The sequence below is a fragment of the Mauremys reevesii genome, linkage group 7 (assembly GCF_016161935.1).
Source record: "Mauremys reevesii isolate NIE-2019 linkage group 7, ASM1616193v1, whole genome shotgun sequence".
Classification (NCBI taxonomy): Eukaryota; Metazoa; Chordata; order Testudines; family Geoemydidae; genus Mauremys; species Mauremys reevesii.
The window spans coordinates 52,755,156-52,980,798 of NC_052629.1; the positions used below are offsets into that span (position 1 = coordinate 52,755,156).

The 225,643-nt window shown below is 40.7% G+C and overlaps 3 protein-coding genes and 1 non-coding gene across 9 annotated transcripts in view; 2 read left to right on the forward strand and 2 right to left on the reverse strand.

Moving 5' to 3' along the window:
• Window positions 1-22,060, forward strand: part of NCOA4 (nuclear receptor coactivator 4) — a 22,736-nt gene extending 676 nt beyond the window's left edge. The window contains exons 1-10 of one of the 2 annotated variants that reach the window (XM_039482311.1): window positions 8,695-8,902; window positions 14,718-14,872; window positions 16,397-16,537; window positions 16,729-16,817; window positions 17,474-17,582; window positions 18,436-18,507; window positions 19,279-19,425; window positions 19,617-20,630; window positions 20,966-21,055; window positions 21,505-22,060. In XM_039482311.1, the coding sequence (XP_039338245.1) occupies window positions 14,732-14,872; window positions 16,397-16,537; window positions 16,729-16,817; window positions 17,474-17,582; window positions 18,436-18,507; window positions 19,279-19,425; window positions 19,617-20,630; window positions 20,966-21,055; window positions 21,505-21,510 (1,809 nt within the window). In that variant the 5' untranslated portion in view covers window positions 8,695-8,902; window positions 14,718-14,731 and the 3' untranslated portion in view covers window positions 21,511-22,060. Of the gene's footprint in view, window positions 1-8,694; window positions 8,903-14,717; window positions 14,873-16,396; window positions 16,538-16,728; window positions 16,818-17,473; window positions 17,583-18,435; window positions 18,508-19,278; window positions 19,426-19,616; window positions 20,631-20,965; window positions 21,056-21,504 lie in introns of those variants that run through there. The other variant, XM_039482312.1, reaches the window with a different exon arrangement.
• Window positions 22,061-28,787: 6,727 nt separating this feature from the next.
• Window positions 28,788-62,720, reverse strand: LOC120368936 (mitochondrial import inner membrane translocase subunit Tim23). The gene is made up of 7 exons (XM_039481691.1): window positions 62,588-62,720; window positions 61,265-61,323; window positions 53,795-53,888; window positions 53,456-53,540; window positions 45,794-45,852; window positions 42,807-42,917; window positions 28,788-29,381 (listed from the first exon to the last, which is right to left on the reverse strand). Exons 1-7 carry the CDS (start codon window positions 62,694-62,696, stop codon window positions 29,266-29,268), a joined length of 633 nt encoding a protein of 210 aa, XP_039337625.1. The 5' UTR covers window positions 62,697-62,720; the 3' UTR covers window positions 28,788-29,265.
• Window positions 49,725-49,924, reverse strand: LOC120369583. Its single transcript, XR_005583256.1, has one exon. It is a non-coding gene; the product is annotated as a small nucleolar RNA SNORA74 (small nucleolar RNA).
• A 70-nt stretch (window positions 62,721-62,790) lies between the features above and the next one.
• On the forward strand, window positions 62,791-185,017 carry PARG (poly(ADP-ribose) glycohydrolase). Of its 5 annotated transcripts, none has more exons than XM_039481688.1 (18): window positions 62,791-62,922; window positions 65,754-65,820; window positions 69,024-70,037; window positions 75,363-75,549; window positions 79,743-79,865; window positions 81,766-81,849; window positions 88,426-88,500; window positions 118,832-118,924; window positions 126,255-126,412; window positions 145,796-145,875; window positions 149,729-149,789; window positions 153,524-153,599; window positions 159,556-159,703; window positions 170,098-170,176; window positions 171,033-171,141; window positions 176,074-176,179; window positions 182,694-182,822; window positions 184,662-185,017. In XM_039481688.1, exons 2-18 carry the CDS (start codon window positions 65,783-65,785, stop codon window positions 184,820-184,822), a joined length of 2,721 nt encoding a protein of 906 aa, XP_039337622.1. In that variant the 5' UTR covers window positions 62,791-62,922; window positions 65,754-65,782; the 3' UTR covers window positions 184,823-185,017. The 5 variants fall into 5 exon arrangements, with proteins under 5 accessions (XP_039337622.1, XP_039337621.1, XP_039337620.1 ...); XM_039481687.1 differs by lacking the exon at window positions 62,791-62,922 and adding an exon at window positions 62,931-63,411 and having other exon boundaries at window positions 75,366-75,549; XM_039481686.1 differs by lacking the exon at window positions 62,791-62,922 and adding an exon at window positions 62,932-63,411.
• The last annotated feature ends 40,626 nt before the right edge of the window (window positions 185,018-225,643 follow it).

Here is a 225,643-nt window from a genome sequence, read left to right on the forward strand (position 1 = left end):
TTGAAAACACAAAGGTATCACAGCAGACTATTACTGAAAAATTGGTTACTTTCTTATTAAAAGCAGCAGAGAGACCTGTGGCACCATATAGACTAACAGCATGCGCTTTCATGGGTGAATACCCACTTGGTCGGATGCACTTTCTTATTACTTTCTTATTGTTACCATCTAGTTATAAAATCAACAAAATATAAATATTGTACTTGAATTTCAATGTATGTAGAGCAGTATAAACAAGTCTGTATGAAGTTTTAGTTTGTACCGACTTTGCTGGTGCTTTTTACGTAGCCTATTGTAAAACTAGGCAAATACCTAGCTGAGTTGATGTACCTCTGGTTGAGAACCACTGATCTGCATAATAGGAGTTTGTCAGTTTTGTACCCACATCATTGCAAATATAAGTAAGTCCAATGATTGCAAATATGACTTTTTTTTTAAAGGTAGCTTTTGCCAAACAAGCTAAACAAAACAATTCTCTATTTGATGCACTAATAAACAATAATAAACAAAGTGATGGGTGCACAGCCTTGTTGGTTTAATAATTTATCTTACCGTTTATTATGGGTGGCACTGAACCTCAGTAAATTAAGCAATTTTGAAACTGTGATTTTCTTTGTGTTCAAATAGTGGAATATTTCCTGCATCCTGACCTACACAATCATATATTCTGTATCACATATTCTTGGTAAATATATTTGAGCATGATCAAAAATATTTTTTGGCTTGCTTTTGTTAATTAGATGTAGGGCAAAATTTTCAAAAGCACCTAAGGCTCTGTTTACACCACAGCATAGCTGTGTCAGTAGGTATGCCATCACAACCCTGTTCTGTAGTGTGGAGACATGCTATGCTGACCAAAGGGGTTTTCTGTTGGTGTAGGCTCCTCAAGAGATGGTGACTGGGTCCATGGACATCTGTTAACATAGCAGTCTATGTCTGGGGGTTAGGAAAGCATAGCTATGTGTTCAGGTGTGTGGTTTTTTCACACACCCGACAGCTATTTTGAACTTTTAAGTGTAGGCCAAGCTTGAGTCACTGGGACTTGAGCATTTTGGAAATTACCAGTAGTGATTCTAAATTTGCTTTTTAATACAGTGCCGTAGGTGGACATAGTGTTCTGCAAAGAATTTAACTCCAGGCTAGGTAAGACATAGTATGGAAGATGTGGTTTTTGAAGGGGGAGAGGGAGGTTACAGTGAAAACAAATGTGAGGGTTTCCAGGGTCTGAGGGGTAGCATCGGAGAAGGCAGAGAGGTGCTTATGGAAATATAGTACCAAGAGAAGCATAATTGGCACAGCAGGGCTGGAGTAGGGAGTGGTACAAAAGAAGATGAATATGGAAGCAGTCTTAAGAGGAAGAACATTTGGATTTTCCTTGTAAGGTCACTTACAATGGTAATATGTTAAATTCCAATAATTTTTAACTATATCTTGAATGTCTCTCCCCATTGCCAGGTTAAGGATTATGCTTAACTTCCACCTAAATAGTTAGTTTTTATTTCAAGTCCTAGTGTGTCCATCCTTGTCACATTTCCTGCATTGTGACAACCCACCATGCATCATGTTGTGAAACTCCCCAAAGTTACTTCTTTTGACGTACTGCATGTTTTTTTCCTCTGATAGTCTTTTTTATATATTCTAAAAGTATAAAATATAGGCATTGTTAATATATGGCATGGTTTTTTTCAAGGGAATGTGCCTCACATTCCATACTTCATTGGGATTATAGAATAGCCGTGAAGTAATGGAATGACTTGTGGATATCATTTTGGAACAGAGACTGCTATAATAGGGATGGACATAGGGGGACTCTACGAAGAGCTTTCATTTAATGGGCACTCAGAAGCAGTGCAAAGGCTTGGGGGAGTTGGGGTAACGGAGGAGCTGAGGGAGAGGGAAGTAATTGTTGGGAAGGAACCTGAGAATGAACTTGGAGGGTTGTTAGGTGTGGGTAGAAGTATGGAACAGGTTCTTTTTAGTTTGTTGGGGGAAGGGATTGTTAGGGAGCCTCTTCCATGCAGACCCTGGCTGATCCCTAACCTCTCATTCAGTGAGCCACCCTCTTTCCCCAACCCCATGTGTTCCTGCACCCCCACTCAGCCATCCTTTTCTGCCCATCTCCATGTGTCCCTGCACCCCCACTCTCATTCAGTCCCTACCCCCCACTCCCATTCAGCCCCTGCCCCAGTCTGTCCCCCCACTAGCCCTTCTGAACCCCAGTCTGTGACACCCCAGCAGTTCCATGTTCCCCACGCTGTCTGTCCCCCCCATATCCTGTGCCTCCTGACCTGGCCCTACAGGCAGGTGCTGTGAGGAATGCAGCCTCTGCTCTTCCCTATCCGCAACCGGGAGCAGCTGTTCTCTGTTCTGGTGACTGGGCAACAAAATGGTAGATGAAATTCAGTGTTGATAAATGCAAAGTAATGCACATTGGAAAACATAATCCCAACTATATGTATAAAATAGTGGGGTCTAAATTAGCTGTTACCACTCAAGAAAAGGAGAGATTGGAGTTATTGTGGATAGTTGTCTGAAAACATCCACTCAGTATGCAGAGGCAGTCAAAAAAAATGTTGGGGATCATTAAGAAAGGGATAGCTAATAAGACAAGATATCATATTGCCTCTATATAAATCCATGGTAGGCCCACATCTTGAATACTGTGTGCAGATGTGGTTTCCCCATCTCAAAAATGATACATTGGAAATGGAAAAGATTCAGAAAAGGGCAACAGAAATAATTAGGGGTATGGAACAGCTTCCATATGGGGAGAGATGAATAAGACTGGGACTTTTCAGCTTGGAAAAGAGACAACTAAGGGGGGATATGATAGAGGTATATAAAATCATCACTAGTGTGGAGAAAGTAAATAAGGAAATGTCATTTATTCCTTCTCCTAACACAAGAACTAGGGGTTACCAAATGAAATTAACAGGCAGCAGATTTAAAACAAATAAAAGCTAGTATTTCTTCATATAATGCACAGTCAACCCATGGAACTCTTTGCCAGAGGATATTGTGAAGGCCAAGACTATAACAGGGTTCAAAAAAGAACAAGATAAATTCATAGAGGATAGGTCCCTCAATGACTGTTAGCCAGGATGGGTAGGGATGGTGTCCCTAGCCTTTGTTTGCCAGAAGCTGGGAATGGACGACAGAGGATGGATCACTTGATGAGTACCTGTTCTGTTCGTTTCCCTCTGAAGCACCTGGCATTGGCCACTGTCGGAAGATGGACCTTTGGTCTAACCCGTATGACAGTTCTTATGTGGCCAAAAGGTGTAACTGCAACACTTCTTGGCAGAATGAATTTTCTGCTGAGAAAAAAATTAATTCTGAGTGGCACATGAATTCTGCATGTGTGAAGTGATGCAGAATTCTCCCAGGAGTAAGACATGCCTACAATAATGCTGCATGCTAATAATAAGTATAAACAACAGTTACCCCTCGGGGTGGGGGGAGGGGTTTGCTGAAAAAGGTTTACTTTTAATGTAAATGCCATAAAACCACAATCAGGCTTTAAGAAGGGTACTGAACTTTTGTGTCCCAACTACATTACAGACTTCCAACACTTAAAAGAACCATTTCAAACATCTAGAACACATTTAAAACACTTTCCACACTAGTGTTTGTAATGTTTTTCAAGTGTGTTACTCAAGTATTACTGCATTAACTCTGAGCAAATCTTATAACTGGTTCAGTCTGAACTATTCCAGTGTTACTGTGGATGGAAGTGCAGCAACACAAGTTCACTTGATACAATTCCAAAATGGCATGGGTAGATAAAGAGCACGTCTAATCTCCAGTTTTGCAAAGTGCATTATGTGAAGCATTTTTTGTTGTTCATTAAGGTAGTAATTCCAGATTCCTCTCTTGTTTTGCACCTACTGCAGCTTCTGTAACTATGTATGGCTTCTGTTTTATAAGGTACAGCATACAACAAAGACCTGTGTTTTGGAGAAGGGGAATGCTGACACCAAATTTTATTAAATGCATGCTATTTTAGATTGAAAAATGCTTATAATAGGGATTACACTTTACATTTTGCTACAGCACTTCTCCGTCTGTTAAGAGGATTTGTGGGGCCTGCATTCTGGGATAGGTACTTTAGGAGAACCATGATTCATTGGTACTATAATGGGAAATGTCTCAGTCTTTTAATATAGACAACCGTTAGCAACCTAAACAGTTTACAACAGTAGCTCATTTGGATCATTATGGTGACCAGTTAGCGACAATCATAGTCAACAAGAAGTCATTTTACTAATATAGATAGACTCTGTCAAGAATAATTTTTTTGTCTCCAAAAGTTCTCTTAACTTGGTAATTAATGTTTACAAATTACCAGTTTTATGGGTGTTTCTGACCCAATCTGCATTTGAAATGTATGACAACAATCTATATAAGCAGTAATTCAGATGATGCTGTTGCCGATGAAAAGCTTGTACATTATTCTGTTGTCTCCCTCTCCCCCCCCCCCCCGGCATGTGATCTTTTTCATTAAACCAAAAGTATTCTTTAGTCCCTGAGCATTTGGACCAAAAAATAGAAATGCAAGAGCTGAGGAATATAGAAAATAATCTTTTAGGGAGGTGGGGGAAAGGTCTCAGTTTGAGCACTGAAAATTCTGACATACAGTAACTCTTCACTTAGCATTGTAGTTATGTTCCTGAAAAAATGCTACTTTATGCAAAACGATGTTAAGCAAATCCAATTTCCCCATAAGAATTAATGTAAATGGGGGGAGAGGAGGGTTAGGTTCCAGGGAAATTTTTTTGCCAGACAAAAGACATTATATACAGTATAAGTTTTAAACAATTTTAAACAAACAGTTTAATATTGTACACAGCAACGAATGATAGTGAATCTTGGTTGAGGTGGTGGAGTAAGAGAGTGAAATATTTCCCAGGGAATGCCTTGCTGCTAAATGATGAACTAGTGCTTGGCTGAGCTCTCCTGCTGCTAGAGTAAACTCCCTCCCAGCTGGAGCGCACCACTCCCTCCTCCTGACAGAACATGCATGGCTGCACAGGTGCTGACTTTCCAAAGTGCTGGGGAGGTTGTGCATGAGTGTGAGAGAGAGAGTTGCATTGCCCCTTTAAGCATGCTGACCCTACTTTAAGTACGTTGCCCTTTTAAGCAGCTCATCCTGTTCAGACAGGAAGCAACAGCTAGCTCCCTCCTTTCTGTTACTGAGCGGTGTCCCCCTCCTCCATTTTGTGGAGTGGGGGTTCGGGGGGGGGGAGCAGGTGGACACCCTGATATCAGCATCCCTCTCCCCTCCTCCCCCAACAAGCAGGAAGCTCCTGGGAGCAGCTCCAAGACAGAGGGCAGAGCAGGAGCAGCATGGCAGTGTGGGGAGGGCCACCTGAACTCCTGCTGGGCAGCTGCTGAGCCACATACTTTACAGGGAATTTAGGGGAGCTGATGGGGGAGGAGGACTGCTGGCCTCCCCTGGTTCTAATCCCCACAAGGAGGGGCTGCTCTTACAGAGAATCCTGCAAGCAGTGGACAAAGCAGGCAGCTGGCAAAAAAAAATAGAAATGCAAGAGCTGAGGAATATAGAAAATAATCTTTTAGGGAGGTGGGGGAAAGGTCTCAGTTTGAGCACTGAAAATTCTGACATACAGTAACTCTTCACTTAGCATGTTATAAGGGAGCCTTGTGTAACTTTAACCAAGCTTGTTCCCTAATAGATCAGCAAGGTAACAAGGTTAACCGCAACAGTTGTGAGGAGTTACTGTATCACCTTGAGGCCCTGCATTATGGTCTTCATTTTGTAGCTGACAAGTTTTAACTCTATTGGTTAGTCATGCAGAGGAGTTCTTAGTAAAACCCTCTTTTTCTGAAGCCTTTAACAGAGTGTTCTGGTGCTAGGAAACAAAATAATTACTTAGTGTTAACATCAATTTACAAAAATAGTAATAGATGCTATATCTGCCCCCAATCCTGCCTTGCCAATTTTTGTGGCACATTTTCCTATTACTTTTTTTCCTCTGCCCACTTGCTGTGTGAAAGACCCAGGGAATCAATGAAAACTGACAGTAGTGAAAAGCCTACAGGTGACTATTGTTGTTTACAGCTTTTTATGCCTTGTATCCCAACAAGTAAAAGAGGCTACCAACCACATGCTCACTGAGTATATTTTATGTATCTTTTTAGTATGTAACACACATTGTCACATCCAATGAAGGGATGTGTAACAAAATAGTGGGATGTATTACAGCACTTTCTGGTTTTGTGGTTTAAACTGACAAGTGGATACTAAAATGCATTTGCTAGGAAAGAATCTTATTAAACCTAGAATGAGCTAATGACCACCTGTACTGCTCAGTAGAGCCTAATATAAGCATTTCAGATACTTTCCTAGCTAATGTGGACTGCTTTTTAAATAGTCCAAGGTAGTTTTTGAATACTCCCTATGACAACATGAAATTTTAATCTTTTGATACAAGAATTAATTCCTGTCAAAACATGCAATAGAAATGTGATAACATTGCCATTTTCTGTGATACTGGACCTTAATAGGAAGTTGATTTTCTAAATTTATTTGGTCCTTCTTGGGGATAATAATTTATAATACTTCCCCATTTCACAGTGGTGGTGTGAGGATAAGTACGTTAAACTTTGAGATTTATTGATGAAAAGCACTATACAAGAGCTAGATATTATTATTGTGTTTAAGTAGGAGCCATTACAGTGGAGTAGTGTGTTGGTTAAGTGGGTATTACCTGGAGGCAGCCAGTACCAGTACATTGCTAACTGCACTTACTGCTCAAAGAATTATTTTTTTTAATCCCAAAAGGTCTCTTGTCCTGGAGGAGTATTTGCAGAACATCAGATGTCTTTAATACAACAAGAAGAGAGTAATTTATATGAGATTTGTTCCCTGTTTGGAAAAATCTTAATTTAGCACATCTCAAATCCATCTGAGAACTAATGATAGAAAAATTTGTTACATTTTGAATTATTCACTTGGAAGGGTGAAGTAGATATTTACCCATACATTTAAAATTCTGACTCAAAAGATTCCTCTGTCTCCTGGATGTATTTTTTTTTAGTCCTATATTTATATTCTGAAAGCAATAGATTATTTGTTTTGTAAATAATTGTCAGTATTTACTAAGATTATCCAAAGGAATCATTACTGTAAAGAACAATGAGAGAGAGAGAGAGAGTATTTCCATAGCTTAGGTATGTAGGCTTCTGGCTAATGCTAGTTAGCTGTGTGTGTATATTATGTGTTTTATAAAATTGTTCCAGGAACTGCACCCAAGAAAGCACTTCAGTATAACTCTTTTTTTACAAAATGGGTTGGAATTATAGGGAGGGTCTTTTATGTACCAATTAACCAGATTTGCCATACACTCTAGGCACTTGAATTCTTTTTATCAGTTTAAGGGGGGAGGGATAGCTCAGTGGTTTGAGCACTGGCCTGCTAAACCCAGGGTTGTGAGTTCAATCCTTGAGGGGGCCACTTAGGGATCTGGGGCAAAAATATTGGTCCTGCTAGTGAAGGCAGGGGGCTGGACTCGACTCGACTCAATGACCTTTCAAGGTCCCTTCCAGTTCTAGGAGATTGGTATAAAAAAAACCCTATTCTAAATAATTATCAAAGATGGGTGTTAATCATACACTAAAACATAGAATTTTCTAATTATGCATTTTACACTCACTCCCTGAAATGAGCAAGGATAATATCAAAACATCTTAAAAAATTAATCCCATTCAGATGACAGTCAGTTACTTCAGTGGTTTGAAAAGAATCATTGTAAACTAGGCACATATTAAAATAATTGGACCAAGTCTTGTGCATACTATGTCTCAGTATGGTGTGTGCATTATTAACTAGTGCACAGTATCCTAAAAGCAAAGTTGTCCTAGGAGGAACTTACTTCATGGGTTTGTTATTTCAGAGTAATTGGTTGCCTTTGGAACAGTACATGAATGGTATGAGAATAATAGCTGTCATAAGGTCCCAGATCTCAAGCCAATTATTTTTGTCCTTGCTGAGTAGAATAGTAAGATTTTGATGTGGACAGATTGTCTCTTATGTAAAGTGTGGAAGATTTGGTTACAGATCTTTCTGAGAAAATGGATCCATGTTTGTTAGCCAAACCACATACACAGATTGCATGCTTGGCCCTAAGCAACTGTGTGCAGGTTTGGCAAACAAAATTCCATCTTTTAATTTCCAAAAGGGGATTGTTTGGAGACCACTATGTGCCATACTTGCAGTTTTCTAAGACCCCCAGTGTTGCCTTTCCGCTTTGCATTGTCCTGTTGGACAGAGGTTAGAAGACTAAAGTCTGTAAGTGTAAGGTGTGTCACCAAGGTTGGGAGCAGGCATCATGTGTTCAGCAGCAGAGCTGTGTTCTTTCTGTGCAGCAACCATGCAAAGTAAAGAGCCTAACAGATTCCACTTCTCTAGAAGCTTATTTTAATAAACCTTTTATTAAATCTTAAAAAACACAAAACCCTCCCCGAGTCCCCAGCTCTCTCAGTATTACCAATCCGGCTTTTTCTCCCAGCTTTATGCTGTAGCCTCCCTCGGGTTTCTGTGCATGAGCGTTCCGGCCGGTCAGAGCTCTGTGTAGCCACGGTTGTTTCCAGGCGTTTCTCTGACTAGTGCACCCATAAACCCCGCCTCTCTGTGGAGACGTGCAAGACTGAGTATCGGCTGTGGCTGCCCTGGCCACGTGGGGCTCGAGGGCTGGGCTTAGGAAGTAAGCTGCGCTGTCAGATTCCAAAACCTACTCAGTGCTCACAGCTGATAAATTTGCGGGGGCCACACAAGGCTGCGACAACCTGGGCTTGTCGCACGGGAAGACAAGGCGAACAGTAAACAGGAGGACAAGCAGGCTTGGCTTTCAGACTGCAGGGGTGTGACATAAACTCAACGGTATGGGTGTATGTTTTAAAGATTTGCATAAAATATTTACCACAGGGACTTGTGATCGCATGAATTTCTGTTAGTATGTTGTGTTTGTTATATTCAGAATAGAATGATAATGAGAAGATTAAACAGTTTGGGACCAGTCACTTAGACACAAGCAAAGTCTTCGGTTTCCAGACTTTTTTTTTATCAGAAAATGTAATTGCATTCTTTTGTATGAAGAATTCATGTGTTCCTGCCTCTGCACTAGAAACTGTTCTGTGCATTCCTGAACAGATATTTGGAACAAGATTGCAATTTTGTTTAAAAGAGGTTTTGTGTGACTCCTAGAAAGCTGTATGAATCAGTGGATGCTGAAAGAGAAAACACTAAAAGCTTGTTAATAACCAGAGTCACTGCTGAACTGTTTCCATCACTGGATAGAAATGCAGGAAGAAGAAAGTGCAGTTTTAACTAATGTCTGCTTTCGTTGTACAAATTGTAAGATGTACAGACTGTTTTCCCTGATCATTTTCGGTTTCACATCAACAGTCTTCTATACATATATTTAAAGACATTGCAATTAGTATTTTTAATCTAGAAAGTTTTGAAACATAAAATGTGTAAAACAACTCAATGGCTTTGTACCTATGATATACAATTGAGACCGTGACAAATATATTCCATATACTATTACTAAAGTGGCCTGAGTTTGCTGTAGCTTAAGCTAGGGAGTTTTTGGCTAGGAACATTTATGAAGGGTGACATTGGATCCTTAACAGCTACTTGGAGCAGAAAGAGCTTAAGCTACAGTGAACTAAGGCCACTTTACTTTTGAATGAGAGCATGGGGGGAGGGAGTGATATGTGCTTTAATTTATGTGCATTACCGTCACAACTTTGGTAACTTTGATTTAACTTTCCTAAGTGTCCCATGGAGACAAGCCCTCAAATACCAGCATAATTAATTGAGCGCTTCATTCTTTAGAATTAACTGCATTTATTGTATGAGAATGTTAAAAACTGAGGCTCTTACTGCTTCAAGGAGGTGTGAAAGATCCAGTGGCACTCATTGTGAATGTCCTTGACCAGAAATTCCCTATAACTCTACATTTTTGGTAAACTATTTGGGTCTTCACAGTTTGTAATATACCCATAATATTGTTTTGATGGGTTGTAGCTTGGTAGAGTAGAAATAAATTGAGTGACATTGAATTGAAAGTGACATGAATTGAATTGAAAGCTGTAGCATAGGCAGGCCTCCTGTATTTTACCACCATGGTAAAATTGACACTGAATGCCAACCATGAAACTGACAAGTCTATTGTCAATTTTACTCTTCTAAAATGTGTAAGTTGCAAAATGTTGTAACTTGTAATGGTTTTGCATTCAGTAGATGTGCAAAACCAGTGTAATTTTCACTCTCTTCAAGCTCACTATTATTTATACAAACTATAACACTGCAAAATTAACTTCAAAAAAATCACTCTATCTTCTGAAAAATTGTGACTGCTATTGTCACAATTGGTAAGTAAGATTACTGTAACTGGTTAGTAGGTGCAATTAACAGCATGTAATATATAACCAGTGTCATTGTTTTGTTGGTCAGTTATGCTTCCATCTTATGCAGTAGCACAGAGATTCTCAAACTGGGGGTTGGGACCCCTCAGAGGAGCGTGAGGTTACCACATGGGGGGTCGCGAGCTGTCACCCTCCACCCCAAACCCTGCTTTGCCTCCAGCATTTATAATGGTGTTAAATATATAAAAGTGTTTTTAATGCATAAGGGGGTCGCAATCAGAGGCTTGCTGTGTGAAAGGGGTCACCAGTACAAAAGTCTGAGAACCCCTGTAGTAGCATCATTGCTCTTATGTAGTGCCTGGGGAGTGGGCTCACATGCACAATCTTTTCCAGGCTCTGCGAGAGGGAGTTTACCCTAGCAGCAGGAAGGATCATTCAAGAAAGGAAAGGGAAGAGAATCAACCATATTAGTTTGTTCTTGGCTCACCCAAAAGGTGCTGCTTAATATTAGCAGGGGAGCAGAAAACTGTTCAAAAAGAAACTTAGAAAGAGAAGTCAGGACATATTTAGAGGAGGCTGCATCAGAATTTTTTTTTAATTAGTTATAAAAAAATAAAATTTAGCAGTGTCCTCTGAACTTTAAAATTAAAAGGCTTCTCTTGGACTGAAAATCACTGTAGCAAGAAGAAGGATTACAGAAGTTTTACAAATTGAACATGTAAATGATTGCTTTAATATTAGAATTAAACATAATATTCAAGCAAAAATAGAGACAAGGTAGGTTGGCCGTCTGCATCCTGAGTAATTTGGTTGAGACTTACGTAAATTTAAAAAAAAGAATTAAAGTACTCTTCTAGTTCTAGCTTGAATATGATTATATGTTTCTCAAGAGGAGGAGATACTGGATGCAATTACTTCACAACTCATGGTGTGATCTTTGATATTACATACAAAATGTTGCTTCTACCCTTTTCCATGGGGAGAAAACCAAACACACCATACAACACCACCCTGTAGAATGTATACATTTGTGTTTGGGTTTTGTTTTGTTTATTCGGCCTTTCATTCACGGTGGTTATCTGCATTTTCATGTGATATTATTACTAAATAATAATATCACATTATTTATTTTCACAGATTTAAAATATATTTACAGTGAAACTTGCATTCTGCAGCACTGACTGAAATCCCCAGAGGAACTGAAATTCTTGGGTAATAAGTGCCCACTCCCACCAGGCAAAAATACTGTGATACAATTTCTGTAAATGTGGTACAGATCTTCATGCATTGCAGAATTCTAATAATGTTAACCTTCTGCCTTGCTTACAAAATGTTTGTGTAGAACTTTCTGCAGAAAGATAGTATCTCGTTCACTTGAGGATATTTTGAAACTGACCAGCCTGTACACATGCAGTTTGTGGATGACTTCTAGAAGTTTTGAGTAAAATTCACTAAGGAGTCTGAGGGCTAGTCTACACTGGCAACGCTAAAGTGCTGCCACAGCAGTGCTTTAACATGGCTTGTGTGGTTGTGGCACACTAAAAAACTCTAAAAAACCCACCTCCACAAGGAGCGTAGCTACCAGCACTGGGAGCGCGACTCCCTGCACTGGTGCACTGTCTACACTAGCGCTTTACAGTGCTGAAGCTTGCTGCGCTCGCGGGGGGCGGGGTTTCACGCCCTTGAGTGAGAAAGTTGCAGCGCTGTAAATTGCCAGTGTAAACAAGTTCTGAGCTTGTGTAACATTACTCATTCAGACCTCTTGATAGTGGGACTTCCTTATACGTGTATCGTCTTATCAAAGAGAGTCTGATGGTGTAACTTACATGTATTAGGAAGTCGAATAAAATGTATTGCTAGATTATTTTATAGTTTCATTCTATTGTAAGAAAATTTGCATTGGTGTAAAGGTCTTGGGTTTTCTTATTTACATCTATGTAAGACCCTTTGTGTTTTGGGGGATAGGAAGAGGAAACTAGTTTTATTTAAAAAAAAGTGTATTGGAAGAATTGTAGTTCAGTCTTTCAACCAAACAGAATTCTCACTGTGGTAACTGTTGTGAGTGGGGGGAGGGGAATCATACCTTTCAGAGTAGTTCTGTGCCTCATTTAGGGTTTGTCCTGACTAGCAAAAAGGTAGGATGTAGTTGGGCTTAGCTAACATTTCCTACCTAAACTCAGCCTAGACTGGACCACTTTTTGTGATCAAGAGAAGCCCAGAGATACTGCACTCTTCTGATAGTCTTTTGAAATGAATCTCATGTTTTATAGCACAGCTCTGAAGAATCTGTTAGCGCTTGTTCTAAATTAGGCCTCTCAGAGTACAGCATTGTCTACAAATTCCCTAATGCTGCAAACATAGGTTCAGCTCCACCAGTGACAGACAGTTTCCTCCTCCTATCCCCAGAAAAGCAAATGGTCCTTACATAAAGACATAAAGTGTGTCACCCAGAACTGGACACAATATTCCAGCTGAAGCCTCATCGGTGCCAAGTAGAGTGCACAGTTACCTTCTGTGTCTTGCATACAACACTCCTGTTAGTACACTCCAGAGTTACATTAGCCTTTTTTGCAACAGCATCATGTTGGCTTATATTTAAGGCTATGATTTGGTCACGGAAGTCACAGAATTTGTGATTTCCATAGACCTCCGTGACTATAGCCTGCAGCCACTGGGAGCTGCAGGGTACCCCCACCTCCCGTGGTGGCCGAGAGTCCCCAGTCAGCTCCCCAGCTACCGAGAATCCCCCATCAGCTCCACAGCCACCGCGGGCAGCAAGGGAGATCCCCGGCAGCTCCCTAGTTCCCATGGATGCAGGGGACCCGTGCAGCTCTCTAGCTGTTGTAAGCGGCAGGGGATCCCAGCCGCCACAAGTGGGAGTCCCTTCCAGGGCAGGGTGCTGGACGCTCCTCCCTCGCCCTTCTTGTCATGGACATTTTTAGTAAAAGTCAGGGACAGGTCACGGTTTCCATGAATTTTTGTTAATTGCCCATGACCTGTCCCTACCTTTTACTAAAAATGTCCATGACAAAATTGTAACCTTGCTCATATTTAACTTGTGATCCTCTATAACCCCCAGATCTTTTTCTTTTCTGCCTAGCCAGTCATTCCCCATTTTGTATCTGCATTTAATATTTCCTTCCTAAGTATAGCATTTATTGAATTTTGTCTGGTTCATTTCAGACTAATTCTCCAATTTGTCAAGGTCCTTCCAGATTCCGGTCTTCTGAAGTGCTTGTGAACCCTCTCACTTCGGTGTCATCTGTACATTTTAAAAGCATACTCTCCACTCCATTATCTAAATTAATGAAAGTATTGAATATTATCGGACTGAGGATAGACCCCTGCGGGTCCCCAATAGATAAGTCCTCCCAGTTTTAATTATTCCTTGAGGATGGTCTTTCAGTTAGTTATGTACCCATCTTATAGTAATTTTATCTAGACCACATTTCTCTAGCTATCTTATTAGAATATCATATGTGACTGTGTCAGAAGCTTAACTACAGTCAAGCTTTATCAAGTGTACAGCTTTGCCCCTACCTGCTAGCCCAGTAACCCTGTCAAAAGAAGGAAATTAGGTTGGTTTGACATGACTTGTTCTTGACAAATCCATGCTGGCTATTCCTTATAACGCTGTTATCCTCTAGTTGTTTACAAATTGATTATTTAATAATTTGTTTGAGTTCTTTCCAGGTACCAAAGTTAGGCTGATGGGTTTGTAAGCCCCCAGTCCTCTTTGTTCCCCTTTTTAAAGATAGGTAATATATTTTCCCTTCTCCAGACCTCTCTCATCCTCTGTCTTCCTTAGCTAGAAAAAGTTTAAAAGCAATGGAAAACAGAAATCTAATGAGGAAATTTTCAGCGTGTTGATATTTAGCAGCACAGTATATCTTCTTTTTATATTGGTAGTGTGGATAAATTACTATGCTGAAAAATTACCCAGAAGAATCACAAGACCTTGATGTGACCTCCTCATTAATATTTTTCCAGACAACTTGTTTTCTGTAGCACATCAGATATTGCAAATTGCTGTGTACCAAAAGTAAACAGAGAAGACAACCAAGGCAAAGATGGTTATATTCAGACATTCTGTCCACAAAGTTACTGGACATTACTTTCTTACACCTGTTTTGTTTTGTTTTGTTTTTGGTCTCTTGACCTTTAGAAAAGTTACATTTCAAATGTGTTTTCAGTAACAGATTAATATTACTGAGGCTGCAGATGACTATTCAGATTATGCCCTCCTCATTCTTATCCTTTCAGGGACTTCTGGAAGTATTTAAGTTTCACTGTTGTTAAAACAAAATTTCCTTGTGGTTTAGGAACACTGTCAAGAATGATCCCACCGCAGGATAGGAGTGGAAGCTCCTGCAGTAAGGAGTCCCTTGTAAAGTGCCTTCAAGCTAAGAAAGACTTGGAGACAGCTATTGCTGGAGTTGTCAAGGCTGAACAACAAATTGAAGTCAACTGGAGAGAGGTATTTAAAATATACTTTTAAAAAGTCTAACATTTTGCCAGTCTTTGACCTCAGTTTTGATTGGTAGTTCTGCAAGATACTTGGTCTTCTGAAACAATAAGCAGTCTGTCCTAGAAGCACCATTATTAAGGCTACGATTTAGTCATTGGTATTTTTAGTAAAAGTCATGGACAGATCACAGGCATGAAAAATTCATGGCCCGTGACCTGTTTATGCTATAAATACCCCTGACTAAATCTGGGGAGTGGGAGAGAGCCTTGGGAAGTGGGCCAGCAGCACCCATTCCAGCCGCACAGGGCCCTGCTTGGGTGGTCCTAGGGGCCAGCTGCCCAGCGCTTACTGCGGGGCTGCCCAAGCAGCTGGCTGCAGAGCTGCTCCAGCAGCGGCTGGTGTAGCTGGTCCTGGAGCCACCTGAGTGGCTGGCCCTGGAGCCAGCTGCTTGGGCAGCCCAGGGGTCAGCCACACTGGCTGCTGCAGAAGTGACGGAGGTCATGCAGGTTGCAGAAAGTCATGGAATCCATGACAGACACAAAGCCCTAACCATTATCTCACTGTTACTCAACTATTATCCTTACAAAACATAAGCATCTGAGTATTACTAACCTCACCAGGCAAAATAAAAAGTGCAGTTTCTCAACATCCAATCTCACTAGCATATGTTTTGTGTTAGTCTCTGGGTTTTATTAATAGTTTCTTATTTGTAATGGGATTTTTTAGTGATTCACTATTTATGCGGCTGGAAATAACTTCTTTAAACTGAAAGATATAAAGGTGATACAAATAATATGTAGTAGTACAGCTGTTTTAATAAACTGATAATCCTTTGCGTTTGGGTACTCCTTCAATGGGAATGGTCTTTGAACTTTGAAGTGGGGTAACTGGTAAGTATGTTGAGTATAAGCCCACATCTTTGATGAATAAATGTGCAATGACATCAAATACAAACCATTTTGTAATCTTAGATTAAATGTATTTTATGGAGTGAGAAGAAGGTGGTTGGAAGCCAATGTCTGTGTCACAATACATTTCCCCCCCCTTCTCCCCTATCCCCACTGCCTCTGCCTGCCTGTTAGACATAGTGATGCCCAGATTCTGACGAGGGACTCTGGGTGTTACTGTAGTATGCATAAATGACAAATATTACTATTTAATATTATTTGTCTGTGGAATTGGGTAGCCACATTTGACTTTTGTGAAAGTTTGTTAATAATAATTGAAACTGCATTTGTCCTAAAGAATACTCAGACTTGTGTACAATAGCTTTCTTAACCCAGCAAGTTATGTGTGAATTATATGTTGTGATGTGTGAAGGTTGGTGATGTGAACAAAGAAATTTCAGTTATGGTTTGAGGTGATTACGATTAATACAAAAATATTAGTATTTAATTTCAGTGGGTGGGTTTCCTCTCCCCTCCCCCCAAAAAACAAACAAAAAAAACCACACAACACATTGGGCATGCTCTGGTTTGAACTACTCAGCAAACATTCCAGAAATACTAAATGCAGCTGGTATTTATCTTGCAGGTCAAAGCTCAGATTCACAGCTGCATAAGTCGTCATATGGAATGTCTGCGCAGTCGTGAAGTTTGGCTGCTTGAACAGGTAGATCTCATTCAGCAGCTCAAAGAGGAGACCTTGCAACAGCAAACATACCAACTCTACTGGGTAAGATTTGTGTGTTTAACTCAATTTAGCTATATTGGCCCTTTCAAATACACTGGTCTTGCTAGTGTGTATTCATGGTAGAGTACAAATCTTGAACAGGTATATTCTGTGTCAAGTATAAGAGTATGAATTTGAACATGTGATGCCTTTACTGGAGCTAAGGCAATAATAATGTTTTATTTTTCATATAGTTGCTGGGACAGTTCAATTGTCTTATCCATCAACTGGAACACCCCCATACTAATGACCTAGTCAATCAGATTTCTGTGTGCCTGGAGAGGTAAAAATATTACATAATGTGAATAAATTAAGAGTGCTATTCATTTTGACTTTACATTGAATTTAAACTGTTTTCTGGTCATAATGTCTGTAGACCATCTCTTCTACATAGTTAGCTTTTATGACGTATGTATAATACTTTACTATAAGCTATTTTTGGTAATTGCTAAAAAAAAATTAATGGTGAGATTTTCAGAGCAGTCTAGGATGGAAGACAAGTATGGCTAAATACCCAGGACTGCTTTGAAAATCTCAGTGTAAGATTTTTAAATTGATCCTTTAAAGAGAAGTTAGGATACCATAAACGGTAATGCAAGCACAACTATTTGTGCAGGTTACTGCAGAGGTTAAGGTTTGATGTCATTTGATTTGGGAGGCAGAGTAAGCGGGGAGAGGAGTTTGCTCTTTTGCTGGATATTTCACTTTTTTCTGTTTTTACTACATAGAGCCTTGGATGGACACATCTCTTTATTTTTGTGTAAAAAGCTAAATAAATAATTCAAATTAGTTTAGATTTTTGGCTGTTTGCAGCAGAGCCAATTAAAAGCCTTTTATACAAATATTGGCTCAGTTTTATAAGCTTAAAGCTAGTGAAGGATTTAACTGAACTTATGGGTGAACTTTAATTTTTATTGAAGATCTCCTGAATTCTTTTAGACTAGGCAGTCTGACCCTCAAACCAGAAGAGTCTTCCAACCTGAACTTTGAGGCTGATACATCTTTCCTTCGCCAGGCCATCATGTCGTTTGGCTCAATTAAAACAATGGTGAGTACCACGGCTTTTCTAGTAGGATCACTGTTGAAAATACTTGATTCAGATATTTTTAAGGGGAGAGGGTGTCTGCAGTTCCCTCATCATTTATTCAACTGGTTTCATTTTAAATCTCTAGTTGAAATAAAATATTTGTGTATGTTTTATTACAGCTTTAGGCACATCATCTAATCATCCATTGCATATAGCAACGTTTTTTCAACATCAGAAAGTGTAGAACTTGATCAGATAGATTATGATCACATGGGAGGGATGTGATATTTATATACAGTAATAAAAAAACCCCAAGCTATTGATGATTTGCCAAGAAGTCAATTTCAAAAGTATCTCCTCAGCTACATTTGGAGTCAGTCTATATGTACAGCAGCCTCGCTAAAGTATACCTGCATTTTATTAACATACAGATATGTTTTTGGCAGAGGTTGATTGGAAGGTTAGGGTGACTGGTGGAGGATGGCGGGTATGTGTTCTTGCTTTTTGTTGTAGCAGTTAGAATTTAATGTGGGGACTTCCTTTAGCGGATGCCAGTTGTAGGCAATATTGATGAAAAAGTACATGCCCCAGCCTCTGGGAGCATTTACCTTTATAAAAGGAGAAATAATTATGCTTAATTGCTCTACAATGAAATTTGCCATAACATCTTTATTTTGAAGGCTTCCCCCTCCTCCCCCCAGCCCTTCAGTAATCTTGAAGTTACAGGGATATAAAAGGAGTTCACCAGTTGTAACTGTGCTTTTAATGCTGCTTCATTATAATATTAATGTTTAAACATTTGTTTTTTTAATTTAATGGAGTTGAGTTTTAAAAATGAGGAAAGTGATTATTGGTCATGCTTTTTTTTAAATAGCAAACTCCTGAGACAGAAAATGCCTCCCCTTGGATGTCAGTGCAGAACTGCACGCTGGCCCAACATGAACAGGTAAAATGAATATTTGTCTTCTGAAAATAGGATTTGACTAAAGATAGTATAAGCATAATCTTGCTATCTCTCAGCTTTCCTAACTGGTAATTTTTATGGCACTTGTTAAGGTATTGCAGTTTGAGTATCCAGTAACAACGTGGCAATTGAGTATGCCTGCTGGGAGGATGTTCTAGTTTCCTTTTGCCATCTTCCCTTACATCAGCTCCTTAAATATGAACTTGGGTTAATTTGTCCATGGGGGTGGAATGGGGTGGCTCCAGCTTGGCTCTTCTAGTCCAAATGCTAGAGGATAAATGGAGTTGAGTCCTAAGTGTGCCAGACAGGGATTTGGAACCATTCCAGTTGTATTGCAACAGTTCAGCTGGGAGGCACCATGCTGGGTCCAGCACAGAGATGCAGCTATGTTCAAGGTATTTTTCATGTAGCTTGAGAGACTGTACAGTCAAAAGTGCTGCAGTGATCACAGGATCCAGAATTACTGTGGGTCATACAGATTAATTGTACACACACAACTGTTTTCAATCTAGTTTCTAGATAATTAGAAACAATTGGAAAAGCAAACCACACAGCAGTAAGCTGGTTTTCTGCCACATAGATGACTGTGAGGCTTTTGTGATGATGGTTTGAGAAGGGACTTCTGTGGTTCTTCTTTTGGTACATAAATATTGGTATACATTGGACACACTGTACATTCTAAGATTCTCTGTAGATTGCCTCCACAATGAAATAGTTATTTTTATAACATGGAGACCATACATTCTTTTTTAGAAGAAACTATTGTCTGGGACTTTGGGTTCCCCACTCAGTGATTGGCTACTTGGAAGCAAGTCTGCTAGCATTTGCCAGGCTCCATATGCTCCCAGCATCAACCCTGAGGACTGGCTTATGAAAAAGCACATGCCAGAGACCAGCCAGGTATGCTCTTCACATACTAAATAAAATGTATTAAAGAGGAATGTTGTATCATGCTGCAGTTGAAATTGGAAGGGTGGGGAGCACATCCATTATACTTTTCTTGCATCTCTGCCTTACCCTTGTTACATCTTGCTTGATTCTCAAAATATTCTGAGCTGTCACTGTACAAACAGTAATTGTTTTATTTTTAGGATTTAAATTCTTCCAAAGTCTGTTATTTGGAGGAAGCCTGGGGAAATCTGAAAGATTTGGAAAACTGGCTCCTGCAGAATCAGCAAAGAGAAGAAACTTCTGAAAAAACAGATTCCCATAAGCACAAGAGCTCTTATTCCACCAGTGGCTCCTTCATTTCCACTGAAAAGATGGATCAATTGGAGTTCCTTGAGCAAGAAGAGATGGACATTTCTGACTGGCTGCTTACTCCTTCAGGCCCAGAAAATGGAAGTAGTGCCTCAGAAGAGAAATGGAAATGTGTGTTTAAACCTTTTAGGGAGGAATATAACATAAATGATTGGCTTCCCAAAGCTGACTCCTGCACTAACTGTCATGGCAGTCAGGCCAAGAGTGTAGAGATAGAAAACCTTGGAAATCTTAAGTGCCTGAATGAGCATCATGATGTGAAGAAATCACCCACGGTATCTACCAACGTCTGGCTTGTACAGCACCCCAAGACTCCATTTAAAGTGGAAGATGTGTGCAAAGCTAATGAGCCATGCACTAACTTTTCAGAGTGTGTGTGTGATGACAGCTGTGAAAAGGAAGTTCTGTGTAAGTGGCTCCTGAAGAAAGAGGGGAAGGATAAAAATGGCATGCCAGTAAGCCAGATACCAGTGGTGAACCCTGAGTCTGAGAAGCCTAAATCTGCTGTCAACATTTGGCTTCATCCCTCCAGGCAGCTCCCAGAGGAGTCAGCTACTACCACAGTGAAATTGGATAGCTCAGTGAAGGTTGTAGAGCCTCTAAAAGCATTGCTTGAGAGTCCATTGACAACCTGGCTAGCCAAATCAGTGCACAAAGCAGCAAGCACAGAAGAAAAGGCAAACGGGGAGAAAGCAGAAGTTAGCTTCAAGAGTCCCTTTCTAGACCTCCTGGCCCCATTCCACCTTCCTCTGAATGTCAACAGTTGGACGTTGTCTTCAAAGAATATAGAAAATGTCAACCAGCCTCCATTGGAAGATAAATGGCTGCTACGCAAGAAGGCACAAGTGAGCATAATCTTTAATGTTTGTTCCTAGATAATGTGTTAAGATAGTATAATTACCAGTGTTACTTCTTGCCCTGGGTTTACAGCAAACTCAAGTCTTTTTGAAAAAACTTGTCTTCTCAGTGCTCAACCACTATTTTAAGAGTGCTGAAATAAAACACATCTCAGTATTAAAATCCAACAAACTTTGTAAAGCGAATATAGCTAAGATTCATCTCATAAGAAATATTAAATGTAACTTTCTTTGATCTGACCCCTTTAAAAGATTGCAGACATGCAGGAAAACTAACTTAGATGCATTTTGGACATAATTATTAAAGACATTCCCTTTTTCAGGACTATGGCCTACCTACAGTTTGTGATCTTTTTGCCTGTATGAAACTGAACGGAGATAGAGAAAAGTGGCTGTACCAGACTCCTTTACAGGTAAGATTAATCAATTACACAAATGCATTGCTAATAAACACAGTTGTGCATTCCATAATCCTTGAAGATATCTACATTTAAACATTAAAAGCAACATATGATTTCCTTTCTATATCTGTCTTTAGCAGCTTAACCTATTCCCTCTTCTCCATTCTCACCCCTCCTGGTCCTCCATTGTTCTTTCTCTCATCCTCTTCTGCCAGGGAAGGTTGAGGGAATCATTCCCACTGTTAAGTAAATTGATATTAAATATTGAATCTTTGTATGGTTTATGGTGAATTCCAGAACAGAAACCTACCAGTACCAAGAAACTCAGCCCCAGAAACAGTATCTTTATGTGAAGCATTTTCAACATCCCTTTTATACATGCTTCTCTCACACAGTGTTACTTTCTCTTTTACCAGAGAACAAAATAAAATAACTCTGCATTCTGAATTGTTTTGTTCTAGAAGTGAAGAACCTGAAGCATTAGAACCACGTCACCTTCCTGCTGATTGCCACACATACATATACTATGTCATTGCAGTCTGCTGAATAATTGCTTGTGTCTAACTAGTCTGCTTTAGCTAAAAGACAAACTATACTTATAGGTAACTGAGTTATGGTGCAGAAAATGCCTTTGTGTTATAAATGACTCCTGAGTGCAGGCCTGCTGAATATAAGCACACTGACATAATAGGCATTTGTAAGAGCATATCTTTCATGGGCCCATGTGAAGCTTCTTTTATGGGTTATCACTTGAAGCATGTTGAAGCTCAGAGCAATTGTAAAATGAAATGTCTTTGCTGTGAAATCTGCATCTCTGGTGCTTGGAATGTACTATATAGTGTTGCAGTTTCCTTGCCCAAAAGGTTGCCTTTCATATTCTGGAACTTTATCTTGAGAAGGATTCATCTTTTTCAGATAGCTTATTCCTTAGTTGGAAGCAATTGTTTGTTAACCTTTGAAGGATGGCAGTTGTTGCTTGCATCCTGTGTACAACTCAGCCCAACGCTGTTAAATGTATTCCAGTTTTTGAAAGAAATGTACTGTTTTTGGCCCCTGACACATGATGAGAACTCTTAGATGTGTTTTTAAAGGAAGATCTTCCTGTCAAATTTTTCCTTTGAATGCGATCTTCAGCTAGTGAGAACTGAGACAGATTTGGCCCAGATCTTTTTAAATTGCTTTTGAACTGACAGTCTTTTCAGTGCTGTTAGTCTTTGTGAATCAATACACTCTGAAGCTAGTAGGTGCCCAGCATTTAATGAGGTAACAATTACAATTTTAGTAAAGCAATTTGGTGTACAAAAAATGTAATAGTGACTCAAAAATGTCTATTTTTAGACTAATTGGCAGTTAACTTATATTGTATAAACTGTTGGTAGTCATGTTTCCTTAGCTAATTCATAGACACATACAATTATAAACGGAAACCTCTCAGAATGCTTAACAAAAATGGAAGTTTGGAGGGTCGAGAGCCTCCTAATATGATGTAATCCTGTTCAGTGTTTTCCAGCTGGTGACCTGCATGGATCCCACCAAGTTTTCAATCTGTTTTAGATAGTTAAGGTAACTATCACCTTAGTATCAGAGTTGGGAAGTGGGGTCAGATTAATTTCGATCACTGGAGTAGTGGACATAGCATGAATATACCTCCTTTAATATACAACATTTTATTAAACCCTTATGAAACTGCATAAGTTGTCTGAAACCATTGGTGTACAAGGTGCAAATGGGCAGTAGGTTTTCTAGCTTGCATGAAGAATTAGCAAAGTGATTTAATATCTGCACAGTTAATTTCCCCTATTCATTTTCATTAACTTTTTTCTGATGATTTTTAGATAACGTTTTCTTAAAGTTTGTCTGGCGTAAAAATGGCCTCAGCTTTTCAGTGCAGAAAGAAAATCTTGTTTGAAGGACTGAAACTTAATACCACTTGCCTGGTGCTACACAGTATGAAAGTATTTGTGTGTACCACTATGTTCAGATAGCCTGTGAACTGATTTTTAAAAAAAATCTTGGCCCTTTGCACACTGAAAATAGACTCTATAAGGGCTTTAGATTAGCAGACCACTTAAGACCTTTTATTTTAATAGTTTGCGCTGTCTACTGAAATCAGAAAGTGTTTTTGAACTTCAGTTTTTACCGGACCATATTGCCTGTTGCTGATTGGAAAGACTACACTATGACTAACTCCAATGATAGCCTATTTTGATTAGCAGTTGAATTTAATGATGTCTGATGTGCAGCTCACCTTTTATAATCCTTTTAACCTTAGTTAATGAGTGCTAACTTCATATTCAATTCATTATGCCCTTAAAACTTTCTGGGTGTGTATTCATTTGCTTTTCACAGAACCCCAATTTAGTTAATACTAATATTTATGTAAAGTGTTGATTAGTCTTTTCCATTAAAAAACATTGCAGCCAAAAGTGGGTGTGGTGGTTTTTATTTCTTTGTGGAAAGCTGTATTTGGGAATTTTGTAAACTTTGTTCAGCTTTCTGTAATTTAGAATTATTTCACTGTTCCCTATGGCCTCCACCCTCATCATTTGAGGCTGTAAACACACACATTTGACTGATTTGCATATTGTCCTTTGATATCGGATTATCCAGTAAGCTACATGAGTGCTCTTTAATACAGAAGCTACTAAGAAGAGGCATGGCAACAAATGCCTCCTCAAGAGTACTACTGGAAGGTCCTTTCTGGTGCTGTAAGGGGGGATCTGTTCTAGGGCCCTTGCAGAGGGGAAGATGGAGTGAAGGATGGCCATAAGCAGAGCACCTGGCCACCTCAAGATCTTTTATTTCATGCAGGCATTATAACTTGTTGGCTGGTCCTGGGTGCCTCTTGAACAGCATGCTTGGCGTGGGGGAGAGGGCAACACCTCACTACCAGACCTCTTCCCCTGTCTGACAGTGAAACCAGAGAAAGCAATTCATGGCCTGGCTATTTCTCATCACTTCCCAAATTCTGGCACTTGGGCAGGGCAAAGCTTAAGGCTAGTTTTAGGTAGAAGCTTCTTTAATGCCTGGTCATCCTTTTTTTCATCCTTTACAAATGCATTTCAGAGGGTGCTCACCTCTCTGCTACTTTATCAGTTGTTTATAAAGATGGCTTTCTACTGGCCACCCACTCTAACCAGCACGCGGCAAGTAAGCTGTCTTTCATATAAGATGCAGCTCAGGATCATGAAACTCAGAACACTCCTACGGAGAAGGAGGTTACTGAGGCTTTGTCTACATGGAATTTAGTCATTGGAGTAAATGCAGTGGTGAAAAGCCCTAGCGTAGACAGGGTAAATGCTATAAGCTGCAACTTTCACTGGTATAGTCAGCCCTGCTTGTCTGATATTGGCAAATCCGCTGTATAGACAAGACCTTAGAAATCTGTTAGTTTAAAAGACATAGCTGAGGGCTACCTCTTGTGTTTATAGGTTAAATTGACTAGAGAAGCTGTGAAGCACAGTCCAATCTTCTGCTATGACCTGGCCTTTGAAAAGGGGTATCATTCTGCATCTCCTCACACTTTAGTGCAGGGAGAAGCTGGGCTGACAGTTACAAGTGCCCAGAGGCTAGGAGTTTTAGCACCTTCACTGCTTTCATGTATATACCCCTATGGTTCAGAAAAGCACTCTGCCTCCACCAGGAACTATGGGGCTGGAAATTCTAAATGTAATCTGCTGAAAGGTACTTTTGACAAGTTTGGCTGGAAGAGAGAAGTCATGTGAAAGGGAACACCAAAAGAAGTTTGTCTTGGCTGTTCCTTATAATGTATGAAGACCACCCTGCAAACCTGAAAAAGCTTTTCTTTACCCCTGAAATGTCAAGATCTTGCCAGGCTGCTTACAGTAAGTGTTCTTAAACTGATCAGAGTATGGAGAGCTGGCTGCTCATAGGATGGCAGCTCTGCATATTCCCAATTACAATGGAGAGTAAAAGTAGACAGCATGATTAGCTTCTTTCAAAAGGACAAAACAGCTTTGACAAAGAGAAGATAAACAAGGACTGCCATGACCACCTTCTACAGAGCAGGTCTCATCTGCTTTTATACCCCTGAGCCTGCCATCTGATTCTAGGCCTTTCCCCTTTCACTCTAACCAAGCTTTTGTTTTCCTCCACCTGCCTTTCCACTTACCAGCTATCTCCCACCTTTCTTTAATCTTTAAACTCATGTGAGCAGTTTAAAACCATTGCCTTGAATTATTCAGCTTGAGCTGCTATAAAACCACTTGCTCTCCACTACTCTCCTTGTCAAGTCTCAGGGCCTGTATTTTATACTAAGCCTTCACCTTTCCAGTATGTTTGATTAATTTAAATTAAATTAAACTCCCAAGCCTACTTTGCTTTAGTGGGGACACCACTTTAAGGTAGTTTGAGACTTTTTGCAGGCTAGATTTACTAGAGGAATAGATCAGTGGTTTGAGCATAGGCCTGCTCACCCCAGTGTTGTGAGTTCAATCCTTAAGGGGACCATTTAGGGATGTGGGGCAGAAATCTGTCAGGGATGGTACTTGGTCTTGCTGTGAATGCAGGAGACTGGACTCTGACCTTTCAAGGTCCCTTCAAGTTCTATGAGATAGGTAGTCTCCATATTATTTACAGTCAATCTACCCTTTAATTATGGCCTTAAGGCATTAGTGAATTTGAACATCATGTAGGCTAGTAACTGATTTTGTATCTAATGAATTACAGGTTACCTGCAAAGGAGACAAGAGGCCTTGTCTTAATTTGGGGGGGGAGGGGGGAAGGAGGATTCCAATTAACTGGCTAGAGCATAGGGTATCACAAATCAAGCAGATGAAATCTAATTGAGGGGAACTATTTTCACTTGTTTTCAAAACTCCCTGCCGCCCCCAGCTATTGAACTTGCATGCCCCTCTGCTGCTGGAGGAGTCCAGCTGTTTGTTAAAGCCTCACAACCTCTTTTGTTTTAGTTAAGATCTGTGAGCTCTGAGACTACATTTCAGTCCTGAAAAAATCTCCAGCAAAACAAGAAACTTTACATTCCTGGTATTTCTCAAGCAAAACACTCCCAAAATTTCAGATTTCCTTTTATACACCATCACAAAGGAGCAATTAGGGAGAAGCAGCAGCAGCTACTCTTCCTTTTCACTCTACTCTGTACTTATCAAGAAGGAACAACACAAAATCTAGTTTTAAGTAGCTCCAGTAGCAGAGCTCTGTGGCTCTCAGCTAGAGCCAGTTATACACTGGTATTAAACACCTGCTTGGTAGTGTGCTCTGACTGATAATTTAGGTTAATTGGTGTCAATTATAAGGCTTATTAGCTATCTAGATAAAAGCTAGTCCTAAAGACCTTTGCTATGGGGTGAAGTGAGGCTCCCTTTTCAAGGGAAAAAATCTCCTGTGAAAAGCCATATCCTTTCATCTCCTCTTGTAAAAAGAAGATAAGGTAAAGTCAAGCTAGGAGAGGCTGCTTCCTGCTTTTACGGATCTCATTGCATTGAGGTAAGAATTGGGATGCAGAACTGTTTCAACTGGGAGGGTTTTTTTAAGCTACCTCTTTCACAGGGGTTGCATAAGTGAGGGGGGAGGAAGCTTTTGAGATTCTCGTTTTGTTTTCAAACAGTACAAAGGGCTGCTTACTAATTCACAAACTCTACTTTATAAAAAAAAAATGGGTAAGCTACTACAATCTCCAAGTCACCCTTTACTGTACCTTTTCCATCCTGGTTTACTGCCATAGCATAGGGGGTTTACTTTAATCCTGAGGAAATTGACTAGGTCTCAGATGGATGTGAATCAGGGAATGGCTACAGTAAAGTTATCAGTAAAAGTAGGTAGGAGAATCACCAGAGGAAGAACTAAAAGACTGCTACCTACAGTGAATCACTTTCCACTTGCAGCAACTACTTTTTCATTCAGAGCCAACTCGCTGTGTAAGGGCTACGAGGTCTGCACCGACGTCCTGATTGTTGGGGCCCTGGGTGCCTGGGACCCTTGCAATGAACACGTGCTTCAGACCTGTGGGGTGGGCCGTCACTACGCGAGGCTCATGAGATGCCTAATGGTCTCTGACACTATTTGCTGGTCTAGAGACATCTACAGGGAGCACATCACTGGCCACCGCCAATACCAGGAGTGAGTGGGTGTGGCTTCATGCACCTGCAGGGGTGAGGAAACTTGTGAACCCCCCCTGCTGGACTCTATTCCCTGAGCCCTAAACCCACTGAACCAAACTCCACCATGTGAGGGTCGTCCCATCCCCATTATCCAGCCTGCTTATTCATGCCCATGAGTGATGTACCCCCACTGCCTCTTGACTAATCTTGATCCCACCCACCGTACACCCCACATTGGGGACATGACAGACTATATGCTGTCCAATACCAAAATGCTAATATCCCCCTACAACTTGTATGTTACCCCCCCATGACACAATAACTGACACTTCAAACACTTTATTGTTTATTTTCAAATATTCTCTAATAAACTTCTTGGCACTATGTAAGAGCACTACTGGGGTAAACAGGCTTCCTGTAGACAAACTATCTCAACAGCCAGAGGATGGGGTTAAGAGAAAGCAGAGAGTTTATTTTCGAGAGAAGGAAGTGTGTTGGAATAGAATCCTAGTCTTATATTGGGATTTGTAAATGCCTTGGATTAATATGCACTTCTGTAGCTTGGCTTACTATGGCATATACTCAACTGTAAGCACCTGATAAGTGTAGGCTGCAGCTGTTCCTGTAACAATTTTGTAACCAGTAAATGTTAATGTATACACTTAAGGAATCCACTATTCTAGTGGATACAGACTAACACGGCTGCTACTCTGAAAACTATTCTAGTTGTAAGTTCTGCACATATGAAGGATGATTCCCCTTTCCACACCAATGTTACCTCACTGATTTACTTTAGTGTAATGGAGAAGAATCGGGCCTATGCTTCTCAGCATCGGTGTAGCGAAGACTGTTCAGAGAAACTATCTTTTACTGAGAATGAAGGCTCAGATTTGTTCAAAAAGCATAAACATTATCCTGCTTGACTCCCTAGAGACATTTTTACTAGGTTGAAATGGATGGTTTAACAGAAACTGCTTTCTAAACAATGTTCTGTTTGCTTGGTTTCAATTTACTGACCAAACCAGTTTCCTCATCGTTATCTTAATTCTGGAGCACTCATCTGTTTTAATAGTGAGAAAATACTCTGCAACACCACAGATCTGTCCATTCCAGCCACAGCCTGCATGAAGAAATGAGTCTCTATAATAGAAATAAATACTACCCCCAGTCAATTACCCCTTCTTTAAAACTATCACCATACCATTTATCTAGCAGCAGGAGCCAGTTCGTTCATGGCTTTTCTATTCTATTGACTCCTATGCATTGTCCTTCTGTGACCTAATCACATTGCCCCAATCAAACAAAACCAGGGGTTGGTGTCACTATGTTGCACGGCAGACACTTGACAAAATTACTGTACTTAGTGATGGACAGTGGGGGGGGGGGTTATGGCATTGTCATTCAGCATTTCTTGAAAAATTACCATGGTCCTCAATTTTTACCACAGATGTTCCTGAACAAAACTATTTTATAATCAAACAAAACCCACTGGAATCTGGGTGTTTCTTGGCCTTATTAGGGTAACAGAGGACAACTTAGAAAAAGCACATAAGTACCATGCTTCTATTTACTGTTTGATATACCTATTAACAGTTTTCACTGTGCTTTTACCATTAACACAAGCCTTGCCTTGTGCTAACTGCTAATGACAAACTCCAGCTGAATTTACAGTGGCTTACAAAACCATTTTTATTTGTTAGAACTGCAGCAGTTAGCACTATGGACTCAAACTTTATTGGCTAGAAAGTAGCACAATCATAGTACACATAACCAAATGAACCTGGTGGCATAGCACTGTCTATGTGAGTCAAGTTAGGGGACCAGATCTTGCAGCTTATGTCCAGGGCTAGTAGAAAGTGAGATGCTGGGGAGACAATCTGTGCCTTTTGAGGAGAAGTTAATGGCCACATTGTAATCATTTGCAGACCCACCAGGTACCACTGCCTCCAGTAGTCTGCTGGCTAGAAGAGATGCACCAGTCCTGGTAAATGGTGTCAATGAACTTCCTCACAGTACAATAGCTTCCATTCAGTTTCACACTAATTGTAGATAAAATATGAAGAGACATCACCGGACAGATTTTGCAATCAATTTGATTGGTGAACTACATAAATGTCCTATAATCAGTCCTCATGACCCTGCTCAGAGGGATTGTCGTTGTACTGAGCCCTTCATATGCTCCCAGTTGTTATAGAGAGCATAGAGGCCAGTGAGCATCAAGCCTGCAAGGCCTCCTCGTGCTATTCCACGCACTCCACCTGGAAAAGAAGAATAGCATTAAATAATTCCTAGGGAAAGTAGTTAGAGCAATTGGCCAGGCATCATTTAATCTAAGAGGATCTCAAATACAATACGCTTTGCGTGACTGCATCTTTTTTCCCTTTGAAGTCTAAGCTTATTCATAAAAGCAAAGCTCTCCCAAAAAGAGTGCTTGTAGTTTTACTAGACTGGATGATAGAATCAGAAAGACCCATTATAACTTTAATTCTAAAATCAGCAAAGGTCTCATCTGCATATCAACATCCAGTCATAAATATATAGAAGATATGACCTATGGAGAGTTGTTTGCTTCAAGAGTTCTTTACCATCCATTTAAAATAAGTAATGCTAATAACAGTTGTATAGGCAGTTCTAACAGAATTAATCTCATGTTTATTCTAGCTCACCTGAAATCCTAATCCTGTCTGTCAAATAAGGTAACTAAGGGGGAAGAGGTGAGGGGACAAGCATTAAAGAGCGGAAACAGATGTGAACCTCTGTAACAGAACTTCTTTATATCTAGCCCTAGTCCTTTAATTAGAAATTGAGAGTTAAACAGGACTGCATCTAGGTTTTTAAAGTTTAGCTAATTTTGTTAATTTGGAATAAACTGGGGAAATAGGATCAGTCATCAAGCATTTGAGGGGATCATTGAATTGACTGACTTCACTCTCACTAGTATCAGGCAGTTGAGGTCAAAGAAAAAGCAATGAAAAAACAATTTATCTAGCTACCACATAGTCACACACAAATATAATAAAACCATTTTAAATTGCTCTCCTATGCCAAGTTTATTCTAAAAAAAATCTACTACTAATGGTAAAATGTGGGTTTAGCTACTCAATGGTCATAATATAATCAGATTAAGTTTTCAGTCATTTGACCTTTAGTATTTCAGTTCTATGCCCTATTCAACATCCTGCTGTTAATCACTGTCAAATGGGCAAAAGCTGAATTCTAACAGTAAAATGGAGACTTCTGCAGTTTCCAATATCCTTAACACTTCCTGGGACAGTTCTAGGAACACCCTGTACATGCAGTGGTATTAGGGACCATGACCTTAACCTGTCAGGAAAACTAAATATTGGAACCTTCCATGTTTACCAGGACCAAGCCAAGTGAGAGTTGAAGTCTGACATTTAGAAATAGATCACTTTCAGTTTTAGAGTTAGATATGAACTGCCTGCTAGATGGGAATTAGCAGAAGTACCAGGGGAATTTCACAGATTCTTCAGTCTTAAACAGAAAAAGGAACGTGTATCATGGTAATCTGTACCAATTAATCAGTTCCTCCTAGAACAACAAGGAGTCCACTGGCACCTTAAAGACTAACATGCACAAATAAAACTAAGCTGTTGTGGGTAAAAAAAATCCACTTCTTCAGACGGATGGAGTTTTCACTTATGAAAGCTTATGCCCAAATAAATGTTAGTCTGTACCACAAAAACAACGAGGAGTCCGGTAGCGCCTTAAAGGCTAACAGGGCTACCCCTTTGATACTTAGTTCCTCCCAGGTCATTAGTTGTCTCCCCCTAAACTGCTCGAGGTTTTGTAGGTTACTTTTAGTGAGACAAATTGTTAATTTCATCTAGATTGAGGCATTATTTGAGCTTTAAGATTAAGCAGAATCCCTCTGAAGCTGCTATGTCTTAAATCTATTTGCATTAGCCTAGGCATGTAATAAAATAAGGAAACAGCAGCAGGGATAACCAGTGACCCAAGCTTACTTCCAGTCCTACCTTCTAGAACTTTGCAGACAGACTAGCTGTGCTCACCTAGCTACAAGTTCTCTTGTTTGTAAGTGGGTCAAGAACTCAATTCTACCTAGGCTCCTAAATACATACTGAGCCCCCAGCAGCTCCCAATGAAGTCTTTGGGAGGTGCTGAATGCCCAGCAGCATTAAGAGTTATCCTTATTTACCTAAAATAGGATTTAGGAGTGACTCCTATTTTTGAAAATTTGTCCTGGGTACATAGCACAAGAGGAGGTAAAGAGCTGACAGGACATTTGTGCAAAGATAATCATCTCAGGGAAAAGACAACAATATTTCCCCCTCCCCCCAATCCTAGGGAAAAGCCCAAATGAAACCTTGGCTTGTAGGAAAGGATTTGCCATGGAGAATAAACAAGGGAAGGATTTAACCAGTTAGGTGTAAAGGCAGATGAAAGGACATTGCAAGGTTTCACCTATTCACATAACAAATACTACAGAAGCTAAACCAGAGTGTAACTCCTCCTCCTAAAAAATCCCATTCTCTCCATTGAGGGAGGTTGCAAGAGGGTCTGAGCTGATTTCTGACAGTAGGAAGCTATTTAAAGACAGACATTTTATCTGGTTGTTGCCATGAGTCACCTGCCATGTCTAGCTATTTTTTGTGCAGGTTTGGACTCTTCAATTCTCATGGCAACGTACTGCTTAGAGCATCTGAGGCAGAGCCAAAGTTTTCCTATGGGCAGGTCAGACAGCTGAGTAAAGAAACCCCACACAAGCTTTTACAATCCTCCAACCACCACATGCTTCAGTGCAGAGTGGGTATTTGTACGCAGCTTGGTGACTCTAAATCTTTCAGCAAGGTACAAGAGGATGTTTCAGATAAACAGCTTGTTTCATGTAATGGAAAGTGATGCATATAGTTTGTACAATGAGCCTTCCTGCAAACTCGAAAGCACATAGGAACTGGGCATACTTAAGCTCCCAGCTATTACTATTGAGTTCTGCAATTTCACTCTTACTTGTTTGGTGCAATGTGCCTCTGCTATCCAAAGCATTCACACACACAAGAGTGCAATGCTAAAGGAGTATTCTCCCACTCCGCCAAGTGGGTAGACTTGTATTTGAGTAAGACATTCAACCCTTCCTGCTCTGCTCTAGCCAGCAAACTGCAGTTTCGCTAAACAAAACTAAGTTACTGGGCAGGAAATGCTAAGTGTTCTGACTTGATGACCTTACTTGGGCATCACACCACCCCCATCCCCAGGGTGCAAACTAAGTGATAGGCTGAATTCCCACTCCTCCCCTACAATCACTTTCTGCTAGTCTTGATAGCAAGTTGTTTTGGCACACCCCACCAGACATACATAGTTATGCCATTATCTCACTCTGACATGTGCAAGGTGAGGCTGAAAGAGTCAAAAAAGGGGCTTAATTTGCTAGAATCCGATATTAAACCATATTTTTAAGGGATAGCCAAGTAACACAAGTTATTTAAGGAAACTGCCAAAGTTTCTAAGGATACGTTTCCCATACCTTAAGTTAGATGAGCTGTTGTCTGATGTATACTTCTAGCTTGATACAGCTTATCAAAGAATCCTGTCTGCTTACATGCATATTCATTCTGTCCCAGTTCGTCTTACATTTTATTGTACAGCATACTTGCAGCACTCAGAGCACAACTATCATACCAATTCACTGCCTCTTCACAAAAAGTGGAGCTGACAGAGCAGGGGGAATCATGTGCTCAAGCTGAAAGAGCTGGCCAGGCACATTTTTAGCTTACAGTTTTCACTGACTAATAGATATAGGGGTTTCAGGCAACATTAATTCCTCACCATTTCCTGAAAGTTTTAAAAAAAGGAAAACTATGGGTCAGGAGAAATGAAGAGAAGAAAATGCCAACATTGATAACTGCTGCCTATTACCTTAAAAAGTAGACATTAAAAACACTAAGCCAGAAATCTAGACATACAAAATGTCAAGTAGAACAAGGCAGAAAGTTAAATCTAAATATTTCATGGCTTCCAGCATCTGCCTCCCAAGAACTTAGAATGAGAAATTATCTTTTTTTCTTTTGCAGCCTGTAGAAGAAATAGCTCCAAAGTTTTAAAGGGCCTGATTTTCAGAGGTGATAAGCACCTTCAACTCCCACAGAATTAAAATGAAGCAGTAGTTAATTAGCATCTCTGAATCTGGCCCACTGCTTTTCATTTAAAAGAAAAAACACCCACATTTGTGTAGTTAAATGTAAGTCTATGCTAGGAAATTTTTCTAAAAGTTCACTGCTGCCCCTGGGAGTTTCCAGGGTAGCAAAGGACCGTTGGTATAGAAATTACTGAGGGAAAGCAGAGCTGAAGAAATGAACTGTTCTAGAGAAACAGCTCTGATTTCAGACTGCTGTAGCCAGATGCTAAGGCATGGTCTATACTTAAAACACAGGCTATGTACACATGATAGACCTTACAGCGGCACAGCCATAGCACTGCAGCTGTGCTGCTATAAAATCTCCCATGTAGCTGCTCTGTGTGGATTTGGAATAGTGCTGTCCGCACCAGTCCTTTTGTTGGTGAAACGCATTGGTCAGGGAGGGTTTTTTCCCCCACTCCTCCGACCAACAAGTTTTTCTGACAAAAGTGCTAGTGTAGATACAGCCTTAGGTTGACCTACTTAGATCTTTCAGGGCTGTGAACAATTTCACACCCCCATGCAATGCAGTGCAGCTAGGTTGACCTCCCTCCTCACTGTAGCTGGATTACCTACATCAATGGGAAAACCCCTTATGTCAGTCTAGGAAGCATCTACACTACAACAGCACAGCTACAACACTTGAAACTTGGAAACTTTCCTTGTTTGGTGGCTGTGGTGGAAGGGGGACTGACTTCATTTTCTAAAGAAACTAAATTTTCATTTAAAAAAACCCCAAAACCACTTTACAGCCCCTGCATGGTTGTTAGCATCATCTTCTATATATTAACCAATGTAGTGTTCTCTTCCTGAGTCTGTTAGCTCCTGTGTTTCCACGGGTGATATTCAGAACCCTGCAAGCAGCAGTGAAACTGAGAAGGTGTTCTATTTTACACTGCTGTTGCTACTTGAGAGAACTAAGATCAGGCATAAGTCAGAGGCAACTGTTTAACCCCCTGAACGGGTTGTATTTGATCCTCCTCCCTTGTGAAAAATACCTTTCCCGTCTTGTACCAGATGTGTAACATCTGTTGGTTCAGAGCATGATTAAAAGTGAATCTGTCCACAACCTAATTCAGTTGAGTTTATTCATTTAGAACACATGTCAAGGTGGCATCTAAGATGCTGACACTATAAAGAAGGCAGACCACACTGGTTGTTCATTATGTTTCTAAAGTATCTGAATGGATTTCAATTTACAGCTAGGAAGCAAAATCTGCTACAATTAATTTTATATAGGTTCTGAAGACGAGCAAGATATCACAGAGCCTGTATCTGCAGCAGGTTGCAAAATACCTCAAGGGTTTCTCCCTGAAGAAACATAATGGATTAAACAAGAGAACCTCTACTTCCTAGTAGATACAGTGTGTGTGTGGTTTGTTTGTTTTTTTTTAATTTAAGACTTGGATCAAGGAAACTGTAACAAATCATGCCCCAGTTTGTAGGGCTCGCTGTCTCATGATGTGTCTATTTACAGCTAGACTAGTTCTCCTGAACTTCTGCCCATTACAACTACAGCAAATTACTCTCTAGATCTAGCCTGGTCAGACTTTGTATTGGTAGCAATAAAGTGATTAGCCCTGTTTAATGAATTTAAGATTTGTTGACTTTCAGGGTTGTGTCCTATATTTCTAAAATGATGACTGGTTCATTTTAGCTATTAACATGTATAGTCACCTCCGTTCAGATGGACCTCCTGATTGCAACAAATTAATATATATTTATTGCAATAGATTTAGGATCCAGAGACTCTACTGAGGATCACAGCCCCATTGTACTAGGTGCTGTATGCATACATGGAAACAGCCCTTTTCCAAATGTAAGTGGTCTCCTTGCTGCCTCCCCAAAAGAAAAAGCTAAATACACTGAGGGTATGGCTACACTTACGGTTTGCAGCGCTGGTCATCCAGCTGTGCAGGGCCAGCGCTGGTGTGTGGCCACATTTGCAGCGCTGTTGGGAGTGATGCATTATGGGCAGCTATCCCAGCGTTCAAGTGGCTGCAACGTGCTTTTCAAAAGAGGGGGGTGGAGTGGGGTCTAGTGTGACAGGGAGCGGGGGGAGAGAGAGAGGGGATTTTTGGAGCCAACACTGTGTGTTTAGCTTCCTGCCTTGAAAAATCAGAACATGTTTCCGACCCCTTAGTCTTAACTCTTAATTGCAAACAGCCTGCAGCCAACACAACTCCCCGCTGTTTCATTCACTGCCTGCCTGCCTCTCATTTGATTGTTTACAGCCAGGTACAGATGATCACAGCAAACAGGAGCTCTGTTTGTTTTTTAGATAAGCAGCAGCGGCAACGGAGCTCGTTCATAACAAAACAAAGAGTAATTTATAAAAGCATTCTGGGATACACCTTATACGCTGGAGGCCAATCACAGTGCTGGTGTGTGGCCACACTTGATGACCAGCGCTGCAGCACCAGCGCTGGAATCCTTATTCCCCATGCTGAGTGAGGTGTACGGCCAGCGCTGCAGCCAGGGAGTTGCAGCACTGGAAGTGCCCTGCAGGTGTGGCCACTTACTAATTGCAGCGCTGGTGGAGGTTTTCCAGCGCTGCAACTCACCAGTGTAGCCATACCCTAAGCCATAAGGAGGGGAAAGAAAAGTCATTTACAAACTCGGCTCATGTTTTATGTTAAAGGTTACGTTTCCTGATGACTCAATTCACTGTGCAAAGAGCTTTGCTTTTATAGCTAAACAGGTAAATTTAAAACTGCCAAACTTGTTTTAAGCTTGACTGAAGTTTTCAGTGACCTTGTTTTTGAATCAAAAGAAAGGTTGCTGAATGAATGAGCCCACACAGAGTTAGGCTCAATATAAGCTTGAGTCTGAACATGTATGTGAGACGTTGCAGTCTATATGATTTTATAAAGATATGCTAATGAGTGAATATAATGTAACTGGAATAAGCTTCATGCAAAAGGTCTCTTGTAAGGCATCATTACAAAGCTTATAATCTACTGAGTGTGTTCATCTTATTTCTATACATGTATCACTCTTGTCAAACTAGAAATATGAAATATAACTCTGAGGGCCTATTGTAATTATGCAAAGTGTGGGCAATTTAATGGTGGTTTGGAATCTTGATGGCTCTGATCAACCAGGACAATTGACTGTGGATGCCTCTGTTTGCAGGCAAGCCTTCCTGTGAGTCAGGCTGGGAGGAATGAAGGCTTGGGGTCTTACAGTGACATGTGATCATGTCACCTGAACTGGAATCCATCTTTAACCTGGTGCTTTTCCAGTGAGGAGGGTGGAAACCCAGAGGGACAAAGGATTCCCACCTTATGCAAAAGATACAGAACAGAGGGGGCATCATGAGAAATCCCCTAGTTACCACCTGAGCTGGAACAAGGGCTGTACCAGGGGAAAGGACTGTGCCCAGACTAGGAAGGCATCCAGTCTGTGAAAGAAACGTATTGAAACATCTTTGAGGGTGAGATCTTATCTGTACTCCGTTGTTTTACTGTATTAGACATAGACCTGCGTGTTTATTTTATTTTGCTTAGTAATTCACTTTGTTTTGTCTGTTACTACTTGAAACCACTTAAATCCTACTTTCTGTATTTAATAAAATCTTTTAACTTATTAATTAACTCAGTATGCCGAGGGACTGCTTCTTGAAGACTAACGCTCGGTGCCGAGAGCGGAGGAGCAAGAGCTGCCTCCCTCAGGAGCTGCTTGAGACGAAAGTCCAGCTCCCCTTTTGTTCTCGGCTTAAAGGCCTTACAAATGCGGCACTTATCTGTTAGGTGAGATTCCTCAAGGCACTTAGGAGAGGATCTCTTGTCGGCATCGGCTTGTGGCCGGCCGAGCATTGTGAAAACCTATAAACCGGGCATAGTACCGGGTGCGGGGAAGGGGATAAACCCTGAACCCCTGTGAACTATACACACTAACTATACTACAAACGAATAAAGTTAACTACAACTATATAAATCTGAACTATATACAAGAATTAACGAGAGAACTACGAGTAGCTAGGGAAGTGGAGGTCAGCTAAGCCGCGCTCCACTGTTCCAACGACCGACACGGACGGTAAGAAGGAACTGAGGGTCGGTCGGGTCGGCAGGGGTATATATCCAGCGCTATAGCGGCGCCACTCCAGGGGGCGCCCAGCTGACCCACCAAGTGTTGCTAGGGTAAAAATCTTCCGACGAACGTGCATGCTGCGCGCACTCACCTGACTGGAATGGATATGAGCAACACATCTCTAAGAACAACAGTTACAACGGTGAGTAACCGTCTTATACCTGCGGAGGCAAACAGCTGTGCATCTCTATCAGTGTTATAGAGGGCGAACAATTTGAGTTTAACCTGTATAAGCTTTATACAAGGTAAAACGGATTTATTTGGGTTTAGACCCCATTGGGATCTGAGTGTTAAAGACAAGAACACTTCTGTTAGCTACTTTCAGGTAAACCTGCAGCTATTAGGGGATGTGCAACCACAGAACAAAAACACTAACCCAGGAACCTATCTTTGCAACAAAGCCTGATGCCAACTCTGTCCACATATCTAGTTAAGTGACATAATCATAGGACCTAATCGCATCAGCCACGTAATGGGCTCGTTCACCTGCACATCTACCAATGTGATATGTGCCGGCAATGCCCCTCTGCCATGTACATTAGCCAAACCAGACAGTCTCTACGCAAAAGAATAAATGGACACAAATCTGACATCAGGAATCACAACAGTCAAAAACCAGTAGGAGAACACTTCCATCTCTCTGGCCACTCAGTAACAGACCTAAAGGTGGCAATTTTGCAACAGAAAAGCTTCAAAAACAGACCAATGAGAAACTGATGAACTTGAATTAATATGCAAATTAGACACCGTCAAGTTAGGCTTGAATAGAAACTGGGAATGGCTGAGCCATCACACACATTGAATCTATTTCTCCACGTTAAGTATTTTCACACCTCTTGTCAAACTGTCTGTAATGGGCTATCTTGATTATCATTATAAAAGTTTTTTCTCTTAATTAATTAGCCTCTTCAAGTTGGTAGGACATCTCCCACCTTTTAATGTTCTCTGTATGTGTGTGTATATATATCTTCTTACTATATGTTCCATTCTATGCATCCGATGAAGTGGGCTGTAGCCCACAAAAGCTTATGCTCAAATAATTTTGGTAGTCTCTAAGGTGCCACAAGTACTGTTCTTTTTGTAGACCTGGGTCTGGGTTTGTAGCAGGCTAGCGAGTCTGGCTCAAATCAGGCAGGGCACTGAAGTCCTAAGCTGATGGGGCAGGAAAGCAGGGGCAGAAGTAGTCTTGGCATATCAGTTGGCAGCTCCCAAGGGGGGGGTTACTGTGATCTAACCCGTCACAGTATGCATCACAACATCCACTGCAGTAATTCTCACCACAACAGATCAGTTCTTATTTCTGCCTATTTATAAATGGCAACACCCAATAGATAGATTTTTTTAAACAGTGGGGCAGAAAGAGACCCACCACCTTATTGCATTTACGGACTTTTCTGCTTTGGAATGTTTATACGGAAGTGAGACTTTGAATCTGAACTCATTTAAACCACTTCTCTGCAAACTATGATGACACTGTGAAACCCAAGGAGCGGGGAGGGAAAACAGGAAGAAAGTAGTGTTGACCTGCCTTTTTCTGAGATTATAAATCAGTTTACAAGACCACTTTTGGCAGGCAACAAGTGTGTGTGTGGGGGGGGGCATGTCAATCTGACTGAGCAACATATGCTCCTTGATGAGCTAGAGCATTTTTCCAACAATTCTCCTGCTCCTTATAATACCAGTAAAAGGAACAGGAGAGGATTTCCTTTGTCTATCACTAACCGTCTACTTGGAACATTCAGTGTAAAGTGTGATCTCAAAATGTGTCCCAACAAGCTGCAAGAGTAGTGTAGCAGGTAATACTGCACTTAACTAGCTCCAGTTGTAAAAAGTCTCTAATCACAGCACTTAAGCTTCATGCAACAGCATAAACAGAAAAGCTTAGATAATTTTTTCCAGAGTGGAACCATGCACTCTTTGGCCAAAGTTCAATTCATTTTGTTGCTTAGTCATTTCTAAACATTTGCTAATCTAGACTGTGTGGAATAGCTAAATTCTGCAAAGGATTTTGTTGCAACATAGTTCCCTATTCTAATCTTGTGACATCTTTGTACATTTTTTTTATGGTGCATTTAAAACATTCATAAGGGCAAAATGTGAGATCAAGGGTTAGTTTGGGGAATCAGTTTTCTAAGTAGCAGCATAATGCACTAGATGCCAGCAATGGCCTTCCCGAGAGCTATTTCTGACCAGTTTTCCCCTCATCAAAAGCTAAGTCAATGCAGTTTTAAAAACCCAGTCAATAAGCAAGCTTCATAATGCAGACACAGAAATGTTCAATCCCGCAAGGCTACTACTGATACTGAGTCACAGTGCTATATCCATGCACTGCTGAGGGGGGGCAGAGAGAAGGGGGGGAGAGTCAGAGCTGTGTAGAGCCTAGAAAGTGAAGATGGAATTCATTCCCTTCAACAAGTGTGAATATCGCCTGTGATGTTCTCACTTAAGGAATCAAAACTTATAAACCTTGGAAAGTTTCAATCACACCTATAGTGTAGCAGTAACTACTGTACTTAACTAGCTCCAGTGGAGTTTAATATGCCTATTGTTCTTAGGGGTTTCTGCAAGTGGCATTTCATATGTAACAAAGTATAGAAAAATTGCCTGAAGTGATATATTGGTACATACAGTGCTGTGAACAGAGGCAAACCATTATCTATACTGCCATTAGTTCAGTAACTTTGGACATTAGAAGTTAAAGGAACACAACTTTTTTTCTTCCTATTTGTCTTTTAGTAAGATATACTGTATATACTTGTTCAGAAGCCAAATATTTTTGGTAAAAAAGACACATCAAAGAATGGGGGTTGGCTTATAAACAGGTCTACACCAAAATTTGATTATTTTAAAAACTCTATGGAATCACTGAATTGAATATCTGATACACTGTCATTTTGTTCACCTGGAGCATATGCAGGCATGGAGCCCCCCAGCTCCCTGTGGTGCACCAATTCCTGCAGCTCCCATTGGCTGGGAACGGCAAACTGCAGACACTGGGAGCTGAGAGGCTCTGCACCTGCAGACATTCCAGGTAAACAAGATGTCCAGGTCCGCTAGCAGCTTACCCTAACAGGCCAGGAGCCAAAGTTTGCCAACCCCTGAAATATAGGCTTGTCATATATAGGCTTGTCAAGGGTCATACAGTTTTGGGTATTTTTCTATTTTTGGGGGGTCAGCTTATAAACGGGCTAATGAATGAGTATATACTGTGTGTGTGTGTGTGTGTATATATATATCTTTATATATATATATATATATATATATATATATATATATATATATATATACACACACACACAATTTTTTTTAAAGAAAATCAGTACACTGAAGATCTACTGCAGGAACAATCTTGTCTTGGCAAGGGAAAGGCTAGCTGCCTTTACAAGTTATCTATGCCTGTGCCACCCCAAGATTGGATTAAAGCAATGCACTCTCCATGAGACGAGAGGGGCTATGGATAAAGGTATATTAAAATCATGAATCACGTGGAGAAAATGAATAAGGAAGTGTTGTTTACCCTTTCACACAACATATGAATCAGGGATCACCTGATGAAATGGATAGGTAGAGCAGGTTTAAAACAAACCAAAGGAAGTACTACTTCACACAGTGCACAGTCAACCTGTGAAAGTTGTTGCCCAGGGATGTTGTGAAGGACAAAAATATAACTGCATTCAAAAAAGAATTAGATAAATTCATGGAGGATAGGTCCATCAGTGGCTATCAGTCAGGATAGCCAGAGGTACAGCCCCATGCTCTGGGTATCTCTAAATGTCTGACTGCCAAATGCTGGGACTGGATGACAAGATGGATCACTTGATAATTGTGCTGTTCATTCCCTTTGAAGCATCTGGCATTGGTCACTGTCAGAAGACAGGATACTGGGCTAGATAAACCATTGGTCCCTCTCACTATGGTCATTTTCATGGTTTTACACTTGAAAACCAATGGGAAACTTCTGCTAGTGTAAAGTATGCCAGCCTGCTTGCTTAGTGGTGCTTCCTGCAGGAAGCATCCCATCATCTTCCAATGCTCACTGCCAAGTGTGCAATTCACAGTGGTGTTTGACTCAAAGTCCTAATGGCTTAGGAAACAAGTTGCACAAGAAACAGTATAAGGTCTCTACAAAGGGTGATGTAATTATATTCCCAAAATTTACCTCCTACAATATACTAATTGTTTACTAATGTGGTTTTATAACCCTCCTAATTACAATACCAAATTCTCTGTTGCCTTAAGGAAAAAGGCTACTTAAAATTCTTAGGTTTTCATTTTTGTAAAATTTCATTTTTCTTTTAAATGGTTTGGTTACTATTATAAACAATATGTACTTAGGGTTGTACTGTAATGGTAATGTCAACACAGATGTAACAAGCCTTGTGGATGGGGGGAGGGGGGTTGGGGGGAGATGCAAGTGGTAGATGTGGTATATCTTGATTTTTTTTTTTTTTAGTAAGTCCTTTGATACTGTCTTGTGTGATCTTCTCATAAACAAACTAGGGAAATATAGTCTAGATGGAGCTACTATAAGGTGGGTGCATAACAGGTTGGAAAACTGTTCCCAGAGAGTAATCATCAGTGGTTCACTGTCAAGCTGGACGGACATATCGAAGAGGGGTGGGGGTACCATTGATACTTATGCTGGAGCATGATACAACTGATTTAAGGAGTCCATCTTTTTTTATGAAGATGGAATCCAAAACAAGGCCTACGATAGTTGTACTGTATGTCTATCTAATAGAATTTTATAGGTCAGACCCTCCAAACACTTTGTTCCCTTAAACAATCCTTACCTCTCAGGTGGCTGAGGATACAGTCTTTGGCTTAATTTTGCCTTAACAGGCATCAGAGATTTTAGGGTTATTGCTATAACAATACATGTAATTAAGTGGTTGTGAATCTACTATATCACAGAATGTATTCTTCCACCATCAACATTCCCATACTTTTTAAATCCTAAATCATGCTCTAATTCTTAAGTGTAAGTCTACTCTGAAAAGTGATTTTAAAAACAGCACTGTGGAGATTCATATCTGTTTAAATGATTTCCAGGTTAAATTTACCCAGTTTACATAGGCAATTTCCCAGTCCTACAAACACCATATGGCTTCTTTCATTCTCACACATCAGCACTGATAGATTCTGCAAGCCAAACTATGCCTTGAGTGCCACCTGTGTAACCACATTGTCTTTAGAGGCTTTTAACAAATCTAATATATATGAAGGAATAAAGCGGCTCACATTCTTTGCTGTGTTGGTTGACACTAAAGTCCTGTGTGTGCTCAGAGTTGTAGCTGTGGAAACAACTTTGCTGAGTAAAAATATGCCCTTTTTATATAATCACCCTTCAGAGCAGAACTGCACTTTAAAAACCTAAGTTTACATTCATGCTTTACATATCTTTGGCAAAAATATTCATATCTTCTCAGTCTACCTGTGCATTTGTATAACATTCCTGTCATGGTCCCAGCAGCTACTGTGTTCAGGTCATCTTCTGCACCTCGTGTTTTCTCTATGATGACTCCAAATGCGCTGTAAAGCAATGCTGGAAGAGGAATTAAAGTTATTGGTAAAATATCAAAATATTTGCACCAAATTACCTTGCCATCCATGTTCTAGAAGAGATAATATTAACCAGGCCTTGGATTCTGGTCTCAATGCAGCTTTCAAAGCAATCTTGAGCCCACATTCATATTTTTCCATTTCTGGTGGAGTCTTTGCAACTTCCCTTTACTCCTGCTATTAATGCCTTAAGGCTACATCTTTGGCCTTTTCAGTCTTTAACATTACATCATTTCTATTCTATAAGGAGGATATCTATGTCTATCCTCATTTCAACTGCACTATAAGCTCTGTTTGTATATAATTTGTCCCTAAAGCTGAAGTGTTGCACCACCTTACACATTTAGTTAACAGGAAAGCATCAGTCTGAGGGACTGTCTCCATGCCAAAAGGGAATCTGTGAACCCATAGTAAGGGTGCATGAGCCCAAGCCAGCAAACAAACTCATCACTGGTATAATGTAACAGTATCTAGAATCTTCATATAGGGTGAAGACTAGTAAAGAACTTCATATCACTCAGAACAGTATAGATACAATACTGTTAGTTATTCTTGCTGCTCTAAAAGCCAGATTACGATACCTTTACTCACATGATTGTACTTTACTCCTCCAAAACCCGCTGCTCTTAAAATGCTACTGAATATGAGCAAGGATATTGATCTGGCCTTAAATGTGCAGTATTAGAGGAAAAAAATCTTGTTCAACAGAAGCCTTCAAAATTGATCACTCCATAAATGGACACCTATAATACTACCGAACTATCTCAGTTTAGCAGAGACTCTTGAAAATTAACATAAACAGCAAGGTGGTAGAGGAGAGAGTTGTTCCTTATTTCTCTCACACACACACACACACACACACACACACACACACACGAAGCGTGGAGCTTCCACAGCACCTAGCACAGGAGAAGCCAGAACCAACTCTCATGCCATGCCTGGTACGCCTAAGGACTATAATATGCTAACTAGGAAGGTCATGTTCTATATGAAATCTGCACACTAGAATGCATGCCAGTATAACTAAGACAAACACTGAAAGAAGATTACTCAAGAAAACAAACACAGCTGTGAAGAATCTGTTAATATATCACTCATCACACTGGAACCTTGAACTGCAACATGCAGCACCTTTTTCAGATGTGTTTTTATCTATATTTTCCAGTTTTATAATCCGGTAATAGGTAAACCTAAAAGAGAACTGCCATAATGGAAAAGATCCAAGGTTCATTTAGTCCAGTATCCTGTCTGACAGTGGCCAGTACCAGATACTGCAGGGTTCTTGTGACTTCCTCTGAAGTAGCAGATGTGGGATAATCTGCTCCCCACATTGTGTCATCCAGATTTCTAATGGTTACAGATAGGCTTAAATCCTGACGCACAAGGTTAGATATCTCTTCCAAAAATTGGTGTAAATTCTAACTCTGGATATCTGTAAAATTATCCAATCCCTTTTAGAATCTTAAATTCTTGGCATAAAATTCCATAGTTTAATTACACATTCTGTGAAAAGTAGTCCCTTTGATCAGTTTATTTGAATACCCCTTTGTTCTTGTGCAAAACAGGGAGAACAGCAGTTCCTGATCTACCTTTTCTAGGCCACTCACTTTATCAACTTTTATCATGTCCCAACTTTAGTCTTATTTCTAAGGTAAACAACCCCAATCTTTTCAATCTCTCTTCAGGCCCTTGATCGTTCTTGTTCTCCTCTGGAGTCCCTTTAGTTCTGCAATGTCCTTTTTAGGGTATGTCTACACTGCAGCTGGGAGTAAGCCCCCCAGCTGGGAGGCTAAGACAGCCTTGTGATAGCTGACTAAAAATAGCAATGTGGCCATTACTGCTCAGGCTTTCAAGTTTAGGGAGTTGTGTGGGCTTGAGAGCCTGAACTGCAGCCTGAGCCCTGTAGCTTGAGTCTATCTACCCAGGGTTGGAAGGATCACTCCAAGCTGCAGTGCAGACATATCCTAAGAGACTGGATGGCCAATACCGTACACAGTATTCCAGATGAGGGTGCACCATTGATTTATATAAAAGCATTATTTTATTATTCACCATCCCATTCCTTATGCATCCTAACACATTGTTATTTATTTATTTTTTTTAACTGCAGCTGTGCTGAAGCGGAGGTCTTCACTGAGCTTCCTACAACACCACCTAGATCCCTTTCTTAGGCTGAGACAGTTTTGCACCACACAGGGTTCTAAATTAACTAATTGATATATGTCCATCCAAAGTGCATTACTACTTTGCATTTAGCAACACTGAATTTCATTTGCTATCTACAATGTTAGAGACAGATATAAAGAAATCATTTTAGGATGTCTACTGTCCCTAATTACTCCTGTTGAGCCAGCAGGCCCACTGATTTTTGTCCAGTCTTCTTTCTTTTGATATATTAAAACAACCCCCTTTAGTTGGTTATTTTTACATCGTTAGCTATTTGGTCTTCAAAATCCATTTTGGACTTTCAAATTTCTCTCACTTAATGTTTGCTGTATTTTTCAGAGACAGAAAAAATGGTGACTAATGACTAAGCAATTGTCATAATACACATGAAAGGCTGAGAGAATAAGCTGAAGTTAATTCTACAAATGTCTCTCTGATCAGAGGACTACAGAATTTGGGTGCCCAACTTCAAACACCTGAAAGGGGCCTAGTTTTCAGGCAGTGCCAAGCACCACTCTCTGAAGAACTGGGCCTTTTAGATGTCTTAAAGTTGAGACCCAAAATCACCAGCTGTGACTGAAAAATTTAGCCACAGGCTACATCAACTCATTTAGTGTGCCAAGAAACCAAAATGTGTTTTAATTTGCTTCAAACCCTTTGTACATTGTTTAGTTTGAGATAAGTTTGACTTACCCAAGGATCCCAGAGTGTTGGCCCATAGAGCTCCTTGCCTTGTCACCATATTTAAAATTCTGAAGATTAAAAAAAAAAGTTTAATAAAACTTAAATACCTTATTTATTAATCAGATGCCCATGGGCCCCAATCGAGATGAGGATTGCATGGTACTAAGCACAATGGAATACACATTTAATTCTATATATTTAGTATGGTAATAACTATAGTATGAGAACCCAATATAAAGCCATTCTATCATCAGAGATCATGTATTTTTAATTTTTTTTTCTCTCTAGAGAGATATGTATATGACTTCCTACAAGCCCGCCTCAAGTTTAAATGATACATCCCTGATGCCAGTCCTCATGTCAGGAGACCATTTAAAACAGGTTCTTAGGTTTGACTCCTGCTGCTGTTGTTCAGTTCAAAACATTGTTTCTTTACTTAAAAATGCTGCTTTCCACTTTTGTGAAATGCAAAATGACCATCTACTAGAGCAGTGGTTTTCAAACTTTTTTTCTGTGGACCCAGTTGAATTGTTGATGCTCGTGACCCAACGGAGCTGGGGATAAGGAGTTTGGGTTGTGGGAGGGGACTCTGGGCTGGGAGCTGGGGTTTGGGAGGGGGTTCAGGGCTCTGGGCTGGGGATGAGGGGTTTGGGGTGCAGAAAGAATTACGGGTTTGGGGGGAGCCTCAGAGGGTTGGGGTGCAAGGGTGAGGGCTGCAGGGTGGGGCCAGGAATGAGGGGTTCAGGGTGTGGGAGGGGGCTCTGGGCTGGGAGTTGGGGTTCAGGGCTCTGGGCTGGGGATGAGGCATTTGGGGTGCAGAAAGGGATTACAGGTTTGGGGGGCCTGAGGGCTGGGGCAGGGTGTTGGGGTGCAGGAGAGGGACAGGGCTCTGGGCTGGTGGTGCAGGCTCTAGGGTGGGGCTGGGGATAAGGGGCTTGGGGCACAGGTAGGGGTTCCAGGTTGGGGGGGGGGGGCTCAGGGCTGGGGCACAGCCCTCCGGTGGCTCCCAGTCAGCAGTGCAGCCAGGGTGCAGAGGCAGGCTTCCTGCCTGTCCTGGCACCATGGAACGTGCTGCCCTCCGGAAACAGCCAGCAGCAGGTCCAACTCCCAGGTAGAGGCGTGCAAGCGGCTCCGCATGACTCTCACCTGCAGGCACTGCCTCCCCTGAGCTCCCATTTTCTGGTTTCTGGCCAACGGGAGTGCGGAGACGGTGCTTGGGGTGGGGGCAGCACAGGGAGCCCCATAGCCCCCCTGCTTAGAAGCCAGACTGGCTGCTTCTGGGGCACAGCGCAGTGTCGGAAAAGGTAGGCACTAGCCTGCCTTAGCTGGGCAGCATCGCTCACGGTACTTTTAACGGTTGGTGGTGCTGACCAGAGCAAGGTGACCTTGTGCCTTACGTGCCGCGACCCAGTATTGGGTCGCAACCCATGGTTTGAAAAATACTGTACTAGAGTGCTTCCAAATGAACCATAATAATCCTCTTCTAGTCACATAAGGTATATTAGGCTTTGTCTATACTAGCACTTTTGTTGGTAAAAATTTTATCAGTCAGGGATGTGGAAAAAAACAACCCACCTGCCTGAGTGAAATGAGCTTCAGTGCTATGTCACAGGAGAAGCTCTTGGTATAGTTACTGCCGCTCATTAAGAATGTTTTAATTAGCATAGAGCGGCTACTCGGGAAACCTTATAGTGATGCAGCTGTAAGGACTGTAGTGTTGACAGTCTTAGACTCCCCTAATGACTTAAGAAGTGGGGATGAGAGGAGGAAATTAGACAAGGAAGCCAATAAACTTTCCTCTTGCATTCAAGGTAGAAATGACACAGCTACAAATGAAAAATTAGCCACTCAACACTGAGTACAGTAACTCCTCGCTTAATGTTGTAGTTATGTTCCTGAAAAATGTGACTTTAAGCGAAATGATGTTAAGCGAATCCAATTTCCCCATAAGAATTAATGTAAATGAGGGGGTTAGGTTCCAGGGAATTTTTTTTTTATTATATATATATATATATACACATACATACACACACACACCTCTGCCTCTGACTAATAAGGATCCGGTAAACATTGAGCCCCAGAAAACACTATCATATCCAGCTGAAGTTACAGGAAGGATTTATGGTAGGTAGGAAATGTAATTCCCCAAGTCAGACTCTGGACAAGACACTGGAGTTAACACCGTATTCTTGCGAAAACGGCCATGATATCTTTATAATCATCAAGTTGTCGGAACCTTTGGTTAGGTTTTACATCAGTGCTGAATGATGGCAGCCTAGGCAGCATAGTGCCCTCAACTCCCTCTGGTATTTATTCATTACTGACTCAAAGACCACTACCTACTGAATCACCAGTACCAACTACTGCAGTATACTGGGTATCTCTGATCCAATTACTGACTTAAAGTGCTCACTTCTAGTTTATGAGACAATAAACCTAGTCAGGCTGACAATAACCGGATGAGAGACCTTCCAGGAAACCAGAGTGTTCCAAGAGCTGAAGCTGGTGGACCCAGCAGACAGCACTCTTCCTGCTGAGGTCAACACTGAACCAGTGCCCAGACTTTAGGCAGTATGGTGAAGACTGAAAGAAGGGTGGCTGGTTTGAACAAAAACTATTTTACCAAATAGAGGTATTTGAAATGACTCAACACTTACGTTATAGTAACAATGGATAGTGCCAGGAAATATTTGGTTAAAAGAAAATTGCAGTATATTTAGAAGATTAAAGGAAATTAATTTTACATACCGTATTTTCCAGCGTATAAGACGACCCCCTAATTTTCCAGTTAAAACATAGGTTTTGGCCTATACTCGCCGTATAAGACTACCCCCCCTTCCGAGGCTGAAGGACCCACCACCAAAGACCCAGGAGGGAACCGCCCAGTGAGTACACCCCCCACCCACGTCCTGCCCCCCCTCAGAAACCACAACCCATAACCCCCCCTGTCCTGCTCCTTGTCCCCTGACCACTCCTTCCCAAGACCCCCAACCCTAACCCCCCCCCAGGACCCCACCCCCTGCCAAACTTGCCCCGCTCCCTGTCCCCTGACTGCCCCGACTCCATCCACCACCATCCCAACAGACCCCAGGAACTCCCACGCGGTGCCTACCCAACCCCCCCTTCCCCATCCCCTGTCTGCCCCCAGAACCTCTGCCCGATCCAACCCCTCCTCCCCCGCCCCAGTCCCAGCCCTGGCCTCTTACCCCTGCCGGGGGCCAGGGTCGGAGCCGCAGCCGCAGGGCCCGGCTCCCCGGGCCTGGCCGACACTGGCGCCGCAGCCGCGGGGCCCGGCTCCCCGGGCCGACACCGGAGCCGGCGCCGGCCCCCTGGGCCGACACCGCCGCTGCGGGGCCCGGCCCCCCGGGCCCAGCCCGAGCCGCAGCTGTGGGGCCCGGCCCCCCGGGCCCAGCCCGAGCCGCAGCTGTGGGGCCCGAGCTGGGCCAGGTCCGAGCCTCACAGGCGGGACCAGCCTGAGCCCGGGGTGCTTGGCTGGCACCAGGCTGGGGCGCTCGGCTAGGGCCAGGAGAAGCCATCCCGCCCCCTCCCCCACACGCCCGGCTTACCTGCCTGCTCCTTTTTTCAGGCTTCCCGCGAACATTTGATTAGTGGGAAGCCGGGGAAGGGGAGGAGAAGGAGGGCGGAGCGTTCACGGGAGCGGTGTCATCTATTAAGCCTGCTTGGATTGGCTGAGTCAGAGAGGCGGGCTATTACAACCTTTGCCAATCCAAGCAGGCTTTGTATGCATTAATAGAATACACCAGTGAGATCCCTCCCAGGATTGGCTCAGCCGAAGCTGTTTATACCCGGCGTATAAGACGACCCCTGATTTTTGGGGGTTGTTTTTTAGTTTAAAAAGTCGTCTTATACACCGGAAAATACGGTATTCATTTGCCCCTGGAATCATGTACACTACAGAAGCTTAAGAAATTTCATATTTCATGCATGGTTCCAGACTAGCATTAAAAAGTGAAGGCAAATGCTTAGTGCACACTCAGGGAAGCACAACATGTTCCACACTGGTGGCAGCTGCCTTCAGAAGTGTGATGACAGACAGATGAAATGGCCAGTATTTTATCTCCCAGCAGCGTAACACTGTCAGGGGCATGGTACTGCCCTGGACAGCTTACTGCCACTGGAATTCAGTGTCAAACTATGAAAACATGTTTTACATGTATTTGTTTCTGAATTATCAAGCTTGTTTCCCCATTACTTTCCTTTGTAACACTACACTCACTTTTCACTGAAAGACACAGGACAACACTGAATGCTGCTAGATTTAAATGAGTTGAAAGGGTATGGAGAAGCTCATGCTGAAACTATCAGGTGTAGTACAAGAGATGCTCAAGTAATATCCATCTATCTGAAACATCAACACCCTCCATTTTCCCAACTTATCCATTTTACATCAAGTTTGAGAATTTAAAGAGTCAGGAAATTAAACAAGAATAGCAATGTTAATTGGGACACACTGCATACACGTTTTGAATAGCTGCAATGTTAAATTAAGTCTCTAGCTGTAGTACTGACTTTTAAAAATATTTACATAAATGTAAATTTAAAGTTAAGAATGTAGATTGCTTTTTCTTTTTTTTTTTTAAAGCAATCAGTTAGGTGAGCTTATCTAACTAAATATTTCTGTACAGCACTGGTGTGCCCTGACCATGTTTGGAGCCTTCACTGGTCATCTTTCTTTCATAAATAAGGTATGGTTTGATTTAAGTCTGTTATAACCAGATAACAGTATAAAGAGAGAGATTAATAAACTACAGGCAAAGAACAGATTTTATGAAAAAGCCTTCGTAGTTCATTCAAACAGTGATTGGCAGCAATTAAATTTGATTTTATTAGCATGCTTAAATTAAGCAAAGACCTTTCAGTGTAAAGTCATCAGAGGCATCAGGGTCAGTCCTGCTCCTAATTACCCTAGTGTCAAAACTTCCATCAACTTCAGCGGGAGAGGACTGTGTTGCCTGAGAAACAGACAGCAAAGAATCCTGTGGCACCTTATAGACTAACAGACGTTTTTGCAGCATGAGCTTTCGTGGGTGAATACCCACTTCATCGGATTCACCCATGAAAGCTCATGCTGCAAAACGTCTGTTAGTCTATAAGGTGCCACAGGATTCTTTGCTGCTTTTACAGATCCAGACTAACACGGCTACCCCTCTGATACGAGAAACAGACAGAAACTCCTGGCATACATTAAGTAACAGAAGATATTTCTGACATCTTTCAAAAGTTCGTTCACATTCTTTGTGATGGTGATTATTAAGGTTATGATTACCATGGAGGTCATGGATTCCATGACTTTCCAGGACGGAAGAAATCACTGAGGGAGTGGTCAGCCCATCCGAGCTGTGGCGTGGCTGGAGCAGCTACCAGAAGTCAGCCCCTGGCAGTGCTCCAACTGTTAGTTCCTCCCTCCCCTCGGGGATTTTTAGTAAAAGTAAGGGACAGGCTTCCGTGAATTTTTTTTTTTTTTATTGCCTGTGACCTGTCCCCTAAGCCTGTCCCTGACTTTTACTAAAAAGTACCTGTGACAGAATCTTAATCTTAGTGATTACTTAACAGAAAATGTAGTTTGAAGGGGATGTAACAAAATGAAACCAAGTTTCAGCTTATAAAAGAGAAATGTGAGGAGTGTCTACCCTTGCCGCTGAATATGAAAGGGTGGAACTGAGCACACTATTTCATTGGACTTGCATAAAAGGACAAACTTAGGTAGAGTCTGTGTGTCTGTTGCCCTCTGCTGGCTCAACTTGGTAGAAGTTTTTCATATGACATTTCTTAATTAAGAAAAGTAAATGGTTAATTTTCTTGCCTCAGTTTGCTCACTTTGCCTCTCTCCCCCCCAAATCTATAAAGTAAGGATCTGTTAATAAAAATCAACCATTTACATAAATTTAGAGACTTTTCTAAAACATTATGAAAATAACTTTAGATTTATACAATAGGATATTTGGTTTACACATTTTCATTTTATACACTGAAGGAAAAGAATATACAACCAATGCTCAAACATGAGCAGTCAAGACAAAAGGCATTGTATACATTTTAAACAAGCAATTTAATACAGGTTCTGTCCTATAGTTGGGAGGTGCCCATGCCTTACCCTATACAAGCATAGCCTGCTGGCACTGGAGAGGAGGCAGGCAAGGAGGCTGAAGGAGCTATAGGTGAGGAGGTAGCTTCCCCTACTCTGCAAGCACTGGGGCGGGGGGCTCAACCCTCAACCCACCATTCCCCGCCCTTCCCTCAAGCCCCCATCCTTGACTTGCCTCTTCTCCCCACCCTGACCTCCTCCCCGCTTACTTCCCATGTCCTTGCTTCTCCCTCCCTCCCTTTTAAAGGCTGCAAGCCAGCTGATTGCCCCAGCAGGAGGCGAGGGAGGGGGAGACTGCAGCTGAGTCCTGCTCCTCCCCCCTGCCTGGGGCAATCAGCTGGCTTGCCCTGTTTGGGAGACAGGGGATGGAGGGGGAGCCTGCGCGCCAAGTCCTCACGTGGGCAAGAGGTGGGGGAGGAGGGGCAGGCAGCCAAACAAGGTAAGAATGGAGCATTGCACAACTTGAAATAAACAGGTTCCCTAACTGATCAGCAAATTAACGAAACAACATTAACCGGGACGACTTAAAGTGAGGCGTTACTGTAGTTATGCCAATCCAGTTACAGGAATCTCCCTAACAATATCATTCTGGGGCGGAAAGCAGTATATGAAGCCTTTCTGTCATACAATCAGCTCAGCCTGTTTCTGGAGTTTAATCTAGAGGTTTGGAAAGAATATAGCATGTGCAACACTGTAAGGTGAGATGAGTGCTAGGGATCTCAGGAGTAACAGCACCCCAGCACAAATTCTGTGTCCTGGCCTTTCCCAAGGGAACTTCCTCCTGCCCCCACAGAAAAAGAAAATCTAGGTGGACTCAGCTTTTTGCTTTCTGTGCTGGCATGGAGCCTGATTCTATTCTGAGGCTGGTCTACACTTATATTGGGACAGCTATGTCTGTCAGGAGGGTGGAATAAAACGTATCCCTGACCAACATAATTATGCCAATAAAAATCCCTGCATCTATGCTGACTGAAGAGCACATCTGTCTACACAGACATCACTTGGAGTGGTGGTGTTCCTACACTGGAAGAAAAACTGCTCCTTTTGGCATAGGCTGTCTCTACACTTGGGCGCTATGCCAGCACAGCTATGCCAACATAGTCTCTGTAGTGTAGACATAGCTTAAGCCTCTCCATGCCTAATCCTGCAAAGGCTAGGAGTACTGAAGAAAGAGTACTCTGTTCCAGATAAGAGGAAAAACAAAAAAATGCCTCTAGGCAACTTGTAATCCCTTTGGGAGTACTTCAACTTGTAGAAATAGGTGGGTTTTCAATAAGCATCCAGGGAATGATTGTTTCACTTATTCTCTTTCCATACCCATTTGAGAAGGGTCAAACACCACCACCAAAGCTCATTTAAAAAGTAAAATCAGCATTTAACAAATTAACCAAGACATTTCACAACTCTATTAACCTAATACTATATTTACTCTTTGTACAACTTGTCCCGCAGAAGAAGCAAATGTACTTTAATTTTGTTATTGTAATATACTCAAAGTTAGCTTTGAGCCATTCTAATAATGATGGGGTGAAAGTATACATTTGTGGGTACAGTTATATACTTACTGTACATTTCTAGGTTTGGACCAGGCCATGCTGTGTGTCTCCTTCAATCCCAGCCGCAGACCATTCAGTGCACCAAATGCAGCCCCTAGTGAATCATAACACTAGCCATTACTTTATCAACAATACAGTAAATGGACAAACACATTCATTCCCAATCTTGTAAGTCTACAGACAAGAGTCAGGTAGCCATTGCATATGTAAATATATATACAGTCTGTAGGGAGAGAAAAAAAAAACACTATAGGACATCTCTTCAGTTTTACTATGTCTCATGTACTTGGGATTTAATACAGTAACATCAATCTTGCATTAAGATATACAGTAAATAGTCCCATATACCTGTCATACAACACCCTCCAATGGTAAAAAAGGCCAGCTCAAACCTTCCCCGAGTTTTGTTCGCTCCTGTAGGTAAGATAAATTCATCTGTATCCTGAAACAGAAGAAAAGGTAAGTGTTTATACATTTGTACTTTCCAAGTAGGCATAGTTTCAGACACATCTCAAATTCTCTGTTGGCTTAACCATGGTTAAAAAACAAAACAAACACTTCCACATAAATGCTGCTGAACATTACAGAGGAAAAAAGATCAGTAATACTCTTGCTTCTCACTAATTATGTTACAGAAAAGTATTCAGAAGGAATAAATTAGTTGCATATTTAAAATATTCCTTTTTTAGAATTTGTAAGTGGATGAGATTCTCTTCCTAGACTAGTATTTCCAGCTAACTCAATATGAAGTGAAAAAGCCAAGAAACTCAGTATGTATTCATTAATCATTTGTATGATGTTTATTACTTATGCCTCTGAAAGCACTTATGCATTCTCCGATTAAATGCATACCAACATAATACAGCATTCAAGTTCTACTACTTTTATAGTTACTATAAAGAATCCCTTAGAGCAGTATAAGAGACCTATTTTGAGGATGTTTAGGGGCAAGGAATACAAAGCTATTGGTGGTTAAGCATTAAAAATGTGCGAAGTTAATGTCTTGGGAGAGTGATGCACAAAGAAATCCACAAGTCTTTCCACAGAGGTGTTTCTGATTATCTTTCCAGATGAATCTGCTGTACATCAATGGCAACCAATGGTAATGCCAAAATGTGGGTGGAGGTAGGTCAATTACAGCGTTTATTTGGCTTTATCATGCAGACCTGCCAAGGTGAGATGGAAGAAGAAATCAACATGACAGCTGCTTCTCTGGAGCACGCACATCAATAATAAAAATTCAGAAGTAAGATTTTTTTTATAATTTGTTATGCAGTTTACAAGTCTAGCACAATATCTACCCTATATCCAATTAAAAGCTGAAAAAGGAAAATTCTAGTTTCACAGTTCTGTATTTTTTGAGAGTCAATATTGCATCTTCCTTGGTAACTTATATTTTCTGTGGTAAGATTTTCTTTAAGGTAGATAGTAAGTTTCCTTCTTCATTTAGTGTAGATGTAGCATCTAACAGCTTCCACTTTTGTTCTCAACACATCAGATGTGGGAGAGCAAAGCAATCAACGTCTGCATATTTTTTCTAGCAAACTCCTCCTTTGCCAAAGATAGATCATAAGGTGATCCTGGTTTGGAATTCACAATATTCCCTAAAGTATGGCTGTAGCATTTGATATTAAAATGTACTGTTTGTACAAAATCTACGGAAATTTTCTTTTGTCTTTTTCCAACATTATGACTTGTCCGAAAGAAAATGTCTTGCTTGGTTCAAAGATATCTGTACTCCAGAAGTTTAGTAATTTTACAGTTAGTTCAATCAATGGGTAGACTTGGCAAAAAAACCAAACCAGACTTTAGGCCTGGTTCATGCATAAAGTTGCACCAGTTCAACTAAAGATGTGACATTAAACTAATTTAGTTAAACTGGAGCAATTTTGTGATTGGACACTCTTACACTAATTTAAACTTGGTTTATATCCATTTAGCTTGCATCTGAAATGCATAGGTGCAAACTAAACAGATAAACCAGACAAACTGCTGTAAGCGTCCACACATAATTGCACTGGGTAACTTAATCAGTTTAATGTCACACCTCCAGTTCAACTTTTCTGTATAGATTAGTCTCTGCTATATCTGCTCAGAAAGCAACATTTAAAAAAAAAAAAAAAAAAAAACTTAACTTTCTCCTTCCCCTGTCTATTCTGTCAGAATCCAAAAAATTCTTAACTTCACTGTTCCCTAAAATCACTGGGGACATTGGATGAAATTCTAGAAAATTCTGGCAGTCATGTTATTGAGCACACTATGAATTACAAAATGAAAGATAGATACACTCATACACCATGACATCTAAATAGTATATCTGTGTGTGTTTAAGAGGCCAGAAAATTCATTTTTCCCTACTAATTTTGTCTGTAGGCTCTCATTTCTTAAGCAATTAGGCATGTTAGCTATTATTAACTTGCCATACTGATATGTAGAATATTTAACCAATTATCTTGAAACATGGTTTCAATAAACCTACCTGTAAGCTCAGAGGCTAGGCCCAGCCTACTGATTTTTAATATAATTCAGATGAAGAGGACATTAGTGGGCAGGCAGCAAGCTGCATCAGTTTGTGGCTGAATTAAGAATGGTCTAAAGAGGTAAGCAATATCCTGGCACTCATCTTTATAGTTTATAAACAAAGCATATTGTCTAGGTTTTCTGCAATATCAGATAATACTGCATTCACTTAATTTTTGTGGTATTTTAGAAAAGGTAGTCTCCATAATCCTTCAGTGTTAGTTCTGCGTTATAAGAACTGAAGAACAAAATGATACAAAAAGAGCAGAGAAGATGCAGCGTGCTAGTTTGTTAGAAAATATCCCTTGTGTACTATTGCTGTAGGAATGTTGTCCTGTAATCTCTTCCTGCAACAGCTCATAGTTAATCACATTTCAGCAAATAAAATATCTACAATGAAAGTGGAAAATTGACAAACTTTCAATCCATAGCAAAGTTAAGCTTTATTCAGAGCTTTTTAATTATTTTTTTTTAAACTGGTGCTGACCCAGTATCTATACTGACATGAAGTCAAAGGCATCCAAATTGCAGATGCCAAATAACCAATGCGCTCTCTGGGCTTTGAATTGTGATTTTTTTTCTCCCTCCATCTCCCCTTTTTGGCCATGTGAGGTGGTGGTGTTTGTTTAGTGCAGTCATTTAGGTGCTACTTTTGAGATTTCCAAGTGCTCGTTGTGCTCTCAGCATAGATATTTTAGCAAAACTATTTTATTTTGCTAGGTTTCAGAGTAGCAGCCGTGTTAGCCTGTATCCGCAAAAAGAACAGGAGTACTTGTGGCACCTTAAAGACTAACAAATTTATTTTAGCATGAGCTTTCGTGAGCTACAGCTCACTTCTTCGGATGCACAGAATGGAACACACAGACAGGAGATATTTATACATACAGAGAACATGAAAGGGTGGAAGTATGCATAACAACAGGCAGAGTCTAATCAATTGAGATGAGCTATTTTGCTGCGGTTTAGATGTTTTAACTTTGCTATCTGAATATCTAAATGAAGTATGGTCTTTTACTTCAGAGTTAGGGTAGGCTAGCTTCTACTTGTGACAAAGTGGGTTTCTTTTGTAATATTTTTATTAATCCTATGTGTATCTCAGTTTCCCCTATACTGTGCTAGCTACCCAGTGGTGGAAAGAGGACTGTTTGCTCTCAGGGCAAGCTAAGAGATGGGTATGAATATGCCTACCTGTCTGAGTTTGAATGGATCATTTAAAAAAAAAAAAAATTGGTCAGGCAGACCCTTTATCAATAGAGAATCTGGGAAGACAATGGCAAAGCCACTCACCAGGATGTTAACACCTAGCACTGAATGACCCAGAAGGAAATGGGTCTTCCCACCCCTCAACAGGAAAGCTGAGCAAAATCCCCCATCTTGAGAACAAAGGACCGAGAAGGTGTGAAGTGAGAGGATAAGATCTAGCTGCTGGAAGGAGTCTGGGCTCTCACCTGGGAACAAATCAAGGTCAGACAGAGAGAGGAAACAGAGGGCTAGTCTACATTGGCAATGCTAAAGCGCTGCTGCTCTAAAAAACACACCTCCACGAGGGGCGTAGTTCCCAGCATTGGTGCACTGTCTACACTGATGTTTTACAGCGCTGAAGCTTGCTGTATTCAGGGAGGTGTTTTTTCACACCCTTGAGCAAGAAAGTTGCAGTGCTGTAAATTGCCAGTGTAGACAAGCCCAGAGTCTGAACATGGGGTTCACTACAGGGTTGGCTAGGGCTCTGGGCCCAGATTGGACCTGGACTATGTTTTACCCTTCATTTCTCTATGCTAACCTAAGGACTTCGGGAGAGGAGAGATAGCTCAGTGGTTTGAGTATTGGCCTACTAAACCAAGGGTTGAGAGTTCAATCCTTGAGGGGGGCTACTTGGGGATCTGGGGCAAAAATCAGTACTTGGTCCTGCTAGTGAAGGCAGGGGGTCTGGACTCGACGACCTTTCGGGGTCCCTTCCAGTTCTATGAGATAGGTATATCTCCATATATATGCTGTGTTCCAGTTGACTAATAAACCCTACTGCTTTGACAATGCCATGTGAGGGTCACTGCAGATGCTTGGTGAGGTGTGTTAATCCCTGAATATGTAAGTCAAGAGTCTATTGCAGTTGGATTCACTGAACAGAGCTCACAGCATGAAACATGAGTGCTGGAGCCCCAGATGTTCAGTCTTAGGAGGCAGTGAGGCCCAGTGGCTTACTCTGGGGGAAGAATGAGCGTCCTTGGCGGGGTCTGGTATGCTGAAGGGATTCTTCCAACAGATTATTCCAAAGCTGGGGGCATAGCACAGATCCAGTGGATTCATGATGCTATTCTCTCAATAAATATTGTTTGTTAGATCAAAGCAACAGTTGTTGAGAACAAAGGAAGTCAGTGTAGAATCCTTACTTTTCAAGGGAAAGGGGAGAGAAGAAAACATTTCTTCCTTCTTTGCTGAATCTTTGCATCAACACTTTGAACTGAGTTTTCTGAGTGAGTTTCTGCAACACAATATGGACTGATAACTACTCCTGAGGGCATTCTGTGCCAAAAAATTAAAATTATGCACCAAAACAATAAATATGCACAAAACATTATTTTAAAATTCTGCAAATTTTATTTGTCAAATAAATGTGGAGGCTCCTGCATAGCACTGGGGAGCACAGGCCACTGGCTGCATAGAGGTGGGAGATCACTGTACAGCTTCCCACCCGGGACACAGACTCAGCTGTGAGGCTGCGCCCAACCCTGACACAGCGCAAGGACCGGGCCTGCCCCAGAAACACCCCAGGGCCCTGCCCCTCTGTGCCAGGTCCACCAGGTGTGAGTAGGCAGGATCCAAGTGTGGAGGGACTTAGTGTAGGGGGGGGAGGGGAAATCCACATGTGAGTTGAGAGGGTTCTGTGTGGGGCAATCTGGATGTTGGTGGCTCAGTGGGGGGATCCGGGTGCACAGGGGCATACGGGGAGGGGAGGAAAGGGGAGTTCTGGGTGCAATAGTAAAAGGGACTATGCAGGGGGGTCCAGGTGAAGGTGGTTGGGGCTCAGCAGGGGGAGGGGGGTCTGGAGGGTTCAGTGGGGGGGCCCAGACGCTGGGGGAGTGGGACTCAGTTGGGTGGGGATCCAGGTGCAGGTGGCTTGTAGAGGTGGTGCAGGGAGACTGGGGCTCTGCAGGGAGGTTCTGGGTGCAGTGAGGCTTGGCGGGAGAATCTAGGTAGGAGAGGGTCTGGATGCATGGGGACTAGGCGGATGGGGGAGCAGGTCCCCATAAGGTGATCCCTCCCCCTGCAGCTGAGGAGCGATGGCTGCAGGGAAGGGGGAGTTTTCAGAGCTTCCTGCAGCCTGGGGAGAAATCTGGAGGTGGGTCTGACCCAGCCCTGGATGCCGTACAGGGGAATAGGAATTCCCCTCCTCCCCAGCCCAGTCAGGACTAGCAGTTGAGCCCAGGGCAGGGCAGGAGCCACCAGCCGGGTCTTCCCCAGTCCCAACTCCTGCCCCACAGTGATTAACCTCTCTGCCAACTGCCCTGGGCACCCAAAACATACTGCTGGGGAGAGTTGCATGACTGCTCTTGTGGCTTCCCTGTCAGTCATTTTTCTGCAGGGAAGCAAGGAAATCTGTAGGGGACATGAATTCTGCACATCCACAGTGGCACAGAATTCCCCCAGGAGCAGATAATCAAGGCAAATCTGCCACCAGTCATGGGCCTGGCAGTAGGTATAAAGACTTCTAGGATTTTCCAAATTCAAGATGACTGACTACCCCAGATATGCCAATACAACAGACGAAGGGGATATTGTAGAGCAAGTTAAAGAGGAAGTAAGAAGTCAAGTACTATTTCTATTGGTTTATACACTACAGGTTTTTACTTTAAAAAAAAATCTTTGAATAGAATACAAGTGTTGTTTTCTCTTACTTAAATTAAGTAAGATTCACCACTGAGGTTACAGAATATTTATCATGTGTCTCCTGAAGGCTTTGCAATTCCCAAACTCACTGAATGGAAGCTCTTTTGAAGAGAGTTGTTACTTTTGCTATCTTAAGAGTGAGCACGTGTTAAACTCATGCAAAATAAAAGACTAGAATTCCCTAGATCAGAAGAGTAACACATACTGCTGTACTTGTTTAGCCAAACAGATATCCTTAAGTAGCAGTTCCCTCCCGACCCAGCAAAGCTCCTAGCTATTTTAGATGTGACAAAATCTTTATTAAGATCATACTACAAGTTATTTACACTAAACATCTGTTCAAAATTGAGGACATAAAGCAGAAGCTATCTTATTAGGAATATTTTTTGCCATATTTAATATAACTGGATGAAACTGGGAAGCAAATTAGGTTTTCTGTAATTGTTTAGTTTGTTTTTATCTTCTGATGGTCTACAGAATTTGCATATTACCTAAATCTCGGGCAGATTAAATATAATAGCGAAGCTGGGAATGGGCAACAGGGGATGGATCACTTGACGATTATTACTTGTTCTGTTCATTCCCTCTGAAGCACCTGGCATTGGCCACTGTCCAAAGACAGGATACCGGGCTTAATGGACCTTTGGTCTGACCCAGCATGGCCATTCTTATGTTAACTTTTTGCAAGATTAATTTTGCAGGCAATTTTTAGCTTAAAAATAATCCTGCTTTCTTAAAGCGATATTTAATTTAGTAATATTTTTTGTTTTAGTTGAGAAGTATGTTGTACTCAGTTGTGCATTTTGAGGCGACATCTAGTTTACACTGCCCTTGTACACTAAAATATTTGGATATTCCCAAAACATTTTTCTTAAACACTATGGTTTCATAAGTCAGCTGTGAGTTATTTTATAAGAGATACTTTTAAACTAAACTAATTCTGATGTAGGTGATCTCTCCTCTTGGGTGTAGGATCCAACAAAGGGCAATGATTAAGTGTAGTAGTGAGGGGTGAAAACATCATCAGTTTCACAACTGATACATCCTCTTGTGGGGTACTAGATCTTGACCTGGAAGGAAGCATGACTTAAGATTCTAGAAGTTCCATTTCTAATTTGGACTAATTCACACTCTGTCCCTAAACTGGATTTCTCCTCTCAGGCACTATGACATCAAGAAGTTGTACTAAGTACTGTGCTGAAACTCAGTTCTCAGATTTCAAATGATCAATAGTATAAAATTTGTATGGAAACATATTAAGTTTTAAGTTTTCTGCTTAGTTCAATTTGTTGCTGATATAGAAGAGAAACATCAGACTTCTTTACTTTAGGAAAAGCAGCTCTACACAAGGGACACAGTGACTCATTCAAGATAACTGACTTAATAGGATCAAAATAGAAACATGCTTCTTACCTGTATTAAATATCTGGGATCCACATTTAAATAAGGAGACAAAGGGCTCATTCCAGTTACTGAATGAGGAAGAAAAAGAACTGTTATTAAAATCAGTATGAGCAATATCTCCAAGACCGAGGCAGAAACGGTGACAGGAAGATGGTTGACGAAAGAGGGTAGTTATTATTTTGATCCGGTCATTTAAAATCCATGTTTCAGTTAATTAAAACTGTCAAAACTATTATTTGATATCGCTAGTATATACACATTTCTACAGTAATAATATACGGCATGACATGGAGGAGACAAACACCATGATCAAGGAAGTGATTGTTGGGAAACCTGGCTTCTATTCTCTACTCCACCATTGACATACAGTGTGACCTTAGAAAGTCACTTAACTTCTGCCTCCATTTCCCCATCTATGAAATGGGATGATGATACTTACCTACCTTTGTAAACATCTTTGTAAATCAATTTATCTACAGACTAGTACAAATTGTATAGATTATTCTTAAGTGCAAAAGTTACAAATTTATTTTATTATTTAAATCCACAGCCAGGCTGAGATGAGCAGGATGAGAATTTGTCCAAAGTCAACCTGTGGACTCCCTAAAACAAGTACTTAAATGTTTACTATAGATCCACTTGCTTAAGTCATACTTAACTGTCAAATTCATTCAACTATAAAGTTTTGTATAGGTCACCTCAAACTGAAGTTTTTCTTAAACTAAGTAGTAAGGCCCGCTTATCACACCCAGCAAGGATGTGATCATTTTCATGTTTCTGTGCCAAAAGCAACTTGTATGAATAAATACTGGCCCCCGCTCAGGCACAACGCTAGTAATAGCGGCCGGAAACCCGGAGAGCCAGTCAAAGCGGCCAGGGCCTCAGCTCACACCTCGCTTAGTGCTTTCGCTGAAGACGGATGTATCATCGCGTGCCGGCTCTGGACACCCCCCCTTCCTCCCTACACAGGCACTGGCTCCTCGGCGATTGCACAAGGCTCGGATCCGCAGAGGGCAGCTCACCCGGCCCGGTACCCGTGCGGGCCTCGTGACTGGTGCCAGCGGCTGCTCAGGGCTCGAGTCAGTCTCAGGTACCGGTGCACGGGGGCGGGGCAGGGCGCCCCCCCCGCGGGAGGGAGGGTGGGTTACTGCGGATGTTCCCGCGGTTACTGCGCCGCCAGCTTCCCCATTTCCCCCTCACTACAGCCCGCCCGTGTGCCCGGTTCTGCCCCCTGGCCTCGACTCCCGCGCGCCCCCGGGGCTAGGGGAGCTCCCGGCCGGGCGTGGCGGGAAGGGCAGGACGCCGGGCCGGGCCCGGCCGGCCGATACTCACACGGCACCCCGGCCAGGTCCGCGTGGGAATAGCCCGGGCCGCCGGCTCCTCCAGCGCCGAACAGGCCGCCAAGGCCTGAGCCCTTCGAGTTGCCACCGCCGCCCTCCATGCAGCCGCCTTTGGACAGGGCCTGGCCCTGACCGAGCCAACGAACAACCTCCCCGGCGCCCCCTCCCTCGCCCGCTGTTACTGCTGCCGTAAAGCGAGTCCTCAGCGCCGCAGCTTTCACGTCTCCTGTTCCGCTTTACGACGGGCCGGGGCATGTTGCTTTACGGTCCAAGGAGGCGGGGCGACGGAGGCGCTGTTGCTATGGGGAGAGGGGGAGACATTTTGAGGTGTGTGGCTGCGGCCCCTGCTCCCCCATTGGCCTGAGTCCAGCCCCGCGTGCGGGTCCCTGTTCCTTGTCCGCTCACTGCTCCCCGGAAGGTCTGGGGTGCCGGAGAGCCGGGCGGGCTGCTCCCGCCCCCCCACGCGCCTTCGGCAGCGGGGGGATGTGGAGGGGAAGGGCCCCTGACTTCTCTCCTCTGGGGGCTGCCTCTCCCCCGCGGTGAGCCCAGCGCCGCAGCGCGTTTGGGGGTGCGCGGAGCGGGGGGGTCTCCTAAGCATGAGTGCAGGGGCTGAGTGTGAACCCCCCAGCAAGAGAGTCAGGTTGGGCCCCCCCGCATCCCCCAGCCGCGGCTCGGAGGAAGAGCAGCCCCCTTCCTTGGACAGAAAAGGGACACTGCAGCCTTCGCCGCCTCCTCCCCCTCCCCCTCCCCCTCGGGAACGAGGGCCCAGAAGCAGCGGTAGTAGCCAAAGCTTGGCAGCCACGGTGGGGAACAAAGGTTTGTGCCACCCGCCTGCTTGTCACCTTCTTGTGTGTATCTTTCTGTGGCTGTTTTTCGTCTCCTGTTTGACTTGGTGTGGGGGGAGAAGCCTTTCCCTGAATGTGTGTGTAACTGATTCCCCGGCCCCCAATGTCCATCAGAGAAGCCAAGGTTGTACTAAGTGCACAGAGACAAGTATGTTGTTCAGTCTTCTGATTGTTTTGTTTGCTTTCATGTACTTTAAATAAACAGGGCAAATGGTGTCTTCACTAATACTCCCTACTTGTCACCATCTTGCCTATAGAAACAGTTAATTTCTCCCTTTTTTTCGTGGAGTTAGACTTGTTAAGATTTGATACTTTTTATAATCTTTCATAAAATAGTTTTGCTAGATGTATATTGAGAGCATCAGTTAACCTAGTTAGACAACTGACCACTTTTCAAATATTTAAAGTGCTATCTGCGTGATGAATTTAATGGAGAGAAATGCTTATGTTAAATTATAAGGAATTCACATGTTTAAATAGCCAAAAGTTTCTCATGTTCATCCAGATGTGGTCATCCAAATCATGTTCATCCATGGGGATTACAGGAAGTAATGACTGTCAGATTTAAACGTTGGAGGCCATTGCAGTGATGAGATTTGGTTGTTGTAGAGGTGAATGAAAAGAAAGACAGGGATATGGACAGAGTGGAAATGAAGTCAGAGGAGGGAAAGTACTGCACCCCAACAAATTACCAACTCTGTGACTTGCAGCTTGCTGAGTTTCTTGGCTGCTCTGCAGGTTTTTATTCCACCAGAACTTCAGATAGTTAGCAGGCTCCAACTAAATGCTTTATGCAGTGGATTGTATCAAGGTGAAGATTTAAGTCTTGCTGGGTTGTACCATCATACCTGGGGCTTTTTAGCAGCAATCCAGTTATAACAAATATATAGATTGTCAATAACCTTCATATGTTTTGAATTTAAAATTCTACTTCAGATTTAGAAATCAGATTTTTGTTGGAAGATTTTGGTTAATAAGAATGATTCTCTTCTACCTTTCCTTATGTGCTATTTTACCTGCATAATACTAAAATATAAAATAACAATAAAAATTGTAGCATTCAGTTACATACACTTGAAAGTACAAATTTTAAATTCTGTCCCTCCTAAAACTGGACATACATTTCAAGAAATTTTCTGGTATGAAAGGATGGGTGGGTTGCACGTTCACAAAGGAAAAAAGAAATAGATTAATCCAAATGAGCAAGTTGCATGCATTCTCTATTTTGAACTTTGGAACTACTGAGTGCATAAACTAAAGTTGTTCCAGCTCATTTTTAATACTTTCAGTATTACAAGGTCCAAGTTTCATTGTATAATGTGCACAAATTGGCTTTATCAGTCAAGTATAATATGATAGTAAAATTGTATGAAGAGCAAGGGAAGTTAAACTTAGTGGGAGTGTTGAGGATCTTGTTCCACCCCTTCTTGACTTCTCCCTCTGCCCCACACATTCTGAAAGTTCAGTGGCTAGAATGTGTCTGTCAGTGTTCACTGCTTGTGGGGTATGTGTGCATGACATAGACTGTGTCAGCATAACCCCATATAGTAGACGCAGCCTGCACTGACAGAAGAGGTTTTCCTGTTGGGGTAGGCCTCCCTCAAAATGTTAGCTGAGTTGTCAGAAACTCTCTTCTCTCAATGTAGCTGTGTCTGCTTTGGGGATTATGTCGGCATAGCTATATAATTTTCTACACCATAGCTATGTGGTTTTTTACACCCCTGATTGACAGAGCTATGCCAATATAATTTTCAAGAGTAGTTTTATTTGGAGCAGTGGTGGCAGAAGAGAAGCAAGATTGACTATCTTCATTTTGCTATGTAAAGATCCAGAGTGTGTCTTTTTCCCATATACTAAAGGCGTATGTTGGCACTAATAGCTAAAGATACAGAAGCATCTAATTTTCATGTCTGAGAAGTGAATACATCAAGAGCAGCAGTATGAGTAAGGTAATTTTCCAACCCATTCCATTGAGTTTAGCCAATTACTTTGTATTCATTGTGAATACTAAGTAGCCAATGCACTTACCCTGCTTTGCAGATAATCCTGGGATAGGGAGGAAGGGGAGGAAAGAAACCTGTGACTGTACCCTAAAAGCAAGCCTGGAGTTTATAGGGAATACAAGAGCTAATTACAGACGTGAAATCTATATCTGATGTAATATTACATCATTAGTCTGGATGATACCCGAAGCAGTTACGGTAATGAAAACTTAATTTAGATGTTTTACTTGTAGCTAATACAAAATGTAAACTTCATAGTTTTGGGTAATATTGCAATTTGTGTCATAATATACATATTATGATTTTTCAGTTTACAAACAAAGGACAATTACCACTTGGATGGAGAATAAAGGACCCAAGACAACAGAGTTAAAGAGGTAAAAGCTATAATATAAATTGCTTGAAAGATTTTTTTAATTAATGGAACAATTCTTTTAACTGTCTCTAAAGAGGATTTGGGTCAGAAGATTTATTATAACTTACTAATGTAATAATTTTATTCCAGGATAGAAGTAGGACTATTGTAGATACGGCTCTGCTTTCATTTTGGCATAACATAGAGCAGGGGTTGGCAACCTTTCAGAAGTGGGGTGCCAAGTCTTCATTTATTCACAGTAATTTAAGGTTTCACATGCCGGTAATACATTTTAACGTTTTTAGATGGTCTCTCTCTATAAGTCTATATTATATAACTAAAGTATTGTTGTATGTAAAGTAAATAATAGTGCAGTGAGGTGAGTGGGGCCGGCAGCTGGTATCCCAGGCTGGCAGCAGGCTGAATGGGGCCAGAGGCTGGGACTCCTTCTTTCTGCCGGCTCCTGCCAGCCAGAGTACTGGCTGCCTGCCCCGCTCAGCCTGCTGCCAGTCTGGGGTTCTGTTCATCCAGGCCAGCAGCAGGCTGAGCTGGGTCAGCGCCTGGGACCCCAGCTGGCAGCAGAGCGTCACTAAAAATCGGCTCGCATGCCACCAGTTGCCGATCCCTGACATAGAGCATTAATAAATCAAAGCTCTTGGTGTAATCCTGTTTTCAGCAAATACGTTTTTTGCTGTTCCTACAGCTTTTAGGATCATATTCAGTTCTGCTATAAGGTGGTGCATCTCCATTGACTGTGATCAAGTTGTAGCTGCTCACATCTGGGTTTAGTTTGGAGCATACTCTCCTTGCCGAGTATGAATGCCCAGTCTTGCTTTCATAAACTTATTCATAGGCTGGTGTGACAGCATCACTATTACAAATAAAGGCAAACTTGATGTACAGTCTTTATCATTCTGCTGGTACAAGCTATTAAGTATACTACCTAAAACATAACTAAACCCACAAAGGTTTAATTTATGTGGTGTCTGGTATGAAGTAATATCAGGCAATCTTTTCAGCAGAAAATAACTCTTCCATTCCCATAATTATCATGTCAACGGGTTTATTTTCCACAATAACAAAAAAAGCACTGGAAAAGAAAATTGACAGCCATGATGATAAAATAAACAGCAAAAGCAAGGAAATTCTGTTAAAGTGACTGATAAAGTGGTGCCCTTTGTACCTGGGTATTTCAGGGCCTCAGATTGCTGTGTGATATCATGCATCATACGTGGTGAAATACTTGACACAAAAAGATGAATTGAGGATGGAATGAGAGTCTGTAGAGCCACAGCTAGAAAGGGAATTTGGAATAATGTGAGGCCTTTAAAGGGACATGGTTAACTTGAAACCTAGTGAGCTTAAAAAATAATGAAAAAGTAGTGAATGGTCCATATACCTGTCCCACAGTCCTTCTGCCAATTTTTATGACTTCTGCTCCTATTTTAAAGACTTGCACAAAGAGGGAATGTTGAGTTTCTGCAAGCTGTTCTACCCAGGTAGAGTTCTGTTCCCACATGGAACAGCTTGCAGGATGGGGTCCTGACTTTCTCTGCAGTGGAAAATGACACATTTCCTATATATAAATGCTGTCAAATATACAAAATTAAAAAAAAAAAAAAAGCCCCCCCCACTAGTCTCTTTCAGCTATAGTCAGCATAGGTGTTACTTGTAGCAATACTATGTTAAAAATTCTGCTAGAAGGTTTTATTTTAAGTTGACAGTGTTATTTCAATATTTTGTTATTTTAAGTAGCCGTTTCTTGAGAAGTAGACAGTAATATAATCAGAAATATCAATGAGTAGAGAAACTGATGTAGGTATACAGAGTAATGGATGTGGATGTGAATATTGTAAGATGAAAGCCACCAAACTCTTTTTAGTTGTAACTAGTGTTCTTGTAGTTTCTGTGCTTTCAGTGTCAGGTCTTGAGCAGTGGCCCATTTATCCTGTTTATTTGGCTTGCTTAGTTCATAGTACACAACAGGTAATCCATTTATTCATCCATAGTATCTTCTAAGAACAGCAGAATATTATCATTTATTCAGGGGGCTGCTGACTTTCAGTAGTTTATCAAAATGTGTTTAGTCAAAGAGTTTATAAACTGTAACAATCAGTAATTTCCCTTTTTTAATCTTTTAGATGATGAAAGATTAGGGAAAAACCTAACAAAGTACAGTCTAACATTTGATCTATGTTACTTATAGACAATTCTGTAATAGAACCTTCTATTTGAAGATCTAAAGTGCTTTATAAATATTTGTTTAGTTTTACGTCTCTTTGCTGTAGATATGTGTTTTTATACAGATTTACAGATGAGCACATGTAGGCACAGAAAGGTGAAGTGACTTGCCCACTGCTGCTTGGGTGCATGCTGGGAATATAAACTAAGTCTTTTGACTCACAGGCCTGATATTTAATCAGCACATCATGTCTCTGTTCACTCTTAGTGTAATATTTAGTCTAGAACTGACTTAGCTGTAAAATAATAACACATTTAATAAATATCACTTTTTATTAAACTGCAGACTGTTTAGGACTGCCATATCCAAGAATTATTATGCATAAATGTATAAACTGGATGTATGTGGAGTAGGAGCAGAGGTATCTTTGACATTAGTGAGGAAACAACTAAATTATTATGTTCAGTTCTGGTGTCCATACTTTTAAACATGTGTAGAAAAATTGCTGAATGTTCAGAGAAAAGCTACAAAAATGATTTGAGGTCTGGGAAACATGGCTTAAACTGAGCTAGTTAAATCATATTGTATTTAGATTATCAAAAACAAGGTTAAGAGGTGAGTTGATCATGGCCTTGAATGACCTATACTGACAGAAAAGAGACCTCATTTAGGAGGGTCTTTAAGATAGCAGAAAAGGCATAACAAGATTCAGTGGCTGGAAAGTGAAGATAGAAAAATTTAATTGGAAGTAAGATGTGACATTTTGACTATGAGGATGATCAACCTCTGGAACAGATGACTAAGAGAAGTAACTAATTCATCATCTCACTTGGAACCTTTAAAGGGAGACATGTTATCTTTTTAAAAGATATACACTAGTTTAGCTGTAAGTTATTGGACTTTACTGCTGGTATCACTGGGGTAAAATTCTGTGGTTTGTCTTACATGGTTGTAGTAGTCCCTCTGGTCTTTAAATCTACAAATAAGAATTTCATTTAGCAAGAAACAGTTAAACCCAGCTTTTCAAATCTTTTCTTCCACAGTTTGCAGAGCAAAACTAATAGCACAGGAGCAGATCCCAAGATGACTTCTGTTAAAAAGGATAACTTGTGTGAGCATGATGTTAAAAAGCTAGAGAATATTTGTCCACAAAGCTATCCGACAAAATCTGTGGAAATGAGTACGAAACTTGTAAATCTGCCTCAGACTGGCAACCTGTGTAAATGGGAGGCAGAGGGGCCATGCAGAGATCAGCCATCAGAAATGGAGCCTGTTAAAGGGACCCGGTCTGGAGATCAGTTTAAAAATGCCAATATTGATCACATGCACAAAACTGGCAAGCAGGTTCACAGAGGTAGTGAAGAAAATAGTGACAATTGGACTCAAAGGAAATTATCATCAGGCAGGTCTGTGAAGATGGCAAATACAAAACATCCATCAAAAGACAGTGAAACAGAAGGAAAAGTGACTTCATGTAATCCACAGCAGCTAAAGAGCTGCAATCCTGTCCATGTAGTCTGTGTGACTAGTGAGCAAGATGAGGTGGATGTAGTTCCCGAAAGCCCACTTTCAGATGTTTGCAGTGATACCTGTGTATCTGATATCGGAGGTCCAGGAAAACCGAACAAATATCAAAGTAGTTCAGGAGATTCGCATGCTTTTGAGAAAGAAAGTGAACCGGAGTCACCAATGGATGTAGATAATTCCAAGAATAGCTGCCAGGGCTCAGAAGCTGATGAAGAAACAAGTCCATTTCTTGATGAGCAAGAGGATGTTGACACATCAAAAGCTGCTAGCAAATCTTCCAGGTTTCAGCGGGGGAATGCTGACCCAGAGTTGAGAAGGTCACCGTTTTCTTCCAAATGTTGTGAAGGTGCTCGATATAACCTCCATTTTGAGGGGACGGATGACTCTGTCAAAGAGGATGAATTGCATACAAAGTCATATGGGATCTCTCCCGCTCTTTCATCAGAATGCAAAGGTGCAAAACACTGTGGGAAGAAGGACTCGAAAATCACTGCCCATTTCATGAGGATACCCAGAACAGAGGAGAAAAGGTAACCTTTGTTTGTCCTCTTCCTTCTTTCCCTTTTAAATATATTTCTCTTCAGTAATAGCACAGTAGATGTTTTATTATCCTCTAAGCAGGTTTGCAAAATTGTACATAAAAGTGAAGAAACCATTGATTTAAAAACAGCAGATGAGTTCAGAAATGTTTATATAACCTTCTTTCAAGGTTACAAAATAACAGCATGTCTTGAGCCATTTCTAGAACACAGAAGAAATATTAAGGTCAGGAATTAATACTGACCTTCTAAAGCCAGAGTAATGCAAAGTGCTTCTCTGTATATCTTGTCAAGAAATTGTTTAGAATAATTAGATTTTAATACATGGAAACACATGCTGGCACAGGACATCTTTGCCAAAGAATAGCTTTACTATTAATTGTTTAGTAAATTGTAATAGCAGGGTTCTTCTAAAATAAAAAGGTGGTACATATTTTCTTTTGATATCTCTTGACAAACGAGTACTGTGAATTGTGGAATGACTTCTGAATGTTACATATATGAGCTTGAATACAAGTGAATTTTTTCTTTCTAAAGCATTAGTATGATCATAGGACCAAATTAAATTCCTAGTGTAATTCCATTGAAGTCAATAGCTTTATAGCAAGAATGAATCTGGCCTACTGATCTATAACAATCCAATACAATTTAGTAGCTCTTATGTGCTTTTAAAGAGATCCAGTGGACCAATCCTTAAATACACTGATAATCTATTTTTGAGGTGTTTGGGTAAAGAATGTAAGCCACTGATCAAGAAGATTTCCTTCAAACTTCAATTGGTCCTTTGTCAATGATCAATATTAAAAAATATTAGATTTTTGTATGTGCATTCATCTAATGCAAAGAAGGCAGAAGCTACAAAATTCAATCAGAATACATGGGGGAAGGGTGTTTTGTTTGTTTTTCAGTGCTTACATTACTCAGCTAAAAAAAAAAACAACCTGACTTAGTTTTGCTCAAACTTACCAAAATATCCAGCTTTGGGTTGAGACCAATATGGAAAATTTCAGTCCAGGAAACATTGAGAAAGATATTCATAATTGGGAAATATAGTAGTGATGGTGCTTGCTGTTTATTTTTGTTTGTATTACTATAAAGCATAGAAGTCCTAGTCATGGATCAAGACCTCATTGTGCTAGGTGCTATAAAAATACACCAAAACACAAGCTTCCCCAAAGAGGTACACACGCTTTATAATAGATTTGTCTAGGTTATATTTCTCTAGTTTGTTTTTGAGGAGGTCATGTGAGACAGTATCAAAAGCCTTTTTAAAGTCAAGATGTATGACATCTAGTGCTTCTCCCCACCCCCATCCTCAAGGCTGCTTATCCTGTCAGAAGACTATTAGGTTGGTTTGCTGTGAATTGTTCTTGGTGAATCCATGTTGACTGTTACTTATTACCTTATTTTGTTCTAGGTGCTTACAAATTGATTGTTTGCTCCATTATCTTTCTGGACAACCAAGTTAAGTTGACTGGTCTATAATTCCTTGGGTTGTCCTTATTCCCCTTTGTATAGATACTGTATTTGCCCTTTTCCAGTTCTCTGATATCTCTCCTCTCTTCCACAAATTCTCAAAGATAACTAATGGCTGAGGGATCTCTTCAGCCAATTCCTAAGTATTCTAGGATGTATTACATCAGGCCCAGCCGACTTGAAGACATCTAGATTTTCTAAGCCCTGGGCTACACTGCAAACTTGTGTTGATATAACTGTGTTGCTCAGGGGTGCGGAAAATCCACTAAGTGCTACAACAGCGCAGCTGCACTGGTGCAGCGCTGTAAGTGTAGACAAGCCTAAGTAATTCTTAACTTATTTCTCCCCCCACCCCCTGTTTTAGCCTCCTATCCTTCCCCATTTACAATGATGTTCTCTGCTAGTCATCCAGTCACTGCTAAGGATGAAAGAACTACATTTTTTAAAAAAGTATTTGCGTTTCAGAGCCAAACTTACGAAAATTGAAATTCAGAGTGTTGGCTCTGTCTTTATTTCTCATGGTAGTGGGGTCTGAGTTGAAGTAGTAGTGGGGATCTGTGCCTCCTTATTGAAATCAGTGTGAGTTGAGGGTGTTTATTGTTCAGACTCTGGTCCCTGATAAGGCATATAGGTTACAAATTCTTCACTTTATGTGGGGACATATTCTCTCTTTTTTTTTTTTTTTTTTTAAGAAAAGTACTTGCAAAATGCAGCACTCCGGTGTTATGCTGTGGCTAAAAATATAGGAGAGCTGAAATCTTGAACAATGTTGTCTAAAATGACCTTTAATCAATTATTTTTTTCTATTAAAAAAAGAAACTGAATATGAGAGTCATGGGTATTCTGGCCATAAATCAGTGTCTTCAGAAATAGCTGCCTACTTAAAATTCTGTTGTTTGTAAAGTAACAGTTGGAGAAGTAGTAGGTTGTGAAGGCGAATGGATCTCATGCAGACGCACAGAGGCCGGGGAAGTGGCTATTTGTATAGCTTTTTTTCAAACCTTTAGGGTTATTGAACTGTTAGTAAATTATATAGAGAGACTTGTTGGAGTTTGCTGTTCAACAATTCTGGCTAAGTGGAATTGTGGCATATCCTTCTTAATGAATCTGGTCTCTACTTCAATCAATGAATTGTACTTTCATATGTTCCCAAAGTAAATGTTATTTCCACAGCTCTATAATTTTTTTAAAAGCTGTATTAGTAGCATGCCCATTTATTGGCCAGGTCTGTAGTAACTGGGTTTTTAGCTATCCTCAAGATGTGCAAATGAATACTGAGAACTTACAGTACAGAGCTGATGGTGTATTGCCATAATTATTTCGTCATATGGATCTAATTTTTTATTACCTGTAGAATTTAAAAAAATAAGAAGGAAATGGAAAACAAAGTAAACAATTGGTCTGTGAATTTGCATTCTGCAGGGTTGTGTCATAAATGTGCTATTAATTCCAATGTGTACCTTGCACTGACAACAGACATGAAAGGCAGGATGTGACTGAAAATGCTGAATTTCTAAAGTGTCTGTTTCTCCTTGACAAGTGCAGGTAACTCCCATTGGCATTAATGGAGTTGAGGGAAGAACAGATCCCTTTAACCAAAAGATTTTGTACACGGTGTTGAAATTAGATCAGAGAGGACAGTGAATGAATTTGGGCCAGATTCTGATTTCAGTTTCACCAGTGTAAATTCTGAGCAACAAAGTGGATAAACTACAAATTTGTGTTCAGAGAAGTGGTTTTTTTGCTTGACTATGACATATTCTATTATAGCTAGATATTAAGCTACATCTTTGCCAGTGGCACTGCATCTGTTCTCAATAGCAAAGAGCAGCAATTGGTAAAAATCACTTGTGCAAATAGAAGTGTAAGTTTTTAATGAAGTAGCTCTTAATTTTTTAAGCCGCAGTAACCTTGCTTCACAAGAGTATTGTATGCTATGCCTATTCTGTGGAAACAGAATACTTGACATCTTCTGACTTTTTTACTGAGTAATAATATAATTCAAGACTTTGCTTCCTGGCTTGGCTCTTTAGTATGTATCTAACAACTATGTGAACACTTTTATTATAGTGTCACTACTTCATGGTACACATTGTACTTAAGGTTGAGTCCCGGTTTCTATTTTACTCTACCTCTCAGTGTAGACAAGGCCCTTACTTTTCAAGACTTTCTCAAACTTCTGAAATTTTCTGTACTTAGTCTTTGATTCAAGTTACTAGATAATAGAAATCCATTCTTAAGGTGGCATTTGCTTATTTGTAGCAATTTCCTTGGCTAAAATCTGATAAACAGAATTTCTTGGAAGGCTAATCTAACAGAAGAAATTAGTAATATAGTTTGTCAAAATTGTTATGCTGATCTTTTGACTTCTGAAGAAAGTTCAAACTGGGATCCCCCCCCGCCCCCCCCGGCTGATAATGAATGAGTACACCAGATTTTAATGAGAACGTGGAATAAATGGCCACCCATCCATTACAACGGTTGATTTTATATGAAATAGGTTAGCACAGAAACCTCTGGATAGTCTGGTAGAGATGCTCACCTTACCGTAACAAATAAGTCTTGCACAAGGGGAATTTCCTCACAAGTTAATGTATATATTATATATAATTTATTATAGTTATAATGTTAGTAAATCTAGATTCAAACAAAGCTTCAGGATAATCTCTCTTGTATCTGTTGGACACTGAGCAGACTTCTGGGCACTGAGTTAATAAATAATGAAGTGTTCAACAAAATCAGTCTTGTTTCTGGAAATTCTTTGGTTAGTTTAGCCCCTGCCAGCTTCAAGAAATCGAGTTAAATTATTGTTCTAAATTACCTGTGTACGTCTGAAGTAATGCCAGTGTAACAGAGAACAACATTTCAGCTTGTTTCTATAATCTTCCCTTGTGCGTTAGGCCCAATTCACAATTGTCCTACAGCTTGTCTAGTCACTTATGCACATGCAAAGTGGGTGTAAATCATTACCTGTAAATGACTACATATGGAGAAAGGCAAAGCTGGATTTTGAAATGTGTAAGAGCATTTGCTGCTCCCATTAATTTTAATGTCAGCTGTGAATGCTCAAACACTTCTGAATAGCCATCTCTTCTTCTGATTGAACACTCAGTCTGTGCCTCCACTGTGATACTTTTTTTTTTGGGTATTCAGATAGGATGTTGCTTGTATGTTATACTGAGATCTATAATCACTCTGAAGTTCTACAAGTGGTGATTTGTACCAGGTCTTTACAATGTCTGCTTAAGCCATATTACACAGGTGGAATACACTCGAACTGTTTTGCTGCTGTTTGAGGACAAATATAAAGGCTGTTCAAACTACTGACTTAGAAGTCAATATGTTCCATACCCCCAGTAGTGTCTGGGGAGCTGGTGGTACGGGTAAATGTCATCTTGAGAAAGCTGTTGTCCGCTACAGTGTCCTGATGGGTTCATATGGTAAAAGTACTTTTCATCATGTATAAATAGAATATTGCATTGAACATGTACAGTTAATGATTAAACTGATACTTAGAGACTCCTGTTAATGGGGACCATAATGGGACCAAAGCCTCTGTTCCATTCCATAAAGTTTACAATATTTGGAGTAGTTTTGAGGATGGCTTTTCTGCTGTTGAATATGCAACAAAACACTATGGAAAACTGCATGTTGCTGAAAACAAGGTGTTTCTGGATTCAGCTTTTGCTGTGTTTTGGGTGCAGTTAAAAGGATTTTAGAAAAGAAACTACTTAAGTGACACAAATTTAGTTTGAAATCTAATGTTAATACATACATTTAGCTGTAGAGTTTTCCACTGTAAATAAGATGTGCTTCAATGTATTTCTTTTATTTTAACAGCAGGAAAGAACCTTGTGAATTCAAACACCAAAGGCCAGGAAGGAAGATTCCTAAATATATCCCACCTTCGCTTCCAACTAATAAGAAATGGTTTGGGACACCTATTGAAGAGATGAGGAGAATGCCTATGTGTGGGGCTCATCTTCCTCATTTGAGACCATCAACCAATCACACAGTGACCATCAGAGTATGATAATTCAAAATAATATTTGAAAACACAACCTTCTTATTAAATTGATGGCATAAGATATCTTGCCATTTATCAGTTTTGCAGCTTTACCTGATTGTGGAAACTTTTGACTTCTCATGGGAAGCTAGCTAGAGTATCTAATATGCTTAAAGATGACTTGCCTTCTGTGATACAGCGGTCTTACAATTTGGTTGAGTAGGACTACAGAAATATGATTAAGATTTTGACTCTGGCCCTTATGGGACAAACTTTTTTCTTTTAGATAGGTTTGTGCCTCACCATTTGACTTCAAGTTCTGTGAGCTGCAGCATGTATATCTGTAGCTAGAATTGGTCGATGTTTTCTGTTTTCAAAATTTCTCCATTTTGGATTCAAGGTATAAAAGATAAAAGTGAATGAGTGAAGAGGAGTCCAAAGGAATTTTAGCCTTGCATCCCATACTAACCTGGCACATACATACATACATACATACATACATATGTGTGTGTCTGTGTCTCTCTCTCTCGCTCGCTCTCTTTGAAATAATGTACAGTAAAATAATTGTTAAAGTAAAATATATGATAAACTGGCAGCATGTTACACAAGCACAGCTAAAGAAAATCGCATTCATTCTCAATAAACTGACATTTATTTGACTTACGTGTTGCTTAAAAGGCATGTGGTCTATAAGGTGTTCAACTGTTAATGCAATGTTATAACTAGAATGTACTATCATAAAAGTCAGGAATTTTAAATATGGTTCCCACTGTATCCACAACTAGTTATCACCATGTGCAATAATAGTGTGTGTTATTCATGCACATAAATATGGCTACATTTGGAACCATAATTGTATGACTTTTGTGTATGTAAATTTCCAGCCATAGAATAGCTTTCAGTGTTTTTTATTTTTAGAGGAAAAAATCCCTAGCAGGTGATCAGACATTGGAATGATTGCATATATTACATTTATTTCACAGTGCACTAAAAGTTAAAATGATGACACTTTATTTTATATTTATTTTTATATTTTAGAATGTTAGGCTAGAACAGGGGTTGGCAACCTTTCAGAAGTGGTGTGCCGAGTCTTCATTTGTTCACTCTAATTTAAGGTTTCACGTGCCAGTAATACATTTTAACATTCTTAGAAGGTCTCTTTCTATAAGTCTGTAATATATAACTAAACTATTCTTGTATGTAAAGTAAAGTAGGTTTTTAAAATGTTTAAGAAGCTTCATTTAAAATTAAATAAAATGCAGAGCACTCCGGACCAGTGGCCAGGACCCAGGCAGTGTGAGCGCCACTGAAAATCAGCTCGCATGCTGCCTTCGGCACCCATGCCATAGGTTGCCTACCCCTGTGCAAAGATGGCATGCGAGCCAATTTTTTAATGGCACACTGCTACCTGCTGGAGTTCCGACAGGCAGCAGCCTGCCATTAAAAGTCCGGTCCGGCCCCCTCTTCTCCGCGCCTCTCCCCACCCCCCAGGGGCAGGGGGCAGAAGCTTGGTCCTGCCGGCTCCCCTGCCTCTTCCCGCAGTGTGCTGGGTTCCTTCCCCTCCTCCTCCTCTCCATCCCTCCCGGCCTGCTGATCAGCTGATGGCCCTTGCAAGGGAGGGGGTCAGGAAGGAGCAAAGTCAGCCTGCTTGGAGGCAGAGAAGAAGCGGGGGCAGGGCCTTGGGGAAGGACGGGTGGAATAGGGGCATATCCCTGCCAGCCCCCTGCCCTGACCCCCCCACACACACACCCAGCCCTCTGCCCTGAGCCCTGCACACACCCCAGGCCCCTGCCCTGAGCCCTGTACCCCCCTCCCTCCTACCCGCCCAGCCCTCTGCTTGACTCCTTCCCCAAACGACCCCAGCCCTGACTCTGGCACCCTCACACATACCCGGGCCCCCATGCCTGGACACCTGCACCCCCCCTCACATGCCCCCAGCCCTCTGCCCTGACTCATGCACCCCCCACATCCCCACCCTGAGCACCAAACGGGAGCTCCTGCATCCCCACTCGCCCCACATTCCCACCTGCACCCCTCACACCAAATGGGAGCTGCCCAGGTAAGTGCTCCACACCCAAACCTCCTGCCCCAACCTCGAGCCCCCTCCCTCATTCTAGATCCTGGCCAGACCCTACACCCTGACCCCCAGCCCTGTGCTCAGTGCACTCCCACCCTCAGCTCAGTGCAGAGAGAGAGGAAGAGAGAGGGCCAGAACCAGGGAGAAGGTAGGTACCCACTGTATGTGGGCAGGGCCGGGACCCCAGACCGGCAGCGGGCTGAGCGGGTCCGGCAGCTGGGATCCCGGCTAGCAGGAGCTGGCAGATGGAACCCCTGAGCGGCAGCGGGCTGAGCAGCTCAGCCTGCTGCCGGCCCCGCACAGCCTGCTGCCGGCCTAGGTGAACAGAACCCCAGACCAGCAGTGGGTTGAGCGGGCTGGCAGCGTAAGATCAACATTTTAATTTAATTTTAAATGAAGGTTCTTAAACATTTTGATATCCTTGTTTATTTTACAATACAATAGTTTTAGTTATAGAGAGAGACCTTCTTAAAAACATTAAAATGTATTACCGGCATGCAAAACCTTAAATTAAAGTGAATAAATGAAGACTCGGTACACCGCTTCTGAAAGGTTGCCGACCCTTGATATAGTCTGACCTCCTGAATATCACAGGCCATAGAAGCTCACCCAGTAATATCAGCATTGAGAATTACAAATTTGCTATGTCTGCAGTTTTTAAAATATAGCTATGTTTGAGTTATTTGAAAGCAGAACAGTATATAATACATTTTGTAAAAGCATAAAAAAATAATTTTGAGTTTTTAATGGCTCAAAAAAGGCCAAACTAAATTGTGCAATTTTTTTTTTTAAAATCCACTTTTGGGCTCTGTATAAAAATGAATGGCTTTTCACCTGTAAAAGGTGTATACTTCCCCTGTGTGCCCCTTTTGACTGGGTATGTACAGCAGATACACCCTGCCTTAATGTTTCCAACTGTATCCATCAGTAAATCCACTGTAAAGAATCCAGACAAGGGTAAGCTGAAACAACATACATATATCCCCTTTAATAAGGTCTTGGGGAGGGAGCATTTGTAACAGAAGTTCATAGGCCCTTACTGGATGACCCTGTTACAGAATTTCCAAACTAAAAGTCCACAAAGAGATCCTCTGGCTGGGTTAGGCTAGCCCTCTGGAGAGTGAGGGAGAGACTACTATCCTTTGCAGCCTGGATGGCTTCTAGACCCATTCCTCCTGCTCAGTTTCCTGTTCCTGTTTAGATTAACAAGCCATAAGGTGGGCAGGGGCCTCCTTTATTACACCCAGGCTGTCTTGGTTGTAGACTCAAGCCTGTCTCTTAAAAGGGGAAGTATGCTCCTACAGCCCAAAAAGAAATGATTCAGAAAATGTTATATAAATACCTGAAAATGATCATCTTGTAATGAAAGTGGCTTCTCCACCAAAATGATTGTTTTGTTACTCTAATATCCTAGTGTCTTAGACTGAAAACAAGTATAACCCACACCAGCACAGTGTGGCTTTTTGTCCCCTTCTGGTGGCTAGACTGCATAGAGACGTTTAAGTCATCTACTGCTGACTTAATTGACCAGATGCTTTAGCTCAAGCAGTAGCTGCACTCTATTTTAGATCCAGAGGTCCTGGGTTCAATCCTCACAGACAGCCCAGGCAGGAGCAGTGTTACACAAACGTGTGTATCTGAGGCTATGTCTATACTCCTGCTGGCTTGATGCACCGGGGGTCGATTTAATAGGTCTGGTGAAGGACCCGCTAAATTGACGGCAGAGCACTCTCCGATTGACCCTGGTAGTCCACTTTGAACAAGAAGAGTAAAGTAAGTCGATGGAAGAGTGTCTCCCATTGACCCAGCACGGAGTAGATACCACAGTAAGTCAACCTAAGCTACGTCGACTCCAGCTATGTTATTCCCTAGCTGGAGTTGTGTAACTTAGGTTGGCTGGCTATGTGTACACTACCGAGGTAAGAGTTATGTCTAAGACTATATAATATGGGCCAATGCCTGCTCTGAGATGTTTGGGTATAGTTGCTGTTAAACTTGATGGAACGTGTGGAAAAGGATTTGTGGCCAAAATTTGGCTGTGCATTCACTTTTTATGAGGATTTCTGTTTCTTATTGTTTATGTAGGTTTCACAAGCACTTTGCATAGCATGAATTTTCTTTCTATTCTCTGTTGCAGGTAGATCTATTGAGGGAAGGAGAGGTGCCAAAACCTTTTCCAACTCATTATAAAGATTTGTGGGATAATAAACACGTTAAAATGCCCTGTTCAGAACAAAACTTATACCCCGTAGAGGATGAGGTAAGACAAAAAAATTTCCTTACAAATATGAATGAAAGTTTGGGCAATAAAACTGAGACAGATACAACAAGGAGTTGTGACCCTGCCTTCTGCTATAGTTTTAGATGTTCAGTTTGCCATACTGAATCAGAACACTGATCTATCTGGTCTGGTAGCTAAACTTCAGACAGAAGAACAGAACTCTTCTGCCAGCCAATAATTCATTTAGCCGTCTGTGTGATGAATACTGTACATGGTAGGGAAAAAGAGGGGCAGGGTGGGCATGGAAAAAAGGAGAGACATTTTTTTCCCCTCGATCCTATTGGTGATGATCATTACACCTTTCAGAATGATTGATTGGTTCAGTTATAGAGTGTCACTCAGTGTGCATGTATTCACAGTCTTCAAAGGTTTCAAGTGTATCTTTTCCTTCTTTATTATATTATTGGCTAAACCATAAATGGCCTAGTCTTGCTAGGTTTAAGATTTTTTTGATACGAGTATCATGTTACCACTTGGGAGACTTGTGATTGAGATCCCTTAATTATAGGTAAACAAATTTTTGGAGATTTACCTGTGTGGAGACCAAATTGTATTGCCTCTTGACAGCTGGTGCACACCTCTATAGCCTAAAGGCTTTTTGACTTTCTCAGCTGTGGTATTTTTGCTGCAGCTGAAAAATTAATAACTGATAAATTGGTGCTTCATAGGAAAAGGATTAATGAAAACCCTATGGCGCCACTTAGACAAGAGCATTAGCATGACTCTGAAGAGGTAAACTATCTTGTCCAGCCCTCTCATACCAGTCTCATGAAAATTGCCTGTTTCCACAGAGTAAGCACTGGAGTTTTTCCCAATATCTTTTTCTCTCTTTAGGCATATGGCCTTAATTTCAGTATGTGGAAGAATGAGCCAGACTTTCTGTACCTTAATCCCCCTATCTGTAGTAAAAGAAAATGACTGCTTTTGAAGACTGAATTGTTGAATTTAATATTCTGAGTTTCAAAAGAGATTTTTTGGGGGCTTTTATAACTCTAGCCATATTATGTCATAATCAAATATCCACTTTATCCTTACTGCTGAAACCTTTGTTCAAATCTTGGTCGTCTCTCTCTCTCCTTGCTAATTATAACTCTCCCATTTCTCCCCTCTGATTCCATATGGTCCAGATCTTTGCTAGAAATTTTGTCTCCTACTGCTTTGATAATACCACTTTTCCTTGCCTAGTATAATGAGCATAGAATACCTCTGTTTTTGTGAATTGTATTGGCTTCCCCTCTGATTCTGGGTGTGATTGACGGTGGTGTTTGTAATCTGTAAAGCCTTACATGGTTTGGGACTTGGCTCATTTAGGGACTTTCTCTTTGTCACTTTACCATTTTGGTGGTTGAGAGCATATGAGGCACTTTTGCCTACTTTTCATGGATGTGCAACCTTTGGGTCTAGAGGCAGACCGTTTCTGGTGGAGGGTCTTCAGCTATTAAGCTCACTTCCTCCAACAGTGGTCTCCTTGAATAATATTTTGGTCAACCATTTCCTGCATTAAGGACCGTTAATGCATTATTTATGGCTGATGGGGTAGCATAGGAAAGAGTGTGGTTAGTATGAAGGAGAGCACTTTATATATCATTTAACAAATGTCCTAATTTAAAAAAAAAACTCTTTAAAGCAAAATGCAGTGTGATTTGAGACATTAATTAGCAAATTACACAAGTGTACCAAGCATAAGTTCTTTCTAAAATTAGGCAAATAGAGAACCTCTTTTCCTTTTCTTCCCTCTACAATTGTACTCTGGTATACAGTCAATGACGCTGAATATTTTACTGCTACATGCTTTTTGGCTTGGGGGGGTCAAATACAATTTTATTAGCTGACGTATTTTCAGATTTCTTTGTTCATATTTTTATTTTATATTTTAAAGAATGGTGATAGGACTGCTGGAAGCCGATGGGAGCTAATCCAGACTGCACTACTTAACAAGTTCATCAGTTCACACGATTTGAAGGTAAGGCCGGCAGTCTAAAATAAAGTCAATTTAAAAATGAATTAAAAGTAGTTTCCGGTCCTATATTTGTCTAGGAGTGCCGTTGTCAATTCAGGTTTTCTTTCTTTTTTTTCTCTGCTGAGGGACAGACCCACATAAACAACTGAAGAAAGCAACCATACAGGGGGAAATGTGAAACTCATTCTGCAAAATGTGCAGTCAAATGCACAAAGTAAAGATCCTGGAAAAATAGATATTTTGTCTCTAATCACTTTGTTCCCTTCGGTGTGTTTGATAACATTAGTGTAAAGAAACATAGCAGGCAGGAATGTGGTGATTATTATTATTATTATTATTATTTTTTTTTTAATAATGGTGTCCCTTTATGTAGTGTAGTAGTAGAGTTGTTTTCCTCACTACCCGGTTAAACATGATAAATGCCTAACAGCATTATCCTTAAGTCACTTTTTGTTGTTTCCTTTTTCCTTTTTAAAGGAACTTTTGATTTAGCAATTTAAAAAGAAACAATCCTACCTGCCCATGGGTTTGAAATTTGAATACAGAATCTTAACCTACCATCTAATTGAAAGAAAGCTGGAAAAAATAGTATTTAGGTCAGATTTAGCTTGCCTTTCTTCGTTTTTCTGGTTTGTTTTGTATGAGGTAGGTCCACAACACAGATCAGGCAGTTTCCCTTTTTAATGAGGTTATTTGTTATTTATTTTAAATCCTAATAAAGACGCTAGTTCAAGTCTCTGGATGCCATAATACAATAAAATCCCAGCAGTGTTAAATAATAATTTCAACATGTCATCAGCTACCTACAAAAATCCCTTTCTTCCCCTTCATTGTTGTAGGAAGCACATCTTCAGCCCTCTCCAAAACCCCAGTCAAGAGAGGACACATGCATAGTACCAAGATGGTCCCCAAATTTGGGCTATTTTGGACCAAGCAGAGAGTAGATTCCACTTTGAGTCCTCAGTGAGGAGCATGGCATTTTTAACACTCTGACTTGCTTTTCACTCAATAGTAGCAGGCCTTGTGTAAGAGTTTGCAGATGCAAATGGAGATACTGAAAATGGTAATAGCTCACCTTAACTGATCACTCTCGTTAGTGTGTATGGTAACACCCATTGTTTCATGGTGTGTGTGTGTGTGTGTGTATATATATATAATGTATACATATACACACACACACATATCTTCCTACTGTATTTTCCACTGCATGCATCCGATGAAGTGGGCTGTAGCCCATGAAAGCTTGTGCTCAAATAAATTTGTTAGTCTCTAAGGTGCCACAAGTACTCCTGTTCTTTTTGCAGATACAGACTAACACAGCTGCTACTCTGAGACTTAAGTGGGTATTCTAAATTCTCATAAATATTTTCTCTAGTGCCTTTTCCTCAGCAAGCTTCACTGTAACTTCCCCAAACATTCTTCCTTGCACATTTGCTTCTCAAGCCCTTGATTGGAGATTTTTTCAGTAGCAGTACCCATTCAGCCTTCATGTGCGCCATATGCCTCCTTGTGCCGGACACTGAAGCTATAGATGGATTCGTGGAAAAACCGCCCTTCTTTCCGTTTTTACCTCCTTGGCCTCAGATGGAGCTCTAGCATGCACTCCTTCAATGTGCCTTGGTTATTTCAAATTCTATTTATAGCTTAAGTTTTGTGAGTGTAGGTCATTGTTAGTAGTAGTTATAGTTACTTAGTGTTAGTAGTGACGGCGTGGGTTTTTTTCCCCCCCTCTTTTCTTTTCCTTGGGGAGCCTTGTCTTTCTGGCAGGACATGCCTGGCTCTCCAGGCTTCAAATGTTGCCTTTCCTTCCAAGAGCAATACCTGTGAGCAATAGCCACTCTAAGTGTATCCGTTATTTGGGGGAGTGCAATTTCTGCCTATTCCTCAAGTTGAGGATAAGGAAGAACAAGAAGATTAAGCTCAGACTGTTAATGGTTGAGTGCTCACTTCAGTGTCTGAGTCAGGTCAGGAGATTTTCCCTTCTTCCCCCTCCCTCCCCTGTACATCTTTCTCCAGACAGATCCAGGGCCCCTTCCACCTTGGCACAGGCTCCCCTTAAGAAGTGGGTGGTGTTGGAGGCTTCTGAAAGGGCTTCTAAAAAAAGGAGTGTGGACTCTCATCTGAAAAAGCCTGCTCCAGAAAAGTCCCCTTTGAAGAGTTACAGTCTCCAAAGCCTTGATCTCTTGGCTCGGTACCATTGAATTGAAGGACTCCTCATCTGGTACCGGTGGAGTCAGAAAGCCCTGGCGCTCAAGGGAGAGACATGACTCTGACAGGGCTTTGGTACCTTCTACCATGGAGAAGGAGGGCATGCATAAACGCCATGGTCCGGTACTGTCAGGTCCAGGCCCATGTTGGCACCTACTCATTTGGCACCCTTGGTACTGAGCAAGAAATGGTGCCAGACTCCATCAGTGTCTACACTGGTATGCCTGCCATTGATGATACTGTCAGCTTTAGCTACCATGTCCATAGCTACCACATTGGTACGCGTTCCCTAATTGGTACCGCAAGAGTTCAGATATGTGAGGGACTTGCCCATAATTAGGGCCCTACCAAATTCATAGCCATGAAAAATGCATCATGGACTGGGAAATCTGGTCTCTCACCATGGTATCTGGTCTTTTGTGTGCTTTTACCCTATACTATACAGATTTCATGGGGGAGACCGGGGTTTCTCAAATTGGGGGTCCTGACCCAAAAGGAAGTTGCAGGGGGGGTGGGGTGGTTTGCAAGGTTATTTTAGGGGGGTCATGGTATTGCCACCCTTACTTCTGCACTGGGTGGCCAGAGTGGTGGCTGTTGGCCAGGTACCCAGCTCTGAAGGCAGCGCCCAGCTCTGAAGGGAACACCCTGCCAGCAGCAGCACAGAAGTAAGTGTGGCAATACCATACCCTGCCACCCTTGCTTCTGCTCTGCCGCCTTCAAAGCTGGGCGGCAGGAAAGTGGCGGCTGCTGACTGAGGGCCCAGCTCTGCAGACAGCAGCACAGAAGTAAGGGTGGCAATACCATGTGATGCCATCCATACTTCCCCGCTTCTGCAGGCAGTGACTCCTTTTTGGATCAGGATCCCTATAATTACAACACCGTGAAATTTCAGATTTAAATAAGCTGAAATTGTGAAATTTATGATATTTAAAATCTTATGACCATGAAATTGACCAAAGTGGACCGTGAATTTGGTAGGGCCTTATCCATAACATACGAGCTGGAATCCCAGTTCCTCGTGGATACTGAGTGTCTTTCAGTACTGAGACCTCAGTCTCCAGACTGCTGTTGTCCCTTGGTACCGCAGGATTCTCTATCCTTTTCTATGCTCCTCCATCGGACAATGTTGAGGAGGATGACGGGGACATCTAGTTGGTCTCTTCTATTTGAGTCCAGAGTTCCCCAACATAGCCTGTCAGGAACCTATTCTTTGACAGCCATAGAGGAGAGTGCAGCCGTCGTCAAGGGTGGTGGAACTAACCCTGTATCCCACCCCCACTCCTGTATGGGCCCCCTCGATGGGCATACTAGGATCCCTGGTCTGCTTACTGACAGCAATTCTCCAGACCATGACTGCTGTCTCAAAGGGATAGTAGGGTTGTTCAGTCCTGTCCTCTTCCTCAACCAGCCACCTCCCCAACCCAGGAAGAGAGACTTTTTAGGAACAGGAGCTGAGGGCAGATACAGAAATCACTCTCAAACACCAATTTCATCCTCTTCTCCAGGCGAAGCAGTTTTGCCTCCACCGTCTTCCATGGCCAGTGATTTTTGGCCATTTGAAGACCTCATAAAGAAGGTAGCTGACACTCTTCAAATTCCACTTGAAGAGGTCAGGGATTCACAACATGTCATAAACTGTTAGATATTCTACTGTCAACATCACCCTCCAGGTGGCATTACCTATCAGTGAGGCATTCCTGGATCCCACTAAAACTGTATGGCAAACACCTGCTCCTGTTCCACCCATGTGTAAAAGGGCAGACAAAAAAATATTATATTCCCCCTAAGGACTCTGATTTCTTTTTCTCCCACCCTCCACCAAACTCCCTAGTAGTGGATGCAGTAAACAAGTGGGGCAGGCAGCACTTCTCCATGTCTATTACACATGACAAGGACCATAAGAGACTTGATCTTTTTGGACAGAAGTCCTATTCATCAGCAATCCTGCAGTTCAGAATCATGAACTATCAGGCAGACTGTTTCAGAAACTATAATAAATTGATTGCTTTTATTTAACACATGGCATAGGAACATAGGGAGCAATTCCAGTCTATTTCAAAGGGGCAATTATTGGCCAGAACTGCTCTTCGAACATCCTTAGTTGCTGTGGACACTGCTGCCAGGTTCATCTTCATGGTGGTAGTTATGCACAGGGCATGATGGCTCCAGCTCTTGGGATTTCCAAGAGAAGTACTGAAAACTGTTGAGGCTTTCCCTTTCAATGATTGTAGGCTTTTCTTGGGGACCACAGACGAGTCCTTGCATACACTGAAGGACTCTGGAGCCATATTCCCTGGGCATATATACACACCTAGTAATAAGAGATAGTTTAGTAGGTTACAAACTGCCTGGAGATCACATCCTGATCAGTTTTCTGGATTCCATAGGTCCACCAAATCCCACAGGAAAAGACCTAAGTTTCAGAGAAAAAGGACGGCCCACCTGCGCTCCATGACCACTCAACCATCTCCTAAGCAGCAGTTTTGACAGGCTGGTTGAGGGTTGGGATCCTCCTGCATCTCTGGTTTTACAGCTGCAACTCTTTGCTCTCCACCCTTTCTTTGGGGACTGCCTTTCTGATTTCCAGCATGCCTGGAGGCGAATTACCACAGACAAGTGGGTTATAGAGGTCACAACATCACACTATATCATCCACTGTACGTGTCACCCTCCTGTCAATTCCCTTTTCCAATTCCTCTTTAGGAGCTTTTATTAAGATGGAAGGTGAACCCCTCTGTTTAGGAGCAATAGAGCCAGTCCTTGCCCCTCAGAGGGGCAAGAGGTTTTACTCTTAAGTATTTCCTCATACGAAAGAAGGATGGAGGGCAGAGACTGATCTTTGATCTAAGACTTCTAAACAAGTTTGTAAAGCCTCAGAAGTTCAGGATGGTGATTCTGGCAGCTATAATTACTTCACTGGCGAAAGGGGGATTGGTTTTCAGCCCTCGACCTACAAGATGCTTATTTTCATATAATGATACACCTTTCGCACAAGAAATATTTATGAATCACTAGAGACCAGGATTATTTCCAAAGTACGTCCGTTCAGTATCTTCTCTGCCCCAAGGCGGTTCTCCAAGGTGGTAGTGGTAGTGGCTGTTGACCTCTGATAGGAGGCAATCCTGATCTTCCAAGGGCTATTCCTATGAAGCAGTGCTGTCTTCCAGCCTCCTGGCCCTTGCTCTGTTCCAAGAGTTGGGCCTTTAGCTAAAAGTAAGGAAATCCCTGTTAATCCCCACAAGGAAGATTGTTTTTGTTTATAGGGGGTTCTGTGGATTTGTCAACAGCCAGGGCCTACCCTCCATTAGACAAGTTCATAACCTTGTCAGATTTGGTATGGACAGTTCAGGGGAGTCCTTGATCCTCTGTAAGGAACTGTCTTCAGCTCCTGCAATACATAACGGCTTGCACTTTTGTGACCAATCATGTAAGGCTATACCTCCAGTCAGAAACACCTTTGGACAGACAGGTGACTGTTCCTCTATAAGTGAGGAACTCCCTGGGTTGGTGGAAAGATCAATTCAACGTCTGCATGGGCATTCTCTTCTGTTGCCCAATTAGATCACTGACTTTAACAACAAATGCATTGCTGTTGGGATGGGGAACTCATCTCAATGCTCTCATGCCTCAGGGCAAATGGACAGCTCAGAAAACCAATCTCCACATCAATCTGTTGAAGCTAAGGGCTGTCAGGAATTCCTGCTTCTGTTTCTATTTCACAAAAGTTCAGGCTGCTGGGAAGGCTTTAAACCTTTTTTTTAAAAAACAACTTAAAAATAAAGCCTCTATGCTGTGTGATGACTAAAGAAAATGCTCAATTTTTGTGTGTTTCATGAATGACATAGCAACTATTACATTATTTTTTGTCAATTTCTAGCATGTGATTTGAGGCTGACCAATTTCTTGAAGCTGTGTAAAATTGATATTTTAAAACATTGTTCTTTGTTTAAAAAAAAGTGAGTTAAGTTAGACAAAAAGAAGTCTTAAAGTCAAATACACACACACACACACATGCACACACACAATTATAAATTAAGAACTAAGCCAGTTTTCCTTGGAATTATTTTTGGTAAGATTTATGTTTAGGCCTCGTCCTTGTTTCTCTGTTTTTAATTGTTCTGCTTAACCTTGCTATGCTTCTGATTCTCCAGTCCCCTATACAGGCAAAAGCTCCTGTCAACTACAAGGGGAGTTTTTTGCTTATATAAAGCCTGCAGGTGAGGCTCCACGATAGCAAGTTTGTTGTGTATTAAGATACTATTCTGCCAGTAGATGGTGCTGTTTCTTCAAAAAGATAACATTCAGTGAATTGTCATATGCCAACCAAGGATCTGTATTTATTATTCCAGTATGTGTGTTTTTCTTCTATAGGAGGCTATATTGAGATATAATGTTGCTTATGCCAAGAAGTGGGACTTTACTGCTCTTACTGACTTCTGTGATAAGGTAAAGAAAGTTTTACATTTTCGGTTTTGAAGTAAAGATAATTCAGTGAATTCTGGCTATATTTACTATATATCTTGTGTGTAACTTGGTTTCATTTTCCCTTCTATCAAGAATCACAAGCTGCCCATATCTATAACTGGCCCTAATGTAATATTTTGGTTGGCAATGGTAGCTACAGTGGTTAGTGCATATTAGGCTTTTGCTTCATTCTAGATTTTGCATGACTAGCTCAGACGTTTTAGAGCATTCCTGAACCTTTTACTTCCAGAAAAAAAAACCTGTGATCATCCTGCTACGCTGCCAGATTTGTTAGTAAAGTCTATTGTGTTTTTCTAAAGAAACATTATATTAAAAAGAAACTCGTTATTTTTACGTTTCTCCCCAGTGTCATTCCCTGACACACAGACTGGTTGTAAGTCTAGCAGTATATTTTTCTTTTAAGGTATGGGAGGTCTTGATTTCAAACTTTAGACAAACCCTTGTGAAGCTGGGGCAATTGCTCTATCTTAAAATTTCCCCTCTGGCAAGAGGATGGGGGGAAAGAGCTACATGTGACAGATGCTAGTAACATTGCTTAATGCACTTCTGCAAAGTGCTCAGATGCCATGTTGATGAAGGCAGTACAAGAACTTAAATATACTACAAAGAAAGGGTTTGTATCTTGAGTTTGAGAGCTCCAGAAAAGACAGATTCTGAGTTGGAAGGAGAGGAAGAAATGTATTTGGAAAATACACAAGACTACCTTTGTTTTGGTGATAAAAATAATGGATGGGTCTCCAGCCAGGGGCTTCTCCAGTAGGTAATTCAGGTATGGTTGAAATTTAATTTGATTTGTATTGAATATTATAATAAAAAATAAAAATTCTTCTTTATAAAACTTTTAATATAGAATCATAGAATATCAGGGTTGGAAGGGACCTCAGGAGGTCATCTAGTCCAACCTCCTGCTCAAAGCATGACTAATCCTCAGATTTTTGCCCCAGATCCCCAAATGGCCCCCTCAAGGATTGAACTCACAAGCCTGGGTTTAGCAGGACAATGCTCAAACCAATGAGCTATCCCTCTCCCCCAGGTTGGATTTGTTGGGAACTTTTTGGTAGTCGTTACAAAGATATGCCAGAAAATTTGAAATGTGCCTGCTTTACTATAAAATATAGAAGAAAATGTATTTTCTTTTGTTGATCGATTTTTTGCACGTGCACAAGCAAAAATTTCAGAGGAGAAACAGTAAGTATCCAAAAGTAGCTGTGCATTTAAACAATTGGTGTTTAGTAGTTTTCTTTATAATTCATGTTTCCTTTTTTGTAAATTCATGCAGTACGTATGTGTAAAATTGTTTGGTCAACTTGATCTGTGTGGTAAAGCAGACTGTTCTTTGTAATACCTCTCTTTATACTCATAGGGACAGCTGGATTGGAGTGGGATTTGGTTCTGGGACAACATGGCCGTGGCAGTGCTGCAGGAGGGCAGCTATAAAAACTGCTTATTGTTTCATAGGGAGCCCTCCTTGTCTCGTTTGTCTGGAATAGGTGCTGAATCAGTCTGTCTTCAGGCCTCTCTGGAGCTGCCTGCTCCTAGTCCTAGTTCATCAGCTTTTGGGGCTGCATTGGCTAGCTTTCACGCCACTAGCTTAGCAGTGACTGTGGGTATTTTTTTGCACCCTTGTTCCTGGTGGGCTTTCCACCACTCAGGGCTTGCAACCTTGGCAGTACCACCAGAAATTAATCTGGGCTGTTGAAGATGCTCTCTATAATATTGCCAAATCATATAAGTTGTTATATTTATTGAATTATAAAATAGGGGTGGGAAAAACCCTGACATAGGGCAACTCCGCTGGCCTCAGTTTCCCTCCTTTGGAATCACCTGCAACTCCATACAAGCTTTCTTTACTCACTAATATCCTAATTGGGGCCAGTTTATTACCAAATCTAGTGCAAGTTAGTGCATAACAAAAGGCTTAAAACATCATCTATTACTTGCCCATGGTGTATATCGGGGGTAGGCAACATATGGCACGGGTGCCGAAGGTGACACACAAGCTGATTTTCAGTGGCACTAACTCTGCCTGGGTCCTGGCCACCGGTCTGGGGGGGCTCTGCATTTTAATTTAATTTTAAATGAAGCTTCTTAAACATTTTAAAAACCTTATTTACTTTTACATACAACAATAGTTCAGTTATAGAAAGAGATCTTCTAAAAACGTTAAAATGTATTACTGGCACGCGAAACCTTAAATCAGAGTGAATAAATGAAGACTTGGCACAACACTTCTGAAAGGTTGCCGACCCCTGGTGTATATAGTTCTTTAAAAATTCCATGACTTCTAGTCCATTGATTTGGCACATACCACACTTGAGTTTGTTCTACCACACCTGGGTCTTTCATTAGTTTTCTACTGACGTGCTGCCAGGACAGCTATCCCAGCCCTTCCAGCAGGAATGTAACCCTGTTCTTCCGAGTGAAGAACACCACCGCCCCCTCTACAAAGCCTCTCTGCTGGAAGTTGATCGTCATCCGGGAAGCATCCATGACTTCCCCTGTTCCATTAACCTCTCATTTCAGACGGGCCATCGGATAAGCTCCTCTGCTGCTTATTTCCCATCATCCCTCTTTGGCCCTCAACTCCAGCTTGGGAGTCAGCCGGCAACTCCCTCTGCTATGTTTCTTGTCTTCATCCCTCTCCAGCCCTTTGGACCTGGCTGTCTGGCTTGGGGAGGTCAGCTGGCAAACCCTTCTGCTGTTTTCTGGCCATGGTTCTCCTGTTTTAAAGTCAGCAGGCAACTCCCTCTCCTGCTCTCAGCCATTAGCCCTAGCTCTTCATCCTAAGTGGTCAGTCATCAAACCCCCTTATGTCTCTCCTGTCAGCCTTCCCCCAGAAACCTATAGCTTCCTTCAGGGAATTCCTACAGTCTCCTGGTCTCTGGCAGCTCTCAGCTGCCCTTTTTCTCACTGACTCCTTCACTGTCCTTGTCTCTACCCAAATATATGGCCCACGTGCCTTCCTTTAAGCCCAGCTGGGGTCAACTGACCAGTCACAGATGACCTGGCCTTTTCCAGTATCACCCTGTTTCAATCCCCAGTGTTTTTTATCAAAAGTACTATTGAAGAATACACTTGAATGTTTGAAACTGTTACTGCACAGCTACAGTTGTTTCTGATCTTGTCATAATGCATGCAAGTGATGCTGTGGGAGTTAAAAAAAACTGTGGATGATCAGACTGAGAGATCATCGGCCAGAGACAGTAAGCTGCTACTGGAGGAGATAGGAACAATAGGGAAATAAGCTACAGAGGGCTTTAATCCCTCCAAAGATCAGAAGGCAGTTTGTCACACAGTAACAGTGATTTATTTGTGAGCTTCCCAGAGACATTGAGGAAAGCTGTACCAAAGTTTGAGCTGCAGACCAGACTTGAATAGTGTGTGTTGGTATATTAAACAAAGAAAAATAAAAATCACATTATACAAGAAGGGAATAAATCTATACCCTGGTTTAGAAATTAAATGTCTAGAGCTAGGGAACAGGGAAATTTCCCCCTCCAAACTTTATAACTTCCCCATTCCTTTAATAACTAAATCATTTCATAGAAATGCATGTATTCATGTATGTTAAAATGTTGAATTCCCCCAAAAACGTAGGTGAGTGAGGTAAAATAGTTTACTGGACCAATTTCTTGTGGTTAAAGATTCAAGCTTTTGAGCTTACAAGTTGAAGAATAGCTCTGAGTAAGCTCAAAAGTGTATCTCTTTCACTATGAGAGGTTGGTCCAGTAAATTAGATTACCTCATCCACTTCATCTCTCTAATATCCGGGGACCAAAACAGCTACAACAACACTGCAAACAAAAAACCTATATATTTTAGATAGAGAAATTATTTTAAATCAGTTTTGGAATAAGGAACGTGAAAACTTTGAAAGGTTCCATAAATTATCAAAACCTCTTCTTTTGCTTACTTTGCAGTACCAGAGCACATGAGCTATTGAATGAAAAGCTGAGCTTCTGTGGGCACTCAGTGGAGATGATTGCAGATTGACCTAAACATGCTAGCTAGAGTGAAGTGCAGAGTTTGAACCTATGGACTTTGGGAGCTAGCACTTAGTTTTACTGATGACTGATGCTTTCTCCTATTTACTGAGTCCATTTGAGAGGATGGGATGAAAATAAAACTAGCTGTAGTAATAAAAGTCCAGAGGGTGGCAAGTCACTTGACTAAGAAGAAGAAATAATTTGCTGAACAGTGGTCACAGAAAAGTATAAAATTGTGATTTTGTAATTAGAGCTGGAGACTGAGACAAGAACCTTTGTTTTCATTCACAGCCACTGCTTACTTTCTGTGTGTGTTTAACCAAGTCATGTACAGTCTGATTTGCAGAAGAGCTGAGCCTCCACAATTCTAACTGCATTCCACTATTGTCTTCTGGATTGGCCTATCTGCTGTAATGGCACATTGGGGCCCGTTTGTATCTGGGTGTAACCTGTAGACCATATCTGTATATAACAAATATTTAACAATATTATTCCAAAGAATGTTGGCATTGCAATCTCCCGATGCATCTTGTGTGTGCTCGGTGCACCTCATCCACTAGTTTGTTTCATGCTATCATATATAATCTCCTTGTCTTGTGCATCTGCTTGTGATTTTCTTAATTGAGTTATATAGTCAAAATACAGGGTCATTCTTTAAATTTTTAAATATAAAATCCAAATTAATTTTCGTTGTAGCAACAATACTTAAGACAGTTATTAAACCTTTGGATGAGTGTTTTGAAATATTAAATCCCTTTTGGCTTTTTAAACTGGTTTAGAAACAGATTCCTGTATGTGACCCAGTGTCTCTTATCATTCTCGTGTGGGAAAGTTTCAAAGTTCTAGTTTGCCAAAAGTATTGCTAATGCCAAAGGCTGAGTGATATAAGGAGGGCAAGGTCTAAAGGGACTTCCCCTATTGGCTGTCAGAATGATAGGTGGTCCATTGACATTTTATAATTCTGTCAGCTTAACCTGTATACAGCTACTTAATTTTTGGAGATCATTTGTTGCAGTTAAGTAACAGTAAAAGAGGGGGATGATAGTTACTTTGTAGAAAAGTGCATGGGAGCACAATATGTAGACTGAAATGCGTTTAAGTGATCAGATCTATGTGGCTTGGTGGTGCTCTCATAAAAAATACCCAAGTATTTTTTAACTGACTATTCTTGGTCTCTTGCATGATTAAAGGGCTAAATTACGCAGTCTAGTTGTGGGCCTTGGACAGGAGCAAGAGCTTACGACTTGGTGGCCCTAAGCAGATGGATACGATTCTGCGAGATATGTGTGTGCCTTTATTGAGAATATATAAAATACATTTATAAGAATGTTAAGGTTGCAAAGTCAAGCACTTGAAAGTTAAGAAATGGCAGAACTTAAGTTCCTTATGCAACTTTAAATTGACCCCATAGTGTGTATTCGTTTTCATAGACTGGGCCAACATCATATTGAAAGTCTGACAGAAGTAGCAGAGTCCCAACTCAGCTGTGTCCCAGTCCACTGCCTTAAACACAAGAGAACATCTTTTTTTCTCTACTTGAAACTTTCTGCCTCATTCATTGTCCATTCTGTGCACTGAATGACTCAGGGGCCCTGTAAAACAAATTATAATTTGAGTTTATAATACATATATACATGCATACAATGGAGGTAGTTTAAGTTTGCAGAGGCAACCTTAATTCTGGGATTTAGGCCATTGACAACTGATGTCTTGAAAGGCATTTATTAGCCTGTTTATTAGCCTGGCATTGCTAAACATATTTTGCTGGTTAGTAAGGTTTAACAGAGAGAGAGAATTTTTTTTTTCAATCTTTCAAACTATGGAATATGGTGGGTTTTATTTTATTTTTTCTATTGAATCAATCTTTGACAGAGGTAGTGTCTGTTCTGCCATATTCACTTAGTCTTTTAATCTCTTTTCTTTTTTGAATTTCTGGTATTCTTTTGCTCACATCTGTTTGGATGGAAGGATTTTTCTTAAAAGGTATTAAGGAATATTACTAAGTATTAATTTTTCTAAACCAAAAAAGTTGAGATTATATAGTTTCTGGATGTAGGAATACATGTTTACATGGACTAGATATTGCAGTTAACCCTCATACTTCCTCAGTTATACTTGCGGGATTTGACTTAGAGTATAATTTGAATCCTTCAAGATAGGGAGTGTCTTATACTTTAAACATTTGTTACACAGTTGTAAAACCAATAACAAAAAATATAAGTATCTACATTATTTAAGAATCCTGGCAACCAGCACTAAGAGGAACTTGCTTAAATGCAGAAAAACAAGGACATTTGTAGGAAGTAAGCCTCCTATAATTAGAACTAGTGGCATGAAGTTAGATAACTCCCCAAGTTACCTCCTTAGAGACATAAATAAGTCTTGAGGATGTAAAATAGCTATTTTATTCTACATAAGCAGCAGTTTTATTTGTGGTTTATTGTGGCTTGTATGTCAACTGAGCTGTTTTGTATCCCGGTCTGTGGTGTAGGATCAGTATACTAGGCTTATTATCTGATCCTGATAGCTAGTTTAATATTATAAATATAGATGCCCTTTAGGGAGGGGTGGATTAATTTAAAAAATAAAAATACTGCCCTCCAGCCTTCCAAGCTCTGCAGTTTCATGTGTTGTTAAGAAGTGAAAAGGGATTAGGGAGGAAGTATTTATCCAGATAAAACAATGATGACTGTGGGTTGTAATAGATTTAATCATATTTCTATCAGAATAAAGTAAAGGTGAACATATAAACTGCAATTTATCATTCTGTCTAGGATTAGAAAATTGAAAATGGTGCTGAGCTGAAGTGGCAATATTTAGTGTTTTTTGCATTTTAAGTGCTAATGTTGGTCTTCCTCTCTGCCAGCTGCTGAAAACAGCAGAAACTAATATGCTTTGTTTTATGGCTCTCCTGTGTAGCGTTCCACTAAATTAAATCCAAAACACTTGCCTAATAACTTATATTCTCAATGAATCAATATGCTTAATGTGGCAATTTTTCACAGGAATACGTGACAATACATTACAGAATGAAGGTCGCCTGTGCTAATGCATTCAGGGTGCTTTTGGAAGCTTGTGTTTTAAGACAGACCTTTTGATTTTACCACTTATTGCATGCCTAGTACATTTGAAAGTGAAATTTACAATGTTGAAATAATGCTCTATATCAGACAGATTCTAAAAAACAGTTAACCTGAATTAACATTGTCTGATTCCAAATAGAGGGTTTTCTTCCTCACAGCGTTCCTGGATTTACCTTATTTGGATTTCTAAGAAAAAATGTAATGTGTTTTGGATTTATCTTTAAAACCTTTAAAACAAATCTTGAGCATAACACACTTTTCCTAATCTATGTATTGGATTCTTTTTGGGAGGCTGCAGTTCTAAAATAAATTTTTGTGGTTTGAGGTGAGGGAAAGTAGAACCCATGTTAAAGTATAAATTTGGTCTGAGGAGAAAGTGGTATGGTAGGAATTACATTTCCTCTATGTCCTGACTGATCCACAAGGGATGTTCCTGTCTAATGGAATTGTTTGCAGTATCATACAGCTAAAAGGAGCAGTAGAGTGAGGGGCAAAGAAAAAAGACAAGGTAGAAAGCAAGTCATAAATAGTGAATTGTTGAAGGTGAAATTAGAATGATTTTTTACTCATGTTTTTTGTAAGAAGTCAAAAATGCTTTTGAGAGGCACAGCACTAATTGCACATGTAAGCATGAAAGACTGAAATACTAACCTCAGAAGTTATGTAGATTTGTTTCTTGTTAATTATTTTGGACTGAAGCATAAAACATCTGTTATGTTATGGCTGGAATTATATGACCATCTGGAAAAGTGTGTAGGTAAGATGTTTTTCCAACCCATCAAGAATAAAGGTGCCTTCATTTTTGTACTTTATTTTCAGATTATTTTATAAAAGCCCTGGCTAATTTTAAAAGACACACAAAGATGCTTGTGTGGTATGAATCCCTGAATATTTCTATCTTATTTATTTCTCTTAATGGAAGATGACTTGCAGAGTAAGAGTTAACACTTAATTACAATTTGTAGCCATATGTAAAGCTCTGAGAAACACTGATTTGATAGCAGAAACAAAAATAAATTTGCATATGTATATACTTTTGCATATATCTCTTGACAGTGAGTAGGACTAGCAAGGGGAACAATATACTGTTGAATTCACCTATGTGCACTGGAAGGAGATACTTAGTGCTGCCTTTCATGTGTCACTGGGGGATCCAATGTTTATTTTCCCCAGGTAAATCCATTGGGACATCTGTTTCCTTAATATCTGTTTCCGTTTTGCTTGGATGTTCTAGCTCAGGTGAATTATTTTTTTTTCTTTTAATAAACTGGATGTCAAATTTGATTATTTTTTTTAAAGCAATCATTTAGCAGCACCTAGGCGCTATTGTTTATAAGATAATGAATGTGTGATCAAGCTGCTTATAAACCTCATAGTTGACTTTAGATAATTAAAGTGTGGTAACATATCTTTCAAGCATAAAAAGGTCACTATATAATGAATCCATGCAATATTTTGACATACCTATTCACTGTTTCAGTATTTTTGCTTAGATAAATATCCTTATTGTGTCTCTTGTGATGACTACTTGAACATTTCATGCCTAAGGTCCTGTTTGATGCTTCTCTTCCTGTACTATAGTATCACAGTTGAAATCAGTGATAGCGGTACAGCTTCCTTATTGTAAATGGGAGAGGGATTCTATCTGGGAACTCTAGCAGTCTTCCACTCTGTGGAGCCATCCCAAATATATTAAGCTTCTGGGCATGCTGCAAAGTCTGCCTTTTTTCCCTCATCAAGTGTTTGAGTGGGCAAAGGATTGGATTTATTTTATTATCCCAATTTCTGTTAAGGTGGGATGCTCAGTCCATTATTATTATTTTATTGGTGTTCTGTATACTTATGCAATAGGCTCCTGTGAGGACACTTATAAATTTAAATAAACTTAGCTGAGATTTGGATTTCATGATCAGAGGAAATTTGACCTATTAATTGTTTTAAGTTATTTCACTTTCCCAAAAAGACAGGTGTAAGTAATGTTTGCCCAGCACTTCTGTAAATTTTAAGTGCATAATATAAGAGCTAATTATTGTCATTAAAAATTGTTTAATTTTCTCTTAAGGTTCTTTATTTGATTAATAGTTTTAAGTACAAAAAGTGGTGTTTTTTGTTTTCTTTGAAAGACTATTTTCTAAACTATCAGGATGAAATGTATGTCATCAAAGCCTAAAACAAGTAATGCAGATCAGTCAATCAGCACACATTGACATAAAGCCTATACAACATTCTGAGCCCCTAATCCCGGAGAAGGTTCTGCTAGTGTGGGAAGAATCCCAGTGCCTTTAATGGACTGACTGGGACTATAGAATAGCAGGACTGGGGCTACAGAATACTATTTTATGCCTATGTGTGACAATTAACTGATATACAGTACAGACATGCTAATAAAAAGACTGAATTTTTACATGTATGCTTGGAGCGCTGTTTATATTGTTTGCGAGTAAAGCTGTGGAAGAAAGTTATCAAACTTATAATCATGCTTAAGATTTTTTTTTTGGTATCTCTTGAAATGTGCCTTTCCAGGTGTGTGTTCTGCAAGTTTTATGGTCTCTTAGACTTATTACAGCCTCAGGGATGACTGCAAACCAGATATTTTGAATGTAGTCAATATTGCAGATATATTACATACTTTTACAAGATTCCACCTGATTGTTTTTTTTTGTGCTTTGGCATCTCAGATTTAAAATTTAATGGAAATTCTCACTCTTTCTGGACTCCTTCCCAGCATGACTCATAGGGTTTTTTAATCAGTACAGCCTGCATTATTTTACAGCTCAGTCTAATTTAATTAAACAGGACTGTTTAAACCACAAGGGAGCTAATCAGAGCCATTAGATAAGATGAGCTAGACCTAACGAAGCATGACATTTACATTTTGTGTGTGTTTTATTAAAACAGTTGAGGCATTTTATTTGAGACTGCTATATATTACTTGTACTCGTCTAAAAAATCTGAACTGTGATACGAGCTGAAGAAGTGACAACTTGATATTTAAGTGCTCTTGGTACCTTTTCATTCCTTGGATCTTCACTCCTTGAGTGTCATGCTTTTTAAGGCAGGCGGCGCCCATGGAGCTGCATGATGGTGTATGTGTCTTCTTTGGACACACACTATGTTCATAGGTTAAGTACAGATACAGGTTGCGCTTTCAGTGCATCTGTGTAATTCATATTTGTTTTGAAGGGAGTTACTGTTTACAAAGGAGGAGATTTAGTGCTTTCCCCCTTCCCTCTTTTGCACAAAGCCTACTGGCTGTGTGGGAGGACTAAGCAGTGTTGGATTATTTTATTTTTTGGGCAGGGGACAACCTAGAAACTATCTCTGTGGCTGTTCTGCTCCACCCTGGAGGCTGGAATAGCAATTGTTGCCTTTCCGTGTTCCTGTGTTAGAAATCCAGGGTCTTACAGCCACCGACTCCTTAAAAGTGCAGTGTAGTGACCTTTTTCTGTGGCTTACCTCTGATTGTTCAATGCCATGTTAGTCTGTTTGGAGCCAGCACAGAGTCAAGTCTGTGTTATTGTACACGCCTCCCAAATGCCACTTTCTTTTGCCTATGTACCAAAATACTTTTGCTGTGTGGAGGGCCGTACATGTATGTACTGTCTGCCCAGTGGTGTGTTTCATTTGAACTGTTCAAATACAGAACTTTAGAAGTACAAGTTTTAACATGTTGGACAGTACTCCACTAGCCCAGACCAGCCCTTACTTGTGAACTCTGTCACTAAACCCATAGCATTCAACTGGAAAATATATCAGCTAGAAGAAACAAACACCCTTTTTCCATAATATTAATTAAACACATCCATATGCACATCAAACCATTTGTGTTAGCCATTTCTCCTAGAATTATTCCCCTGCATCCTGGCAGGATCAATTTAATTATCCCTTAACTACCCTGATGGATGGGTAGTGTACAGTCTAGTTTTGATTATCCCCAGTGATAGTAATTCCACAGCCTTTCTTGGCAGCTTATTCACTGTCTGGTTTTGATATACTGCCATGCTTTAATACACACTGAGCATGTTTCATTAGGTTTATATAGTACAAACTATTTTGCTTTGTCATATTGATCACACTATTTACGAACTTGATCCTTATAGTTTAAATGTTTTAACCTCCTACAGCATCTTTGAACTACATCTAAGACAAAACAAAGATGAATATTTTGTAGTTTCTAGCCACCAGAAAGTAAAAAGTCATTAATTGACTGACTTTTATATGCAGTTAATTCAGTTTTGTTATGTACAGCTCTTAAATTGTGGTTTCAGGGGCATTACTGTAAGGCCTGTAAGCCTGACTTCAGTACTGGGCAAGTTGGTTGAAACTATAATAAAGAACAATATTGTCAGACATATAGATGAACATAATTTGTTGAGGAAGAGTCAACATGGTTTTAGTAAAGGGAAATCATGCCTCACCAATCTACTAGAATTATTTGAGGGGGTCAACAAGCATGTGGACCAAGGGGATCCAGTGGATATAGTGTACTTAGATTTTCAGAAAGCCCTTGACGAGGTCCTTCACGAAAGGCTCTTACGCAAAGTAAGCTGCCACTGGATAAGAGGGAAGGTGCTCTCATGGATTGGTAACTGGTTAAAAGATAGGAAACGAAGGGTAGGTATAAATGGCCAGTTTTCAGAATGGAGAGAGGTAAATAGTGGTGTCTCCTAGGGGTCTGTCCTGGGACCAGTCCTATTCAACATATTCTTAAATGATCTGGGAAAAGGGGTAAACAGTGAGGTGGCAAAATTTGCAGATGATACAAAATTCCTAAAGATAGTCAAGACCTAGGCAGACTATGAAGAGCCACAAAAGGATCTCTCAAAACTGGGTGACTAGGCAACAAAATGGCACATGAAATTTAATGTTGATAAATGCAAAGTAATGCTTATTGGAAAGCATAATCTCAACTATACATACAAAATGATGGGGTCTAAATTATCTGTTACCACTCAAGAAAGAGATCTTGGAGTCATTATGGATAGTTCTCTGAAAACATCCACTCAATGTGTAGCGGCAGTCAAAAAAAGTGAACAGAATGCTGGGAATCATTAAGAAAGGGATAGATAATCGGACAGAACATATCATGTTGCCTCTCTATAAATCCATGGTAGGCCCACATCTTGAATACTATGTGCAGATGTGGTCACCCCATCTCAAAAAAGATATATTGGAATTGGAAAAGGTTCAGAAAAGGGCAACAAAAATTATTAGGGGCATGGAATGGCTTCCATATGAGGAGAGATTAATAAGACTGGGACTTTTCAGCTTGGAAAAGAGACAGCTGGGGAAGATATGATTGAGATCTATAAAATCATGACACGTGTAGAGAAAGTAGATGAGAGAAGTAGTAAACAACACTTCCTTAACACAAGAACTGGGGGTCACCAAATGAAATTAGTAGGCAGCAGGTTTAAAACACATAAAAGGAAGTATTTCTTCACACAACGCACAGTCAACCTGTGGAACTCCTTGACAGAGGATGTTGTGAAGGCCAACCATAACAGGGGTTCAAAAAAGAACTAGATAAATTCATAGAGGATAGGTCCATCAATGTCTATTAGCCAGGATGGGCAGGAATGGAGTCCCTAGCCTCTGTTTGCCAGAAGCTGGGAATGAGCGACGGGATGAATCACTTGATGATTACCTGTTCTGTTCATTCCCTCTGGGACACTGGCCACTGTTGGAAGACAGGATACTGGGCTAGATGGACCTTTGGTCTGACCCAGTAGGCCCATTTTTATGTTCTTAACTTGTGTATTTTTTGCCATATCACTAGCTAAGAAAAACTGGTTTAAAGCCAAATAAATTGCATATTTCGCATATTGAGTGTCTGCAGGTGTTCAGAATGAGACTGTTTTTTTGTTTTTAGAGCTGGCTAGAGGATGGTTATTCCATTTTGTGGCAACTTTCAAGGCTTTGACATTTGATTTATGTTCCACATCAAAAGAAAACCTTTTGAATGTCGTCCCCCTCTCTCCCCCACCCCCCTGGAGTTGCATTGAATTTTCCAAATTTGGCTTGAAACATGAGCTTTTGGATTTGGAAGTGAGTGGGGAAGAGGGGACTGGTGATTAGGGAACTGGCCTGGGATGTGGGAGACTCAGATTCAAGTTACTTATTTGCCTGATTCAGAGGAGAGTTTTTTATTCCAAATCACTCTGGGATCTCCCAGGTCTCAAGCCAGTCCCCTACCCACCAGGCTATAGCTGTCAGTCTCCCTCTCTCAGCTATCCTGACAAAAACTTTGTTGAAACTGATAAGTCTCTGTGATTGTTGTAGCCGTGTCGGTACCAGGATATTAGAGAGACAAGGTGAGTGAGGTAATATGACCTGAAGAAGAGTCTGTGTAAGCTCGAACGCTTGTCTCTCTCACCAACAAAAGTTGGTCCAATAAAATATATTCCTTCATCCACCTAGTGTCTCAAGTCTCCTTGAAACATTTTGGTTTTGACAAAATATTCCAAGTAACTTGAGTGTTTTTTTCCAACACAAGAGGGAGCTCATACACTGTTTTAGGAATAGTCTCTTTCAGGATGCAATTTAATAATGTGAATGCAAAACTCACATTCCAGAAATAAGGAACATTATCTTAAAACATTTTGTAAGAAACTAAGTTAAAATGAAAAGTTATGTTTTTTTAAACGTTTAAGTAGTATTGCACAGAATTCCTGCTAAGGCAAGATGGCTCACTTGTCCCTTATGAATGCTACCTGGGATTGATATCTGGTAGGTGGACAATTGTGTTGACGTGTATGGAATTGATACACAGTTTTCTCTTGTTTTATAACAGTGGCTGATAACTTCGTGTGTGATTTGTTTGCATGTCATTGCTAACATTGTCATCTAGATCATGAAATTCTTGGTGCTTGAAAATCATGCTGGGCTCTAATCAGATGGCAAGGAATAGAAATGGAAAAGTTCCAAAGTGATAGGAAAGAGTAGGCAATGCAAGTAAGGGTGAAGAGTAGGCGGTGGAAAGGGGGGATGTTGCTGGGGTTGGGGCTGTCGCAGCTCCAAGGTGAGATGATGATAACCTAATTGTGGTGGGGCTTGACTATATGACAACAGATCAGTGGGTTTTATTTTATAAACAGTGCTCTGTTTATTTTTTGTAACTTTTTTCCCTTTCCTTTGGTGTATATTTACCATCCCATTTCAAATTGTCATTCTTTGAGTGGGCAAGGGATTGCATGAGCCAAATCCCAAGATCTGTGAAAGGCTCCACCTCCAATTGCTTCTGCTTTGTCTCAGGAAGTTAATTCCAAGGACAAAGAGGGTTATATCTTCTAAAGACATCCTTTGTTACTTCCTACAATTTTTTAACTTTTTGAGCTTAAGCATAGTGCTGATGCTGCTTTGTGAATTGCTCTTTTGTTGCCTGTGGCTGCGCTGTTCTTTGAAGAGTTGGAGAAACTTTTGAATTTTAAATAGACATGGCACCGTTGTACAAATTGTTAGAGTGACCAGTGCAAAAACAAAATCCAGCTTGCAAATTTAGTTTTGGTTATATAGAATGTAGCAGAGATTTAAACGAGGAGGGCCAAATTGGCGCTCCATTGATTTAACAAATTAGAGGCTTTCTCCAGCTTCAGAACCCAGTCTTCAGTAAAATCATTGGAACTCTGCCAGAGTAACCAGCAGAAGAGTTGGCACAGAGTTTGTTGTAAGTTCTCGTTACACTGATTGTGCAGGGGAGTTGTCAAGCTCAAAGGCTTCTGGTCTCTGTATAAAACTGAGCAACCATAGCAGCAGTATTTAAACTAACAGTAAAGCCGCCGGTGAAGCAACTCAGGGCTGGAGTCGGAATCGGCATCAGCTTCCTTCCTTGAGAAGGAAGTCTACAGGTTTTAATTTTGATTTTTAGTGGTAGAAAATAAATGTCACCACTGCTAAAATTTGCTGCAGACTAAATCAACTGCTAAGTAATTTAAGTAATGTACTTGCCTATTATACTTAAATGAAAGGAAGGAATCAAAACCAAAAGACTCAGTGATCATATCTTGCTTTATCACCTACTGCAGAGTGGGGCGGGGTGTGAAACACCAGTTGTCTGCTGTGGTCTTGTCATTCTATACATGCAGGCAATGAGTATATGTACTTCAGGACCCTCCAAATGTCTTGTTCAGGGGTTGGCAACCTTTCAGAAGTGGTGTGCTGAGTCTTCATTTATTCACTCTAATTTAAGGTTTCGCATGCCACTAATACATTTTAATGTTTTTAGAAGGTCTTTTTCTATAAGTCTATAATATATAACTAAACTATTGTTGTATGTAAAGTAAATAAGGTTTTTAAAATGTTTAACAAGCTTAATTTAAAATTAAATTAAAATGCAGAGGCCCCCGGACCGGTGGTCAGGATCCAGGCAGTGTGAGTGCCACTGAAAATCAGCTTGTGTGCTGCCTTTGGCACGTGTGCCATAGGTTGCCTGCCCCTGGTCTAGTTGCACTGAGTAAGCACACTTAATGGATTGATGTTTGTGTTACATCATTCAGTAAAAAAAAGGGCTAAATGTTCATATTTAAACATGCCATTAAAGGACAAATTGTAACCTTTGTAGGTTATTCCTACATAGGGGCTTGTAAATAGAAAGTCTGGACTCATGAAGTTCCTGTCTGATTTTCTGAGGAGAAAAGAGATGAGAAGTGGGAACTGGCCAGCAGACAGACTGAGGTGAGGAGCAGAAGTGGTGGTGATACTATTCTAAGCTCATCCACAAAAATGAAACTTTTCCTGTGTGAGTAATCTAAATGAGTGTAGCTCAGACTCCTTGAGCATGGTTCCCCTTCGTGGGGCTTGTACATGTTTTGGTGGGCTCCTTCTTGATGTTGCAGAAGGGAAGTGGTGGGTTCACCCCAATGCCCCTTTTAGAACCAAAATGATGTCACTCAAGAAATGGAGAAGACCTGTGATCTACCCTCTCCTTTCTTATGAGGAATGAAATAATTTAAATGTCAACATGGTTTACTATCACTGGGCATCTGAGCTGAGATGAGTGGGCAGCTCACACCTCTCTTGTTCCAGGCTCTCTACAGCTCACATCTGTGCATCAGCTATACTCAGTTCAATTTTTTAAAGCTTTCTTAGCAACTATAAAAGCTAGAAACCTTTATTTAAAAAAAAAAAAAAAGAAGCTGAGATTTTGCTGCTACTCATGTTTTTCAGAGAGATGCAATATGGTGTATGGGCACATACCAGCTGTTTCCAAGCCCTGGATTTGGTTATGCAGATTAGGAAGGGAAGATTTCTGTGCCTGATGCCAAGAGTCTCAGGAAATTTGTTCAAGACCAGGTGCCCTCCATTCTTGTTCTCAGTTTCCATTTAAACACAGTTCCTTTAGGAGGGACTCCCAACCCTCCTCTTTCATAGGATTTCCCTTTTTTGTGAGGGGGAAGTTGCATAAATAAATGTTGACTCATTCATCACTCACTTGGGTATTTCTTATGAGGCTGGGGACAGTGACATTGCCCAAGATATGGGCTAACCTTCTGGCCCATCCCTTCCCAGCTGCAGAGCTCAATCTTTGGAGTCAAGGGAAAGGAGAATCATGCCATAAAACCAATATTCCCTCTTTCCTGACCCTGTGCAGCTCGGATGTATTTTTTTTTTTTGGCTTTAAGATGCTAAAATATGCTGTTCTTGACTGATCCTAAAAATAAATTAATAAGGTCTGCACCATTATATAATTTCTGGTAGAATCTATAGAAAACTGTGTGTCAGCTATCAGACTAAAACAATATGGCATAATTTGTCAAAGGTTAATAGAAATAGGTAAATCTTTAAATAGCTATAGCAGCAGAAGCAAATAACCTGTCCTGTTGGTCGTTCAGATTGAAGAAAGAATTAGTTCTTTTTTTCTTTTAATCCTCACCTGCTCATCTTTTAGTTCTGGCAACTGGATCCTTATGAAAAGTATGGATCTGTCATGGTGTAATGTTCCTTATTTTCTTTCTCTACATACAGATCTGTGTCTTTGAATTTTCACTAGAACATCATTGCATACATCCTGTTTTCAAGAATTAAAATTAATTGCTTTATTGTAAATACTGGACATGTGTTTTTTCTTAATATTTGTTTCTTCTTTATTATTAGCAGTTTTAATTATAGCATATGTTGTATCATACTAGCAAACATTTTGCATTTACACAGATCTCAATATCTAAATTTTGGCTTTGCAATACTTATGCAGATATGTGCACAAAGTACTTGCTTACAACAAGCTTGTAGAAAGATTTCTTTTAGTTTTCTGTGTAGACTCCATGTAAGTTCAAGTTCATTGTGGTGGAACCCACTGCAAAGAGCCTCTGATTCCATTATTCAGTATTTTGCACTCCAGAATTATTTACAAATGTAAAATGTGGCATAATTTTATCATTGAGGTAGATCTTTGCAAAGTCACACTTTTTGGGAAACCTGTTCCTGAGTTGGCTAATTTAGTGACGAAACACACACACAATCCAAGATAATGCATTAGTAAATTTACTTGGTTCATTTATTTGATACAGGATAGTTTCATTTGATTTATGCTGCTACATAATGTACTAGTACATGTGACAGTATATTTTGTAGAAGTGCTGATGTTTAAGTAGTAATATTTTAAACAACTAGTAGCCATCACTCCATCAACTCTTTTAGAAGTAAGGAGCAAATCTTGTGTGCGAATAATGATGGTATGCAGACTAGCAAAGGTCAAATTAGCCTGGCTCTTCTGTTAGAGGAATGGTCTGGTCATAAATATCGGTGAGCTGCTTCCTCCTTTATATGGATGAAATTAATACAGTCCTGTCCAGATAATAACAATACTTCTATAAAAACAACAAGGAGTCTGATGGCACCTTAAAGACTAACAAATTTATTTGGGCATAAATCTGTTAGTCTTTAAGGTGCCACTGGACTCCTTTTTTTGTGGATACAGACTAACACGGCAACCCCCTGATACTGAATACTTCTATAGTCTTCCACTGGAAGATTACAAAGAGCCTCACAAACCTTAAATAATTAATCCCCCCCCCCATCTCATTTATCCTTATACAAGTGTTAAATTCCTCACTTTACAGATGATGAAATGGAGACTCAAGTTAAACAACAAACCTAAAGGTCACATGGTCATTCAGTACCAGAGTCTAGTTAGAACCTAGAACTTCTGACAGCATTCCTATTCTCTAGACTATACTCTAGTTTTGAAAGATGTACGTCTTAAGAACACAACTAATATTCAGTACATTTCTCTTGCAAGAATGATTTAAGTGTCTGTTTACTAGCGCATGTGTGTATAATATATAGTTCATGCTGTTACTTTTCTGTATAACTACAGGCCTTCACATAGGGAAGACTGGAACAGTCCTGATATGTTTTTTGTTTGAACCAACTGCTTAAATAAATGAGTGCTGTAATCAATGAAACCAGACTAAAGGAAAATCTGAAGTACAGGCTTGTACTGATGACTGGGTTTTTGATAAGTTATCTTCGTAATTGGCTGGACAGTGCTAGCAGAAGTAAGCACTGTTGAGTGAGGTCAGCACTACAAATGTAGGCTTCTAAAGCAAGAAACATGTCCTAAGGTCTGAAATAACCTATCCATTGCTCCAGTCTGGATTTCATTTTAGTCCAGATGTTTTGAAAAAATTTCATTACATCAGATTAAAAAAGGGTAATCTAAACTGAAATGGTTTTGTGAATGTGCGATGGAGGGTTTTCTGTTCAGAGTAGCAGAAATGATTTTTTTCCCCATACTGAAAAAATATAAACATCTCTAATATATGAAGAACTGAAAAAAGTTACCTCAAATATTGAAGTGCATTTATCTGAAATGTACAGATTTAAAATGTAGAGGCTAAACATTTTAGACAATAGCAGCAAGGATTGAATTACAGACATATAGGTGATTTTTCCATATCTATCTGATTATTTTAAAATGGTATATGCAGGCACCATGGTAATGAGCATGGCATAGAAATAGATTTGCCTTAGGTTGGGTGTGGAGGAAATTAGGCTATTCATTTGTATCAGATGTGGAGTTTTATAATTATGTTGTGTGTGCATAAAGTTTGTACATATGCATTGAGCCATATGGACAGGTGTATTTTAGATTTTTAAAATGCAGTGAAACTATGCAAGAGCCTGCTTCTATTAGATATCTGATTAATTTGAAGGTACCTTATATATGCAACTTTCATTTGAAAGACACCTCTGCTCATCAGTCAGATTTTTGTCAGCCCTTTTGAGTGGTTGCTTTAGGCAGATTTTACTGTAATCATTAGGTTGTATGAAAACTGTGCCATTATCCCCAGCAATTCCTTGTCACAAATGAGTGAGCTACATGCTCTTTCATCAGAACATTCCTCTTCTTGCTTTATTTCATAGTGTCTCCAGATAATAGGTGTCAGGAGTAGTTGTGCCACTGAAAAACTTTCAAAGGTAAAATCTTTCAAAACTTTGAAGTGCAGTGCTACCCTGAAAAGTGGCTGTGGGAAAAATGGCCGTGCCGTTTACAGATATTTCAGTCTGTCTTCAAAGTCCTATATGCTTAGCCTTGTAACTGAAGATTTTTCATTGCTTTTTTTACTCCTGCTGTTTTTATCTTAGAAAGTGAGTTGGATTCTATTCCTTATAGTATCCTCATCAACAGAATTGCTGTCTACTTACTGAAGGCAGTGAGTTTGCACCAGGTGTTAGAGGTTCTGATTAGGCAAATAGCATCTTTATTACTGGAGGTATTGTTCAAGAAGGGCTCTCTGTCATGTTAGGTGTGCAGTGCTGGCAGCTGGGAACACTGATTCAAAAATGGACCATGTCAATAGTGAAAGAAATTTGTTAATATAGATTGCCTTTTTCGTGGCATCCACAAATCAAGTCTGTGGTGTCAAGCCTGTTCTTGGTACATTTCTGAAAAACTACACCATTACAATGCTTTCTAACACCCTTTCAAAACATTTTATTTTATTGGGTTCCACCCACCCCCATGAGAGAAGAATAGAGAATAACGACAAAAGAGCAAAGAAGTTAAAGAAAGGGAGGAGGGGAAGCAAAAAAGTGATACATTGGTTTCTATTTTGTAGAGATTAATCAAAGATTCTAAAAAGTTAGAGCAAATCTTTTCAAATGTCTCTGAGGTGTGAGGTAGTTGTTTGGTTTCAAGCACTGCTCTGGAGAACCAAGCTTTCTGTGAGATGGAGATTTTCCAAGATGAAGGGATACATCGCTAAACTCGGTGCTGGGAAGTAATTTTTAAGGAGGTATCTATTATCATATTAATCTTCCTACTTGCTTCTAGCCAAAAGTTTCAGCTGCAAAACTTTTGAGCCAGGCTGCAGGAAACCCATTTTTCCAGCCGGAGTCTGTTTTGGCAAGGCCTGTCCACATTAACCTATATGGGGACCAGTATCAATGAAATATAATTCTCTGCTGGATAGAGTTTTTAATGTTTTGCATGGCACTTCCCCATTGGCTAGTGTTCAAGGATATACACAAATCTTTGTTCTTGGCATGGTGCAGGCAATTAAATTAGGGAGGGTCTTTAGGGTCTGTAAGTTATAGAATCATAGAACTGGAAGGGACCTCAAGAGGTCATCTAGTCCAGTCCCCTGCACTCAAGGCAGGGCAAAGTATTAAATACATAATGGACTCCAGTTGGTTGGGTGAACTTACTAAGCTCTCACCACATCAACAACAATTCTGAAGTCTCTGGTCCTTCCAAGCGCATCAGGGTCAAATGTCCTTCAAGAGATGCTTAAGTTGCAGGTAATGTCATGCAGCTGGACTAAATAGATTGCAGTGTTGGAGTTCTTGGAATAGGAGAAACTGATCTCTGCGATCAATTGAGACACCCAAATTATCCTTTTATCCATCCACTCTACCCATTAATGGTTTCTTGTCAGTTTTCAACACTGGTTGACCCAAGTACAGCATGAACGTGTGAGAAGAAATAGAATTTAATATTTCTAGCGAAACTGGCCCACGCTTGTCTGGTAGCCAATATTATTGCTGAGATTCTACAGTCAAAAGGGTAATAGGTTGAACCTACTATTCCTGCCAGTGGGAGAGGATGTATCACAGCTTTTTTTTTTTTTGGCAGTTTCAGCAGTACATGTATCAAATATTTGAGTAGAAATGGAATCATAGAACATTAGGGTTGGAAGGGACCTCAGGAGATCATCTAGTCCAACCCCCTGCTCAAAGCAGGACCAATCCCCAAATGGCTCCCTCAAGGATTGAGCTCACAACCCTGGGTTTAGCAGGCCAATGCTCAAACCACTGAGCTATCCCTGCCCCCCAAGCTGACTTCTAGAGATGATCTGCTCAGGTGAGGGTTGGAGCACATTCGATGGTCAGTGTTGGGAAGCTTGCATTGTTGCTGCTGCTCATGCGGCAACTCATTTCGGATAATGACTTTGGACTCCATGATTTCAATCCAGTATCTTTCAAATGTAGTACATAATTACTTGGCCTTCACTCATAGAGGTCTGCTGGTGCTCATAAAATTGAGTTCTACTCTCGTAATTTCATGATGACAGAAAAGCTTCTTGAGTAAATTTAGTATCCACTCATGGGCCATATATTAAAGAAATAAGTCATTAAACATTTTAAGGATAATGGAACCAAAATCAGTGGGGTGGGGGGAATATAGACTGAATATCAAAGTGCCTGATGATGAAATCTGTTAGGCTTTTGACTAGTCTCAAAGTAAGTGTTGGAAGCCCCATCATTTGGACAAAGGAAAGTACTGATATGAACAATCCTTCATAGCTAGGGAGATGGCCGGTCATTTCACAGAATTGACCTTCAGATGTCAATGACTTTCAGTCATTACTGATGTAGACCAGTTACTGAGATGTAAAAAGTATAGGATATCATTCCCCACACCCAGGCTGATGATGATAATCCTGTCCATACCCATGAGGGAAATGGTATCTTTCCAGTACTGTGGCAAAATAAACTGTTTTTTAAAGGACGTTAAAATGAGTCCTAAAAATAAATTTAATGCTCTTTTTATAATTATTTCTCATTAACCATTTAGACTTTATTTAAAAATTTTAAAATACTGTAAAAAATGAAGCTGCAGTTGTCAAGGTTGATACACCTGAGAGAGCATTTCAGGGTTCAGTTGGCAGGAGACATGTATGAGCCTTCAAAAAAAATTAAACAAAAAGGAATTAACTTCTCTTGTAACCTGTCTTCCTTTTTCTTTTCAAAGTGTCAGTTTGTGGTTTTGATAAATGTCAGAAACATTTTTTTCTGAAATAAAATTCTCTGCATAATCCTGTGTTGTGATTTTTCTCATCCCTCCAAAGATTACTTTGTCCTTCCTATGGTTTCTCATCAGAAAAGTATCTGAGTAATGGGATGAATTTGACAGCTGAGTGTGTTTCCTACTTAATTAGTTTCATGTGATAACTTAAAAAGGGAGAGGAGGGAGTTCATTTGTTTGGCTGTTTTTTTGTTTTGTTTTCCTATAGTGTTGGAAGTTCATTAGGCTTTTATTTTTATTCTTACTTTAAGTGTTGTTGAACACTTACTGTATTTTTGCTGCCAGGCTGTAGGCTTTCTTGTCATGCTTTCTACACTGTTTTGGGTACAGACAATGATTAATAGTTTGTTTTACATGATATCAAGAATATATATATGTATATGTATTAGAGAACTGCACCCTCATATCTGTGTATCGGTCTCTGAGACAAACCATTGATAAAATGTGTAAGTGTGTGCTGGCACAATCATCATCTCCCGATCAAGAAGCCAGGATTATATGATACTGACAGCAGTTTGCGTTAAATCACTGTTTATAAAGTGTCTTAAGGATCTCTTCTCAGTCAGACCAGGAACAGATTAGATTAATACGTAGTTTATAAAAACATACTGAGAAGAGTGTGTCTGATTTTTAGTTCTTACAAATAAACTTATAGGCACAAGTACTTTTAGGAATCCCCAGTGTTTTGAATCACTTCTGTTTTAGCATTTATCATCTACCTCTTGGGGAATCCTGAATGGTTATCGATGAGGGTATTCTTCTTTCTGGTAAAATATTTATATATGATAGAAAATTGTTGTTTTGTTTATATTGTGGTAGCATGTAGGAGTGTCAATCATGGACTGGACCCAAGTGTGTTAGGTGCTGTACAAACACACAACAAAAAGATGGTCCATGCCCCAAAGGGGTTACAGTCTAAGTAAGGCCCAACTTGAACTGCAGGATGATTGTCAAAAAATTGCAGCCGAATTGTGGACAAACCGTGGAAAATTGCAGAAGAGTCCATTATTACTTTTCCTTGATTTTTGCACTGTTGGCTGCCTGGGGCTCCCATTGTCTGCCTCTTGGGTCTGAGAGCAGGGGCTCTCACTGTCAAAATTGCGGTGGAAGTCTAATATTGCGAATCTGCCATTTCTGCTATATTGAAAGTTAAGTAGGGCCTGAAGTACACCTCTACCTTGATATAACACTGTCCTCGGGAGCCAAAAAATCTTACCATGTTATAGATGAAACTGTGCTATATCGAACTTGCTTTGATCCACCAGAGTGCACAGGCCCACCCCCCGGAACACTGTTTTACCGTGTTATATCTGAGGTCTTGTTATATTGAGGTAGAGGTGTATAAGACAAAAGACAACAGATAGGGGAAGCACAAGAAAATAAGGAGACAGTATTGGTTAATATGATAGGCAGTTCTCATAGGACTCCAGTTTCCTAACCATTCTCAAGTTTTTTTTGTAGGCTTCACTGCAAAGGATAGTTTTAAAGATGTATTTTAAGGAGGACAATGAGGTAGCTTTACAGATGTATACAAGGAACTCTTCCAAAGTACAGGAAAGGTACTCTTTTGGAAGCTTAATGAATACATGTTGAAGGTTGGCATCATTGGCTGAAGGGAGGCGAAAGTCAGCATCTCAGTAATGTATGAGACATGATAGGTAACTTTGGGAATAGTGCTTGAAAATGAAGACAAGCAGCTTATATTCTAGCTGATGGAGAAAGGGGAACTCGTGAAGGGATGCAAAGTGGAGTGACATGGTCGAAGCGATGAGCTAAGAAAATGATCTTTGCAGCAGCATTTTGAATGGATTGTGACAAATTAAAATCTGTAAATTAAATGCTTATTGCCCCTTCCACAATGGGAAAGATATGTATTACTTTTAATTATTATTGCTCTGCTTTATTTTCTTTTCCATGCCCTTATCCCTTCAATACACAAAAAGGGACTGAATTTTATTAATGTGACCTAATATTCAAGTGACCTCTCTGCACTTTCTCTTCTTATGGGGGTAAAATTCATATTAAACTTCTTTAACCCAGTATTTCAGTCTGCTTTTACTTTGTAAATACACGAATAAAGTCTGCTTCATTCATATTTTTTGTTCATTCTTGGAACTACATTATTGATTCAAAATCTGTCTGATGCTGGCTTCAGAATGTCTGCGTGGCTACTGAGTTATTTACATATTTTATTTATTTAAAGAGACTTAAAATCCAGAAATTAATATTGTATTGATTTTATTAGGCACTAGGAATATTGAGAGTATTTTGTTTAGGGGGAAATATTATAGTCTGCTAAATTTAAACATAAAACTCCTTAAGCTGAATGTAGTAGACATAATATTAAAATGTCACATAAAATCAACAATACTTTTTTCAGCGGTAGGGTGGTTACCACCTCCATCTATATTGCATTTACTGTTACAATAGTTAGCTAAACTGCTTAGCTGGAAAGGCAGGTCATGACAGTAACTAGTATTGTGGAAACTGATTCCAAATACGAAAAAATATGTTTTAAAACAGGAAAAATGTTTTCTTGCAAACAATACCACTGCAGTTTGAGGAGCAGAAAAGAGTAAAATGGCCAAAATACATTACAGTTGGGAAACACAGATTTCATCAGGTCTGAAGGAAGCATTCATTTTGTTACTGAAGTGTTGTTCAGTCAGTCAGCATCCTGTCACAGCAAGTTAATATGGGAAAGAGAAAACAACTAAGTAGAAAATGTTAAGCTATTGCTGTCTCTGCATGTTGTTTTTGCCTTTTTGTCTTAATTATTCTACCTTCTTATGTGATGGATAGAGTTGTCTAAGTGCGTGTTTCGTTTGTTTGGTTTGATGGGCTGTCAGATTTAGATTTAAACTTCCTACCATCACTACCACCACATGCTACCTCTGCCTCTTCTCATTTGGGCTGTCAGGCACATTTGTTGTTATATCTGGAGGAGCAGTTTATATTGACAAGCAGTCATTACTTATGGCAGTGTTTAGTCAAGCTTCTTTTGCTGCAGTATAAATGTTCATTTTGCTAAATTGCAAGTCAAGTATGCTTGGCCAGGAGCTCTTACCTCTGCTACAACTCATTGAACCATTTGCATCACTAAGTCATAGTTATTTAGTCAACCACTCAGGTACAAACCTTGATGAAATTACCAAATTATATTTGGCAAATAGCAGCCGATGTTTTGTAAATAATAATCCCTAGAGCTTTCCTGAGAAATAAAACCCTCCTAAAAAAATCTTAAACTTTAAATATTCCTTCAAAATTTTTGGTGATAGGTTAAAATATACTGTAGATTTCTTTCAGTTCTTTATATAACTTAGTTTCAAATTCAGTTGCCCAAAAGATGCTGCAAAGGGTATGTACATATTAAAAAAGTAAGGATCTAACTGGTCAACTATAGATTTTTATTGCTAATGTTCTTTATTTCCCTCTATCAAGAAAAATGTTGGCAACAATTTTTATGCTTCTGTACCTTAAGTTAGAAAAAGAGAAATAATATAAATGTATCCACAAATGAGCATGGCTTAATGTTCCAAAATTTGGGCATCTGCACTCATGAAGAATAGATTTTCATCATTTGAATCTGATCACAATATTATTATAATTAACGTATTGTATCACTTTTTCTCATTGCCACTGTCAGAGTGAGTGGATCTGTAAGGAGGTTAGAGTACATCTACACCTGAGCCTGCCCTACCCCATGTCCCCAGGTGGAAGAAACGAATAAAGTCATGTGACAATCAGATGACTAGGAGCTGGGTGCACTGGGAGATATAAAGGCAGCATCTCAGTGAGAGGAGAAGAGATCCAAGTGGAGAGGAATCTTGGGAGTCTGTGCTCTATAAAGAATTAGGAGGGCAGTCAGGAAGGCTGGTAGTATAGAAGAAACCCTGGGAAAGAGAAGCAAGACAGGTAGTGGTTGTGGGGGACAATCAGTCCAATTATTTAGTGTTCCCCAGGCCAGGAAACCATAGAGGGTGGGTGTCAGTTCCACTTGTACTGCCACTCTATTTGCACTCTCACCCTTCAATGTCCCCTTTATATAAGTGGGAAGACCGGACTGAATAGAGCCCAGGATGTCTTGTTGCTGACCCTGGGAAGGAAGGGCTGGAATTGAGGTGATGAGAAGACAGACCCTCGGGAAGGAATGGCTGTGCCTAGGGACCAGGGTGGAAGACTTTTGGGTGTGTTTGGACTTTGAGAGCCCAGAAGGGGTTCTTGTGACTTGGTCAGAGGGTTAAGTCACCTCAGCAGTGGAATTGTGCTGATGGCCAAGAGAATTATTGGTAAAACTAGGAGAGAAACTGAGTCATGGTAGTTGCAGTGCACTCTATTTGCACTCTCACCCTTCAAGGGGGTTTGCTGTTGGTCTGCATCCTGCAACAGTCCCATTAGCATGTTTTATTTCCTCTTGAAAACTTGATGGTTTAGTTAAGAAGTGTTATTGAGAAGATCTAGTGTGGGCTGGGGAAAAAGGGGAAATACCCCCTTCATCACCACCCCCCCTTTTTTCTAGGTAAAAAGCACGGTGCATCCATAATGAAAACTATTTAGGGAACTCTGCCTTGTAAAAAGGAGAGGGCTGAAAGCATTGATGACCCCTAGAGAAAAAAGTGGGAGATCCTTGGTATGCTTGTGGATTTAGCACCCAGCCTTATAGTCCTTACTCCGCTAAATGAGTTCCGTTAAAATAATCAGTGGACTTATTCACCTGTGTAGGTGCTGCAGGATTAGGCCTTTAGGTCCTGATACTGGTAACACTTATTCCATGCTTAACTTCATGCACTTGAGTAGTCCCAGTGAAAGTACTCCTGTGCATAAATGTCGGTTCTTCACCCCATGATTTGTACAGGGAGGATTCCTAATCAAACTTATAGGTAGGTAAGAGAGACTGAGGAAGATACTCTTGTGGGGGCATAAGGAAGGAAAAGAAAGGGAGAAAGGAAAGCAGAATTTCAGAGTTTAAAATGTGCACTTATATTCATTTTAATTATGCATTTGCCATCAGACTTGTGAAGTTGCTGACCTTGGTTCTGGTTTCAGAAAGGAAATGTGTCAAACTATCATTACATTTTTTGCAAAGGAGCATAAACAAAAGGTTGAAGTGTTGACAGCTATGACAAAGTTCAGTACCATAGTGTGTCACCAGATAAGTGATACTGTATAGTTTGTGGCAGTCAGCAAAGCATGGCGGCCACTATTCATGTGTCAGTTTTAAAAGACAGGAAGTGTTACCCAAAGGAGGGAGAATAACAGAATTTGACAGCTTGGTAGACACTTAAGGTTAAATGTCTTCTTTTGAATAGATTTAATTTATATATGTATTCATTTTATTTTATGGGTTGATGTCTGAAATTCCAGGCTTGCAACACTTTTTTGTTTATCTCATTACTTGGGGGTGTTTGTGCTGTGGGAGAACAAGCATATATCTTTAAAACTTACTGCTAAAATTGAAGGGTACTATATTTTAGATGTTATCTTTGATATCCAGGTGTTTTACTGTACAAAAATGCAAATGTACATGCAGCCAACAGCCAGCCACTGCAGTGAAATAAGTGCCTTATTCAATTTTTATTACTAAGTGTCCCATTTCTGAAAATATACTGTATTGTTAATAGATTATGATGTATAGCTTGGACTCAGTTGCTCCACTGCAGCCAGATTTCCTTCAGATTTCTCCGACTTGCTACTTTCTTTGCAAAACAAGAGCTTTAATTCAGGGTGTTAAATGGAAATTTAAAACTCTACATAATAGTCTCTCTCTCTCTCTCTCTCTTTTCTTTCTTTCTTTCCCCATGACCATCTTATTATAAGATTCCAGGATTTTCATTCTGTTTGTGTCTCACTCTGAAGCCTAGAATGTCTGAGTCAGTGCAAAGCAAAGGAAAAAGCTTCAAGGATGGTTGAGCGTTCTTTTTGTCTAGTATATTATCAGGCTCAATCATTACTGGAATTCATGGACTTTTATGTCCAATTTTTAAGTTTTTGAGCCGTTTTTGGCTTTTTTACACTTTACAAATTTACACCTGAATGACAGCACGGACTTTCACCTAGTTATAAATAATAAACTAGAACCACACTATGTATGTATTAAGGTTATATTATCCTCCTTTCTTTCACATATTCAGTTTGTTCTGTAAGTTCCTTTAATTTCCCAAGCACTTATATTCATTCCTTTGTATCTCCTGTACATGAAGGAGTGAGGGAGACTCTAAAATAACAGTTGCTGTAGAAATAAAACTTCTGCTTTCAGTTTTCTCCAAATTAAGGGGAAAACAAGCCACAAAGGTGAAGAACTGAAGCAGTATATGGTGGACCAGTGGAAGCTAAAGGATCTCCTTTGTAAGAAATCTATTGGCAAAGTTTCAAAGAGACTGATTGTGTAGTGAAATCATATAATGGACACTTGAAGCAGGAAAAGCACTGAATATATGACTAAAAAGAAATATTTTCTTTGTAACTTTTGATTGTTTAATCTCTGAACTCTTATGCATGTCTAAAGTAAATAACACTCATCAGTGTTTTTCATATTAAGTCCACTATCTATTATACATATTTTTGGTGTGTACAATATATAAAATATTTAGAAAGCAATTCTCATGTTATAAATTGACTGCTTGGCTTCAAAACTATACAATACTAGATCTCCAGTTTTTGGGGATCATTGTCGGTGAAGGTAATGCTCTTAATTGCCCATTGGAGGGACCCAACCATCTTGCTCTTCAGATTCCTTCAGCGCCTTGTGTTAAACTAGAATAAAATGTACATGGATGGAGTGGCTGATCAAAAAAGGCAGAGAATAACTATCAGATATATTCAGACCTGCCTCTTCCCCTCAAAGATTGTAGGCCACATCCTCAGCTGCTGTAAATTAGTGTAGCTCTATTAACTTCAGTTGAGCTTTACCAGTTTATACCAACTGGGGAATTGTTTATCTTGAGTGAAAAGTTCCTGGGATTTCCCTCTTCCCCTCCTCCCCCTTTTAAGCTTCCACACAGTCTAGCCAATGTTAGTTTTTCTCTGCTGAAGCTTTTGCCTCCTGGAACATATACCTTCCAACATTTCAAGTGGCTAAAGCGGGATGCAGCACCATTCAGGTTTGGTCCATCCACGTAGGGATGGAAGGACAGACTGGCAAGATTTGATTGATGTTGCAACCTAGCATATGGGGTTGCAACACCAATCACATTTAGTGGAGAAGCAGAGATGGAGAAGCAGACAGGCCAAATGTGAGTAGTGCTGTGAGACCCTGTGTGCCAGGTCACACTACCACCACTGGGTTTGGGGCCCCTCTCAAAGGGGGGTCCAGGGCAAACTTCATCCCCTGGGCAGCCCTGAATGGAGGAAATGTTCACTTCAACCAGGACAGAGGGTTTTGGGATCAAAGCAGGACCGTCCAGCTAAACCCAGGACAGTGGAGAGGTCTTGGAACATCCTTCCTGTTTCTCTCTCTCTCTCTCTCAGCAATTCTTCATTTCATTTTAAATTACAGCTAGAAACATCTCTTCTCCTTTGCCTATACATCTTAGGTCTCTCTATCCTTTGGCTCTTATTTCTTAGTAACTTTATTATTTAACTCCATAAAGTGTTTTTGGATAACCATTTTCTTGTCTTTTATTACATTAGAGAGCAATTAGTGGCTAATTGGATTCTATGTTCACCTTGTCATTGACTTCTTAATTTGTCTTGGACAGTCATTTAACCTCTCCTTTCATCATACATATAAGTGGGTGGATAATGGTTACCTACTCTGTACCTTACAGATTATTGAGAAAGATAATTAGTTTGTAAAGTTAATTGAAAACTTTGGATGACACATGCTGTTGGAATGCAGAGATTATTAAACAAAATAGTTTTTAAGATTAACTTGCCTAATGTTAGCTATTTTCCAATGTGAAAAGTGGACCTGTGTAGTCTTTATCTTGTTAATATCAATTATATTTTTGGTGCCAAAGAAATCTTTCTTTTTGTAGGTGCTCGAAGATGCAGAGTCTCAGCATTTGTTCCAGTCCATCTTGCCTGATATGGTGAAGCTAGCACTGTGTCTCCCTAGTATCTGCACTCAGGTAAGTAAGCGCAGATAGGTACACCCACAGGGCAGATTAATTTCATATAAATTATAACTAATGACTGGGGTCAAAATGCCATAGCCATGTTATGTTTCTATTGAAAGCTGTGGTGGTTCTGTCACATTTAGATGAGGCCTAGGGAGCAGGAAGGACAACACACATCCATAATGGTACAAAAGAATATTAAAAACCCACTGTCCCATTTCTGAACCTTAATTTAAGCCATCAATCAAAATTCTGTATATACTGGAATGTCTTGTTCTTCTTTCTAATGACATGGCCATGAAATTTTTAAACTTTGAATTAATTCCCCCTGTTCAAAATATATTTAGTGGATTTATACCCTTTTGGCTTTGAAACCACTTTGAAAGCTATTTTAATCATATGTGAATAATGCTTCTGATAAGGCTTTCCTCTTTTACTTATAAAAATACATGATTATATTTACACCTCCACAGTATCTGTGAATATACTGTTCTCAATAATGATCATGAATGTTTTACTTTATTGTAATATGGCCAAATCCTGCAGGCACTTCTTAGTTGGTATAATGCTTACTGCAGGGAATAGTCACCTCAAACTCAATAGGACTGTTCATGTGAGTAAAGATTATTTAGATGAGTAAGCATTTGCAGGATAGAGCCTCTTATTTGTAAGCATGACTGTCTCAACTTTTTAAACAGGTTTTTCAAAAGTAAGGGGGTTGTATTGGAATAGAAAAGCATTGTCCTGCTTAGTTATGCTAAAGAGGATGTTTACAGAGGACACAATTTTAGAAAATTGAAATATTTTCTGATCTTTTTACCAGTCATTTGGCTGGAAGAACTTTTCTGACAACTACAAAGCTTTTAAAAGTGAGTACAGCATGAAAAGGACACCAAGATGATTAAATTATGCATATTTTAAAGGAGTTTTACTTCCTTGAAATGTTTCTATTTGAGAGATGAGTTATTGACCGTTGTACACTATCTGTAGGTCACTCTTTGAGTTTAGATGTAGCTGAACTTAAGATGCAGTAGTGAAATCTATTTTATACAGCGAAATGACTTAATCTACAACAGCAGTATAGTTTACCTAAATAAACTGAATTCTGTGAAACAGGATTTTTCAACCTTTTTTCCTCCACTTTTTCTTCTGTGATATCATAATCCAGTCTTACAAAGCCCTAATATAGATTGATAGATGAATATATGGAGAAAGAAAAACCTGTGGCCAAAAGAGAGATCTAAATTCAGTGATTATAAATTTAATAACTTCACATTTTATAAAAATATATCAAAACATTCTTAATGAAGATTTCATTTACTACATGTCTCTTAGGGTTGTATGTCCAATAATTCTACTTATTGCACCTGTTCACACAGGAAATTTATTTTCACAGGTAGTGCTAAAATATAATGAGTCAGCTCCACTGAAGCTGTTCTTGTTTCATTTGTGGAGAACCAGAAGCAGAGATGGCAATTGTTTAATTGGGAGGGAGGAGCTAGAAGAAGGGATGAACAAATGTATTTTCATTTGATTATTTTTTAAATGATTATTACAATAGCTATTAGCCCATTACTTAAATAATTTTAATATATTTTGTAATATTGTATCAGATATAAAAGTGGTTCTTAAAATAAAATCACTTGAGTGTTATGGGGAAAAAAATCAAGGAAAATTTTCAGACTTCTTTTAATGCACAGTTAAATTTTTCATGCTGTCAACTATGATTAAAGGATAGCAGGGTCTGCTAGTTTGATTTCAGTTTCTAAAATCTAAAAAGCATTAATTTCATCCTGGTTTTCAGATATATAATTGCTTTTGCTCGTATGAAAATGTGGCTTTGCAAAATCTGCGTCTCCTGAAGTCAAGTTACCAAACCAAAATGGTAGATGAGGGCCAATTTAGTTTCCTAATATTATAGTAGACATGCCAATAGATTAGTAAAAATACAAAATGGTCAATTTACTGGAGATGAGTGGGAATCTGTACCCCTTTTTGGAGGTCTCCTTAGAAACTAAGAATGATAGCTAAGGACTTAATGCAGAGATTATTGATCTGCTAATACATTAGTGAAAATGCTGCATACATCTGAGGGTTTGCTTTCTCTTGTGTTGTCTAAAGTGATACATCTCTGATACTTTTTATTCTAACACATTCTATTCTGCCAATACACAGTTTCTCCTCTTCAACAAAACTTTTCCAGACATTTTTATAGCTCTGTAGCAGTATTTCCTAGTTAATTCTGAATAATTACTCTAAATCAGAAATGTCAAAAACATAGCCCTGGCCTGGATTCAGAGAGAGGTAGAGGGGTGTGTGTGTGTGTGTGTGTGTGAGAGAGAGAGAGGGCATTTTCACATCCTGCAGAATCTGAACTTCTACTGGGGAAGAGGAAAGTTGGCTTCTCATTGTTAGAAAGCAGACATTGAAAACATGGATCGCTTTGCACAGAACTTGAAACAATAGCTTGGAGAAGTGTAAACTCTGTCACCCCCATTCATCTAATTGATTGGTTAACTCTCATATCTAGTGATGATGCTTTAAATGTGATCATTACTTAATTTCTGATCATTTTCATGGACTGAATTGGGAAGAGGTTGGGAGCGAAGCTCATGGGAGATGAGAACTGGAAATTAACACAAGGAGGGAAAGTGCATTGAAGAAAAGAGGAAAGACATGAGGAGGGAGAAAAATAGAGAAGGAAGAAACACAAAGCAAAAATGGGTGTGGTTCTAATGTACAGCATATTTTTTTTCACTGGTGTAGAATTTAATGATAAAATAATGAACAGTAATAACTAAAAGCTTAGTTTTTATATAAATGCTATAGTCCACCTTTGAGCTTTGTGTAAACTTCTGATTGCACTGTGCAGACTGGATGCTCATTTTGCAGTAGGTTTACTTATCAAGAGGAGACAACCTCCCTCAACCCTTCCCCCACCAAACAAATGAAAACACCCAATTCCCACTTACTGCAGCTCCATATTGCCAAAGAATTTAGGGAGAGGGAAGCCAATATAAATCTCTCTGTCCTTCAGTCTCTGCAGTGGCTCCAATATGCTTAACCTGGTTCTCTCCTTTTACCCACTCAAGCCTTCTGGAATTCCTACAGCCCTCCCAGTAAAATGGCTGTCCCGCGTAGCTGCCAGCTGGGGTGAAAACCAGCTTCCTGCACTTACCACCCCCCACACTTCCAACTATCTCCCTCTCACTGTAGGTGTGTTGCTTGCAGGGAGTGGGGAAAGAAGATACCCTTTCAGAGATGCTTCCATTAAGTATGTGTTTGTATTGCAGCCACAAGGTGTGGTGGCAGTTCAGGTAGACATACCCATGCTAACTTTAATCTAGTTAGTTTGGGTCCTGGAGTAGTGAAGCCACAACAGTGTGCACTTCAGTACAGGCTAACCCTGTGAGTAATTACCCAAGGTTCTTGGGCTCATACAGCTCATGCTGAAGCATGTGCTGTCATGTCTTCATTGCTCCAGGACTCAAGCTAGCTATATTAAAGCTAGCTTGGCAGGGCCGGCTCCAGACCCCAGCGCGCCAAGCATGCGCTTGGGGTGGCATTTTGCCGGCAGGGCGGCAGGCGGCTCTGGCAGACCTTCCGCAGTCATGCCTGCGGGAGGTCCACCGGAGCTGCGGGACCAGCGGAACCTCCGCAGGCATGTCTGCAAGAGGTCCACCGGAGCCGCGGGACCGGCGATCGCCAGAGCGCGCCCCGCGGCGCGCCGCCCTACTTGGGGCGGCAGGATTCCTAGAGCCACCCCTGTAGCTTGGGTATGTGTCTACTGAAATTGCAGTCGCACCCTGTGACTGCAGTATAGACATACCCTAAATCTGTAGCTGCTGTCTGGGTGAGGGTAGCATTTCTATAAAGGGGCAGAAACCTGCTCCCCGCTCCGGGTCTTGTAGAGCACTCATAGATGCAGCGCATGATGATTATAAAACCAAATACTGAATATTCTTTGTAGTGTATGATCCCTGTTAATTTGTTGGCAGAACTCCCAAATGGAGCTGCCAGCAAGGAGAGTCTGCTTTGGGCTATAGCCCCTTTTAAGTCTCTTCTTTAGCTGACATCCATGAGGCGCTCTCCTGTTCACTATAGAACATTTTGTGGAGGGGAGAATTTATAGAATATGCTTAGTGCATCTGTTAACATTACTCCCATGAGTTTAAAAGCCATATTTGGTCTTCAGATAAGAAGGATGGACCATCTTCAGTGGCCACAGATGTTTCACAGCCATTACTAATGAGCAAATGCCTTGTCAGAATAGTGAGCAGACTCAAAGACCCAGTGAACAGTAGAAAATTAGGTTGATTTAACTACCTAGGCTGGGGTGTGAAAAATCCACACTCCTGAGTGGCGTTGTTAAGATGACCTACAGCAACAGAAGAATTCTTCTGGCAACCTCATTACTGCGTCTCAGGGAGGTAGATTACCTACACTGATAGAAGAACCCTTCCTGTCGGAGTAGGTAATGTCTACACTGATGTGTTACAGTGTGCAGCTTTGCCACTGTAGTGTTTTATGTGTGGACAACCCCAAAGGCTAGTTTTGCCTGATATGAGCTTATAGATAGGGAGGGGGAAAATATTCTTTATAAGACACTGTTCTTTATTAGTCTTTACTTAAGACTTTCTGGTTTTTCATGGATAACTTTGAAAGTTGGTGGCTCATATTTTCAGTATTTCTTTTCATTTTCTGGCCCCTAAACTTTTTTATTTTGGCCTTCATTAGGGGTATTTTAATAATAAAAAAAAGTTGTTCCACTCTGGCTAATTATGATTCCCTTAAAGTATTAAATCTTTAATTATGGTGTCCTGGTCTTCATAACATTCATTATGTAGACTTGTAAATTCTTTGGAGAGAGGCATCTTCAACCTGAGGACGTTGCATGGAATTGTGAGATTAAGGTGGATTGAATATGGTGGTAACAAATGGTGTCGATAAAGGTTTACTCACACAAGTTACAAATGTGGACAGTTTGTAAGTAGGCTCTGTACAACCTTCTTGATTCATTTTTGCCAGTGCATGTCATTCCTGATCTCATCCCAGGCCTATTCACAGCTCTGCTAATGCACTTTAGTCTTGTCCTGTAAATGTATTGCTAAGTTTGGTCCTTTTTTATATAATGGAGTGCTTTTTGTGCTGTGGACAGATGCCCATGTAGAATGAGATTCTCCAAATTGGTTTCCACCTGTGATCAAATAAGATTTGAACAGTGATTCCTCACAGGAGCGAAAATGGTGAATTAAGTTCCACCCAAATCCTCCACTCCATCCAACATCTTCCTCCTCAGGCATATCATAAAGAGACAGAAGTTCTAATTTATACACTGCGCATATTTTATAGGGTGGGGAGAAAGAAAGAAAGCTTTCAAATTGATAAGCCAGTAATAAAATAAATATATAATAATAATGGTGCTTGTTGTGTTTGTTCTTTAATTCAAATTATATTCGAGTCTTCTAGTTATCCAAAACTAGAAATTGGATGAGGGAGTCAAAATAAATGGTTGAGTAATTAAATATTTTATAGTTAATGTGACATTTGTCCCCTCATTTTACAGCTGTAAATGGGTAATTGCTGTAATCATGCATTTTCTTTAAATTGTGCAACAGCATTGTGACAATATGCTGAGGTTCCCAGAATTGAGAGTTAGTGTTAACCCTCTCAGCCTCAGCAGGTGAGAGTTTAGCTATTGTTAAGAAGTGTGACAACTCCCTGACACACCAGCTTGTCAGCCTTCCCAACAAACTTCCCCAGAGACATCTCCCTGCAATATCCAGTCTCCTTAGTGAGCAAACAGAAGTTAAATTTGTTGCTCCTTTAAGGAGACAATATACTGCAGCCGGTTAGCTTAAGCGGGTTTAACACTCCCTTCCCTTTAAACAGTGCACTGAATTGTTTTATAGTAAAGGTAGAGCAAATTTATTTAACAAAAAGGGCAGAGGATTGAATGATGCCAAGTATAAGGAATAAAGATGAAAGGTTACAAACAAACAAACAAAAGTAAAAATACACTAAGACTAAAACCTGATTCAACAAACTACTCTCTCTTGTTCAAAGAAGTGTTTCTCAAGGCTTTTTTTTCCAGCATGGCTGACCAGACTCTCTGGCCAGGACCCTTCATAGATCTCAAAGTGATCAGTTCCTTTGTCCCTTCAAGTGAAGGATGCCAAAAATGGCCTTTTCTCTCTGCTTATATCTTTACAAAGTTCATTGACTGTGCTTCAAGAGAGAGGCAGGCTTCCTGGGGTGCAATCTTTATCCCCCATTGAGATTGTTAAATGGTTCTCTTTCTCCCCTTGCTCTCCTGATGGCTTTGGCCTTGGCTACACTGGCACTTTACAGCGCTGCAACTTTCTCGCTCAGGGGTGTGAAAAAACATCCCCCTGAGCGCAGCAAGTTACAGCGCTGTAAAGCGCCAGTGTAAACAGTGCCCCAGCGCTGGGAGTGCAGCTCCCAGCACTGTAAGCTAATCCCCAGGGGGAGGTGCAGTACGTGCAGCGCTGGGAGAGCTCTCCCCCAGCGCTGGCACCGCGACCACACGCTCACTTCAAAGCGCTGCCGCGGGAGCACTTTGGAGTTTCGAGTGTAGCCAAGCTCTTTGTTTATCTTGCATGTCAATGTGCTTTTCTTTGTCTTTGGTCACATCTTGCCTACTTTTCAGCGGGGAGACATTCAAGCAATCAGAATCGTATTCCTTTGGGACAGTTGTAGCTTAAGCATTGTTTGCCAAATACATTTTAAGAACATAATTCTGGAACATATTTATTACCCTTTGTATACACCTCTTACATACACCATGCAATGATTTTTGGGACAAGTATGTTACCAGTTTGTATAGATATCTTACATAACACCTTTTGGATACAAATCATGACACCAATGTGTGGGGTACAGAGAGTATGTCAGGCCTGACGAGTTGCTGAGACAGAGTAATAAACTACCCACAAGAATAATTTTAGAATCCAGCTGCTGGAATAACTAAAATATAATATATCTTACTTGATTTTAAGATTGCCCGGTTATTACTACATTCCGTCTGTTTCCACCTCTGGAGCCTGTTTTTTCTCTGATAAGTTGTGCTTTGTTGGCCTTATTGTTACTGATTAGAAATCTGCTATTTGTCAAACAAGCTTGTTCCCAATCATCTTAGTTGAACAACCCTTGACTTTAATGGTGCTGCTGATTTAAGGACCAACCAATGGCCCTAAATTACTCTTGCTCTAATTTAGCAAATGTAATTTTGTGCTCCTGGTTTTTTTTTGTGGTTTTTTTTTTTGAATTGCTAAACTAATTATTTCTCTCTCTTTTTTTTTTGTTCATTCCCTTCTGATAGCCAATACCTTTACTGAAACAAAAGATGAATCACTCCATCACAATGTCACAGGAGCAGATCGCTAGTTTTCTAGCCAATGCTTTTTTCTGCACTTTTCCACGACGCAATGCAAAGATGAAGTCTGAGTATTCTAGTTATCCAGACATTAACTTCAACAGGTATGGCATTTTTGAATAAATGGAGCAGATGACCCTTCAAGGAAAATATTGTAGTCACTTAAGGGAGAATCCTGTTTTTCTTTCACATCATTAAAAGGCAATTAACACCAATTCAGTAGTTGGTTTCTTGCTTCTAAAATTATAAGGAAAAAACAGGAAACAATTTAATCACATTATCCATGGGAAATATGAGGGTCTTGTGGATGAAAAGTTAATGCTTGAGAACAAGGCTGACCTACCCCAATCTATTCACAAACTCGCACTGGTTTAATTAAATGAGTGCAACCCCCTGTGTGGACACTTATTTCCATTTATGAAAATTTATAAGCTTAATGAAAAGTGCTATATAAGAGCTAGGTATAATTATTGTTATTAAAGAGTGCCTTACTACTTTTTAGCTTCAACCTGTTCCTAATAGACTTAAGTGAAACTGAAATAAATCTGGCTTAAACTGAGTGTGTCCACACAGCCTTTTATGCACTGGTTTAGCTACATCAGTTAAAATTGCACCTTAAGCTAAAATGAGTGGAATTCTGAGTGTAGACAAGCCTTTATTCTCCCCTTCATGGGCTCAAACTTGCACTGAAATAATTAAATTGATTTTAATTCACACCTTTTGTTAAATATTATATTGGTCTATGCCATGTTGTCTGCCTCTAATGCCTGCCTGTCCCTCATTTTTCTCTTTAAACTCTCTGCCCATCAACCAATATAAATTCCTACATTGTTTCATCACCACTTTTTAAATCAAAGTATCTCAGACCTTCTGCTCAGGACATGCACTAAAACAAACAAATCCCTTTATTTACATAGGACAGAACGTTGCCTTTACTCGCATGCATGCAAGGCTACTGATGCTATGCTGGGGAAAGGAAGAGAACATACAGTGTCCCTGAAAAGTGGAACTGTCTTTGTTCTCAGGGCTTATCCAAGTCCCTGTTGATTTTTACAAGAAACATGTTTTGTCATGGTTTTTGTAAACACTTGCAAATGTTGACCACTGGAGCTGGTGCAATTAACATCAGACTGGCTGAACAGATATCCCGCCACCATCCCCACTAGTTCTCTTACATAGTGGAACCATGGGTATGCAATCCTTCATAAGTCCTTGGGCTACTCCTCCATTGCATTAGAGTCCAATCCACATGGAGTTACTGTCTCACTCTTACGCCAGGCAGTGCTGTGAGTGACATGACTACAGAAAGATCAGCTGTACTGCAGCCATTTGCTTGCAGTTGTAGTCATATCCTAGGCCACCATAAACTCTTCTTCCTATCTCCCTTGCACCGGTAAAGAATAGACTGGGGAAGGGCACCTGGTGTGGAGGGAAGACAAGCAGCTGACAGTGCATAAGGGGAGAGTGGATAAATATTGCAGAGACAGAGAAAGATTAATAAGGTAAGAGCTGGAGAGGAAAGGATGCAAAAAGCAGATTGAAGGATGGAGGCATTCAACAATGAGCAGTGGGAGAAACTGACCAAGAGGAGTAACACTGTTTCCTACCTCACCTTTAACTGTAATGTGGCCCCATTTGTATTTTGAAAAGGGGGAGAGGTGAGGAAGAAAAGGGTAGAATCCCACCCTCAATGCCAATGTCATCTTCTCTCCACATTTCCTGGTTTTTGAAGGTAGGAAGGAAAGGGCAATAAAATAAATGTCCGTAGCCATTAGTGGTATTGCATGCTTGTAATTAGGACAGAATTTGTCCCATTACATTCTCTAAGATTTGAAAATACAAACAAGCATTCATGAGCTGGCAGCATATGCACAAAATGTACTGGGCAGTGTCCAAAATCATAATTGGTGATTGTTATAACAATGCACTCACTCCACTACTGAGGAATATCAGGGGCCTTTTTCCTAATGTGGTGTGATAAAGGTCCTCCTCTACCTTGGTGGGTCCTGCACTTGTTGGCGGATTTTGCTAGCCTCAGAGATCTTCCTGTGTTGGATCAGGAGTTGGAAGGTTTTCGGGGGAACCCCGGGCCCGCCCTCTACCCCAGATTCCAGCCCATGGACTGCAGCTGTGTAGAGTGCCTTCTGGAACAGCTACAGGACAGCTACAATTCCCTGGGCTACTTCCCCATGGCCTCCTCCCAACACCTTCTTTGTCCTCACCACAGGGCCTTCCTCCTGATGTCTGTTAATGCTTGTACTCCTCAGTCCTCCAGCAGCGTGTCCTCTCACTCCCAGCTCCTTATGCACACACCACTAACTGGAGTGAGAGCCTTTTTATACCAGGTGTCCTGATTAGCCTGCCTGCCTTAATTAGTTCTAGAAAGTTCCTGAGTGTTCTGGAATAGTCCCTGTTATATTACCCAGGGAAAAGGGACCTGCTTAACTTGGAGCTAATGTATCTACCTTCGACCCCTCTCTTGTCGCCATCTGGCCTGACCCTGTCACAGTGGTTAGAGAAGGATATATTAGAAGTTGTTCTGCTGCAGCAACCCTGCTTTCGCACAGCAATATGCTATGGCATCGAGACTTAAACTGTGTGGAAACCACTACATTTTATTTTCTATATAACTGAATGAATTACTTCCATTGCCCGTAGAAATTCATCTACTATACTTCTTTAATGAAGCAGAATAATTGTGTGCATATTAGCAAATTTTTGTGATTTTTTTCTTTAACAAATGCCTTATTCCATAATTAAACTGGCTTTCCGTCTTCTCAACATTTGCATAATACACATTTTTCTTCCTACCAAATATTTAAATAACAAAATTTGCAACTTAAGGTAAAAAATATACGTACATAAGAAATTTCTTAATCAAATGTCTTCTATTATTAATTTGTTTTATTCTACAAAGAAATGGCTAGGTATGCACATGCTCAGTCTTTTTGGAAAGGACTATAGAATCATGAGCCAAATATAGGTATTTTTCAACCCTGTTAATTTTAGGGCCTGATGCTATGATTTGCTATTCAATCTTGTATCTCACTGGAGTCTATGGGAGTTGATGGTGCTCTGCACCTCACTGTATCCATCCCTCATCGTTAACAATGATGGCCTTTTGTTTCAAAGTAAAAATGATCTCATAGTTGTGTGGATTTCGCTTTTATGTCAAATTGCAGAATGAACCATGCCCCTTTCACCTCTATTCATTTTAAACACATTTTAAAATTGGTACTTCATAGATGGTTAAACTGAGAAAGGTCTTAAGTCTAATTTAAAACACTTTAAATCTGCTGTCAGAAAATGTCCCCCTTTTCCACTCTAGGGCTTGGCCATTTCAGGTAATAAAATGAAATGGTACATTTGGTATGTACATATTAAATAAAAATTGTCACTGTTTGCCTACTGTGATTTGACAAGACTATCAATCTGTTTTATCAAACAAGCCATACTTGGTACAAGAGATTGAGAACATACCATTTATATTATTTCCTGTAAACCATCTCTAATGTGCCACTGCTTGTGCTGATGAAGGCAAGTTTCCCGAGTGCTTTTGTGCATGCTGACAACTTCGTGGCCATCTGGAAGGGAGACCGCTTATACGTCAGCGTAACTAACATAAGCCATTTTACACTTTGCCCTTTCCAATCCAACTCTTGCTATTGTCACTTAAAATAAATATATGTGTGTTAGTACATCTTTGACTTTGTGGTGCTTAATTTTATAGTACATTGTAACATTTTCATATACATTTAGATTGTACTTCCTCCTACAAACTGAGAGGCCATTAAGTAGTAATATAATAAAGTAAAACACTTGCCAATGTGATTAAATACATCCCTTTTAAACCTGGCAAGGATGTGCCTTTGTGGGTTTTTAAAGTCGTTAATAGTATAATATATAAATTAGAAGTATATCTGATAAAATGGAATTGTCTCTAAGACTCTTTTAGGATTACGATGCTAAAATGTTGCCTTAGAATTGTAATTAGGACAATGTCTATGCCGCTTCCTTTTAAAACGTTTAAAAATATTGTAAGCAGTATTTTAGAAGGGAAAGAGAGATGAAGTTGACATGGAAAAATGCATTTTAACTTGTCTGAATTAAAGAGAGACAATTGGGGAATTTAGGTGTTATGGTTGAAATGCCAATCCTATCTCCATCACAAAATAAATAGTTATTAAGTTTGTTACTGTGTGACACCCTTGTTGATAGACGCTGCAGAGAGGTCAAGCGCTAGCTGTGCTTAGAGACTAAACAGCATTTTTCAGTCCTAGAGGTGATCCTTCTAGAACATAGTTGAGGCACATAGTTGGGGTAGCTGAAGAAACTTACACTGCTCCTGCTTATGGGGTATCTGTTCTGCGAATAGATAGATAAGCCCTGGACAAAACTCAGATTCTCTATCTAGCACAGGGTAAGCAAACTTTTTGGCCTGAGAGCCACATCTGGGTGGGGAAATTGCACGCAGGGCTGAGGCAAGAGGTTGGGGTGTGGGAGGGAGGGAGTGTGGTGTGTATGTGAGGTGCCAGAAGAGGCTCAGGGCAAGGGATTGGGGTGCAAGGAGAGATGCGGAGTGCAGGAGGGGGATAAGGGGGGGTTGGGGCTCAGGGCAGGGGGCTGGGGTGCAGGAGGAGGTGCAGGAGGGGGTTGGGGTGCAGGAGGAGATGCAGGAGGGGGTTCCGGTCTGGGGGTTGGGGCTCAGTGAAGGGGTTGAGGTGCGGGGTGCAGGAGGGGTTCGGGGTGTGGGCTCCAGCCTGGTGCCGCTTACCTGGAGTGGCTCCGGGGTGGCAGCGGCACCGCACTGATAAGGCAGGCTCCCTGCCTGCTGGGGCCCTGCGCCGCTGCTCCTGGAAGCGGCTGGCACTATGTCCCTGGGGCAGAGGGCATCATGCAGAGCCCTATGTCCCCCCAACCACCATGACTATCCCCCAGGGGCCACAGGGACGTGGTGCTGGCCACTTCTGGGAGCGGCACCATGGGAGTGGCAATCCTGTGGGCTGGATCCAAAGCCCTGAGAGGCCGGATCTGGCCCATGGGCTGTTGTTTGCTCACCCCTGATCTAGCATCTTTTGGGGAACAAAATATTCCTCCTCGTTCACTCCCTTGTAAAATAAAGAAATAAAACATGTATGGCTGAACCTTTTGTTCTTCAATTTCACTACTTTTGTGTGAGGATTGTAGATGAGAATGGTCTCTGTCACAAGGGTTTGTAGTGATTGTGATACTGTTGAGTTTGCCTGTTTTTCCTATTGAGTTATCAGACTTGCCTCTTAAATTCCTACACTTTGGGAAGCCCCTTAATTTTAATTAATAACTGCCCAAATATAATGGAGTTTGAAGCAGGTTATGAAGGTAAAATATGCTTTCTTCTCAAATTAGTTTTCCAGATAACTGTGAGAGGGATTGAGTGGCTTGTCAAGAGCTCAAACACTTTACTTATGTGGCTCTGATCTGCTAGCAGCTGTTGACTCTTAGCTATGGTATGCTGCTACAGTAGCTCCTTTCCCATTTTCCTGTAATAAGAGACTAAGCACATTAAAAGCGCATGGCCCCCAGTCATAAATAGGCTTAGCTCAGATCATAGGCTTGTTTCATATTTTAAAGCAGTACATACACAGAATAAGCCTAGAGATTTTTTGACACACAAGTAAGAGGGTAAAGTGAAGTTATATAAAAAATGCATCTAAATTATGGTGCATTTCTTCAATAGTGACAATACAAAATACTGACACCGCCAATATGTATCCTAAATTTAACTCCAGCCATGTCAGGCAGGATCTTTAAGCTAATTATTTTAGTGAATGGAAATAGGAAAAAATTTACACTAGTTAAGATATATGCATCTTTTATGGATTTTTTTAATATAGGAAAGGAAATGGACAAACTGTACAGACACTTATACAGGGGAACTGAAATCTGATTTAGCAATAATGCAATTGTCTCTTACCATAAACAACATCAATTTCATAGCATTGAGTATTCTCTGTGGAGTAAATTATCCAGTGTATTTGAAGTGATCTGGTTAGGGAATAGGAATATATATTGTTTCTATAAAAAGTGGCTCCAGTTACCTCCTAACCATCAACATTTCATTGCAAAGAACTGAATATTGCTTTTAAATATTTTTTTTTGCCCCTTTAGGATGGTGGTTGTGTAGTCTATTAATCTTCACTATGGATGAAAATGTTTATTATTAAATGTGTAATTTTCTGTACAACTTACAAATATACATGTGAATTTGGGTTATAAAATGTCTAAATTTCAAAATGAAAAGTCTTATATTCTTTATAATAAAATCTAAGACTATATTGATCAGTTCTTTATTATATTATTTATAATGATCAGTAGAGCAAACTAATATTTGGGTAACGGGAATTTGGTTTAATGCTTAAAGCATAAAAGCTGAGTTCTGGGTTCTGTTCCTGGTTTTCCTATTACCTAGAGTATGTCAACACAGCAGCTAGACACCTGCAGCTGGCCCATACTTGGTGACTTGGGCTTGTGAGACTTGGGCTGCGGGGCTGTTTCACTGCTTTGTAGACTTCCAGGCATGGGTTGGAGCCTGGGCTCTAGGGTCCTGCATTGTGGGAGGGTCCCAGAGCTCGGACTCCAGCCCAAGCCTAGAAGTCTATAAAGCACTGAAGCACCTCTGCAACCCAAGCCCCGTCAGCCCGAGTCTGCTGGCCTGGGCGAGCCGCAGGTTTTTCTTTTCTGTGTAGACATACCTTTTAGTCCAGAATTTTCAAGTATCTACTTATTTTGAAAGCCTCCATTTTCAGGTGCCTAACTTATGACCTAGAGCCTGACTTTCAGTTACTGAGCTCCCACAGTTCCCTCTGACTTCAGCAAGAGCAAGATTTGCTCTTTAGTGTAAATTTGAGGGTCTTAAGACTAAAAAAAAAAAAAAAAAAGATCCCCAGTAACTTTAAAAAAAGAAGTTGCTATTATTTTCTTTGATCCAGTTTACTTACCCAACATGGGAGAAACCCGGAAATAAGAAATGCCTCTTCGTTGGGGGTATAGTAAGGGAGGGCAGTGTTTGCAATTGGACTGACCAATAAAAATTACATTGCTCTATGTATATATGTTCATACAAACCTTAGTGGAAAAAAATCTTTGTTTTAAAGGTAAATTTCTAATTATGCATCAGATTGTTCAGTGCTCTGGTTTTGTCTGTTTTGTTGACAGTATTTTACACCTGACACAGTTAATAGTCTGCAGTAAGTAAGAGAAGAAATTGCCTGTGAGGTTAAATTGTTGAAGTATAGTATGTTTCTTCTCTTTGAGGCTAAGGGGAATCCCAAACCTCTAAGCTACTTTCTGTGTAAAGAGAGGAATAGAAGACAGGTTTTAATGTAGAAAGGTGGGATTTACTTCATTAACTTGAAAAAAAATACAGCAGCACCAAATCTATTTATTTCACAGTGCCTTGTGTGTTTGACTTGTATAAGTCTGCTCTGAGGTTTTTCCTCACTAGAAAACATAATAGCTCATTAGATAATTGCATTTCCTCTTGCATTACCACAAGAGTGATAATTTGCAGTCTGCTTGATACCCATCATTACAGGTGATAATTCTGAGAAAACCTGTCTTGTTAGAGATCACTTAGTTGGGTACAGTTTTGACACTGTAAAAGAACATTCTCCTCATTAATCCATTTGATGAGACCTGTTTTTCCACAAAAACCTTGTATTGGTGATTTACTAAAACCTGTATCAGCTTGTACATTAATACTACTGAAAATTTTACTCTTTAAGAAACTTAGGAGCCTGATTTTTTCAATGAGAGTTAGGTTCACAAGTCACTTGGATGCTTTTTAAAAATATTTTATTCAGCAACATTATTTTGTAGTTACCATTTTTAAGTGTTTACTGTGACTCTAGAACTTACACATATGCTAGCAAATGTGGCTGTGTTTTATCTTTTTTATCGGAAATTAGAATTTCCAATTCTAAATTTCTTTACATTTCTAAAGATCTCTGTAGACTGCCATCCTATGCTCTGTAGTTGACACTTAACTTCAGAGCTGTCCACCATACTGTTGTCCACAAAAGCATTAGTAGAATGTTGTGGAGACCGATGATGGGAATATAAATAACAGTAGCAAACACTTTTATTGAAGCTGTCTGTTCTTCATGATGGCTTTGACCAATAACTGATTCCAGCACAATTTCATTTTACAGAACTTGATCAATATCTGTGATGGAACACAAAATATGTTAAAATGTAAATAGAAAATATTTGTTTAGACAATAAGGGTTTATTTTTTTAAGGGTGACTAGAATGAGAATACTCTACTAATCAACTGCTTTTATTATTAGCCTGAAACTTTTCAAATGTAGTTGCTGCACTTATATAAAGAAACATTGCAATCTGCAAATACTCTGTAGAGAGATTCTCCTGACTTTCCCAAACATTTGATACAAAAACCTTACAACTGTATGTGGTCTTGGACTGTGGTTCTCAAGCTGGGGTCCAAGGCCCCCTAGGGGGCTGCGAGCAGGTTTCATGGGGGCCACCCAGCAGGGCCCAGGGCAGAAAGCTAAAGCCCTGCCGCATGGGTTTGAAGCCCAGACCCTGAGCCCTGCCACCCGAGGCTGAAGTCTGAGCAATGTAGCTTTGCGGTGGCTCCTGTGGCATCAGGCCCCAGGCGATGCCCTGCTTGCTACCCCCTAACGCCGGCCCTGACTTTTATGTGAAGAAAACCTGTGATTGTGACACAGGTGGGCCGTGGAGTTTTTATGGCATGTTGCGGGGGGCCTCAGGAAGAAAAAGTTTAAGAACCCCTGGTCTTGGAGATGAATGGGATTAAAGTTGCTTGGAGTACATTTGAATGAAAAGGTCAGATAATACTACTGATGTGACAGAATACTTATTGAAAGGTTTCAGGCAAATGTTTATAGCAATGCAAATTGAAGTCTAATAAATTTTTAATGAGTGAAAGAAAAGATGGTTTTGAAAAGAGAAAACACTTCTGTTTTTCTTAAGCAATTCTATGGTGCGGGGAAGAACCTGAAGTCAAGTTGCATGGTTCAAAGAAATAGGCAATGATGGTTGAAAGCAAGTGCTTCTATAATCACTAGTTAGCCTAGTCTATAAATTTAGTGTTTTCTCATTTGACCCCTGGTTTTTCTCTTAGGGCCTGGTGAAGTGGAGTGGAGTGTCCACATCTCCCACTGACACCAGTAGGATCTGAGTGTGCTTAGCATAGTAAAGGATAAGGCCTTTAATACCTATGTAGACTTAAGTGTCATTGTAGCCATGTTGGTCCCAGGGTATTAGAGAGACAAGGTGGATGAGGTATTATCTTTTATTGGACCAACTGTTGGTGAAAGAGAGAAGCTTTTGAAACACACAGAAGAAGAGCTCTATATGGCTTGAAAGTTTGTGTCTCTCACCAACAGAAGTTGGTCCAATAAAAGGTATTACCTAACCCACCTTGTATCTCTATGTAGACTTAAATCACTCTTCACGAAGTACATACAAGCATAATAGTTTACCTCCTAAGCAGATCCACCCAATAAGATGGACTATGAAAATTAATATCTTATTATTTGGGGTTCAAGTAATTGGTCAGCCTATGCATTCAAATGAACTTTTGCTTAAAGATGTGTTGTATCCTTCTGGTATTTTTGAAATGGAAAAGTGAATATTCCTTATGTGCATGGCTGCTTTCTTTGTGCCAATAACATATTCTCAAGGATGAAATGGATCTTTATGCAGATGGCCAGCTCCATTTAAGTTCTATATTTTAAATCTCATTTTAAACTATTTTAAGGGCTTAAGTAGGACTTTAGTGGTACATACCCTGTGTGCTGCCCCGCTGGACAGGAATAAATGTCATCATCCACTGTGAGAGCATGTTAAAATCCAGGAAACAGCATGAGTAATCTGATTTCATGTTCAACTGCATCAGCAGAGATCAATTTTTTTTCATGATGAATAAGGTTGACTGCAGAATTTAAATTGCACTGTCTGATAACATGGAACCATAACTGGTGTGTTTGGATACATGTAAATCTCATGGAATTACAATCAATGCCATGTATCTGTGAATTGGAAATTTTATATTGAGATTTTATGTTTGAGCCATTCTTGCCATAAAATGCAAATCTTTAATTATGAAGGTAATTAACCTCTGGAACAATTTACCAAGGGATGTGGTCGGGGGTGAAAGTAACTTAAAGGACTTACTGGTACACTGGAGTCCTGGGCAGGGGGCGGGGCCTAAACTGGAAGGGGTGTGGCCTCAACTGCAAGAGGTGGGGCCTTTAAATCACGCCTGGAGCTACCAACTGCAGAGGTGGCTGGGAGCCCTGGAGCTTGGGCAGCAATTTAAAGGGCCATGGGCTCCCTGCAGCAGCCAGAGCCCCAGGCCCTTTAAATTGCTGCCTGAGCCCCGCTACCAGAGCCCCCAGGGTAGCAATGGCGGCCTGGGGCTCTGGTGGTGATTTAAAGGACCCAGGGCTCCCGGCCACCGCTACTGCAGTGGAGCACCGGGCCCTTTAAATCACCAACATATACACATGTCTTTTGACTGGTGAAAAAAAATTCCCTGGAACCTAACCACCGCTATTTACATTAATTCTTATGGGGAAATTGGATTCGCTTAACATCGTTTCACTTAAAGTAGCATTTTTCAGGAACATAACTACAACATTAAGCTAGGAGTTACTGTATTCACTTATGTCTGAGTCATAGCTGCCTATACTTCATACATATATTTACTCCTGTAATACAGCAGTGAGATGGAGAGCTGATTTTCTTTCTTAACTAGCATGTTGCCAAGTTAGTTTCCAGTTACAGAATCTCTCTTGCTGGTGATGGTGAAGGAACCAGAAAGAACGCAGCCCAAACTAACTGGGTGAGGCCTTCAGAAAAGCCATTAAGCACGTTCTTAAGTACTTCCTTGAACTGGGGCTGCAGTTTGCAGACCTAACAGTTGGGGTGTGGGAGAAGTTTACTTGTAAACAAATTGTAAAGTTGTAAATTCAATCTCGTGATGTCATTTTTAAAGTTTCAGTCAAATCAAAATTTTAAGCAAAGTGTAAAATTAAAGACAGTTTTTTAAAATATTCTTTGTTTCTAACCATATAATATTGAAATTGTTTATTTTAAATACTCCTCACCACTGTCACTATCCCGCCACATACTCTGTCATATTATATATTTTTGTGGCGCACTAATATATTGGAACTAGAGCTGTCGATTAATCACAGTTAACTCACGCGATTAACAAAAAATTAATCCTGATTAATTGCAATTTTAATCTCACTGTTAAAAGAATACCAATTGAAATGTATTAAATATTTTGGATGTTTTTCTACATTTTCATATATATTCTGTTATATGTTGTAATTGAAATCAAAGTGTATATTATTTTTTATTATAAATATTTGCACTTTAAAAATGATAAACAAAAGAAATAGTATTTTTCGATTCACCTCAGACAAGTACTGTCTTTGTCGTGAAAGTGCAACTTACAAATGTAATTTTTTTTTGTAACATAACTGCACTTGGAAACAAAATAATGTAAAACTTCAGAGCCTGCAAGTCCACTCAGTCCTACTTCTTGTTCAGTCAATTGCTTTGACAAACAAATTTACATTTATGGATGATAATGCTGCCCTCTTATTTACAATGTCACCAGAAAGTGAGAACAGGCATTTGCCTGGCACTTTTGTAGCCGGCATTGCAAGGTATTTATGTGCCAGATATGCTAAACATTTGTATGCCCTTTCATGCTTAGGCCACCATTCCAGTGGACATGTTTCCATGTTGATGATGATAGTTTAAAAAAAAAAAGTGTTAATTAAATTTGTGACTGAACTCTTTGGGGGAGAATTGTATGTCCCCTGCTCTGTTTTACCTGCATTCTGCTGTATATTTCATGTTATTGCAGTCTTGGATGATGACCCACCACATGTTGTCCATTTTAAGAACACTTTCACTGCAGATTTGAGAAAACGAAAAGAAGCTACCAGTGTGAGATTTCTAAAGATAGCTATAGCACATGACCCAAGATTTAAGAATCTGAAGTGCCTTCCAAAAGCTGAGAGGGACAAGGTGTGGAGCATGCTTTCAGAAGTTTTAAAAGAGCAACACTACGATGCGGAAACTACAGAACTGAACCACCAAAAAAGAAAATCAACCTTTTTTTTTTTTCCAGTGCAAATACTTGTAATAAAAAATAAATGTAAAGTGAGCACTGTACACTTTGTGTTCTGTGTTGTAATTGAAATCAGTATATTTGAAAATGTAGAAAACATCCAGAAATATTTAAATAAATGGTATTCTATTATTGTTTAACAGTGTGATTAATCATGATTAATTTTTTTATTTGTGTGATTAATTGTGATTAATTTTTTTAATTGCTTGATTGCCCTAGTTGGAACATAACCACTGTAATTTTTTATGTTTTTTCTTATCAAGTATAGGATTTATATTCAGAACATAAACACTGAAAACAGTTGAAGATTAAATCAGAAAGAATATTTTGTTTGGCTGCTAATGTTAACTGAATATCTTGTTATATTTCTCCCACAAGTCTGCTTACTTTTATTATTGACCTTCACTCCTGCCTGTTCTTTGGTTCCCCAGAATACCTTAATATCTATATAAAGGGCTTCAATTTGATTAGCATTGCTGCTTTTGCTTAGAAGCTAGAAGGTCAAAGATAAATTGTAGATTGCCTCAGTGGTCAGCTCAGCAGACTTTTTGCATCTGTCTCCTTACTAAATTGAAGTATCTGTGTGGCAGTTTGACAGAACTCTTGCACAAAGCAAAAGTGGCTTACTGGATGAAAATATGCAGTTGCAAGTAATTTATCAATTACTTCAATTTAAAATGGGGCTTGCAGTGCTTTGAGTTTGATTTACAGTGCAGTTTAGTTGGATGAAATCTTAAAATTTGTATTAATGGTTTCTTCCCTTGGATTCTTATATTGATAAATTGATAATCTACATTCCACTCAGGGAATTGCTTTTTTGTGATCTTGTCGTCATAAAGAGCTCAAGAAAAATTCCAGTTAATATGCATCATGCTGTAACTAAACCTATTCTTTTTAAAACTACAAAACTTTGTACTTGGAATAAATGTTTTCATAATGTTGCATATTGACCAATTCACTTAAAGCTTCATGTTAGCAAGTACAGGTGTTAATGAGACCTCACCATTAAATTAATATTTGATATTTCTGGTTCCATGTAGAGACAGTTGATTCTCGAGGTTGTTGCACAAATGTATATTAATGTTTCCCCAGTGTCCTAGTAACTTCTATTAATGCTTTGTCTCCATGTTGGAGATTTGAAAGATACTTAATTGTATGATGCATACGCACTTGAGACATGATTTGTTCATGTGTTTGGACTTAGTAGGAATGTTGCATTTATTTAGATAAAATATGTGTGTGTTTTTAGTCCATCTCCTATTCCCTGCCTTCAGGGGGAAAAAAAAGGCTCTGCTCTTGCAATTGAAAACTTGGCTCTGGAATAGGTTCACTTTCTCAGACAGAGAACAGAAGTCTAGGGTCTGATTATTTTTTTTCAGAGGTTCTAAGCACCTAAAACTCAGATTGAAGCCAGTGGGAAAATGTGGATCTCTGCACCTCTGAAAATAGGGCCTTTGGCTTGTCATGTGTGGAAGGTGGCTGACCTTACAGCCCTTTTGAGCACTTTGCAGACTAGTCTGGTGTGGGAAGAAAAAGTAGGTGGATTTAAATTAAGTTTTTGGAAACTAATAATCTGAGACTGTTTAGTGTATGTTAAGATTTGGGTGTACATATTAATATAGATGTAATTTGAGATTTAGCTCTCCAATAAATTTTTGGGCAGGATTTTCACAAGCATTCATCATTGTCCTAATTCTGCTCCAATTGAAGTTCATTGTAAAACTCCCACCAACTTCAGTGGAAGCTTGGTTAGGGCAATGGTGTGTGCTTATAGGGAAGGCCTAAAAGGTTGTTCGTACATTTGTTTGGGGTTTTTTTCATGAAGATTTCATGCTTGCTTTTGATATTATAATCCAGCTAGTTCTGTAGTCATTCAAGGAGCTCTCCGGCAATGTAATTTCTTTTCAAATGTGAAACACTTTAAAACCCCAACAATCTTTCAGATCTTCATTTATCACAATGTCGCCAAAAAAAAAATAAAGGCATACGCGTCCTTCCCTCCCCCCTTCCTCCCATCTGCATGCAGGTCAACTTTAATGCAGTTTGGAAGTCTTCTAAATTGATCATTTAATCTCTTTGGACACTGGAAAAAAAAATGAACTAAACTGCATACTGAGATTACATTTGGATGCATTTTCATAAACTGATAAATGTAAGGGTTTAGGGCAGAGGTTGGCATCCTATGGCATGTGTGCCAAAGGCAGCATACGAGCTGATTTTCTGTGGCACTCACACTGCCCGGGTTCTGGCCACTGGTCCGGGGGGCTCTGCATTTTAATTTAATTTTAAATGAAGCTTCTTAAACATTTTAAAAACCTTATTTACTTTACATACAACAATAGTTTAGTTATATATTATAGACTTATAGAAAGAGACCTTCTAAAAACATTAAAATGTATTGCTGGCATGTGACACCTTTAATTAGAGTGAATAAATGGACTCGGCACACCACTTCTGAAAGGTTGCCAACCCCTGGTTTAGGGACTTATCCGAGGACCACTATAATCAATAGGAACCTTTTCACTCACTTCCATGGCCTTTGAATCAGGCCCTGAGTTTCTAGAGATGTTTATGAGCCTCAGATTAATAGAAGTTTCCTGTCCTAACTGTCTCAACATTGCAAAGAACCAAAATGTTTCTCTCATTCTATGTTTTGTATTGCTAAGTGATTTAAAGAAGTATGGCTGCTATACCATATTTTAGATCTGTACTGACAAACTCACTAATTATTAATAAGCCTACGTGCAGATTATGAAATGAATCATAGCATATTCATACAGTATTTTCACTCATTGGTTTTTTTTTCCCCCACTTAAATTGCCGCTCCAAAACTTCATTTTGTGAACCTCTTTGATTTGAACCAGCATTAATTGTGATGAATTCAGAATTATTCTGATTGGAGTGGGCATGGATTTGGAGCTAGTGTCAGGGTTACATCTTTCTTCAGAAGTAAGTATGGGACCATTGTCTTAGGGGAGATGCACTGATTTACATTCTCATCTAACTGGCCTTTGCCGTGAAATCCTTTTTTCCACTTATCGCCATGGAAAAAAGCTCTAATAATGAAGGCTTTATCTTAAATATAAACAATTAGATTGGAAACGGTCAAAGAAAAAATATTTTATATAAATGACCTTCTTGATTGCAAATATAACTCTCCATTGTTTTAAGAATGCAAAAAATACTGGAACTGGGAGAAGGAAAATTGGAAATCAGTTAATAGATTCTAAGGCCAAAAGGGTCTATCTGATGATTAGCTAGTCTCTCATGTTTAGGAAATCCACCCAAATACTTCTGAAAAGATGCTCTGCGTTGGCCCAATCTTTACTCCATTGAAATCAATGATAAAAATCCCATTTACTTCAGTGGGAAAGTTAGACCAACACTAAGGACTGCTATTCCAGTTCTTGGCTTTTTCTATACAGGAGCTGTCTGTTATGAGGGAATCATTGTTGGCTTTGTGAGGTGGACAGCCATCCATTGAACATTTTGGTTGAGATTAACAAATTTATTTGCAACCTAAACGTTATTTCAATTTAAATTGAAGCAGAAAAAGGCTAGTGTGTGCATTATTAGTCCTGTGTATAAACTGTCTCAGATAAAGGGCACAAACATTAAAATAAAGTCACAAGTTTTTAGAGGAAAAACCTTTAACACATACATAATTTATTTTTATTTTGCTGCTTTGATTTGCTGCTTCAACTTGCCTCCTTAGCTCTGCAAGCTCTGTACTTTATTAGTGCCTGCGGTAACCCCATCTTAAAATGGGGGGCAGAGGGTACACGTAAAATTTGTTTTCCTGAAGTCCTTGTTTACAGATTCCCCCCTGCCCCCAAGATTAGTGAAACCAGGACTAGAGACTAACCTTCCCTTCTCTTCCCCCATCCCAATTAATTTTTTTATTGAATAACAATTTCCCAGTAAAATTCATCTGTTCACCTTGAATACGCCCTCTTCACATAGTTCTTATGTAAGTCGTCTTTTCTAAATATGAAAAAATCGAACCCATTTCAATACTAGAAGGCTGAATTCACCTAAAGCTTTCTGCTTTTGAAGCAGGGTTGTCTTTGCGCTACATGGAAGTAGATGAATAACATTCTGTCACTTTGCATTCCCATTCCCAGCCAATTTTGCTATACTTTAAGAATGGTTTTCAGAAATGAGATCTTAAGCCCCAAGGGCTTCTACTGTATCCGACATCTTTCAGTGAACTTCTTACTCAAGGCATATTGCTTCCAAAGCCCCCTATGTTCTTCCCTCCAGACAAATTGCATTATGTGTTACCAATAACAATGCCATGTCATTTTATAGGAAACCAAATTAAGTGCAGGTTATTGGAATACAAGTGCAGGTTATTGGAAGCTAGATGATACAGTAAAAATGGTATTTTGATTAACACTGAAAGAATGCATTCACTTAATGGCTAAAAGTAAGGAAGTTTCTTTTTATAACTTACATTTTCATAAATGGATTTCTATATGTCAGTAGTAGCCCTTTAGGTAATTTAAAGTGGAGCTTTTCTTGTTTTTGTTTTGTTTTTTAATCCAGAAGAAAGGGTAGCTGGTGTTGTCTTCCCCATGCAATGAAATTTCTGAAGAACAATGTTACATTATTTTCGTTCCTAACATGATTATTACAAGTGTAAGCAGATAAAATTCAGTTTTGTCTGGAGGAGTTGGATGGCTTAGGGTGTTTGGATTTGGATTTGCAGCTTTTCACTTCTTGGTTCCTAGTGCCAGTCCAGTCCAGATCAGTCAGAAAACAAAAACAAGACCTCTTTAGTATCTGCTAGTCCAGGCAGCTGGTATGTAATGAGTTAGTAGTTTCAGCTGCAATTCCCAGAGGACAGGTTTCTTTTTTTTAACATTACAAAATCCCTATAAACAGGACTAATTGGTGTTCTTGTTGGCAATCTCATCAGAGAGACCAAGCATGGAATAGATATAGCAAGCAAATGAATTTTTCACCCCAGACGTGATCTCTACAATTCAAAGTTCAAAAGTATTAGTGGTATAACATAGAGAAGCTTGCATTCCTGCTACCCATGCTAGCTCTTCTGTAGATAGATTCTAGTTTCCACGATTGTCAGTCTGGTACCTTTCATGAGCACTAAGTTCATGAAAGAATTTTGAAATTAATGAACAAAGTAATAACAATATCAGTGTAAACTTCTCTCACACTTTCCCATCAATATTTGTCAATCCTGAGCTTAGAGAAAAGAAGGTGGACTCCATCATTTGTGCGGCTTTTAAATTCTGTGTTTTAAGTTCAAGGGAAAGTGTGTGCTAATATTGGTCCCAGTCCTGCTGTTGGATCTGTATGGGTAGACCACTGTGTTTGTGTGGAATCAGATTGACTCCAGTGGGATTCTGCACAAGCCCTGGGTCCACCCATGAGGCTCCAGATGCAGAATGATATATTGGAAACTTCTGGTTTTTAAGTTCTCAAAAAAAAAAATCCCCACATTTATGGTCTCTCAAAATATTTCGGTGAGTTCATTCATCTCTAATTTAAAATATTGAGTTTGTGTTGGGTTTGCCATTTTTTTAATTTGTAGATGTACATGAGCTCAGATCTGTCTCTTTATGAAATGGTGTATTTAGTCTTGTAGGGATGAGGTTGTTGGCCAACACATGCTTTACCAGCTTTTCTGTGGAACAGACGTTGGCCTTGGTGCCAGTTTTTAGTTAGCAGTAAGGAACCACAGAGATGGCAGATTCTGGTTGCCAGAAGCAAATAAGGAGAAGTTTATTTTAGTCCTTTCTTTCATTTTGTGGTCCATGGTCGCACAAGGGGGCATTTGAGGAGTGGGAGGCAGTGGGATATGTGGTTCTAATTAACCCAGGTTAGGGAATGAGTGAGTCATGCATAGATGAGTAGCTAGTTTGGCAGTTGAGGATAACTTACTTTTTATTTATTATCATATTAGTGATTTGTTATCCACAACTGTCCTCTTACAAGCTGTTATAAACTTACCAATGCTAGAGCAATTGGGGTAGTTTATGTATATTGTATTGCGTTTTGAAGGAACTAACCATGGCTAGGTTGAGGAGTAGTTGTAGATGATCTGTATGTTACAAACCAAATAGGATGAAAAAGAAAAGTAGTGAAACATATTCCCTTTGTCACATTGACCACTTAGTATTTTGTATGCCTTTTCCTCACTTGTCATCTGCCTTTTGTCGTTTTAGGACCCAATCCTGCAAACAAACATGTAACTTTTCTCACCTGACTAGTCCTTCTGAAATCTATGGGGAATACTGCTCTAGGATCAGTGCCTTTCACTGTAAACTGTTTGGGGCAGGGACTGTCTTCCTGTATGTCTCTACAACTCCTGGCATATTTTGGGTGCTTTTGCAATATAAATAATAATGTAATGAAGGATAAGTAGGGGAAAAACAGGAAAATATGTTTATAGGTTTTTTAACAGATTTCTCTGAACTTCTAGTTCTAAGGGCACCTATTTCTAAGGAAACTGATAACATATTAAAAGGTTTAGTGTCTTGGAGAACTGAAGATTACAAGGAGATCTGAAGCTTTAGTTGTGTACCATTATCTCATTAAGGATTTTTTCCCTTTAAAATAAGGATGGTAGTATTCTTGCATTTAATTAATCAAAATAATTTGTTGTTTGAGCCACTTAATACTAGTGGGATTAAATTAACCCCACTCTGGAGGGCCAGTGCAAGGCTATCTGCACCACTTAAACCCTGTAGAGGTTCCCCAAGGCTGTCCACTGGCTGAGCAACCATGCAAGTGTGCCTCGTGCCCCCAAGGTGCTACTGAAAAGGTCTCTGCACTCAGCGTGCATAGACCAGCATGTTAAATGCAACACTGAGGGCAGGCCAGGGGAAGGCTGTATATCCACAGCCCATACAAATGCTGTGGAAGGTCTGTGGTTTTGAGCTTGTAGATGAGAATAATGGCTGTGGAAGGGCCTTGGAACCTGACAGTTGTTGGATGGTTTTTTTCCCTCAGTCTCTCTACTTCATCTGCTTAAAGCTAACGTATTTGGGCTTTATGCAGGCAAAGTGGATTTTAATTAGAGTATGTAAGTACTACTAATAGATAAAGAGAGAAAATTATGTAACTAACCTCTGATTTACAGTCCTTTTTGATCAGAGAAATCACATTTGTTTTCCATGTTACTTTTCAACTTAAATGAGCGTGACACTTTTATCTTATTAAACATCTAGAGAAGCCTCTATTATTTTCAAAATCCAATCAGATCACTGTTATTAAACAGCTTAATTATTACTCTGTGTGCCATTGAAACTAATTCAATCACTTTTATATCTTTCTTTTTATTCAGATTGTTTGAAGGGCGGTCGCCAAGGAAGCCTGAAAAGCTTAAAACCCTTTTCTGCTACTTTAGAAGAGTCACAGAAAAAAGTATATCCTCTTATTAGTTCATTTCTTTTGAATGCTGTGAAAAATGCTGCTTAGTCTGAGCTGCAAAGCAAAAACATAAAGAATGTATAATAAATGGAAAAATATATAGCAATACAATGTTATGGTGAAGGTTTTGAACAAAAGTCAAGAAATTGAAAATACTGGTTCCCACAGGAACCGTAGCTTTGCCCTGAGGTATAGAATATATTAAGTGTTGAATTATTATGTAAGATGCTAACTTCCATGCACATGCGCGTGCACTTTCTCTCTCACACACACACACTTTAACACTGTGTGTATGTGTATGTGAGAGGATGCAGTGTAGTTGTAGCCGTGTCGATTCCAGGATATTAGAAAGACAAAGTAGATGAGGTAATAATTTTTATTGGACAAAATTCTGTTGGTAAGAAAGACAAGCTTTTGAGCTACACAGAGCTCTTCTTCAGCTAGGAGTACCTTTCCCACACCTGAAGAACAGCTCTGTGTGGCTCAAAAGCTTGTCTCTCTCACCAACAGAAGTTGGTCCAATAAAAGATTTTTACCTAAGCCACTTTGTTTCTCTAATATGCGAGAGCACGGCAGTTAGCAGAATATTCAGTAATTAAAATATATGTATTATCTTAACTATTCTATATGCTGCTAACTGCCATTCTCTTTCTTGTCCATAAAAAGAGAGAGAGGGAGAGCACTCACGCAGATAGCAGCAGTTAGAAGCATATAAATACACACTGACTATCAAAATAATGGTTTCCAGGGAACTATAACTTTGAATTTACTGGCTTAAGTGCGTCCAAAATCTCAGCTCTGATATTGCAATAACGCAGCTTTTTTCATTTTTTCCCCAAACACTTCCATCCCCAAAAGCTCATAAGAGAGCTGACCCACGTTTAAAATAAACCCACTAAATGAGCAACCCAGCAAGATGTTGGGCTCCCCCAACTCCCGTGGAACTTAATTGGTTTTTAAGGCATTCAGCCACGTGTCAGGATGATGCTCAGAGTGCATTTGTGTAGGTGGACACTCCAGTAAGATTATATAAGCTATCTTAGATTCAAGTTAATATACCAAGTGTTCTTAATTGAAGCTTCTTACATTATCATGGGGTTGCATATTCACATAAACTTGTAAAATACATATATGTGGCTGAGCACTCATTGTAATAAACATATACCTATGATGCTCTAGTTGTATGCATAATCATTAAGGGCCAAGATTTAATCACGGGCATTTTTAGTAAAAGTCATGGACAGGTGAAGGGCAAAAAAACAAAATCACGGCCTGTGACCTGTCCGTGACTTATACTGTAAATACCTCTGATTGAATCTTAGAGGGAGAGGAAAGCCCTGGGCAGCCAGTGGCAGCTCTGGCCACTGCTGGGGGAGGGAGGGAAGTCCCAGGCAGCTAGTGGTAGCTCCAGCTGCCCCAGGATCACTGCCAGGAGCCCCTTAGCTGTGGCTGCTCCCACCGCCCTCAGGACTGCTGCTCAGGTGGTTCCCGGGGCCAGCCACATCAGCCACTGCCTGGGCCCACCAGAGCAACGTCTGGTGCAGCTGCCTGCAGGGCCATCTGAGCAGCTGGCTGCAGAGCTGCTCCAGCAGCGGACAGTGTAGCTGTCCCCAAGGCCGCCCAAGCAACTGGCCCCAGGGGTCAGTCACACCAGCTACTGCAGAAGTCACGGAGGTCTCAGGAAGTCATGGAATCCCTGACTTCTGCTACCTGCATGACAAACATGGAGCCTTAGTAATCATTCATATAATATATATCTTAATTATATCTGAAGTATCATATCTCGGTCTGCTGTTAAAGATTTTCTGATGGCATACTCCATATAAACATCATGATGTTTTCTACTCTTAAAACTTTATTTTAGAAAATCATTTGTTCTAACATGTAACAAATACTAATTTTCCTTCATAGCTAACTCATACCAAGTCAGAAGCGTTTGGTTTTTTAAAAAGACATTTTTAAGGTATTCGGGTGCAAAATGGCGTTTAAAAAACTACTCCCATACTTGGGCCTAAAAAAGGTTCCTGTTTTATCTGACTCAGTCATTCTTTTGACTTATTCTTCCACCATGCAAACTAGTAGAACCACATCCTATCCTTAATATACCCACCAAAGTCTCATTGATGTAAATAGTTATCCACAAAGGTAAAGAGTAGAATGTGACCCATGCATGTAACTTTGTGTATAGCTTATTGCATTTTTACATGTGAGTGAAAAGATATTTACATGCAAACTGAATTACAGCAACCTCATACTTCTAAGTTATACAGCTGCTCCACCTCTTTATATACTTAAAATCAGTTGGGATTATGTTCTATGTAACTGGTGAATTGGAATTTTTTACTCTATAATTCCAAATCATATTTAATGAGATTCTCAAATGTTCTTCCTTGTAGTTACTTGTAATTAGTAACTTGTATTGCACTTTCAAACAGACCCTGTTCCCCCCCCCCTTTCTTTTTTTTCTCTGTGTAATGAATTAAGACTGAAGTAATTTAGCTCTGGAAATGAGTGGAAATTAAATGTTTAATTCCCCAGCCCTTTTATTATAAATAGTAATTGAGTTCCCTGTAATAGAATACAATGGAGTATATGTAAACCAAAGCTTAGTACTTACTCAAAGTGTGTGCTTAATTTGTGAAACGTCACTTCCATAATATCACAAAACCCTTGTGGGGAAACACTTGATTAATACAAGACCTTCTCTCTAAAAAATTAAGCTAACCTTTTTTTGTAAAAGTCTTTATAACCTCATAAAATTTCTAAGAGTATTACAGGAATATTTAACACTTTCTGAGGAATATGTTATGCTTTGCAAAAAAGTAAGAGTTCTTGGAGAATAGAAGTTTTAAAATATGTTTTTATTAAGATGACACCGCCATTGTCTCTAATAGTTTCTAATGTCTCTCACTCTAAGAATGCTTTTCCATAGAAAAGAGGGAATAATAATAATAATCAAAGAATAGATTGAGTAAAATGAGTTTCTTCCAAATATTCAAAAACTGATTTTTTGTTGCTGCAACTAAAACACATTTTTAGTGAAACAAAAGGAAGTCACATAAATAGAGGTCATCTCTTATAATATGCGTCTATTAGTGACACATCTTTTTTTCTATTGAGGGCTGGAGTCCTCCAGGAATCTTCCCATTTCCTCTCTCAACTGCTTCAAGAGATAATTAACTTCCTTCCTTTGGAATCCATCGGTGCTTCATGTTAATTAGCCAAGGTTCTTGGTTGAAAACATAGGATGCTGCCCTACTACTTGCATGTAGTGCTTCTTGACCTGCTGACTGAAGCCTGCTCAGGGTCTGAAGTCTGATTTTTGCCTATGGCAACACATTCTACTCTCACCTGAGCTACCAAGGCAATGTGATGATGATTAAAGCTTAAGTGAAATATCTGAGAAACAACATGCTTTCCTTCCTTGGTCTGATATTGAAAAGAAACACTTTCATGTGCTCAAATTGGGAATGGTCATTAATCATACCCCCAACTTATGACACATGTCATACCCCCACTTTCTCTTTTTATCAGCCAGCAGAAGTAAATAGATGTAAAAAGAAGTGGGGGCAAGGAGGTGTAAGTTTGATCATCACATATATTTCCTTCAGTTTGAACACTGGCACTGTCAGTGAGGAAATCAAACTTCAGTTTTCCTTTTAGGAGAAACAAACATTTATTTTAACCAGCATTTTTATTTTAAATTGGTTTTTAATATTCCTGAGTAAGAACTACATGTGTTGTAGCCTTAGTCTCTGAATGATTTTAAGTGGTAAGCTTTTAAAACTTGAAACATACAGCTAATAATGTATGTTTTACTGATTTTTGTTGTTGTTTTTTTAAATAGAACCGACCGGATTAGTGACGTTTACAAGACAAAGTCTTCAAGACCTTCCAGACTGGGAAAGGTAAGTTAAACACATCTCTCAGTGTGAGAAATTGCTTTACTTGGTTGTGATGACTTAAGGCCTTATGCAACTCCCAATAAAGTCATAGACTCCTAGTGACTTCATTGGGAGTTGGGTCAGGCACTTAATCATTACAAGGGACACTATTTTGTATGGATCTTTGTTATTTTTATTCATCAAGTTTGGGGAAAATGTCAGCTGAACTGATGCAAAAGCAATTTTAGGGCGGGAGGTTATTACTCTTTGGGGGGGTAGTTGTTTCAAACTTCTGTAGAAGTTGATAATTTTGTCAAAAGTGCTAAAATTTTGTCAAATAAATTTCTGACTTGAGCATAATTATGTACTTGTTACCTCATTTCATTTTGTTTGTTCATGATTTAAATGAATATTTAAACAGTTATATTTGCAAGTATATATGTGGGGATGAGGGAAGCCTGGGTGTGATGGTTCATCTGAAGCAGCAATGACAGGAACTCGAATGCAATATGGCTGACAGCCAGCATGCAAAATTTGATTTGTTAGCTTTTTCATTGGCTAGTGTCATGTCATCAGCAAACAGTCCAAGTAAGATGGTGGCTGCTTGTCTGGGAATGTGAAGTTTTAGATTTAAGCGAAGTTTTTGGATGTTGGAGTGTTGGGGCTGGGAAGAGAGGCAAGAAATTGGGGAATTGGGTGTGTAACCCTAGAATCAAAATCTGTAGATTTAGGATTATAGATATAAATACTAGTTAAGATTTAACATTACATGTTAAATTTGTATCCAAAACTGTAAATAGCACAGTGTAGACTTACTGGCTATTCCATGTTCTTTCTTTTTTTAGACTTACTTTAATAATTGGTGTTTATTAAAAAAGAAAAATCTTATAACTGTAGTAGTTACAATAGTTACTACCCCTAAAATGTGCTAAAATAACTAGTGTGTACATTCACTTTTTTGATTTACTTGCTATACAATGCATATTAACTATAATCTGAAAAATGCACCCTTGTTAGACACATAGTAGAATGAAAGGTCTGATACTGTGTCTTGCAAATAGCATGTCACGGATTTCTTGTTAGTTTTACCAGTTCTCAAATATACTAGAGTTAGTATATGATAAATGGATGCCCAAGCCCTAAAGGGTGTACAACAAAAGTTATTTTAGAAGGTAATCCCATTGAAAGTAGTTACTCAGGGTAGGAGCTGACATTGCATTCCCTTGGCATTTACTGCTTGAGTAATTTTGTGCTGTCTCTTGCAAAGAGATTGATTTCTTGAGGTGATGGTGGCACAGTGAATTGTAAGGAAAAAGCACTCAGCTTGCTCTGGTTTCAGGATAAATATGCAATGATTACCGAGAAAGACTTTGAGGTATGGCAAAGGAGAATTAAGTCACCATTTAAAAAAGATGAGTCTATTCAGAATGCAGAATCCTTGAATTGCAAAAGTAAACAGGTACATATGTGCTGGGCAGAAAAGATGCTGTCATTTTGGGGTCCAAAACATTTTTAAAAAATCTATTAGTGTTAGTCTCAGAGTACATCAATTCATGCATGTTTAGTAATAAGAGAGTACACATGCTTCTCCTACCAGAAAACTGCACACCCTTACAATTGTATATGTCAAAGGCCAGATCATCAGCTGGTGTAAATCAGTTTACCTCCATTGGCATTGACTGGTGCTTTGCCAATGTACTCAGATGAGGATCTGACCCCAAATTATTTTTCCTAATCTTTCTAAATGTTCTGTAAAATGATTTTGTCATATTACCGTAGTGCTTCTTTGCTCTATCTGTGTAACTACGTATTTCATACCCCTAAATAGTAATTGTATGCTATTAAAGGTTTTAAAATTGGTGATTGAGAATATAGACATGTTTCACATTAACCTCAGTGGGAGCTGAGTGGCTAATTTTTTTTTTTTAACAGAAAGGTGAAACATAATTTTATTTCTTGTTTACTGAAGTGAAGAATCTAAGCCATCACTGATATGAATGTACTTCAGTTTATGTACTAGCTTCTCAAACAGAATATTCTGTTTCTTAATAGCCTGATTAAGTAGAGAGTAGATTTATGTCCCCTGTAAATCTCTTTATGGATGATTGTAACTAATATAGCTTAGTTTAAACCTCTCCTTATTTATTTATATATATATATATATATTTTAATTCCACTGTATTATGGTTAAATGTCAGTGACTTTCTTCAATAAGTCAAAAGATTTAATACCGTTAATAAAAGTATATGGTAGATTAGAATATTCTTTCCACAACACTGGTGATCAATCCATAAAATTAAGTGATTATTTTAATTTTACAATTCTCGATGGAAATTAATGATAAAAAATGATCATTCTGATCAAAATAAGTCCAAGTTTGTGAAAACCCAAAGAATAGTTACGGGCTGTAGTTCAGCAGAAATAAAATGGCAGCGAGCAACAGGATTTTTCAACACCAGCAAATCTTTATCAGCATAAATCAAAATAAGTTACTTTTAGCATAAACAAAACAAAAAAAAGATACCCCCCCAGGTGGGGTTCACTCAGGCTATGGCTATACTCCATCTTAGATTGACATAAATTATGTTGCTCAGGGGTGTGAGTTAACCACACATGCGCACACACACCAAATGACATAATTTATGCTGATTTAAGTGTTGGTGTGGACAGTGCTATGTCTATGGGAGAAGCATTCTTGCCAACAGAACTATGACTACTCACAGAGACTGGAGTAATTAAACTGATGGGAAAGCTCTCTCCCATCACCTTAGAGCAGCTACACATTGTTTATCGCAGCTGCTGTAAGCTCTCTAGTGTAGCCATAGCCTCAGTACCTGGGTGTGGAGTCCTGCTTTCCAACAGACATTCCTCTCTTCTGTCTTTCCAGCATTCCTGCTTATATAGCTGTTCACTTGAGTTACTGTGTAACAGAAAGGAAAAGGGAAGCTGGAGTTAATCCTTTGTGTCCTGGGGCACAGGTGGTGCCCCTGCACTCAGCGACATCCAGGAGTATCAGAATTCTAGGCCCAGATCTGCTATTCTCTTGTTCTGTGGCCTTGGGCGAGGAACCTAACTTCCGTTTCACCACCTATAAAATGGGAATAATAAAATCCAATTCATCGAGTGGTAGTGAGGATTGACTGATGTGATCATAGGAAGCGGATATCATTGGATGGAAAGTACTATGTAAAAGCAGAGTATTTATTTTCTTCACCTCCCACTTCCCTAACTCATATCTGACTTTTGTCACATTGTGCCAAATTCTGCTCTAAGGCTATGGCTATACTTGCACTTCAAAGCGCTACCGCGGCAGCGCTTTGAAGCGCTAAGTGTAGTCAAAGTGTCAGCGCTGGGAGAGAGCTCTCCCAGCGCTGTCCGTACTCCACCTCCCTGTGGGGAATAACGTACAGCGCTGGGGCTTTGACCACACTGGCGCTTTGCAGCGCCGCAATTTGCAGCGCTGGAGAGGATGTGTTTTCACACCCTGCTGCAGCGCTGCAAATTTGCAAGTGTAGCCATGGCCTAAGTTATCCTGGTCTTAGTTGTATATCTGGCGTATCCCTTTGGAAAGCAAACAAAGCTTTTCATTGAAGTCAATGGAGTTACTTTGGATTTACACTAATATAACTGAGAACATAATTTTGTTCATTTATTTTTTTTGCAGATTTTTATAATGGAGGCTTTTACATTTGGTGATGTAGTTAATTGATTCTCTGTAAGATAACACTGTATCTATATATATATTTTTAAAATTGTAGATCTCATAAAAAACTGACCAGATTGTATGTCACATACGAGGGCACTATAGAAAGCAATGGACGTGGTATGCTACAGGTAAGTGTCTAATAAAAAATATGGCTTTATGCTGTGCTTTTGATGACTGGGCAGTTTAGCAAAGCAATTCATATAGCTCCTTGTTTTTTATTTTTTTTGTTTTTAAGTAGTGATATCAAGCCGGATAAAAGAAACAACAAAACTGATAATTTTGAAAGCCTTAGTAGTGTCAATATTCCCTGGCTCACCTTGTTTTTCACGTGTCCCTGTTTCCAAAACCATTTGACAGAAAATCACAAGACCTGGACAGCTTCAGGTCCTTCAATTCAGACATGGGTTGAAGATTGACAGGAGAGGAGTTTCCAGGGTATGATCTTGACAGGATGTCACAGTTTTCAGTTTATTTTTTTAAAAGCTGTTGCTGTGCCCCATCTGGTGACCAGTTCAGTAGTTCAAGAGGCTCTTTCTGCTGCCAGCAGTTGTTTTGGTCTGAGAGCCAGTCAGCTAAAACTGATTGATAAGGAGAATGTCTCCTCCATATCCATAAAGAAATATTTAGTTTTGTTTGAAGGGGTGACAAGTTTAGCTTTTAGAGTTTAGTATAAAAGTTTGTGTTCTGTCCCTTTGATCAGCTTACATTATCCTGTCATTTGAAGTTGCTTTTAGTTCTTGCAATCCCATTTGAAAAGGGGAAATACAGTCCTTGTCTAGGGGAGAAATAGATCCATAAAGTTTGTAGCTGGAACTACAAGGTTGCTGGATAATATCTGGGAATGTGTTTAACGGGGGAGCTCCATGTGGTTTGGAGTCCTCCACAGAATTTTCCATGGGGAGTGACCCTTTAAAAAGGTCCTGTCATCTCCTGCTTACCAGCACTAGTGGCCAGATGGTGTCTGGAAAGTCTGTCCTGCTCCTGTGGAGCAGCGCTTGGGAGGTGGTGCCTTTATCGCCTCAGAGGCTACAGGGTTGTCAGCTGTTCCATGCTGATACACACCTGACACCTGCAGTGATGCATTCCTGCAGAGTTTAGGAAACCCTCCAGGCCCCAGTGGCCTCCCAGGAGGAAGGGGGCATCATTACATGTGTTGTCTGAGCGCATTATGAAAACATAAGAACGGCCATACTGGGTCAGTATCCTGTCTTCCAACAGTGGCCAATGCCAGGTGCCCCAGATGGAATGAACAGAACAGGTTATAATCAAGTGATCCATCCCCTGTCGCCCACTCCCAGCTTGTGGCTAACAGAGCTAGGGACACCATGCCTGCCCATCCTGGCTAATATCCTGTGTGTGTGTGTGTGTGTGTGTGTGTGTGTGTGTGTGTGTGTGTGTGTGTACACACTGTTTACTGTATATAAAATCTTGCGTGCATATACGTACATATATACACATACATACACACACACATAAAAATATAATAAACAGGAATCAATAATGCAAAGTAGAAAAGGGGAGATGAAATATATAAATATAAAAAGGTATGTGCCCAGGGTTACTCTTTCTATGGGACAGCAAATATTAAGAGTGCACAGAAGATAATGGTTTGATAGGTTAACAAATGCACAACAGGATGGTTCCCAAACATTTATACTTCTACAAATTCCCGGTGTAACCATATGAACTTATGAGTATTTCCTTATCTCTCCTCACCTTGCTCCTATTTTTTTGTGTCTTGTCTTGAATTTAAACTGTTAGGCTCTTCACAGTAGGGAGAGACCATGTTCTACCTTTTTGCTTGTACAGTAGCTAGAATAGTGGGCCCCTGATCCTGACTGGGGGTCTTTGGGTGCTACCACAGTATGCACATAATACTATTATTCTTCAAATTATCAATAATAGTAGTAAGTAACTAGTTATTCCAGGCAGCTCTAAGATATTGTAGTTGATACCCAGTAGGCATTAGTGCTGCTCCATTATTAGCCACAAGCAGAGACACAATACCGGACCCAATGATGTGACCCAGCATGGCATATCCTATGTCTCAAGTGAGAGCATCACCACAAGTAGATTGCTGATATTTTAACATGAGGAAAATTCTTCTCCTTGAAGCCCTTCGTACCTTCATTAAATCCGAGCATCCAGAATCTGCATGGAGATGATAAACTTAAAAACTACACAGAAATATTAATTTTTCTTCCTTCTCCTTAGTCACCCATCCCGTAACCCCAGGAGGGAGGAGGAAATTATGGCTGATACTTTTATAATGCCTTTTTATGTATTGTATAAATTTACATTAAACTCAGCTAAAACAAATATACCCTGAAGGGTGGTGATATTCCTTTTTTCTAGCTGTTTAGCTTTTTAAGTCTGAATAAACAGAACAGGTAATCCCTCTGCTTGGATTAAGAACGCTGACAAAACATTTTGGAGAATTTTCATCTGAGTTTTATATACCACAGTCACTTTTAGCAACACCTCAATCACTAAATGTCTATTTTGGCTAGTTGTTTCAGAGCCTTGCCTTTTAGATGTTAAAAATCATTTTAGACTTGACATTTCATACGAGTTTGTGGTCCAAGGGGATTTATTTCTTCTGCCACTCTCTCATTTTGGTTGAACTCTTATTATCTATTATGAATTCAGTTATCTTAAGAGAGATGTGGAAAAATATAATGGCATTTGAAAGATTAGGATGGAATAGCATCTTTTTTTTTTTTTTTAATAAAAAATCCCAAAATATATGCTGGTCACTAATTTGTAATGTAGACTCATAGACTTTAAGGCCAGGGGGACCATCATGATCATTCAGTCTGACCTGCACACTGCAGGCCACAGAACTTCACCCACCCACACCTGTAATAGATTCATAAGCTGTGGCTGAGTTACTGAAGTCCTCAAATCATGATTTAAGGACTTCAAGCCACAGAGAACCACCATTTGCTGTAGTTTAAACCTGCAAGTGACCTATGCCCCATGCTGCAGAGGAAGGTGAAAAAAACCCAGGGTCTCTGCCAATCTGACGTGGGGGGAAATTCCTTGCTGACCCCAAATAGTGGCAAGACCCACCAGCCAGACACCTGGGATAGAATTCTCTATAGTAACTCAGATCCTTCCCCATCTAGTGTCCCATCTCTGGCCTTCGGGGATATTTGCTACTGGCAGTTGCAGATGGGTCACATGCCATTGTAGGCAGTCTCATCATACCATCCCCTCCATAAACTTATCAAGCTCAGTCTTGAAGCCAGTTAGGTTTTTTGCCCCTACTGCTGTTCCAGAACTTCACTCCTCTGATGGTTAGAAATCTTATCTAATTTCAAGCCTAAACTTGTTGATTGCCAGTTTGTATCCATTTGTTCTTGTACCCACATTGGCCATTAAATAACTCCTCTCCTCCCTAGTATTTATCTCCCGATTGTATTTATAGAGAGCAATCATATCACCCCTCAGCCTTCTTTTGGTTAGGCCAATTAAGTCGAGCTCCCTGAGTCTCATCTTATATAGGCAGTACCTCCCAACTTTTTGTTGTCTGCAAATTTTATTATCACATTCCCACTTTTTGCACTAAAGTCATTAATGAAAATGTTAAATAAGATTAATCTCAAAACCAATCCCTTAGGAATTCCACTAGTAACCTCCCTCAGCCTGACAATTCACCTTTCAGCATGACCCATGCTAGTCTCCCTTTTAACCAGTTCCTTATCCACCTTTCAGTTCTTATTAATCCCCATTTTATTGAATTTAACTAATAATTTCCCATGTGGAACTGTATAAAATGTTTTACTGAAATCCAGGTAGATTAGATCTACTGCATTTCCTTTGTCTAAAAAATCAGTTACCTTCTCAAAAAAAGAGATCAGGTTGGTCTGGCATGATCTACCTTTTATAAAATCATGTTGTATTTTATCCCAATTACTGTTTATCTCTATGTCCTTAGCTACTTTCTCTTTCAAATTTTGTTCCAGGACCTTGCATACAATTGAAGTCAAACTAACAGTCCTGTAGTTTCCCAGATCACTATTTTTCCCTTTCTTAAAAATAGGTAATATATTACCCATTCTCCATTTGTAGGGTTTGACCCCTGAGTTTACGGATTCATTAAAAATCCTTGCAATCGGGCTTGCAATTTCCATGCCAGTTCCTTTAATATTCTTGAATGGAGATTATCTGGGCCCTCTGATTTGGTCCCATTAAGCTGTTTGAGTTTGACTTCTACCTCGGATGTGATAAATTCTTCTTCCAAATCAACATTTCTATTAGCCACTCTGCCACTACCTCTAAACTCCTCATTATCCTTATTAAAAACTGAGGCAAAGTGTTCGTTTAGGTGTTGAACCATGACTACATTATCTTTAATCTCCACCCCATCCTCAGTGTTTAGCAGTCTGACTTCTTTCCTTGTTTTCTTTTTATTTATACGGCTGTAGAGCCTTACTATTGGTTTTAATTTCCTTTGTAAGGTCTAACTCTGCTAGGCATTTGGCAGTTCTCACTTTATCCGTATACTTTCTGACCTCCAAAAGGTAGCTTTCCTTTCTGATCCATCCTATCTTCCATTCCATATTGGCTTTTGGCTTTCTGCTTTCTCTTAGTAACCTGTTTGAGATGCTTGCTCATCCAGTTTGGTCTGCAACCCTTCCCTATGATTTTTTTCCCCCTTGCTTGGATGTAGACTTCAGATAGCTTCTGCAACCTTGACTTAAAATAAATCCAAGCCTCCTCCACATTCACGTCCATGAGTTCTTCAATTCAGTCCACTTCCCTAACTAATTCCCTTAATTTTTGAAAGTTTGCCCTTTTGAAATCAAGGACCGTAGTTGTAGATCTGTTTTTGTTTATCTTTCCGTTTAGTTTAAACTGAATTAGCTTATGATTGCTCGAACCAAGGTTGTCCCTTATAACCAGTTCTTCTATGAGATCTTCACTACTCACCAATACTAAATCTAAAATGGCATCACCTCTTGTTCGTTTGGTGACTATTTGGTGGATAAATCTGTTGGCTGTCACATCCAGGAGAATCTAGACCCTACCATTATTATAGCACTTGTTCTTCAGTCTATATCTGGGAAATTAAAGTCTCCCATAATCACACAATTCCCAATAATATTTATTCATTAAAAATATTAATGATGTCTCTATCCATATCCCCATCCAATCCTAAGAGGTCCATAGCATATCCCAAGCACAAACCCAGAGGAACCTCTGGTAACCTTTTTCCCCCAAAGTGCTTTTGACCTAAATAGATTCTATTTTATCCATTCCATCACTTGTAATTTCTTTACAGTCTACCTCATGATTTATATACAGTTGTTAGTCCATCACCTTTATTTCTGTGGATGGAGGCTTTTTTAAAGTGAAATACATGCTACTTCTGCAAAAAACCAAGAACTTAAAGCTTATCTATTTCAAACAGTGTGTCAGTCTGTTTTGAACAAAAAGTCTCATCCCATTCAGGTGTCCTCAGCCATAGTTCACAGTGAATCTCAGTAGGCAGAGAACTGCTGGTACAAATGCATTACCAATCTATAAATGGTTTAGGACATGCAGCTGATGGCCAAATGTTTAATAATGTGTATTTTTTCTAACTCCTGTAAAATACAGAATGGGAAAATTGTAAAGGGATGTAAAAATGGAAACAACTATATTTTACTCCAATAAATGTTTGGAAAGAAAGTGTTCCTTTTAAGGATCTTGGGCTGAGAGCATTTAGTCAAATAATAACCCCCCACCCCACATGATCTACTAACTGCTTTCTGCTTCTTAGGTGAAGAAGGTAACTGGGGGGCGGGGCATAAAGGAGCAACAACCTCTTTCCTGTCAGCCAGCTGGACAAGCCACCTTTGCAATTAAACAGGGGCAACTCACTTTCTTTGTCAAGCCGGACAGAGGTCCCCACCACTTAATATGCAGTGAGGGCAAGGTGGCTCAGTCCTGCTAGCTGCATTTCTAAATGCAAGTGGGCAAACAAAACAAAGGCCGAACAGAAAGATGAATCTCACGCTGCATTTATTTACCTTATTAAAGAAAGGATGTAAAGATGTTTGCCTATTCTGTAATCATCTAGGACATTTTTTCTACTAGGTTGATTTTGCAAATCGTTTTGTTGGAGGTGGTGTCACTGGTGCAGGACTGGTACAAGAAGAAATTCGGTTTTTAATCAATCCAGAGCTGATAGTGTCTCGGCTCATCACTGAAGTCCTGGACCACAATGAATGTCTTATAATCACAGGTTAGTCTTTGTTAACTCTGTGCAAAAAGTTTCAAATACTTATCTTCCTATTATATATGGAATCAATGTGGTGCCAAGAGATTTCAATTGACATCTCCAACATCATAGAAGCTCAAGCACTGTCAACAGTCATATACATACCCTGATTTATTCATGCCATTTTTCTTTTAGATCACAAATTTTAAGTGTCCTGTGTATTTATCTCCTAGTCTTCACACTCACTGCAATGCTGTTTGTTGATATTTTTCTTTGTGCACAGTTCTCAAATGAGTAATTATTGTGATAAGAGATTAATGGTCTAATTATGTTCCAGTGTGAGTTTATGCTAAAAATCCCCCTGACTTCAAATAACTCAGGAACAGGCTTTACAGTAAAAGCAAACCTCTTTTGAATCTAATGGTCTGATTGTAAATTCCTCTTAGGGTCTGCTGTAACTGTGGGTTTCTTGAACTAAAATACTAAGATTTGATATTGAAGTTAGTAGTTATGAAGGTTATTGGAGATGTCTACCCTGCACAGTTATGTACAGAATATTCACTATGCTCACAAAGTTCCATCTTAGTAAATCACGAGCCCAGTGTAAAACTTGAAATGGCTTCTTTTGGAGGTAGTCTCTTTTTTGGTTATGTTAGTATTGTGGTCAAGAATAGAGTGGCTCTTATCAGGATGGTTCCATTATTAGCATATCTAGGAGATCCATAGGATTCAACATGTGAGTCAACAGTGTGCCCTTGTTGCCAAGAAGGCTAACAACATTTTGGGCTGTATAAGTAGGGGCATTGCCAGCAGATCGAGGGATGTGATCATTCCCCTCTATTCGGCATTGGTGAGGCCTCATCTGGAGTACTGTCCAGTTTTGGGCCCCACACTACAAGAAGGATATGGAAAAATTGGATAGAGTCCAGCGGAGGGCGACAAAAATGATTAGGGGGCTGGAGCACATGACTTATGAGGAGAGACTGAGGGAACTGGGATTATTTAGTCTGCAGAAGAGAAGAATGAGGGGGGATTTGATAGCTGCTTTCAGCTACCTGAAAGGGGGTTCCAAAGAGGATGGACCTAGACTGTTCTCAGTGGTACCAGATGACAGAGTAATGGTCTTAAGTTGCAGTGGGGGAGGTTTAGGTTGGATATTAGGAAAAACTTTTTCACTAGGAGGGTGGTGAAGCACTGGAATGGGTTACCTAGGGAGGTGGTGGAATCTCCTTCCTTAGAGATTTTCAAGGTCAGACTGAGATGATTTAGTTGGGAATTGGTCCTGCTTTGAGCAGGGGGTTGGACTAGATCAGGGGTCGCGAGGGTATGACATGGGGGGGTCGCAAGCTGTCAGCCTCCACCCCAAATGCCACTTTGCATCCAGCATTTTTAATGCTTTTAAATATATAGAAAAGTGTTTTTAATTTATAAGGGGGGTCACACTCAGAGGCTAGCAATGTGAGGAGGGTCACCAGTACAAAAGTTTGAGAACCACTGGACTAGATGACCTCTTGTGGTCCCTTCCAACCCTGGTATTCTATGATTGATATGCAGATTGTTAACAACTTGTGTGTTTTGCGTATTAAGCCTTTATATTTTTAGTGAAATTGTGAAATTCACCCTGAAGGAGTCCAAAGCACTTCACGGTCTTTAAAAGCACTCCACTCACTTCATCTGTTGTTTGAAGTGCTGCTACATCTGGGCTGGAAAATTACAGCTGTTTTAATGTTTGCAGAGTTGTTTTAATAGCACACAGCAATGTATGCAACAATTTAGGAAAGGGCTTTAAGAGTTAACTGTTTTTCTCGATTAAATATACCTGTGAAGAACACAATATGAATACATAAATAGATCTAAAACTATACAGGAATATAGTTTCCCAAATGTGTATTGGCCAAGATATCAGGGATAAAAGGAGAATATTTATACTTAAGTTATTAATTTAGGGTCTTGGCTCTTACTGAAGTCCATGGAACGGCTCCCATTGACATCACAGGGAGGTGGACCAGGCCTTAGATGTGGACTAAATATTATGGAACTTTTATTATTACTGGTAGGAAAGACCAAACTATCTACAGCATGCAATATTTTTCCCTACTACTATTTCTTTTTCTGTGGCCTAATCTCAGATTTCTTCATCTGTCACTGTATGAGACAAAGAGCAGTGGAAACAAAATGAACTAATAGTTTGCAGTGTTTTTGATTTTTTTAAAATTTGAATGTGGATTTGAAAATATTTCAGTTAGGTTTATATTTCAAGTTGAAGTTTAAAAATGGTACCATAGTGCACGTGTTTTTAAAAAAAACACATTATGTATTTCCAGGGAAAAAGGCCAGTATGCATCATAGAATATTTTTGTGAATGAGCTACTAAAAAAGTGGCCAACAGCAGGCTGACAAGAGAAATAAAACTCATTTATTACACACAGGTCTCTGGAGACTCCTAAACAGTCTCCACGGCTATTTTTAAGATTTAACTAAAGAGCACTGCAAAGAAGCGTCAGTAAGTAAAAGCCACAATCAGTCACCATTAGCAAATACTTCTATTTTGTCAAAAAACAGTTTTCCAATTCCTTCCTGGAATCAGCTACATTTAACCTGATTAAAGTGGGAGATTGAAAACTCAGTCTGAAGAAAGAAATTGGCTTATAGTCACCACAAAAAGAAAAAAAATCAATCAACACAAAGAGCAGAGCAAGACAAGGCAATCCAAGAAGTCCCTCTCAGACTGTTGATTTTGCAAGTTATTTAGACAGAATATGCTCAGGGTCTGCACAGTGCCTGGAATATGTTGTTTTGAGGCTGTTTACAGAAATGTGCAATCAGTTACACCTTTTAGAATTTGGAGTTTACTGTTACTCATGTTAATACAGTTTCTAGCACCAAACCAGGATGGATTGCATGAGGTTTCTGAGCCCCAAAGAGTTGAAGGGAGGCGGAGCTGAGGCTTTGAGCTATGTAGGGTTTCCGGCAATAATGATGTGCTCAGCTGATGGCTTGAGTAATCTGCATCACTGGAAAGGTAGACTGAGAGATCAGGAGTAGAAGATGAGTCTGTCGGGGATCTGGGGATGAGGAAGGAAGGTAGAATCTCTTTTGGGCAAAGAGGAAATCAAAGTTGGTGTGAGGGGGCTACAGTTTAATGGAACCCAGCTTCCCTTTAATTTTAATTCAGACCAGAGGTTAAACAGTGATAAAAATTTTTATCAGTTTATAATACATCTGAACACATATTTGATAAAACCCTTTGAAAGAATACTTAAAGAAAGAATGTACTCATACAAAAGATAGTTTAGTACAATATCTATTTTTCAGGTTCTGTTGTACTCTGAAGCTTTGTTTTGTTACTCATTTTAAATTTGATTATTTTATTTATTTATATATATATATATATATAATATAGTTGTATCAGTAGGCAAATATCTTCAGGAATATAGTTCATGTGCCATAACATATTTGCTGTAAGGTGATATGAGTTTCAGGTTCTCAGTCAAATGCCTTGTGTTAGGCACTAACAAGATTAAAGCACTGAATTACTTCCTCTCCGGAAAGGGTTACCTCTTCCAGGTTAAGGTTACTAAAAGAGATTGTAAAGAAAGAGTCCTCCCAAGAGAAGTCTACATTTCTGGATACAGTAAACAAAATTTTGGGTCAGCTAGCCATTCACCTTCAAAAATGCAAGCATTTGTTGCTAGGGTCAAACAAGCGTGACTTTTTCATTCAGCCAGTATTCTCCTAATTTTTTTTTCAATCCACTTTACTTTATTATAGTGCCTTCTAATTAATATCTGTGATGTTCTGCTCCCTTAATGGAAATGGCCATTTCATCATCCTCATTTGATCCCTGGCTTTCTTCCATCTTGGTTCTTAGGCAAGTCTGCACTGTATGCCACTATCTTCCTGATAAATTACATTTTTTCTATGATGCATCTTGACGCAGTGGCCTAATGGATGTAACCGTGCTACTCAAATTTGCAGAAGAGTCTGAGAAATTGGAAAGAAATTAAATTTGTTCTGATTGTGCAACATCTGGTTGAGATCATCACTGTAATGAATATGAAATTGGTCATGCAAACAAAGTAGTTCTTCAACACACAGAGAATTGTCTGCCTGCAGAAATGTTAGAGAGAATGCTAGAGATTCCGGTGAGATATTTCTACTATATTTTCTTGTTTAGATTATATATCACGATTGCCGCTAACAGACTGGTTTCTACTCAGATTGTGAACAAGTCCTGATACTCTGAATTCAGCGTTTTTACCATTTGAGACCAAGTATGTTCAACCAAAGTAAAAACAAGCAGCAGAATAAGCAGCCTTACTGGTTACGAGTGGTACTAACCTTCCCTCAGAGGGTATGATGTTTCATCCTCTTCCATTCAGACACAATGGGAAAAACAGGTGGGGCAGTGCCCTTTTCCTCCTCCCCTATAGCTCAGTAATTTAATTTACATGGCTAGATCTTAAGAATAGTAAGATCCTGAGTCCTTATGTTGTTTCTAGTAACATACACAGTTCTTTAGAGGCTCTAGCATATGGCAAGCAGAGTTTTCCTCGACTGCTGTAATTCATAGAAGTGCTAAAGAAGATATATTCTTTGCTACTTTATTGTATCTGCTTTTTCTCCTTTTATAAGTACCACCTTCATCTTATTTTGTAGCGTGTCCTCTGAATCTTGGCACTCTGCCTACATGTTTTGTTTCTTTCTTTGCTCTGGTTCTCCTGGTTGTTTTCTGCTTTGTAAATGGCAAATTATCCTCCTGCATTTCTCTACTTATTGTTTTTCCCTAGTGTTCTGCAGTGTGCTATTGTGTATACTTTCATTTGAATTCAGATGTTGGAAATGCTAATCAATTAACATGAAAAATAGGGCAGAAGGTAAAGTAGCCTCTGAAATTCTCCAGAAATGGTGCAGATCAGATTCTTTTTCCAACCTCAGCTTGGAAGCCTGAGAGTCACAGGCAAGACTACTGCCTGTCAAGTACACCTGTACCCCAATATAACGCTGTCCTCGGGAACCAAAAAACCTTACCGCGTTATAGGTGAAACCACGTTATATCGAACTTGCTTTGATCCACTGGAGTGCGCAGCACTTCCCCCCCCCCCCCCCCCGGAGAACTGCTTTACCACTTTATATCCGAATTCGTGTTATATCGGGATCGTGTTATATTGGGGTAGAGGTATAATAATTTTTGTCTATCTTTCCAGAGTTTCATTTATGAAAATCAATGGTTTTCATTAATGCTGGGTTTCTGGGACATGAGTTTAAGTTTTGTGTGATTTCTGTGAGCCTCTTGATGATTAATTCATCTCTTCATACTTTGGTCATCAGAAGTTGCATTTTCATAAAAAAGCAAATGAAAATGACCCTTAAAAAAACAAAACTAATACTTCTACACTCATTAAACCATATGGTATAGTTTCTCATTCCTGATAACCCAAGTGCTTTCCTTCTAACTGCTATACCTGAAGGGGACATTTTCTTCTCAAAGTTGAAGGTTTCCCAGGCTATACTGACAGAGAGCTGTCAGCTCTCATTTGCTTTTCTTGTTGTTTGCGCAGACATTTTTCCCAGGTATATCAATAAATATTTTAAGCAAGTCAAGAACAGCCTGTATTGAAAGCTGATAGTCTGTATGTTTCAAAATAAGGTTTGTCTTTTGTATTTAATACTTTATAAACTGTACACAGCTATGTCTTTTCTGTGTGCATTTGTGTGTATATGAATGACTGAATGCACTGTCTATGCCAGTTTCACTTGCGTTTGTGACTCTTAGCATTTTTAATAGTAAGCGTACTCTTAGGATATGTCTACTCTTCAGTGTAAGCCTAGGGTTAATGGGACTTGAGTTAGCTGACCTGTGGGAGAAACTCCTGGGCCTGAGCATCTACACTGATTCTTAAACCTGAGTTAAGACTTTCTAACCCAGGCTTGAACCTGGGGCTCTGGCATCCACACTACAGTATGCACATCCGAGTCAAACCAATCGTATCCCAGAGTCCCTAGTGTCCTCCTGAATTGTGACTTCTCTAGCCCTTTCACCATGATGCACTATGGGAAAACTTTACTGCCTACCTTGCATGTTACAGGATGCAACAGCCTACCAACACAGCCTGCTGAGGAATGATTTTGGTCTGTATGTTCCCAGCTAAGAGCCAGTAACATGGAGGAGGTACCTTTTGAAGAACTTCTCTTGTTTGCGCTTTCACTCATGTGTCAGGAAATGGGCAAAGCTTCCGTGAGGCACTTGTGGACGTTTTGACAGCATTTTCTGACCCACCAAAGGTACCTGACTGATTCCATGATGGAGGAGGGGGAGTACCCTGGCATGGCAGACTTGCATTCCCTTATGCTGCTCAATATACTCAATAGCCGCTGATGCCCCCTATGTAGACTGCTGCTTCTAGCGCAGGGCCATAAGCACAGACTGTAGGGATCACATTGTCATGCAGACCTGGGATGACGAGCAATGGGTCCAGAGCTTTCACATGAAGAAAGCAACATTCTTGGAGATTTGTGAGTGGCTTGCCCCGCTCCAGCATAAAGAGACATGAATGAGGTCACCCTGGCCAGTCCAGAAGAAGGTCTCTATAACTATCTGGAAGCTGGCTACCCCAGACTGCTATAGGTCTGTTTCCAACCAGTTTGGTGTTGGAAAGTTGACTGTGGGTAAAGTGGTGATGGTGGTTTCTGAGGCAATCTGGCATGTGGTTTACCCCAAGATGGCAGGCATTAAAGATATTCCTGAAGTAATTGCTAGCTTTGAGACTATTGGGTCTTCCTAACTGCGCCAGGGCCATTGATGGGACTCATGTACCCATTGTTTGTCCTTGTCAAGGGGCACATCAGTACATAAACCAGAAAGGGGACTATTCCATTGTTATGCAGGCACTGGTGGACCACAGAAGCTGATTTATGAATGTCAATGTGGTTGCACTGGAAACGTTCATGATGCCTGAGTTTTTCACCAATTGGGAGTCTATGTTGATGGACAGTCTGGGACACTGTTTTCACCAAATGACATTGTCATAAATGTGGTTACTGTCCCCACCATTATTCTGGGGGACCTCACGCACCCTCTTTTTCCATGGCTTATGAAATCATACCCTGATTTCAGAGGCCTTGGCAAAACAGTGTGCATCAGGCAGATTAAAATTCTATTGGAGGTGTCTACAGTGTCATCAGTACAGTCCTCATTACTGTGGCTTGCTGTGCTCTTTACAATCTTTGTGAAGCCAGAGGTGAGCCATGTCTCCCTGAATGGAGCTATGACAGCGAGGGGTCACTGAATCCATATACTCAGCCAGAAAGGGCTCCTTCCACAGCTGGAGCTGGAGGCACCCAGGCGACAGAAGTCAGGGGTGCTTTGTGCTCCCACATTATGGACTTGCATGGCCCAACGGAAGAGAGGAGCTACTACCTCTAAGTGTGTGTTTGTGGGTGGGAAAGGGGCTAATTAGTTTGAGGGGAGGGGTTCAGTGCTTGGCAGGATTGTGGGCTTGATTGCCATACAATGTACTTATGAATAGAGCCCTGTGCGGATACAAAATTTGTATCTGAATCTGATCCGTGATTCACAAAAATGATGCACAGATAGCCACATCCACGGAGGCGGATATCTGAGGATATAAAGCAGATATCTGCAGACTTGCAGGGCTTTAGATATAAAATGTGGATCCGCGTCCATCCATCTGCAGATATAAAGCAGATATCTGCGGATTTGCTGGGCTCTGTTTATGTGGGGCTTTATGGATGGATCACAGTCTAGGTCAGGGGTGGGCAAACTACAGCCCGGGGGTCATATCTGGACTTCCAGACGTTTTAATCCAGCCCTTAAGCTCCCGCTGGGGAGTGGGGTTGGGGGCTTGTCCCGCTCCACATGGCTCACGGAAGCAGCGGCATGACCCCCCTCTGGCTCCTACACATAGGGGCAGCTAAGGGGATCCGGACGCTGCCCCTGCCACAGTCGCCGCTCCTGCAGCTCCCGGGAACCACAGCCAATGGGAGCTGCAGGGGTGGGGCCTGCTGATGGGGCAGCACGCAGAGCCGCCTGGCTGCACCTTTGTGTATAAGCTGGAGGGGGGACATGCCACTGCTTGAGGTAAGCACCGCCCAAAGCCTGCACCCCTGACCCCCTCCCATGCCTCGACCCCCTCCCATGCCTCAACCCCCTGCCCAAGCCCTGATCCCCCTTCCACCCTCCGAACCCCTCGGTCCCAGACCAGAGCACTCTTGTGCACCCCTAACCCCTCATGCCCAGCCCCACCCCAGCCCCCACAGCCCCCCAGCACCCCAGCCCCCAATTTCATGAGCATTCATGGCCCACCATACAATTTTCATACCCAGATGTGGCCCATGGCCAAAACGTTTGCGCACCCCTGGTCTAGGTTCATATAAGGAAGTACTCAAGTGTGAATTGCTGTACCTAACTGCATAGAGGACTACAGTTTGCTTAGTAATCTCATTTTCTGTGGCTTTATTATAGGAGGGGCTAGTAATACTGGCTATTATAAAGGTTGCCTAACATTTACCGTTAAAAGACCCAGTTCAATTGTTTATAACTTTGACAAACTTTAACCATTCAGGCTGAAATTTGCTATGCTGGGTGTCTGTCTCAGGCTGATTTTTTTGAAAAAGTTTGGCCAAAAAGATTGTCATTTTAGAGAAAGTAGCCAGGAAAAAATGTTGTTTTGCACATATTAAAAAAAAATTCTTGACCTTTTCTTGAAAGTCTGTAATACCCCCAGGCTTTGGAGCAGGTATTTGAAATTTTGCAGAGGGTTTCTTCTCTGCTATCTGGACTGCTTATTTGCCTTCCCCCCAGATGAAATGAGCATGCTCCAGACTGCGGGTCTCAGAAGGACTTTTTCTGTAATTTGCTCCCAATTGCTCTGAGCTGAGGTGGGGCCAGGCACCAGAACTGAGAGCAGGGAAACTCTCTCTGCTATGCTGTCAGTGACCCCCTGCTGGCCACCAGGCAGTGTGGAAGAGGAAGCCATTGAATGCTGGGAGCACTTTAATGTTACTAGTGAAGACATGCCCTCAGAGTGCAAGTGGGGGCAAGGGCATAGCGGAAGTAGCAGTCAGGGGTCTCAGAGGTCCAAGATGACAAACATCCAGTGCAAGGCAGCCCTAGACCAGATGTATTGATTTTAAGGTGTGCAGTCTGGATTCCCAAGGCTTCCGTTGGGGTGATGCAGATCTGCACCACTCCTGGCACAGGGCAATAACTGCTTCATTCTGGCCCTTACACCTTCATGCATTTTCTAGACTTTCTTTCAGAGAAATTTATGTTGCCCTGTGAAAATGTACTACTCTCTAAATACCATTTTCCTCCTCTTACTGTGTTTCCTTCATTAGGGGTATCATTCCAGTCTTTCAGTGAATGGTGCTTGATACGTATTCTGAATAGTGGAGTATTTTATTGTCATTATAATATGTATGCGAGTCAACTTGTTTCAGTGTCTATGTACCTGTGAACCTACTGCCCATGTAGATCCTGGTCTAAATGAATTAATCATTCATGTCATGTTAAGGAGTTGAACTATATATTAATGGGCTCTAATATGTTAAACCTTGTTTTTATATATAAGAAAAGTTTGACATGGAATTTCTGACCTTTTGAACAATATACCTTTTGAACATTGTCAGATTTTTAAAATTCGGGAAAATATTCTTGCTCGTATGAAAGAACAGTTAACTATTCTGTGCCCATCACAGAGAAAAGCGACAGATGATGCACCCTTATTTTGGTCTTCTGTGTTGATCAAGTATGACAGCTCCCTTCCTCATAATAACGCTGTCAGTGCATTACAGTAATGCTAACCAGACACTTTTCTCAGTCTTTTCTCTCTACTAAATTTTGCAAGCTAATTTTCTTTGCTTGTGTCTCAAACAAAAAAACCCTGTCGGTAAGGCATCTGATCTCTTTGTTAAATAGACATTTACCAGTAAAAACTTGAAGGAAAAATAGTTTATTGGAAAAATTCTGTTGGATTAAGTCATGTCCTTCCAGTCTTCCTCATTCTTCTCCCCAACCCCAAAAAATTAACTTGCTACTCCCAAGATCTGTATCCTTAGCCATCAGCCTGGTGTCTTTCCTGTTGAATTTCACTCTGGACTGGGGAGGTTGAGAACTGCAGGCAGTTAAATGTATGTTAGGACTTATGGACACAGGTAAAAGAGACTTGCAGTTGTGACTACCTGTGTTGGACACTTACTACTCCCTGTGGAAAAGAGATTCATGTTGATTACATAGGGTTCGGTTTGCCCCGTAATGTTCATATGTAGCTCCCATTAGTATTAACATAAGTTGCACATATATTCAGAGGAGTGAAGACTCCTTGGAGAGAGGTGATGTATTAAGAAGAGAAACATCTGCAAATTGCGTGTGTAACATGACAAATGATTTATTTTAGGTACTGAGCAATACAGTGAATATACAGGCTATGCAGAAACATACCGATGGGCGAGAAGCCATGAAGATGATACCCCAAGGTAATGCATTCAGTGTTGAGTAGCTGAGATCATTTTTACCATTAAAGCTTAGCCTATATTTCTGAAAAAAGAGTAAGGAAACTATCATGAATGTTGAACTGCAGCTCTCTGGAGCACTTTTTAGCTTCTCTTTTACAGATCTGACCAATTGGGTTTTTAAAAACTGCTAGAAAGCATGTAGGTGCTTTGTTATAGATAAGGCCCATATATTTTATGGCAGGGCAATTTACTACAGAATCTGTTATAGTTTAAGGTAATAAACTAATTATTCATTAATTTAAAGCTGTTATGGTTCCAAAGAAAACCTTTCAAAGAGGAACCAAGTGCAAACTGTAACAGTATTGTCTTCCTTAGACTGTACAGTTTGCAACTGTAGTTCTGAGAGGCATAAACTGCATCTATTCAGAAAGGGTGCTAACTCTAAAATCTGATGAGTTTATTTTACTGTTTCACTGCTGAGCAGTACCTTGTTGAGTGCCAAAAGCCACAGCTACCTATGACTCCATTTTATATTCGCATAACTTCTACAATGTAGTTACGAGTCTGCAGTACAAAAATATCTGTAACACATTGAAAGGGCTTTTTTATGGCCTTCATCACCATATCATCAGTGCTTCACAGACATAATGAATGTATTTTCACATCACTGTGAGGTAAGGTGGTGCTATTGTCTCCGCCATGTTTGCGTTTCAGAACAGGTAATTGTAGCTTAGCTTACTGAAAGAGTTAACCTGCTGAATGAGTTATAAAGCTTTGAGTCACATTTCAATTCTTGGAATTGTTTCTTTGACAATATATTATTGACTACACATTATTGACTACACAAAATTTTGCTGTCCTCCTTTTCCCAATGTAGGGATGAATGGCAGAGGCGCTGCACTGAAATTGTTGCTATCGATGCATTTCACTTCAGACGTTTCCTTGATCAGTTTGTTCCTGAGAAAATTAGAAGAGAACTCAACAAGGCCAGTAACTTCTAAGGCCCATTATTTACAGCCATTTCATTAATGTTGGAGTTATGCTTTCCCATAGTTCTTGCAACATCAGCAATTCCTTTGAAGGGGACATCTTGTTTAATTACAGTATCGTTTCATAATAGGTATCCTTCATATTTTGCAGTAGTAAGATTAAAGTTTAAGCATGCCAGATAGAATGCTTGTTGGTAAATGGTTTCTGTCTTGGCATACATTTTTTAATTTTCTAAATGGAAACTAATAGGTCTGTCCAAATCTTCCCAATAACGTTTTTCAAAAATTCTAAGGCCAGAACTAAAAAGTTACCACTACCAATATTTCCTGCAATTTATATTTAAGATTGGTTAGCTGTAATGAATCTAGTCTGCCCTATGATTTTAAAGAAACAAAAAAAAGTACAGTACCTCATATTTCTATAGATTGATGGTTAACAATACTGATATTGTTTCCTTCTCTTTCCCCACCTCCCCCACCCCTGCCCGCAGTTTCTAATTCATGACCAGATTCTGGAGTAATTTTTCCTCTTCTAAATGAGTATCCAACTTAAGTTTCTATTTTCAATCAGACACTGGAGAGGGAAGTCTCTTGCTTTATTATGGATCAGATCCTAGCCCCATCTAGAAACCAAGTAAACATTGAATTCTGATGATACTCTGCATTCTTGGTATACCTTTCCTGCTACAGGTATCTTTAAAAAAAAAAAGTTGCAGCTAAATAAACAAGGCAGGTTTTTCATTAATTTCTATGCCTTGTAATTTAATCTTTAGCAGGTGTACATATGTACTGTATAGGTCCTACTGTGAAAGGTACTGGGAAACCTCAGTTTCCATTTTACATCAGTGGGAATTGAAGCATTCAGCACCTTTCAGGATCAGGTCCTATTGTGGATATGTAAGTAAATTCAAGCAAGTATAGGAAGCTTTTCATTAATCTTCCAACTGAAAAGGAAATACCACTTTTAAGGTAATTTTTCCAAAAATGATGTACACAGATCAAGACTAATTTTAGTTTAAAAACCTGTGTTTCTTGTATAAAGTAACATACATCACATCATTCCATCACTGATGGTAATGAAGTAAGCCCTGAAAAAGACAGTAAATGAATTTAGTAAACTTCAGTGACAGTTTAATTGGAAAACTAAATCGCCCACCCCAATGCATTTGAGATCAGACTAAACTTATCAATCATATTGATAGATGCAAATCCTTTTATATATTAGGATAAATGCATGCATTTTCTTCTGTTTAGAACTCCTGTTAGGCAGCGGTAGTTCAACATGAACAGGTTAATCATATCTGAGGAAAATGCTAAGCCAACTGCTGAGTGACATAGATTTTACATTCCATTAAGTAAGGTAAACTCAAATGTAAGGAGGAATTCTATACTAAATCATACTAGAAATCACCATGCCGTCTGAAGACAACATATTGCTAGAGTATACAACGGTATTTGTCTACACTGGTTTTCAGTCAGTTTATCTAAACCAAGAGAGTTAATATTTTGTGTGGTGTGGAAAAAACAATAAGTGTTACAATTTCTTCTTATCTAAAATGTATCATGATGTAATTAATTAGACCATTTATTTATTTAGGCCATCAAATACCTGTTTATACAAGAATGGCACCCCATCATAGCATAGGGATCAGTATCCATTGACTCCCGCAGTTCTGTTATACTTCTCTTCTGTTATTAAGCATTAGGAAGTAATTGAGAGAGACATGTAATGGAGTGGTTTCATTTTTTAAAAGGATCCTATCTTATAATTTGGTATTGTATCTCCTTTTTAAGCTGCACTTATCTTGGTGGGACCAGATGTTAGTTGTCAGTCAGTTTTCCCAAGAGGCAGTTTGTTGGGACTGACACCTACTCGTCGTGTTGGAATTATTAATATTATTTGAAATTAATATTAATATAGGAGATCACCAAACACTAATTCAACCATAAATTTCTTTAAGTCCAAAGGACAGGTGGTATTTATACAATTGCTCAAAACATGCCTGACAGCCTAAAGATAAGCAGTCACAACAGCCAGTACAGTAACAAATTATTCATAAGCATGTGATCAGTATATTTAAAAACAGGTCAGACCCAGGGAAAACCGTCTTATCCTAGTGTGCTCCAGAATGATCAGGTAGGGTCTGACAAAGAACTTTCAGATTCATGGCTCTCTTTATACCCATCAGCTAACTTGCTAGCTGTAGTAAAAGCCCAGTTTGAAGCAATTTATCCTTGCTTTTTCCCTTCCTTTCTTGTATACTCCCATCTCCTTGCTTACCAGCAGAACAGTGGGAAGGTTTGTGCTCGTTTCTTTTGAAGAGAAAAGGTTTTAAGGTAGTTTTTCTTTGTCTTGCTACTGCAGCTTTTTATTAGTTATTTTTGAACCATACATCCTTCCTACACTACAACTACTACTACTAATTATTCTCACAGCCTTCCTTTATTTGCTGATTAAGGTCTTTTTCTGCTTACTAGCCAGAAACTATAAAGCAAATACATTATTTTTTAACCAAACTTAAGATAACTATAATATAACTGGCTGTACACCTGGTTTACTCCATCCCTGAAAAAACTGATTAATGTTGTCCGAGATCAGCTGTTTAGAATTCTAAGGCATCCATTGTGCCTGATTTCAATGTTAAGATTTGCAAATACACAATGTAAGAAATGTAATAGTAAGATAGTACACAGGGCTATTGTATTAGCATCATGATTCCCTTGAGAATAGTGCTAGTTAATAATAGTCTGTCCCTGGTGATACATTATAGCTTAATTATCCAGATACAACTTGATCTTTTTAAGTTCCAGCGGAGCATCACTTATCGTTGTATAGAAATTTGAGATATTTTATGACCAAGACAGTTCCACCCTTATATTGGCTATAAGGATCATTGTGGAGCAATGAGAGGTACTCCAGGCACTCAGCTTGCTACTTCTGGAGCGCTTCAATCTGTTGTTAGCTAGGAGAGTGAGAGAGAATATAAAGGCAGTTTCTATGTTCTCCATGTATTTTCTCTGGGTACTTCAAAAATACATGTCCCACTCCTTCCCGCAAATAAACAAACAAACACAGAAACAAAATGGCTGTCTTATTCAGATCCAGTTCTTTCAGCGGGGGAGGTTTATTTTCCACACAGCTCTGTAATGGTTTGCTAGGTGCTGTCATTTTTCACAAACCTGCTCCAGTCATTGAGCACACCAATATTTCTGACTTGAGAGAGACTTTAAAAAGCCACATGCATCTGATGGAACAGGTAATTTGTGAACTGTTGTTTAAGCTCTCTGTTGTAAACTTTGAATAATGGTGTACTGCCAAATCATAACTAATATCTGTCAGAATTTACAGACTACTTGGGGGCGAAAAACCAGATTTACTAATCCGTACTAGACAATGTGTTCAATACATTTTTATACCTTTGTAAAAATTTCATGGAGAGATTTTTCCTTTTTCTCCCCTGGGTCTTTTGTAGGAGCATCTTTCTTTATCCAAGATTTGTGAGTGACTGTCAGGTTTTTCCCCTCCTTCCCTCACTTAATATTATATAAGACCTGTATTTTAAGATGGCTTTTTGTATTTTATTCTCAGTTTCAGGGCTTTAAAGAACATGGAACAGATTAGTCCTGCTGTTACATAGTGATCTCATAATATTCCATGTGTGGATCAGTGATAGGCTTTTCAAGTTTTCACTTCACAAGCAATCTCAAAAATGCTTCATTACATTTAATTTAGTGCTGGGAAAATTTGTCTCCTTTTCTTGTAAGGTCATTCTGTTTCCTTGGCTCAGATGAGTTTCTTTTGTCTTCGATTGCTATGGTAGCTGGCAAATCACAAGTTGGTCCTTTCTTGGTCATGGTCTCTAAATTCTGATTGCTTAACTGGTGAGAAGATTTTACACCTTTATGAGAAACAATTGGGTGGTCAAAAGACCCAAACAAACAAAAACCTTAAAAATAAAAAGGACAGATTTTGTATTAACTTTACAGTACAGGTATATGAGAGAGGCACAGTAAGAGAGGATTCTACCATTTTAAACCTATAGCTAATCTAACCTTTAGTTTTGTGAAAGCCAGAAATGAAATACTTCCTTATCCTTGAAAGGTGACAATTATGCAGGGCCTAGGGCAGCAGGAGTTGCATAGGATAAAGGGGATTATGCAGAAAAACTACAAATACCTGTGCTTGGATGGAAGCCCTCTGGAACCTGAATAATAGTTTGGGAGGTGGTACTCTTCCCTCTGAGTAGATATTGAACTGAAGCCCCAGTATGGTGTGTACTAGTACTGTACTGCTTTCAGATGAGACACAAAAACTAGGCCTGACCACTATGGTAATTTAAAGAGACCATGGCATTTTCCATACAAGTAGGGTTAATCCCAGTGTCTCAGCCACATTCCGTTTAAGAAATTATTTCCCATTTACCTACATAGGCCCTCCAGTTTCAACTGAGTACAAGTATCCTCTTTCTTTGCTAAACTGTAGCATAGTGTAGCTGTTTCACCGGAAAGTTTTCAAGTGGACCAAGTGAGCTTTCAGTAAATACAGAGTACACATTACGTTTAAATATGTAAAGTGCCTTAGGATCTTATAGAATGAAAGACATTTGTTTTACAGATATTCTTGGAATTCTACCTAGGGCATGAGGGATTCCCTGCTCCTCCTCATTGCTGGGGAAATAACTAGGATTTTGTTTTCCTATCTAATTTTCACTTTAAATGTTTCCTTTGCCTATCATTGCTCATTTGCCAACAAACTAATGTGTTAACTTTCACTTTTAAGCCAGCCCGAAGATATATTGAATTTTAGGTTACCAGAAAACAGTAGAATAAAGATGCAGATTACTGTTATCTAACACTAAGCTTAAGACTATAGCATCAGAACTACTGTCAAAAACCTCCTCTGTTGATGTGCCTTTTGTCTGCCTGCAGGCATACTGTGGCTTCGCTCGACCTGCTGTTCCCCCTCAGCATCTTTCAGCAGTAGCCACAGGAAACTGGGGATGCGGTGCCTTTGGTGGCGATTCCAGATTGAAAGGTAAATAGCAATGCTTTAAGGACAGAATAAATCAAATGTCAGGTTGGAGTAAGCTTTCTATTTTAGGTGCTTGGACACTTTGGTTTAGAAGGAAATAAGTTTGTATTCCTCCCTCTTTAAAAGTCCCGAAAATTCAAATGCGTTTTCATAGCAAACTGCTGCTAGCCAAGGGCTGGAGTAGTACTAAAACCATCTGTACTAATCCAAAAAGGAACATGCTTGTTCTTCAATTCATGTATTTTGCACTTTATAGTGGGAGGAGGGTGTAATTCTATTTTGACAGGAAAGGTCAAATGGAATGAGCACGGGAATGGGAGCCAAGAATTTGAGTTTTAAATGGTTGCTGCCACTGGCACACTCTGTGGCTTTGGGTCAAACCTCTCTGGGCCAAACTTTGAGCCCGATCTTAAGTGGATCTTAATTTATGGACCCACAAAACTGACTTAATTACCTAGTTGTACTCACAAATCAGGTACAGTGCTTAGATACCTAAATGACCTAAAATGCAGGTGCAAATCATTTTGGATGCAAAATAGTGCCTGCAGTTATCTGCAAGCACAGTTTGCAGCAACAGTTTGCCTCGGCCTCCGTTTCTTCCATCTGTTACAAGTTATTCTCATTCTTTTCTTGCTTATCCAGTGTATGTTTGCACCGATTTTTATAGGAAAAGCATTAGTGGCCCCTGCCTTAAGCAGGCTCCTAATCTGAGCAAAAGAGGGTCGATACCGTCCCATCTACCCCACGTGACGGTTAATGTCTATATAGCACTCTGAAGATGTAAAATGTTAAGTATGATATTGGAGATTGTTGGCTGATAAGAATGAGTTGCATTCTAGGAGAACTTATGCCCCATTTTCTCCCCTACCACTTTGAGGGTACCAATTGCCAGTGCGACGTCTTTGACATCATCTTCACAGAAAGACAGGAAACCTAGCTTCCTTTGAAGCTTCTATAAATGCCTCCTGATCTCTGCCTTCCTAAAAGGCAACGTGTATTCTTGGGACCTGCAGTCTCTTAAATTTCTCCTTCCTTGCAACCAAATCCCTCAATTTCTCTTGCCCTGTCCTTAATCAAGGCACTCAGCCTGTAGCAGACCCCAAAATCCTGGCTTAATTTGGGACTGCTTCCACTTTGTGGGTACTTGTAAATCAAGCACTCGTTTGGATTCTGGATTAGTAAATCCCCATATCTAGTTCTGCATAGTTATAATTTAACATAATTTAAATCTAAACAGAAATTGGCATATTTTGCTGCTTATTGTCAGATGTTTGGGGTGAAAAAATATTTTCAAAAGTTAGCTTTATAACTATGGCCTAGTGGTTATGTTCGAAGCTAAATGTAAGCATCATGCTCTTCAGGCTGCCAGCTTCATTAGTTTTCTTTCCAAATGTGTGTTACTTAGTGAGAGCCTATTTTTCACTCCGTGCTCATTGATTTCATGACAACTGTTTTTTGTTTTCCATTAAATAAAATAGATTATCAGGTTCAGGCCATCAATACGAAGAGCCAAATCTGCTGCAATCTGTGATCATCTTTGATGGACAATTCAAGTTAGGGAGTTTTAATAAATGTTTTAATTTGAGTAAGAGCTCTTTTTAGCCTGAAATGCAATATCCCAGTGTAATCCCAAAATGTCTGGGTTTCTGCTAGAAATAATGATTGCTTGACTAAGGCATGATTGGACCAACAGTGGACATGAACTTTACAATTGATGGTCCTTCACTGAAAATACCTTTCTTCTAGTCACGCAGAGGTCCAGTGTGGGGATGGCTAAGCAGAACTGTCCCAGCAGATTTGTTGAGAAGAGAGGCATTACCTTTATATTAAAAAAAAAAAATTAAAATAAAATAAAAAAATTCAGTGTTTTAGTAGATGCAAATTAGAGGAGGACATTAGAGAGAGTGAGAGTATAAGGGCATGGCAGAATTATAAGTGTGTGTGTTTAAACAAATATAAATTATGTTATGAAGCATAAATAAGCTTTTCTTCAGTTACAATATATGCACAGAAGTTTAATTTTATTTGACTTTTGTTCACTAATGCTGTAGCCTATTGATGTTAGAAAATGTTTATAACCTGATCTCCAGTAAGCAAAGTGCTATAATTATCTCTAGTCTGGCAAGAGAAAACTAGCCACTTTCTCTACCTATTGATGGAATTTGCCTTACTTTCTGTATCCCTCTATGATTTTTCAGAGCTGAGATTCTCTATTTAGTACCACTTGAAAGCAAGTTTTGCTGCTGCTACTGTGTTGAGAATACAGATCAGAATATACACATGTATCCTCTAATCCCAGGGTTCTCAAACTTCATTGTACCGCGACCTCCTTCTGACAACAAAAATTACTTCACCACCCTCACAACCTGAGCCCGCCCAAGCCCCACTGCCCTGAGGGGGTGGGCAAAGCCTGAGCCCACCACTCTGGGGAAGAGGGGAGGCAAAGCTGAAGCTCAAGGGCTTTAGCCCCAGGCAGGGGGCCCCAGCAAGTCTAAGCCAGCCCGGGCAACCCCATTCAAAGGGAGTCATGACCCACTTGGTGTCCTGCCCCAGGGTTTAAGAACCGCTGCTCTAATCTTACGCTATGCTTCCATCAGATATCATAAACTTTGGGGCTGATCCACTGAAATTGGTGGAAAGACATCAGTTAGAGTTGGATGAGGCTCTAACCAGGGTTTGGCTGTGTCAGTACTTGGTTGGTAGAATTAGGGAACAGCTAGGTGATGCACAAGAGGTATTATGATTCAGTATGTGACTTTTTTTTCCCCCTGAGTCGGTGCTGATATGATACTTGAAGGGTTAAAACAGCCTTTTTTAATAAAAAATGGGGCAAAACTAAGAACTTGACCAACTTCTGGTCATTTAAAATCCCATGATTCTCTTCATGAGAATTGAAGTGGTAATTCCTGGCCAAATTCAGACTACTTATTACATTCTGTTTGAGATATGAATTTCACAGATGATAAAAAAGGCAAAATAATCTTCATCTCCAAATGTTCTACCAAGAGATTCTGCAGATGTTTCAGGACAACTTGGTTATTCTATATTTTTTTAAAAACAAAATAGTACATTTGTTCTAGAAGCCTTAATCACACTCCAGCATGATTGAGTGTCACGCATTAAAGAAAAGCTATTGTACTGAAAATATAGTCTGAATCAAGGTCACAGTGAATAACCTGAGAATGCAACAAACTGCAGTATAAAGAAAGAAAATTATCCCGATTATAAATAGAGGAATGCTATGTTGGCTAAATAAGACTTTTTGAAGTAGATTTCAGCTTGTTTGTGACGTTTTTCAATGATCTTAAACTATGAGCATAGATATTTTGAATATTTAAAAGGTGAGCTTATCTAGCTGTGTACACATATGTGGTAATATCTGTCTGTCTATCAGCTAGAGATACAACTGAGCTACAAAATTTGGATCTACATCTAAATCGTCCCAAAGATTGGGGTGCTTGGAGGCAAGGTTTTGATTTGGATTAATTTCTACTTTGTATCAAATGTGATCAGCCTGAGGAGGGGCTATAACTGATTTAAAGTCACCACAGAATTGACTGTTCATAGAAATGCCCCTTTTTTGTCTCCTTCAAAAAATTCTGCTTTAATATTGTGAAGTAGGCTTTGTTTATCTTTCTGAACTGCACTGTGTGGCACATAATGCTAAGATTCTTTCTCACAGAGGATTTGCATGCTTCCATTCTCTAATTTTCTTTTGTTCATTTTATGTACTGTATGTAATGGAAAGGGTTAAGGATATGCATACAATTATCCTGTGGATCTCTGACTTACTATAGTCATCAGCATTGTTCCCATGTCCTCTACATTTCTTCGCACAAGAGCTGTTTGGCCTCTACACTCGTTTCTATAGTTCCATGAAGTAGATCTGCCCTTAATTCTGTAGATTCCTACTGGAACACTTTATCCAGGCCACCTTAGTTTTTTCTTTAGAAAAATCTAATAGAAAATCATAATCCTGTATTGCAGTACTGCCGAAAGGTTCCACTTAGGATTCATGGTTCCATTGTGCTAGTTTGAGGGGAATAATCTGAAGGGATGCTTCTTGGATAGAAAGGAATTCTTTCTTGATTGTTTTAAAATACTTAACCAGTTTTCCAGTATGTTCCAGTTAAAAGGAAAGAGCAAGGTCTCAGATAACTAAAATAAATGCTAAATGTTCAGTACCTTCATAGTGTTATGAAAATGTATTTTAAATGGGGTATGTTACTTGTGATTACATGAGAGACAAGGTACTTCTCAACTACCCAGATCAGTGTTTTTATAAAAAGTTCTCTAACCTGAAAAAATCTGTTCAAAAAAGTAAAGTGATAAACTAAAGGGAGGTTTTTTCCATTAGCTTCAAAGGACATTGGATCAGGCCCTAGCAGAAGTAAGAGAAGGGAAAGGGAAGGCTTGCATGGTGGGACATCTGACTGAAGCCACCGCTGTTTATCCCTTGTTTTCATGAGTGCCAATTTACAGATTTTTAGCAATTAAAATTAAAAACTCGGGTGGAAAGCAATTTACAGAGTACCTTCTCATGCTCCTAGTGCAACGTGAAGTTGCATAGTTCATTTGGCCTAAATGTGAAGATTCATTAGATTCAGTTCTCCTATGCAGGTTAGTTCATTAGGCCCTTTATAAAACAGAACTACTGAAGTGTTTCCAAATCCATAGGCTGTTGGTTAAGTATTTAAATTATAATATCATCCCCAAATTGAGATTGATCGTGTATGTGATGAGTGTAATGAAAAATTTAGTTATGGATTTAAAAGTGCCCTTTGATTAAAAAGCATAATATGTTAAATTTGTCTGTATTAAATAAAATGGGAAAGATTCTTCCTCCTAGCTGAACAATGAATACCTTACTAGTGTGCTTTGCCCTGCCAGGTGTGAATGCAAGGATAATTCCCTATGTCATATTTTTGTTTAAAATAAAATTCTTCATTACCTTCCACCTGGTGAGCATAGAGTGGATAATATCGCTGACGGACATTGTAAATGGAAAGATTAGCATTCAGACAAGTATATGTCCAGAGATAAGAAATAATGGTAACCCTCCATACATTCAGCAGTTGATAGAGATCCATCCTTTGGAACATTGTAGGCTGATTGAACTAAACATGTGATTAAATAATATGTAAAGTGCCTATCATGCTAAGTAAGGTTTCTTAACATGAATACTTACATAATTTTACTCTTCGGAAGGAAGTAGTCTCCCTATTCTTTGCAGATGATACTAAACTTCTTTGCAGATGATACTAAACTTCTCAAGATAGTTAAGACCAAAGCAGATTGTGAAGAACTTCAAAAAGATCTCACAAAACTAAGTGATTGGGCAACAAAATGGCAAATGAAATTTAATGTGGATAAATGTAAAGTAATGCACATTGGAAAAAATAACCCCAACTATACATACAACGTATGTTGTACGTTGGGGGGCTAATTTAGCTACAACAAGTCAGGAAAAAGATCTTGGCGTCATCGTGGATAGTTCTCTGAAGATGTCCACGCAGTGTGCAGAGGCGGTCAAAAAAGCAAACAGGATGTTAGGAATCATTAAAAAGGGGATAGAGAATAAGACTGAGAATATATTATTGCCCTTATATAAATCCATGGTATGCCCACATCTCGAATACTGTGTACAGATGTGGTCTCCTCACCTCAAAAAAGATATTCTAGCACTAGAAAAGGTTCAGAAAAGGGCAACTAAAATGATTAGGGGTTTAAAGAGGGTCCCATACGAGGAAAGATTAAAGAGGCTAGGACTCTTCAGCTTGGAAAAGAGAAGACTAAGGGGGGACATGATAGAGGTGTATAAAATCATGAGTGATGTTGAGAAAGTGGATAAGGAAAAGTTATTTACTTATTCCCATAATACAAGAACTAGGGGTCACCAAATGAAATTAATAGGCAGCAGGTTTAAAACAAATAAAAGGGAAGTTCTTCTTCACTCAGCGCACAGTCAACTTGTGGAACTCCTTACCTGAGGAGGTTGTGAAGGCTAGGACTATAACAGTGTTTAAAAGGGGACTGGATAAATTCATGGTGGCTAAGTCCATAAATGGCTATTAGCCAGAGTGGGTAAGAATGGTGTCCCTAGCCTCTGTTCGTCAGAGGATGGAGATGGATGGCAGGAGAGAGATCACTTGATCATTGCCTGTTAGATTCACTCCCTCTGGGGCACCTGGCATTGGCCACTGTCGGTAGACAGATACTGGGCTAGATGGACCTTTGGTCTGACCCGGTACGGCCTTTCTTATGTTCTTATTTTCCATATGAAAAATCCTGCTCTGAGCTTCAGTTTCTGGTTGTATTTTGTTTTAAGTGGAATTATGCTTGCAATTTTACAAAAAGTGGGCTTTAAGATCTTCAGATGAAGAATACTATATGGTGTGATTATTAGTGGTGAAAGCTCCCAACCTTAAATTTAGACCACAAATTACTCTACTTCTATAATATATTTACCTCTGGTGGTTTTTTTTAAATTATTTATTTATTTATTTATGTGCTGCAGCCTTAATACAAATCCTTGCAGCTGCGGAGGCTGGGCGAGATGTGGTTTATTTTACCTTTGGAGATGCTGAGCTGATGAGAGATATTTACAACATGTACACCTTTCTCACTGAGAAGGGCCAAACTGTCGGTAAGTGTAAAACAATCTCTCTTCCCTGTGAAATACAAAGAGGAATAAATCCATCTCCATTGTGAAAGCTGAACAGTAAGAAATGTAAACACCAGGATCTTAAAAGTGCTGAATTTAAGTAAAGGAAACCTCAACATTATAGGTCTATGCGAGAAGCTATTCCTGAAAAAGTGGTAGATAATAAACATGTGCCATCATAGAAGTTAGTTTATGGTAGCTGATGGCCTGCCAGAGCTCTAAATAGAATTTGAAATGCTTTTCTGTCTTTAAAAAAAAAAAATAGGGCCCACATTTTTGTTCCTCGTACTGTTCTGGTATGGTATTATGAGCCCTATCCCAGAAGCCCTGATACAGCTAAATAGCCAGATTTGACATCATTGGGACTCAATGGCAGTACACGAGAAGCTACATTCATTGCCCTGCTGATAGTAGTGTCTCTAACTTCTTTGTGGGAAACAGAACTCTAAATTTAGGTCTTTCCAAATCACTTCAAAAAATAATCCATTCGGTAACAGTTTTGTTTAAATTTATAAAGTGTATATACATACAGTTACTGTGAAATTCACCACTCCTTGCTCAGAGCTCAGGTAATTTTGTGCAAGGAGTGGTGCAAGCAATGGATTTCGTGCAAGGAACTGAGAAGTTGAGGAGGCCCCAAACCTAGCTCGCAAACCACAGGTTATGGCACAGTCCCTCTTGGTCTGCACTTCCAGCCTAACACTGAAATAAGAGCTGCTGCCCCTTCACTTCCCCTAAACCAGAGGTCTCAAACTCAAATGGCCACGAGGGCCACATGAGGGCTAGTTCATTTGCCAGAGGGCCGCATCACTGACCCTGCGTCCGGCCCTGCCCCCACTCCACCTCTTCCATGAGGCCCCGCCTCTTCCCACCCCTTCCCTGCCCCCATTCCAACCCCTTTCCTAAAGTCCCCACCCCAACTGCACCCCCTCCCTGCCCCCAGAGGGTGCATGAGGGGTGTGGCGGGGGCTCAGGGCAGGGAGTTTAGGTGCAGGAGGGGTATGGGATGCGGCAGGGGGCTCAGGGCATGGGGTTGGGGTGCAGCAGGGGGGTTGAGGTGCAGGCAGGGGGCTCAGGGCAGGGAGCTGGGGTGCAGGCAGGGGGCTCAGGGCAGGGGATTGGGGTACAGAAGGGGTGTGGGATGCAGCAGGGGGCTCAGGGCAGGGGGTTGGGGTGCAGGCAGGGGGCTCAGGGCAGGGAGTTGGGGGGCGGGGTACAGGAGGGCTTTGGGCTCCAGGGTGGCAGCAGCGCACACCGGGGCTGCCGGCCCCGGCCCCGGCCCCACTCCAGGAAGCTGCTGGAACCATGTCCCTGCTGCCCCTGGGGGAGGGGGGGACGCAGGGCTCCGCATGCTGCTTGCCGCGCCTCCAGGTACCTCCCCCGCAGCTCTCACTGGCCGCGGTTCCCTGTTCCCGGCCAATGGGAGCTGTGGGGGGGAGGGGAGGTGGCGGTGCCTGGAAGCCTGGGGAACACACGGACAGAGCCCTCTGCTTTCCCCCACCCCCGCCGCAGGGACGTGATGCCAGCCGCTTCAGGGAGCGGCACAGGGCCTGAGGGGGACAATCCTGCAGCTGTAGTTTGCCCACCCCTCACCTGGAAGTAGGCCAGGGGGGTGGGTGCAGGCCGCAGGAAATAGCCCTGCGGGCCACGTGTTTGAGACCCCTGCCCTAAACAATGTTCCTTGCCATTGAAATCCATGTAAATGCAGCTCCTCTGGCCTGTACCCAGTACACAGGTGTTGGGTGTGAATATAGACATACTTATAGTATGAGGCAGTAATTTTAGAAATGTGCATTGGTTTTATTTCTTTTCATTTTCAAGGGGATGTTTACAGGCTGTTGTTCAGATATTATAATGAAGAATGCAGAAGCTGTTCTACTCCAGGACCAGATGTGAAGCTTTACCCTTTCATATATAATACCCTTGAATCCTATGCAGATTCCACCGATGAAGATGAGAAAGGATTGTGCTTTGATGACTAAAATAAAAATTTATGAGGATTGAATTGCTGGGTGTAAAATATGGACCGGCTTAACTTAATATCAATGTATATAATACTGCATTTGTAATCCTATAAACTCTCCTAACCTAAAACCAAACTTTGAGGTGAGATTTTCTGTTTATACAATGTAAACCCCATTCATCCACATATATAAAGGGTTGTTTTGTAAATCCTATTTGCATGTCTTCTTGTTCATTGGCAGATTTTGGTCTATTTACCCTTTGGAACCAACAAATACCAGTTTTTATGTGAAAACTCTCTTTAAGAAAACCTATTAAAATATACCAATTTCCAACATAAAGTGATTACTAGTAAACCCACAGCCATGTAACTCATGGGCATGATGTTAGGAAAGCCTGTAATTATCCATTTTATTGGAAATTCTAACAGTTCCAGTCCATCCCTGAAACTGCCATGGTACTTTTTGCCTTTAATTTTCACTTCTTAATTTCTGCAGCTTTAAAAACTTCACAATTTTAAATGTTTTAAATAAAAAGTAAAAGTTTAAAAACTGCAAGAATTATGGGGAAGCAAAAATTAAAGCAGCACCCACAACTACTCTTCTGGTATTGGCACTCGAGGAGAGCAGAATAACAGGAAGTTAGACTGGGAAGGGAAAAGAGGGGCTGAGTTATAAGGAAAAAAGAGAAACAATATTAAAACTAGAGGAAGCAGAGAGAACAATTTCAGATCGTTTACTTACATTCTTAAAAATCTATAGTAGAACCCAAGTATTATATAAAACAGTGAACAAGTTCTTAAACATGATGATGTATCTAAAATTACTCAAGTTTTGCTGCAGTAATTTGTAATATTGCTGGAATTCAGCTATTTGTTACATTTACAACAGCATCTCAATGATCCCCTACCTAGAATATATACAGATATATAAACATAGGTGTGTATAAATATGCACACAATAGAAATGAAACAAGGATATGATAATTACTTAGGCATCAGTGGGCAAATCTTTCCATCCTACCAAAAATAAATAAATAAATTAAATAAAAACAGCAACTATTTGGGGGGGGGGGGGCGCGCACCTTTTGAAATATGGAAGAGATAACAGAGTGGAGGTATGTTGTAAGAAGTAGTGTAGAAACTGTGCTATTACCATCTTCATGAGTCCAAAATGAATACTGCTGCTGTACATTAAAGAAATGTACAAATGAGTTTCAAGGCTTTAGGAACATAACTGTAGCATAACATCCCAGGAATGTATACTGGCCAAACTCTATTGATTTCAGTGGAAGTTTTGCCTCTGGTAAGCAGTCTGCAATTTAGTCCCAAGTTGGAAAGTATGGCCTTCTCTCCATTAGGCTTTTTTTGTCCAATCTCATTATTGTAGCTGCTGCTACCAATTAAGCTCCACAGGTGGTAGTAATACTGAAAGCTGTAGAGTAGATAAAGCACTGTTGGCCACCAACATTTTCAGCATGATGTCTGGTAGATCTCCTCAGAGTGGGCTTAGACAACATGGTGCTTAAATACTGGTGCGCATTCAGAGTCCAGCCTACATTAAAGCTCCTGCTGCTCCTCATACTGTTGGAGCTGAACTAGTGGGGAATTTGGGACTTGAAAAAAGATTAGTGCAGAGGCTCTGTAAAAACATCTTCACAGTTATGCTAATGGTTCAATGAGGAAACATCAGCATTCCTTGTAATTTAATACATTATGGCACAGGTGATTTAACCCTGCAGTTCCCAACTGTTGTACTTTCTGTCCATCCAAATCCATTGAAGAGCAAATTGAAAAAGAAATCTTGATAAAGAGACTTGGAATTGCATTTCAGCACCTTTATTTTGTTTATACCTGTGGCTTTAGAGCTAAAGGAAATGTGTCTCTTCCGGGAATTGCTCAGATTCTGACTATAAAATGTTAATGCTCATAGTGAACTCTTATTCCATGCATTTTGTTCTAAGGATCATGTTTTGGGATTTGACTTCAGATGCATTGCTGATAATAAAGACAGCCTGATCATACATGTGTACAGAAAATTGAAGCTAAATGTCAAATCATGTTCACATTACTACTTACAGCAAAGGTAAACAGGATTTGGCCTAAACAACTGAAAGAAAATATAGCAGCAAGTTCTGTAGTTGGGCATAACTTCCCACTTTTTAAAATAAATAAGTCTTAATGAAAACAAGCATTGTGTTCATCTTGGGGGGGGGGGGGTGGGAGAATCAGTTTTGTAGAACAAACGCTACCAAATGAATGTCTTGTCATTACAAGAAAGCCTACTTCAGCCATGAAAATGGAGAATATTTGTAACTATCGGATGATTTTCTCAAGTTCATTTTCTGACTGTGTATTCAATTCAGAGAATAAGATGTTTCCAGGACAATCCATTTGATCACATCTATGATGATTTTTTTTCCTTAAAAGCCTGGAGAATTAAGTAATTGTGGAGCAGAGAGAGCAAACCTATTCAAGCTCAGTTCTTTAATGTATGTTCCTCCATATTTTTTTTAAATATAGTTAATAAACTATTGTCTGCTTTTTCACATGTCCATACAGAATTCATTTAATTTATATATAGTCATCTGAAAAATTTGAAGTAATATCTCCTGTATCCTTACGTACTTGGTCTTTGCAAGTGCCCTCACAGTATTCCCCTTCAATGTAATGTTGAGTGCAGCATAAAGATTATATTTACTTGTACCGATTTGAAGTAACATAGCACACGGTTAAGAAGTTATTAAGAGCATTATATTCCCAGGATCTTTCTAATCTGAGAGAAAACTAAACTGTCCAGGATGTTCCATCAAAGCCAAAAGGATAATTTTAGGTCAGTGTAATATTCACTCTACATCTTAATTTCTTTCCTTCCCAATCAGTATTGTCCATACTTCCTGGAGCAAGCTATCTAGTCAGAGGCCCTTCTGGTGCTGAATTCAAAATATTGAGAAATGGAGAGTGCTGATGGACTAATGTTGCAGTCAGGGAAGCTAGAATTGTTCTCTTCTAGAAACCTGTTTGTGGAATGCTCTATTCTCTTCATTCTTATAGGGTGTTTGCTACATGTTTTCAAATAAACAGAAGTATTAAACTTCCTACCCCAACAATTGTTTTATACTGTGTTTTAGCTGCAAAACAGAATGATCAGTATGTAACAATGGTGGGCAGTCTATTAGATTGGAGTGTGGTTGTATAATCCGGTTAGGGGGACGGAGTGCCTCTGTTCACTTTACAGCTCTTACACCTAAATTCCTCAGTCAGGAGGTGCTTTTATCCAGTTATGTGTACCAATAGCTGAATATATTAATTTACAGATTGCTGAAATATTCTTGACACATTCTTAAATTTGCAGTTGATGCATCATATTTTGATTTTTCTGGATGCTAATGTTTACATGATTTTTGTAGGAATAAAATATTAAAAAAAAAATCTGATGATCAGAACTTTGTCCTCTTCATTATTTATGATCTTGATGTATCATGTTAGGTAAATCTGAGATGGATTGAGGTTTCCAGTATGTTTACATTGTATAATATTGGCTATGTAGAACTATTTACCAGGTAGTGTAACATACTTAAATTAAATTGTAGCAAAGAGTAGTCCAGCTAAACCTTCTTTGCCTGTTGTGTACTGTTGCTAAGCAGTGTTGAACAATTGCTGCATTTTTTAAAAAGATGATTACTATACATTTCAAGGATGAGCTAAGTGATTTTTGTATAGGCGTCTAACTGAATAAATAGTGTGTGTTAGTGTGCAAGTGCACATACAGTTGGGTATTAAATTCTTTAATTTCTATTGGCAAGCAATTAACAGTATTATGGTATTCACAACATTGCTTTAAAACGAGTGTAGGAAATACTACAGTAGCATTAATTTAAAAAAACTGAAAAAATGTAAATAGCAAATGCTGTGTGTCCTATGTTTGCCCAATGAATTTGTAAAAGCACTTTGAGATTCCCACTAGATGAAAGCTGTGAGAACTATATGGTTATTGTAAAGTCATCTTTTAAATGAATTTTAAAATCAATTTTCTTCAGTAGAGAAGTATATATATTCTCATCAAGGCTCAGTGTTTGATATAAAATGGTTTAGACTCTAATCTAGCAGGCAACAACCATCCCTGCAGATCTTGTCTGTCTATCTAGAACTTGTTTTAAGATCTGCATCAATCAAGCCCAAATGTATTACTATTACATGTAGCTGTTCATCTGTGTCTTACCCCAATGAATCAGTCTGGAATGAGGTCCAGTACATATAGGGAGGTTATTTCCTTATAGATGTAGCAATGGAATCTTAGTTTTTATTCCTTGCTTTTAAGAAGTGCTATGGGCAGAAATAGGAATGTGATTCCAAATTAAAGCAGGAAGTAGCCAGCAAATCACAGCATCTGAAAAAGTGTTTGCTTATGTAGGTGATGAGGGACCAAAGATTAAGCTTGCTGAAAGTGAATGACAATTTGCCTTTTAATTGAATGGTAAAATATTTTGCTGTAGCTTGTCTTCAGCCTGTCACATATGAACTTGGATTCCTATTTTGCATGTGTAAATATTCATGCAGAGTTGATCTTTTAAAACCAGATAACATCAAAGGCAGGTTGAAGTGGCTGCCCCTCAGTGCAGCTCCTACATAGTCAGGATGCTATCAGTGGTTGCTCCTCTCTAGAATTGCCCCCTACTTCCTTGTTTATTTATGACCTTTTTAAAAAAGTAAATGCCATAGCCGGCAGCCATGTGTATCAAATGTAACTCAAAGAAATTCACCCTTTCATTCATCATACTTTTATTAAAGGAAACATCTGCTGTCTCCGATGGTAGCACTATTTGCATGATGACACAGCTAACCTGCAGTGCAGTGGCAAACACTAACATGGAAAATCCACTGGTAGCTGAAAACTTTTGTATTTTTCTTTGGATGCACTGCTATTTTTAAAAAGAGCCTATTCATAACCATGCAGGATGCCCAATTGAGAGCCCTCCACCTTCTCTCACCAGTTACCACTTGTATCAATTCCCCCATACTGTGGTCTCAGTTTATCATTCTTGTTTTCTTTGGACACTTATTTTTTCTGCAGATGGCCACTAAAGCATATTATTGCTTGCGAATGTCAAATATCATTTACTCCAGCTTTCTAACTGCAGCATACATGGGGAGATCACCTGGAGCTGATTGGGGTTGGCCATCCAACTAAAAAGCAGAATGGATTACTAGATTGATAGCTGCTGCAGCCCCATGGGCCCTAGACAGTCCATGACTAGCTGGGAGAAATATGCTGTAAATTCAGAAGGGCATGTACGAATGAGAGAAGGAACTCTTCCACTCTGCTCCTGCAACATCTTGAGACCTAAAGTAGCCACCACGCCCTGGCACAGAGTGGTGTAATGCTATGGTACCCTGGGGCAGCAGCTGTGGGAAGTAAGGTCAGCTAATTCTTAATAGAAATTAAGATTCAGAGAAAGGAATTTATGGAAATAACACTGGGGACTAACCTGAGTTGCAGAGCTTCTTTCCTATGGATTTAATCAGGTTTTGACTCTTGCTTGAATGCAAGCCTCCAGTTTCCCAGTCAATGTATCTGTCATTATTCATAGGAACCTCAGGCAAACAGATTTCACAACTGCCAACGTTTACGCTCCAAGTGTTTTTCCATTTCACAGAGCTTTGCTTAGGCTTTGGAATGGAGTTCTGTAGATGTTGGGATACCAACAAGCTGCAATAAACACTTTCATGTTTCCCAGCTTAATGTTTTTATCACCCCAAAACAGGCAAGCTCTAATACTTGCTATGAATATCTCTAGTAAAATGTTTCAAAAATGTTTATTACAGCATTTTCCACCTGATACTATCTGGCATGTTTTTACATGGTCTTGTTTTGTGATTAAAGGTATTTCATACTCGTTTATCATTGATTAAGTGAGTGTGACCTGGAAGCTATGTAGGAGGTGTCTCATTGATAACTCTATTACAGTAAGACATCAGTTCCTGGTTAACTCAGCTGTCAGCTGGAGATACAAAACTATGTGGTTCTGATAAGTGACACTGGGTACACAGTTAAAGGAAGCCACAGTATATTCTAAGCATACTTGATACGGTATTGTGACAGGCCCTTGGACACACAACGATCATTAACATCTGTGGCTGCTTGCTGTCAGTGGGGATAAATCTATTCCAAAAGCTAAACAAGAATTGCCACAAGTGGTTAGCAGTACTAGGTATATGGTCTACAGCTGATGAGTTGTAATTCCATCTAGTAGAGGGCAGTGGTTCCTATATACAATAACCATTTCATTGTAGTATCTTTTGCTGACCTGAATTTACTACCTGGCTCTCTTTAAAGTTGTCTATAATCTCTAAATCTTACTATGTGTTTTAGAAATCCCACCTGTCCTACCTACCAAAGGATTTAATTTCAAAAACAGTTTATGAAAAAAGAATGATGAAGCTGGTCTAATCTACAAAACTACAAAACTCCTGCCCCAGTATTGTCCCTACCATGGATGGAACAAATGAAAGGGAAAACTGGACTGTAAAATAGGAGATTTGTTATCTAGTGATTTGTCTCCTTTCAGGCTCACCATTCGAACAATTGAGTTTTTAGAGCAGTGGAACCACAAGGGAGGGCTCCCATAACTACGCACAAAGATAGAAAAGAAGAGCCTGAATGACAAAGGTGACTGAGGCACTACAGTGTGTGGCACCCTTCTACCACAGGTGGCATCTTCTGAAGCCTGTACACTTCACCTGTAGTGCTTCACCTGTACACTTCACCTGTAGATGTCCACATAGCCACTTTGTTGATTTATTTGTATTATCAGTGGTGAATTTCTCTATCTTGTTCTCAGTTTGCTTCCCAGCAGGAGGCCCTGTCTAATGAACTAAAAACGCTACTACTGAAGAGATGCCATCTACTGTTTGCAACTTTTTAGCATTGTGCCACTTACCAAAGGATCACCAAAAATGGCATCCTGCACTGACAGACAAAAATGCCCCCTTCATTGGCTGGAGACCATGAAATAGAGAGAGGTAACGTAATTGTCAAAAAGTGCTCATTTCCCAAGAGTCAGCACACAGCAGCATCTGAGATACTGCCATTTTCCACTATATTTAAAATAGACAAACGGGGTGGGAATCATTAGCTCGGCACTGCTAATATATAACTATAACTAGGTAGGGTGTTATAACTAATCACTTTCTCTTAATATTTCCTTAAAGTGTTACCTTTTTTATGTCTTGCCTGAATGTAGCAGGGAAAATTTTGTCTAAGGGTATGTCTACACAACAGCTGGGGGGTGTAATTCCCAGCTTGGGTAGACATATATGCAGTAGCTCTCCTGGAACTAGCATGCTAAAAAGAGCAGTGTGCTCACAGCAGCACAGACAGTGGCTCAGGCTAAGTGCTTAAGTAAATACCCAAAGATCTGGGCAGGATTGTACTCAGGCTGCTAGCTGAGCTGCTGCTTGTGTTGCTGTGGCCGGATTGCCTGTTTTAGCACAGTAGCTTGAGCAGAGTTAATGTGTGTATGTCTACTGGAGCTGGGAATTACACTTCCAAGCAAAGGTGTGGACATACCCTAAAAGTCTGATACTTGCTATCCATTAACCTTTAAGGCCACCAGGAATTCTAATTCACACAAGGAACAACTGTTTTACATCAGAATTAGGGGTGAGAAATTGAAACCACCTCCAAATCAAGGTTGTGTCCTTGTATAGGAGAAGGAGCATCTGGCCATCCAGCGACAGTTGTCCACCCAGAATCGTTATCTCCAAGCCAGGGCCATGCCAAAGAAGCGGAAAAGAGAAAGCTTGAATCTTCTCCATAGGTTCCACATACTTCCTCACCTTTCTTTTCCACTCCTTTCCTGGGCCTGGAAAATTTAGATTTCTTGTCTTTTTTTTAAAGTTTGTCAAATTATTAGTAATACAATAAAAAGGTTTTCATGTGTTGCTGTAATGAAGTGAGTATAGAGTTATGAACCAGAGTGACACCATCAATATGTCTAGATTTTAGCATGGGAATATACTGTAGCTGTATTCTCTGTGTATGTGTGTTTAGATTTCTCTCATCTGTCTTCCATCTTTTGGTTTATTTCCAGAAAACCCTCTCCTTTATTAGCTAACATTCAGGTCTTTCAGAATTAAGTTGATGTGTTGCTGGTCTGTCTCCACTCCAGGAAGGATTAAATTCAAAGCCCAAAGTCTATTCAGACCTTTCTTTCAAGGCACAGTTTATTCTTCAAACACAAAACTCAAAAAGTAACACAAACAAAGGTATTTCCCTGACTAAAATCAGCAGCATGGGCTTAAAGGCCTTTCCTCCTACATCTCACCCCACTGCTCCACAGTTTGCCTATCACAGGATGCTTCCCACAGCTCCCCCTTTAACTGAGTTCTTTCAGCTCTTTATAGAAATCACCCAATCCCTTCCTGGATGGGTTTTATAATCCCCTCTAGAAGGCCCAAATACCTGTTCTTAAAGGGAGTCTGTCACTGAATGGGAGGATTGGGCTCCTAGCCCTTAAAGGGGCAGACCACCCTATTAGTGGGGATACACTTTAGACAAGCTTTTTTTTGCATTGTTGCCCATTTGCTAAGCTATCCCTTCTCCACAAGGTGGTCTTAATGTCAAAGAACAATACAGCAAAGTTTATATCCAACATATAGTGGCCTCCTTTGTAGGCCTCTTGAAGTGTTTGTATGAGCACTCTTGAGATTAACAGGCATATTTCTACTCTACCGTGGCATTATCAGTTCTTGAATCAAAATGGCTCAGTTTACAGTTAAAAAATATGGCCTTTTTCTCATTGTTACATCTACAAACACAAGCCTGAGCTCTGACCTGGAGATGCTCATTTTAGGACCCATGGGGGCAGTTAGTAGTTGAAAGCCATCTTAATGCTTCCCTACTCCTGAAACTAGTGGGGGAGGGTTTGGCCCCCACCACAAGTGAGAGGAGTCTCTGTGCCAACTATGTCTACTTTAATCCATACTAGGATTCCTCCATGGTGCCCTTATTAGGGCTGCTTTGTTTGCTTGGCCTTACTTGAGTGGCACAGGCTGTTACTGAAACAGAGTTCTTTTACCCTGAATGTTTTCACCTGTAATAAACATTCCTCAGGCTGAATTAGGCCCTTAGTGACATCTGTCTCGCTCTCACTGTCTTTAATAGCTTTGCAGAGGTGTAAGAAAACAATTCTACTGATATACTAACTAGATGAGAAATCAGATTGTTCCCTCTTACCTGTATTGGCTCTGTAGGGCTAGTAAGAGTAAAAAGCAGCATAAACTTTTTTTTTCCTCTGGAGTCAGCTGGCCAGATTCTAATCTGTTGAGTAAAATTGTGTTATTTTCACATAGTTTCTTTTCAGGTTAAAACTGCACTTTGAACCAGAAATACAATAAATTTATTTGAATCATCAGGACATCCTGACATCCTAGATACAAATACAAATTTACTATAAATCCCAGTTTGACCAATTCTAATTCTGCTAATACTCAAGTATCAGAGGGGTAGCCGTGTTAGTCTGGATCTGTAAAAGCAGCAAAGAGTCCTGTGGCACCTTATAGACTAACAGACGTATTGGAGCATGAGCTTTCGTGGGTGAATACATCGGATTTATCTGACGAAGTGGGTATTCACCCACGAAAGCTCATGCTCCAATACGTCTGTTAGTCTATAAGGTGCCACAGGACTCTTTGCTGCTTCTGCTAATACTGTTCAGGGAAAGATTTGAGACTTACATTTCCAAAATTAAATGGTGAGAAAACTGCTTTGGAAGGCTGCATTCTGTAATTAAATGACACAATTTTCCTTATTGTACTAGGAATTGATTGAGTTTAAGCAAAAATGTCATTGAAATAAATTAGGGTAATTGTATATGTTTCACATTTTTTCTTAAAAAAAAAAAAAAAAGGGCCCTGAACAAATTGTATTTTCAAATCCTGTGCTAACTCTATCTTAGAAATGCCTACATTGTAAGTAATTATCCTGTTGAAGTTTTAAGTCATTATTTCCACAGTTGCCTGAGGAACTTTACAGAGGAACAGTATTAATAAGATGCCAGGAGTAAGAGTTTCTTAACTTCATCTCTGTCATGAAACAGAAGTTGTATAAACAAAATGGCATTTTCATTCATAATTACTTGACCTTCTGCAGATCCGGGTCAAGAATGAGGGAGAGTTTGATTTTATGTTCAACTTAAATGGAAAACTTTAAATTCAAGGTGGAAAGGCAAAAATCCAACATCCACTGTGAATCGAGCATGCCAAACTCTGTAATCAAAAAGGGTATCTACTTATAGTTTTCTCACTGAGCAGGTCTCAGCAGAGAAGTCTTCAAAGCTTACAATGGAAATTTCTCATGGAAATGTCAGATTGCAACTTATTTTAATGAGAGGGAAGGAAGTGTGGTCCAGAGGTTAGAGACGGGGACAGGGAATAAATATTTTGCATTCTTTTCCTGTACATTTCTACTTCTAACTTACAATGCTACTTTGGGTATTTTGTATTTAATCTTTCTGTATCTGTTTCTCTATGTATAAAATTGGGTTAATCACACTTATCTGCCCCCAATAAAGTGTTTAGAGCTGAGGCTTTATTCATGAATGTTTACATACTTTGCAGTTTTAAAGAAAAGCATTACTATTATTTATTAGTAAATGGAGTGAATCCTTATGCTTGGGTGAGAAGAGTGCTACAGCCACTCATTTTCCCTCCTCGCTGCCTTCTTAGTTGGAATGTCCAATGTAGGGCAGCAGGATTTTTTGCATCTCTTTCTCCCCCTCAATTGTGTTGAAAATGGGTTTATCTAACAAGGAAATTGGAAAGACTCTCAACTCTGCTAGTTCAGAAGAACAAACAGACTGGGCTGGTCTCTTCCACTTAGCTGGCAAGTTGTGAAACAAAACTGATGTGCAAGGAGGTGCTGTGAATTTGGGGGTTCTCTCTCTATTCTTTGCAATATCCTGCTGGGAGTTTGAAAAAAAAATCTCTAATGAAGGGTTCTTTTGAGATTTTGTAAACACTGTATTTTGCTGTGTTTCTACTGTGGTCAACCTTACAAGCTTATGTTTTTCCTCCAATTTCACAAGGTTGCTACTTTGTCCATGTGACAGTCTGTACCCTCATGTTCATCCTTTTTTACAAAAGGTATGATAAATCTTGTACAAAGTATGCCTTGTGAGGTATCATGTGAAAACTCATAATTTTCTGATCATTATTGTCATTGCAAAATGTGTACCAACATATGTAAAGTTATGAAATTCTACTGTATAAGGCATGTTCCACATCTGGGGAAACAGTTTCAGACCAGTTCCCCAGAGACAAAAGGCTAGCTAATACCTCAGCCAGGTGTCAACATCATAAAGTAAATTATCAGCTAGTTAAGTGGTGATTCTTTGGCAGGAAGAAAGATGTGAGCAAAAAAAATTTACATCTTGACAAAGGAACAGACTTGATGTTGCCTGAACCCCAGCTTGAGATGGTTCTCAAAGATGAGGAAAAGATATAAAAATAAGGAATAGAGGCCCCCTAGCACTTCTCTTCCCTCATCTCTACTCATGGCATCAACAACGTTGGAAAGACAAAGGAAGCATCACTGAACAGGAGTTGTCCTGACAGAAGGAATCCTGCCAAACTGCTGTGAACATATGGTGAGAGAAATCCTTTTGGTTTAAGTTCACATAGCCCTGGTCTATACTACGAGTTTAGATCAAATTTAGCAGCGTTAGATCGATTTAACCCTGCACCCGTCCACATGACAAAGCCATTTTTGTCAACTTAAAGGGCTCTTAAAATCAATTTCTGTACTCCTCCCCGACAAGGGGATTAGCGATGAAATCGAGCTTGCTAGGTCAAATTTGGGGTAGTGTGGACGCAATTCGATGGTATTGGCCTCCGGGAGCTATCCCAGAGTTCTCTATTGTGACCGCTCTGGACATCACTCACAACTCAGATGCACTGGCCAGGTAGACAGGAAAAGTCCCGCAAACTTTTGAATTTCATTTCCTGTTTGGCCAGCGTGGTGAGCTGATCAGCACAGGTGACTATGCAGAGCTCATCAGCACAGGTAACCAGCCAGAATCACAAAAGAGCTCCAGCATGGACCGAAGAGGAGGTACTGAATCTGATAGCTGTATAGGGAGAGGAATCCATGCTAGTTGAACTCCATTCCAAAATACGAAATGCCAAAACATTTGACAAAGTCTCCAAGGGCACGATGGAGAGAGGCCACAATAGGGACTCACCACAGTGCCGCGTGAAAGTTAAGGAGCTCAGACAAGCCTACCAAAGAAGCAAACGGAAGGTCCGGGGCAGGGCCGCAGACATGTCACTTCTACACTGAGCTGCATGCAATTCTAGGGGGTGCCTCTACAACTACCCCACCCCTGTGCGTGGACTCCACCAATGGATTCTCACGCAACAGGGATGCAGATTTTGGGGACAAGGAAGATAGTTTCTCCACTTGCTTGCTGTGCGCTGTTTTCCCCGACAGACAGGAACTGTTTATCACCCTGAAGCCAGTACCCTCCCAACCCACCCAAGGCGTGCTCCCGGACCTTGAAGGTGGAGAAGGGACCTCTGGTGAGTGTACCTTTGTAAATATAATACATGGTTTAAAAGCAAGGTGTTTAATGATTAATTTGCCCTGAAGACTTGGGATGCATTCGCACCCAGTACAGCTGCTGGAAAAGTCCATTAACGTGTATGGGGATGGAGCAGAAATTCTCCAGGGACATCTTAATGAAGCTCTCCTGTACTCCAAAGCCTTTGTAAAAGGTTTCTGGGGAGGGCGGCCTTATTCCGTTCTCCATGATAGGACACTTTACCACGCCAGGCCAGTAGCACATAGTCTGGAATCACTGCATAACAAATCATGGCAGCGTATGGTCCCGGTGTTTGCTGGCATTCAAGCAACATCCATTCTTTATCTCTCTGTGTTACCCTCAGGAGATTGATATCATTCATGATCACCTGGTTGAAATAGGGAAATTTCATTAAGGGGACATTCAGAGGTGGGCGTTCCTGCTGGGCTGTTTGCCTGTGGCTGAACAGAAATCATCCCCACTGTTAGACATGCAGTGGGGGGATGGAGGGAAGTGATCATCCCAGAGAATTGGGTAGGGGGGGGTTAGTTGGGTTTGTGCTGCACGCTAACCTGAAAACTGCCGCCCCTCCTTTTAAATGGCCAACCCATTTTAAATGGCCAACCCAACGGGTGCTTAGTATTCCCACATATTATGAAGGTTAAAGAAGCCAAAAGACTGTGGCTTACCATGTCTGCCTGCAAGCCAAATTCTGTTGCCCGCTGGCCCTGCGTGTGTAATCTCTCACACCAAACTGGCAGGCCCTCAACATGCTATGTAATGTTAACAGCTTGGTTCACCATGAAAGAGTCTACCTATTGTTCTCTAAAATGTGGTTTTTAAATACTACTCATCCTTTTTTTCCTCCTACAGCTGCAAATGTTTCAACACTCCCCGTATCATCTCCGTCCCAGAGGCTAGCAAAGATTAGAAGGCAAAAAAAACGCACTCACAATGAAATGTTCTGAGCTCATGCAGTCCTCCCATACTGAAAGAGCCCAGCAGAATGCATGGAGGCAAACACTGTCAGAATGCAGGAAAGCACAAAATGAACATGAGGACAGGTGGCGGGATCAAGATGATAGGTGGCATCAGCATGATGAGAGGAGGCAGGAAGCAATGCTCAGGCTACTGGAGGATCAAACTGATATTCTCCAGCATATTGTTGAGGTGCAGGAAAGGCAGCAGGAGCAGAGACCGCCCTCTTCCCCAAATTCCATATCCTCCTCACCCAGACACCCACAAACGCAGTGGGGGGACCTCTGGGCACCCAACCACTCCACCCCAGAGGACTGCCCAAGCAACAGAAAGATGGCATTCAATAAGTTTTGAAGTGCAGTGTGACCTTGTCCTTCCCTCCTCCCCTCCTCCACCACCCCTCCCGGGCTACCTTTGCAGTTATCCCCCCCATTTGTGTGACGAATTAATAAAGAATCCATGAATTTGAAACAACACTAACTTTATTGCCTCTGCAAGTGGTGATCAACGGTGGGAAAGGAGGGCAGTTGGATTACAGGGAAGTAGAATGAACCAAGGGGGTGGGTTTTCATCAAGGAGAAACAAACAGAACTTTCACACTGTAGCCTGGCCAGTCATGAAACTGGTTTTCAAAGCTTCTCTGATGTGCAGCACGGCCCTGCTGTGCTCTTCTAACTGCCCTGGTGTCTGGCTGCATGTAATCAGTGGCCAGGCGATTTGCATCAACCTCCCACCCCGCCATAAACATCTCCCCCTTACTCTCACAGATATTGTGGAGTACATAGCAAGCAGTAATAACGATAGGAATATTGGTTTTGCTGAGGTCTAACTGAGTCAGTAAACTGCACCAGCATGCTTTTAAACATCTAAATGCACATTCTACCACCATTCTGCACTTGCTCAGCCTATAGTTGAACAGCTCCTGACTACTGTCCAGGGTGCCTGCGTATGGCTTCATGAGCATTAAGGGGTAGGCTGGATCCCCAAGGTTAACTATAGGCATTTCAACATCTCCAAAGGTTATTTTCTGGTCTGGAAAGTAAGTCCCTTGCTGCAGCCATTCACACTAGGGCCGACTCCAGGCACCAGCTCAGCAAGCAGGTGCTTGGGGCGGCCAACGGAGAGGGGCGGGCCGTCCGGCTCTTCGGCGGCAGGTCCCTCAGTCTCTCTCAGAGCTAAGGACCTGCCGCTGAAGAATGACGTGGCAGCGGTAGAGGTGCCGCAGATTGCGATCGCGGCTTTTTTTTCTTTTCTTTTCTTTTCTTTCTTTTTTTTTTTTGCGTGCTGCCTGGGGCGGCAAAAACCCTGGAGCCGGCCATGCTCAGGAGCAACCCAAAGCAACTAGGGATTACCAGGGAATTAGGACCTAAAAGTTTTTTAAAATAATAAAATGTCCGTGGGGACCCTGATTGCAGGTCTGTACTTAAACAGATTCAACCTCTGTGTCATTCCAAGACAACATAACCTGTGCAACCTTGAGAGTATTACAAGTTACACACAACACTAAGATGCAGCAAAGGCTGATAGCGTGTATCAGTAATTTAGAATAAACTATATTAGAAGGAATTTGTAACTTCCCCCAGGGGTGGTTCTAGACATTTCGCCGCCCCAAGCACGACGGCATGCCACGGGGGGCGCTCTGCGGGTCACCGGTCCGGCGGCTTCGGTGGACCTCCTGCAGGGGGGCCTGCAGACGGTCCGCTGGTCCCATGGCTCCACCAAAGCCGCGGGACCAGCGGACCCTCCGTAGGCATGCCTGCGGGAGGTCCACGGGACCAGCGGACCCTCCGCAGGCAAGCCGCCAAAGGCGGCCTGCCTGCCGCCCTCCCGGCGACCGGCAGAGCGCCCCCCGTGGCATGCTGCCCCAAGCACGTGCTTGGCATGCTGGGGCCTGGAGCCGCCCCTGAATACCCCAAAAGAAAGCATTGGAAACCAGGAAACTGACAGTTATGGTAAAACTAAAAAGGAATACAAGGCACTAGGACATTTCCTAACATATTGGAATTGATTGGGTGTGATTTTCAAAACTTGCCATGTTAGATAAATACAGACTATCAAGGCTGATTTCCCACTCTGGCACTTAGAATGCAGAAGGTGGGGGCCCACAAGGACTCTAAAAAGTAATACTGGCCACTCCAGGCTTGTATTAAATTCCCAAGGTTACAGGTTTTTTCTGACCTTGGATTGGTAGATGCTGCCACCACCCAGGTGCAAAACCCCTCTGAGAATCCAGGAAGGTGCACTTGTGAATTCTTCCCTGTGGGATACCCTCAAGCCCTTTCACCCCCCCACTCCTGGGAAGAGCTGAGAAGAAACCAAAGGAAATCAGCTGTTGCCACCAGATAATTAAATAACATGCACAAACCTCTTAGGACACAAAAGCCGAATCCTGTTCTTAAAAAAAGGGAAAATTTATTAAAAACAAAAAGAAAAAAACATCTGGAAACACAGGCTATTACTAGATTTTTTAAAAGAAAAAAACACTTACAAGGCTTAATGATCAAGAATAACTTTCTTGAGGTCCAGTTTAAAGGTTCCAAGCAAAACAAAAGCATTTGGAGTTAGCACAGAAGTCCACAAGCCATATATAAATAAAAGGGATAAACCTAATCACGTCTTCCAAAACATTTTCTGATCTACTTACATATCTTGGCTATTAAATGAGTAGCTTCTAGGAATAATCCTGATGATTGTTTCATACCTGGCCCCAAGCTTCTTACAGCATAGTTTTTTCCTATTTCCTCGCTCTGGAAGAACAACAACAGACAGACAAAAGGGGAGTCTTGTTTCAATTTTAAAAAGTTCTAGCCTTCCCATCGGCTCTCCTGGCCGGGTGCCCACTCATTTCTTTAAACCCTTTACAGGTAAAACAAGTAGAGAACAGCTACTAAGAGGGATTTTATAGCTAACTGGCTGGCTGGCTGGGCCCATAAACGGAGCTCCCCCCCCCCCACACACACACACACTTTCATTTATCACACAGACAGAGAAATGCCATCACACTGAGTGCACGGCCTCGCTTCCCTCAGCCAGCTAGATAATGAGGGTTATCATATGGCCGGGTTTTCCAAGACATGATCTCTCTTTTGATTCTCTGCCATCTGTCCAGGTGGATTTTTCAAATAAGAGGAAATGTCCGGGAAAACTGTCACTATACCCCAATTGGTCCCTCCCCTGCATCCACAGCTGCTGGATCCTGCCCACCCCAGCCCACCAGGTAAGCGTAGCCGCCAAGCGCCTCTCAGACGGGCCACCTGTCCCACCGCAGGGCTTGAGAGCCTGGCTAGAAGGGGTGACAGGGCCAGGCCTCAGCTCCCCACCCTTGGGAGGAGGAGACTCCTACAGGAAGGCGCTGACAGATGGGCTGGTGCTGCGTCTCAGGTCTGCGCCAGCCCCCTGCCACCATGAGAGGAAGCGACACTGCCCCCCACCTTCAGTATGTACCCCCACCCCAGTTACCTCCTACAGCACCCCCAAATAACCCTCCCAGTACACACACCCCTCCAGCTCCCCCCAAACACCACCAAATACTCCTTCCAGCACCACCTAATATCCCCTCCAGACCCTCACAATACTCCCCTCAGGTACACACACACCCCTCCAGCTACCCCCAAACACCACCTCCTGCACCCCCCAAATATCCCCTCCAGCACCCACCAAATACACCCTCCCAGTACACATATACCCCTCCAACATCTCCCAAAATACCCTCCTGCACCCCCAATAGCCCCTCCTGCACTCTCCAAATACCCCCACTAGCACCCCCAAATACCCCTTCCAGCACCCTCATCTCCCTTCTCAGGATACAACTCCCCCCTTACACACCCCAAATACTCTCCAGCAGCTCCCAAATACCATCTCCCAGTACACACACCCCCTCCAGCACCCCGAAAAACCCCTCGAGCTCCCCCGCCCCGCAGCAGTGTCCTCTGTTCGGGAACTTGAAATGCAGGTGGGGTCCCCCTAGGCACAGCTGAATGGTCAAGGCCGGTGTTTCTGTTCTCCCTCATGAGTGACCGCGCCGGGGCCCGGCTCTGGAAGGCTCAATGGGCTCCGATCCCAGCTGGGTCCCCAGAGGCAGTTCCAGGCGGGCGGGGTGAGTCCCCGCACAGCCTGGGCAGAGGCGGCGTTGCCCTTTTCTCTCCCCTCATTCCGAAGGCTTGGCCCGGAGCCGTGACACAAGGTTGTGTGAGCTGGGTACACGCTGGGAAAAGCCCTGAGTGGGGGGACTCAGGCTGGTGCCGAGAGGGGAGCAGAGCCCGCAGGCCCCCAGCCTGGCTCTCTCTCTCCCTCCCCTCTCCACCTAGTACCTTGTGTATCCCGCTGCGGCTGGGCTGAATCTCGCCCCAGGGGGCCCAGCCGAGGGACACCCCGTCTCTCTCTCTCGCTCTCCCGGGGGTCTCTCGCGGAGTCAGGGTCACCGTCCACTGACGGAAGAGGTGCCTGGAGGTTGCGGGGAGTCTCGCTTGCTCAAGTGGAGATGACCCCGTCTAAGGCAGAGTGGCGCCTGCCGACATTCCCCGCTCCGGCGGGGTCTGTCCACCAGCTACCTCGTCCCTGGAGCGCAGGGTCTCGCCTCTGCCCACACGGAGGGAGCCCTCATTGCTCAGTGTATAACAGGGGGGTCGCATAGCCTCTTGTACAACACGAGCAAGAGCTTTGTGTCCAGCAAGTATAAATGGGAGTGGTTCCCCCCGGGCTTTGTCTGTGGGTCCAGAAGCCCGGGAGGGCGCCGCCCCTCACTCCCAGGCTGGGGTGGCCGCATGGCCGGAGTGAGACTGCTGTCTAGCCCTGTCCCCGTAGGGGACAGGACAGAGAGAGAGGGGGGCACACACCAACGCTCCTCACCTATCATATAGGAGCACAAGTCCCAGGGACTCTCGCCCTGGGTTTTAAATTTAAACTTTTTTTTTTTTTACTTTTTTCCCTCTTTTTTGTGTGTGTGTTTTCTCTTAATATTTATATTTTTTACCTTTTTATTATATTTTACTTGTATGGCCTGTTTTATTTTATTGTCGTTTATATATATATTAAGTTTTATTTCATTTCTTGTTTTTATTGTATTTTCCAATTTTTATTACTTTAATTTTTTCAGTTTTTATTATTTTACTTTTGTCTGTTAATATTTTTGTATTTTATTTATTACTATTTTAAATTTATTTGCACTTTCTATAAATGTATTATTTTTTCTATTTTTTATTCTACTTTATGTGAATTGTAGATGCATAGGAAATCACCTAGCATGGGCCACCTAATTCAGCTCTCCTTTCCTTGACCTCAAAGGGATAATTGTGATCTATTATGTCTTAATGGCCACTAGCCACCAGAGGAGACACTGGATACAAATATAATAAATAAATAAATAAAATAAAGACAAATAAAAACAAAATAAAGACTCAACGGAAACTTTGTGGGCTAAATATCTTCAAACACCTCTGACAAATGCTGCATTTAATAAATCCCTTTGCAGATCAGTTGCAACCGCCAAGGAAAAGTCATTCTTCTTCGAGTGATTGCTCCTATGCATTCCAGTCAGGTGTGCGCGCCGCGCGTGCACGGCTCTTCGGAACTTTTTTACCCTAGCAACTCCGGCAGGCCGGCTGGCGCCCCCTGGAGTGGCGCCGCTATGGTGCGTGCCTGTTATATACCCCAGCCGGCCCGTCCGCTCCTCAGTTCCTTCTTACCGCCCGTGACGGCCAGTTGGAACTGTGGAGTGCTCTCTGTCCTCCACTACCCTAGCTCTCGCTACTGTTCTCTGCTCTACCTCTCCTGGAAGACAGCCTTCCTCGTCGCACTTACATCAGCGAGACGAGTCTCTGAGCTCCGTGCTCTAACGGTTGGTCCACCTTACACCGTCTTCCATCGAGACAAGGTGCAGCTTCGACCACATCCGGCCTTCCTCCCTAAGGTGGTGTCGGCCTTCCACCTCAACCAGGATATTTTCCTCCCGGTTTTCTTCCCGAAGCCGCACGCCTCACTTCGTGAGCAACAGCTGCACACCCTGGACGTCCGCAGGGCACTTGCCTTTTACATCGAGCGGACGAAACCCTTCCGACGATCGACGCAGCTGTTTATCGCAGTCGCCGACCGCATGAAGGGCGAGCCGGTCTCCTCACAAAGGATTTCCTCCTGGGTGACGGCATGTATCCGGACATGCTACGAGCTTGCTCGCGTGCCACCATGCCGCCTCACTGCTCACTCGACGAGAGCGCACGCCTCGTACGCTGCCTTCCTGGCCCATGTTCCCATCAGGGGCGGCTCTAGACCCCAGCGCGCCAAGCAGGCGCTTGGGGCGGCCGTTTCCCGGGGGGGGGGCGGCATTTGGCTCCGGTTGAGCTCCCGCCGGCATGCCTGCGGCAGGTCCACCGGAGCCCGGAACAAGCGGACCTGCCGCAGGCATGACTGCGGCGGGTCCCGTCTTCCCGCGGCTCCAGTTGAGCTCCCGCAGGCATGACTGCGGCAGGTCCGCTGGTCCCGGGCTCCGGTGGACCTGCCGCAGGCATGCCGGCAGGAGCTCAACCGGAGCCGCGGGAAGAGGGGACCCGCCGCGGGACCGGGGAAGGGCGGCGCAGCGCTCCGCGCTGCTTGGGGCAGCCTACTTTCTAGAGCCGCCCCTGGTTCCCATCCAGGACATCTGTCAAGCGGCCACCTGGTCTTCGGTCCACACCTTCGCCTCCCACTACGTGTTGGTGCAGCAGTCTCGAGACGACGCAGCCTTCGGCTCCGCGATATTACACTCCGCCATGTCTCACTCCGACCCCACCGCCTAGGTAAGGCTTGGGAATCACCTGACTGGAATGCATAGGAGCAATCACTCAAAGAAGAAAAGACGGTTACTCACCGTAGTAACTGTTGTTCTTCGAGTAGTAACTGTTGTTCTTTGAGATGTGTTGCTCCTATCCATTCCAGACCCGCCCTCCTTCCCCACTGTCGGAGTAGCCGGCAAGAAGGAACTGAGGAGCGGACGGGCCAGCTGGGGTATATAACAGGCGCCATAGCGGCGCCACTCCAGGGGGCGCCAACTGGCCCGCCGGAGTTGCTAGGGTAAAAAAGTTCCGAAGAGCCGTGCACGCGCGGCACGCACACCTGACTGGAATGGATAGGAGCAACACATCTCGAAGAACAACAGTTACTACGGTGAGTAACCGTCTTTTTCAGTGCACAGCCATTTATGGATAAAAGCAAAATTTTGAAGGAATTGGGAAGCGGGAAACACGCTATCGTTTTACAGAATCAAATGGAAAAAGCACAGAGGAAAATTGTGAAGAATTGGTGTTAATTGCAAGAAACACATCCAATGTTTGTTGGAAGGGCTAGAGAGCAAGGTGTGCAGTATCCTTGCTGCATTATTCACTGTAACCTTGGGGGGGGGGAATCTACTTTTTGAAGTCCTCTGTACAGAAACAAGAAAGAAACAAGAAAGAAAGATTTCTGAAAAGCAAAGGGGACTGTTGCTTTGTGTTTAGAGAAAGGGCTACCTCTTCAGCTATAAGTCTCCATAGCTCCACTGAAGTCTTTGTGCCTACCTCAGCTTATACCAGGTGCGAGTTCTTTGGGCCCCAGCCCTGTAAAACCAATGAGTGATTTCCCTTCTCCTCATAGAACCCAGACTTCATTTCTATTGCACAGCTCAGCACAGTGATGTGATCAACTCCATGAGGATACCTGGGACATGAAGGAAGTGTGGGCGTGATTAACTACTGTGTTACTCCAAAGGAGACTCACTAGGACCAAAGTAAATTAATGTAAGGTTACATTAAGGCCTCTACGGCTACAGCACAGTAAGGCTTAGATAGATAGAATTAGATAAGATAGAGGGGGTGTATGGGGATAGATAGATAGATAACAGGAGAGGGTGGGTATATGGATAGATAGATAGATAAACTGACATTCGTTGCCTCATATAAGTCAGTAAAAATACATTTGTTAGTCTATAAGATGCCACAGAACGTTTTGCCACTTTTACAGATCCAGACTAACATGGCTACCCCTCTGATATAAGGGCATATTAGTAATTAATAATTATGATATTATGCTGTGAGCTTTTTTAAACCAGTCTGAATCCAGAGATATCTATTGCTGAGTTACCCCAATGTACATCAATGTATGTGACCCTATAGGTGAGGACATGAGCACTACTTCTGACTAACACTTCCCATTATTAAGACCATGTTTCCATTTGCTTATAACTTTGCTACATTTTTATGCCAGGTGTCTAGCCTCAAGCTGTTTTTTTTTAATTTTCAGCCAAAAATGATTTATGCATTTCCAGTAACGAGGGTAAAGAAAGGCACATCGCTTTGCCCATGTTAAAAAATTCTGGTAACCTTTTTGTTGAGTTGGTGCCCACAGGCTGTGGCTCAAGGATTTGAAATGTGTCAGGGCTTTGATTCAGGAATGTGCCTTTTGTCTTCCTTATGAAAATCTGCCCAAATTTGGCCAAGTTATAAGCCTTTGACAAATTGCAGTTTACACACATGCTTATTAGAAACCTGCTAGAGTTCCACAACTAAAATTTCACAAAGAGTCCTTTGGAAAAATGGTGACTGATCAGGAAATTAAAGTCCCCGTATCATGATGCATACAAATAGAGGGCTGAACCTTAGTTGGAAAGCTACCTTGACTAAGCTAACACAGTTATATTCTTGTAATAATAGTGTTTTTGTGCCTGTGTATGTATATATAATTACATGCTTGGATTTCTTGTTGTTTCCTTGTTTAAATTTCTGATTACACACATCCCATGGCAAATACAGAATGGTGAAACACCCATCACAGAATTCATCCTTCTGGAATTTGGGAATCTGGATCTCCAGAAACTGCAGTTTCCTCTCTTCCTGCTCTTTGTAGTGATCTACATTTTGCCCATGGCTAGGAACCTCACCATTGTTGTGGCTGATCGGCACCTTCACACCCCCATGTACTTCTTCCTGGGGAACTTGTCCTGCTTTTGGAGCCCTGCTACAGCTCCACCATCCTGTCCAGGATGGCAGCGAGACTCTGGCATGGGGACAGAACCGTTTCCATTAGCAGCTGCATCTTGCTGTTTTACTTCTTTGGTTGCCTTGGCAGCTGGTACCAAGTGTTTCTTCTGATCCATGATGTCTTATGACTGGAATTTACACCAGGTCTTTTTCTGTGGTCCTAAGGAAATTGACCATTTCTTTTGTGATTTCACCCCATCAGGACTGGCTCTAGGCACCAGCAAAGCAAGCAACGTGCTTGGGGCGGCACATTTCCAGGGGCTTCATCCTTTTTTTTTTCTTCAGAAAAATCCACCAATGTATGAAAAAAATAATACATGAAGATCAAAAAAATCTCCAGTTGTGTGATAAGAGCGTGATGTGAAAAATGTTGTGACACGGTCATTCATAATGTGAACGTGCGTAAATGTGTAAATGGTGTTAATGGTTATTGATTACTTAAATCAGGAATCATGATTACTTGTGTGTACTGTGCCGCCCTATCGGCGCCATTCATACCAATTTCCGTGTCGCATCAGTGCCAGTGGTTATAGGGCTAATATGCTGGGACAAAAACAAAAATGACTTTCCGGTGCTGCCTACTGTCAACAAAGAGAGAAACGGCAAAAAGGATTAGAAAAAACTTATCTCGTACTTCAAATAAGTATTTTTAAAAATCGACAATCAAGGAGAAAGCTCTAAGCAATGCACTGAAAGTGATTATTCATCAACTGATGAAGACCAATCGAGCCAAAGATTACCTTTATCAACTGATAAAGACGAACAACAATCCAACCAAAGATTATCTTCGCTAACTGATAAAGATGAACAATCACAATCTATCCAAAGATTTACTTCTTCAGCTGAAGAGTCCAGAAATGAAGAACTGTTATCCAAATCTAAAACTGAAGAACAATTATTGGAAGATGGAGAGATTGACATAGGATCGGATCCAAGTACATGGCCGACAATAATTACTGATGCAATGCTAATTATTATTGTGAAAAAACGTCCTTCAAAACTAGATTCTACATTTGAATATCCATTTAATGAGTCGAATCGTCGATTTATCCAGTATGAAGAAAAAAATGAAAAATGTGGATGTAGCGGGGTAGTTACCCGCTCCAGCCCTGACAGGGTTAAAATCAGCCCTGGGAGGGGGCTGGAGGGCTGGGAGAACAGCCCAGGCTGAGTGGGAAGCAGGCTCAGCTAGGGCCACACCCCAATTAGGGCCTGGCTGGTCCTATAAAGGCTTGAGCCACTAGCTCAAGCAAACAGTCTCTCTGGCTGTAGAGGGAGATGGGCCTGGCTGCAGGGAGCTAGAGAGAGGGTACCTGAGTGGAGCAGGTCTGGGGAAAGGCAGAGGAGCTGGGGACCTCCAGCCTGGAAAGCCCAGGCTGCGGCCTAGCATTGGGCTAATAGGTACTGGGGGTTACAGAGGGCAGCCCAGGGGTAGGCAAAGGCAGCAGGTCCAAACCCAACCTTGCCAATGATGAATAGGCTGATACTGCAGTCTGCCCCAGGATGTGGGGACTAGACAATGACTGGCAGTAGCCTTATACTGAGGTGAGGTGGGTATAGTGTGTGGGGGGGGTTCCCCCAGGGAGGGGAGACCCTAAGACTGAGGGGTTACTGCCAGGGGGCAGTGCCCCAGATAACAGGGCACCAGGTCCCTGAGGGAACCGGGGGCCAAGCTGTAGCAGATCACCAGCCTGCAGGGGGCGCGCCAGGATGCTGGAAGAGCTAATTCCCTGAGACCACCAGCAGGAGGCGCCGGAGGGGTGAGTCCGCACGCTTACAGGGGACCATAAAATTAAATGAGTACACTAATAGGAAATTGTTTTATTTCACTAACTACAAATTCAAATACAAATGTTTTCATTTTTTAAATTTTAAACAGTGAAAAAGAAAAAAAATCCAAAGTGCAAAATGTGTCAAAGCCAAAAAAAAAGGGGTGGGGGGCAAAATTGTTTTTGCTTGGGGTGGTAAAAAACCTAGAGCTGGCCCTGGTTCACACAGACCAGAGTTCCTAAAGATGCGAGCGTCATGTACCTTTCCCGGCCATCCCACGTTGATGTTGGTGAAACATCCCTTGTGATCCACCAGTGCTTGCAGCACCATTGAAAAGTACCCCTTGCAGTTTATGTACTGGCTGCCTTGGTGCTCCGGTCCCAAGATAGGGATATGCGTTCCGTCTATCGCCCCACCACAGTTAGGGAATCCCATTGCAGCAAAGACATCCACTATGACCTGCTAAGTTCCCAGAGTCACTATCCTTGATAGCAGCAGCTCAGTGATAGCGTTGGCTACTAGGATCACAGCAGCCCGCACAGTAGATTTGCCCACTCCAAATTGATTCCTGACTGACTGGTATGTCTGGTGTTGCAAGCTTCCAGAGGGCTATTGCCACTCACTTGTGAACAGAGAGGGCTGCTCTCATCTTGGTATTCTTGTGCTTCAGGGCAGGGGAAAGCAAGTCACAAAGTTCCATGGAAGTGCCCTTATGCATGTAGAAATTTTGCAGCCACTGGGAATTATCCAAGACCTGCAACACTATGCAGTCCCACCAGTCTGTGTTTGTTTCCCGGGCCCAGAATTGGCGTTCCACCACATGAACCTGCCCCATTACCACCATGATGTCCAAATTGCCAGGGCCCATGCTTTGAGAGAACTCTGTTTCCATGTCCTCACCGCGCTACCGTTGCCGCCTCGCCTGCTGTTGAAGTTTCTGGTGCTGCATATACTGCAGGATAATGTGCGTGGTGTTTTACAGTGCTCATAACTGCTGCGGTGATCCAAGTGGGCTCCATGCTTGCTGACGCATGGCGTCTGCGCGGAAAAAAGGCATGAAATGATTGTCTGCTGTTGCTCTCATGGAGGGAGGGGCGACTGACAACATGGCTTACAAGGAATTAAAATCAACAAAGGGGGTGGGTTTTCATCAAGGAGAAACACACACAACTGTCACATCGAACCCTGGCCAGTCATGAAACTGGTTTTCAAAGCCTCTGTGATGCTCAGCACGCCTTGCTGTGCTCTTCTAATCGCAAACAGCCTAGTCAGCAAACAGCGCCAGAGAGCTTTTAAATGTCCACCATTCTGCACTTGCTCAGCCTATAGTTGAACTGCTCCTTACTACTAATCCAGGCTTCATGAGCCATGGGAGCAAGGGATAGGCTGGGGTAGGTGTGATCGCGTGGTGCTGCCGGCTGGGAGAGCAGCCTGAGGCAAAAGCCCTCCAGCTGGCATGATATTCCAGGCAGGACTGAATCTCCATTAGATGAAACTTAAAGAAGAGAATGACCTGGAGTGACTCACATTTATGTCCAGGCACCCCCAACCGACCTCACCGAGGTTGGCCAGGAGCACCCATGAGACGACGATGACGGTTAACAGTCATACTGCACCCTCTGCCGCCGGCAAGGCAAGGAGATGCTGCTGTGTAGCAATGCAGTACCGCGTCTGCCAGCAGCATCCAGGAGACATACTATGACAGTGAGCTGAGCGGGCTCCATGCTTGCTGTGGTATGCCGTCTGCACGGGTAACCCAGGAAAAAAGGCAAGAAACGATTGTTTGACGTTGCTTTCATGGAGGGAGGGAGGGAGAGAGAGAGGGGGGACCAGATGACATGTACCCAGAACCACCCGCGACAATGTTTTTGTCCCATCAGGCATTGGGAGCTCAACCCAGCATTCCAATGGGCGGTGGAGACGGCGGGAACTGTGGGATAGCTACTCACAGTGCAATGCTTCTAAAGTCGACGCTAGCCTCGGTACCGTGGACGCACTCCGCCGACTCAATGCGCTTAGTGGGGACACACACAATCGACTGTATCACATCGATTTCTAAAAAATTGACTTCTATTAAATCGACCTAATTTCGTAGTGTAGACATACCCATAGTTTGTTAAGTTAGATATTAGTTTGCATTTTACCTTTTATTTCTTTGTAACCAATTTTGACTTTTATCCGTCATTACACGTAATCATTAAAAATCTATCTTTCTGTAGTTAATGAACTTGTTTTATTGTTTCATCTAAGCCAGTGTGTTTTGGAATGAAGTGTTTGGGAACCTCCACTTAAGATAACAAGGTTTGTGCATATCATTTTCTATTAATAAAGTGATAGACTTTCTATCAGCTTGTATTGTCCAGAAGGAAAGAAGTAGGCAGTACAAGACCCACATTTCTGGAGACAAGTCTGAGACTGGGAATTTGCTGGTGTCACTCTCAGGAGTGGCTGGCTAGAAGCACTCATGTAATTCAGCTAAGAGTATGTTGCATGCTACAGGCTGTGTGTGAACAGACCAGGAGTGGTTTCTCTCACAGCAAAGCAGTGTAAAAGGCACGCCAATTGGAGAGGTTAGGGGACACAGCTGTTCAACCATCTAGATTGTAATCCGGGGAATGTCACCATCCACTTCCCTCCTCTTTTGCTCATTTTCTCCATGTGTTGTCCAACTACATGCAGGATGTTTGGGGGCATGGATAGTTTTTTGGTTACATGGGTATGTTGCCCTACAGCAATCCCAGTAATAATAATTGATTGTCCCATTTCACTTGCTTCAGTGCATCTGTCATTCGTCGGTACTGCCAGCCCAAAAATTATGAGTCAGGTCCTAAAATAGCTTTAGTTTGGATTAAAAATCATGGGATTTAAAAATATAATACATTTGGGGTACTTTTTATATGCCTCATGATCTTTGAACCTGTAGGATTCACATTCTCAAGTCTTTTCCTGCAATCATCATGGCTAATTCTTGGGTAAATCAGCTGACTTCAGAATCTGGAGCTTTAAAATCCCCCTCCAAAAAGCATGAGATGTGATAAAGTCAAGAGAGTTGTCAACACTGAGACTCCCCTCTCCCAGCCCCCTCACATGTGAGCTTTAGAAACAATCAGATGATCTAGCACAATAGATGTCTGTTCTTGGAACTTTTCCATTATAATAGACAGCAGGATCCTCCAGTGGCTGCTAATGTGATGCAGGCTTTTGTCATTCCCATTCCATACTGCTCAAATTCTGTTTCCTTTCATTGACAGCCCCCATCTTTGTTTCCGCAAAACTTAAAAAGTCTGGGGAAATACCTATTAGCTTTAGACAGCTTCAAATCATTAAGTAATAAATTGAGTTTTAATTGGCCTCTGTGGTACAGTAGCAAAAGCCTTTGACAGGTCAATATAAAATTGGACCAATGAAAAGCCCATAGTCTGTGACCAAAGCTAAGTACTTATGTACCAAGGAAATTGATGGCAGAGTGCTCTGCTTTTCTGAAAATGCAGTAGGCAGTGGGGTTACTAAACTATGATTTTTAACATAATCTTCAATTTGTATCTGAGTTTTGAGCTCTAATAATGTTGACTGAATTCTTGATTGGATGTTTTGTGGATGATGTGGAAATGAATCTCTAAACATACTTCACATGTTTTCAAACACCTTACCTTAGCATCTCCCTAGGGTTCAGAGAGACACTAGCAGGCAAAGAATACAATGATTCTCATGTTACAAGAATTTATGAATATTAATTAATATTCAAAACACACTGTGGGGTGGCATTATTTGAATAGTACAGATAGAGATACTGAGACATCCACAGGTTAAGTGACTTGTCCAACTCCCACAATGAGTCAGTGTCCGCTGGGAATAGAACCACAAGCAGCCTGGCTCCCAGTGCCCTGCCTGACCACTTAGCCACATTCGATAAAATATCTTGCTTTTGAAAACCCCTGTGCAGTAACATTTTCTTCAAAAGGTGAAACTCCTGCAACCACAAAACTGAAACCTTCCCATAAAATCTAGGTTTATGTTTTGTCTTGTGCTCATGAAAGTGTTAATGTTGCTTTAAAAATATTTTTATAAGCTCCCTTTTTATATCTATGCACTCTGGTATAAGGCCTCATCACTGCTCAGGCTCTTCAGCTCTGTCTAGTCAGTGATCTCAGCTCTGTCCTGAAAGGCTCACCCTGTCTGGAAGGAAAGTCATAATTCAGTCTCCCTATTAGTTTAGGTCTAAGCCTCTAAAGCATGGAGGCTGCCAGTAGTGATAAACTGTGCCAGTTATGCTTGGTGGCTTTATAATATTGAATGAAATGTCCGCTTCAAACTCATTTTATTTAGTATGTAGGCTGATCATGATCCATACTCCCAAAACTGCATATGGAATGCTTTCTGCTCTGATCCAGATCTCCTCTTACTACAGCATCCAACAAAGTGCAATGGGAGTATAGCAGGTAAGGGGAACCGGAGGGACTGCAAAAGTGGGGGGCCCAGCACGAGCCCACAATGCCACTCACTCAAACTTGCCATAGCTGCCCTCCTGTCATGCTGCAGGGAAGATGCTCTGCCATTACCCCACATAGCTCTGGTTGAGGGCTAAATGGGGGGCCTGGGACCCCTGCCCCAGCACTGCACCCCTGCCAAGTTCATGTTCTCAAAGTGGGGGTCATGTGCCCCTCTGTTTAAAAAAAGGTGTGTGTGAGGAGGAAACCAAGCAATTACCTTTCCTCTCCTGGCTATGGCACGTATGAGCAGGATTTGCCAGGAGTAAATTTCACACTTTCCCAAACTTTCTCATAAATCCTCAGACATATTTTTTTTCAACAGCCAGCAATGATAATATGACAAACACCCTGCAAATCCATGAGCACTAAGATACATGCAGAAAATCTCTCACTATACTAAGTAGGATATGTAATTACCTTAGGAACTGCTCTAGGATTGGTGCTATGCAGTCAGAACTCAGGTTCCCTCTGACCATCTCCACCTGTCTTCCTCAGTTGCACAGCTGTATATTGAAGAGATATTTAATAATACTGCTTATTACTTATGGAGCTCTTCATGCAAGGATCTCAAAGCTCTTTACAGGGAGGGTTATGTAGCATTATCCTCATTTTACAGATGGCAAAACACAGGACACAGAGAGTCACTAGGACAGAAAAGAACCTAGGTCTTCTGAAACCTATCCAAATGTTGGGATTCACCGCACCACGCCATCTCATTTAAATAATACAATCAGCAAAGCATGAATGGGAGGGAGAGTTGGGGAAATGTGAGGGGGCTTCTATAATGAGCACAGGCCTGAGCTGGGGAGCACAGCACAATGTGGATGACAATGGCCAAGTGAACACAAGAGCAGACAGCTGCTCAGAATCTCAGATCAATCGTTCACCTTCTTTCCAAATCCCCAATACTAATTTCCTTGAAAACTATCTAATGGAATTTTGGCTGCCAGTGGATCAATGGTTAATGTGAACAATAAATGGGAAACCAGTCTTGTTCCCCTTGATAATGTAAACTCTCATAATTAAACCCATGAACCCTTATAGTTCCTCAGTATGGTAGGAAATAGAAAAATCCAGGCAATGAATGTTTAAGGGAAGTTCAGAGCCACCTATACTGTGAACAAGAATCACCTGCCAAGACTGTCACACACTTCTTCAGCATTGTGGATGCAATGTTTCCAAATGGCCACTACCAAGAAAAGAATTGATTGTTACTCAGTTTGTTACTAGAAATGACCCCTATATCCAGTCAATCTGTCATCTTAATGGATTCAATACCTAAGCACCATGTGGTTTTCAAAGCTGTTGTAAGATGTTGGATATTTTACATTAATGCTTTTGCTAAAGGTTTGTTTAGTGGGGGGCTGAGGAGGCGAAAGGGGTGAACGTGGGAGGAATGTGTTTAAAAATTATAAACCTGCTGTACAACAAGTTTGGAGAATGGCTTCAAAGGATTCCATTAAAAATAGATATGGGGCCAGAACAAAAGTAAACAGAAGAAGCTGTTTAGTTATTGCAGAATAACCCAGTAGGAGCAATGCATCTAAGAGAACTTTAACTTTGAGGCACAACATGGTGTTGATTAGTGCAAATAAAGCTCTAAGAGAAGCACCTTTCAGCAATTACAATCAGACATTGCCACTGGGGCTTCAAAAGCTTCATTAGCAAACTCCCTCCCAAAGCGAGCTAAAAATCTTAAAATTCAATTGCTCAAGAACTTTTTTGCATACTATTATTTGTGCATGGTTATTTTCTTTTAAATTAAAATTTAGGGATATAATTACACACATTCATGAAGAATAAAAAATCATAATGGCCCATCCCCGAATCCTGAAAATAAATGAAGCATGTGATATAGAATAAAAGGGTAAAAATTTCTTTCTGAATGTATGGAGTTGCATTGATGTTTTACAATCATTTAAAAGAAACTGTAAAATCTGAAAAATGAAAGTTCATTTAGACATTGTTTAGGGGAATACTGGAGAAACACTCAGTAAAGAACATAATTCCATGTTTTTGTTAGGGCTGTCTGATTAATGGCAACTTTATCTTTCTTAGGTCCTGATCTTACAACACTTAAGGATGTGTATGCATAACTTTACTTTTGTGTAGGCCCACTGAACTCTATGGGACTATTCATATGAGTAAAAGTGCACACTTACTAAAGGCTTGCATCCTGAAATTTCGAAAAGGAATAAGGAACTGTTGTGAATGGCACCAGTATTAGACATGTTTGCACCCCAAGCAGAAGCACCCAGTAACTCCACCAAAACCATTTAGGGCAAAAACTTTCTCCACTCCTGCTGTCACAGAGGTTGTTCAACTACTAGAATTTCTAGTTAAAAAGAAGTGCTCATGTATTTCCAGTTTTTTACTATCAATTGTTCATGACACACTATCAAATTTTTAAAACATTTATTTCCATACCAATTTGTAAAAAAGTTTTTGCTGTTTATTATGGAGCAACAACCAGCATGACTCTACCTATCGCATCACTGAAGGGGGTTTTCAATTATGTCAGCATATTTCTGGGAAGAGGGTTTGCTAACTTATGCTGCTTCTGTTGGCTGGCTTTGTGTAAACTGTTGGTTACTGTTTTTGATTTACCTTCTCAGTTATAAACTTGAGAGTTTTAAGATAAATAGTTACTTGGAAGGTGGAGGACATTCCCCATCAGACTATAGTTATTTTAGAAGTCAAATTTTGAACTTAAGTTACTTTATTTTATTTTATTTTAGGGATATACATGTCTTGACTTTTCTACTCTAAATGGATTAATGACTAGAGTCATGACTGCTACAGTGTGGCTCTGCATAGGAAACATATTTTCGGAACAACAGTTGCTTGATAAGTAACCTAATTTTTATAGTAATCCACTTAAGGGGGAAGGTATTTTTCAGATTTGTTATCTTCATTTTCCACAGCAAACATAATGTACTTTTAACAATGATGTTTTCAGCTGGAATGGTACAGTCCGCAAATTCAGGATGGAGAACAATTCAGTAGCTTTCTTTTTGGTGACTAGATAAAGATACCGTGAACAAACACCCCATTTAAATCTAGCCACAGATATGAGTCTAGCTACTGGCTGAAAAATGACCATACATTTGAGCAGCAAGTAGATCACACTCCACCATCGTTGTTAAATTTGCATGAGAGTCACATTGTAAGCAGTAAAGTGCCTGGACTGATTTTTGTTGGGGATCTTCTGATAACCAGGAAATCCAGATCTCCTGTAGAAATTAGCCTTTAGAAAAGAAGGTAAATTCTAGGAAGTCGGATTACCTGTATGACAGACAAAGTCAGGACTGAAGGATCCAATGTAATCAAACACATTTTTACATAATAAAAGTACCTAATTTATTAAACTCACTGTATTTCCTTACAAATACTAGAGATAATTGAAGGAATATTGGCCCAGATCCTCAAAAGTATTTAGGCTCCTTACTTGATTTCATTGAAATCAATGAAAATTAGGAATTTAAATATCTGAGTCATTATGCCTTTATACTGGATGGCAAAACTTGATAATCTATAAAACTAGTAACCTAAAGCAAACAAAAGACATTGGGGTGAACTCCTGAGCTCACTAAATCAATAGGAGTTTGGCCTTTGACTTTACTGTGGTAAGGAATGCCTACTGAACTTGGCTGTATATTTCAAAATTGCTTAGATCCTAAAGTGACTCAACTCTAGAGACACTCAAATTTACTAAACATAAGAAGGGAATGTGTTGGCTACACAGTGGAAACAATGAATATATAATTATGTCTGTTAGACTAAAAATTAAAGTTGTAGCGAAAAAAACACGGAGTTAGGATTGGGTATTTGTCACAGAAATCGCTTGCTGCTCAGTGTAATTTGGTTCTTTCTAAAATGATGGTATGAACCGCAGGGTGATAAGTATGTGTACAATCAATATATTCTCACCCTAATGTATATACACACTCCAGGCAGGGCGGGTGCAAGGATGTTTCGCACCCTAGGTGAAACTTCCACCTTGCGCCCCCACCCCAAGGGCCCTCTGGCAGCTCTCCACACCCCCTCTGCCCTAAGGCGCTCCCCCCGTGGCAGCTCTCCACCTCCCCCTGCCCTGAGGCACCCCCCCACAGCAGCTGCCCCCTCCACCCTAAGGCACCCCCCTTGCAGCAGCTCCCCCCTCCACGCTAAGGCGCCCCCCCTACAGCAGCACCCAACCCCACCACCCTAGGCGCCCCCCCTGTGGCAGCTCCCCCCTGGCCCGGGGAGCCGTGCGGCAGCTCCCCGCCCCAGCTCACCTCTGCTTCGCTTCCTCCCCAACAGCACGCTGTCACCGCTCCACTTCTCCCGCCTCCCAGGCTTGCAGCGCCAATCAGCTCTTTGATGCCGCAAGCCTGAGAGGGAGAGAAGCAGAGTGGGGCGGCGTGCTCAGGGGAGGAAGCAGAGCAGAGGTGAGTTGGGGCGGGGAGTTCCCCTGCGTGCCGCCCCCCCGCCCCTACTTGCTGCAGGCAGTCCTCCCCGCGTCCCCTTGCCCCAGCTCCCTCCGCCTAAATGCCGACAACGACCAGGGCGGCCGAACATCTGGCCACCACGGTCGCTGCTGAAGGACCTGAAATGCCGCCCCACCAAATGCTAGTGCCTTAGGTGACCACCTAGGTCGCCTAATGGATTGCACCAGCCCTGACTCCAGGGCCCTTAGTACAGGGAGAATGTTGGCTGTTGTAGCAACACAGTTTAGAATGTAATGACAGCAGAATGTGTGACATTAGGGTGGCAGGTGACAAAGGAAAGGTTTCTGCTGTGATATATTTGGGTTTTGCTGAGGGATGGCAGTCAACTTTCTGAATGAGCTGGTCGAGAAACTTAAGAGTGTGTGAGGATTTGAGACTGCATCTGGTGCGTATGAATGCCTAAACTATAGTGTCCCACCTGCATTAAGGCATGTGAGGGATTTGTCCTTCAGTTTCTGATTTCATTATGTTCCAGCTGGGTTGTCTGAGAGGAGAAATATTGGCTAAGACAATTAGCACAAACCCCAGCTCTTAAGAAAAGTGCCATGGATTCTTTAATATTTATACAGACAAGACAGGTCTTTGGTTTTTATTCTAAAGATCTATAAAGAGTAAACAGTATGGAATTCAAATGAACTACCTATGAAGAATTAAGGACTTGATAGCATTTGAACCTGTTCTTCAACCTGTCGTTTAGATCTCTAAACCAGCCTCTCCAGGGCTATTTGGTGTATTTATGAACTTAGTATTAGGCTTACTGCTGTAGTGTGTTTGCAGTTCCCATCTGGAGATGTGCCTTGCTTTAAATGAGAAAGAATATTTAACTTACTTTAGATTATATTCATAATGCAATTACATATAACAAACAAATTGAGAAATAAATATTTTTATTTATTTTTATATTTTAATTTAAAATGGAATTTCTATACTGGAGTTCAGGAAACTTTGTTAATCATTGTAGTAGAAACAGGAATATAAGAACAATAAAGTGTTTTAGAAAATAAATATCTTTCTTTCAGGAGGGGAAGTTATTAATGAGATTGTCCTTCTCAGAGTAGTCTGAATCCAGACCACCTCTAATGAGAATATTCTTTGAAGAAAAAAGCATATGGAGAAGTCATGGTGTGTTAAAAAAAGAGTTGTGTCAGGCAATTAACTACTGGAACTGCAATGGTGACCACAAGTAGTTGTCAATCTGGCAGGTACAACTGATGTACAAGAAAGCAAGTAAGGATAGTTGTGAGGAATTATAGTAGTTTATATTCTATGACGGATATTCATTTTGAGTCTGCTTTTATAGTCAAAGGAGGTGCCATCAACAGACTACTTAACTGCTCTGTTATTGGAATAATGCCAGCTACCAAGTGGCACTTCTTCCCATAGTCAATGAATAGTACACAGTGAAACAAAGAGCCAAATTATGCCTTCCCTTACACAAACACAGCTTCCAGTGAAGTCGATGGGTGCTATGGTGCATATCCAAAGACAGAATTTGAACCTAGTTTGGTCAACCAATGGAACTGAATTGGGGACGTACAGGAAAAAAAATGGATAATTGTTCATTAGAAAGCACATCTGGAAGTTACAACTAGAAACCCCTTCTCCCTCCACCTCCCTTGGATAATTGGTCTTAAGAAAAATAAATCTTTTGGGCTGAATATCTTCCACTTCTAGCCCACACAGCATGCAATTACAAATGTTAGACTGTTATCTCTAACAATAACTATTTGGCATGGCTGTCATAGAACCATAGGACTGAAAGGGACCTTGAGAGGTCTTCTAGTCCAGTCTCCTGCATTCAAGGTAGGACTAAGTATTATCCAGGGTAGACGGTCCCTGATAGGTGTTTGTCTAATCTGCTCTTAAAAATCTCCAGTGAGGAGATTCCACAACCTGCCTAGGCAATTTATTCCAGTGCTTAATCACCCTGACAGTAAGAAAATTTTCCTAATGTCCAATCCAAACTGCCCTTGCTACAATTTAAGTCCATTGCTTCTTGACCTATCCTCAAGATTGAGCTGTTGATTTTTTTAATGTCCATGGGCAAAACTCATCCTCAGTGTAACCTCATTTACTTCAGTATGGAGTTGAAACTGGGCGACTTCAAAGGACTTACACCACTTGTGAACTGGCTCCATAGCTTCTGACACTTGGGACTTGTGTGTGCTATTGTTCTGCACATGGAACCTCCATTCAAGTCAGCTAGAGCTTTATGTAGAAATCATAGCAAGATAAGTAGGTATCCTATTCAGCAGGCAAGTAGGATATATGATGAAGTAGGTCAATGGTTACACAGATTTTGAGTCATAATAAAATAGTCCAGAGGACTTCACAGGAGTTCATTAGACAGCATGGGATCAGTAACATTACAGGCACACAAAGGACCAGATTGGTGGACTTCAAATACAGGAAAAGAAGTGGAAGCATTGCAAGCAGTTCCCCAAAACTTCAAGAAAATGTCTGTGGGGGGTAGAGATAGGCAATGAAAGAAACAGGTGCCTAAAAGGAGAGAGCTATAAAGAAGCAAAGGGGAAAGCAAATGCTACAATAAGTATAAACAGGTTGTTGTGTGCCCCAAGACAAACTGAAACAATTAAATGTAGAAGCCTGATCTTACAACATAGGGCTAGATCATCTTTCTACATAAAAACCCATGAAAAAGGAAATTTGCTGCAAAAATTGTGCAGAGTTCAGAGAGCAGAATAAGCACTTTGGCCCAGATCCACAAAGATATTTAGGCTCCAAACTTCCATGGAAATCAATGGAAGTTTGGAGCCTAAATACCTTTTAGGCTCCAAACTTCCATGGAAATCAATGGAAGTTTGGAGCCTAAATACCTTTGTAGACCTGGGTCTTAGATGATGAAGATGGTATGTTTCTCTGAGCATATATACCATGCTCATCAGTCTAGTATCTAAATGTTTATTAGGCATACCTGCTTTCACGTGAAGTTAATGGGAGTTCTGTAAGGCTTTGACGACACTACATCTTTTAATTGCGTTTATAATCAGTGTAACATGATTGCCTCTAAACAAGGCTTGTGCCTGCTTGCAATAAGATTAAAACTTGGTTAGTAACTATGGCAGCTAACAGTGTTTCATTCATTGCCAGCAGAGTAGACTATCATATGGCTGTTTTCATGTAACTGGTCAGCAAATTTTTTGTTTTGCAATGACAACAGGATCTACTAACCAGTTTGGCTGGTCCACCTCCCTCCCAGATCTGTGTGGCAGAACATCACTGAGTGCATCACTTCATAAGCTGCTTCATGTGCTTAACCCCTGAGAACTCTACCCCCACTCTAAAGCTCATTTCACAAGAGTATTTTAACTTACATTAACAATACTAATAATTATTCAAAATATGACAATTGCTTGAAAATATTCATAGTTGGTAGAACTAGTAAGATAGTAATGAAGATTTATAATTTAACTGATTGTGAGGACCAAGACATTTTTTATTTCAAGGAAAAATATGTTCCTGTTTTCTAATCAGCAAAATTAGAGTGAACTATCAATTGCTGTAATAACCAAGGGACCTAATCTGATTCTGGGGTCATTTAAAATACATTACAGTAGAGAGACTCATGTAAAACCTGCCAGTGCTCCTTCCTGTCTGAGATTTTGCTTATTACTGCAGTCAAGTTGACCCTGATTAAATCATTTTTGTAACACACATTTTGCATAGAATAACTTATGATTCCCTCGCTATCCCCCTTCCCTTCTTATCCAGGTACAATTTTTTCCATTATTCCATCCAACCTCAATTTGCCCAGAAAATTATGAAGCATGTGGATATTTATGCCATGGTGTCAATTGTAAGCCGAGGTAACAATTTTAGCTGGCTTTATTGATGATTGACCTTGGTTGCATGTTATTTTGTAGTTTTATCAAGGACAATTGAAATAACAAATATACAACTTTATTATATAATCAAGGAAAGTACATAAATATTTGTAGCTTGAAGAAATCCAGTAGAGAAGAAGCCTGGAACATATTCTTCAAAAAATAATGACAGCAGGAGGAAAAATCAAAATCTTTTTGCTATACTGTCCTGTACTGTATTTTCAGGCACATAAAAGAGGGCTAATCATATAATTATAAGGACTTAGACATGTTTCCAATCATTTTGTCAAGGTCTAGAACTGTCTCATTTCAGTCCATTTCCCATACTAATATTGGATAGAAAAGCATAAATGTCCTCAAAACAGTTTATATCTCTTTTATGTAGCTTTTGGTAATTCATTCCCACTATTCCAGTAAAGACCTTGTGTATTAAATCTTCCTGCTTTCCTCTCATTTTCCAGCCATATTTCTTATCTACTCATTAGTCGCACATACACTTGTATTCTATCTTTAATGAAATATTGCTGGGTAAGGATCAAAGGACCCTTCTATGCCATCTGTTAGTTTAACAATGTTCTGTGTTTTGAATGAGGGCTGAGACCAAATTAAATATTTGGCTCTTGCCATGAGTTTTGAAGCTAACTGGTGTTGTTAAGAAGGCATATAGTGGCAACTTTATGGTTATAACAGTCCTTGTAGCCTTAGGATTTTGCTGCCTGAAGAAGCACTTTATGACCTCGTTGTTCTATGTAGATGCAAACAGGTCCATCTCTAGTAATCCCATCTTCCTTGCTAACCACCTGAAAAGCTCCAGGTTGAAACTACTTTCTCTCTAATTTATGTCTTGCCTAGTCGACTCTGCTCAAGATAGTTAAGACCAAAGCAGATTGTGAAGAACTTCAAAAAGATCTCACAAAACTAAGTGATTGGGCAACAAAATGGCAAATGAAATTGAATGTGGATAAATGTAAAGTAATGCACATTGGAAAAAATAACCCCAACTATACATACAACATGATGGGGACTAATTTAGCTACAACGAGTCAGGAAAAAGATCTTGGCGTCATCGTGGATAGTTCTCTGAAGATGTCCACGCAGTGTGCAGAGGCGGTCAAAAAAGCAAACAGGATGTTAGGAATCATTAAAAAGGGGATAGAGAATAAGACTGAGAATATATTATTGCCCTTATATAAATCCATGGTACGCCCACATCTCGAATACTGTGTATAGATGTGGTCTCCTCACCTCAAAAAAGATATTCTAGCACTAGAAAAGGTTCAGAAAAGGGCAACTAAAATGATTAGGGGTTTAGAGAGGGTCCCATACGAGGAAAGTTTAAAGAGGCTAGGACTCTTCAGCTTGGAAAAGAGAAGACTAAGGGGGGACATGATAGAGGTATATAAAATCATGAGTGATGTTGAGAAAGTGGATAAGGAAAAGTTATTTACTTATTCCCATAATACAAGAACTAGGGGTCACCAAATGAAATTAATAGGCAGCAGGTTTAAAACAAATAAAAGGAAGTTCTTCACGCAGCGCACAGTCAACTTGTGGAACTCCTTACCTGAGGAGGTTGTGAAGGCTAGGACTATAACAACGTTTAAAAGGGGACTAGATAAATTCATGGTGGCTAAGTCCATAAATGGCTATTAGCCAGGATGGGTAAGAATGGTGTCCCTAGCCTCTGTTCGTCAGAGGATGGAGATGGATGGCAGGAGAGAGATCACTTGATCATTGCCTGTTAGGTTCACTCCCTCTGGGGCACCTGGCATTGGCCACTGTCGGTAGACAGATACTGGGCTAGATGGACCTTTGGTCTGACCCGGTATGGCCTTTCTTATGTTCTATTAGAGACCCTTTAATTTGAGCTGCATGTATTGATTTTATGTTTTGTTCTATCCAACTGAGCAGCTGGGGCTCCTTCATGAGGACTGTGCTCCTGGTTTTCCTAGCTTGTTCACATATAATAATATCACGTTGTCCTTTACATGACTGTAACGGGTAATGACAGCAGAGTGTGATACATAAGCAACACTGCCTTATAAAGTTTTCAACTAGATACATTAAATATAGGAATACAGGACTGGTGGTTAGACATCTGAATTCTACTCCCAGCTCTGAAATTGATTTGCTGTTGGACCTTGGGCAATTGACCTTACTGGAATAGATGCTGCTCTTGATCGCCCCACTCTAAATCTTGATTAGCTCTACTGAAGTCTGTAGGCCTGATCCTGATCTTTCTTACAAAGTTTTTTACAGTCGCATATTCCATTAATTTAAGGGAGGTAGTCTTGATTTACAATTGGATGAGATTAGAATCAATCATATTGAGACAACTTCTTTGGCCTGCTCCTGCTTCTTTGTGCTGCTGTTGGGGAGTAAAGGGGCCAAAGAAACTCCTGGATGTTCATAGCTAAGGACTTTTCCACTGTAAGGGAGTCCCCAACCAATGTAGAGTTTGCTCTTATATCACCTCACATACAATCCCCAGCATAGGTGCAAGACAGGAGGGAAGAGGGGATGTGGCTGAAGCAAGCAATATTCTGGTAATCCTGAACTAGTGGATGGCACTTTGAAGGCTGTCAATAGCTGGCATAGCCTCTTGTCTGCTATAAACTGTGCTGGTGTAGAGCTAGCCTGAAAACCAAAGTGCACAACTGCCTCCCTTGCTGTGTCACCTTGCTCTGAAGTACCCATCAGAGAATCTGGGCCACTGACTTCAGTAAAATTACACTGTTGTGATCAGAACTACACACTGACACAACCAAGCCTTTTGTGCCTCAGGTCAGTTATCTCATTAGCAGTAGTAAATACATATATTGCTATAGTGCCCCATTAGGACCCCATTGTGCTGAGTGCTGTACAAACACAGAAAAGAGACAGTCCCTGCCTTGAAGGTCTTACAATCTAAAGCCACAGATGGACAAAGGATAGGGGATGAAACATACAAGCAAATGATGAAGAACTGGAATGGTTGATTATCAATGATGTGGTACTTACGTCTCTTCAAGGAGGCCTGGTAAGGCTTAAACCTTTGTGGGATCCTTTGATGAGAAGGGCTTGACAAGGCACTGTAATATTATTACTAGTTGTATGGATGCTAGCAAACAACACCCTAATGTTTAAGAAGTCTCCCCCACCCCACAGGTTATGGAGCAGAGTTCTGCCATAGCTGTTTTGGTGAAGAGGAGATGGCAAACCCTGAAACCCCTCAGCTGGAGAACAGTAAGTAAGCGTGAGAGCCCATCCCAAGAAAAACAGGGTTTTCCACAAGTGCTGAGACTGATGTGGGGTTACAGCAGCATCTAGGCCAGTGGGCCGTTTATAGGGGACCTTGTGGAGAAGGAGGTGAAGACACTGCCATATGGTGGAGGAGGTAGAGACAGGTCGGTAGCTTGAGGACAGTGAGGTAGGCCAGGCAGGGGGGAGAGGGAGGGAGCTGGGGGGAAGAGGATACTAGAGAGGGAACAGCTGAGAGAAGAGGGCTCACGGAGAGAAGCAGGGGAGGGAAAAGGGGGGTCCCCTGGGCCAGAGAGGGGCGTGAGTTGCAGAGGGTCCCACAAGGCAGAGGAGGAGTTGGTTGGGTTGCCACTTCTGAGATGCAAAAAAACGGGACACCCGAGATGATCCTGAGTGCCTGGAGCAGATGCAGTTTGCGGGGGGAGGGTCCCATGCGGCGGAGGGGGAGGCGATTGGCGGTGCAGG

What these genes read in the sequence shown, in the direction of transcription:
- LOC120368936 (XM_039481691.1), bottom strand. Translation starts at nt 62,696, where the DNA reads ATGGAGGGCGGCGGTGGCAACTCGAAGGGCTCAGGCCTTGGCGGCCTG. An exon ending in ATCCCAGATATTTAATACAG is followed by an intron (nt 53,889 to 61,264) that starts GTAAGAAGCATG and finishes CTTCTGTTTCAG; the next exon opens with GATACAGATGAATTTATCTT. An exon ending in TCCAAACCTAGAAATGTACA is followed by an intron (nt 45,853 to 53,455) that starts GTAAGTATATAA and finishes TTTAATCTTCAG; the next exon opens with AATTTTAAATATGGTGACAA.
- PARG (XM_039481686.1), top strand. Translation starts at nt 63,192, where the DNA reads ATGAGTGCAGGGGCTGAGTGTGAACCCCCCAGCAAGAGAGTCAGGTTG. An exon ending in TGAATGTCTTATAATCACAG is followed by an intron (nt 159,704 to 170,097) that starts GTTAGTCTTTGT and finishes GATTTATTTTAG; the next exon opens with GTACTGAGCAATACAGTGAA. An exon ending in TTAGAAGAGAACTCAACAAG is followed by an intron (nt 171,142 to 176,073) that starts GCCAGTAACTTC and finishes GTCTGCCTGCAG; the next exon opens with GCATACTGTGGCTTCGCTCG.